The sequence below is a fragment of the Homo sapiens genome, chromosome 3 (assembly GCF_000001405.40).
Source record: "Homo sapiens chromosome 3, GRCh38.p14 Primary Assembly".
Taxonomy (NCBI): domain Eukaryota; kingdom Metazoa; phylum Chordata; class Mammalia; order Primates; family Hominidae; genus Homo; species Homo sapiens.
In genome coordinates, this window is record NC_000003.12 from 13,921,650 (window position 1) to 14,204,795 (window position 283,146).

At 42.5% G+C, this 283,146-nt stretch overlaps 4 protein-coding genes, 2 long non-coding RNA genes and 4 pseudogenes across 24 annotated transcripts, besides 29 other annotated features; 6 read left to right on the forward strand and 4 right to left on the reverse strand.

Moving 5' to 3' along the window:
• VN1R20P (vomeronasal 1 receptor 20 pseudogene) lies at positions 5,212 to 6,111 on the forward strand (annotated as a pseudogene).
• Positions 7,634 to 7,834: a silencer, noted in NCBI's record as "peak4544 fragment used in MPRA reporter construct". NCBI's record gives its function as "represses an SCP1 promoter by STARR-seq MPRAs in K562 erythroleukemia cells {active_cell/tissue: K562}" and the evidence as "EXISTENCE:reporter gene assay evidence [ECO:0000049][PMID:32103011]".
• FGD5P1 (FYVE, RhoGEF and PH domain containing 5 pseudogene 1) lies at positions 11,407 to 15,295 on the forward strand (annotated as a pseudogene). The gene is made up of 2 exons (NR_036481.2): positions 11,407 to 11,974; positions 12,490 to 15,295. The product of NR_036481.2 is annotated as an FYVE, RhoGEF and PH domain containing 5 pseudogene 1 (transcript).
• Positions 12,562 to 13,062: an enhancer, noted in NCBI's record as "H3K4me1 hESC enhancer chr3:13975708-13976208 (GRCh37/hg19 assembly coordinates)". NCBI's record gives its function as "activates a minimal SCP1, AML or CMV promoter by ChIP-STARR-seq in naive H9 embryonic stem cells {active_cell/tissue: H9 hESC(naive)}" and the evidence as "EXISTENCE:reporter gene assay evidence [ECO:0000049][PMID:30033119]".
• Positions 13,063 to 13,563: an enhancer, noted in NCBI's record as "H3K4me1 hESC enhancer chr3:13976209-13976709 (GRCh37/hg19 assembly coordinates)". NCBI's record gives its function as "activates a minimal SCP1, AML or CMV promoter by ChIP-STARR-seq in naive H9 embryonic stem cells {active_cell/tissue: H9 hESC(naive)}" and the evidence as "EXISTENCE:reporter gene assay evidence [ECO:0000049][PMID:30033119]".
• A 362-nt stretch (positions 15,296 to 15,657) lies between the features above and the next one.
• Positions 15,658 to 144,335, forward strand: TPRXL (tetrapeptide repeat homeobox like (pseudogene); annotated as a pseudogene). Its single transcript, NR_002223.3, has 3 exons — positions 15,658 to 15,830; positions 141,730 to 141,859; positions 142,376 to 144,335. The product of NR_002223.3 is annotated as a tetrapeptide repeat homeobox like (pseudogene) (transcript).
• Positions 41,084 to 42,283: an enhancer, noted in NCBI's record as "P300/CBP strongly-dependent group 1 enhancer chr3:14004233-14005432 (GRCh37/hg19 assembly coordinates)". NCBI's record gives its function as "activates an origin of replication core promoter dependent on BRD2, BRD4, P300/CBP, MED14 and CDK7 cofactors, with strong dependence on P300/CBP, by STARR-seq in HCT116 cells {active_cell/tissue: HCT116}" and the evidence as "EXISTENCE:reporter gene assay evidence [ECO:0000049][PMID:35650434]".
• Positions 95,349 to 96,548: an enhancer, noted in NCBI's record as "P300/CBP strongly-dependent group 1 enhancer chr3:14058498-14059697 (GRCh37/hg19 assembly coordinates)". NCBI's record gives its function as "activates an origin of replication core promoter dependent on BRD2, BRD4, P300/CBP, MED14 and CDK7 cofactors, with strong dependence on P300/CBP, by STARR-seq in HCT116 cells {active_cell/tissue: HCT116}" and the evidence as "EXISTENCE:reporter gene assay evidence [ECO:0000049][PMID:35650434]".
• Positions 114,767 to 125,504, reverse strand: LOC112268445 (uncharacterized). Its single transcript, NR_173398.1, has 2 exons — positions 125,164 to 125,504; positions 114,767 to 119,979 (listed from the first exon to the last, which is right to left on the reverse strand). It is a non-coding gene; the product is annotated as an uncharacterized LOC112268445 (long non-coding RNA).
• Positions 125,905 to 126,074: an enhancer, noted in NCBI's record as "experimental_64840 CRE fragment used in MPRA reporter constructs". NCBI's record gives its function as "activates a minimal promoter by MPRAs in K562 erythroleukemia cells, with activity observed for both the introgressed and non-introgressed 3:14089139 variant alleles {active_cell/tissue: K562}" and the evidence as "EXISTENCE:reporter gene assay evidence [ECO:0000049][PMID:34662402]".
• Positions 135,656 to 136,855: an enhancer, noted in NCBI's record as "P300/CBP strongly-dependent group 1 enhancer chr3:14098805-14100004 (GRCh37/hg19 assembly coordinates)". NCBI's record gives its function as "activates an origin of replication core promoter dependent on BRD2, BRD4, P300/CBP, MED14 and CDK7 cofactors, with strong dependence on P300/CBP, by STARR-seq in HCT116 cells {active_cell/tissue: HCT116}" and the evidence as "EXISTENCE:reporter gene assay evidence [ECO:0000049][PMID:35650434]".
• Positions 135,743 to 136,243: an enhancer, noted in NCBI's record as "H3K4me1 hESC enhancer chr3:14098892-14099392 (GRCh37/hg19 assembly coordinates)". NCBI's record gives its function as "activates a minimal SCP1, AML or CMV promoter by ChIP-STARR-seq in naive H9 embryonic stem cells {active_cell/tissue: H9 hESC(naive)}" and the evidence as "EXISTENCE:reporter gene assay evidence [ECO:0000049][PMID:30033119]".
• Positions 136,244 to 136,744: an enhancer, noted in NCBI's record as "H3K4me1 hESC enhancer chr3:14099393-14099893 (GRCh37/hg19 assembly coordinates)". NCBI's record gives its function as "activates a minimal SCP1, AML or CMV promoter by ChIP-STARR-seq in naive and primed H9 embryonic stem cells {active_cell/tissue: H9 hESC(naive and primed)}" and the evidence as "EXISTENCE:reporter gene assay evidence [ECO:0000049][PMID:30033119]".
• Positions 143,118 to 143,690: an enhancer, noted in NCBI's record as "H3K4me1 hESC enhancer chr3:14106267-14106839 (GRCh37/hg19 assembly coordinates)". NCBI's record gives its function as "activates a minimal SCP1, AML or CMV promoter by ChIP-STARR-seq in primed H9 embryonic stem cells {active_cell/tissue: H9 hESC(primed)}" and the evidence as "EXISTENCE:reporter gene assay evidence [ECO:0000049][PMID:30033119]".
• Positions 160,626 to 160,675: an enhancer, noted in NCBI's record as "active region_19495". NCBI's record gives its function as "activates an Ori minimal core promoter by ATAC-STARR-seq in GM12878 lymphoblastoid cells {active_cell/tissue: GM12878}" and the evidence as "EXISTENCE:reporter gene assay evidence [ECO:0000049][PMID:35858748]".
• VN1R21P (vomeronasal 1 receptor 21 pseudogene) lies at positions 167,404 to 168,209 on the reverse strand (annotated as a pseudogene).
• Positions 190,428 to 203,221, reverse strand: CHCHD4 (coiled-coil-helix-coiled-coil-helix domain containing 4). 2 transcript variants are annotated; one of them, NM_144636.3, is made up of 4 exons: positions 203,006 to 203,221; positions 200,268 to 200,437; positions 194,777 to 194,875; positions 190,428 to 191,545 (listed from the first exon to the last, which is right to left on the reverse strand). In NM_144636.3, the coding sequence occupies exons 2-4, from the start codon at positions 200,326 to 200,328 to the stop codon at positions 191,238 to 191,240; spliced, it is 468 nt and encodes a 155-aa protein (NP_653237.1). In that variant the 5' UTR covers positions 200,329 to 200,437; positions 203,006 to 203,221; the 3' UTR covers positions 190,428 to 191,237. The 2 variants fall into 2 exon arrangements, with proteins under 2 accessions (NP_653237.1, NP_001091972.1); NM_001098502.2 differs by lacking the exon at positions 200,268 to 200,437.
• Positions 199,904 to 200,638: an enhancer, noted in NCBI's record as "NANOG-H3K27ac hESC enhancer chr3:14163053-14163787 (GRCh37/hg19 assembly coordinates)". NCBI's record gives its function as "activates a minimal SCP1, AML or CMV promoter by ChIP-STARR-seq in naive H9 embryonic stem cells {active_cell/tissue: H9 hESC(naive)}" and the evidence as "EXISTENCE:reporter gene assay evidence [ECO:0000049][PMID:30033119]".
• Positions 200,639 to 201,374: an enhancer, noted in NCBI's record as "NANOG-H3K27ac hESC enhancer chr3:14163788-14164523 (GRCh37/hg19 assembly coordinates)". NCBI's record gives its function as "activates a minimal SCP1, AML or CMV promoter by ChIP-STARR-seq in naive H9 embryonic stem cells {active_cell/tissue: H9 hESC(naive)}" and the evidence as "EXISTENCE:reporter gene assay evidence [ECO:0000049][PMID:30033119]".
• Positions 201,978 to 202,077: an enhancer, noted in NCBI's record as "active region_19496". NCBI's record gives its function as "activates an Ori minimal core promoter by ATAC-STARR-seq in GM12878 lymphoblastoid cells {active_cell/tissue: GM12878}" and the evidence as "EXISTENCE:reporter gene assay evidence [ECO:0000049][PMID:35858748]".
• Positions 202,638 to 202,687: a silencer, noted in NCBI's record as "silent region_14088". NCBI's record gives its function as "represses an Ori minimal core promoter by ATAC-STARR-seq in GM12878 lymphoblastoid cells {active_cell/tissue: GM12878}" and the evidence as "EXISTENCE:reporter gene assay evidence [ECO:0000049][PMID:35858748]".
• Positions 202,698 to 203,257: a silencer, noted in NCBI's record as "silent region_14089". NCBI's record gives its function as "represses an Ori minimal core promoter by ATAC-STARR-seq in GM12878 lymphoblastoid cells {active_cell/tissue: GM12878}" and the evidence as "EXISTENCE:reporter gene assay evidence [ECO:0000049][PMID:35858748]".
• Positions 202,698 to 203,647: a biological region, named in NCBI's record as "H3K27ac hESC enhancer GRCh37_chr3:14165995-14166729".
• Positions 202,846 to 203,580: an enhancer, noted in NCBI's record as "H3K27ac hESC enhancer chr3:14165995-14166729 (GRCh37/hg19 assembly coordinates)". NCBI's record gives its function as "activates a minimal SCP1, AML or CMV promoter by ChIP-STARR-seq in primed H9 embryonic stem cells {active_cell/tissue: H9 hESC(primed)}" and the evidence as "EXISTENCE:reporter gene assay evidence [ECO:0000049][PMID:30033119]".
• On the forward strand, positions 203,403 to 222,031 carry TMEM43 (transmembrane protein 43). Of its 8 annotated transcripts, none has more exons than NM_001407274.1 (12): positions 203,403 to 203,556; positions 207,763 to 207,912; positions 209,173 to 209,307; positions 209,931 to 210,025; positions 210,897 to 210,946; positions 211,214 to 211,286; positions 212,090 to 212,160; positions 213,121 to 213,242; positions 213,509 to 213,583; positions 214,158 to 214,259; positions 217,531 to 217,648; positions 219,944 to 222,031. In NM_001407274.1, the coding sequence occupies exons 1-12, from the start codon at positions 203,545 to 203,547 to the stop codon at positions 220,144 to 220,146; spliced, it is 1,206 nt and encodes a 401-aa protein (NP_001394203.1). In that variant the 5' UTR covers positions 203,403 to 203,544; the 3' UTR covers positions 220,147 to 222,031. The 8 variants fall into 8 exon arrangements, with proteins under 8 accessions (NP_001394203.1, NP_077310.1, NP_001394205.1 ...); NM_024334.3 differs by having other exon boundaries at positions 211,217 to 211,286; NM_001407276.1 differs by having other exon boundaries at positions 211,217 to 211,286; positions 217,534 to 217,648.
• Positions 203,448 to 203,647: an enhancer, noted in NCBI's record as "active region_19497". NCBI's record gives its function as "activates an Ori minimal core promoter by ATAC-STARR-seq in GM12878 lymphoblastoid cells {active_cell/tissue: GM12878}" and the evidence as "EXISTENCE:reporter gene assay evidence [ECO:0000049][PMID:35858748]".
• Positions 203,581 to 204,315: an enhancer, noted in NCBI's record as "H3K27ac-H3K4me1 hESC enhancer chr3:14166730-14167464 (GRCh37/hg19 assembly coordinates)". NCBI's record gives its function as "activates a minimal SCP1, AML or CMV promoter by ChIP-STARR-seq in primed H9 embryonic stem cells {active_cell/tissue: H9 hESC(primed)}" and the evidence as "EXISTENCE:reporter gene assay evidence [ECO:0000049][PMID:30033119]".
• Positions 203,748 to 204,037: an enhancer, noted in NCBI's record as "active region_19498". NCBI's record gives its function as "activates an Ori minimal core promoter by ATAC-STARR-seq in GM12878 lymphoblastoid cells {active_cell/tissue: GM12878}" and the evidence as "EXISTENCE:reporter gene assay evidence [ECO:0000049][PMID:35858748]".
• Positions 222,098 to 222,785: an enhancer, noted in NCBI's record as "H3K27ac hESC enhancer chr3:14185247-14185934 (GRCh37/hg19 assembly coordinates)". NCBI's record gives its function as "activates a minimal SCP1, AML or CMV promoter by ChIP-STARR-seq in naive H9 embryonic stem cells {active_cell/tissue: H9 hESC(naive)}" and the evidence as "EXISTENCE:reporter gene assay evidence [ECO:0000049][PMID:30033119]".
• Positions 222,180 to 222,474: a silencer, noted in NCBI's record as "tiled region #1736; K562 Repressive non-DNase unmatched - State 14:Gen5'". NCBI's record gives its function as "represses a minimal TATA promoter and a strong SV40 promoter by Sharpr-MPRA in K562 cells {active_cell/tissue: K562}" and the evidence as "EXISTENCE:reporter gene assay evidence [ECO:0000049][PMID:27701403]".
• Positions 223,131 to 223,240: an enhancer, noted in NCBI's record as "active region_19499". NCBI's record gives its function as "activates an Ori minimal core promoter by ATAC-STARR-seq in GM12878 lymphoblastoid cells {active_cell/tissue: GM12878}" and the evidence as "EXISTENCE:reporter gene assay evidence [ECO:0000049][PMID:35858748]".
• XPC (XPC complex subunit, DNA damage recognition and repair factor) lies at positions 223,498 to 256,952 on the reverse strand. 9 transcript variants are annotated; one of them, NM_001354729.2, is made up of 16 exons: positions 256,835 to 256,952; positions 251,218 to 251,413; positions 248,789 to 248,901; positions 246,608 to 246,731; positions 245,520 to 245,604; positions 243,779 to 243,936; positions 243,164 to 243,284; positions 238,092 to 238,181; positions 236,362 to 237,243; positions 234,686 to 234,846; positions 230,686 to 230,767; positions 227,165 to 227,299; positions 226,913 to 227,082; positions 226,259 to 226,352; positions 225,641 to 225,730; positions 223,498 to 224,510 (listed from the first exon to the last, which is right to left on the reverse strand). In NM_001354729.2, exons 1-16 carry the CDS (start codon positions 256,917 to 256,919, stop codon positions 224,292 to 224,294), a joined length of 2,805 nt encoding a protein of 934 aa, NP_001341658.1. In that variant the 5' UTR covers positions 256,920 to 256,952; the 3' UTR covers positions 223,498 to 224,291. The 9 variants fall into 9 exon arrangements, 7 of the variants coding, with proteins under 7 accessions (NP_001341658.1, NP_001341659.1, NP_001341656.1 ...); NM_001354730.2 differs by having other exon boundaries at positions 236,608 to 237,243; positions 256,817 to 256,952; NM_001354727.2 differs by lacking the exon at positions 234,686 to 234,846 and adding an exon at positions 232,230 to 232,384 and having other exon boundaries at positions 256,817 to 256,952.
• Positions 226,904 to 227,588: an enhancer, noted in NCBI's record as "H3K27ac-H3K4me1 hESC enhancer chr3:14190053-14190737 (GRCh37/hg19 assembly coordinates)". NCBI's record gives its function as "activates a minimal SCP1, AML or CMV promoter by ChIP-STARR-seq in primed H9 embryonic stem cells {active_cell/tissue: H9 hESC(primed)}" and the evidence as "EXISTENCE:reporter gene assay evidence [ECO:0000049][PMID:30033119]".
• On the forward strand, positions 227,913 to 231,802 carry XPC-AS1 (XPC antisense RNA 1). Its single transcript, XR_001740603.2, has 2 exons — positions 227,913 to 227,953; positions 228,193 to 231,802. It is a non-coding gene; the product is annotated as an XPC antisense RNA 1 (long non-coding RNA).
• Positions 229,206 to 229,706: an enhancer, noted in NCBI's record as "H3K27ac hESC enhancer chr3:14192355-14192855 (GRCh37/hg19 assembly coordinates)". NCBI's record gives its function as "activates a minimal SCP1, AML or CMV promoter by ChIP-STARR-seq in primed H9 embryonic stem cells {active_cell/tissue: H9 hESC(primed)}" and the evidence as "EXISTENCE:reporter gene assay evidence [ECO:0000049][PMID:30033119]".
• Positions 256,592 to 256,711: a silencer, noted in NCBI's record as "silent region_14090". NCBI's record gives its function as "represses an Ori minimal core promoter by ATAC-STARR-seq in GM12878 lymphoblastoid cells {active_cell/tissue: GM12878}" and the evidence as "EXISTENCE:reporter gene assay evidence [ECO:0000049][PMID:35858748]".
• Positions 256,762 to 257,111: an enhancer, noted in NCBI's record as "active region_19500". NCBI's record gives its function as "activates an Ori minimal core promoter by ATAC-STARR-seq in GM12878 lymphoblastoid cells {active_cell/tissue: GM12878}" and the evidence as "EXISTENCE:reporter gene assay evidence [ECO:0000049][PMID:35858748]".
• On the forward strand, positions 257,168 to 279,473 carry LSM3 (LSM3 homolog, U6 small nuclear RNA and mRNA degradation associated). The gene is made up of 4 exons (NM_014463.3): positions 257,168 to 257,232; positions 259,911 to 260,021; positions 262,288 to 262,383; positions 276,387 to 279,473. The coding sequence occupies exons 1-4, from the start codon at positions 257,212 to 257,214 to the stop codon at positions 276,465 to 276,467; spliced, it is 309 nt and encodes a 102-aa protein (NP_055278.1). The 5' UTR covers positions 257,168 to 257,211; the 3' UTR covers positions 276,468 to 279,473.
• Positions 257,212 to 257,261: an enhancer, noted in NCBI's record as "active region_19501". NCBI's record gives its function as "activates an Ori minimal core promoter by ATAC-STARR-seq in GM12878 lymphoblastoid cells {active_cell/tissue: GM12878}" and the evidence as "EXISTENCE:reporter gene assay evidence [ECO:0000049][PMID:35858748]".
• Positions 279,474 to 283,146: the final 3,673 nt, after the last annotated feature.

Sequence of the window (283,146 nt, forward strand, 5' to 3'; positions counted from 1 at the left end):
TCAGCTGCCAGTGCGGCTAGGATAAAAGCAGGCAGAGGAACATGGAGGGACTAAACTGGTTAAGTCTTCTGGCCTTCATCTTTCTCCTGTGCTGGATGCTTTCTGCCCTCAAACATCAGACTCCAAATTCTTCAGCTTTTGGACTCTTGGACTTACACCAGTGGTTTGCCACAGGCTCTCGGGTCTTCAGCCACAGACCGAAGGCTGCATTATCGGCTTCCCTACTTTTGAGGTTTTGGGACTTGGACTAACTTCCTGGCTCCTCAGCTTGCAGATAGCCTATTGTGGGACTTCATCTTGTGATCATGTCAGTCATTCTAATAAACTCCCCTTCATATATTCACCTATCCTATTAGTTCTGTCCTTTTAGAGAACTCTGACTAATACACATATTCACCATAATGTAGAATCATTGGGAACCCTGAGCTTGTTTTCCTGCAATGGTCCCATCTAGGGGTGATGGGAGACAATGACAGATTATCAGGCATTAGATTCTCATAAGGAGCACACAGCCTACATTCCTTTCCTGTGTAGTTCACAATAGGGTTCGCGTTCCTCTGAGAATCTAATGCCACCGCTGATCTGACAGAAGGCAGAGCTCAGCTTTGCTGGCTCACCTGCCACTCACCTCTGGCTGTGTGGCCTGGTTCCTAACAGGCCACAAACCATGGCCCAGGGGTTGGGAACCCCTGTCTTAAGATACAAAAGCAATAGCCATAACAGAAAAAAAAAAAAAGAGAAATTAGGTTTTATAAAAACCACATTTAATCATCAAAAGTCACAATTAAAAGTATTAATAAGAGGCATATGCTGAGAGAAAATATTCAGAAAGGATTCACCTGCTTTAGACTTGTATCTACATTGTAAAAAGAACCTCTTAAACTCAACTATAAAAAGATATACCTGGGCATGGTGGCTAACGCCTCTAATCCCAGCACTTTGGTAGGCTGAAGCGGGTGGATCATTTGAGGTCAGGAGTTCAAGACCAGCCTGGCCAACATGGTGAAACCCTGTCTCTACTAAAAATACAAAAATTAGCTGGGCATGGTGGCACCCCCTTGTAATCCCACCTACTTGGGAGGCCGAGGCAGGGGAATTGCCTGAACCTGGGAGGCAGAGGTTGCAGTGAGCAGAGATTGCACCACTGCACTCCAGCCTGGGTGACAGGGCAAGACTCTGTCTCAGGAAAAAAAAAAAAAAAAAAGAAAGAAAGAACAACATGCCCTAATTTAGACTGACACTATTGATTTTCTGATGACAAATCTGTGAAAATATGTGACTGAACCAATTATGCAATGTTATGTACCTCACATTTATAAATAAGTAGATAGCTGTATTAATCATGTGAAATATTCCACAACTAGCTCTTAACAAATTTCTTAGTAGAATTTTAACACTTGGACCCCATAACTGGGAAAATATCCTTGCTGACTTAAAGAAGACATGAAAGGTTGAACTCCTATGGAGAACCACCTTTTATGGTAGAAGTGGAGCGACGTCTTCTAATTATATCTGTAGAAAAATTATTCTAATCTATTTAAATTATGAATATATTTACCACTATTTTCATGTGCCTAAGAATGAAGAGAGAAGAAATTTTGGAATGTGGTCCTGCTAATAATTGATGACTCTACTCACTTAGACTAGGTTTTTCTGGCATGAGTTCCAACTATATAAATATCTTCAGGGATTCAGAGAAAAAGTTTTAAATTCCATCAATGTCCTAAGAACAGAGATTGTTGAAAGTCTACTATTTTGGCATTCATTTCTCATTGGTCTTTTAGGCATGAACAAATCTGAAAATTTATTAAAATAACGGCATTCTCTCAATCACATGTATGAGGAATTATATAATAATAAAAATAATGGTTGCAATTTCAGTGGAGATTATTATTTATCAGGAACTATCTATATTTGATACGTTTACTTAATTTTTTTGCACGCATACCATGATATGGTTTGGCTCTGTGTCCCCACCCAAATCTCAGCTTGAATTGTAGTTGCCATAATCCCCACGTGTCATGGGAGTGACCTGGTGGGAGGTAATTTAATCATGGGGGCAGTTACCTAATGCTGTTCTCAAGATAGTGAGTGAGTCATCATGAGATTTGATGGTTTTATAAGGGGCTTTTAGCCCTTTTGCTCAGCACTTCTCTTTGCTGCCACCATGTGAAGAAGGACGTGTTTACTTCCTCTTCTGCCATTATTGTTAAGTTTCCTGAGGTCTCCCCAGCCCTGTGGAACTGTGAGCCAATTAAACCTCTTTCTTTTATAAATTACCCAGTTTTGGGCAGTTCTTTATAGCAGTGTGAGAATGGACTAACACAGTAAATCTGTACCAGGTAGTGGAGTGCTGCTGTAAAGATACCCAAAAATGTAGAAGCAACTTTGGAAATGGATAACAGGCAGAGGCTGGAACAGTTTGGAGGGCTCAGAAGAAGACAGGAAGATGTGGGAAAGTTTGGAACTTCCTAGAGACTTACTGAATGGCCTTTGACCAAAATGTTGATAGTGACATAGACAATGAAGTCCAGGCTGAAGTGGTCTCAGATGGAGATGAGGAACTCGTTGGGAACTGGAGTAAAGGTGACTCTTGCTACATTTTAGCAAAGAGACTGGCAGCATTTTGCCCCTGTTCTAGAGATCTGTGGAAGTTTGAACGTGAAAGAGATGATTTAGGACATCTGGTGGAAGAATTTTCAAAGCAGCAAAGTGTTTGAGAGGTGACTTGGTGCTGTTAAAAGCATTCACTTTTATGTAGTCACAAAGATATGGTTTGGAATTGGAACTTATATTTAAAAGGGAAGCAGAGCATAAAAGTTTGGAAAATTTGTAGCCAGATGATACAATAGAAAAGAAAAACCCATTTTCTGAGGAGAAATTCAAGCCAGCTGCAAAAATTCTCGTAAGTAATGTGGAGTGAAATGTTAATTGCCAAGACAATGGGGAAAATGTCTCCAGTGCATGTCAGAGGTCTTCACAGCAGCCCCTCCCATCACAGACCCAGAAGCCTAGCCAGAAATAATGGCTTCATGGGCCTGGCCCAGGGCTTGCTGCTTTGTGCAGTCTCAGGAGTTGGTGCCCGGCATCCCAGCCATGGCTAAAAGGGGCCAACACACAGCTCAGGCCATTGCTTCAGAGGGTGCAAGCCCCAAGCTTTGGTGGCTTACACATGGTGTTGGGACTGCACATGCACATAAGTCTAGAATTGAGGTTTCAGAACCTCCATGTAGATTTCAGGGGATGTACGGAAATGCCTGGATGTCAAGTCAGAAGTTTGCTGCAGGGGTGGAGCCCACATGGAGAACCTCTGCTAGGGCAATGGGAAAGGAAAATGTGGGGTTGGAGCCCCCAGACAGAGTCCCCACTGGGGCACTGCCTGGTGGAGCTGTGAGAAGAGGGCCACCATCCTCCAGACCCCAGAATGATAGATCCACTAACAGCTTGTGCTATGCACCTGGAAAAGCTGCAGACGCTCAACACCAGCCCATGAAAGCAGCTGGGAGGGGAGCTTTACCCTGCAAAGCTACAGGAGTTGAGCTGCCCAAGGCCATGGGAGCCTATCTCTTACATCAGCATGCCCTGGATATGAGACATGGAGTCAAAAGAGATCATTTCAGAGCTTTAAGATTTGGCTGCCCTGCTGGATTTCAGACTTACTTGGGGCCTTGGCCCTTTGGTTTTGGCCAATTTCTCCCATTTGGAATGGGTGTATTTACCCAATTCCTGTACCTGCATTGTATCTAGAAAGTAACTAACTTGCTTTTGATTTTAAAGGCTCATAGGTGGAAGGGACTTGCCTCATCTCAGATGAGACTTTGGACTTGGACTTTTGGGTTAATGCTGGAATGAGTTAAGACTTGCTGGGACTGTTGGAAGGGCATGATTGTGTTTTGAAATGTGAGGACATGAGATTTTGGAGGGGCCAGGGGCAGAATGATATGAGTTGGCTCTGTGTCCCCACCCAAATCTCACCTTGAATTGTAGTTCCCATAATCCCCATGTGTCATGGGAGGGACCCAGTTGGAGGTAATTTAATCATGGGGGCAGTTACCCACACGCTGTTCTTGAGATAGTGACTGAATTCTTATGAGATCTGATAGTTTTATAAGGGGCTTTTCACCCTTTTGGTCAGCACTTCTCCTTGATGCCGCTGTGTGAAAAAGGAAGTGTTTGCTTCTCTTTCTGACATGACTGTAAGTTTTCTGAGGCATCCCTAGCCCTGCAGAACTGTGAGTCAATTAAACCTCTTTCTTTTATAAATTACCCAGTCTCAGGCAGTTCTTTATAGCAGTATGAGAACAGACTAATACATAACATCTCTAGAAGTAACATGGTCCTTTGTATTTATAGGTGAGATAATCAGGGTTTAGATGTATAGGTGACAATTGTAGATCACACATTTAGTAAATGTCAGTTTGGGGTTTTAGTTCAAGGCATTTGACTTCAGAGTCCACACTTACCAACATCTAATCTCTTATGATTAAGAGTATTTAATCATACTCAGATACTCAGGAGGCTGATGTGGAATGATTACCTGAGCCCAGAAGGAGAAGGTTGCAGGTTGCGATGAGCCTTGATCACATACAACACTGCACTCTAGCCTGGGCAACAGAGTTAGTGAGACCCTGTCTCAAAAAAAAAAAAAAGTATTTGCCTGGCAATAAAGAAACCAAAATAAAGATAGCACTGAGATAATATAACTGTATACATGGCTATACCATTGATACTCATTGTATGAGGGGGTCTCATTTCTATGTCCATGAAATTCTCCTGAATTGAATTCAGCAAAAATAGTAGAGCTCTTCCTGTGTACTGTACCTGGAACTTTACCAGGTTTCTGCAAATACAAATGGAAACAACTCATTGCTCCTGCCTATGAAGAAGTAGAACTATGGTAAAAATAAGAAAATGGCTTCCCAATAATAGGGAGTTATACTATGGAAGTAATGTGGAAGCCCAGCAATGGGAATCATAGTCCAGCCATGATGGCATAGTCATGGGAGAAGAGAGAGGGTGGGGATGGCTTCCAGGAGGGTGTGAAGAGGGGGTCCAGTACTGAAGGGGGAAAAGTTGGATCAGGATTAATTCATGTATTTTGATGATGGCAATAATGTTGGTTGAGATTGAAAGAAGTGGTAATATTTGTAATAAAGAATTTTTCTTGCTTTTCTTCTTAGACATTCACTATGTGCTTATTTTCCCCATAAGATGAATAAAAACAACAAACCTTCCAGTTTCATAGCCATAAGAAATGCTGCTTTCTCTGAAGTCGGCATTGGGATCTCTGCCAATGCCATGCTCCTTCTCTTCCACATCCTCACGTGCCTTCTCAAGCACAGGACCAAGCCCGCTGACCTGATCGTTTGTCATGTGGCTCTAATCCATATCATATTGCTGCTACCCACAGAGTTCATAGCTACAGATATTTTTGGGTCTCAGGATTCAGAGGATGACATCAAACATAAGTCAGTTATCTACAGGTACAGGTTGATGAGAGGCCTCTCCATTTCCACCACCTGCCTGCTGAGTATCCTCCCGGCCATCACCTGCAGCCCCAGAAGCTCCTGTTTGGCAGTGTTCAAAGATTCTCACATCACCAACCACGTTGCTTTCTCTTCCTATGGGTCTTCCACATATCCATTAGTGACAGCTTCTTAGTCTCCACTCTTCCCATCAAAAATCTGGCCTCAAATAGCCTTACATTTGTCACTCAATCCTGCTCTGCTGGGATCCTGAGTTGCTTCCTTGAGCAGACAATTTTCACACTGATGACATTTCAGGATGTCTCCCTTGCAGGGCTCACGGCCCCCCTCCAGTGGATACATGGTGATTCTCTTGTCCAGGCGTAACAGGCAGTCCCAGCATTTTCACAGCACCAACCTTTCTCCAAAAGCACCCCCAGAAAAAATGGCCACGCAGACCATTCTTCTGCTCGTGAGTTGCTTTGTGATTGTGTATGTTTTGGACTGTGTTGTCGCCTCCTGCTCAGGACTGGTGTGGAACAGTGATCCAGTCCGTCATCGAGTCCAGATGCTGGTGGACAATGGCTATGCCACCATCAGTCCTTCAGTGCTAGTCAGTACTGAAAAATGAATGATCAAAGTCTGAACATCCATGTGGGAGAAGGACAATAAATCCCTAATTATTCAGTAATGCATAATGTCTCTTAAGATGAGCATATCCTTTTTAAAATGATTAATCCCATCATAGGGGATATGCTTTCTAGGTTCATTTAATCATATGGGGTTATGCTTTTTCTGTTAAGCCTATTTACTTTGAAACATGTTACTAAGAAGTATACAATAGACAATTTAACCCTATAACTACTGAGATAACACAAGGATCTAATTCAAACCATATACATAAAACTGGAGCTTTGAGTTTCAAACTCCAAATGACAAAACAGAGATGAGCGAGTGTCTGAAGATGGACCTTGGAGCCATGAAGATGCAGGGAGCTGGGATAATAAAAAGGCACAGGGAGGCTTTGGGGTGGCTGTGGTTTCTGCCTCACATGTGGTCCACATGCTGATATTTATCAATGTGTGTGCTTTTAGTATGTATACTTTAATTTTGTCACTTATAAACCAACAAAGCTGTTAATAAAATAGAGAGTCTGAATAGAAATACAACAAATAAAGAGATGCGTTTGGTAATCAAAAAACTCCCCACATAGAAAACCCCAAACCAGAAGGATTCATCACTGATAAACTGTGTCAAATATTTAATGAAGAATTAACACCAATGCTTCACAGAGTCTCCATCCTCCTCCGCCCTCCACAACAACAAATGACTACCTCTCCCCATGACTCAGATCTCTCCAGGGTTCACAGGGCAAAGTCCCCCAGAAAAAAACACCTTTCAGAGTCCCAAGACCCTGTCACTCTGCACTAAATCCCACCAGCGCCCACGGCCAGAAGGAAAACTTTCAAAATATGAGTTAGAATATCATTAAAAAGTCAGAAAACAACAGATGCTGGGGATGATGTGGAGAAATAGGAAAGCTTTTACACTGTTAATGGGAGTGTAAATTAGTTCAACCATTGTGGAAGACAGTGTGGCAATTCCTCGAGGATCTAGAACCAGAAACACCATTTGACCCAGCAATCCCATTACTGGGTATATACCCAAAGGATTATAAATCATTCTACTATAAAGACAACACACACATATGTTTATTTTGGCACTATTCACAATAGCAAAGACTTGGAACCAACCCAGATGCTCATCAATGATAGAATGGATAAAGAAAATGTGGCACATATGGAATACTATGCAGCCATAAAAAAGGATGAGTTCATGTCCTTTGCAGGGACATGGATAAAACTGGAAACCATCATTCTCAGCAAACTAACACAAGAGCAGAAAACCAAACACTGCAGGTTCTCGCTCATAAGTGGGAGTTAAACAATGAGAACACATGTACACAGGAAGAGGAACATCATACACCAGGGCCTGTTGTGGGGTGGGGGGTTAGGGGAGGGAGAGCAGTAGGAGAAATACCTAATGTAGGTGACAGGTTCATGGGTGCAGCAAACCACCATGGCACGTGTGTACCTATGTAACAAACCTGCACATTCTGCACATGTACCACAGAACTTAAAAGTGTAATTTAAAAATAAATTAATTTTTTTTAAAAAAGAATCTGTCCCTCACCTGCTTTACCTCCTCTACGGCTCTGCATTGTTAGGAGAATAAAATCCGAAGTCCTTGTACTGTCCGTCCCTCTGAGTTCACCTCAACGTTGCCCTTCATCCAATGTGTATAACATCTCAGCCTTGCCTTTCTCTTGGAATGGTGGTGAGACTGGGGGATGTCCTTTGGGAGATGTGACTCCCCTTGTCGCCTGTATAGTGCCACACCCAGGAGGGGTTGGTGAAGAGGCTCTCAACCAGGCCTGCCCTCAGAAGGGTTAATGTGGCCTCTTCATCCCTTGGTTGCCATGGGGATAGTTCTTGTCCTTCAGGAAGCAGGGAGAGCAGTTCCCTATTTTGAAGAAGGCTTGAGGGGTTTTCCTCCAATCCACGTGGCCCAGAGAGGGGCAGGAAGCCTAGGGCCAGCTGCCCCTGCTGCTGGGTGTGTGACAGAGCTGTGCCCACACCCCGCCAGCCAGGAGGGGCTGTTTTGAAATGCAGCCTTGGGAAAAAGCCAAACAAGCCAGGGCAAGGAAAAAAAATGGCTGCCTGGAAGAAGAAGGTGGCCACTTCCTCCACAGACCTTGAATCCCACCCAGTGATAAAAATCCCACCCAGTGATAAAAACTCTGAGCTGACCCTGCCCAGCCTCCATATGTCATGAGATGTATGGAAAGGGTGGAGCACAGAACAGGTGCTCCCCAGGCATCCACTGTCAGCATTTATTACTGTCATTGCTATGACTGCCTGTTATTAGTGCCACTACCTGCCTCCTCACCTGGCTGATGCACTGGATGTCCAGGTTCCTTTGATCCCAACTTCTGGGATCAAACCTGGGCATGGGCACAGCTCTGTCACATACCCAGCAGGCTCTGTGGTGGACACCTGGCTGGTCCTTGGATGGTGATGGTCCCCTTGACCCCCAATTCCAACACTCCTGCTGGGTTTTCACCACAAGGTTGCTGGCAGCTGCTGGCCTTCTGATCGTCCAAAGTAGATAGAGGGCAGGATGGAAAGAGCAAAAAGAAAGGGGGAGAGAGGGAAAGCCTGCTCAGATGTTAACACTGCTGGCATCTGCCTTAGAAGTTCCTGTCCTCCACCTTCCAGGCTCCTCCAGAAAAGTGCAGAGAGGCTCTTGCCCCCAAAAGGCAAAGCCATGGACTGCAAGCATTCACAGAGTAGTAAATGGGTGAATGGGATGCGAGTCCTGGCTGGGCTATAAGGGCAAGTCACTTCCCCTCTCTGGGCCTCGGGTTTTTCCATCTGTGAAATGGGTATATAATAACTCCTTTATACAATTCTTGGGATGAATATATATGTTAAAGGCTCAAGAAAGTAGCGATGATGGTCATCACCCCCACACATCATGTCTTTTGTGGGTATTTACAGTTACTCCCCCTGAATTCAGTGAGTGGCTGTGGCTCAGTCCCATAAATACAACCACCAGTATTGGCAGTGGGTGTTTGTAAAGCCAACAGTCTCTCCCATCCATTTTCTCTTATTAGGAACAGCAAACAAAGGAATAAGCATTTCAACTTCACAGCCCATCACTCCACACTATTGTATGGCTTCAGCTACACAAGCTCAGACCTGTCATTTTCCCAGCTGGCCTTGGTGCTATGATCTTTTTAAGCAGACTCTGCTTAGCATCAAAGCCCAAATTCAACAGTAGTGGAAAGGGCTTAGCAAGCCTTGTCCCTGTTGTCCTCCCTTCTCCTTTGCAAGGGCCGACAGCGAAGAGTAACACTGGTGGTGAACTGAATTATCTGAGTCTCCCTCACCTGCTCCCACCCTGGGAGTTCTAGGATATTTTGCTTTTATTGCTAATCTCAGAAACAAGCTCAAGTTTTAAAAACATGCTTTCTTTTTCCATCAAACATTGAAGCAATTTATCTACTCACTCATTTGTACCCACAGTTAAACACAGATATACCTGCTCCATGACCTCCGTCACCTCCCTTGACTCCATTACCTACACTACCTCCATCAACTCAATCCTTTCCACCACCTCCCTTGACTCCATCACCTATACTACCTCCATCAACTTAATCCACTCCATCACTTGTCCCACCTCCATCACTCGACTGCCTCTATCACCTCCACCACCTCGCTCAACTCCACCACCTCCCTCAACTCCACCATCTCTACCACCTCCATCACCTCCCTTGGCTCTGTCATCTATACCACCTCCATCAACTCAATCCACTCCATCACCTGTTCCATGTCCACCATCTCCTTCGCCTCTTTCAGTTCCACCATGTCTACATCATCTATCAATTCTACCACTTCCAGTTCTTCCACCGAATATACTATGTCCTCCAGCTGCACCACAACTTCCACAACTACGTCAATTACCCTTTCGACCTCCACCACCACCACCTCGACCTCTCCACCACCACTAGTTTCTACTACCACCTCTGCCTCCTTCACCTCCAACACCACCTCCACCACCTGTTTCTGCTACTGCCACCTTCGCCACCTCTACCACCTCCACCATCACCTCCATCTCCATCCCTGCCACACCTCCATGCATGGACCCATAAAATATATCAAGAGCCTGTCTAAGTAACACCAAATTCAGCCACAGATTTTCTATTCGAGTCACAAGTATTTCTCCACAAAAGACTGGAGGATTAAGGGATCTGTGGTGGCTTAGAAATGGAAAGGTCTTTGAAAGGATCAAATTCAGTTCCTAATTTTACAGCTGGAGAAATCAGATCTGCCTCCAGCACCACCTCTGCCAAGCCAAAGCCCTGGACACTCCTCCAGCAGGCCAGGCCTTCTCCCACCTCGGTGAAGTCTTTGCCCCAGCAATTCCTCCTACTGGGAAGGCCTCTCCTCTGGTTGAACCCTCCGCACTGGGGTCCTCCTCTGAGCTCCCACAGGCGCCTGTGCGTTCCCATCCCAGCACGAGCCTCAGAGTAGCAGAACTATCTGCCTGTGTCTGTGTGGTCAAGCAGACTGGGAACTCCTGGGAGGTGGAGGCTTGGTCTGAGTCATCTATGTAGCCGAGCACCAGGCAGGTATCTGTGAGGGGCTACGCGGTGTGTACTGAGTGGATCAGGAAAGGCTCCTCATTAACTGGGTCTCCCTTACCAATGTCACCTCCTCAGGGAGGCCTTCCTTGACCACCCATTCTCTATTCCAGTGGTTCTCAAACCTGGAGGGTTTGATAAAACACGGGGTTTCTGATTCAGGGAGGCTAGGGAGGGCCCCAAGAATGCGTGGCGCCCTCTGAGAGCCACCGCTCAGCTCCATTGCCCTGGTTTCCCTCCCTCGCTTTGAAATGGTGTCTCCAGCGACTTCCTCCCGTCTAAGCTCCATGAGGGCAATAATTTGGGGCTGTCTTGTTCTGTGCTCAGCGCAGAGGCTGGCGCGGCACTGAACGAATGTCCAGAGTTAAAAATAAAGGGATAGATGGTCCGCTGGGTGAAGGAGCCAGGAACATCCCAGAAGCCCAACTCGCTTGAGCTCTGGTCCCTCAAACCTCACGAGCCTCCTGCCGTGCCCATGGCCACGGCCCCTTTAAATGTGCGCAGGGACGCCCCGACCCTCGGCTTCCTGGATCCCTGACCCAGCAGGAAAACAAAAACAAAAACAAAATCTTTCCTCTTGTGGCGCGGAGGAAATGTCTAGGAGAGAACGGAGGTGCGGATGCGGCGCAAGCAGAGGCGCAGGCGAAGGCGCGGCGGCCAGAGCGCAGGGTTCCGGCGCGGAGCCCTGAGTCCGGAGCGGAAGCGAAGCCGCGCGCTGCCCCGGCCGCCGCCCACGCGACTTCCGGCGGCGCCGAGGCACGCGCGCCATAAGTTGGAGCTCCCGGGGCGCCCGGGACGAGCTTCCCAGGATTCCCCGACCTTCCCGTGCTGCTCGGCCTTGGCCGAAGCATGCGCGGCTCCGGGGTCCCCTCGCCGAGAATCGGGGTCCCCCCCACCGTCCAAATCGCCCCGCCTCAGGGACCCGCCTCAGCCTTGGCGAGGCCGCGCCCTGGCCGTGTGAGCCCATATCCCACTCTCACGGCGGTCCCCAGAGTGAGGGTCCCTTCCACAACGGAGAAAGACGTCCCTTTCGCAAAAGCGACTTGGTCGGGTCCCCAGACCCTTGCCCTCCACTCCCAGACGTCACAGACAGGCCTCGCTCCCTTCTCAGGGGCCCCACCTGACTGAGGCTTGGCTGGACACAATCCTGAAGCATGCAGATTCCAGACATGACCCCCAGCAGAAACACACATCACTGTTTCAAACCTTTGGCGTGTCATTCGTGAAGGGATGAGATGGCAGCTATTCAGTCATAGTACTCCAAGGGTCCCCGGCTCTACCCTCCAGTTATTCTAACTCAACGGTGAGTTCTCAGCAGAGGCTGTCTTCTCTTGACCCTAGGAGACCCTGCCATCTGCAGTGCTGTGCGTGTAGCTAGTGGGTACCCAATGGAGTAGCTGTAGAAGGGGGGATGTAAGCTCCATGAGGGCAGCAGGGAGGGTGACAGCAAGTTCAGCCTTTTCCCATGGTTGCTGGGTCATAGAAAGTGTTTATCAGTAGCTGCTGGATGAATGAATGCACTGACCTGGACACTTCATTTGAGGAGCACAGGATTTCATTTGGTTGATTTTCATTAGTTGGGCTGCGTGTAGAAGAAAGGTCTGTTCACTTTGTTTACAGAATGAATCTTTAGTGGAAAATCAAGGGGTTTTAAAGATTCTGGTGGAGGGCATAAGCCTAAGACAAAGCACGGGAGGTGGGCTTCACATGGACGGACGGAACTATCTGCAGCGTCCCCTGCAAGTGGTGTGTAGGAGACTCTGAATGGAAATAAAGTTAATCGTACTTTTTCTCCTTTTCTTTATTTTTGTCCTCTAGATTTGCCAAAACCACCTGTCGCTCCCAAGCCAAAGACTACCAGTCCACTGACGCCAGTGACCGCACCCAAATTCCCTTCCTCAGCCAGGCTCGAGAGTCTTCACAGTCCAAACTCCATGTTCACGGGTCTGAAGCCCCCCCATTGCCCCCAAGCCCAGGCTGACTGCCCCAAACGAGTGGAGAGCCAGTGTGTACCTGAATGACAGCTTGAACAAATGCAGCAACGGACGGCTGCTCTGTGTAGACAGGGGGCTTGATGAGGGGCCCCGGTCCGTCCCAAAGTGCTCTGAGTCAGAGACCGACGAGGATTACATCGTCCTCAGGGCTCCGCTGAGGGAGGACGAACCCAAGGACGGGGGCAGTGTGGGGAATGCAGCCCTGGTGTCTCCCGAGGCCTCTGCAGAAGAGGAAGAGGAGCGTGAGGAGGGAGGCGAGGCATGTGGCCTGGAGAGGACAGGAGCTGGTAAGGACTCGGCGGCTATTGCTGCCCCAGCTGCAGTATTGCTGAGCAGGGAGGGTGAAGAAGGCACAGACCTCACTCCTGAGGACCAAGGAGAGGGCTGCGGATGAGCCAGGGACAGAAGAGCAGGTGTCCAGAAGTGAGGAGGAAGAGAAGCTGGTGCAGCCACACAGGGAGTGCAGCCTGGACAATGGCAGGCCTTGGGCTGGAGAGGTGGTCTTCCAGAGCGACCTCCTCCTGCCTCACATCCATGGAGAGGACCACAAGCCCCCCGACAACCCTGGGGAGGCAGAGGAGGATGATGAGGAAGGCTGTGCCAGGACAGACCCAGCGGGGCACATGAGGGTTCGGATCCTGACAGGCCCACTGAGGACATGGGAGAGGATGCTGAGGAAGCCAGCGAGGAGGCCCCTGAGAAGGAGGAACTGGCCGGGGTCCGGAGGCAGAGACGGCCATGAACAGCCCTGAGGTTCTTGAGGAGGGATGTGAAGAGGCCACAGGTGTCATAGGTGGGGAGCAGGTTGACCTTGGTGAACTACCTGACCATGAGGAGAAAAGCAACCAGAAAGTGGCAGCTGCCACCCTGGAGGACCGCACACAGGATGAGCCTGCTGAGGAGAGCTGCCAGATCGTCCTTTTCCAGAACAACTGCATGGACAACTTTGTGACTTCCCTCACAGGAAGCCCCTACGAGTTCTTCCCAACCAAGAGCACCTCTTTTTGCAGGGAGAGCTGTTCTCCTTTTTCTGAGTCAGTGAAAAGCTTAGAATCAGAGCAGGCACCAAAGTTGGGGCTGTGTGCGGAGGAGGACCCCGTGGTTGGGGCTTTGTGTGGCCAGCATGGACCCTTGCAAGATGGAGTGGCGGAGGGTCCCACAGCCCCTGATGTGGTGGTCCTGCCGAAGGAGGAGGAGAAGGAGGAGGTCATTGTGGATGACATGCTGGCCAACCCCTATGTGATGGGAGTGGGCCTGCTGGGAGGATGAGGGGGAGGAGGAGGAGGAGGAGTTCGTGGATGACACACTGGCCAACCCCTATGTGATGGGAGTGGGCCTGCCAGGAAGAGGAGGGGAGGAGGAGGAGGAGGAGGAGGTCGTGGATGACACGCTGGCCAGCCTCTATGTGATGGGAGTGGGCCTGCTGGGAGGAGGAGGGGGAAGAGGAGGAGGAGGCTGTGGATGACACACTGGCCAACCCCTATGTGATGGGAGTGGGACTGCCAGGAGGAGGAGAGGAGGAGGGGAGGAGAAGGAGGAGGAAGCCATGGATGACATGCTGGCCAGCCTCTATGTGATGGGAGTGAGCCTCCCGGGAGGAGGAGGGGGAAGAGGAGGAGGAGGTTGTTGATGACACACTGGCCAACCCCTATGTGATGGGAGTGGGCCTGCCGGTCTGGCAGCCCCTTGAGAAGGAGGGCAGGCTGCATTGGATGCCCTGGGTGGTTATGGCTCAGAAGAAGAAATGAACTGTGAAGGAGAGGGCAGCCTGGTCTCCGTGGACAGGAAGAACATCGACACAAGGGCCTGGCCCCACTCTGGGAAGGTGGCCAGAAACCGTCCCAGAAACTGCCCCCAAAGAAACCAGATCTGAGGCAGGTTCCTCAGCCCCTGGCATCGGAGGTGCCGCAGAGGAGGCAGGAAAGAGCTGTTGTCACTGAAGGGAGGCCCCTGGAAGCCAGCAGGGCCTTGCCAGCAAAGCCCAGGGCCTTCACTTTATACCCTCGGTCGTTCTCCGTGGAAGGCCAAGAGATTCCTGTTTCCATCTCTGTGTACTGGGAGCCAGAAGGGTCGGGGTTAGATGACCACAGGATAAAGAGGAAAGAGGAACATCTCTCTGTCGTGTCTGGGAGTTTCTCCCAGAGAAACCACCTTCCATCCAGCGGCACCTCCACGCCTTCTTCCATGGTCGACATCCCACCTCCTTTCGACCTGGCCTGCATCACCAAGAAGCCCATCACAAAGAGCTCTCCCTCTCTCCTGATCGACAGCGACTCCCCGGACAAGTACAAGAAGAAGAAGTCATCCTTTAAGCGGTTCCTGGCGCTGATGTTTAACAAGATGGAGAGGCCAGGCACGATGGCTCATGCCTGTCATCCCAGCACTTTGGGAAGCTGAGGCGAGCAGATCACCGAAGGTCAGGAGTTCGAGAGCAGCCTGGTCAACATAGTGAAACCCCGTCTCTAATAAAAATACAAAAATTAGCCAGGCATGGTGGTGTGCACCTGTAATCCCAGCTACTTGGGAGGCTGAAACAGGAGAATTGCTTGAACCTGGGAGGCGGAGGTTGCAGTGAGCCGAGATTGTGCCATTGCACTCCAGCCTGGGCAACAAGAGTGAGACTCCATCTCAAAAAAAAAAGAAGACGGAGAGTAAATTGCATGTGAAGCTGTCTTCCTCCAGGTCCCTCTTCAGAATCCAGCTGCCACAGGCCTTCCAGGAAAGTCAACCAGAGAAGCCTCAATAACTCCCCTCAGCTTAAGTCTCAAACTGGGACGCTCCAGGCTTCTGAATACCCCTCATCCCACATCTTTTATAGAGATGGCAAGAGGAAAGGTGTCTCCTTCAGCAGGATGGTGTCCAGAGTGGAGTCTTTCAAAGACCGCCCCTGACCGCCCTTTCTGCCCTTGCCACTGGCCAAGCCACTATCTATCTCCTTCCCCAGCGCTGACCATTCAGACTATGAGAACATTCCAACCATGAACTCAGACTATGAGAATATCCAGATTCTGCCCTGGAGGCCTGCAGGGCTGGTGTGTTCAGGAAGCTGTTTGAAGATCAGAGCAGAGCCCTGTCCACAGCAAACTAAAATGATGGCTATGTGGACATGAGCAGCTTCAACACCTTTAAGAACAATCAGCAGAGCACAGACCAGGACGCAGAAAGGTACCTGACATTCTATTTCCTTTCTCGTTTGGTAGCTGTAACTATTCAAAAGGCAGCGTGGGTGTGGGGGACAGATGGACTTGCTTTCCAGCCTCAGGCTCTGTTTCCCACTAGCTGCACTGACTTGGGGTGAGTGGCTTTACATCTCTGAGCCCTAGTTACTTCATCCATGAAACAGGACTCATGCTACCTCACAGCAGATATTTAAGAATATCAGAGTAGATATTCTATGTGAAAGCAGTGTATAAAATGCAAAATATGGTACACGTAAGAGCATTTTTTTTTTTTTGAGACAGAGTCTCACTCTGTCACCCAGGCTGGAGTGCAGCGGCACCATGTCAGCTCACTGCAAACTCCGTCTCCTGGGTTCAAGCAATTCTTCTGCCTCAGCCTCCCGAGTAGCTTGGATTACAGGCACCCACCATCATGCCCAGCTAATTTTTATATTTTTAGTAGAGACAGGGTTTCACCATGTTGGCCAGGCTGGTCTCGAACTCCTGACCTCAGGTGATCCGCCCACCTCAGCCTCCTAAAGACAGCATTTTTATTTACATTATTTGGGGGACAGTTATATCTCCTAGGTAGATGGCTTTGTGACTCCCCTCTGAGAGTGTCACCAAGAGAGAAAGTTTTGGAATCTTGCCAAACTAAATATCTTTTTTTTTTTTTTTTTTTTTTTGAGACGGAGTCTTGCTCTGTTGCCCAGGCTGGAGTGCAGTGGAGCGATCTTGGCTCCCTGCAACCTCTGCCACCCGGGTTCAAGTGATTCTCCTGCCTCAGCCTCCCAAGTAGTGGGGATTACAGGTGTCTGCCATCGCACCCGGCTAATTTTTGTATTTTTTTTAGTAGAGACAGGGTTTCACCACGTTGGCCAGGCTGGTCTTGAACTCCTGACCTCATGATCTACCTGCCTCGGCCTCCCAAAGTGCTGAGATTACAGGCATAAGCCACCATGCCTGGCCCCAAACTAAATATCTTTCACCATCAGGAAAATAGCCTAAATTGAGATTGATACTTTTTATTGAGTAAATATACACTGTATTCAATAAGGAACTAGAAAAGAAATTTTATTTGAATTGTTTAAGGAGCTAATGGTGTGGCTCACACCTGAAATCCCATCACTTTGGGAGGCTGAGGCAGGTGGATCACTTGAGTTCAGGAGTTCGAGACTAGCCTGGCCAACATGGTGAAACCCTGTCTCTACTAAAAATGTAAAAATTAGCCAGGTGTGGTGGCAGGCACCTGTAATCCCAGCTACTCAGGAGGCTGAGGCACGAGAATCGCTTGAACTCTGGAGGTGGAGTTTGCAGTGAGCCGAGACTGCGCCACTGCCCTCCAGCCTGGGTAACAGAGCAAGACTCAGTTTCAAAAAAAAAAAAAGAGCTAATGGTGCTGTTACAGGAAAGGGGTTCCAATCCAGACCCCAAGAGACGGTTCTTGGATCTTAAGCAAGAAAGAATTTACGGTGAGTCTCTACAGTGCCAAGTAAAAGCAACTTTATTAAGAAACTAAAGTAGTGAAAGCACAGCTACTCCATAGAAAGAGTAGGGCATTCCTGAAAGCGGAGGAATGCGTCCACCGTAGGTACAATGCTTGTGTGTGTGTGTGTGTGTGTGTGTGTGTGTATACACAAGCATTGTATATATTTTATATATACATATAAAATATATATACATACAAAAATATTTTATCCTATATATATGATTAAAAAGATTCTCGGGAGATGTGCTCTGCTACAAGGGTTTGTGATAAAGGATTAATTCTCTTAACTAGTATATTTTGCAAGAATTAATATTATTTTTAAAGCAAAATTAGGAATGCCTTTGTTCTCCAGATAGCAGAATATCTGGACACTCCCAAGTCTGGTCTGTTTAGTAAACGTTATTAATTTGTTCCCTTAGCTGTAAACATCTGGAGGCTAGGAATGTCTAACCTTTTGGGAACGCAGTCCAGCAAGTCTCAGCCTCATTTTCCTAGGCCTCACTCGAAATGGAGTTGCTCTGGTTTGAACGCCTCTGACATATCTCCCCCCTCCCTTTACAAAAGGACCCTTAATCCTGGGGGTTGCAGAGGGATGAAGATCTGTCTTCTGTAACTTTTTCAGGCTGAATAGGGGCAATGATATTCCTGCCTAAATTAGGGTCTCTTGCATTCAGGGTAGGGAGAAGCTCAGTTAAAGAGCGTTGGTATGGTTAAGGTTGTTTTTAACTCCCGAGTTCCGACAAAAGGTGATGTCTGGAAGATTAATAAGTGTTTAAGAAAGCATTGAGTGAGCTTGTCTTGCATTTCTACACAAAGAGTACAACTGCAATATATTCCACAACAGCAAAGCAAAATAGGTAAAATTATTCCAAGTAAACTTTAGGGGCAGGAATATCATCGCCCCTATTCAGCCTGGGTCCTGGCCCAAGAACTGGGCAGTTGTTGGAACCAAGCTGATAAAGGGTTGACTGATAGTGCATTCATGGCAGAGATATGAGTGTCTAAAGCTTTTTTTTTTTTTTTTCTTGAGATGGAGTCTCCCTCTGTCACTGAGGCTGGAGTTCAGTGGCACGATCTCTGCTCACTACAAGCTCCGCCCCCCGGGTTCACGCCATTCTCCTGCCTCAGCCTCCCAAGTAGCTGGGACTACAGGCGCCCGCCACCATACCCAGCTAATTTTTTGTATTTTTAGTAGAGACGGGGTTTCACCGTGTTAGCCAGGATGGTCTCAATCTCCTGACCTCGTGATCCACCCGCCTCGGCCTCCCAAAGTGCTGGGATTATAGGCGTGAGCCACCACATCCGGCCGTCTAAAGCCTTTATAGTCTGGGTAATATTATGCGAATAGTCTGGAACATACACACAACATTCGGTTTTGATTAAAGCACAAGTTCCCTCCTTGGGCTGCTGTTAAAATGTCCAAAGCCATATGGTTTTGTAAGACTACCTGCCTAATCGGAGAAGTTTCCTCAGGAGGGTAAGGGCCTGGGGTGTATTATTGAAAACTGCAGCCGTGTGCTTCAGTAACAAGGCTTCAACTTGTAACTCGATACTGATTGTAGCTACCTGTGGGGAAAATACAGCCATTGAATAGAACCATTTTGTTGCCTATGGTGAGCTTTCACAATTTCCCAGTTAGATGGGAGAGAGTCCAATTTGGTGAGGTTAGATCTCCGGAGGTAAGGATGACCACATGTACGTACACCTTTTATTCCAGTTACAAGGTAAGTATGGCCAGCCATGAGTTCTGCAAGCCCATAACCAACCCAAGGAGAAGGGTAGGCACTTACTTTTGGTAAGTTATCTTGCCATCCCATCCACGTTTGGTCTGTTAAAAGAAGGGTCTGATTACATTGTTGAGGTGACAGCCATCCCACATTATGGTTCCAGTTTGGTGGTGACTGTTGTGCCTTTTAAAACATAGAGGTGCTTTGCCTGATACCTGCACTCAAACAGCTGTCATTTGCCCAAGTTCATTATGTATAGCATAACCTAAAGTTGGGGTGGAGTTTAGCTGTTTTTTAATTAGATTAAAAAGGTGCTGTTTTGTTTCTTCATAGGAGTGGAAGGGGCTAAGTCCCGTGTGGCTATGATACATGGGAAAAGAGGGGCTATGTTTATAATGTTTCGTTTTCCAATCATAATAAAATCCCCATAAACTTAGGTTGGCCAGTTGAATATGCCAGGGCCACCCGGAAGTGGAGGAAAGGAGCAATTTTCCACATACCCGACAGTTTGATTTTGTAGAGAGGCCAAAGTCTGTGCCCACTCAGTAAATAAAATACTCTCTGCGTGATTCCAACTTATACCCAAAAGTAGAATGCCAATCCATATCTTTATGTTACCCATCTCTTGTATTTTTTTTGAACAGGAGTTGGAGGTCACTGATTGGCTTACAGGAATAAACGTGATTAGTCTTTCATGTTCCGTCGGCCTGTGGGACTTTTTATAAGAGACGGGTTTAATTTGAGATAGGTGGACCCCGCTGTTTATTTTCAGAAGTTTAACTGCAGTTGGGGTACTTAGGATAACTTGATAAGGTCCCTTACATTTTGGGAAAACTTGGTCTGCTGGGGATCTTTTCTTTCATGTTTTCAATAGGACCCAATCTCCTGGCTGGTTGTAACAAAATTCTCTTTCTTAGTGAAGGAAGGGAGTCTTTGATTTCCATATTTAAGGAGTGCTTTTTGCACTTATCCTAAGTTGATTACATAATTTTGTAGCTTGAAAGTATTTATGTTTATTAGGAGGTCTGTAGTTAAGAAAGGCCTTTCATTCATTATTTTAAAAGGGCTGAGCTGCAGATTTCCCTTTGGGGTCACTTGAACTCGTAATAAGGCTACAGGTAATAAATACAGCCAGGTTTCTGATGTTTCTTGTCATAGTTTAGCAAGAGTTCTTTATATTTTTACCTTTCCATAAGTTATTGGGGCACAGGTGGTATTTGATTACGTAAGTTCTTTGGTGGTGATTTGTGAGATTTTGGTGCACCCATCACCCGAGCAGTATACACTGCACCATGTTTGTAATCTTTTATCCCCCGCCCCCTCCCACTCTTCCCCTCAAGTCTCCAAAGTCCATTGTATCATTCTTATGCCTTTGCATCCTCATAGCTTAGCTCCCACAAATCAGTGAGAACATATGATGTTTGGTTTTCCATTCCTGAGTTACTTCACTTAGCATAATAGTCTCTAGTCTCATCCAGGTCACTGCAAATGCTGTCAATTCATTTCTTTTTATGGCTGCATAGTATTCCATCATATGTTATAAAAAATAAACTGTGATATATATATAATAAACTGTGATATATATATATCACAGTTTGGTAATATGGTATTATTTGATATATACTATATATATATAAACTGTGATATATATAATAAACTGTGATATGTATATATCACAGTTTGGTAATATGTGTTATTTGGTATATATATTATATATAATAAACTGTGATATATATCACAGTTTGGTAATATGGTATTATTTGGTATATATTTGGTGTGTGTGTATATATATATATATATATATGTATATACCTACATACACACACACACACATATATATACCAAATATATATATATCACAGTTTCTTTATCCACTCATTGATTGATGGGCATTTGGGTTGGTTCCACAATTTTGCAATGGTAAATTATGCTGCTATAAACATGTGTCTGCAAGTATCTTTTTTGAATAATGACTTCTTTTACTCTGGGTAGATACCTAGTAGTGGGATTGTTGGATCAAATGGTAGTTCTACTTAAGGAATCTCCATACTGTTTTCCATAGCAGCTGTACTAATTTACATTCCCACCAGCAGTGTAGAAGTGTTCCCTTTTCACTGCATCCACACCAACTTCTAATTTTTTTTTTGTGGTGGGTTGTGGGGGGGTTGTTATGGCCATTCTTGCAGGAGTAAGGTGGTATCACATTGTGGTTTTGATTTGCATTTCCCTGATCATTAGTGATGTTGAACATTTCTTCATATATTTGTTGGCCATTTGTATATCTTCTTTTGAGAATTGTCTATTCATATCCTTAGCCCACTTTTTGATGGGATTGTTTGGTTTTTCTTACTGATTTGTTTGAGTTCCTTGTAGATTCCAGATATTAGTTCTTTGTTGGATGTATAGATTGTGAAGATTTTCTCCCACACCGTGGGTTGTCTGTTTACTCTGCTGACTGTTCCTTTTGCCATGCAAAAGCTGTTTAGTTTAATTAGGTCCCAGCTATTTATCTTTGTTTTTATTGCATTTGCTTTTGGGTTCTTGGTCATGAAATCCTTACCTAAGCCAATGTCCAGAAAGCTTTTTCCAATGTTATCTTCTAGAATTTTTATAGTTTCAGGTCTTAGGTTTAAGTCCTTAATTTATCTTGAGTTGATTTTTTGTATAAGGTGAGAGATGAGGATCCAGTTTTGGTCTCCTACACGTGGCTAGCCAATTATCCCAGCACCATTTGTGGAAAAGGATGCCCTTTCCCCACTTTATGATTTTGTTTGCTTTGTTGAAGATCAGTTGGCTGTAAGTATTTGGGTTTATTTCTGGGTTCTCTATTCTGTTCCATTGACCTATGTGCCTATTTTTATAACAGTACCATGCTGTTTTGGTGACTATGGCTTTGTAGTATAGTTTGAAATCAGGTAATGTGATGCCCCCAGATTTGTTCTTTTTACTTAGTCTTGCTTTGGCTATGCAGGCTCTTTTTTGGTTCCTTATGAATTTTAGAATTGTTTTTTTCTAACCCTGTGAAGAATGATGATGGTATTTTGATGGGGATTGCGTTGAATTTGTGGATTGCTTTTGGCAGTACGGTCATTTTCTCAATATTGATTCTACCCATCCACCAGCATGGGATATGTTTCCATTTGTTTGTGTCGTCTATGATTTCTTTCAGCAGTGTTTTGCAGTTTTCCTTATAGAGGTCTTTCGACTCCTTTGTTAGGTATATTCTGAAGTATTTTATGTATTTATTTATTTTTGCAGCTACTGTAAAAGGGATTGAGTTCTTGATTTGATTCTCCACTTGGTTGCTGTTGGTGTATAGAAGAGCTACTGATTTGTGTACATTAATCTTGTATCTGGAAACTTTGCTGGATTCTTTTATCAGTTCTAGGAGCTTTCTGGAGGAATCCTTAGGGTTTTTAAGGTAAACAATCATATCATCCACAAACAGTGACAGTTTGACTTCCTTTTTGCCTGTTTGAATGCCCTTTATTTCTTTCTCTGGTCTGATTGGTCTGGCTAGGATTTCCAGTACTGTAAAGAAGAGTGGTGAGAGTGGGCATCCTTGTCTTTTCCCATTCTCAGAGGGAATGCTTTCAACTTTTCTGTGTTCAGTATTATGTTGTCTGTGGGTTTGTCATAGATGGCTTTTATTACATTAAGGTATGTCCCTTGTATGCTGATTTTGCTGAGAGTTTTAATCATAAAGGGATGCTGGATTTTGTTGAATGCTTTTTCTGCATCGATTGAGATGATCATGTGATTTTTGTTTTTAATTCTGTTCATGTGCTGTATTACATTTACTGACTTGCATATGTTAAACCATCACTGCATCCCTGGTATGAAACCCACTTGATCATGGTAAATTATCTTTTTGATATGTTGTTGGATTTAGTTAGCTAGTATTTTAGCATCGATGTTCATCAAGGATATCGGTCTGTAGTTTCCTTTCTTGGTTGTGTCCTTTCCTGGTTTTGGTATTAGGGTGATACTGGCTTCATAGAATGAATTAGGGAGGGTTCCTTCTTTCTCTATGTTGTGGAATAGTGTCAAAAAGATTGGTACCAATTCTTCTTTGAATGTCTGGTAGAATTCTGCTGTGAATCCTTCTGGTCCTGGACCTTTTTTGTTGGTAATTTTTAAATTACGATTTCAATCTCACTGCTTGTTGTTGGTCTGTTCAGGGTATCTAATTCTTCCTGATTTAAGCTAGGAGGGTTGTATTTTTCCAGGAAGTTATCCATCTCTTCTAGGTTTTCTAGTTTATGTGCATAAAGGTGTTCATAGTAGCCTTGAATGATCTTTTGTATTTCAGTGGTGTCAGCTGTAATATCTCCTGTTTCATTTCTTAGGTTATTTGGATTTTATCTCTTCTTTCCTTAGTTAATCTTACTAATGGTCTATCAATTTTATTTATCTTTTCAAAGAACCAGCTTTCTGTTTCATTTATCTTTTGTACTTTTTTTGTTCCAATTTTATTTAGTTCTGCTCTGATCTTGGTTATTTCCTTTCTTCTGTTGGGTTTGGGTTTGGTTTGTTCTAGTTTCTCTATTTACTTGAGGTGTGACTTTAGATTGTCTGTGCTCTTTTAGACTTTTTGATGTAGGCATTTAGGGCTATGAACTTTCCTCTTAGCACCACCTTAGCTGTATCCCAGAGGTTTTGATAGGGTGTGTCATTGTCATTCAGTTTGAAGAATTTTTAAATTTCCATCTTGATTTCGTTTTTGGCCCAGTGCTCATTCAGGAGCAGGTTATTTAATTTCCATATATTTGCATGGTTTTGAAGGTTCCTTTTGGAGTTGATTTCCAGGTTTTTTCCACTGTAGTCTGAGAGAGTGCTTGATACAATTTCAATTTTCTTAAATTTATTAAGGCTCATTTTATGGCCTATCACATGGTCTATCTTGGAGAAAGTTTCGTGTGCTGTTGACTAGAATGTGTATTATGCTGTTGTTGGATGAAATGTTCTGTATATTTGTTAAGTCCATTTGTTCTAAGGTATAGTTTAAATCCATTGTTTCTTTGTTGCCTTTCTCTCTTGATGACCTGTCTAGTGCTGTCAGTGGAGTATTTTAAAGTCCCCTACTATTATTGTGTTGCTGTCTATCTCATTTCTTAGGTCTATTAGTAATTGTTTTATAAATTTGGGAGCTCCAGTGTTAGGTGCATATATGTTTATGATTGTGATATTTTCCTGTTGGACAAGGCCTTTTACCATTATCTAATGCCCCTCTTTGTCTCTTTTAACCATGTTGCTTTACAGTTTGTTTTGTCTGATGTAAGAATAGCTACCCCTGCTCGCTTTTGTTATCCATTTGCATTAAATGCCTTTTTCCACGCTTGTACTTTAAGTTTATGTGAGTCCTTTTGTGTTGGGTGAGTCTCCTGAAGGCAGTAGATAGTTGGTTGGTGAGTTCTTATCCATTCTGTCGTTCTGTATCTTTTAAGTGGAGCATTTTGATATTTACATTCAAATGTATTGAATGAAATATTGAAATGTGAGGTACCATTGCATTCATCTTGCTCTTTGTTGCCTGTGTAATTTGTTTTTGTTGTTGTTGTTTTGTTTTGTTTTTGTTTTTTAACTTGTATTTTTGTTTTATAGGTCCTGTGTGATTTATGCTTTAAAAAGGTTCTCTTTTGATGTGTTTTCAGGATTTGTTTCAAGATTTAGAGTTCCTTTTAGCAGTTCTTGTAGTGGAGGTTTGGTAATGGCAAATTCTCTTAGCATTTGTTTGTCGGAAAGTGACTGTATTTTTCCTTCATATATGATGCTTAGTTTTGCTGGATACAAAATTCTTGGCTGGTAATTGTTTTGTTTGACGAGACTGAAGATAGGGCCCCAATCCCTTCTAGCTTGTAGGCTTTCTGCTGATAAATCTGCTGTTAACCTGATAGGTTTTCCTTTATGGGCTACCTGGTGCTTCTGTCTCACATGTCTTAAGGTTCTCTCCTTCGTCTTAACTTTGGGTAACCTGATGGCAATGTGCCTAGGTGAAGATCTTTTTGCTATGAATTTCCTGGTTTTTTTTTTTGTGCTTCTTGTATTTGCAAGTCTAGGTCCCTAGCAAGGCCAGGGAAGTTTTCCTCGATTATTCCCCCAAATATGTTTTCCAAGCTTTTAGAATTGTCTTCTTCCTCTGGAACACCAATTATTCTTAGGTTTGGTCATTTAACATAATCCCAGACTTCTTGGAGGCTTTGTTCATATTTTCTTATTCTTTTTTTCTTTGTCTTTGTTGGATTGGATTAATTTGAAGACCTTGTCTTCCAGCTCTGAATTTCTTTCTTCTACTTGTTCAATTCTATTGCTGAGACTTTCCAGAGCATTTCACATTCTAAAAGTGTGTCCAAAATTTCCTTACTTTTTGATTGTTTTTTCTTTAAGCTATCTATTTCCTTGAATATTTTTCCCTTCACTTCTTGTATCATTTTTAGGATTTCCTCACATTGGGCTTTGCTTTTCTCTGGTGTCTCCCTGATTAGCTTAATAACTAACCTCCTGAATTCTTTTTCAGGTAAATCAGGGATTTCCTCTCGGTTTGGGTCCATTGCTGGTGAACTAGTGTGATTTCTGGGGGGTGTTGAGCCTTATTTTGTCATATTACCAGGGTTGGTTTTCTGGTTCCTTCTCATTTGAGTAGGCTCTGTCAGAGGGAAGGTCTAGGTCTGAAGACTGTTGTTCAGACTTTTTTGTCCCATGCAGTATTCCCTTGATGTAGTAGTCTCCCCCTTTTTCTGTGGATGTGGCTTCCTGTGAGCTGAACTGCAGTGATTGTTATCTCTCTTCTGGGTCTAGCCACCCAGCAAGTCTACCCAGCTCTGGGCTGGTACTGGGGGTTGTCTACAAAGAGTCCTGTGATGTGAACCATCTATGGGGCTCTCAGCCATGGATACTAGTGCCTGTTCTGGTGGAGGTTGCAGAGGATACAGTGGACTCCATGAGGGTCCTTAGCTTTGGTGGTTTAATGCTCTATTTTTGTGCTGGTTGGCCTCCTACCAGGAGGTGCTGCTTTCCTTAAATGACCTTTATCTTCTGCTACTACGGTGGATAGGGAAGGACCATCAGGTGTGGGTGGGGGTAGGAGTGTCTGAGTTCACACTGTCCTTGGGCAGGTCTTGCTGTGGCTGCTGTGGGGGATGGAAGTGAGATTCCCAGGTCACTGGAGTTGTGTACCTAGGAGGATTATGGCTGCCTCTGCTGAGCCATGCAGGTTGTCAGGGAAGTGGGGGAAAGCCAGCAGTGAAAGGCCTCACACAGCTCCCAAGCAAACAGAAGGGCCAGTCTCACTCCCACTGTGTGTCCCCCAACAGCCCGGAGTCTGTTTCCAAGCAGAGGGCCAAACAGGCTTGAAAACTTACCAGAGGCTTTCCACCTCCCAGCTGAGAGTGAAAGGGGATTTAGTTCTTCCCCGTGCCTGTGAAGTCTGCCAGGTTCGCACCCTCCCCCGAGTTCTTGCCAGGAGGCTTCTTGCCCCGTTCAAATTGTTACAAAGCTCAGCTAGAGAATTCCTTCTCCCTGCGGAGTTTTACCGCCTGCCCCTCTGGCCACCCTTCTGCGGGATCCCTGTGGTGTCAGGCAGGAATGGGCTGTTTGGGGACCCAGTGAGCTCCCAGGACCTTTCTTCTGCTTCCTCTGCCTCTGTATTTTGCTCGGCTCTCTAACTTGACTCAGCTGCAGGTAAAGTCGGAAAGTTCTCCCACAAACAGAACTTCAGCTTCTCCAGTGGGGGCGTGTGTTTGGGAGAGGAGAGTCTCCCTTTCCCACTTCTGTAGTTGGGGCACTCACAGTATTTGGGGGGTCTCCCAGGTCCTGCAGGAGCACTGCTTCCTTCAGAGGGACTGTGGGTCCTCTCAGGATTGCTGGTTTGTTCTTGCAGTGGATCTGGAGCTAAAATTCACAATGCAAGCCTGCATGCTGCTCTGTGCAGAGCTGCTATTTAGTCCTCAAGAGTTCTTTTTAGAGTTTGATTAGCTCTTTCTACTTTCCCTGAAGACTGTGGCCTCCACTCCAAGTGAAGGCAGTATTGAATTTCTAAGGCTGAAAATATGTTTTGGGTAATTGTTGCTGTGAAAGATGGACCATTATCACTCTGTAAGCTCTTAGGCAGCCCAAGTCTAGGAATTATTTCCTTTAGTAGGAGTTTAGAAACCTCAATTGACTTTTCAGACTGCATAGGAAAAGCCTCGATCCCACTGGTAAAAGTGTCAACAAATACTAATAAATATTTAAACCCTTTACATGGGGGCATTTGAGTATAATTTATTTGCCAGTCTTTACCAGCGTATGTTGCCCTATGCTGAACAGGCCTTACTAGAGGAGGAGATAAAGATTAGTTATTTGGGTTATTCTGGGCACAGAGTTCACAGGCCTGAGTTACCTGCTTTACTATTTTAAGTAAGCTTTTTCCTATAAAAAGCTGAGACATGAATTGAAACAGGCTGTCTCTTCCCAAATGAGTAAAGTCATGCAAATGCTTAACTGTTTTCCACTGATTAGCACCTGGTATTAGCAGTTTGTTGTTATTGATAGGCCAACCAAAAGGATCTTAAATTAAACCCTGACCTTTAGCCCACTGTCATTCCTCTTTGGTGTATGAGTTCTGTCATTACCGTGGCTGAGGGCACTAACATGCTGACAAGTTCAGCTGGCTCCTTTAACACTGCTGCCTTAGCAGCTGCATCTGCAAAGGAGTTTCCCTTAGCCGCACTGGCGTCTCCTTTTTGATGTCCTCTGCAATGGATTACAGCTACTTTCTTGGGCAGCAAAACAGCATTCAATAGATTCAGAATTTTTTAATGATATTTTATAGGGGAACCGTTAGCAGTTAGGAGTCCCTGTTCCTTCCAGATAGCAGCATGAACATGAAGTACCAGAAAGGCATACTTAGAATCAGTGTGTTAATTCTTAAGTCCTTTCCCAATTGCAGGGCTCTACTAAGAGCTATTAATTCTGCATTTTGAGCTGAGGTAGAAGCTGGTAAGGCCCGGGATTCAGTTACCTCATGTTGACTGACAACAGCATACCCAGCTTTCCTGTTTCCCTGGTGCACAAAGCTACTTCTATCTGTAAACCATTCTGCCTCAGGATTATCTAGAGGCTCATCTTTTAAATCCAGATGGCTGGAGTATACTTGCTCCATAACTTGTATACAAGAATGATCTAGGGTAGGTGGATTCAAATAGGTAGGTGGATTCAAAGTTTGACATACTTTAAGTGTTATATTAGGAGCACCTAGCAACAAAGCCTGATATTTTAATAAATGTCCCCCTGTCATCCACTGGTGTCCTTTAGCTTTTACACTCCTTGTACTTAGTGTGGGGCTAAAACATCCAGATGTTGTCCTAAAACCAGTTTATTGGCTTTATCTACTAAAAGAGCAGTTGCTACCACTTCCCTGAGGCATCCAGGCCATCCCAAAGGGAGATGGTTTAATTGCCTGGAAAAATATGCCACTGGTCAGGGAATATCTCCTAACTTCTGTACAAGGACACCTAGGGTGGTTCCTTGTTTTTCACCCACATAAAGGAAAAATGGCTTAACAAGATTAGGGATTCCTGGGCTGGAGCTGATCCCAGTTTCTCCTTAAGAGCATTAAAAGCCTGTTTACAGTTATTATCCTGTTCAAAAGGATTTACATCTGCTCCTTTTAGAGCCTCATATAAAGGCTTGGCTATATGCCCAAATCCAGGCACCCATAAACGGCAGAATTCTGTCATCCCTAGGAAAGCCCACAGCTGCTTTTTAGTTTGGGGTTCTGGAATGTCCAAGGTAGCTTCCCTTTGTTCTGGCGCTATTGCCCAGGTGCCAGGGGTTAGGACATATCCTAAGCGTTTAACCTCTTGAGTTGAAATCTGGGCTTTATGCGTCTAAACCTTATATCCATTAGCTCCCAGAAAATTTAGCAACATGGTGATATTTTCATTTGAGTTTCTTTTGGTTGGGCTAGAAATCAGCAGATTATCTACATATTGAATAATACTGCCCTTATTTAATTGTAACATCTTTAATTCTCTAGCCAGTGCATTTCCAAATGGATGAGGACTGTCCCTAAACCCCTAAGGAAGAACTGTTCAAGTTAATTGAAAAACTAAATGACTATCAGAATCAGTCCACTTAATGAATTGTGAATCAGCGTGTACTGGAATGCAAAAAAAAAAAAAAAAAAAAGCATTCTTAAGATCTAAGATCGTAAACCAATTGGCATCCCCAAGGACCTCGGCTAATGGCAAGTAGGGATTGGGCACTATATTATGTATGGGAATGACAGCCTCATTGACAATTTGAAGATCTTGAACAAATTTATAGTCTCTATTTGGCTTTGGCTTTTTAACTGGTAAGACTGGCGTATTACAAGGAGACTCACAGGGCCTTAGCAACCCAAATTGCAAAAACTTAGCTATTAATGGTTGGACCCCTCTTTGTGCCTCTGGCTTTAAGGGGTATTGTCTCTTCCAGGGGTATAGGCTTAAGTTGGATGTAAACTGGGGAAACATTTAACATTTTGCCTGTAATCTTAGTGTCCCATACTATAGGATCTACTTGGGAGATTACTTCAATAGGTAAAGTAGATAAGCCCCCTATTGACTTTCCTCCCTTATCACAGGAAAGGAGGAGGAGTAGTTCCTCACCTGCCTTGTGATTTCCAAAAGATACCACTGTCTGCAGCTGAGTCAACAAATCCCCTCCCAACAAAGGGGTGGGGCACTCAGGCATGATAAGAAAGGCATGTGAGAAAACCAAAGTCTCTGAAGAACAGCTTAAAGGATAGGTCAAATGGCATCTATGGGCTTGTCCATCTACCCTGTGACCATACAGTTTTTGGGTGACAGAGGCCCATTATAATGGGCGAAAACAGAGTAAGCAGTCCAGAAGGAAGTTAATATTCTTACCTGCCACATCAAGGGTTACTGAGGCTTCTCCAGAGATATGGCTAGTTGTCTGATGGAAACTGTGGCAGAAGGCCTTGGGCCCCCATCACTCTTGGGTTTGTCTGGCTAATTGGCCATTATTGGTTCAGGTGCCAATGGCTCCCTCTTCCAATGACCACTTTTCTTACAGGGTGCACACTGATTTATGCACAAGGCACAGTGACTCAGACATCCAGCTTTGGCCTTCCCACCTTTCAGCTTCCCTTGTTCAGGCCAAAGGCCAGGAGGGCAACCCCATCAGCTCCAGCCCAGGAATCCCTAATCTGCAGCTTAAGGCTGCAGCCAAGAGCTGCACCTTGGGGGAGGTCCATCTTGTTCTTTCTGCTTCCTCTGCTTTGTCCCTGTTATTAAAAACTAAAAATTCCAAATCCAGAAGCTGTTCCATAGGAGTTTGGGGACCCGTAGCTGCTTTTTATAGTTTCCTACAGATATCAGGGGCAGACTGAGTTATAAAATGTACTCCCAAAAGGGTTTGTCCTTCCCTTGGGGCAGAATCAGTGTTAGTATATTTCCTGATTGCCTCAACTAAATGCTTTTGAAACAAAGCTGGATTCTCATCTTTACCCTGAGAAACTTCCTTAACCTTTGCATAGTTAACAGGCTTTTTCATATATTTCTTCATCCCTTCCAACAAACAAGTGACCATATGAGCTTTCCTTCCCAAGTCTTCACTGGCCCTTTGATACTTCCACTCTGGATCTTGATCTGGAACTGCTCTACATCCTGCCATATATATTATGGTTTGGGTTGTGAGCCAATACCTTATCTGCATGAGCCCTAGCTGTCCCCAAAACACATTGTTTCTCTTCCACTATACAACACAGAAACAACAAAACATGAAGATCCTGCCAAGTTAAACTATAGGCTGAAGTTAATTTCTCAAACTCATCTATGAATTGTCCTGGATCTTCAGAGAAAAGACCAAACTTCTCTTTGCATAGAGCCAAATCAGATATAGAAAAGGGAACATGTACTCTCACAGTGCCTTCTTCCCCATTTGCCACCTCTTTAAGTGGACAAAGGTTTCCCGTTGGAGGTTGATATGAGGCTCCACTATGAGTGGTACTTGCTGGGCTAAGTTCTTCAGGGAGTGGTGGGTACAGAGTGGGACTAGACGGGAAAGAAGGAGGGGATGAAGGGTTCTCAATAGAGCTTTCAGGTGGACTAGAGGGAGAAATGACTGACGCATCTGAACCTTCATAGCTGACAGAAGGAGGTTCTGGTCCACCCAAAAATGCCCAATGAACCAGGCGAGGTTTGCATCAAAGGATCATCTAGTATGTCTAATTCTTTTTCTTCCTTTCTTCTCATCAAACATGATGCACATTATCCAAATAACAAATAAATTTATAACCGAGCCATGAATCTTAGATAAACCACAACATGGACTCCAACACAAAAAATGTTGAATAAAGCAAGGAAATGAGGAGGATTTAGATGGGAATAACCAGAACAAGCAGATTCTGGGCAATAGCAGAGGAGCAAAGCCAGTTTGCCCAAATCCAATAAAGGAAAGAAGTGTTTTGTTTTGTTTTTTTAGTGTGCAAAATGAAACAAAACAGCAAGGAGAAAAGTCCCCTGATTTTTCTATCCTAGTGCTTCTCGATCACACTTAGTTGGCATAGCAGCAACAAAACATAACCACATTTGCCAGGCATGGTCGCTCACACATGTAATCCCAGCTCTTTGGGAGGCCAAGGTGGGTGGGTCACTTGAGGCCAGGGATTTGAGACCAGCCTGGCCAACATGGCAAAACCCCGTCTCTACTAAAATACAAAACTTAGCCAGGTGTGGCGGTGGGTACCTGTAATCCCAGCTACTTGGGAGGCTGAGGTAGGAGAATTGCTTGAACCCGGGAGTTGGAGGTTGCAGTGAGCCGTGCCACTGCACTCCAGCCTGGGCAACAAAGCAAGGCTTCATCTCAAAAACAAAACAAAACAAAAAGCATCTATCTAATCTTATTGCTCATAGCTATTAAATACCAAATCTCAATCAGCAATTTTAGAGACAGTGTTTAATGCTTTTTGTGCCCTTCTGTGGTCAAGAGAAATATGTTACAGGAAAGAGGTCTCAATCCAGACCCCAAGAGAGGGTTCTTGGATCTCAAGCAAGAAAGAATTCAAGGCAAGTCTGCAGTGTAAAGTAAAAGTAAGTTTATTAAGAAAGTAAAGTAATGAAAGTACAGCTACTTCATGGATAGAGTGTTCCTGAATATAAGAGGAGAAATGCGTCCACCCTAGGTACAATGCTTGTATATATATATAGGATTAAAAAAAGATTTTCAGGAGATGTGCTCTGCTGCAAGGGTTTGTGATAAAGGATTAATTTTCTTAATTACTATATTTTGCAAGAATTATTGTTATTATTATTATTTTCTTTTTTGAGACAGAGTCTTGCACTGTCACCCAGGCTGGAGTGCAGTGGCGCCATCTCGGCTCACTGCAAGCTCTGCCTCCCGGGTTCACGCCCTTCTCCTGCCTCAGCCTCCCAAGTAGCTGGGACTACAGGCGCCCACCACCGCACCCGGCTAATTTTTTGTATTTTTAGTAGAGATGGGGTTTCACCGTGTTAGCCAGGATGGTCTTGATCACCTGACCTTGTGATCTGTCCGCCTCGGCCTCCCAAAGTGCTGGGATTACAGGCGTGAAGAATTAATATTATTTTTAAAGCAAAATAATTTTTAAAGCAAAATTAGGAATGCTTTTGTTCTCCAGATATCAGAATATCTGGAAACTCCCAAGTCTGGGTCTGTTTAGTAAACATTATTAATTTGTTCCCTTAACTATAAACATCTAGAGGCTAGGAATGTCTAACTTTTTGGGAATGCAGCGCAGCAAGTATCAGCCTCATTTTCCTAACCCTCACTCGAAATGGAGTCGCTCCAGTTTGAATGCCTCTGACAGTGCCCTGAGCTAAATTTCTGAATGGAAGTCTTTAAGAGCTACATCCAAGCTGGTTTTTAAAAAATTGATTCACGTTGGAAGTGAGAGCAAAACACTGAAGTGTTTTGAACAACAGTGGGGGTGTTCTGACCCCACCTTCCCAAGACTGACTGAACGCCCCTCATTGATCATCCCAAGTGGATAATTGCCAAATCTTACCATTCCTCATGGAATTGTGGACACAACTTAAAGGTGATGCAGTTCGCCCTGAACCATCTACACTGTTTGGGGGCACCTGATCTGAATTAATGAAAAAACAAATGGTTGTGATTTTAAAAGAACCCTTATGATTCTCTTCCTTCATGTGCAGAAACTTAAACCAGTCCTACACAGCTGTTGCTGCTAGGAATTCCTAGGGGACGCGCAGTCTTGCCTAGATAAGGATGATTTGCAATTAGCATTAGCTGTTGTTGGAGTAGAGCTGCTAGAAGTGTTTGCATGGATAATTCTCTTGAGTATTTTGCATGGTTCCCCATCCTAGCTCCATCTTCTCCTTACCGCGAGTCTGGGTGAGGCGATTAATTTATTAGTTCTTTCTAGGATGAAAAGACCGAGTTTAATTTGGAGAATGTGGACTTGTGTGAGCTGCAAGAGGGGTAGAGAGGCAGAGCCGACAAGTTTATTGCATTAATAACTATCCGCAGGAGTGGACAACACCTGGCCCCAGCTGAGTGCCTCCTAGCACTGAGGAAAGCAGAACCAAGCTTTGCAACAATGAACTCTCCTTGCTGGAAGAGACCGCCCACCTCTAACAGGTGCTTACCCAGTGTACTTGAAATCCTCCAGCTACAGGGAACCCATCACTCCCAGAGCTGCCTCATCGGGTGCTGGGTACTCTGATCATGAGAAAGAGTTTCTTTCTGACTGAGGCATATACTGTTCCCCTCTAATACCCCTCCCCAACTCATGGTTCTTCTCTCTCAAGCCAGGTGAGGGAGCTTATTTCATCTTTTGTATGGCAGCCCTTCACAAATTGAAATCTGCTTCTGTTGAATCACAGAATTTTGTAGCTGGAGGAAACTTCAGACACAAGTCCTGTTACAGAAGAGGAAACTGGCACAGAGAGGAAATGGTGCTTGCATAAGGTCTCTGGGTAAGTTACTGGAGAAATCAGTGTGCAAACCCAGACTTCTTGACTTCTGGATCAGGAATTTGTAGTGAATTATGTGAGGGGATACCAGGTCTGGTTGTGCAGGCTGCGCATTGTACAATCACAAGAGCAAGTCCTTCACTTTTTGGTCTATGTATGGTGCCACCTGGGGTGTGCAGTGCACAGGCTGCTTGGCTATATGTGAAGGACCTGTTGCCTTGATCTGTACTTTTTTTTTTAAATTTTTATTTCAATAGCTTTTGAGGTACAAGTGGTTTTTGTTTTTTGGGGGTTTTTTTGTTACATTGGTGAATTATATAGTGGTGAATTCTGAGATTTCAGTGCACTGGACACTGGGCTAGTGTACATTGTACCTAATGTGTAATTTTTTATTCCCAGCCTCTCCCTCCCTTCCTCCCTCCCTCCCTCCCTTCCTGCCCGCCCTGCCGAGTCTCTGAAGTCCATTATATCACTCTGTGTGCCTTTATGTACTCATAGCTTATAAGTGAGAACACATGGTTTTTGGTTTTCCAATCCTGAGTTACATCACTTTGCATAATTGCCTCCACCTCCATCCAGGTTGCTGCAAAAGACATTACTTCATTCCTTTTTATAGCTAAGTAGTACTCCATGGTGTATAGTTATCACATTTTCTTTATTCACTCATTAGTTGATGGTCACTTAGGTTGGCTTCACATCTTTGCAATTGTGAATTGTGCTGCTGTAAACATGTATGTGTGCAAGTGTCTTTTTCATATAATGATCTTTTTTCCTTTAAGTTAGATACCCAGTAGTGGGATTGCAGGATTGAATGATAGAGTTACTTTTTAGTTATTTAAGGAATCTTCATATTGTTTTCCATAGAGATTGTACTAATTTACATTCCCACCAGCAGCGTATAAGCATTCTCTTTTTACCACACCCATGCCAGCATCTATTGTTTTATAACTTTTTAATAATGGCCATTCTAACAGGAGTAAGGTGGTATCTCATTGTGGTTTTAATTTGCATTTCCCTGATGATTAGTACTGTTGAGCATTTTTTTCATATGTTTGTTGGCTATTGTATATCTTCTTTTTAGAAATGTGTATTCATGTCCTTTGCCCACTTTTTGATGAGATTTTTTTCTTGTTTGAGTTCCTTGTAGATTCTGGATACTAGTTCTTTGTCAGATGCCTAGTTTGCAAATATTTTTTCACATTCTGTGGGTTGTCTTTTTACTCTATTTCTTTTGTTGAGCAGAAGATTTTTAGTTTAATTAGGTCCCTTTTTTGTTTTTGTTGCATTTGCTTTTGGGGTCTTAGTCATGAATTCTTTCTTTGCCTAGGTCGATGCCTAGAAGAGTTTCTGCAATGCTGTCTTGTAGAATTTTTATCGTTTCAGGTCTTATACTTACATCTTTCATCCATCTGGAGTTGATTTTTGTATAAGGTAAGAGATAGGGATCCATTTTCATTCTTCTATATGTGGCTATCCAGTTTTCCCAGCCCCATTTATTAAACAGGGTGTCCATTTCCCAATTTATGTTTTTATATGCTTTGTCAAAGATCAGTTGGCTGTACATGTTTGGGTTTTTTTTTTTAATTTAAGTTCTAGGGTACATGTGCACAATGTGCAGGTTTGTTACATATGTATACATGTGCCATGTTGGTGTGCTACACCCATTAACTCATCATTTACATTAGGTATATCTCCTAATGCTATCCCTCCCCACTCCCCCCGCCCCATGACAGGCCCCGGTGTGTGATGTTCCCCACCCTGTGTCCAAGTGTTCTCATTGTTCAATTCCCACCTATGAGTGAGAACATGCGGTGTTTGGTTTTTTGTCCTTGCGATAGTTTGCTGAGAATGATGGTTTCCAGCTTCATCCATGTCCCTACAAAGGACATGAACTCATCATTTTTTATGGCTGCATAGTATTCCATGGTGTATATATGCCACATTTTCTTAATCCAGTCTATCATTGATGGACATTTGGGTTGGTTCCAAGTCTTTGCTATTGTGAATAGTGCCACAATAAACATACGTGTGCATGTGTCTTTAGAGCAGCATGATTTATAATCCTTTGGGTACATACCCAGTAATGGGATGGCTGGGTCAAATGGTATTTCTAGTTCTAGATCCTTGAGGAATCACCACACTGTCTTCCACAATGGTTGAACCAGTTTATGGTCCCACCAACAGTGTAAAAGTGTTCCTATTTCTCCACATCCTCTCCAGCATCTGTTGTTTCCTGACTTTTTAATGATCGCCATTCTAACTGGTGTGAGATGGTATCTCATTGTGATTTTGATTTGCATTTCTCTGATGGCCAGTGATGATGAGCATTTTTTCATGTGTCTGTTGGCTGCATAAATGTCTTCTTTTGAGAAGTGTCTGTTCATATCCTTCGCCCACTTTTTGATGGGGTTGTTTGTTTTTTTATTATAAATTTGTTTAAGTTCTTTGTAGATTCTGGATATTAGCCCTTTGTCAGATGAGTAGAATGCAAAAATTTTCTCCCATTCTGTAGGTTGCCTGTTCACTCTGATGGTAGTTTCTTTTGCTGTGCAGAAGCTCTTTAGTTTAATTATATCCCATTTGTCAATTTTGGCTTTTGTTGCCATTGCTTTTGGTGTTTTAGACATGAAGTCCTTGCCCATGCCTATGTCCTGAATGGTATTGCCTAGGTTTTCTTGTAGGGTTTTTATGGTTTTAGGTCTAACATGTAAGTCTTTAATACATCTTGAATTAATTTTTGTATAAGGTGTAAGGAAGGGATCCAGTTTCAGCTTTCTACCTATGGGTAGCCAGTTTTCCCAGCACCATTTATTAAATAGGGAATCCTTTCCCCATTGCTTGTTTTTGTCAGGTTTGTCAAAGATCAGGTGGTTGTAGATACGCAGCATTATTTTTGAGGGCTCTGTTCTGTTCCATTGGTCTATATCTCTGTTTTGGTACCAATACCATGCTGTTTTGGTTACTGTAGCCTTGTAGTATAGTTTGAAGTCAGGTAGCGTGATACCTCCAGCTTTGTTCTTTTGCCTTAGGATTGACTTGGCAATGTGGGCTCTTTTTTGGTTCCATATGAACTTTAAAGTAGTTTTTTCCAATTCTGTGAAGAAAGTCATTGGTAGCTTAATGGGGATGGCACTGAATCTATAAATTACCTTGGGCAGTATGGCCATTTTCACGATATTGATTCTTCCTACCCAAGAGCATGGAATGTTCTTCCATTTGTTTGTATCCTCTTTTATTTCATTGAACAGTGGTTTGTATTTCTCCTTGAAGAGGTCCTTCATATCCCTTGTAAGTTGGATTCCTAGGTATTTTATTCCCTTTATAGTAATTGTGAATGGGAGTTCACTCATGATTTGGCTCTCTGTTTGTCTGTTATTGGTGTGTAAGAATGCTTGTGGTTTTTGTACATTGATTTTGTATCCTGAGACTTTGCTGAAGTTGCTTATCAGCTTAAGGAGATTTTGGGCTGAGGCAATGGGGTTTTCTAGATATACAATCATGTGATCTGCAAACAGGGACAATTTGACTTCCTCTTTTCCTAATTGAATACCCTTTATTTCCTTCTCCTGCCTGATTGCCCTGGCCAGAACTTCCAACACTATGTTGAATAGGAGTGGTGAGAGAGGGCATCCCTGTCTTGTGCCAGTTTTCAAAGGGAATGCTTCCAGTTTTTGCCCATTCAGTATGATATTGGCTGTGGGTTTGTCATAAATAGCTCTTATTATTTTGAGATACATCCCATCAATACCTAATTTATTGAGAGTTTTTAGCATGAAGGGTTGTTGAATTTTGTCAAAGGCCTTTTCTGCATCTATTGAGATAATCATGTGGTTTTCATCTTTGGTTCTGTTTATATGCTGGATTACGTTTATTGATTTGCATATGTTGAACCAGCTTTGCATCCCAGGGATGAAGCCCACTTGATCATGGTGGATAGGCTTTTTGATGTGCTGCTGGATTCGGTTTGCCAGTATTTTATTGAGGATTTTTGCATCAATGTTCATCAGGGATATTGGTCTAAAATTCTCTTTTTTGGTTGTGTCTCTGCTAAGCTTTCGTATCAGGATGATGCTGGCCTCATAAAATGAGTTAGGGAGGATTCCCTCTTTTTCTATTGATTGGAATAGTTTCAGAAGGAATGGTACCAGCTCCTCCTTGTAACTCTGACAGAATTTGACTGTGAATCCGTCTGGTCCTGGACTTTTTTTGGTTGGTAGGCTATTAGTTATTGCTTCAATTTCAGAGCCTGTTATTGGTCTATTCAGGGATTCAGCTTCTTCCTGGTTTAGTCTTGGGAGGGTGTATGTGTCCAGGAATTTATCCGTTTCTTCTAGATTTTCTAGTTTATTTGCATAGAGGTGTTTATAGTATTCTCTGATGGTAGTTTGTATTTCTGTGGGATCGGTGGTGATATCCCCTTTATCATTTTTTATTGCGTCTATTTGATTCTTCTCTCTTTTCTTCTTTATTAGTCTTGCTAGCGGTCTATCAATTTTGTTGATCTTGTCAAAAAACCAGCTCCTGGATTCATTGATATTTTTGAAGGGTTTTTTGTGTGTCTATCTCCTTCAGTTCTGCTCTGATCTTAGTTATTTCTTGCCTTCTGCTAGCTTTTGAATGTGTTTACTCTGGCTTCTCTAGTTCTTTTAATTGTGATGTTAGGGTGTCAATTTTAGATCTGTTCTGCTTTCTCTTGTGGGCATTTAGTGCTATAAATTTCCCTCTACACACTACTTTAAATGTGTCCCAGAGATTCTGGTGTGTTGTGTCTTTGTTCTCATTGGTTTCAAAGAACCATCTTTATTTCTGCCTTCATTTCGTTATATACCCAGTAGTCATGCAGGAGCAGGTTGTTCAGTTTCTATGTAGTTGAGCGGTTTTGAGTGAGTTTCTTAATCCTTATTTTTGGGTTCTCTATTCTGTTCCATTGGTCTATGTGCCTACTTTCTTTTGTTTTGTTTTTTGTTTTTTGAGGTGGAGTTCCGCTTTTGTTGCCCAGGCTGGAATGCAATGGCACAATCTTGGCTCACCGCGATCTCCAGCTCCCAGGTTCAAGCGATTCTCCTGCCTCAGCCTCCAGAGTAGCTGGGATTACAGTCATGTGCCACTGGGCCTGGCTAACTTTGTATTTTTAGTACAGACAGGGTTTCTCCATATTGGTCAGGCTGGTTGCGAATGCCTGACCTCAGGTGATCCACCCACCTCAGCCTCCCAAAGTGCTGGAATTACAGGCATGAGCCACTGCACCCAGCCTATGTGCCTACATTCATACGAGTACCATGCTGTTTTGGTGACTACAGCCTTGTTGTATAATTTGAAGTTCAGTAATGTGATGCCTCCAGATTTGTTCTTTTTGCTTAGGATTGCTTTGGGTATTTGGGATTTTTTTTGGTTCCTTAAATTTTAGGATTGTTTTTTCTAATTCTGTGAAAAATAATGTTGGTATTTTGCTGAGAATTGTGTTGAATCTGTAGATTGCTTTGGGGAGGTATCATTTTCACAATATTGATTCTTCCAATCCATGAACCATGGGATGTGTTTCCATTTGTTTGTGTCATCTATGATGTCTTTCAGCAGTGTTTTGTAGTTTGTAGAGATCTTTCACTTCCTTTTTAAGTATATTCCTAAATACTATAATTTTTTTTTGCTGCTGTTGTAAAAGGGATTGAGTTCTTGATTTGATTCTCAGCTTGGTCATTGTTGGTGTATAGCAGTGTTACTAATTTGTGTACATTGATTTTGTAACCCGAGACTTTACTGAATTCCTTCATCAAATCTAATAGTCTTTTGGAGGAGTCTTTAGGATTTTCTAGGTATACAGTTATGTCATCTGCAAACACAGATATTTTGACTTTCTCTTTTCCAATTTGGATGCCCTTTATTTCTTTCTCTTGTCTGATTGTTCTGGCTAGGACTTCCAGAACTATGTTGGATAGGAGTGGTGAAAGTGGGCATTCTTGTCTTGTTCCTGTTCTCAGTGATGCTTTCAACTTTTCCCCATTCAGTATGATGTTGTCTATGATAGGTCTGTCATATATGGCTTTTATTATTTGGAGGTAAGTCTCTTCTATGCTTAGTTTGTTGAGAGTTTTTTTAATCATAAAGGGATGCTGGATTTTGTTGAATGCTTTTTCTGCATCTCTTGAGATGATCATATGGCTTTTGTTTTTAATTATGTTTATGTGATATCACATTTATTGACATGTATATGTTGAACCATCCCTGCATCCCTGGGATGAAACTCACTTGACTATGATGTATTATCTTTTTGATGTGCTGTTGGATTTAGTTAGCTGGTATTTTGTTAAGGATTATTGCATCTATGTTCATCAGGGACATTGGTCTGTAGTTTTCTTTTTTTGTCATGTCCTTTCCTGGTTTTGCTGTCAAAGTGATACTGGCTTCTTAGAATGGTTTAGGGCGGATTCCTTCTTTCTCAATTTTTTGGAATAGTTTCAGTAGGATTGGTACCAGTCCTTCTTTGAGTGTCTGGTAGAATTCAGCTTTGAATCCATCAGGTCCTGGTCTTTATTTGTTGGCAATTTTTAAATTACTATTTCAGTTTCACTTTTTGTTATTGGTCTGTTCAGAGTTTCTGTTTCTTCCTGATTTAATCTAGGAGGGTTTTATGTTTCCAGGAATTTCCTCTAGGTTTTCTAGTTTGTGTGCATAAAGGTGTTCATAGCAGTCTCGAATGATCTTTTGTATTTCTGTGGTATATCAGTTGAGTATCTCAAGTTTCATTTCTAATTGAGCTTATTTGTATTTTCTTGGTTAATTTAGTTAATGGTCTATCAATTTTGTCTATCTTTTCAGAGAACCAGCCTTTTGTTTCATTGATATTTTGTATTTTGTGTTTAAATTTGTTCAAACTAAATTCAACCGAAACCAGCCTTGTGTTTCATTGATATTTTGTTTTTGTTTGAATTTCATTTCATTATTCTCTAATCTTTATTTCTTTGCCATTGCTAGCTTTAGGGTTAGTGTGTTCTTGTTTCTCTAGTTCCTTAAGATGTGACATTAGATTGTCAATTTGTGCTCTTTTGGACTTTTTGATGTAAGAATTTAGCACTATAAACTTTCCTCTTAGCACTGCTTTTACTGTTTCTGAGAGGTTTTGATAACATGTCATTATCATTCAATTCAAAGGATTTTAAAATTTTCGTCTTGATTTCAGTGTTAACCCAGAAATCATTCAGGAGCAGATTATTTAATTTCCATGTATTTGTATAGTTTTGAGGGCTCTTTTTTGGAATTGATTTCTAGATTTATTCCACTGTGGTCTAAGGAGATACTTGACATTACTTTGATCTTAAAAAATTTATTGAGACATGTTTGATAGTCTATTGTTAGAAATTAATTTTCGGTGCCACAAAAGAAATAGCACTTGAACATGAATTTTCTCAGCCAGGCAATTTTACTTCTATAGAAGTGTGTGTCTCTCAGATGGAGCAATGGCGAGAGCACACCTGAACAAGGGAGGGGAAGGGGTTCTTATCCCTGACACAGGTAGCCCCTACTGTATCATTCCCCCATTGGCTAGAGTTGGACCGCATTGTTTAAGCTAATTCCAACTGGCTATTTTAAAGAGAGCAGGGGTATAAACCAGAGTGGTGGGGTGAGCAGTTTCAGCAGGAAGGACAGTTATGGAACAGGTGACTAAAAGTGACTCAGGTCAGAGCAGGTGACCAGGGGTGACTCAGGATGGAGCAGGTGACCAGGGGAACAGATGTGAACTACTGATAGAACTGGTGGAAAAGGTTGTTTACTGAAACTAGGAGCAAGGAGATGAGGAGAACAAGGAAGTTCAACTTTAAAATGGAGAACAAAGAACTGAACATACTGATTCTTTGAAGAGAAAGTTAGAACTCACTGTATTTAACAATTTCCCCCCTCTTGAATTTTACAGTTCTTTCTCTTCAAACTTCCTTAACATGTCTTGGCTTAGTTGTTCTGCTTGATTCTCTAAATGAAGAAGCTTCTCTGAATAAGGTAGAGGAGAGTTAAGGGAGGTTTTAGTAAGTGCTGTCTCTATGAGTCTTTGCACCAGCCCACGGGTGCATGGTATGACACAACACCTGACAAGAATGAGTACACCTACTATGGCTGCGAGAGAAGTTAAGAATTGCGGCTGTGATTCCTTTCCATTTACCAAACCATTTTCCTAGCCATCCTGTGAAGGGGTCATTTACTCCTGAGCTTTTGGCTAACTCATTGGACAGAGCAGTTGGACCTTGCAATGCCTTTGTTATACTTCCATCAGGGGCGGTATTGTTTGGGATGAAGGTACAACATTGAGTTTTAATCATGATGCAAACTCCTCCTCTTTCTGCTAATATCATGTCTAAGGCTGTTCTATTTTCCCAAGCCATCTGGCTAGTAGCCCCTAATTGCTCAGCTATTCCTTTAGCAGTACCTCTAGTGTAGTTAATAAACTGCTGTTGGTTATAATAAATGTAATTTATCCAATCTACTTTTTTATTTTCACCCACCAAAATACTGACTCAAATCCTGTAGCTGTTTGATCTCGAGCTTTAACTTTATCTGGTTAAAGCTCATGGGACTCCAATTGCATCTAAATAAATGTGAGAGTCGAAAGACCCATAAGGGGCTTCCCTTGTTTTACGATGTTGTATTTTCCCTCTCTCTAGTTGATGAAATGCCAGGGTGAAAGGAACAGCCAACTGGACTAGAGCACAAGTGTCACTCCAGTTACCAGGCAGAGTGTCCAGTAAAGGTTGACCACTACCACCATACATCTGCTCGGGGATGAAAAAGGGCTGATTGATCAGTAAGCTCTTGAAAATTCTTAAGCTCACTGCATCCCTTCAGGTCTCCAAAACACTAAGTTTCCTCCTTGTCGTGAGAGACATGAAGCGAACTTAGTGTCGGAAGACAGAGACTGGATGGCCCTCGGGCTGACCTGCAGGGTGTTGAACTTCGGGATATAGCAGAGAGAGAGCTTGGCACGACTTGTTACCCCAGGCTGTGGAATCCTGGAAAAGAGCTACCATACGGCCCATGCCTGGTCGACTGGAGGACCATCCTAGCGGAAATGGGACAACCTGGGCCTCTGGCCTGCTGTGCGCACAAGCATAATGTTTGCTTTTGTTTAAAGTGCGGACGGAATATTTGATCCATTCCAACCAGGCATTCGTATCTTGTTATCCTGTCTCAATTGCCAAAGTTTGTTTTACATCTTTAACTTCTACAATAGCTACCTTGGTCTTGTCATTAGATGGGGGAGGAACAACCGTTGCGTTGTGAGAGGTTTTGGAAGAAGGCTTAGGGGAAGGTGTAGGTGGTGGCGGATCAATGAAACGTGTTTCAAAGGATCCGATAGAGTCTGTTCCTGAAACCTCAGCCCCCATAAAACCGGCTTCAAGAAGGGAACTGGCTTAGAGAAGGGGAAGAACTTTGAGGGTTTGGGATAATAACCTGTATTGGATTGCACTGGTTTAGCTGACAGTTAGGGGAAGCTGTTCCTTTAGTAAAATGACTTTATGATTTTAGGAAATTACAACTACTGGTTGGGGCAGTCCATCCTTGCTCTTTAGTGGTCCACAGAACGTTGGACCAACTATGGCATAAAAGCTCTGGATTGGGGATGGGGGGAAAGACTCCCAGTTGACACTGGGGTCTTCATTGAAATCTTCCTAGACTAAATGATCCCAATTCACCATGTCCAGTCTGAGGGGCACCTGGAAGGACAGAGGTACTTTTCTGAAGTGGAGAGCTATCTTTGACTTGGCCAGTCTCCACAGAGTATAACAAGGCAAGCATCAAATGTAATAGTTTGAGGCAAAATTGACTTGGTTACATTAATAGCTAGGTGGTCAGTAATAGAGTGAGGAAATAAGGAGTAATGGAATAGATGAAAGAGAGTTAAATTTTTCTTAGCTTTAGTTTGGTAGGGGTTTCCCCTGGGACTATGGCCCATGACTCCAGGGTGGGGCAGCATTTTCTTGACTCAGATGTGATGGGTCCATCCCCTCTCTGCTGTCCAGTCTGCAGTTTTTGTAGTTAGGAGCACTAGGCTAGGTCCTTCCCAGGCCAGCTCCAGCTTCTCCTCTTTCCAGCTTTTGATGAGGACGTGATCCCCAGGTTGATGTTTGATGCACTGGGAACTCCAGGGGTGGCGCCTGTGCTAAGAGAACTTTAGTTTTAAGAGAAGAGAAAGAAGAAGACAGGCCAAGTGTATAATTTTTAAGAAATTGATCTTTTGTTTCAGAGGTAGGATTGTCAGCAGTGGAGTGTAAATAAGGCAATCCGTAGAGCATCTCATAAGGAGAAAGACCAATATCTTTCCACAGGGCAGTTCAGATTCTCAGCAGGGCAATAGGAAGGCTCTTGGTCCATGGTAACCAAGTCACCAGTACCAATTTTGTTAAGTGGTTCTTTAAAGTCTGATTTATTCTTTCTACTCTCCCTGATGAAGGTGGGTGCCAGGGAGTATGGTATTCCCATCTAATGTCTAATGTTTGGGACAGCTTTTTAATGATGTATGCAGTGAAATGAGTTCCATTGCCTGAGTCAATATTTTCTATTAGTTCAAACCTGGGCACTATATTTTCAATCAGGGCTTTGGCTACATTGTTGGCTGTTGCATTTGAAAAGGGGATAGCTTTGACCCAGTGAGTGAGGTGATCTACTATCACTAGTAAGTATTTTAGACGACCTATTGGAGGCATTTCTGTGTAATCAACTTGGATACTTTGGAATGGCCTTAAGCCTGGACTCTTTCCCCCAAGGGGTAATCTTTTATAGTTTATTAGGTTCTTTTTTTTCATACTGAGTAACTGTCTGTACCTGTTTGGCCAGGATATAAATTCCTATGTACCCATAAACTCTGAGAACTGCATCACACATGCCCTGGGGCCCCCAATAGGTCCCTCGATGTAGTTGGGACAAGATTTTCCTCATAAGGCGTTTGGATAACATTTCTGTCTGGTCTGGCAATATCTGTTTTCCTTCTGAATTCTTTAGCACCTATTTTTATTAGTTTTTAGACCAAAGAAAGCCAAACATCATTTTATATTTGGCAATGCTTCCTGTATGATTTTATACCAGATAAGCTAAATTTCACCTTTATATCAGTGTGCTATTAATGTTAAACTCAATTTTAATAAAACCTGTAGACATATTTATCCAATTTTAATGTCTAACCATAAGGTAAGATTTTTATACACTCTTTTTAACCCTTTATAATTTTTGTTAAAGAACAGGTTAGTGCTTTAAGAAAAACCCATTGTGCTTTTATTTTAATGTCCAATTTACAGCAAAACTGGATGATACCCCTTTAACTTTAGCCAATATGTTCATACACAGAATTTCCTTTACAATTAATGTTTCAAAACTTGCATAAACCTTCAAAGCATTTTTTAACTTTTTAATGTCGGTAAAAATCCACATTCTTATGCCTCCTAGTAATACTCTTACCAAAAGTATATTTTACTTTCCTTATACATCTTGCACATAAACTGTTTCTTCAATAGTTTTACATTCAGGAGGCCTACTTACTTTTAAATTATACAACATTTCTTGCGTAGATTCCCTTTTATAACATTTTTTATGACTTTTACAGACAATCTTTGACATGCCTCAACTTTCTGACTTGTAAACATCCCTTTCAACAACCAGTTAATTTACTTTAGGACAAGAATTTACCATATAAGACTCTTTTTACATAAATTCTCCTTTTTTTAATGTCAAAGATGATAATCGTTCTTTCCCAAAGCAAACTTCCTTCATGTATGTGGACTAGACTGCCTAAGGCCACAAGATTAGAAGTTGCGATAATACATGCTGTACCATTAACTTTTAGCCAACTTTACTTTTGTTGAAAATCTTTTTTTTTTTTTTATTATTATAATACTTTAAGTTTTAGGGTACATGTGCACAATGTGCAGGTTAGTTACATATGTATACATGTCCCATGCTGGTGTGCTGCACCCATTAACTCGTCATTTAGCATTAGGTACATCTCCTAATGCTATCCCTCCCCCCTCCCCCCACCCCACAACAGTCCCCAGAGTGTGATGTTCCCCTTCCTGTGTCCATGTGTTCTCACTGTTCAGTTCCCACCTATGAGTGAGAACATGTGGTGTTTGGTTTTTTGTCCTTGTGATAGTTTACTGAGAATGATGATTTCCAATTTCATCCATGTCCCTATAAAGGACATGAACTCATCATTTCTTATGGCTGCATAGTATTCCATGGTGTATATGTGCCACATTTTCTTAATCCAGTCTGTCATTGTTGGACATTTGGGTTGGTTCCAAGTCTGTGCTATTGTGAATAGTGCCGCAGTAAACATACGTGTGCATGTGTCTTTATAGCAGCATGATTTATAGTCCTTTGGGTATATACCCAGTAATGGGATGGCTGGGTCAAATGGTATTTCTAGTTCTAGATCCCTGAGGAATCGCCACACTGACTTCCACAATGTTTGAACTAGTTTACAGTCCCACCAACAGTGTAAAAGTGTTCCTATTTCTCCACATCCTCTCCAGCACCTGTTGTTTCCTGACTTTTTAATGATTGCCATTCTAACTGTTGTGAGATGGTATCTCATTGTGGTTTTGATTTGCATTTCTCTGATAGCCAGTGATGATGAGCATTTTTTCATGTGTGTTTTGGCTGCATAAATGTCTTCTTTTGAGAAGTGTCTGTTCATATCCTTTGCCCACTTTCTGATGGGGTTGTATGTTTTTTTCTTGTAAATTTGTTTGAGTTCATTGTAGATTCTGGATATTAGCCCTTTGTCAGATGAGTAGGTTGCGAAAATTTTCTCCCATTTTGTAGGTTGCCTGTTTACTCTGATGGTAGTTTCTTTTGTTGTGCAAAAGCTCTTTAGTTTAATTAGATCCCCTTAAGCTGATAAGCAACTTCAGCAAAGTCTCAGGATACAAAATCAATGTACAAAAATCACAAGCATTCTTATACACCAATAACAGACAAACAGAGAGCCAAATCATGAGTGAACTCCCATTCACAATTGCTTCAAAGAGAATAAAATACTTAGGAATCCAACTTACAAGGGATGTGAAGGACCTCTTCAAGGAGAAATACAAACCACTGTTCAATGAAATAAAAGAGGATACAAACAAATGGAAGAACATTCCATGCTCTTGGGTAGGAAGAATCAATATCGTGAAAATGGCCATACTGCCCAAGGTAATTTATAGATTCAATGCCATCCCCATCAAGCTACCAATGACTTTCTTCACAGAATTGGAAAAAACTACTTTAAAGTTCATATGGAACCAAAAAAGAGCCCACATTGCCAAGTCAATCCTAAGCCAAAAGAACAAAGCTGGAGGCATCACGCTACCTGACTTCAAACTATACTACAAGGCTACAGTAACCAAAACAGCATGGTACTGGTACCAAAACAGAGATGTAGATCAATGGAACAGAACAGAGCCCTCAGAAATAACGTCGCATATCTACAACTATCTGATCTTTGACAAAGCTGACAAAAACAAGCAATGGGGAAAGGATTCCCTATTTAATAAATGGTGCTGGGAAAACTGACTAGCCATTTGTAGAAAGCTGAAACTGGATCCCTTCCTTACACCTTATACAAAAATTAATTCAAGATGGATTAAAGATTTACATGTTAGACCTAAAACCATAAAAACCCTAAAAGAAAACCTAGGCATTACCATTCAGGACATAGGCATGGGCAAGGACTTCATGTCTAAAACACCAAAAGCAATGGCAACAAAAGCCAAAATTGACAAATGGGATCTAATTAAACTAAAGAAAATCTTGTAAGTTTGGGATTTTAATATGTGCTAGGTGTAGAGCCTAGGACCTACAAAGAAGTGCAGATAAAGTCTGGCTTATTCTAGCATTTAACTCCATGTGTCCTAGGTTTTACCTGGCTGCAAAGCAGGCCAGTTGTACAGCTAAGAAATGGTAGACTGTTTGGCTATCTGGTCTGCTAGGTTATTTCCTCAATTTCAAAAGAAAGGCTTTTCTGGTATCCAGGGATATGGACAATAACTATTTCTTCTGGCAACTGAAGGTTGTTTAATACTTGGGTGATTAATTCCTTGTGGACCAGGTCTTGGCCTTTGCTATTAATAAGACCTCGTTCAGTCCAAATTTTTCCAAATGTATGAGCCACTCCACAGGTGTACTTAGAATCAGTATAGATGGTTCCTTCCTGGTTCTGTAAGTACTTTAAGGCTTGGTTGAATACAAACAGCTCACACGTTTGAGCAGACCAATTATTAGGCAATTTTCCTGACTATTTCTACAAGAGTTTCTCTATCAATTACTGAATATCCATTGTGTCATTTTCCCTCAATCACCTGGGAGGAGCCATCTATAAATAAGTGTCCTTCTGTCCTGAAGGGAGTTTCTCCTAGGACTGGTCAGACCTTTGTATGGTAATCAATTAAATGTAAACATGTGTGATCGCTCTCTAGATTTGGATCCCCTGTTAGGAAACCTGCTGGGTTAAGCAAATTATCAGTGGTTAATGTTAAATCATCTTTTTCTAACAGAATAGCCTCATACTTTGAGATTCTTGAGTCAGTAAGCTACCTTTTTGCTTTCTGACTTAGGATAGTTCTGACCTGGTGAGGTGTGCTCACAATGAAGTTTCCTCCAAAAGTTATTTTTCTACTTTCTTCTGTTAGCAAAGCAGTTGCCACTACAGATTGAACGCATTTGGGCTATCCGCGGGTTACTGGCTTAAGGATATTTGATAGGAAGGCTTAGGGTTGCCAGTGGCCACCATGCTCTTGGGTAAGTACTTCTAAGGCTATGCCCTTGTTTACACTGATGGAATGGCTGCTTAAGGAGGGTAAAGCTAGGACAGGGGCAGTTACTAATAGATGTTTTAACCTTTCCAGGTGGAAATTTGGATTTCTGGTAATTGCCAAATGAGGGGGTTTGGCCCGTCTTGCATGAGCTTTTTGTATAAAGGTTTTGTTTTTAGGGCATAAGAGTCTATCCATAGATGACAGTATCTGACTAACCCTAAAATTTTCTAAGTTTTTGTTTAGTCTCCGGCAGAGGCAAGGATATGATGCCTTTAATCCATTCAAGCTCAATTTTCCATTTACCTTTGCTAATTAAATGACTTGTTCTAATATTTGACTAAATAAATTTGGAGACTTCATAAATCCTTGGGATAAGACTGTCCATTGGTATTGCTGTTTTCAACTGGAGTGAGGGTCTTCTCACTCAAAGACAAATAGGTCCTGGCTGTCCTCTACTAACGGACAAGCCCAGAGGCATCTTTTAAATCTATTACTGTAAACCACTGGTGACTGTATGAGATCCTACTGATAATAGCATAAGGATTGGGAACAATAGGGTGTGTAGTTTGGACTATCTGATTAATAGCTCTAAGGTCTTGCACTAACTGATATGACCCATCTGGCTTCTTTACAGGCAGTATTGGAGTGTTATAGGGAGACATACAGGGTTTAAGAAGCCCATCACAAAGAAGATCTTCAATTATAGGTTTTAAATTTACCCTGGCTTCTAAAGGAATAGAGTATTGCGTTCGCTTTACTACTTCCCCAGGGGTTTTTAATTTAACATGAATCAGAGGAATCTGTAACTTTCCTCTATTCCTGTCTCTTGACCATATATCGGGATGAATGTGTTCTTCATCTGCGGTGGTGAGCAAGTTTAGGGAGGGGAGAAATTTCCTATGATTGATTTGGAGGCCTAAGCCTAATTCTAGTGTTGAATCTCTTCCTAATAGATTTGTCCCTGTGTCCGGAATTGACAGAAATTTATACTAGCTGATTGGTTTTTATATTTTACTCCTGTCTCCTCTAAGACTTTTGTTTTAAACCCTTCTCCTTTTACTCCTGAGATAAAAAGGTCTTCTTGTGAACAAGTTGCACTGGATGGAAGAGAACAAACTGAGGAGCGAGCTGCTTCTGTGTTGATTAAAAAGGTGATAAGCTTAAGTTTAGGTCCCACTTCTAAATTTATTAAGGGCTTTTGGTGGGACTTAAGATAAAAAATAAAAGAGCCCCTGACTTCCTTAGTCTTCTTCAAAAGCTTTAAATGGGATACTTTTTCTTTCTTTTCTCATTCAGGACATTGTCTTTTAAAGTGGCCTAATTTTCCACATTTGAAACATTCGTTCTGTCCCTTTTTTTTTTTTCTACCTTTGAGTCTCCTGGCTTTACTCTTTCATACCCATTATATTACCTGGAGAGTGGGGGTTTAGGTTCTTTATAGGTTCTGGCCCCCTGGGTACTTTGTTATATGGTGGAGAGCAGAATTTTTGCTTTCTGCTTTTGTGTTTCCTTCATCTCTTTTTACATATACTTTTTGGGCTTCTCTTAGAAGCTCTTCCATAGGTCTATCTTTCCAGTTCTCTTGTAATTTCTTGTTAATATCTGGCCAACTATTAGTTACAAAATGAAGCTTTAACATCCCTCATTTGAGGGGGGTCTTCTAATTCTAGACCTACATATTTCCTCATTTGCTCTTTGAGTCTTTCTAGGAATTTTGTAGGTCTTTCATCTTTTCCTTGTTGTATATTGAAAGGTTTTATAATGCTTTGGATGCGGGGCGCAGACTCTCAAATTCTTTCAATTATCATTTCTCTAAGGTTTTTTTTTCTTCTAATATTTTAACATTAGGCCTAGAGGACTATTAGGCGGAGTATTATTGTTGTTAACTTTATCCTTTATACCCCTTATCTTACTTGGGGTGTTTCCCATATTGGGTCCTGGTTAGGCTCAATCTCTCGTATTACAGATGGCTTACCTATCCTTCTCTGGGGGCTTGCTAGGGCTATTAGACTCAATCTCTCATATTAGAGATGTCTCACCTATCCTTAAGCCCCAACTGCTGGAGGCTCCATGCATTCACACACACTTTCAACCCCCAGAATATCCTGACGACCAAGGAAATACTTTGTCGCCCCTGCGGTGTTTCTTACCTTGGTCTGTGCAGAGAATTACTGGTCACTGTGGTATGTGAGGATCTTTCCCCCAGGTTGCCAGCCGGTTTCTTTCTTCATTGCTGAGAGCATGAGTTTATTCATCACACCGGGTGGGTCTCAATTCCTTACCCCCGAGGCCACTGCAGTGAGGCAGCAGGGCATGTCTCCTCATGGGAGAGGTCTAGACCCTCCCCAGAGGAGAATGAGAATCCCAGATGGGCCCCCAAATTTGCTAGAAATAAATTTTTGGTGCTGCAAAAGAAATAGCACTCAAACACGAATTTTCTCAGCAAGGCAATTTTACTTCTATAGAAGAGTGCATCTCTCAGATGGAACAATGGCGAGAGCACACCTGAACAAGGGAGGGGGAGGGGTTTTTATCTCTGATACAAGTAACCCCTACTGCTGTGTCATTCCCCTATTGGCTAGGGTTGGACCACACAGTCTAAGCTAATTCTGATTGGCTATTTTAAAGAGAGCAGGGGTATGAAACAGAATGGCGGGGTGAGCAGTTTTGGTGGGAAGGACAGTTATGGAACAGGTGACTAAAGGTGACTCAGGTCAGAGCAGGTGACAGGGGTGACTCAGGTTAGAGTAGGTAACCAGTGGTGACTCAGCATGGAGCAGGTGACCAGGGAAACAGGTGTGAACTGATTAGAACTGGTGAAAAAGTTGTTTACTGAAACTAGGGTCAAGGAGATGAGGAGAATGAGGAAGTTAAACTTTAAAATGGAGAACAAAGAACTGAACATACTGACATACTGATTCTTTGAAGAGAAATTTAGAACTCACTGTATTTAACACTATCTTGGAGAATGTTCCACATGCTGATGAGAAGAATGTATATTCCGCAGTTCTTTGGTAGAATGTTCTGTAAATATCTAAGTCCATTTATTCTAGTGTATCATTTAAGTCCATTGTTTCCTTGTTGACTTTGTCTCTGATTTGTCTAGTGCTATCAGTAGTACATTGAAGTCTCCCACTATTATTGTGTTGCTGTCTATCTCATTTTGTAGGTCTAGTAGTAATTGTCTTATGAATCTGGGAGCTCCAGTGTTAGGTGCATATAAATTTAGGATTGTAATATCTTCTTCTTGGAGTGATCCTTTTATCATATGACTTTCTTTGTCTTTTTTTACTGTTGTTGCTTTGAAGTCTGTTTTATCTGTTATAAGAATAGCTATGCCTGCTTGCTTTTGGTTTTTATTTGTGTGGAATATCTTTTTGCACCCTTTACCTTGAGTTTATATGAATCCTTCTGTGTGAGGTGAGTCTCTGGAAGACAGCAGATATTTGGTTTGTAATTTTTAAAAATCCATTCTGTATCTTTTTAAGTGGAACATTTAGGCCATTTACATTCAACATTAATGTTGAGATGTGAGATACTGTTCTCTTCATCATGTTAATTATTACCTATATTTTTTTTCATTGTGTTATTGTTTTTAGGCCCTGTGAATTTTATGCTTTCAGAAAGTTCTATTCTGGTGCATACTGAGCTTTTGCTTCAAGGTTTGTAACTCTTTTTAGAATTTTTTATAGTGCTAGTTTGGTAGTGTCAAATTCCCTCAGCATTTGTTTGTCTGAAAATGACCTGTTTTATCTTTCATTTATAAAACTTAGTTTTGCTGGATTCAAAATTCTTGGCTGACAGTTATCCTGTTTAAGGAGGCTGAAGATCAGACCCCAATCCCTTCTGGCTTATAAGGTTTCTGCTGACAAGTCTGTTCTTAGTCTGACAGGGTTTCCTTTATAGGTTACCTGATGCTTTTATCTTACTGCTCTTATAATTCTTTCCTTCATTTTGACTTTAAATAGCTTGATTACTATATTCCTTGGTGAAGATCTTTTTGCAGTGAATTTCTCAGGTGTTCTTTGAGCTTCCTGGATGTGGGTGTCTAAATCTCTAGCCAGGCCAGGAAAGTTTTCCTCGATTGTTCCCTCAAGTAACTTTTCCAAACTTTCTGTTTTCTCCTCTCCCTCGGTAACACTGATTATTCTTAGGTTTGGCTTTTTTTTACATAATCCCATATTTCTTGGAGACTTTATTTATTTCTTTTGATTCTTTTTTCTTTATTTTTATCTGATTGGGTTAATTCAAAAGTCTTGTCTTCAAACACTGAAATTCTTTCTTCTGCTTGTTCTAGTCTATCGTTAAAACTTCCCATGACGTTTTGTAATTCCCTAAATGTGTCTTTCATTTCCAGAAGTTGTGACTGGTTTTTCTTTATAATATCTATTTCTCTAGAACATTCTTCATATCTTGAACTGCTTTTAAAATTTCTTTGATAGTTTCCACCTTTCTCTGGTACCTCCTTCAATAGCTTAATAATCAACCTTCTGGCCAGGCACAGTGGCTCACACCTGTAATCCCAGCACTTTGGGAGGCCAAGGCGGGCAGATCACGAGGTCAGGAGATCGAGACCATTGTGGCTAACATGGTGAAACCCCATCTCTACTAAAAATACAAAAAATTAGCTGGGCGTGGTGGCGGGCGCCTGTAGTCCCAGCTACTCAGGAGGCTGAGGCAGGAGAATGGCATGAACCTGGGAGGCGGAGCTTGCAGTGAGCCGAAATTGCACCACTGCACTCCAGCCTGGGTGACAGCGAGACTCTGTCTCAAAAAGAAAAAAAAAAAATCAACCTTCTGAATTCTTTATCTGGTATTTCAAAGATTTCATCCTGGTTTGGATCCATTGCTGGAAAGCTAGTGTGATCTTTTGGGGGTGTTATAGAACCCTGTTTTGTCTTATTACCAGAGTCACTTTTCTGGTTCCTTCTCATTGGGGTAGACTATTTCTTCCAATTATTCTTGAATTTATGTTTGATTTGACTGTTTCTTTTTTTAACTTTTCCCCTTAAGGATGTGACTTTAATGCTTATAGTTAATTATAGCCTAATTCAGTTATTGGTGCTTTCAGGGGTGAAGACTTTGTAAGATTTCCTTGGTTATAGAGATTCTTTGCATGATGACTTTCTCATGCTGGTTGTAGTAGCAGTGTGCTTCATGTGTGAGCAAGTTCATTGTCTTCTATGGAGTTGGAATGGTAGAGGTCTCTTGAAGTTTATCTCATTTCCCTGTGGCATGTACTTTTTAATTTATTTTCCTCTATTATTGTATCTACTTGTTTGATGGTCAGGCTTCAGGCCAGTAGGGGAAGTATTCCTGGGTAAGAACCCACTGTGGCTAAAGCAGGTGGGTAAGTGCAATACCCAATGGTGGGCAGATGTCCCAGTCTTGACAGAGGTGGCTGGAGGAGCTTTCAGCGAGTTGCATTGAGGTCTCATCAGGGGGAAGGGTTGGAGCCACCTCAGTTATTCTGCCAGGTCAGCATGAAAGTGATCCACCTCTCAGATACACTCCTGTCCCAGAGCTCCACATGATCGGGCTACAGAGTTTAGCTAAACTACTCTCTATGCAGGATTCAAAAAATATTTGTTTAAAATTAATGTTTCTGGGTTAGTTCCTTGGAAATTACACTTAGAAAGTTTCAGATTACATTACTCACCCATAGAACAGAGACATTAGAAAAATGCCAAAGTGGGCACATCCACAGTTGACAGGATTTCAAACCTCAGAATAAAATGTGTAGAAGGTGATTATGCTTCCCAGCACAGGGCAGGTTCTGGGAGTGCTCCCAGGTTGCACACTCAAATACAGAATGTTAAGCAGTAGTGTCCAGGCAGATTCTTGTGTACCACAGGACTCACATGTTTTAAAATGTTCATCATTCTTAGTGGTCAAAGGTCATACCAGGAAGAGTTAAGATAACTTTACTCAGAATTCTAGCCTGACTGAATCGGGGTGGTAGTGTTGACTGCTACCTTAAAGGAAATTCAAGGATTTATATAATAGGAAATGTTGCCATCTTCCCTACCTCCCCCAGATCAGATCCACCTGCACAGATAACTTAAGCAGAGACATATTCCAAATATTTAATATACCACACTTACAACTTAGAAGTACAGAAACTTGCACTATGCATAGAAGTGTAAGTAAAACTATATTCTCCACTATGGGGGTCTATTCTTTCTGAGAGTTTGTGGGTAAGTATATGGAGCAATACAAATGTGCTGTGATAACAGAAAAAGAACATTTTCTGTTCCTGTTTTCTTAGACTGAAATGACACATTAAAACCATAATAAATGGCAGAAAGAGTGGCTCAGATTCTACCAGAAAAAACCTAATCAAAGACTTTTCACAAGTTAACAATTCTCATAGATTTCCATCAACATTGTTAGGCATTATTCTGCATTCTGGATTATGTTGTGCATCACTTTTTTGCAAACTTCTAGATTCCTTTCTAAAGAATATGGAATTAAACATATCTGCTTAATGCCATGTGATAAAGCTGCTCATTTACCATTCCAGTATATTTTCTGAGGATGCTCCAGATACCGGAGTATCTGGAAAACAAGGGAGAGGGCAAACTTGTTCTGAAACAAAGAAAAACAAAAAGTTCATTTTAATGCCATTGACATTGGGAAGGACAAACCATTGTTTGTCTATTAACATGAGAGCTACAGGCACACAGGTATTGACACACTTTTAAAATGTGCATCATCATAGACAGGGCTAGACAGAGCCAATCTGGGGTTGCACCTGTTCACTGCTACTTTGGCCCCTGAAAAGTTTTGTAGCAAATCATCTGGCCCTGTGTTTTCAGCACTGTTCTGATCTGAACTCTTAGTCCTCTCAGTCCTTTGGGTCCAGCTGTTGGACCACCTCAGAGGCCTACTCTGCATTCATGTCCTGGCACATCTGACCCTGTTGTTTGATTCAAGGCACACCTACCATGTTCTAATACTTAAATTATTGTATAGCTACTAAGTAATGTACACTAAATGCCATCACAGAGCCTAGTTACAGATTTTTAAGAAATGAAATGGGAAAATGGAAATAAACTATAAAAGCCAAAGTAAAACCCAGGCCCTGCATGGTACATTAGTACTTCCCCAAGGACACTGAATTGAACAAAATTTAGTAACTCTGGGTATACTGGAAAACCCTTTACAAATTAACCCAGACAGAAAAAAACATCAAGGCCTCTGCAGGTGTTTGGATATAGCCAGAGGGATGGTGTCTGCCGGGGGTGGAAGGTCTGTGGCTTGGATAAGCAGCATATCAAAGCCAGGTCTGGTAGGCAGGGAGCTGGCCCCATATCTACAGATCAGAATGGCAGCATCGTTGGACATGGGGTATTGTAAGAGGTGCCCAGACCAACCTTCTAGAAAAGTTATTAAAGTTTTCCAGTTGCCTTCTGACATATATCTGTGTAGCTAAAATATTAAAGAAAATATTTTTAATGGTCTTCTAAAGAACCTCTAAATTTAATTAATTTGGACTGTAGAAGTTAGTAAAATTTTACATTTTAAAATCAATAATATCATTTTTTAAATCCTCCATGGTAGAATTCTTCTGGTTACTTTTTCTCTTTTAGGAACTCACTCTGCCCATTTGGCAGATCTGCCATCTAGCCAATCTGCTGGATAAGCAGCTACAGCTTTAAATCAGATTCCCCACTATCTAAGACTATCAACCTTGGATAGTCTTAGATACCAAACAATGGATACCAGGGATAAGAATCCCTGCCATTACCTACCATTTACTTATATAATATAGTTTTTGAGATGTATATGAACTAAATTTGTCATCTACTACCTCAGAAATGTCTATGAGAAATGTAGCATATCTAGAGAGTTGTAAGCCTGAAAGCTTTGTGAAGAGTGAATGAGGGCTGTCATTCCCGCAACAAATGCTTGCATTAAATGTGTGTCTGTGTATACATACATTCATATGCTACCATTCCAGTTAAAGGCAAAAGTAACAAATATCTTGGAGGTGTCTATTGGAGGCAGAAGATGAGAGACACCAGAGCTTTGTAATTATTCTCAGCTTAGACATTGTCAGAGGATTGCCAGCTAAGAGTCCCACTCATTTTTAGGTACAAAACTTTTTGTGGTTTTATTAGAAATTAATCATTTGATGGCGTTGCTACAGCCAGAAATAAGAACAGATGAGAGCAGCAATCAGAATTTTCAGGCTGAAAGCACAGATCAGTGATTCTCTTTCAGTGGAGTTTTTCTGGGGGTTATTAGCCTAAGCTCTGTGCTTCCTTTTTCTCTTCATACCGAGAGAAAACTTTTTCTTGTTCCAGGGACTGGCAGTGTTATGTCCTGGTTACATTTTTAACCATACAGATGACATTATGACTATCTAGAAAACAACACAATAACTGGTTTTTTAAAATGGAAAGTCTCTTCACAGTTGTTTTATCTATGGGATGCAATGGCTCTGCTTATCAGCTCACCATTATTTTTCCCTGCTGCTACACAGCATTGTAGACAGACCCCAAAGAACCAAATTAATTTATGAATTGTGACTAACAGATGCTGTGCTTGAATCCCCCTCATTCTGAGAGGTCAAGCAAGGTCAGGAGATCACTATCCCCCAAACCATTAAATGTTATTTGGATGGAATAAATGATATGCTCTATGGGAGCTGAGCCTTCCAAATTCTCATAACTGCACAATTGACATAACTGTACAGGTCCCCTTTATCCACCTGCTGGACACTGAGCCTGCTTCCTGCTTCTGCTCCATGGATTGCTAGGTTAAACTCACAACACTGCTCAAGAGACCCTCTGTGAAAAAGAAAAAAGATAATAAAACAAAGGTAGGCAAAATTAAGCTTCATCTGGAATTGGCTGCCAGATGTTTCATGCCTTCTAGGTTTGCTTCAATTTTTATGAGACACACATGAGCTCTTCTGGGTCTCGTGTATGGGCATGTATATTTTTATTAAAATATCCTTATGCTTTGTAGGAGGTTGGGGGGTCATTTTTTTCATGGAAGATATAAAAGAACCATGGGATGGGAACCAGAGGTACAGCACACACTCTTGCTACTACCCAGCTGCATAACCTGGGGCAAATCTTCCAAGTTGAATCTACACAGCTACACAGTTCACCTGATTTTGGCAGCTAGCTCCTCAGTAAGAAAAATAATGCCCAGGACAATTAAAGCCTCTTGGAAATGAAGCTTCAGTTTCTTACCTATATGTCAATTTTAAAGAATTTTTAAAATTTATTTTATTTTTTATTTTTTTGAGACAGAGTTTCACTCTTTGGCCCAGGCTGGAGTGAAGTGGTGTGATATCAGCTCACTGCAATCTCTACCCTCCTGGTTCAAGCGATTCTCCTGCCTCAGCCTCCCAAGTAGCTGGGATTACAGCCACCCACCACCACACCCAGCTAATTTTTTGTGTTTTTCGTAGAGACGGGGTTTCACCATGTTGGCCAGGCTGGTCTTGAACTCCTGACCTCAGTTGATCCACCTGACTTGGCTTCCCAAAGTGCTAGGATTACAAGTGTGAGCCACCATGCCCGGCCTATTGTTATTTTTATAAAGTACAAACATACTAAGATAAAAACATTTATTGTCAGTGGTGATATCATCTGCCCACTAAATTATCATCTCACTTTGTAGGGGCTCTTTGTATATTTTAGATATTTTATTCACTACCTACATTACACATAACTTTCTGCGACTCTAGCATTGGTCTTATGATTTTGTTTATACTACATCTCTGTTTCAGTTTATAGTGTGATTTACAGTATGGTTTGTCAAACCAAATTTATTACCTGGGAAGACATATATTTTATTATCATAATCTATATATGCCTACATATAGATTTTTTGGTATTTACCCTGCATGTTGTTGTTTAAAATTTTGGGGTCTGTGGTTTGGTTTCAGACATCGATTTTGGGAAATTCTCAGTCATTATTGCTTCAAATGTTTCTTTGATCCTTTCTGTTATTCTTCTCTTTCTGGTTTTCTCATTAAGTGTATGTTACACCTTTTGTAGTTGTCTCACCATTCTTGGATATTCTGGGGGTTTTTTCATTTTTCTTTTTCTTTTTTTTTTTTTTTTTTGAGATAGAGTTATGCTCTGTCTCCCAGGCTGGAGTGAGGTGGCGCAAACTTGGCTCACTGCAACCTCCCTGTCCCAGGTTCAAGCAATTCTTCTGCCTCAGCCTCCAAAGTAGCTGGGATTACAGGCATGCACCAGCATGCCTGGCTAATTTTTTGCATTTTCAGTAGAGATGAGGTTTCGCCACGTTGCCCAGTCTGGACTCAAACTCCTGACCTCAAGTAACCCGCCCACCTTGGCTTCCCAAAGTGCTGGGATTACAGGTGTGAGCCACCACGCCCAGCCAAATTTTTTTTTTGGTAGAGATGGGGTCTCACTCTGTTGCCCAGGCTGGTATTGAACTCTTGGCCTCAAGTGATCCTCACACTTTGGCCTCCCAAAGTGCAGGAATTACAAGTGTGAGCCACCATGCCTGGCCCATCATTGGTTTTTACTTTAGAAGTTTCTATTGACATAAACTGAGGCTCACTAATTCTTTCCTTTGTCATGTCCATTCTACTGAGTATCAAAGATATTCTTCAGCTCTTTTAAAAATTTTGTATTTTTAAATATTGTGGGTACATAGTATATATTTATGGGTACATAAGATGTTTTGATGCAGGTATGCATGCATAATAATCACATCATGGAAAATGGGGTACCCGTCCCTCAAGCATTTATCGTTTGTGTTATAAATAATCATACTCATTTAGTTATTTTTATTTTATTTTACATTGATTGATTGATTGATTGATTGAGACGGAGTTTTGCTCTTGTTGCCCAGGCTGGAGTGCAGTGGCACGATCTTGGCTCACCGCAACCTCCACCTCCTAGGTTCAAGTGATTTCTCCTGCCTCAGCCTCTCAAGTAGCTGGGGTTACAGGCATGTGCCCACCACACCCAGATAATTTTGTATTTTTAGTAGAGACGGGGTTTCTCCATGTTGGTCAGGCTGGTCTTGAACTCCCAACCTCAGATGATCTGCCTGCAAAGTGTTGGGATTACAGGCATGAGCCATTGTGCCTAGCTTTATTTTATTTTATTTTTGAGATAGAGTCTCACTTTGTTGCCCAGGCTAGACTGCAGTGGTGCAATCCTGGCTTACTGCAACCTTCACCTCCCAGGTTCAAGCAATTCTCCTGCCTCAGCCTCCCGAGTAGCTGGGATTACAGGTGCCCGCCACCACGCTTGGCTAATTTTTGTATTTTTGTAGAGACAGGGTTTCACTGTGTTGGCCAGGCTGGTCTTGAACTACTGACCTCAAGTGATCTGCCTGCCTCGGCCTCCCAAAGTGCTGAGATTACAAGCATGAGCCACCATGCCTGGCCTCTTTTAGTTATTTTTAAATGTACAATTAAATTATTACTGACAGTAGTCACCCTGTTGTGCTATCAAATATTGGGCCTTATTCACTCTTTCTGTTAATAACTTTTTTGTACCAATTAACCATCCACATCTTCTCATGCACCCATTACCCTTCTCAGTCTCTGGTAACCGTGCTTCTACTCTCTGTCTCCATGAGTTCAATTGTTTTGATTTCTAGATCCCACAAATAAGTGAGAACATGTGATGTTTGTCTTTCTGTGCCTAGCTTATTTCACTTAACATAGTGACCTGACAGGATATCATTCTTATTTATGGCTGAATAGTACTCCATTGTGTATAAGTACTACAGTTTCCTTTATCCATCATCTGTTGATGGACACTTAGGTTGCTTCCACATTTTGGCTACTGTAAACAGTTCTGCAACAAACATGGAAGTGCAGATATCCCTTTAGTATACTGAGTTCCTTTCTTTTGGGTGTATACTCAGCAGTGGGATTGCTGGATCATTGGTAGCTCTATTTTTAGTTTTTTGAGGAACTTCCAAACTGTTCTCCATAGTGGTTCCACTAATTTACATTCTCACCAACAGTGTGCAAGGGTTCCCTTTACTTCACATCCTTGCCAGAATTTGTTATTGCCTGTCTTTTGCATATAAGCCATATAAGATGATATATTAGTGTAGTTTTGATTTGCATTTCTCTGATGATGACTGATGTCAAGCACCTTTTTGTGGGCCAGTTTGCCATCTGTATTTCTTCTTTTGAGAAATGCCTATTCAAATCTCTTCCCCATTTTTAAATCAGATGATTTGATTTTTTTCTATAGAGTTGTTTGAACTTCTTATGTATTCTGGTTATTAACTACTTGTCAAATGGATAGTTTACAAGTATTTTATCCCATTCCATGAGTTGTCTCTTCACTTTGTTGATTGTTTCCTTTGCTGTGCAGAAGCTTTTTTTACCTGATGTGATCTCATTTGTCCATTTTTACTTTGGTTTCCTGTGCTTGTAGGGTATTACTCAAGAAATTTTTGCCCAGACCATTGTCCTGGAGAGTCTCTGCAATATTTTTTGCAGCAGTTTTCTAGTTTGACGTCTTAGATTTAAGTCTTTAATCCATTTTGATTAGATTTTTGTGAGCAATAGTGGTGTAGTTTCATTCATCTGCATATGGATATCCAGTTTTTCCAGCACCATTTATAGAAGGGACTCTCTTTTCCCCAATGTGTGTTCTTGGCACCTTTATTAAAAATGAATTTACTTTAGGCATATGAATTTGTTTATCAGTTCTCTAATCTATTCTAATGGTCTATGTGTCTGTTTCTACGTCAGTACCTTGCTGTTTTGTTTACCGTAGCTCTGTAGTATAACTTGAAGTCAGATAATGTGATTCCTGCAGTTTTGTTCTTTTTGTTCAGGATAGCTTTGGCTATTCTGGGTCTTTTGTGGTTCCAAATAAATTTTAGGATTGTTTATTCTATTACTGTGAAGAATGTAATTGACATCGCAATGGGAATTGCATTGAAACCTGTGGATTGCTTTGGATAGTATGGACATTTTAACCATATTAATTCTTCCATCTGTGAATATGGAATATTATTCCATATTTTGGTGGGTCCTCTTCAATTTCTATCATTAGCATTTTATAGTTTTTCATTATAGAGAACTTTTACTTTCTTTAATTCCTAGGTATTTAGTTGTATCTGTGGCCATTGTAAATGGGATTACTTTTTAATTTCTTTTTCAGATTGTTCACTGTTGGCATATAGAAATGCTACTGACTTTTGTATGTTGATTTTATATCATGCAAGTTTACTGTATTTGTTTATGAGTTCTAATAGGTTTTTTAATGGAGTTGTTTAGGTTTTTCCAAATATAAGATCATATCATCTGCAAACATCGATAATTTGACTTCTTCCTTTCTGGATGCCTTTTATTTCTTTCTCTTGTCTGATTGTTCTAGCTAGGATTTCCAGTACTGTATGCTGAATAACAGTGGTGACAGTGGGCATCCTTCTTGTGTTCCAGACCTTAGAGAAAAGGCTTTTGGTTTTTCCCCATTCATTATGATACATCAGTCTGTCATATATGGCTTTTATTAAGTTGAGGTATGTTCCCTCTATATCCAGTTGTTTTTAGGGTTTTTATCAGGAAGGGATGTTGAATTTTATCAAGTGATTTTTCAGCATCAATTGAAATGATCATATGGTTTTTGTCCTTCATTCTGTTGATATGATAGGTCACACTGATTGATTTGCATATGTTGAACCATCCTTGCATCCCAGGGATAAATCCCACTTGGCTATGATGAATAACATTTTTTTTTTTTTTTTTGAGACAGTCTCACCCTGTTGCCCAGGCTGCTGTGCAGTGTTACAACCTTGGGTCACTGCAACCTCTGCCTCTTGAATTTGAGTGATTCTCATGCCTCAGTCTCCCAAGTAGCTGGGGTTACAGGCCCATGCCACCATGCCCAGTTAGTTTTTGTAGTTTTAGGAGAGAAGGGGTTTCAACATGTTGGCCAGGCTGGTCTCAAACTCCCAGCCTCAAGTGATCCGCCCGCCTCAGCCTCCCAAAGTGCTGGGATTACAGGCATGAGCCACCACGCCCAGCCTATGAAGAATATTTTAAATGTGTTGTTGAATTTGGTTTACAAGTATTTTGTTGAGAATTTTTGCATCAATATCCATCAGAAATAGTGACTTGTAGTTTTCTTTTTTGATGTGTCTTTGTCTGGTTTTGGTATCAGAATAATACTGGCCTCATAGAATGAGTTTGGAAGTATTCCTTCCTCCTCTGTTTTTCTGAATAGTTTGAGTAGAAATGGTGTTAGTAGTCTTCTTTAAATGCTTGGTAGAATTCATCAATGAAGCCATCAGGTCCTGAGCTTCTCATTGCTGGGAGACTTTTTATTATAGCTTTGGTCTTTTTACTTGTTACTGATGTGTTCAGGTTTTGGATTTCCTTATAGTTGAATCTTGGTAGATTATATGTGTCTAGGAATTTGTCCATTTCTTCTAAATTTTCCAGTTTATTGGCATATAGTTGCTCGTGGTGGCCACTAATGATTCTTTGACTTTCTGCAGTATTGGTTGTCATGTCTCCTTTTTCATCTCTGATTTCTGATTTTATTTATCTGGGTCGTCTTTTTTTTTCTTAGTCTAACTAAAGGTTTTTCAATTTTGTTTAACTTTAAAAAAACAACGTTTTGTTTCATTGATCTTTTGTATTTTCTTCATTTCAAAACCATTTATTTCTGCTCTGATCTTTATTTGTTTTATTCTACTAATTTTGGGTTTATTTTGCTCTTGCCTTTCTAGTTCTTTTCTTTATTTATATACTTTAAGTTCTTGGGTACATGTGCAGAACGTGCAGGTTTATCACATAGGTATACACATGCCATGGTGGTTTACTGCACCCATAAACCTGTCATCTACATTAGATATTAATCCTAATGCTATCCCTTCCCCTGCCCCCCACCCCACCAACATGCCCTGGTGTGTGATGTTCCCCTCCCTGTGTCCATGTGTTCTCATTGTTCAACTCCCACTTATGAGTGAAAACGTGCAGTGTTTGGTTTTCTGTTCTTCTGTTAGTTTGCTGGGAATGATGGTTTCCAGCTTCATCCATGTCCCCACAAAGGACATGAACTCATCCTTTTTTATGGCTGCATAGTATTCCATGGTGTATATGTGCCACATTTCTTTATCCAGTCTATCTTTGAGGGCATTTGGGTTGGTTCCAAGTCTTTGCTATTGTAAACAGTGCTGCAATAAACATACGTGTGCATGTGTCTTTATAGTAGAAGGATTTAAAATCCTTTGGGTATACACTCAGTAATGGAATTGCTGGGTCAAATGGTATTTCTGGTTCTAGATCCTTGAGGAATCGCCACACTGTCTTCCACAATGGTTGAACTAATTTACACTTCCACCAACAGTGTAAAAACGTGCCTATTTCTCCACATCCTCTCCAGCATCTGTTGTTTCCTGACTTTTTAATGATTGCCATTCTAACTGGCATGAGATGGTATCTCATTGTGGTTTTGATTTGCATTTCTCTAATGACCAGTGATGATGGGCTTTTTTTCATATGTTTGCTGGCTGTATAAATGTCATCTTTTGCGAAGTGTCTGTTCATATCCATCACCCACTTTTTGATGGGGTTGCTTGTTTTTTTCCTTGTAAATTGGTTTAAGTTTTTTGTAGATTCTGGATATTAGCCCTTTGTCAGATAGATAGATTGCAAAAATTTTCTTCCATTCTGTAGGTTTCCCGTTCACTCTGATGATAATTTCTTTTGCTGTGCAGAAGCTCTTTAGTTTAATTAGATCCTATTTGTCAATTTTTGGCTTTTGTTGCCATTGCCTTTGGTGTTTTAGTCATGAAGTCTTTGCCCATGCCTGTGTCCTGAATGGTACTGCCTAGGGTTTCTTCTAGAATTTTTATGGTTTTAGGTCTTATGTTTAAGTCTTTAATCCATCTTGAGTTAATTTTTATGTAAGATGTAAGGAAGGGGTCCAGTTTGTTTTCTACTTATGCCTAGCCAGTTTTTCCAACACCATTCATTAAATAGGGAATCCTTCCCCAGTTGCTTGTTTTTGTCAGGTTTGTCAAAGATCAGATGGTTGTAGATGTGTGGTGTTATTTCTGAGGCCTCTGTTCTGCTCCATTGATCTATATTTCTATTTTGGTACCAGTACCATTGCTGTTTTGGTTACTGTAGCCTTGTAATATACTTTGAAGTCAGGTAGTGTGATGCCTCCAGCTTTGTTCTTTTTGCTTAGGATTGTCTTTGCTGTGGGGGCTCTTTTTTTGGTTCTGTATGAAATTTAAAGTGATTTTTTTCTAATTCTGTGAAGAAAGTCAGTCGTAGCTTGATGGGGATAGCAATGTATCTATAAATTACTTTGGGAAGTATGGCCATTTTCACAATATTCTTTCTATCCATGTGCATGGAATGTTTTTCCATTTGTTTGTGTCCTGTCTGATTTCCTTGAGCAGTGGTTTGTAGTTCTCCTTGAAGAAGTCCTTCACATCCCTTGTAAGTTATATTCCTAGGTATTTAATTCTCTTTTTAGCAATTGTGAATGGGAGTTCACTCATGATTTGGCTCTCTGTTGGTGTGTTATTGGTGTATAGGAATGCTTATGATTTTTACACATAGATTTTGTATCCTGAGACTTTGCTGAAGTTGCTTATCAGCTTAAGGAGATTTGGGGCTGAGACATGGGGTTTTCTAAACATACAATGAGGTCATCTGCAAACAGACAATTTAACTTCCTCTCTTCCTATTTGAATACCCTTTATTTCCTTCTCTTGGCTGATTGCCCTGGCCAAAACTTCCAATACTATGTTGAGTAGGAGTGGTGAGATAGGGCATCCCTGTCTTGTGCCAGTTTTCAAAGGGAATGTTTTCAGTTTTTGCCCATTCAGTATGATATTGGCTGTGAGTTTGTCATAAATAGCTCTTATTATTTTGAGATACATGCCATCAATATCTAGTTTATTGAGAGTTTTTAGCATGAAGGGATGTATAATTTTATTGAAGGCCTTTCTGCATCTATTGAGATAATCATGTGGTTTTTGTCATTAGTTCTGTTTATGTGATGGATTACGTTTATTGATTTGCGTATGTTGAACCAGCCTTGCATCCCAGGGATGAAGCCAATTTGATCATGGTGGATAAGCTTTTTGATATGCTGCTGGATTCGGTTTGCCAGTATTTTATTGAGAATTTTTTCATCGATGTTCATCAGGGATATTGGCCTGAAATTTTCTTTTTTTGTTGTGTCTCTGCCAGGTTTTGGTATCAGGATGATGCTGGCCTCATAAAATGAGTTAGGGAGGATTCCCTCTTTTTCTATTGCTTGGAATAGTTTCAGAAGGAATGGTACTAGCTCCTCTTTGTACCTCTGGTAGAATTCGTCTGTGAATCTGTCTGGTCCTGGACTTTTTTTGGTTGGTAGGCTATTAATTACTGCCTCAATTTCAGAACTTGTTATTGGTCTATTCAGGGATTTGGCTTCTTCCTGGTTTAGACTTGGTAGGTATGTGTCCAGGAATTTATCCATTTCTTCTACACTTTCTAGTTTATTTGTGTAGAGGTGTTTATAGTATTCTCTGACAGTAGTTTGTATTTCTGTGGGATCAGTGGTGATACCCCTTTATCATTTTTTATTGCGTCTATTTGATTCTTCTGTCTTCTTTATTCATCTGGCTAGCAGTCTATTTTGTTGATCTTTTCAAAAAACCAGCTCCTGGATTCATTGATTTTTTTTAAGGGTTTTTTTTTGTGTCTCTATTTCCTTCAGTTCTGCTCTGATCTTAGTTATTTCATGTCTTCTGCTAGCTTTTGATTTATTTGCTCTTGCTTCTCTAGTTCTTTTAATTGTGATGTTAGGGTGTCGATTTTAGATCTTTCCTGCTTTCTCTTGTGGGCATTTAGTGCTATGAATTTCCCTCTACACAGCTTTAGCTGTGTCCCAGAGATTCTGGTATGTTGTGTCTTTGTTCTCATTGGCTTCAAAGGACTTATTTATTTCTGCCTTAAATTTCGTTATTTACCCAGTAGTCATTCAGGAGCAGGTTGTTCAGTTTCCATGTAGTTGTGCAGTTTTGAGTGAGTTTCTTAATCCTGAGTTCTAATTTGATTGCACTGTGGTCTGAGAGACTGTTTGTTATGATTTCCATTCTTTTGCATTTGCTGGGGAGTGTTTTACTTCTAATTACATGGTCAATTTTAGAATAAGTGCAATGTGGTGCTGAGAAGAATATATATTCTGTTGATTTGTAGGGGAGAATTCTGTAGCTGTCTATTAGGTCTGCTTGGTGCAGAGCTGAGTTCAAGTCCTGAATATCCTTGTTAATTTTCTGTCTCATTGATCTGTCTAATATTGACAGTGGGGTGTTAAAGTCTCCCACTATTATTGTGTGGGAATCTAAGTTTCTTTGTAGATCTCTAAGAACTTTATAAATCTGGATGTTCCTGTATTGGGTGCATATATGTTTAAGATAGTTAGCTCTTCTTGTTGCATTGATCACTTTACCATTATGTAATGCTGTTCTGTGTTTCTTTTGACCTTTGTTGGTTTAAAGTCTGTTTTATCAGAGACTAGGATTGCAACCCCTGCTTTTTTTTTGCTTTCCATTTGCTTGGTAAATATTCTTCCATTCCTTTATTTTGAGCCTGTGTGTGTCTTTGCACGTGAGCTGGGTCTCCTGAATACAGCACACTGATGGGGCTTGACTCTATCCAATTTGCCAGTCTGTGTCTTTTAATTGGGGCATTTAACCCATTTACATTTAAGGTTAATATTGTTTTGGGTGAATTTGATCCTGTCATTATGATGCTAACTGCTTATTTTGCTTGTTGCTTGATGCAATTTCTTCATAGTGTCAATGGTCTTTACAGTTTGTCATGTTTTTGCAGTGGCTGGTATGGGTTTTTCCTTTCCATGTTTAGTGCTTCCTTTAGGAGCTCTTGTAAGGCAGGCCTGGTAGTGACAAAATCTCCTAGCATTTGGTTGTCTGTAATGGATTTTATTTCTCCTTCGCTTATGAAGCTTAGTTTGGCTGGATATGAAATTCCGGGTTGAAAATTCTTTAAGAATATTGAATATAGGCCCTCACTCTCTTCTGGCTTGTAGAGTTTCTGCAAGAGATCCACTGTTAGTCTGATGGGATTCCCTTTATGGGTAACCCGACCCTTCTCTCTGGCTGCCCTTAAAAGTTTTTCCTTCATTTCAATCTTGGTGAATCTGACGATTATGTGTCTTGGGGTTGCTCTTCTGGAGGAGTATCTTTGTGGTGTTCTCTGTATTTACTGAATTTGAATGTTGACCTGTCTTGCTAGGTTGGGGAAGTTCTCCTGGATAATATCCTGAAGATCGTTTTCGTTTTTTTTATATATATACTTTTAAGTTTTAGGGTACATGTGCACAACGTGCAGGTTTGTTACATATGTATACATGTGCCATGTTGGTGTGCTGCACCCATTAACTCGTCATTTATATTAGGTATATCTCTTAATGCTATCCTTCCCCGCTCCCCCCACCCCACAACAGACCCTGTTGTGTGATGTTCCCCTTCCTGTGTCCATGTGTTCTCATTGTTCAATTCCCACCTATGAGAACAGGCAGTGTTTGGTTTTTTGTCCTTGTGATAGTTTGCTGAGAATGATGGTTTCCAGCTTCATCCACATCCCTACAAAGGACATGAACTCATCATTTTTATGGCTGCATAGTATTCCATGGTGTATATGTGCCACATTTTCTTAATCCAGTCTATCATTGATGGACATTTGGGTTGGTTCCAAGTCTTTGCTATTGTGAATAGTGCTGCAATAAACATACGTGTGCATGTGTCTTTAGAGCAGCATGATTTATAGTCCTTTGGGTATATACCCAGTAATGGGATGGCTGGGTCAAATGGTATTTCTAGTTCTAGATCCCTGAGGAATCGCCATACTGACTTCCACAGTGGTTGAACTAGTTTACAGTCCCACCAACAGTGTAAAAGTGTTCCTATTTCTCCACATCCTCTCCAGCACCTGTTGTTTCCTGACTTTTTAATGATCACCATTCTAACTGGTGTGACATAGTATCTCATTGTGGTTTTCATTTGCATTTCTCTGATGGCCAGTGATGATGAGCATTTTTTCATGTGTGTTTTGGCTGCATAAATGTCTTCTTTTGAGAAGTGTCTGTTCATATCCTTCACCCACTTTTTAATGGGGTTGTTTGTTTTTTTCTTGTAAATTTGTTTGAGTTCATTGTAGATTCTGGATATTAGCCCTTTGTCAGATGAGTAGAATGCAAAAATTTTCTCCCATTCTGTAGGTTGCCTGTTCACTCTGATGGTAGTTTCTTTTGTTGTTCAGAAGCTCCTTAGTTTAATTAGATCCCATTTGTCAATTTTGGCTTTTGTTGCCATTGCTTTTGGTGTTTTAGACATGAAGTCCTTGCCCAAGCCTATGTCCTGAATGGTATTGCCTAGGTTTTCTTCTAGGGTTTTTATGGTATTAGGTCTAACATGTAAGTCTTTAATCCACCTTGAATTAATGTTTCTATAAGGTGTAAGGAAGGGATCCAGTTTCAGCTTTCTACATATGGCTAGTCAGTTTTCCCAGCACCATTTATTAAATAGGGAATCCTTTCCCCATTGCTTGTTTTTGTCAGCTTTGTCAAAGATCAGATAGTTGTAGATATGTGGCATTATTTCTGAGGGCTCTGTTCTGTTGCATTGGTCTATATCTCTGTTTTGGTACCAGTACCATGCTGTTTTGGTTACTGTAGCCTTGTAGTATAGTTTGAAGTCAGGTAGCATGATGCCTCCAGCTTTGTTCTTTTGGCCTAGGATGGACTTGGCAATGCAGGCTCTTTTTTGGTTCCATATGAACTTTAAAGTAGTTTTTTCCAACTCTGTGAAGAAAGTCATTGGTAGCTTGATGGGGATGGCATTGAATCTATAAATTACCTTGGGCAGTATGGCCATTTTCACGATACTGATTCTTCCTACCCATGAGCATGGAATGTTCTTCCATTTGTTTGTGTCCTCTTTTATTTCATTGAGCAGTGGTTTGTAGTTGTTGAAGAGGTCCTTCACATCCCTTGTAAGTCGGATTCCTAGGTATTTTATACTCTTTGAAGCAATTATGAATGGGAGTTCACTCATGATTTGGCTCTCTGTTTGTTATTGGTGTTTAAGAATGCTTGTGATTTTTGTACATTGATTTTGTATCCTGAGACTTTGCTGAAGTTGCCTATCAGCTTAAGGAGATTTTGGGCTGAGGCAATGGGGTTTTCTAGATATACAATCATGTGATCTGCAAACAGGGACAATTTGACTTCCTCTTTTCCTAATTGAATACCCTTTATTTCCTTCTCCTGCCTGATTGCCCTGGCCAGAACTTCCAACACTATGTTGAATAGGAGTGGTGAGAGAGGGCATCCCTGTCTTGTGCCAGTTTTCAAAGGGAATGCTTCCAGTTTTTGCCCATTCAGTATGATATTAGCTGTGGATTTGTCATAGATAGCTCTTATTATTTTGAGATACATCCCATCAATACCTAATTTATTGAGAGTTTTTAGCATGAAGGGTTGTTGAATTTTGTCAAAGGCCTTTTCTGCATCTATTGAGATAATCATGTGGTTTTTGTCATTGGTTCTGTTTATATGCTGGATTATGTTTATTGATTTGCATATGTTGAACCAGCCTTGCATCCCAGGGATGAAGCCCACTTGATCATGGTGGATAGGCTTTTTGATGTGCTGCTGGATTCGGTTTGCCAGTATTTTATTGAGGATTTTTGCATCGATGTTCATCAGGGATATTGGTCTAAAATTCTCTTTTTTGGTTGTGTCTCTGCCAGGTTTTGGTATCAGGATGATGCTGGCCTCATAAAATGAGTTAGGGAGGATTCCCTCTTTTTCTATTGATTGGAATAGTTTCAGAAGGAATGGTACCAGCTCCTCCTTGTACCTCTGGTAGAATTCAGCTGTGAATCATCTGGTCCTAGACTTTTTTTGGTTGGTAAGCTATTAATTATTGCCTCAATTTCAGATCCTGTTATTGGTCTATTCAGAGATTCAACTTCTTCCTGGTTTAGTCTTGGGAGGGTGTATGTGTCAAGGAATTTATCCATTTCTTCTAGATTTTCTAGTTTATTTGCATAGAGGTGTTTATAGTATTCTCTGATGGTAGTTTGTATTTCTGTGGGATCGGTGGTGATATCCCCTTTATCATTTTTTATTGCATCTATTTGATTCTTCTCTCTTTTCTTCTTTATTAGTCTTGCTAGCGGTCTATCAATTTTGTTGATCTTTTCAAACAACCAGCTCCTGGATTCATTGATTTTTTGAAGGGTTTTTTTGTGTCTATTTCCTTCAGTTCTGCTCTGATCTTAGTTATTTCTTGCCATCTGCTAGCTTTTGAATGTGTTTGCTCTTGCTTCTCTAGTTCTTTTAATTGTGATGTTGGGTGTCAATTTTAGATCTGTTCTGCTTTCTTTTGTGGGCATTTAGTGCTATGAATTTCCCTCTACACACTGCTTTGAATGTGTCCCAGAGATTTTGGTATGTTGTGTCTTTGTTCTTGTTGGTTTAAAGGAACATCTTTATTTCTACCTTCATTTCCTTATGTACCCAGTAGTCATTCATGAGCAGGTTGTTCAGTTTCCATGTAGTTGAGCGGTTTTGAGTGAGTTTCTTAATCCTGAATTCTAGTTTGATTGCACTGTGGTCTGAGAGACAGTTTGTTATAATTTCTCTTCTTTTACATTTGCTGAGGAGTGCTTTACTTCCAACTATGTGGTCAATTTTGGAATAGGTGTGGTGTGGTGCTGAAAAGAATGTATATTCTGTTGATTTGGGGTGGAGAATTCTGTAGATGTCTATTAGGTCCGCTTGGTGCAGAGCTGAGTTCAATTCCTGGATATCCTTGTTAACTTTCAGTCTGTTTGATCTGTCTAATGTTGACAGTGGGGTGTTAAAGTCTCCCATTATTATTGTGTGGGAGTCTAAGTGTCTTTGTAGGTCTCTAAGGACTTGCTTTATGAATCTGGGTGCTCCTGTATTGGGTGCATATATATTTAGGATAGTTAGCTCTTCTTGTTGAATTGATCCCTTTACCATTATGTAATGGCCTTTTTTGTCTCTTTTGATCTTTGCTGGTTTAAAGTCTGTTTTATCAGAGACTAGGATTGCAACCCCTGCTTTTTTTTGTTTTCCATTTGCTTGGTAGATCTTCCTCCATCCCTTTATTTTGAGCCTATGTGTGTCTCTGCACGTGAGATGGGTTTCCTGAATACAGCAAACAGATGGGTCTTGAGTCTTTATCCAATTTGCCAGTCTGTGTCTTTTAATTGGAGCATTTAGCCCATTTACATTTAAGGTTAATATTGTTATGTGTGAATTTGATCCTGTCATTATGATGTTAGCTGGTTATTTTGCTCGTTAGTTGATGCAGTTTCTTCCTAGCCTCGATGGTCTTTACACTTTGGCATGTTTTTGCAGTGGCTGGTACCGGTTGTTCCTTTCCATGTTTAGTGCTTCCTTCAGGAGCTCTTCTAGGGCAGGCCTGGTGGTGACAAAATCTCTCAGCATTTGCTTGTCTGTAAAGGATTTTATTTCTCCTTCACTTATGAAGCTTAGTTTGGCTGGATATGAAACTCTGGGTTGAAAATTATTTTCTTTAAGAATGTTGAATATTGGCCCCCACTCTCTTCTGGCTTGTAGAGTTTCTGCCGAGAGATCAGCTGTTAGTCTGATGGGCTTCTCTTTATGGGTAACCTGACCTTTCTCTCTGGCTACCCTTAACATTTTTTCCTTCATTTCAACTTTGGTGAATCTGACAATTATGTGTCTTGGAGTTGCTCTTCTCGAGGAGTATCTTTGTGGCGTTCTCTGTATTTCCTGAATTTGAATGTTGGCTTGCCTTGCTAGATTGGGGAAGTTCTCCTGGATAATATCCTGCAGAGTGTTTTCCAACTTGGTTCCTTTCTCCCTGTCACTTTCAGGTACACCAATCAGATGTAGGTTTGGTCTTTTCACATAGTCCCATATTTCTCGGAGGCTTTGTTCATTTCTTTTTATTCTTTTTTCTCGAAACTTCTCTTCTCACTTCATTTCATTCATTTCATCTTCCATCACTGATACCCTTTCTTCCAGTTGATCGAATCAGCTACTGAGGCTTGTGCATTCGTCACATAGTTCTCATGCCGTGGTTTTCAGCTCCATCAGGTCCTTTAAGGACTTCTCTGCATTGGTTATTCTAGTTAGCCATTTGTCTCATTTTTTTTCAAGGTTTTTAACTTCTTTGCCATGGGTTCGAACTTCCTCCTTTAGCTCAGAGTAGTTTGATCGTCTGAAGCCTTCTTCTCTCAACCCGTCAAAGTCATTCTCCATCCAGCTTTGTTCCGTTGCTGGTGAGGAGCTGCATTCCTTTGGAGGAGGAGAGGCGCTCTGATTTTTAGAGTTTCCAGTCTTTCTGCTCCATTTTTTCCCCTCCATTTTTTCCCCATCCTTGTGGTTTTATCTACCTTTGGTCTTTGATGATGGTGATGTACAGATGGGGGTTTGGTGTGGATGTCCTTTCTGTTTGTTAGTTTTCCTTCTAACAGTCAAGGCCCTCAGCTGCAGGTCTGTTGGAGTTTGCTGGAGGTCCACTCCAGACCCTGTTTGCCTGGGTATCAGCAGCGGAGGCTGCAGAACAGCAGATATTGGTGAACAGCAAATGTTGCTGCCTGATCATTCCCCTGGAAGTTTTGTCTCAGAGGAGTACCCGGCCATGTGAGGTGTCAGTCTGCCCTTACTGGGGGGTGCCTCCCAGTTAGGCTACTCGGGGGTCAGAGGCCCACTTGAGGAGGCAGTCTGTCCATTCTCAGATCTGCAGCTGTATGCTGGGAGAACCACTACTCTCTTCAAAGCTGTCAGGGACATTTAAGTCTGCAGAGGTTTCTGCTGCCTTTTGTTTGGCTATGCCCTGCCCCCAGAGGTGGAGTCTACAGAGGCAGGCAGGCCTCCTTGAGCTGCGGTGGGCTCCACACAGTTCGAGCATCCCGGCTGCTTTGTTTACCTACTCAAGCCTCGGCAATGGCAGGCGCCCCTCCCCCAGCCTCGCTGCTGCCTTGCAGTTTGATCTCAGACTGCTGTGCTAGCAATGAATGAGGCTCCGTGGGTGTAGGACCCTCCGAGCCATGCGCGGCATATAATCTCCTGGTGTGCCGTTTGCTAAGACTGTTGGAAAAGCGCAGTATTAGGGTGGGAGTGACCTGATTTTCCAGATGCCATCTGTCACCCCTTTCTTTGACTAGGAAAGGGAATTCCCTGACCCCTTGTGCTTCCTGGGTGAGGCTATGCCTCACCCTGCTTCGGCTAATGCTCGGTGTGCTGCACCCACTGTCCTGCACCCACTGTCCGACAGTCCCCAGTGAGATGAACCTGGTACCTCAGTTGGAAATGCAGAAATCACCCATATTCTGTGTTGCTCATGCTGGGAGCTGTAGACTGGACCTGTTCCTATTCGGCCATCTTGGCTCCTCCCCTCCTGAAGATTGTTTTCTAACTTGGTTCCATTCTCCTCATCACTTTCAGGTACAGCAATCAAATGTAGATTTGGTCTTTTCACATAGTCCCATATTTCTTGGAGGGTTTGTTCATTCATTTTCATTCTTTTTTCTTTAATCTTGTCTTCTCACTTTCTTTCATTAAGTTGATCTTCAGTCTCTGATATCCTTTCTTCTGCTTGATCGATTCAGCTATTGATACTTGTGTATGCTTCACGAAGTTCTCGTGCTGTGTTTTTCAGCTCCATCAGGTCACTTATGTTCTTCTCTAAACTGATTATTCTAGTTAGCAATTTGACTAACCTTTTTTCAAGGTTCTTATCTTCCTTGCATTGGGTTAGAACATGCTCCTTTAGCTTGGAGGAGTTTGTCATTGCCCACCTTTTGAAGCCTAGTTTTGTCAGTCAAACTCATTCTCCACCCAGTTTTGTTCCCTTGCTGGTGAGGAGTTGTGATTCTTTGGATGAGAAGAGGCATTCTGGTTTTTGGAATTTTCAGCCTTTTTCACTGGTTTCTCCCCATTTTCGTGTATTTATCTACCTTTGGTTTTTGATGTTGGTGGACTTTGGATGGGTTTTCTGTGTCTGGACGTCCTTTTTGTTGATGTTGACGCTATTTCTTTCTGTTTGTTAGTTTTCCTTCTAACAATCAGGCCCCTCTGCTCCAGGTCTGGTGGAGTTTTCTGGAGGTCCACTGCAGACCCTGTTTGCCTGGGCATCACCAGCGGAGGCTGCAGAACGGGAAAGATTGCTGCCTGTTCCTTCCTCTGGAAGCTTCATCCCAGAGAAGCACCTGCCAGATGCCAGCTGGAGCTTTCTTTTATGAGGTGTCTGTCAGCCCCTGTTGGGAGGTGTCTCCCATTCAGGTGACACGGGGGTCAGGGAGCCACTTGAGGAGGCAGTCTGACCCTTAGCAGAGCTCCAACACTGTGCTGGGAGAGCTGCCACTCTTCAGAGCCATCAGGCAGAGATGTTTAAGTCTGCTGAAGCTGCACCCACAGCCACCCCTTCCCCCAGGTGCTCTGTCCCAGGGAGATGGGCGTTTTATCTATAAGCCCCTGACTGGGGCTACTGCCTTTCTTTCAGTGATGACCTGCCCAGAGAGGAGGAATCTAGAGAGGCAGTGTGGCTACAGCGGCATTGCTGACCTGCAATGGGCTCCACCCATTTCAAACTTCCCAGCGCTTTGTTTACACTGTGAGGGGAAAACCACCTACTCAAGTATCAGTAATGGTGGACGCCCCTCCCCCAACCAAGCTTGAGCATCCCAGGTCGACTTCAGACTGCTGTGCTGGCAGTGAGACTTTCAAGCCAGTGGATCTTAGCTTGCTGGGCTCCCTGGGGGTGGGATCCGCTGAGCTAGACCACTTGGCTCCCTGGCTTCAGCCCCCTTTCCAGGGGGGTGAATGGTTCTGTCTTGCTGGCATTCCAGGTGCCACTGGGGTATGAAAAAAAACAAAACAAAACTCCTGCACCTAGCTCAGTGTCTACCCAAAGTGCCACCCAGTTTTGTGCTTGAAACCCAGGGCCCTGGTGGCATAGGCAGTGGAGGGAATCTCCTGGTGTGTGGGTTGCGAAGACCATGGGAAAAGCATAGTATCTGGGCTGGAGTGCACCGTTCCTCACGGCACAGTCCCTCCCAGCTTCCCTTGGGTAGGGGGAGGGGTTCCCCAACCCCTTGTGCTTCCCGAGTGCGGCAACGCCCCACCCTGCTTCAGCTCGCCCTTCATGGGCTGCACCTACTGTCTAACCAGTCCCAATTGGATGAACCAGGTACCTCAGTTGGAAATGCAGAAATCACCTGCCTTCTGCGTTGATCTCCCTGGGAGCTGCAGACTGGAGTTGTTCCTATTCCGCCATCTTGCCAGCTCTCTCTTTTTTTTTTTTTTTCTTGAGACGGAGTTTTGGAGTTTCGCTCTTGTTGCCCAGGCTGGAGTGCAATGGTGCAGTCTCGACTCACTGCAACCTCCGCCTCCTGGATTCAGGAGATTCTCCTGCCTCAGCTTCCCAGGTAGCTGAGATTACAGGCATGCACAACCATGCTTGGCTAATATGTATTTCTAGTAGAGATGGGCTTTCTCCAGGCTGGTCTTGAACTCCTGACCTCAGGTGATCCGCCTGCCTCAGCCTCCCAAAGTGCTGAGATTATAGGCATGAGCCACCACACCCAGCCGCCTTTGTAATTCTTTAAGATGCATTCTTTAAGATGTAATTCTTTAAGATGCATTTCATAAGGTGTTTCATTTGAACTTTTTCTTGTTTTTTGATGTAGGCACTTATAGCTATAAACTTCCCTCTTAGTACTGCTTTTGCTATTTCCAGTAGGTTTTGGTATGTTTTGTTTCCATTATCATTTGTTTTAATTTTGCAATTTCCTTCTTAACTTCTTCATTGACCCACTGGTCATTCAGAAGGATATTGTTTAATTTCCATGTATTTGTATAGTTTCCAAAATTCCTCTTGTTAATGATTTTAAGTTTTATTCCATTGTGGTCAGAGAAGATGCTTGATATGATTTCAGTTTTTTGGAATGTTTTAAGACTTGTTTGTGAGCTAACATATTGTCTGTCTCTCAGAATGATCCATGTACTGAGGAAAAGAAACTGTATTCTGTAGTCATTGGATGAAATGTTCTGTAAATATTGTCCATTTGGTCTATATGCAGATTAAGTCCAATGTTTCTTTATTGATTTTCTGTCTAGATGATCTGTCCAATACTGAAAGTGTGGTGTTAATGTCTTCAACTGCTATCATACTGGGGTTTGTCTGTTTCTTTAGCTGCGATAATATTTGCTTTTATATCTGGGTACTTCGTGGTATTCTCCAATTCTGATACAATGTTTCTTATCTTTAGCATTTCCTTCTTAGAATTTCCATTTATCTTCTTATATTACCCATATATTCTTGCATGTTGTCTGCTTTTTCTATTAGAGCCCTTAGAATATTATAATGATTTTAAATAAACTGTCTGGTAATTCCACTATTCCTACTGTATCTGAGCCTGATTCTTGCTTGCTCTGTCCCTTCAAACTGTGTTTTATGCCCTGTGTTGTTGTTGTGTTTTGTTTTTGAAAGCAAGGCATGATGCATATAACAAGCTTCAGTGAATAGGCCTTTGATAACATGGTGGTAAGCCTGAGCCCATGGGCTGTGACCTTCACATGTGCTTCTGAGTCCGCCCCCGCCCCCCACTTTAGATGGGACAGAAAGGCTACAAGGGACTGGAGTTGAGTATTTCCCTTCCCGAGGTTGGTTATGCTCTCACAACTCGGTATGTTAAAATAGTTTCTCTGATAAAATAGTTACTCTGATAAAATAGTTTCTCTTGAGGGCAGCCTTTGTTAAGATAGTAAAATGTGCTAGTCATGTTTTATAATGGCTGCTTTTTCCCTCCCCTGCCAGAATCACAATGGGATTTTTCTGTATATTCACCCTGAGAACCTGGTGAGCTCCTGGAGGTAAAAGTCTCAGAATTGTAGGGGTCCCCCTGAGATTGAGCCCTGCTGGAATTTTTAGCTCTTGGACTTGTTTACACTGAGCTGGTAGCAATTTATCAATTATCATTTAGGTATTCCTACTCCAGTGCTGGTTCTCACATGTGTTTCTTCTCATGGGTTTTTGCACCCCTCAGTTGTGATTCTCTATATTCTCCTTTCTGTCTTTTCAGTTTTTGAGGCAGTGGTTTACCCTTTGACCACAGTTCTCTGATGGGTCTAAGAAGAGTTGTTTATTTTCAGTTCATTCACCTTTTTACTTGTGAGAACAGAGTGACAACTTCCAAGTTCTTTACATGCCAGAAGTCAGAAGTCTTAAATTTAAATATCTCAAAGTATACTAAGAAAAAAAATACTTTAAATAAAATATCAGTAGATCAACTTTATACCTTATGAATAAATATAGCAAGAACATAAATCATTTCATTCATAGAAACTATATATATATATATATATATATATATATATATATATATATATTTTTTTTTTTTTTTTTTTTTTTTTTTTGAGACACAGTCTCGTTCTGTCACCCAAGCTGGAGTGCATTGACATGATCTCAGCTTACTACAACCTCTGCCTCCTGGGTTCAAGAGATTCTCCTGCCTCACCTCCCAAGTAGCTAAGATTATAGGCACACACCACCTCGCCTGGCTAATTTTTGTATTTTTAGTAGAGATGGGGTTTCACCATGTTCGCCAGGCTGGTCTTGAACTCCTGACCTCAGGTGATCCACCCGCCCCAGCCTTCCAAAGTGCTGGGATTACAGGCGTGAGCCACCGAGCCTGGCCAGAAACATCATGTTCTTAAAAGTTATCTGTTATTTCACCGGGCATGGTGGCTCACGCCTGTAATCCAGCACTTTGAGAGGCTGGAGTGGGTGGATCACCTGAGGTCAGGAGTTCGAGACCAGCCTGGCCAACATGGTGAAACCCTGTTTCTACTAAAAATACAAAAAAAATTAGCTGGGTGTGGTGGTGCGCGCCTGTAATTCCAGGTACACAAGAGGCTGAGGCAGGAGAATCACTTGAACTCGGGAGGCGGAGGTTGCAGTCAGCTGAGATCACGCCATTGCACTCCATCCCTGGTGAAAAGAGTGAAAATATGTCTCAAAAAAAAAAGATATTTGTTATTTCATATGATTTTCATTTGATTCACTAAATTTAGTGTAAATATTTTAGGAATATTGTCTTGTGTTAGAGACGTTTGTATGGTTACAGCTTGGATGGCTAATCTGGACCTACCAGCATAATTTCAAGAACACACACACTGTACCTCCTTTCATTGCCTGCCTGAGGGGCTCATTCATTCGCTGGTTCTAAATTGGCAAAATAATGAGCACTTACCCAAATGGACATGAGGGTGTGACTCACTGAACATAAGAAAAAGCTGCTGAGATGTAGTTTAAAGGAAAAGGTTTTATTAGCTTATCTCTCTTAGGGCTGTAATTTTATAGTGTCATCTATAGAAAGATGACAAGTTCAGGCTTGTAAGATCAGAACTAGGAAGCTTAAAAACAAAAACAAAACTTTTTGTGTGTGTGTCTGAATTTTACTTTATTCTTCCCTGTAAAATAGTCTAGGAACTACATTCAACACTTTTTAATGTGCAATCCATATTTTTCTTTGATATATCTGCTTGAGGAGTTCAATGTGCTGTCATAATCATAGTAGAAAACACCATATTTTCTCACATGTCATAATGATACTGCAATCAAATTAACAAATACATTTCATATCAAACTTCCTAATATGTCTTCTCTTGGCATAAGGGGTCCCCAACTGCCTCACATATATTCAAAAAATACCCCTAGGACAAATCTCAATTCCTAGTGCAGCTCCTGTGTTGTATTATATTTCATGAGTCATTGTCTCTGTTTCCTGTGTTAACTTTAGTAGCAAGACTCCTTCATTTGACTTACTAAGGATAATAGTCATGTCTCCCTAGCAACTTTTAAACATTTGAGATATAATTCACATTCCATAAGATTCACCCCCTTAAAGTGTACATTTCAGTGGTATTTAGTATATTCACAAGGTTAACATCACTCACTATGTGTTTCTAGAACATTTCATCATCCCAAAAAGAAATCCTAAAGGAAAGCAATCACTCTGTTTGCTTTCTGCCCCCAGTGATTGGAACCAGTAACCCTCATTCTGCCTCTGAGGATTTGCCTATTTTGTACACTTTATTATTATATAAATGGCTTTATATATTATATACTGTATTATATATAGTATATACTATATATTTAGAATATTTATAATGTAATATATAACATCTATAATATATATGAGTATATATTTATAATGTAATATATAATATCTATAATATATATAAATATATGTGTCTGGTCCTTTCAGTCAACATAATGATTCCATTGTTCAAATACATTTTATCATGTATTAGTATTTAATTTTTATTATATCTGCATTATATTCCGTTGTGTAGATATACCACATATTGTTGATCCATTCATCAGTTCATAGACATTTGGGCTTTTTCCACTTTTTAAACTGTTATATATAATGTTCTATGAACATTCAAACATAAGTTTTTTACACGGACATATGTTTCAGATTCTCTTGAGGGCAATTGCTGGTTTATAATATTACTCTATGATTATATTTTCAGGCTTTTATCCACAGTAACCAAAACACTTTTCTTTCCCAGCAGCAATGTATGAAAGTCTCAATCTCTCTCCATGTCTTTGTGGATTGTTATCTGTCTTTTATATTTCAGCCATACTAGTGGGCATGCAGTTTTTATTGCATTGTGCTTTTGATTTGCACTTTCATAATGGCTAGTAGTGCAGAGCAACTATTTGTATGCTTCTTGGCCATTTGTCTTCATAGAAAAGTGTCTTTAAATGCTTGTACTTTTTTTCAACTTTTATTTTAGATTCAGGGGTACATGCATAGGTTTGTTATGTAGGTAAATTGTGTATCACAGGGGCTTGGTGTACAGATTATTTCATCACCTAGGTAATAAACATAGTACCTGATAGGTAGGTGTTAGGCGTTTTTTGTTTTGTTTTGTTTTGTTTTGAGACAGAGTCTCGCTCTGTCGCCCAGGCTGGCAGCCTCCCTAGTAGCTGGGACTACAGGCACCTGCCACCACGCCTAGCTAATTTTTTGTATTTTTTTAGTAGAGACGGGGTTTCACTGTGTTAGCCAGGTCTCCATCTCCTGACCTCGTGATCTGCCTGCCTCGGCATCCCAAAGTGCTGGGATTACAGGTATGAGCCACGGCGCCTGGCCCTGATAGGTAGTTTTTTATTCTTACCATCCTCCCATCCTCCACCATCAAGTAGAGCTTGATGTCTCTTCCCCTCTTTGTGTCCATGGGTACTCAATGTTTAGCTCCCACTTATAAGTCAAAAAATGCAGTATTTGGTTTTCTGTTCCTGTGTTAGTTCGCTTAGAATAAATAGCCTCCACCTCCATCTATATTGCTGAAAGGACATACTTTTTAAAAATTGGGTTATCTGTCTACTGTTGTTGAGTTGTAAGATAATTTATTTATTTATTTATTTATTTCTGAGACGGAGTCTCGCTCTGTCGCCCAGGCTGGAGTGCAGTGGCGCTATCTCGGCTTACTTCAAGCTCCACCTCCCAGGTTCACGCCATTCTCCTGCCTCAGCCTCCTGAGTAGCTGGGACTACAGGCGCCCGCCACCACACCCGGCTAATTTTTTGTATTTTTAGTAGAGACGGGGCTTCACCGTGTTAGCCAGGATGGTCTAGATCTCCTGACCTCGTGATCCGCCCGCCTCGTTCTCCCAAAGTGCTGGCATTACAGGCATGAGCCATTGTGCCCAGCCAAGAATTCATTATAAATTCTGAATACTAAGCCCTTATCAGATACATGATTTACAAATATTTTCTCCCATTCTGTGGGTTGTCTGTTTATATTCCTGATAGTGTCCTTTGGTAAACAAGTTTTTGATTTTTTTATGTAAAAATATTTTAAATTCATAATGTGACACAAAATGACTTTTACTATTTCCTTATGAGTTTTATATTATATTATGATAAACCTTCAAAGGAATCCTTGAGAATTTACATGCGTGGAGAATTTGTTTTCCCCTACTCATTAAAGTGGAGCCAATCCTCCATATGGTACAGAGAGGCAGCACATCACTCCTAAAATTTACTTGTACCACTTAAACAGTTTTTAATTTTGATGAAGTCCACTTTATCTGTTCTTCCTTTGGTTTCCCTTTCCTCCTGCCCCCGGCTTAAGATGTCATTTTGAAGAAGCCATTGCCTGGTACAGGAAGATTTATACTTACATGTTCTTCTAAAATGTTTAGGGTTTTATTTATTACATTTAAATCACTAAGCCATATTAATATAATTTTGTATATGGTCTGAGGTAGGTATCTAACTTCACTTATTTGCTTAGGAATATTCAGTTCTAACAACACCATTTGCTGAAAAGATGTTTTCTTACCCATGGAATTGTCTTGACACTTTTATCAAAAATCAGTTGAGCATAGAAGTATGGGTATATTTCCATTTCAGTGATCTGTATGTTTTTCCTTAAAACAGTGCCATACTCTCTCAATGACTGTAGCCTTATAGTAAGTTCTGAAATTGTAATTGTGAATCTTCCAACATCTTACTTTTCACGATTGTTTGGACTATGTTGGGTCCTTTGAATTTCCATATGAATTTTAGATTCAGTTTGTCAAATCTATAAAAAAAAACTGGAATTTTTATAAGGATTGCATTTGAATCTATAGATCAAATTGCAGAATATTGACATTTTAATATTAAGTTATTTAACCAATGAAGGAATGTCTTTCCATTTACTTAGATCTACTTTAATTTATTTCATAATAAAAACACAATGTTTTATTACATTGTACATGTGTTACAAAAAAAAAAAGTAATGTTTTGTAGTTTCTGGGTATGGTTGGATTCTTTAAATTTACTCCTATGCATTTTATTCTATTTTATGGTGTTGTAATTGGATTTTTTTTATCAATTTCTTTTTCAGAATAGTTAATGCTAATGTACAGAAATATAAATGATTTTTGTATGTCTTGTATTCTGCCACCTGGCTGAACTCATATCAGCTTTAATAATTTTTTGGGTTTCTTAGGATTTTCTCTTTTTTTCCCGTTTTTTTTTTTTGAGTTGGGTTTCACTGTGCTGCCCAGGCTGGAATGCAATGGCTATTCACAGGCATGATCATAGCACACTACAGCCTTGAACTCCTGGGCTCAAGCGACCCTCCTGTCTCAGCCTCCTGAGTAGCTGGAACTACAAGTATGTGCCACCATCCCCAGCTATGATTTTCTATATACAAAATCATGTCATCTAAAAATACAGATAATTTTATTTCTTTCTGTCCAATCTGATGACTTATATTTCTTTTCCTTCCCTAATTGCTATGGCTAGAGCTTTCAGTATGATGCTGCTATGTTGAGAGCTGACATCCTTGTCTTGTTCTTGATTTTAGGGGGAATGCTTTCCATCTTTCACCATTAAATATGATGTTAGCTCTACATTTTTTGTAGATGACTTTTATCAGTTTAAGGCAGTTTTCTTTGATTCCTAATTTGTTTTGTGTGGGTTTTTTTTTTATAGTCTCACACTGTCGCCAGGCTGGAGTGCAAATGGCACGATATCGGCTCACTGCAACCTTGGCCCTCAGGTTCACGTGATTCTCCTGCCTCAGCCTCCCAAGTAGCTGGGATTACAGGCACACACCACCATGCCTGGCTAATTTTTTGCATTTTTAGTAGAGATGGCTTTTCACTATGTTGACCAGGCTGGTCTCGAACTCCTGACCTTGTGATCTGCCTGCCTTGGCCTCCCAAAGTGCTGGGATTACAGGTGTGAGCCACCACACCCGGACTTTTTTTGAAATTGAGTCTCCCTCTTGTTGCCCGGTCTGGAGTGCAGTGGTGCAATCTCAGCTCACTGCAACCTCCACCTCCAGAGTTCAAGCAATTCTCTTGCCTTAGCCTCCTGAGTAGCTGGAATTACAGATGCCTACCACCACACTTGGCTACTTTTTGTATTTTTAGTAGAGATGGGGTTTCACCATGTTGGCCAGGCTAATCTCGAACTCCTGACCTCAGGTGATCTGCCCACCTCAGGCACCCAAAGTGCTGGAATTACAGGCGTGAGCCACCGCGCCTGGCTGTTTTGTGTTTTTATTATGAAAATATGTTGGATTTTTGTCAAATATTTTTCTGTGTCTATTGAAATGATCATGAGGTTTTTTTTCTTTATGCTTTTAATGTGGTATATTATATTGATTTTTCATATATTTGAACATACCTTACATTCCTGGAATAGATTTCCATTGGTCATGGTGTATAATCCTTGTTATACATTGCTGGTTTCAGTTTGCTATTTTAATTTTTATGATTTTTGCATCTATATAGATTAGAGACATTGATCTGTAGTCTTCTTCTCTTATAATGTCTTTGCCTAGTTTTAGTATCAGGGTAATACTGGCCTCTTAGAATGAGTTTGGAAGTGTTCACCCCTTCTTTCTTCAGAAGAGTTTATGAATATTAGTTTTAAATCTTTTTAAAATGTTGGTTAGAATTCACCTTTGAAACAATCCATTCCTGGGTTGTTTTGTGTGTGTGTGTGTGTGTGTGTGTGTGTGTGTGTGTGTGTGTGTGTGTGTGTGTTATATGTTTTAATTTAAATTCATTTCTTGTTATAGCTCTCTTTAGGCTTTTTATTTTTTCTTGAGTTCACTCTTTCAGTACTTTGTGTTTTTATAGAAATTCCATTCATCTAAGTTATCTAATTTTTGGCATGTGCTTGTCCATAGTATCCCCTTCATAATCCTTTCTATTTCTGTAGACCTTGTAGTGTCAACCCCTCTTTCATCCCTAATCCTAGTAATTTGATTCCTCTCTGTTTTCTCTTGGCCAGTCTAATAAAATTTATCATCTTAAAAATTTCTTCAGAGAAAAATTTTGTGGATTTTTTCTGTTCTCCTCTTTTCTATATTATGTATTTTTGCTCCAATATTATTTCCTTCCTTGTGAATATTTTGTGTTTACTTTGCACTTCTTTTTTCTGCTTTTTTAAGGTGGAAAGGAACACTACTGGTTTGAGATTTATCATTATCTCTTCTTTTTTAATTAGACATTTACAGCTATAAATTTCATCTAAGCTCTGCTTTAACTGCATCTCATATGTTTTGGTATTTTGTGTGTTTTTACATTTCAACCTATATTTTAGATTTTAGATACAGGGGATATATGTGCAAGTTTTAGGTATATTGCACCCAGGTAGTGAGCATAGTACCTAATGTGTAGTTTACCAAGTCATGCCTCTCTCCCTACTTCCCTCCCTCTAGCAGTCCTTAGTGTCTACTCTTCCCATGTTTATGTCCATGTGTGCTCCATGTTTAGCTCCCACTTGTAAGTGAGAATGTGCGGTATTTGGTTTTCTGTTCCTGTGTTAATTTGCTTAGGATTAGGCCCTCCAGCTCCATCTGTGTTGCTGCAAATGACGTAATTTCACTCTCTTTTAAAGCTGTGTAACATTTCATGGTGTATATGCATCACATTTTCTTTATCCAGTCCACCACTGATGGGCACCTAGGTTGATTCCAAGTCTTTGTTGTTGTGAATAGCATGGCAGTTAACGTATGAGTGCATGTGTCTTTTTGGCATAATGATCTGTATTCCTTTGGCTATATACTCAGTAATGGGATTGCTGGGTTGAATGGTAGGTCTGTTTTACGTTCTTTGAGAAATCTCCAAACTGCTTTCCACAGTAACTGAGCTAATTTACATTCCCACCAACAGTTTATAAGCATTCCCTTTTCTCCACATCCACTGGTTTTTGACTTGTTAACAATAGCCATTCTGACTTGTGCGAGATGGTATCTCATTGTGGTTTTGAATTGGATTTCTCTCATGATTAGAGATAATGAGTATTTTTTCATATGTTTGTAGGCCACTTACGTATGGCTTCTTTTGAAACATGTCCGTTCATGTCCTTTGCCCAGTTTTTAATGAGGTTATTTGCATTTTGCTTGATTTGTTAAAATTTCTTATAGATTTTGGATATTAGACCTTTATTGGATACACAGTTTGGAATATTTTCTCCCATTCTGTAGGTTGTCTGTTTACTCTGTTGATAGTTTCTTTTGCTTTGCAGAAGGTCTTTGGTTTAACTAGGTCCCACTTGTCAATTTTTGGTTTTGTTGCAATTGCTTTTGGAGACTTAGACAAAAACTCTTTGCCAAAGCCAATGTCCAGAGTGACATTTCCTAGGTTTTCTTCTAGGATTTTTATAGTTTGAGGTCTTAGATTTAAATCTTTAATCCATCATGAGTTAATTTTTTTATATGGTGAAAGATAAGGATCTTGTTTCATTCTTCTGCATATGGCTAGCCAGATACCCCAGCACCATTTATTGAATGGGGAGTTCTTTCCCTATTGCTTGTTTTTGTCAGCCTTGTAGATCAGATTCTTACAGTTGTGTGGCTTTATTTCTGAGTTTTCTATTCTGTTCCTTTGGTCTGTGTGTCTGATTTTGTACCAGTACCATGCTGTTTGCTTACTGTAGCCTTATAGTGTAGTCTGAAGTTGTATAGTGTAATGCCTCAGGCTTTATTCTTGCTTAGGATTGCATTGGCTATTAAGGCTTTTTTGTTGTTTTTCCATATTGATATGGTTTGGATCTGTGTTCCCACCAAATTTCATGTCCAATTATCATTTCCAGTGATTGTGAGTTCTCACAAGATCTGGTTGTTTAAAAGTGTGTAGCACCTCCCCCATCTCTCTCTTGGTCCTGCTCCTGCCATGTAAGATGGCTAATCCTGCTTTGCCTTCTGACATAAGTAGATACTCCCTATTACTTCCCCAGAAGCAGATGCTGTCATACTCCCTGTACAGCCTGTAGAACTGTGAGCCAATTAAACCTGTTTTTTTAATGAATTACCCAGTCTCAAGTATTTCTTTTAGCAATGTGATAACAGCCTAATATGCATATGAATTTTAGAAAAGTTTTTTGGTAGTTTCATAGGAATAGTGTTGAATATGTAAATTTCTTTGGGCAGTATGGCCATTTTAATGATATTGATTCTTCCAATCCAGGAATATGACAAGGAATATGACGGGTATTTCCATTTATTTGTGTCATCTCCGATTAGTTTCAGCAGTGTTTTGTAGTTCCCCTTGTAGAGATCGTTGACCTCCTTGGTTAGCTGTATTCCTAGGGATTTAAATTTCTTTGTAGCTGTTGTAAATGGGATTGTTTTTGATTTGACTCTCGGCCTGGATATATTGGTGTATGGAAATGCTACTGATTCTTATACATTGATTTTATATCCTGAAACCTTGCTAAAATCATTTATCAGTTCTAGTAGCCTTGTGGCAGTCTTTAGCATTTTCTAAGTACAGAATCATATTATCAGCAAAGAGAGATGGTTTCACTTCTTTTACTACTTGGATGCCTTTTCTTTCTTTCTCTTGCCTGATTGCTCTGGGTAGGACTTCCAGTACTCTGTTGAATAGGAGTGGTGACAGTGGGCTTCCTTGCCTTATTCCAGTTCTCAAAGGGAATGGTTCTAGCTTTTGCCCATTCAGAATGATGTTGGCTGTGGGTTTTTCATAGATGGTTCTTATTATCTTTAGATATATTCTTTGGATGCCTAGTCTGTTGAGGATTTTTCATCACGAAGGCATTTTTCTGCTAAACTTTTGGCTTTCTTAAAACAATTTCATAAGTAAGCAGATGTTGTCATTCTTTGTCCCTCCAGAAAATCAATAAGCAAAATGCCTTGAGCATTCCAAAAACCTGTGGCCATGACCTTTGCTCTTGACTGGTTTGCTTTTGCTTTAACTGGACCCCTTCTGCCTCTTGGTAACTGCTGCTTAGATTGTGTTTTGTCTTCAGGGTTATACTGGTAAAGCCGTGTTCCATCTCCTATTACAGTTCCTCAAAGACGTGCTCAGGATCTTGATCCCACTCGTTTAACATTTCCATTGAAAGCTCTGCTCTTGTCTGCAGTGGATCTGGATGCAGTGGTTTTGGTGCCCGTTGAGTGGAAAGTTGCTCAGCTTTAATTTTCCAGTAAGAATGGTGTAAGCTGGATCAATTGATATGTCCATCATGTTGTTTCTGCTGTTAATCATTCGTCCTCATCAATTAGGGCACAAACAAGATTAATTTTTTCCTTGCATATCTGTGTGGATGGGCTGATGCTGCAGACTTCATCTTCAACATCATCTTGGCCCTTCTTAAAATTAGTTATCCATTTGCAACCTACTGATTTATTTGGGGCATTGCCCCCATAAACTTTTTGTAAAGCATCACTGATTTCACCATTCTTTTGCCCAAGCTACCCCATAAATTCGATGTTTGTTCTTGTTTCCATTTTGGCAGAATTCATGTTGCTCTGATAGGGGCTCTTTTCAAACTGACGTCTTATCCTTCTTAGTACCTCAGACTAGACCCTGTTCAGACATGTTATAACAAGTGTGAGTTTACTTTGGTGTAAAACATTTTTGAAATCCCTGCATAGTTTTATTATAATATACATTTTCTATGGCCATTTTAAAGACCCCACGTATGTCTTAAGTAGAACAAATACATCATTATTGCCTCCACTTGTTCTCTCACATATATACAACTATCCATTGCTCAGGCACTGTATATTATGGGGAAATTTAAATTGATACTATGTTTATAATATTTCTTATTTAGTTATTGAGGACATCTCTTCACTGAGTCATGTCACTTTTTATTTCTCCCATTTAGGCTTTGTAAATTTTTTTGCATAAATCTGTCCTTGTATATAGCAAACAGGGGTCTGTATAAGGTAAGTACTTTGTATAAGTGTACATAGTTAAGGATTAAGGAAGACCTAGAATTCAGACTTGCTTTCTTAATCCAGTGTTTTTTCTAGTACATCACGTGGCTAATATATATAACATATATATGTTATATGTGTGTATATATATATAACATATATATGTTATGTGTGTGTGTGTGTATGTGTGTGTGTGTGTATATATATATGTCTTAGCTTGGGCTATTATAACAAAGTACCATAGATTGGGTGGCTGAAACAACAAACATTTATATCTCACAGTTATGGAGGCTGGCAAGTGTAAGATCAAGGTGCCAAAAGATTGGGTGTCTAGTGAGGATCACTTCCTGGTTCACAGATGATGGCTTCTCACTGTGTCTTCACATGGTGGAAAGAAGACTAGAGAGCTCTCGGAGATCTCTTATAAGAGCACAAACTCCATTCATGAGGGCTCCACTCTCATGCCTTAATTACCTCTCAGAACTCCTACCACCTAATATAAAAATCACAGTGAGGGTTATAATTTCACATATCAATTTTGTGAAACACAAACATTCAATCCGTAACACTGTTGCAATATATAACATATATGTAACTTATTAGCAAATAACAGACATATGTAAATATGTAACTTATTAGCAAATAACAGGTATACATATTTAAATATGAATATAAATATAAATATTTCTGAGGGCTTATTCTTATTAGTTTTAGAAATAAACTTGATTTATTTTTAATGATTTGGTTAAAAGCATATCTGTTTTACATTTTGGAGAAGAAAATCACATAAAGTAATGAAACTGCCATTAAACATTTGAAATAATTCTGCTGTGACTTATTGCTGTTAAATACCCTTTTGAAATAAATTCTTTAGTAACTTCCCTTATTTCTTTTATAATGTTAATATATATTTATATCCATTTTAGTTTTATATTGTAGTTTTCTACTTCTACTTTTTATTGCTCTTCTAAAATTTTTATTTCTATAGATTTTGGGGGAACAGGTGGTATTTGGTTACATGAGTAAGTTCTTTCATGGTGATTTGTGAGATTTTGGTGCACCCATCACCCAAGCAGTATACACTGAATCCAATTTGTAGTCTTTTATCCCTCACCCCTTTCCCCCTCTTTTCCCCCAAATCCCCAAAGTTCATTGTATAATTCTTGTGCCTTTGCATCCTCATAGCTTAGATCACACATACGAGTGTGAGCATACAGTGTTTAGTTTTCCATTCTTGAGTAACTTAGAATAATAGTCTCCAATCCCATCCAGGTTGCTGTGAATGCCATTAATTCATTCCTTTTTATGGTTGAGTAGTATTCCATCATATATACGTGCCACAGTTTCTTTACCCACTCATTGATTGATGGACATTTAGGCTGGTTCCACATTTTTACAATTGCGAATTGTGCTGCTATAAACGTGTGTAACTATCTTTTTCATATAATTTCTTCTTTTCCTCAGGGTAGATACCCAGTAGTGGGATTGCTGGATCAAATGGTAGTTCTACTTTTAGTTCTTTAAGGAATCTCCACACTGTTTTCTATAGCGGTTGTACTAGTTTTCACTTCCACCAGCAGTGTAGAAGTGTTCCCTTTTCACTGCATCTATACCAACATCTATTATTTTTTGATTTTTTTGATTATGGCCATTCTTGTGGAAGTAAGGTGGTATCACATTGTGGTTTTGATTTGCATTTCCCTGATCATTAGTGATGTGAGTATTTTTTTCGTATGTTTTTTGGCCATTCGTATATCCTCTTTTGAGAATTGTCTGTTCGTATCCTTAGCCTACTTTTTGATGGGATTGTTTTATCTTTTTTTCTTGCTAATTTGAGTCCCTTGTAGATTCTGGGTATTAGTCCTTTGTCAGATGTATAGATTGTGAAGATTTTCTCCCACTGTGTGGATTGTCTGTTTACCGACTGTTCTTATGCTGTGCAAAATGTCTTTAGTTTAATTAAGATCCACCTATTTATCTTTGCTTTTATTGCATTTGCTTTTGGGTTCTTGGTTATGAAATCTTTGCCTAAGTTAATGTCTATAGTTTCAGATCCTAGATTTAAGTAGCTAATGCCTTTTTTTTTTTTCTGAGACAGGGTCTCACTCTGTCACCCAGGCTGGAGTGCAGTGGTGCGATCTTGGCTCACTGCAACCTCCGCCTCCCAGGTTCAAGTGACTCTCCTGCCTCAGCCTACCGAGTAGCTGGGATTACAGATGTGTGCCACCCCACCAAGCTAATTTTTGTATTTTTAGTAGAGACAGGATTTCACCATGTTGGCCAGGCTGGTCTCAAACTCCTGACCTCAAATGATCTGCCTGCCTTGGCCTCCCAAAATGCTAGGATTACTGGCATGAGCCACCACACCCAGTCTGTTAATCCATCTTGAGTTGATTTTTGTATAAGGTGAGAGATGAGGATCCAGTTTCATTCTCCTATATGTGGCTAGCCAATTATCCCAGCACCAATAGTCAAATAGAGTCCCCTTTCCCCACTTTATATTTTTGTTTGCTTTGTCAAAGATCAGTTGGCTGTAATTATTTGGGTTTATTTCTGGGTTCTCTACTCTGTTCCATTGGTCTATGTGCCTGTTTTTATACCAGTACCATGCTGTTTTGGTGATTATAGCCTTATAGTATAGTTTGAAATAAGGTAATGTGATGCCTCCAGATTTCTTCTTTTTGTTTAGTCTTGGTTTGGCTATGTGGGCTCTTTTTTGATTCCATATAAATTTTAGGATTGTTTTTTCTAGTTCTGTGAAGAATGATGGTGATATTTTGATGGGTATTGCACTGAATTTGGAGATTAGGCAGTATGGTCGTTTTCACAATATTGATTCTACCCATCTGAGAGTATGGGATGTGATCCCATTTGTTTTTCATTTATAATTTCTTTCAGCGATGTTTTGTAGTTTTCCTTGTAGAGGTCTTTTACCTCTTTGGTTAGGTATATTCCTAAGTTTTTTTGTTTGTTTGTTTGCTCGTTTTGTTTTTTGTTTTTTTGAAGTTCTTGTAAAAGGGGTGGAGTTCTTGATTTGATTCTCGGCTTGGTTGCTGTTGGTGTATAGCAGAGCTACTGATTTGTGTACATTAATTTTGTATCCTGAAACTTTACTGAGTTCATTTATCAGTTCTAGACGTTTTTTGGATGAGTCTTTTGGGTTTTCTAGGTATACAATCATATTATCAGCAAACAGCAACAGTTTAACTTCCTCTTTATCAATTTGGATGCCCTTTATTTCTTTCTCTTGTCTGATTGCTCTGGCTAGGACTTCCAATACTATGTTGAATAGAAGTGGTGAGCGTGAGCATCCTTGTCTTGTTCCAGTTCTCAGAGAGAATGCTTTCAACTTTTCCCTGTTCAGTATTATGTTGGCTGTGGGTTTGTCATAGATGGCTTTTATTACATTGAGGCATGTCCCTTCTATGCTGATTTTGATGAGGGTTTTCATCATAAAGCGATGCTGGATTTTGTCAAGTGCTTTTTCTGTGTCTGTTGACACGATCATGTGATTTTTGTTTTCAATTCTGTTAATGTGGGTTATCACACTTACTGACTTGCATATGTTAAACCCATCTCTGCATCTTGGTATGAAACCTACTTGATCATGGTGGATTATCTTTTTGATATGCTGTTGGCTTCAGTTAACTAGTATTTTTTTTAACGATTTTTGCATCCATGTTCATCAGGGCTATTAGTCTGTAGTTTTCTTTTTTTGTTACATCCTTTTCTTTGGTATTAGGGTGATGCTGGCTTCATAGAATGATTTAGGGAAGATAGCCTCTTTCTCTGTCTTGTGAAATAGCATCAATAGGATTGGTACCAATTATTCTTTGAATGTCTGATATAATTCAGCTGTGAATCCATCTAGTCCTGGACTTTTTTGTGTGTTGGTAATTTTTTTGTTACCATTTCAATCTCACTGCTTGTTAGTGGTCTGTTCAGAGTTTCTAATTCTTCCTGATTTAAGCTAGGAGGGTTGTATCTTTCCAGGAATTTATCCATCTCCTCTACTTTTCTAGTTTAGGTGTTCATAGAACAAAGGTGTTCATAGTAGCCTTGAATGAGCTTTTGTATTTCTGTAATACAAAATTACAAAATTACGGTTGTAATATCTCCTGTTTCATTTCTAATTGAACTTACTTGGATCTTCTCTCTTCTTTACTTGGTTAATCTTGCTAATGGTCTATCAGTTTTATTTATCTTTTCAAAGAACCAGTTTTTCATTTCATTTATCTTTTGTATTTGTTTTGTTTCAATTTCATTTAGTTCTGCTCTGATCTTGGTTATTTCTTTTTTTCTGCTGGGTTTGGTATTGGTTTGTTCTTGTTTCTCTAGTTCCTTGAGGTGTGACCTTAGATTATCTATTTGTGCTCTTTCAGACTTTTTAATGTAGGCATTTAAGGCTATGAGCTTTCCTCTTAGCACTGCCTTTGCTGTGTCCCAGAGGTTTGGCTAGGTTGTGTCACTATTATTCAGTTCAAAGAATTTTTAAATTTCCATCTTGATTTCATTGTTGACTCAGTGATCATTCAAGAGCAGGTTATTGAATTTCCATGTATTTGTATGGTTTTGAAGGTTGCTTTTGGAATTGATTTCCAATTATATTCTGTGGTCTGACAGAGTACTTGATATAATTCCAATTTTCTTAAATCTATTAAGACTTCTTTTGTTTCGTGGACTATCATATGGTCTGTCTTGGAGAAAGTTACGTACACTGATGAATAGAGTGTATATTCTGCAGTTTTGGGGTAGAATGTTCTGTAAATATCTGTTAAGTCCGTTTGTTCTGAAGTATAGTTTAAATCTATCGTTTCTTTGTTGACTTTCTGTCTTGATGACTTGTCTAGTGCTGTCAGTGGAGTATTGAAGTCCCTAGTATTATTGTGTTGCTTTCTATCTCATTTCTTAAGTCTGTTAGTAATTGCTTTATAAATTTGGGAGCTCAGTGTTAGGTGCATATATATTTAGAATCGTGATATTTTCCTGTTGGACAAGGCCTCTTATCATTATATAATGTCCCTCTTTGTCTTCAATTGCTTTTGCTTTAAAGCTTGTTTTCTGATAGCTGCTCCTGCTCACTGTTCATTAGCATGGAATGTCTTTTCCCACCCCTTTACCTTAAGTTTATGTGAGTCCTTATGTGTTATGTGAGTCTCTTGAAGGCAACAGGTAGTTGGTGAATTTTTATCCATTCTGCAATTCTGTGTCTTTTAAGTGGAGCATTTAGGCCATTTACATTCAATGTTAGTATTGAGATGTGAGCTACTATTCCATTCATCATGCTATTCATTGCCTGTATAACTTGGTTTTTTAAATTGTATTTTTGTTTTATAGGTCCTGTGAGATTTATGCTTTAAGGAGGTTCTGTTTTGATGTGTTTCCAGGACTTGTTTCAAGATTGAGAACCTTTTTTTTTATTTTTTATTTTTTATTTTTTTTAGCAGTTCTTATAGTGCTGGCTTTGTAGTGGTGAATTCTCTCAGCATTTGTCTGAAGAAGGCTGTAACTTTCTTTTATGAAGTTTAGTTTCACTGGATACAAAATTCCTGGCTGATAATTGTTTTGTTTGAGGAGGCTGAAGATAGAGCCTGAATTCCATCTATGGATTCTAGGGTTTCTGCTGAGAAATCTGCTGTTAACCTGATAGGTTTTCCTTTAGAGGTTACCTGGTGTTTTTGTCTCACAGCTCTTAAGATTCTTTTCTTCGTCTTGAGTTTAGATAACCTGACAACAACATGCTTAGGTGATGATCTTTTTGTGCTGAATTGCCCAGGTGTTCTTTGAGTTTCTTGTATTTGGATGTCTAGGTCTCTAGCAAGGCCAGGGAAGTTTTCCTTGATTATTCCCCCAAATATGTTTTCCAAACTTTTAGATTTTTCTTCTTAGGAATGCCAATTATTCTTAGGTTTGGTCATTTAACATAATTCCAAACTTCTTGGAGGCTTTGTTCATTTTTTTGTATTATTTTTTCCTTTGTCTTTGTTGGATTGGGTTAATTTGAAAACCTTGTCTTTGAGCTCTGAAGTTCTTTCTTCTGCTTGCTTGATTCTATTGCTGAGACTTTCCAGAACATTTTGCATTTCTCTACGTGCATCCTGTATTTCCTGAAATTGTGATTCTTTTTTATTTATGCTATCTATTTCACTGAAGATTTCTTCTCTCATATCTTGTATCACTTTTTTTTACTTCCTTAAATTGGACTCCACCTTTCTCTGGTGCCTCCTTGATTAGCTTAATAATCCACCTTCTGAATTATTTTTCAGGTAAATCAGGGATTTCTTCTTGGTTTGGATCCATTGCTGGTGAGCTAGTGTGATTTTGGGTGGATGTTAAAGAACCTTGTTTTGTCATATTACCAGAAGTTTTTTTCTCATTCCTTCTCATTTGGGTAGGCTATGTCAGAGGGAAGATCTGGGGCACAGGGCTGCTGTTCAGATTCTTTTGTGCCACAGGGAGTTTCCTTGATGTAGCACTTCCCCCTTTTCCTAGGGATGTGGCTTTCTGAGAGAGTCTGACTGTAGTGAGTGTTATTTCTTTTCTGGACCTAGCTACCCAGCAGGGCTGCCAGGCTCCAGGCTGGTACTGTGGGTTGTCTACAGTGTCCTGTGATGTGAAACATCTTCAGGTCTCTCAGTCGTGGATACCAGCACCTGCTGTGGTGGAGGTTTCAGGGGAGTGGAATGGACTCTGTGAGGGTCCTTGGTTTTGGTTGTTTAATGCACTAGTTTTGTGCTGATTGGCTGCCTGCCAGGAGGTGGCACTTTCAGGAGAACATCAGCTGTGATAGTACCTGGAAGGTTAGGTGGTAGGTGGGGCCCTAGAGTTCCTAACATAATATGCCCTTTGTCTTCAGCTACCAGGCTGGGTAGGGAAGGACCATGAGGTGGTGGCAGGGTAGGCGTGTCTGAGCTCAAACTCTCCTTGGGCGTGGCTTGCTGTGGTTGCTGTAGGGGATGGAGGTGTGGTTCTCAGATCAATGGAGTCATATTCCCAGGAGGAATATGGCTGCCTCTGCTGTGTCATACAAGTTGTCAGGGAAGTTGGGGAAAGCCAGCAGTTAAGGCCTCACCCAGTTCCCGCCCAACCCAAAAGACTAGTCTCAGTCCCACTGTGCCCTCTCCAATAGCACTGAGTTTGTTTCCATGCTATGTGTGAACAGGACTGAGAACTTGCCCCAGGCTACCAGCCTCCCAGCTGAGAAAGCAAGCAGGGCTTTCATGCCTCCCTGCCTGTCGAGTCTGCACACGGGTTTCACGCCCTCCCCTGTGTTCTGGCCAGGAGACTTTGCGTTCGGTTGGAATTGTTACAGAGTTCAGCTGGAGGTTTCCTTCTCCCTGTGGCCTTTTCCCAGTTCCTCTGGCAGCCCTCCTCAAGGACCCCTGTGAGATAAGTCAGAGGTGACTTTCCTGGGGACCCAGAGAACCCACAAGGCTTTTCCCACTGCTTACTGTATTTTGCTCGGCTCTCTAAATTGAATCAATTGCAGGTAAGGTCAAATCCTTCTCCTGTGATCTCTATCTTCGGGTTTCCCAGTTAAGGTGTGTGTTTGGGGTGGATGATCCCCCTTTCCTACTTTCACAGTTTGGGCACTCACGGTATTTGGCTGTCTCCTGGCCCTGCAGGAGCAATCTGCTTCCTTCAGAGGGTCTGTGGATTCTCTCAGCTTTCCCGGTATATTCCTGCAGAAGCTCTGGAGCAAAAGTTCATGATGCGAGTCTCCACATGCTGCTCTGTCCGAGTGGAAGCTGCAATTTAGTCCTGCCTCCTATCTGCCATTTTTACTTCTACTTAATACTTTCTAAACATATAACTGAATACTAGTTTCAGGTATGTTAAAGTGTGTGATTGTGTTTTCTTAATTTTATGATTAAACTTTTGATTATATTTTGTAAGAGAGATTTGATTTTTTAAAATCAACTTGTTTTTTAATTTCTGTTTTATTTTTAGTTTTCTTTATAGTTTGTCTTAATGCTTTATCATAACACTTTTGTTATGATAGCGAATAGTTTGATATTAGTGTTCCAGAATTAGGGGTTTGATTGTATTCCTTGAAATTTGGCTTGGATTTCTTTATTTGTTTCACTTGAGAGTGTTTGGGAGCCTAAAGGTTTTATTAAATGTTCATTATGATGTGTCTTGATGATCTGATTATGATTAATCTTATGTCATTCAATAAACTGTATGTGAGGCCTACTCTGTCTGAGGCCTTGTCCTCTGCCTGGCAGAAGCCCGTGGGTCAGGGCTCACCTCTGGAGGCCACTTCTGAGGTGAGTCCCAGCCCCTCCACTCTGGTCGAATGACCTTGGACAAGACCCTGCACTTCTTTAAAATCTTGCTTCCATCCTCAATGATATGGAGATCCCAGTGGTACTCTGACAGCGTTTGGCTGTTAGGATTCAGGGAGGTAATCCAGGAGGTGCGTACAGTACAAAGCTCAGAGTGGGTGCCCAGTTGTTGGCAGTAATGGTGTTGGCACAGCTGGGACTGCTCTTAGGGCTGTGGATCTAAAAAGTGAAGCAGCAGCTCACTGTGCATTGGGGACAGTCCAGATGCATGGGCAGCAGACACGTAGCAGATGCAGAGGTCACTGGCCCTTGAGAATCATAAAAAGAGGGCTACCAGAACACAGAGAATCACGAAACTTAACCATGATGCAACCCCCTGCATCTGGGAAAGATGACGCAGAAGTGGGGCTGTTTGGGCTGCTTCTTGAAGAGTCAGTAGGAGTTTTCAGTTAGAGGTAATTTTCATACAGTATTCAGCTCTTAAATGTTCAGGGCATGAGGGATGAGCCTGCATACAAACTCAGAATGGAGAAAAGCCACATATACTGAAAAGATCTGATCTCCATGGGGCTTGCAGGTGGAATAGGGTGACGTGGGAAGGAGATTGTTCTATTTTGTTTCTCAATCCAACCAGTGAATTTCTTTCTCATAGAGGAGTTTAGCTTCTTCACTCATCTGTAATTGAGTGCATGACGTATATGTATTTTTTTCCGTTGCCTTTCAAGGTTGTGTTGTTTATTCTTGTTTGTATCTGTCTCTGCTTACATATTTTGGGGAAGGCTTTTTCTTATATCAGGTTAAAATATGATCTTAGTTTTACTTGTTTTACAAGTTTTTCTGGTAAATATTAGTTTCACATATCTATGCAGTGCGTGTTCCAAGTATTTTTTCTTTCTCACTTTTCTAGTGCTAATAGGTATATGGTGAACTCCCGTCGAGGGATGATATAGAGGCTAATTTCAGAAAATAGCGTTTCTAACTTTTACTTACTCCTTGTTGAACTTTTCTATGAAATTTTGTTATCATTTTATCATTCAGGATTCCTATTAGATTTTCTTTACAATGTTCAGGCACACTGGCTCCTTAAATCTGTGCATATCTTTCTTTCTTTAGTTAGTAGTCCTCATTTCCCTGTGGTTTCTTGTAGAGGACGAAGCCATGGGAATTTTTGACATAGTGTGTCAGAGCTTCAGTTTTTGCTGTGTCATGTTTTAGAGCGAACATTGGACTAGAAGTCTGGAGATCTGTTTTCTGGTTTTGGCTGTGCCATAAACGGTAAAAATATACTTCCCAATGGTTGCTTTCATATCAGACAGTTTGAAAGAGCTGTGAGATATCAGTCAAGCCAGTGGGACTTCTCTCGTGCTCTTTTTATTGACCTGGAATGCCAGGGGATTGGAACCCGCCAGGGTTTTCTGAAGCACCTTCTCTGGAGCCCTGATTTCATGGGCTGTTAGTACATGTTCCGTGAAAAGAGATGCTGTGTCGGGTTAATTGGGATATCCTGGAACTTCTTAGGGACTTTAGTTTTTCCCTATAGTTCTTCAAGGGGAATATAGAGTATGCAGGTGTGCTGTGTTTAACCAATTTATTTGACCGGGAAAATTTCTATTTATACAGCAGCCTGTGGGGCTAGAAGGGTTCCTGAGAGCATACTTTGGGAAACAGTAAGATAATTTTTAAGGTTTCTTCCAACTTTCAAGTGTATGGTTCTGTGAATATACTAAAAACCACTTAACATTATACTTTAAAAGAATGAATTTTCTGGTTTGTGAATTATATCTCAGTAAATCTCATTATAAGAATTTTTAATGGTTCTTTAATCTTCAAAACTGCCTGGGATTATTTCTGCTTTTTACAATGTGGGCTTCAATTCCTCATTAAAAACAAACAAAAAACTGTATAGCACCTTGACCATTTCACATTGTTTACAGAGAGTATCATTCAATTCTAGGAAAATTTCAAGGCCACTTTGCTGATTATGGCCTCTGTGTTTGTTTCATACCAGTCTCTCCATATTAGAACTTTTCTATCAGACTTTCTAGGTTTATCTGTTTGTCTTGAACTGCTGTCTTTTGAGTTGTGTGGCTGTGTTTGCAGGCTAGTGTATTCTGTACATCTATAATCTTTGGTTTTCTGGGTTAATTCTTGCATTATCCTTTTTGCTGTTATTTTTAATTCTTTGATAACATCTTTTGTTTAGATTTCTTTAGGTTCAGTGGTACATGTGCAGGTTTGTTATATAGTAAACTCGTATTACAAGGGTTTGTTGTACATATTATTTTGTCACCCAGGTACTAAGCCTAGTACCCAATAGTTATTTTTTTTTTCTGCTTTTCTCCCTCCTCATACCTTCCACCCACAAATAGGCCCAAATGTCTGTTATTCCTTTCTTTCTGTATATGAATTCTCCTTGTTTAGCTCCCGCTTACAAGTGAGAACATGCAGTATTTGGTTTTCTGATTCTGTTAGTTTGCTAAGGATAATGACCTCCAGCGCCAACCATGTTCCCATAAAAGATATGATCTCATTCTTTTTTATTGCTGCATAGTATTCCATGGTGTATATGTACCACATTTTCTTTATCTGTCATTGATGAGCATTTAGGTTGATTCCATGTATTTGCTATTGTGCATAGTGCTGCAATGAACATTCTTGTGCAGGTGTCATTATGGTAGAATGATTTATATTCCTTTGGGCATATACACAGCAATGAGATTGCTGGGTCAAATGATAGTGCTGCTTTTAGCTCTTTGAGGAATTACCACACTGCTTTAAGCAATGGTTGGACTAATTTACACTCCCACCAACAGTGTATAAGTGTTCCCTTTTCTCTGCAACCTTGCCAGCATCTGCTATTTTTTGGACTTTTTAGTAATAGCTATTCTGACTGGTGTGAGGTGGTATCTCATTGTGGTTTTGATTTGCATTTCTCTGATGATCAGTGATATTGAGCTTTTCAGTATCACTGACAAGCTTTATGCTTGTTGGCCACATGTATGTCTTTTGAAAAGTGTCTGTTCATCTCCTTTGCCCACTTCTTTATGGGGTTGTTTTTTCCTTGTAAATTTCAGTTCCTTATATATGCTGGTATTAGACCTTTGCCAGATGCATAGTCTGCAGATATTTTCTCCCATTCTGCAGGTTATCTGTTTACACTTTTGATGGTTTCTTTTGTTGTGCAGAAGTTCTCAAGTTTAATTAGATTCCATTTGTCAATTTTTGCTTTTGTTGCAATTGTTTTTGGCATCTTTGTCATGAAATCTTTGCTCGTTCCTATGTCTAGAATGGTATTGCATAGCTTGTCTTCCAGAGTTTTTATAATTTTGGGTTTTACATTTAAGTCTTTAATCCATCTTGAGTTGTTTTTTGTAGATGGTGTAAAAAGGGGGTCCGGTTTCAGTCTTCTGCATATTGCTAACCAGTTATCCTAGCACCATTTGTTGAACTGGGGCGGTTCTTTCCCTCATTGCTTGTTTTTATCAGCTTTGTCAAAGATCAGATGGTTATAGGTGTGTGGCCTTAAATCTGGCCTCTCTATTCTGTTCCATTGGTCTATGTGTCTGCTTTTGTACCAGTACCATGCTGTTTTGGTTACTGTAGCCATGTAGCATAGTTTGAAGTCAGGTAAGGTGACACCTCCAGCTTTGTTCTTTTTGCTTAGGATTGCCTTGGCTATTTGGGCTCTTTTGTGGTTTCATATGAATTTTAAAATCATTTTTTCTAGCACTGTGAAGAATGTCAATGGTAGTTGGATAGGAAAAGCATTGAATCTGTAAATTGCTTTGGGCAGTATGGCTATTTTAACAATATTGTTTCTTTCTACCCATGAGCATGGAATGTTTTTCCATTTGTTTGTGTCATCTTTGATTTCTTTGAGCACCGTTTTATAATTCTCCTTGCAGAGATCTTTCATCTCCCTGGTTAGCTGTATTCCTACATATTTTTTTTTGTGGCAGTTGTGAATGGGCTTGCATTCCTGAGTTGGCTCTTGGCTTGGCTCTTGTTGGTGTGTAAGAATGCTGATGATTTTTGTACATTGATTTTTGTATCCTGAAACTTTGCCAAAGTTGTTTATCAGCTGAAGGAGCTTATGGGCTGAGACTATGGGGTTTTACAGATATAGAATCATGTTGTCTGCAAACAGGGATAATTTGACTTTCTCTCTTCCTATTTGTGTGCCTTTAATTTTTTTATCTTGCCTTATTGCTCTGGCCAGGACTACCAATACTATGTTGAATAGGAGTAGTGAGAGAGAGACCCTTGTCTTGTGACAGTTTTCAAGGGAAATGCTTCCAGTTTTTCCCCATTCAGTATGATATTGGCTGTGGGTTTGTCATAGATAGCTCTTACTATTTTGAGGTATGTTCTTTAAATACCTCATTTATTGAGTTTTTAACATGAAGGTATATTGAACTATGTCAAAAGCCGTATCTGCATCTATTGAAATAATCATGTGGTTTTTGTCTCTAGTTGTATTTATGTGATGAATCACATTTATTGATTTGCATATGTTGAACCAACCTTGTATTCCAGGATGAAGCCTACTTGATAATGGTGGATTTGCTTTTTGTGCTGCTGGATTCGGTTTGCCAGTATTTTGTTGAGGATTTTTACATTAGTGTTCATCAAGGATGTTGGCCTGAAGCTTTTTCCTTTTTTGTTGTCTTTGACAGGTTTCAGTATTAGGATGATGTGAACCTCATAGAATGAGTTAGGGAGGGGGCCCTCCTCAATTTTTTGGAATAGTTTCAGTAGGAATGGTACTATTTCTTCTTTCTACATCTGATGGAATTGGACTGTGAATCCATCTCGTCCTGTTTTGTGGTTGGTAGGCTATTACTGGTTCAATTTTGGAGCTCATTATTGGTCTGTCCAGGCAATCAGTTTGTTCCTGATTCAGTCTTGGGAGGGTGTATATGTCTAGGAATGTATCCATCTCTTCTAGGTTTTCTGTTTTTTGTGTGTGTGCATAGAGATGTTCATAGTAGTTCCTGATAGTTATTTTTATTTCTATGGAGTCAGTGTTAACATCCTATTTGTCATTTCTAATTGTGTTTATTTGGATCTTATACCTTTATTAGTCTAGCTCTAGTGGCCTGTCTTATTCATTTAAAAAAAAAACTCCTGGATTAATTAATCTCTTGGGTGGTTTTTTATGTCCTGATTTCCTTCAGTTCAACTCTTATTTTGGTTATTTCTTGTCTTCTGCTAACTTTGGGGCTGGTTTTCTCTTGCTTCTCTAATTCTTTCAGTTGTGATATTAGATTGTTAGTTTGAGATCTTCCTAAATTTTTGATGTGGCCACTTAGTGCTATAAATTTCCCTTTTAAAATTTCCTTAGCTGTGTCCCACAGATTCTGGTATGTTGTATCTTTGTTCTCATTAGTTTCAAACATGTTCTTGATTTCTGCCATATTTTCATTATTTACCCAAATATCATTCAGGAGCAAGTTGTTTGATTTCCATGTAACATGGTTTTGAGTGATTTCTTTTAATCTTCTATTTTTATTGTCCTGTGGTCCAAGAGTATATTTGATATGATTTTGGTTCTTTTGCGTATGCTGGGGATTGTTTTATGTTTGATTTCATGGTTGATTTTAGAGTATGTGCCATGTGGCAATGAGAAGAATGTATATTCTGTTTTGGGGTGGAAAGTTGTGTAGAGATCTATCAGATCTATTTGGTTGAATGTTGAGTTCAGGTCCTGAATGTCTTTAGTTTTCTGCCTCACTGATCTAATACTGTCAGTGGAGTGTTGAAGTCTCCCACTATTAATGTGTGGGAGTTTAAGTCTTTTTGTTTGTCTCTAAGAACTTGCTTTAAAACCTGCCTGCTTCTGTGTTGAGTGAGACAGGTCTCAGTTAATTTAGAAAGTTTATTTTGCCAAGGTTGAGGACACATTCCTGTGACACAACCTCAGGAGGTCCTGATGACATGTGCCCAAGCTAGTAGGAGAAGAGCTTGGTTTTGTATATTTTAGGGAGACATGAGACATCAATCAATATGTGTAAGATGAACATTGCTTCAGTCCTGAAAGGTGGGACAACTTGAGGTGAATGTGGGGGTGACTTAAAGTGGGGAGGGGGCTTCCAGGTCATAGGTAGATAAGAGACAAATGATTGCATTATTTTGAGTTTCTGATTAGCCTCTTCAAATAAGGCAATCAGATATGCATTTATCTCAGTGAGCAGAGGGGTGACTTTGAATAGAATGAGAGGCAGTTTTGCCCTAAGCAGTTCCCAGTTTGATTTTTCCCTTTAGCTTAGTAATTTTGGAGCCCCAAGATTTATTTTCCTTTCACATTTCCTCCATTTTCTTTTTTAGAATCTTTTGGAGAAAGCATTTTAGAAGAAAACGAGTCTCTGGTCTCAGGTTTCATCTGATCTCTCATGGCTAGCATGGTTTATTCCCAGATGGGTAGGTCCTGAGTTATTAGGAAAGTTCATTTTTGCAGGTTCTGAAGTCTCATGTCCTATGAAGAGAAAATAGGGGGAGGAAGGGAGAAAAACAGCAACAAACAGAACAACCCTGGAAAATTGATACAGGCCACATTATTCTGAAGTCTGTATATCAGTAGGCAGGTAAGAAAGTGGCTTATGTATGTAAATAGATTGCTGTTATTTTCTTCTGAACTTTAAGTTGTCTAGCTTCAGTTTGTAGGGCTTTACAAAAGCAGAGCTTAGTTTTCAGTGATTCCAAATTAGGAAAAATGGGGGAAAATGAAGGGAAAATAATAAAAACATTATTTTGAAGACTTATAGCTGAGAAAAATTAGAATTTGCTTCAAACCATAGAAAATAATAAAAATTGAGAAACATTAGGCAAGACTAGAATCTAGTCTTGGTATGCTATATTTTTTAAACAATTTTTCTCTCTCTAGTTTCCCATTTTTACTAAAGACAAATCATGATAGGACTTAGTTTTGCTTTATTATACTTGCCCTGATTATTTGTATACAGTGCAGCAAGAAAAATTTTTCTACATAGGCTTTTAAATTGGCCTTGATGGAACTTTGTTCCATAGAAGGAATCCCAGATAAGGCTTTTTTATAGCTCATCCCAGCCATAATTTGTACCATCAAATACTTGTGAGTTGGGTGATCCTCTTCTCTTAAGGTCCCAAGATAAACATAGGGCTACTGGGCCTGTTAGAACATGACATTCTTTACTTACCACAGGTCAGGAACCCTGTACAGGGACTGTATAGACAAGATATGAGGCCAGTTTCCTAAGGGGCTTTTATTGGCTGCATGAGTCAAGTTTGATTCCTTAAAGGAAAGCACGCCATTCCAGTCAAAGCCTTGGTAAAATAACCAGTTTCTCCAATTGTGTCCTGTTAAAAAGGAAAACAGATTCTTATTGCACTTATGCAAATAACTGGATTGCCATAAGCTAAGAATACCCACAAATAGCTTCCAAATTCTGAAGAAATCAGGTAGAGAGAAGAAAATTTGCTCCAAATTTTGTTCATAGGATTATACTAAATTGCTAAAAACTATCAATAGCTTAGAAGAAAAATTTCCTTTACCCTGAAAAAAGGACCACCAACGTTTTAAGCAAAAAGTCAAAAAGGTTACTTCAGATTTCTATTAGTTCAGTCCATGTAGTTAATTCCTATTCTGGTTGATATTTATAAACATTTCAGTTCTCCATGAGTCCTAAAAGTTTTTCTTGTATTCCAGTGTCACAATCTCCAGAGTTATTAGAAACTTGTATTCAAGAGCACCTGTTAGAGTTTTATAGCTAATTATAAAATCACCTTTTAAAGAGGGCCAAAACAAGTCAACAATTGTGTCAAAGACAAAAAGTTTTAGGGCAGCCAGAGTCAAGAACACAATTGACAAGGAAATTTGTTACCTCTTGCACACAATAATTTAACATAATGATTATAATTATTACTGATAATATACATTAAGTCATATCAGAATTATAGGAGTTTTCCATAACTTTGGAACACATACCAATAACATATTTATACAAACACAGCCCAAAGAAGACCAAACACCATTTCATATTTGACAGTGCTTTCTGTATAATTTTTATGCCAAATAAGTCAAATTGTGTCTTTTTTTGGGCTTTAGGGAATCTAGTATCCTAAAGGATTAATTAGATCAGAAAAAGACATAATTTATAATTTGACTTTGGAAAGTTTGTCAAATATCAAAGATTTAAAACACTTGATACCACAGGTTATTGTAAAATAAGTCATTCATTTGACCAATGTGATAATGCAAGGATTTCAAAAAAAGATGAAAACCTTTATTCTTTGAGAGAGGAGACTTAGTTTTTCAAACAATAAGCCCTGATAAAAACAGCATGAAGCCAATTAAATTTGTTTTTAAAAATGTTTAGACAGTCTATAACATTTTAATCTTGGCCTTAAGATAACCTCCATGAGTCTTTTATAAACTTCATAACCTTTACTAAGGAGTCAGTTAATGCTTCAAGAAAACCTTGGTAATCTGACATAGAGACCCATATGCTGGTCTTGCATCAGTGTGCCTTTGGCATTAATGATTAATTTATAGAGAAACTGAACTTATTTTATCTGTCAAAATCAGCCCTTACAATCTCACATGCCCACCTCTTCTGTGATAGTCCCTGGGCCTTGAGGAGTGGAATAGCTTTAATTTCTGACCCTGTGTCTCAGGAATGCAGTTTATTTGATTAGCATCTTTTACCAGAAGATGAGGCTTTAATTGCTGTTAATGTTTGAGATTTAGCAGGACTTGGCGTTCTTTTTAGACCCAGGAGCCAAAGCCCTGTAACTCAATGTCACAGGTACTTTAAAAGCACATACAGAAAGATACACAGATGTAATAATCTTAATTTAAAAATTTTTTTTAGTCTCAGTTTTTTTCCTAAGCAAATCAAAACTCAATAATAATGGCATAGGAATTGTTTCAATAAACTGTAAAATTTGTTAGACCAGTTACCAAAAGGCAAAAGAAAAGACCTTCTGCAGTGAACAGAATATTACATTGGAAGAAAACAGTTCCTTTAGACCTTTAAGAAAGCATTGTTAGCATCAGGCCATAACAAACAGAACTCAAGGAAAAAAAAAACTTATATGAGCTGAAGGAGAGCATTACTATTTTGCACCCTTTAAAAGGGGAGAGAGAACTGAAAATGTTGAGATGCAATAAAAGTTACATTTTGGGTTAAAAAAATTCAAATATCTTATAATTAAGAGCAAATTAATTCCTCAAGAAAATTTTATTGTTCCAACCAATTATTTAGTGTATAAATGTTGTTGTTGTTGTTACATCAAACCCACTTTTTAGAAAGACCATGATAATTTCCCTTTAATTAGTAGACAACTTGATCATATAAAAGTTTTTGTTTTTTAAATCTTCTTATTTGACTTACATGGACTGTTCGTGACATGTTTGGGCTTTCTGGTTTGTCCTGAACATCAGTCTTTCTTAAACAAGCAGTTATTTTATTCTAGGACTAAATCTACCATACAAGATTCTTTCTCATATAAAATATTTCTCTTTAAGCTTTCTTACAAAAAAAAAACCTCTATTTTTATAACTTTCTTTACATCTCTTATTTTCTGGTTCCTTTTACCTTGTTTTATACATAACCTTTAAATAGGCCTTGAATTAGAAAAAAATTATTCATCTTTTAAAAATGACACACTTTTTTTCAGGAAGAATGTGTTCCTAAACATATATTTTTATTGAAAAATACCCAAATAATGAAATATCTATTATTTAATTTAATATAGATTCTAAATTATGATGAGTTTGACTACATGTATTTATCCCATTACATTTGCCTAATTATTTTAATTGTTTACCTAGATTATTTATGAAAACTGCAATAGTCATCATTTAAAGTTATGGAACTGTGTCCGGAATTGGTGGGTTCTTGGTCTCACTGACTTCAAGAATGAAGCCGCGGACCCTTGCGGTGAGTGTTACAGCTCTTAAGGTGGCGTGTCTGGAGTTTGTTCCTTCTGATGTTCGAATGTGTTTGGAGTTTCTTCCTTCTGGTGGGTTCGTGGTCTCGCTGGCTTAGGAGTGAAGCTGCAGACCTTCACGGTGAGTGTTACAGCTCTTAAGGCGGCGCATCTGGAGTTGTTCGTTCCTCCCGGTGGGCTCATGGTCTCGCTGGCTTCAGGAGTGAAGCTGCAGACCTTCGCAGTGAGTGTTACAGCTCATAAAAGCAGTGTGGACCCAGAGTGAGCAGTAGCAAGATTTATTGCAAAGAGCGAAAGAACAAAGCTTCCACAGTGGGGAAGGGGACCTGAGCGGGTTGCCACTGCTGGCTCAGGCAGCCTGATTTTATTCTCTTATCTGGCCCCACCCACATCCTGCTGATTGGTAGAGCTGAGTGGTCTGTTTTGACAGGGTGCTGATTGGTGCGTTTACAATCCCTGAGCTAGACACAAAGGTTCTCCACATCCCCACCAGATTAGCTAGATACAGAGTGTCGACACAAAGGTTCTCCAAGGCCCCACCAGAGTATCTAGATATAGAGTGTCGACTGGTGTATTTACAATCCCTGGGCTAGACATAAAGGTTCTCCAAGGCCCCACCAGAGTAGCTAGATACAGAGTGTCGATTGGTGCATTCACAAACCCTGAGCTAGACATAAAGGTTCTCCAAGGCCCCACCAGAGTAGCTAGATACAGAGTGTCGATTGGTGCATTCACAAACCCTGAGCTAGACATAAATGTTCTCCAAGGCCCCTCCAGAGTAGCTAGATACAGAGTGTCGATTGGTGCATTTACAGTCCCTGAGCTAGACATAAAGGTTCTCCAAGGCCCCACCACAGTAGCTAGATACAGAGTGTCGATTGATGCCCTCACAAACCGTGAGCTAGACACAGGGTGCTGATTGGTGTGTTTACAAACCTTGAGCTAGATACAGAGTGCCAATTGGTGTATTTACAATCCCTGAGCTAGACATAAAGGTTCTCCAAGGCCCCACCAGACTCAGGAGCCCAGCTGGCTTCACCTAGTGGATCCTGCACCGGGGCTGCAGGTGGAGCTGCCTGCCAGTCCCGCACCATGCGCCTGCACTTCTCAGCCCTTGGGTGTTTGATGGGACTGGGCACCGTGGAGCAGGCAATGGCGCTTGTCAAGGAGGCTCGGGCCGCACAGGAGCCCACGGAGGGGTGGGAGACTCAGGCATGGCGGGCTGCAGGTCCTGAGCCCTGCCCCACGGGAAGGCAGCTAAGGCCCAGCAAGAAATCGAGTGCAGCGCCGGTGGGCTGGCACTGCTGGGGGACCCAGTACACCCTCCACAGCCGCTGGCCCGGGTGCTAAGCCCCTCATTGCCCAGGGCTGTCAGGGCCGGCCAGCTGCTCCAAGTGCAGGAGCCGCCAAGCCCATGCCTACCCAGAACTCCAGCTGGCCTGCAAGCGCCACACGCAGCCCTGGTTCCCACTCACACCTCTCCCTCCACACCTCCCTGCAAGCTGAGGGAGCAGGCTCCGGCCTTGGCCAGCCCAGAAAGGGGCTCCCACAGTGCAGCTGTGGGCTGAAGGGCTCAAGTGCCACCAAAGTGGGAGCCTAGGCAGAGGAGGCGCCGAGAGCGAGCGAGGGCTGTGAGGACTGCCAGCACGCTGTCACCTCTCAGAACTACTGTTGCAAAATTATGACTAAGACAGTGAAAAAATCTGACCTAACTGACTCCATCTTCTAACCTCCAATCTGTCTTTGTTCATTCCAGGGCATAGGTCAGACTTGCTTTTGGAGGAACTCAGTTTATAGTTCAGCCTTGAAACAAAGATGGTAACAGTCCTTTCCCAAAACAAACCTTACAGCCAGTAGACTAGACCACCTAAAGCCACAAGATTAGAAGTTATGGTAATCTTACTAAATTTAAGATGTAGCTATTTTTATTAAACCAATATTAATGTCTTATGCATTAAAAATTACATAAGCAAAGATTATTCTGTCTTGGGCTGGGTTTATGGTTTTGTAACACCTATGCCAAATATTGGCACCTTATAGTATTTGACAGGGATAAGTATGAAATTGCTTGATAAATAAATGCAAACAAAAATGTATACTGGCAATTCTTAAGACATTTCTAATTTTACTTTACAAATAACTTTAAAGCTGGCTTATTTATTACAGATTTCACTCAAGTTACATAAACTGGAAAAAGCATTTGACTAGTCTTCTCTTTTCCTGATAAAATATTTGATTCAAGCATTTTTATTTTCTTATGCCAATTAATTAGAGCTCTTTTATGTATTTTCAATAGTGAAACATTGTATACACAACCGTAAGTACATAGACATAGGCATGCCAACAGAACTACATCTTATAAAGACCCTTTTTTTCCCATCTTAGACTTTCAAATTCTTGATGACTTATTTCACAACCCTAGGCAGTTGTCAGCTAAATAGCCTTAAATTTGCATATTAAAGGAAACAACTCAGGTGAAAATCAAATAGCAAAATTTACATTATAAGGTAAGAGAGAAAAAGTCTGGTATGCTAGAGGGAAATTAAAATGGATTTAATTGCCAATTAAACATAAAATGATAGAAATTATAAAGGCTATTTAAATACACACACACACACACCCAAGATCCTATAGCTTTTATTTCAGAACTTTAGCCATGAGATAAATACAAATTCACCACCTTGCAAAAAGAACCTGTTGGATTCAAACAGTGGTTTTTATCTTAATAGAAAAATAACAGCAGATTTAAAGCAGGCAGAGAAGAAAGAAAAAGAGAACTTAAGAACTTTATAGTTTGCAGTTCGACCTTAAGGCTCTTTTTCCTTAATATAAATGTGTGCAAAGACCATTTTACTTCCATTTTACATAAACTCTAGCAAGTAGATGTGCCATAAAACCTGCAGAGTCCTTGAAAGGGTGTCATTCTCCTTATTCTTAGATTATTTGTTTTCCACATTTTTTTCTTAAAAGGAGGTACTGAGCTTTGGCCTAGTGTTTTTGTGTGGTGGATCAATGTGTTCTGCTTGTGGGCAGGACTCCATAGTGTGTCCACAGTGAGTCATTTCCACCATCTTATGTGTCTCATGTTCTCTCTTCAGAGGCCTATGACCTCTGAGACGGCTCAAACACTGGGTGATCAGACCTTATATGCATTTCCTGGACGAGACCTTTTTAAAAAACTAATTTTTGTTGGGGATTTCCCTGTGGGACCACTGCACATTGTGGTTGGTCAACCCCCAGAGACACTCCCACGAGACCCCAGTCACCTAGGGGTGCTTTTTGGGTGGAAGGAGCAAAATGACCTTTCTCTTCAGAGCTAAGAAAACTCAGTCTCTCATTTACCTATGAAAACAACAGTTCAGTTTCTCAAACAAATCTGCACAGATGAGCCAAATCAAGATTAATTTTGGGAGAAAAAGCAATAGAGAAGACACCTTAGAATGCATCTCAGAACTACAATTAGGATCCTTAAATAACTTTGTAGGAGAGAAAAAAAGAACAACAGCCAAGACCACTTGCTGTAAACTGTGTTCAGCCACCCCTACTTTGTAGCTCTCATCTGCCATTACACACGCCATGGTCAAATCCTCTCACAGTACAAGGTAATCTCTGCTACCAACAAAGCCAAAGAGGTCAGGTTATGCAATACAGAAAAACAGAGCTTTAGACCTAAGAAGAATCTGCCCATGACTCTTGAAACTCCACAAAGAAAAAAGAACACCCCAAAAGGGATGAATGGTGCCTTCGTTCTGGATTCTTTAAAGGGGTTCAAGTCATTAGAAGCCTTCTCTAGATTTTGGGGTACTACAGATGGCAAAGGTGGAAGGAGGTATAGGATGGAAGAAAAGTAAACATTTTTTTAAAGACAGAAAACACAAATGAAGCACATTTTTTTTTGTTCTGTTTTCCCCCTCTTTTGCTGCTTTTGAGGAATTTTAGCCAAATTAGAGAGGCTTTGTCACCCATAATTATAGATATATAGTTGGTCAAATCTGATGGGAGAAAGACTGGAACAAACAACAACAACAACAACAAAAATCCCCAACAATATGATTCCTGAGTGCTCTAATGGTAAAGAGAAATTAACACCAGCTGGTTGTATACTTTAGCCAAGACAAAACCCCCATTCAGCTACTTACCTAAGCGTGGGTCTCAGGCTGAAGATGGCTTTCTACTACCCTAGAAGCAGGAAAAGAAAAACCTAGAACACATTTTCCCTGCTTGGAGCGAGCTCAAACTCCATAAAGGAGTTACCTACCTACCATCATCATGAAAACAGGAAATCTTGCTTTCCCTGTTGGAAGCAAGTAAAACGCCAAAAAAAAAAAAAAAAAAGAAAAGAAAAGAAAAAGGAGTCATACAGCAAAATAAACTTTAGGTCTCGACCAAATTTTGGGAGATCAGGGATTCTCTGGAGGGGGTGCTTCCAGTCCTCAGCAAATTCTCCTATAGGTTTGAGCCATAAAGTTGGTTTATGCTAGTACCAAGCACCAATAGGAGATTTGTCAAAGGCAGAGGTACCTCCACTGAGAATTTCTTTGTGATTGCCAAAATGTGAACCTCAAAAATCTGAGACAGGTCTCAGTTAATTTAGACAGTTTATTTTGCCAAGGTTGGGGATGCATGCCCATGACACAGCCTCAGGAGGTTCTGATGACATGTGCCCAAGGTGGTAGGGGCACAGCTTGGTTTTATACATTTTAGGTAGACATGAGACATCAATCAAGATGTGTAAGATATACATTGGTTTAGTCCTGAAAGGTGGGACAACTCGAGGCAAAGTCAGGACAACTTGAGGCAGGAAGGGGCCTTCCAGGTCATAGGTAGATAAGAGGCAAATGGTTGCATTCTTCTGAGTTTCTGAATAGCCTCCCCAAATGCAGCAATCAGATATGCATTTATCTCAGTGAGCAGAGGGGTGACTTTGAATAAAATGGGAGGCAGTTTTGCCCTAAGCAGTTCCCAGTTTGATTTTTCACTTTAGCTTAGTGATTTTGGGGCCCCAAGATTCATTTTCCTTTCACAGGTGCATATATATTTAGGACAGTTAGGTCTTGCTGAATTATTATGTAATGACCTTGTCCTTTTTTTTAATCCTTGTTTAAAGTCTGTTTTGTCTGAAATTAGGGTTGCAAACCCTGCTTTTTTTCTGTTTCCATTTGCTTGGTAGACTTTCCCCTAATTCTTTATTTTGAGCCTATGGGTGTCACTGTGTGTGAGATGGGTCTTGAAGAAAGCATACCATTGGGTCTTGCTTCTTTATCCAGCTTGTCAGTCTGTGCCTGTTAAATGGGGCATTTAGCTCATTTACATTTAAGGTTAGTATTGATATGTGTGGATTTGATCCTGTCATTGTGTTACTAGCTGGTTATTATGCTGGCTTGTTTGTGTGGTTGCTTTATTGTGTCACTGGTTTGTGTGTTTAAGTGTGTTTTTGTATTAGCTGGTAACAGTCCTTCCTTTATATATTTAGTGCTCCTTTCAAGATCTCTTGTAAGGCTGGCTGGGTAGTAATGAACTCCCTCAGCATTTGCTTATATGAAAAGGATCTTTCTTCTTTGCTGAGGAAGCTTAGTTTGTCTGGATATGAAATTCTTGGTTGAAGATTTTTTTTTAAATAATGTTGAATATAGGCCCCCATTCTCCTCTGGCTTTTAGGGTTTCAGCTGAGAGGTCCACTGTTAGCCTGATGGAGTTCCCTTTGCAGATGACCTACCCTTTCTCTCTAGCTGCCTTTAACATTCTTTCTTTTTCACCTTGGAAAATATGATGACTATGTGTCTTGGGGGTGATCTTCTTGTGTAAAAATCTTGCAGGGGTTTTCTTTATTTCCTGAATTTGACTGTTGGCCTCTCTAGCAAGGTTGGGAAGTTTTCATGGACGATATTCTGAAATACGTTTTCCAAGTTGTTGTTTTCTTTTTGTCCCTTTCAGGGATGCCAGTGATTTACAGATCTGTTCTCTTTAAATAATTCCATATTTCTCAGAGGTTTAGTTAATTCCGTTTTTTTATTTTTGTCTGACTATCTTATTTCAGAGAGAGCCAGTCTTTGAGTTTTGAGATTCTTTCCTCAGCTTGGTCTATTCTGCCGTTAATACTTGTGATTGCATTGTGGAATTCTTGTAGTGTGTTTTTCAGCTCTATCAGATCAGTTAGGTTCTTTTTTCTACTGGTTATTTTATCTGTCAGCTCCTGTATCCTTTTGTTGTGATTCTTAGTTTCTTTGGATTTGGTTTGCCATTCTTCTGCATCTCAATCTTCATTCCTATCCATATTCTGAATTCTTTTTCTGTCATTTCCGTGAGCTTAGCCTAATTAAGAACCCTTGTTGAAGAACTTGGGTGGTTCTTTGGAGGACATAAGACACTCTGGCCATTGGAGTTGCTGGGGTTCTTGAATTGGTTCTTTCCCATCCCTGTATGTGGGTGTTCCTTTGAATGAAGTGTTGATTGAGTACACTCAATAAACTTCTATTCTGGATGTTTTCACAGAGCTGAGGCATTGTATAGGATCTTTATTTGTAGCTGACTTTTTGTCTTTCGTTTCATAGTGTGGTATGTCAGTGAGGTATTTTGGTGTTGAAGCTTTGGGGTGTGATCCAGTAGGTTTAGGCTTCTGCTCAATCATATCCCTCCCCTATATTTCCTTATGGTTGCAGCCATGCTCCCTCTCAATGCTCTGAAAGTGTGGGCTCCTCTCCCACTTGAGTGCTGGGTATAGATTGTGGCTTTGCACTCCCAGGCTGCCCACCACAGCTCTGGGGTGATCTCAGGTTTTATGTTTCTTCCCCAACCTGGAGGCGGCAGAGCAAGGGACCTTAGTAGTGGCCAAGGGTCTTTTGCTTGTCTCCTGGGTCCCCACACCAGAGAGATCCAGGTTAGCAATCAGCCTAGGATCAGGGATCTGTGCTGTGGGCCCAGGCTGGGGGTTCCCTGTCTGGTGATGAGCTGTAGGGGGATCCCATGGGAAATGGACTGGCCTCCTCTCCTTGGGTGGACTGCAGCTTGTTGGAGATGTGAATAAGGCACTTTGGGTCTTTGTTCCTTCTTTAGTCCAGGGGTAGCAGGGGTAATACTGCAGAAGCAGTGGCAGAAAGGCTGTTGGTTGCCTCTGGCGGCTCCACCTCCAAGAAATGTGGAGTCACTGTTACTGAGAGTATTCAGCCAGTGGGGTGGTGCAGCTGCACTGCTGGCATGTGCTTAGGATTCTGCTTGTTGGAGAGCATGGGGTCAAAGACTCAATAGGAGGAGAGACTGGTCTCCTCTCTCTATGGTGACTGTGGTGTGCTGTAAGGTCAGGTGTAGCCCTGAGGCTCTTTGTTGCTTCCCCATACCAAGTGGCAGTGGCAGAGAGGCTGTTGGATGCCTCTGGGAACATTTCCCAGGGAAATTCTGGACCATTACCTCGTAATGCAGGCTTTTACAGCTGTAAATTGTTGAATTGATCCTTTTGTCATAATATAATGATTTTTTTCTCTAGAGGCAGTTTTTGGCTTACAGTCTATTTTGTCTGACATAAGACTAGCCACTCCTGCTTTCTTTTTGTTACCATTTGCTTCACTGTCAGTTTACGTGTCTTTGAATCTAAAGTGAGTTTCTTGGCTGGGCATGGTGGCTCATGCCTATAATCCCAGAACTTTGGGAGGCCAAGGCAGGAGGATCACTTGAGCCCAGGAATTCAAGGCTACAGTGAGCCATGATCATGTAACTGCACTTTCGCCTGGGCAACAAAGTGAGACCGTCTCTAAATAAATAAATAAATAAATAAATAAATAAATAGAGTCTCTTGTAGACAAATGTATAGTTGGATCATGCTTTTTAAAAAATCCATTAAGCCATTCTGTATCTTTTTATTAGGGAGCTTAGTCCATTAACATTTAATGTAATTACTGGTGAAGAATGATTTACTGTTACCTTTGGTAACCATGAAGAAAATACTTATAAAAGTTACACAGGAAGAAAAGAGAAGGAATAAAAACTTATCAATATGTTGCAGGAATTAGAGGACCTGAGAGACTAAATAGGTGTTACAGGAGGACTTTTATTAAGGTGTACACCAGCTCAGTGGATCCAGGTTTTTTCACATCCAAAAAACTGAGCCTGGAACAAAGACAGGGCTTGATTTTTATAAGCAAGCTTACAGAAGCAGAACAAAGACAGTTAATTAAACAGTGACAGGTCTCATAATCTCTAGCATAGCTTGTGACTTTGCAGCTGCATCAAAGGAGAAACAGGAACTTAGAAAACTTGCAAAATATTTATGGAGAAGGGGTAAAGGGCTAAAAGAGGAATTTGTTTTTCTTATCCTTATGTTGGGGAGTGCTGGGAGAGTCTCCAGAGCACATTCCTTTTGGGTCTTGACTTCTTAGATTGTGTTATCAGGACCTTGCCTGGGCCTGGGCTGTGTCTGTTACTGCTTTTTGGGATGAGACAGCCTAAAACAGGAAAACTTGCTTTTCTCTTTTAATTTTATTTTCCTTTCTTTAATTTTCTGCATCAAATATAAAAAGACCAAAACACTGGGGAAGACAGCAAGAGAGAAACAGAGAGTCAAAGGAACTACAAGACAAACAAAAAATAGTTAACAAAACGGCAATAGTAAATACTAGATTCAAGGACACACATAGGCTTGAGAGGTGACAACGTGCTAGCAGCCCTCACTCACTCTCAGCACCTCCTCGGCCTCGGCGTCCACTCTAGCCATGCTTGAGGAGCCATTCAGCCCGCAGCTTCACTGTGGGAGCCCCTCTCTGGGCTGGCTGAGGCCAGAGCCGGCTCCCTCTGCTTGTGGGGAGGTGTGGAGGGAGAGGCGCGGGCGGGAAGTGGGGCTGCACACGGCGCTCGTGGGCCAGCGCGAGTTCCAGGTGGGCACGAGCTCGGCAGGCCCTGCACTCAGAGTGGCCGGCTAGCGCCACCAGCCCCAGGCAATGAGGGGCTTAGCACCTGGGCCAGCAGCCGCAGAGGGTGTGCCGGGTCCCCCAGCAGTGCCGGCCCGCCTGCACCACACTTGAATTCTCACCGGGCCCCAGCTGCCTCCCCGCAGAGCGCAGCTTGGGACCTGCAGCCTGCCATATTTGAGCCTCCCCCAGCCCACTGCCCCCATGGGCTCCCACACGGCCCGAGCCTCCCCAACGGGCACCGCCCCCTGCTCTGCAGTGCCCAGTCCCATCAACTGCCCAAGGGCTGAGGAGTGCAGGCGCATGGCATGGGACTGGCAGGCAGCTCCACCCGCGGCCCCGGCACGGGATCCACTAGGCAAAGCCAGCTGGGCTCCTGAGTTGGGTGGGGACTTGGAGAACTTTTAATGCCTAGCTAAAGGATTGTAAATGCACCAATCAGCACTTTGTGTCTAGCTCAAGGTTTGTAAATGCACCAATCAGTGCTCTGTGTCTAGCTAATCTAGTGGGGACTTGGAGAACTTTGTGTCTAGCTAAAGGATTGTAAATGTACCAATCAGCACTCTGTGTCTAGCTCAGGGATTGTAAATGCACCAATCAGCTCTCTGTCAAAACAGACCAATCAGCTCTCTGTAAAATGGCCCGATCAGCTCTCTGTAAAATGGGCCAATCAGCTCTCTGTAAAATGGACCAATCAGCAGGATGTGGGTGGGGTCAGATAAGGGAATAAAAGCAGGCTGCCCCAGCGAGCAGTGGCAACGTGTTCGGGTCCCCTTCAACGCTGTGGAAGCCTTGATCTTTTGCTCTTCACAATAAATCTTGCAGCTGCTCACTCTTTGGGTCCACGCCACCTTTATGAGCTGTAACACCGCAAAGGTCTGCAGCTTCACTCCTGAAGCCAGTGAGACCACGAACCCACTGGGAGGAATGAACAACTCCAGACGTGCCGCCTTAAGAGCTGTAACACTCGTGAAGGTCTGCAGCTTCACTCCTGAAGCCAGTGAGACCACGAACCCACCAGAAGGAAGAAACTCTGAACACGACCGAACATCAGCAGGAACAAACTCCGGACACACCATCTTTAAGAACTGTAACACTCACCGTGAGGGTCCGCAGCTTCATTCTTGAAGTCAGTGAGACCAAGAACCCACCAATTCTGGACGCAGGCTGACAGTGAAGGGTTGAAAACAGATATCCCATGTAAATAGCCCTCAAAAGAAAGCAGTAGTGGCCATTCTTATATAGCACAAATTAGAATTTAAGTCAAAAACTGTCCCAGGAGACAAAGTCATTACATAATGATAAAAGGGTGAATTCAACAGGAAGATAACAGCAATTGTAAATACATATGTACCTACTATTAGACTACCTAAGTATATAGAACAAATATCAAAATATCTGAAAGGAGAAATGGACAGCAATAGTGTAATGGTAGAATAATTCAGTACCCCACTTTCAATAAAAAATAGAAAATCCAGATAGAAAATCAATAACAAAATAGTGGACTTTAAATTGATGTAATAGCCATATACAGAATTTTTCAATTAACAAAAGAAAAATATGTAATCTTCTCAAGTGCACACAGAACATTCTCCAGGATAGATCACATCACATATTTCCAGGATAGGTCACAAAACAGGACTGAATACATTTAAGAAGATTGAAATCATATTTAGGAAGAATGGAATCAAATAATATGTCAAACACTTCCAGTGAATTTTTAATTTTCATTATTGTATCTTTATCTTCATTTCTGTTTGGTTCTTTGTTATATTTTCTATTTGTTGATATTCTCATTGTTGGGAACAGGTGTTGGGTGCCACAAAGAAGAACTAGCACTTAGACTGAAAATTCCTCAGCAAGACAACTTTACTTCTGCAGAAGGGTGCTACTTGCATCTGAAGCAATTGCAAGAGCACACCAAGGGGGCTAGGGCAGGGGTTTTTACCCCTAATGCAGCTCATGTTTCTGTGTCCTTTCCCCAGTAACTAGAGTTGGACCACACAATCTAAACCCGATTGGCTATTGTTTGAAATTGAATAGGGCCTATTAGGCAGGAAGGGAGAGGCTGTTCCTGTTACCAATTAGGTGGGAAGGGTTGTTTACAGAACCAGAAAGAACAACGAAGTTTGAAGAGGAACTTATTGTTTCTGGCAATATCCCCCCTCTTTATAGTTTTTCCTCTTCAAATTTTTCAAACATAATTTGGCTCTGTTGTTCCTCTTGGTGATCTAGAAGTGGGAGTTTATCTGAATAGGGTGGGGAAGAATTGAGGGAGGTTTTAGTAAGAGCTGTTTCTGTAAGCCTTTGCACCAACCCATGAACAGAAGGTGTAATACAGCAACCTACAAGAATGAGTACACCTGTAACAACTGCAAGAGAAGTAAATATTGAGGTCATGAGTCATTTCCATTTTCCAAACCATTTTTCCATAAGACCTGAAAAGGGGCCATTTATTCCGGGATTTTCAGCTAATTCACTTGTAAGGCCCTGTAATGCTTTTGTAATTGTTCCATTAGGGGCTGTGTTAATAGGGATAAAAGTGCAACATTGGACTCCAATCATGACACAGACTCTGCCTTTTTCAGCCAATAACATGTCAAGGGCTATCCTGTTTCCCCAAGCCATTTGGCTGGTGGGGCCTAATTTCTCAGCTATTCCTTTAATGGCATCGCTTGTGTAATTGACAAACCGCTGTCGATTATAGTAAATGTAATTTATCCAGTCTACATGTTTGTTTGTAGTTGACCACCAGAATAATACAGATTCAAATCCTGTGGTAATTTGATTTCAGGCTTTAAATTCACTGGGCACCCCTCGGGGAACTCCGATAGCATCTATATAAACATGAGGGTCAAAAGACCCATGGGGGACACTTCTTTTTCTGTAGTTGTCCTTTTTGTTTGGTTGATGAAATTCCAGGGTGAAAGGGATGGCCAATTTGATTAGAGCACAAGTGCTGCTCCAGTTACTTGGCAGAGTACCCAATAGTGGTCCACCGCAATACCACCATACATCTGCTTAGGGATGAACAAGGGCAGACTGATTGGTTAGCTCTTGAAAAGGCTTAGGTGTGCTGCACCCTGTTAAGCTCCTAAGGAATGCCAAGTTTTCCCCATGCCATGAGAGACACGAGGTGAAATTGACATTTGTAGCCGGAGTCCGAATGGCCCTCAGGGGCAGACCTGCAGGGCTTTTAACTTCTGGGAATAGTAGGGAGAGGGTTAGACATGCCTTATTGCCCCAGGCTGTGGGGTTTTGGAAGAGGGCTACCATACATACAGTCCATGCCCGGTTGGTCAGAGGAAAGGGGACAATTTGGGTTTCTGGCCTGCCTGTCGCACAAGCATAAAAATCGCTTTTGTGTAGTGTGTGGACAGAATATTTAATCCATTCCAGCCAGGCATTTGCATCTTGGTACCCTATTTCAATGGCTAAAGTTTGCTTTAAATTTTTGATTTCTATTACGATACTTTGGTTTTGTCGTTGGGTATGAGGTGGGAAATGGTTTGAATTTGTGGGATCGAGGAGGGGGTGGGAGACGAAGGGGAAGGAACAAAGCATAATTTAAAGAAGCCTATAGGGTCCCTTCCAGCAACATCTGCCCCTTAGCCATAAAATCGCTCTACAGTGGGTGTGGGAATGGTGAAGGTAAGGGTATTAATAGAGATAAGTACTGGGTTGCAATGGTTAGATTGGCAATTAGAGGGGGTAGTCCCTTTGGTGAAGTGTAGGTGTGGCTTTAGGGCAGTGCAACCCTGTCAGGAGGTCCAACCCTGATTTTTAGTAGTCCATAGAACGTCTGCCCACTGTGAACATAACTCCCAATTACCTGACTCTTCCTCTGAAGATTCCCACCACACACAAGACACAGTAGTAGTAGTGTTTTCCTTGGAGGGACAGGGGTATTTTTCTGCAGAGGCTAGCTGCCTTTGACTTTGAAGATCTCCACAAGGTAAGACTAGACAAGCATCAAATGTAACTGTTTGGGGAAAGGGTGATTGAGTTACACTGATAATAAGATATCCTTGAGTAGCTAAGGAGAGAAGAAAAAGATAGATTAAACCCACTTGAATGTTGATTTTGAGGCTGTTGTTCCTGGAGTGACAGTCCATGATTCTGGAGAGGGCAATGCTTTTTTGACTCTGGTATAATGGGTCCACCACTTTTCAGCGGTCTGGACTGCCGTCTCAGTCATTAGGAGCACCAAATAAGGTCCTTCCCAGGTGGGTTCGAGCTTTCCCTATTTCCAGCTTTTGATAAGGACGTGATCTCTGGGTTGGTGTTGGTGAACTGGGAATTCAAGGGGTGGAGTTTGTGCTAGGAGGCCTTGAGTCCTGAGGGAGGAAAGGGTGGAAGACAGACAAAATATATAGTTTTTAAGAAATTGATCTTTTGTTTCAAATGTAGGAAGGTCAGTTGTGGAATTTAGGTAAGGCAGCCCGTAGAGCATTTCATAAGAGGACAGGCCAAGGTCTTTTTGAGGGATAGTTCGGATTCTTAGTAAGGCAGTGGGAAGGCATTTTGTCCATAGTAACCAGGTTTCCAAGATTAATTTGGTGAGGTGGTTTTTTTTTTTTTTTTCAGGGTCTGGTTCATTATTTCTACCCTTCCTGATGAAGGTGGATGCCAAGGGAGTATGATATTCCCACTTTATTTCTAGTGCTTGGGTTAGCCTTTTAATTATGAGTGTAGTAATGTGGGTCCTGTTGTCTGAATCAATATTCTCTATTATTCCAAACCTGGGTATGATATTTTCCAACAGAGCTTTAACTACATTACTGGCTATTGCACTTGGGAAGGGGATGGCTTCTACCCAGTGGGTAAGATAGTCTACTATTACTAATAAATATTTGAGGTGACCTATTAGGAGCATTTCAGTATAGTCCACTTGGATACTTTGGAATGGCCTTAGCCCTGGATTTCTTCCTCCAAAATGTTGCTTCTTTAAGGTTTGCTTATTAGTTTCTCTGCACACTATGCAACTATCTGTAACTTGCTTAGCAGGGGTCTAGATCCCCATATACCCATAAACCCTAAGGACTGTGTCACACAGAGCGTGGGGACCCCAGTGGGTTCCTTGGTGAAGTTGTGACAGCATTTCCCTCATGAGAGGTTTATACAACATTTCCCTTCCATCTGGTAATACCCACTTTCCCTCTGGGCTTTCCTCAGCTCCTAATTTTTTTGGTTTTTCTTGGTCTGCAGGGGAAAAGATGGGGATTGCAGCTGGAGGGGGAAGACGGGAGGTTAGATGGAAAATGGGTGCCTTCTGGGAAGAAGCAGCTTGCTTAGCTATTTAATCTGCAAGGTTATTCCCCCGGCTTTCAAAAGATAGATTCCTTTGATGTCCTGGGACATGAACAACAGCTATCTCTTCTGGCAGCTGTAGATTATCCAATACTTGTATTATTAACTCTTTGTGGACCAGGTTTTGGCCCTTACTGTTAATAACACCCCGTTCAGTCCAGATTTTTCTAAAGGTATTGACTACTCCAAAGGCATATTTGGAGTCAGTGTAGATAGTTCCTTCTTGGTTTTGTAGACATTTTAAAGCCTGATTTAGTACAAATAGCTCACATGTTTGAGCAGACCAGTCATTTGGCAATCTTCCTGATTCTGTTTCTGCCAGAGTTTTCCCATCAACTACTGAGTACCCGTTATGCCTCTTTCCTTCAACTACCCAAGAAGGACCATTTATGAAAAGATGCCTCCCTGTTTGGAAAGGAGTTTCACCTAATTTTTGTTTGATAACTGATTGGTTCTAAACATTTGTGCTCCGGGTTCTCTGGGTTTGGATTCCCTGTTAGGAAGGCAGTGGGGTTAAGTGAATTGTCACTAAAGTTAAATCATCCTTTTCTAATAAGATAGCCTCATACTATAAAATTCTTGAGTCAGTAAGCCATCTTCCTACCTTTTGGTTAAGAATAGTTCTGACTTGGTTAGGAGTACTCACGATGAAGTTTCCTCCGAAGGTTATTTTTTCTGCTTTCCTCTGTTAGCAAGGCAGTTGGTGCTATGGATTGAACACATTCAGGCCATCCATTACTGGGTCAATAACTTTTGACAGAAAGGCTATGGGCTGCTGGTGACCCCTGTGTTTTTGGGTGAGTACCCCTAAGGCTACTCATTTGTTTACATTGACAAAAATATGAAATGGCAGTTCTAGGGCGGCTAAAGCTAGAACCAGGACAGTTACTAATAAATGTGTTAATTTTTCTACTTGTATTTCTGATAAGGTCCATAGAAGGGAGTCTGGCTCTTCTTGGGTGAGTTTTTGGTATAAAGGTTTTGTCTCTAAGGCATATGAGTCAATCCATAGGTGACAGTATCCAACCAATCTCCCACATTTTCTAAGTTCTTGTTTCATTTCTGGTAGAGGTAGGGATATGATACCCTCAATCCATTCAAACCCTATTTTCTGTTTGCCTTTGCTTAAGTGCCCTAGGTACTTTACTTCAGGTTCTACAAATTGGAGTTTACTCTTTGAGACTGGTAACCCTTGTTCTCTTAGATGATTTAGGAAGCTGATTGAAAATGTTACTCAATCTTTGTTCTCTCCTGAAATAAGCAGGTCATCCATGTATTGGAGTAGGCATATGGATGAGGGCAGGGAAAAGTTTTTTATCACTTGCTGTAGAATTTGACCAAATAAGTTTGGTGATCCTGTAAACCCTGGGGGTAAAACTGTCCGTCGGTATTGTTGTTTTTGACTGGAGTAGGGGTCTTCCCATTCAAAGGCAAACATGTCCCAGTTGTCCTCTGCTAACGGACAAGCTCAAAGGCATCTTTTAAATCTATTACTGTGAACCATTGGTGGTTATGTGGACTTCTACCAATAATAGTGTACGGATTAGGAACAATAGGGTGGGTGGTTTGAACTATTTGATTAATAGCCCAGAGGTCTTGCACTAACTGGTATGACCCATCTGGCTGCTATACAGGCAGTATTGGAGTGTTATAAGGGGACATACAGGGTTCAAGGAATTCGTCATGGAGAAGGCTTTCAATTATGGGTTTTAAACCTATCCTGGCTTTTAAGGGAATAGGGTATTGTTTTCTTTTTACTACTTCTTTGGGAGTTTTTAATTTGACATGGATTGGAGGAACCCATAGCTTTCCTTAATTTCCTTCTTTTGACCATATGTCAGGATGAATATGTTTTTCATCTATAGTGGTGAGTAAATTTAGGGAGGTGAGAAATTTTCCTTGATTAATATAGAGGCCTAAGCCTAATTTTAGCATTAAATGTCTCCCTAATAAGTTTGTTCCTGCCTCTGGAATTAACAGAAATTTAGTATTAGCTGAGTGGTTCTTATATTTGACCTCTGTTTCTTTTAAGATTTTTGCTTTAGATTTTTCTCCTTTTACTCCTGAGATAAGTTCTTGTGAACAAATTACACCAGAATGGGGGATGACAAACAGAGGAGTCAGCTGCCCCTGAGTCAATTAAAAAAGTTATAAGCTCAGGTTTGGGCCCCACCTCTATATTTATCAAGGGCTCTGGGTAGGACTCGAAATAAGAGACAGTGCCCCTGATCCCCCAGTCTTCCTCAAAGGCCTTAAGTAGGATGACTTTATTTTCCTTTTCCCATTTGGGCCATTCTCTTTTGAAGTGTCCTATTCTCCCACATTTGGAACATTTATTTGGCCCTCTTTCAGTAATTTTGAGTTCCCTGGCTTTGCTCTTTTGTACCCTTTATGTGGCCTGGTGAGTGGAAGCTTAAGTTCTTTACAGGTTTTGGCCCCTTGGGTGCTTTGTTGTAGGATGGACAGCATGATTTTTGCCTTTTGTTTCTGCTTTTTTTTCATCCCTTCATACATATGCTTTTTGAGCCTCCCTTAAAAGTTCCTCTGTAGGTCAATCTTTCCAGTTCTCTAATTTTGTAGTTTTTTTAAATAATGTCCGTCCAACTATTGGCGACCAAATGGAGCTTTAACATCCCTTATCCAAGGGGTTCTTCTAATTCTAGGCCAGCATATTTCTTCATTTGCTCCTTAAGCCTCTCTAAGAATTCCATAGGTCCTTCATCTTTTCCCTGTTGTATATTAAAGGCTTTGGTAATATTTTTAGTTTGAGGAACTGATTCCCGAATCCCTCTAATTACCATATCTCTGAGATCTCTCATATTTCCTTGATGGGCTATATTGTTGTTATCCCATTGAGGATCTTGGGCAGAGAACTTTTGTTCAGCTGCTGGGATGTTTTGACTGGGGGCGGGGTCAGGGGAGGTGCTCACATTCCCAAACCATCATAGTGGCCCTGCAGATCATGCTTCTTTCCTCTCCCAAAAAGAGGGTGCCTAGAATGGACATTAATTCAGCCTAAGTATACAACTGGGGTCCTAGGAATTGATCAATTTGATCTGCTACTCCATAGGGATCATCTAAGAGTGGTTTGAGCTCTCTTTTTAGGTTTCAGACTTCTGAGCTGGTTAAGGGGGCATTTACAAAGCCAATGCCCCTTCCTTCTAGAGGCACTTCCCTGAAGGGAAAGAGTGTTGGAGCAGATTCTCTCAAGGTAGTGGGGAAAAGGAAGTTTTGGATATCTTTTTTACATTGTTCTATCTCACGTTGAAGTCTTCCTGGGGGCGGGCATTTAGGCTGGGGATGGCCCCAAGAGTCAGGATTATAAGGAGGGGAGGAAACAACATGAGAAGGGGAAGGGCTTGGGGTAGCTGCATTTGCTTGAGGGGGAGGGAAGTTAGAGGTGCTTAGTGGGAAAGGTGGTCTAAAGGGTCCCACTTGTTAGTGGACTTTTTTGGGGTTAGGGATCTTAATTTCCTGAGGGGAAGTAGTTTCTGGCTTGTCTCCTGTAGCTTTTAGGGGATAGAGGAGGACAAGCCCTTGCCGCCAACACAGGGCATAGTCTGTTTCCTCCTGGGAGACAGGACTTTTGTTATTGACATATTCTATTAAAAGTTGACAAATCCAATCCTCATTGGACCCAACTTTGGCCAAAAAACTGAGGGTTTGAGGATAGGTTCTTGGGTCCAAATAAAACAATATTTTATTATTTGTTGCTTTTTCTTGTGTTTGGTCCTTTCATTATTCCTCCAGTAGTTTAACATGAGACCTCAGGGGCTATTAGAGGGAACTTTATTGTCTGTCTTGTCCTTTTTATTTTCTATCTTGCTGGTGGTATTTCCCATCCTGGAAGTTTTAGGTGTTTCTTGAGGTTCCCTGAGTCAGCGGAGCTCAACCTCTCCTAATACAGATTTCTTGTACCCTTTCTCTAGAGCTCAACCCCCGCTACTGGAGGTTTCTTGCACTCCTTTGCTTTCACTTCATCCTTCTCCAGCTGCTTCCCTCATGGAATTTAGATCCCTCTTAGTATTGATGGGTCAGTATAAACCCCATGACAGGAAGGCCACCTTAAGCCGTATGAGGTGACCACGGAACCATGGATCTGGACTCTACACTCACTTCACACTTAATTGTTCATCTCATTTACACACTTTCACCTCCAGGATGTCCCGACCACCAAGGAAATATTTCACCGCCCCCACAGATTCTCTTACCTTGGTCTGTGCTCAGAGTTACCTGGTTGCCACTGTATTTATTTGTAGACTTTTTCTTTCTCTGCATTGCTGAGAGTCCGGGTTTATTCGTCATGCCAGATGGGTCTCGATCCCTTACTCCTGAGGCAACTGTGACAAGGCAGCAGGATGTGTCTCCTCATGAGAGATGATCGGAGACCCTTCCCTGGAGGATAATGGAATCCCAGACAAGCCCCCAGATTGTTGGAGACAGGTGTTTGGTCCACAAAGAAGAGCCAGCACTTAGACCAAAAATTCTTCAGCAAGGCAACTTTACTTCTGCGGAAGGGTGCTGCTTGCATCTGATGCAATCGCAAGAGCACACCGAGTAGGCTAGGACAGGGGTTTTTATCCCTAATGCAGCTCCTGTTTCTGTGTCCTTTCCCAGTAACTGGAGTCAGACCGTACAATCTAAACTAACCTGATTGGCTATTGTTTGAAATTGAATAGAGCCAAGTAGGTGGGAAGGGAGAGGCTGTTCCTGTTACCAATTAGGTGGGAAGGGTTATTTACAGAACCAGAAAGAACAACGAAGTTTGATGAGAAACTTATTGTTTCTGGCATCATTTTGTTCATATATCCTTCTTCTGATTTCTCTTAGTTTTGTTTATCTTCTCCCTTAGCTATTAGTACACCGTTAAGACAGTTGTTTTAAAGTCCTTTTCTAGTAAGCCTGATTCTGAGCTTTCTCAAGGATGGGTTCTTTAGCTTTTTTTGTTTCTTCTTTGAAGGGGCTGTGTTATGCTATGGTTTTTGTGTGGCTTTTTTAATTAAAAATTAAGCTTTTGATTATTATATGTGGTATCTCTGGGAAGTCTGATTCTTCTACTTCCCAGGGTTTTTTTTCTCCCTTTGTAATTGTTAAATGCTGTAGTAGTCCTTTACTTTTGAGACTTTTCCTGACTACGTTTACAAAGATGATTCCTTACCACATATTATCTATAATGTCTGTTCCTATAGTTTATATGCATCTAGTGGTTTGACAGAGATTTTCCTGAATGCTTGGAACTCTTCCAGTCTTTGCAGATTGTCTCTGTGCTGGGGCAATCCTTCAGCATTTAGCTAGCCTTGCCCTGAGCCTGGGGTGAAAGCTTACAGTCTTCACAAGTCTTTTTTGAGCATGCATCTTGCCTGGGCATGACTATGGCTTTCTAAATTCCCTTATATACTTGACTGCTTTTGAACATCCTAATTTCCCAGTGAATCACATAATAGCTTCTGCTACATGCTTTTGTATGGTATATTGTGTGTCTCCATTTGTAACCTTTTGCCTCAGGCTTCTGTAAGTCTGTAGTTAACTAGCCACTTTTAATGAGCATTCACTGTATTTCCTGCCTAAGTTTCAAGTTGGGCAAACCAGATAGGAACATCTTGCATAAATGTTTCAAGTATCTAACAGACAGCTTACAGTAGATGTACACAATGGTTTGCAATAAGATCTACTCTCCTTCCTCTGGTTCAAGGAAAAAAATTATCTGGATTTTTGCCACTTCAAGACCAAGACTGCTGCCATGCTAGAAAAGGGCTGGGGTAAGGTGAGAAAAAATGCCACAAAACTTTCTTACAATTTTGAAAATGGTTTTGTTTTTTATTGGGTATTTACCTGGTTGCTGTAAATCTTTGACTGTTTTCTAGAGCTCAGACAGAGTTGTTTCAGGTAGTTTCTGCTTAATTTTTTCACTGTTTCCCTGTGGAATAATAGCTTTGAAATACCTAATCCTACATTTTGCTGACATCCATTTTGGTGGCATTTAATTACGTGGTACCAAATCATTGGCTGATGAAAAGCTGAACTTAGCTGGCTGCTGTGTCTGCTAGATGGGGCCTCTCTACCCCTGTGGGAAGGCAAAACTTGGCTGCTTGGCAACCACAGATCAAGTGCACTCTATTCCTGATCAGGGACAGTGAGAGCAGACCTGGGCAGTGGATCCCACATGCCATGGCCTGGGTCAGCTCACGCTACTAACAGACAAGTGATGGCAGATGGCACTTTTTATTGAGCCAAGAGTCTCCATGGTCTGTATGTAGCCAAGCTAGCTCCTTAATAATGCATTTTTCGGGGCATTTTCCTTTTCTCTACTTAAACTTGTTTGAATAGACAGAAATTTTCATCTCTTTTCTGATTCCCTTCCTAATGAATTTGGCAAAATTGGGCTGTGTGCAGTGGCTCATGCCTGTAATCCCAGCACTTTGGGAGGCTGAGCCAGGAGGATGGCTTGAGCTCAGTGAGACCAGCCTGGGTAATATAGTGAGACCCCATCTCTACAAAAACTCAGAAAAAATTAGGTTGGCATAGTGGTGTGTTCCTGTGGTCTCAGCTACTCAGGAGGCTGAGGCAAGAGGATCACTTGAGCCTGGGAGGCAGAGTTTGGAGTAAGCCAAGATCGTGCCACTGCACTCCAGCCTGCACAACAGAGTGAGACCCTGTCTCAAAAAAAAAAAAATGAATTTAGTAAAATATAGAAGGTTGAGAGTTGTTCAAGATCAAATTGTCTAACATTTTTGCTTTCATGGAATGATCACATTTGAAGCCTGGGGGTCCCTGTACTACCAGGGAACCCTTTGGTTACACTGCAGTGATCCATTGTGATGTATTTCTCCTTTAGTTGCCCTGGAGGGCTCAAGGATTGGATGTCTCAGTACCTCAGTCATAGAATCCGAAAAGTTTTCAGCTCCTTGAGATGTGTGCTCCATCTTCTGCAGGGTCTAGGCCGTTGACCTGCAGGTCTGCACATTTATATCACATTTAGGGACACTGTAGGAATTCTTAGAAAATGGAAAGAAATCAGCTCCAACTGGATTTGCTCTCTTCACTCATGGCCATAAGAAATATTTTAATATCTTGTTTAAACTGAGAGAGAGCTGGAAACGTGAAAATGGGAGAATGGAAATCACAACATGCACGACCTGGAAAGCAAATGCTCCAAGTGAGGACAGACCTAAGGATGCAGGTGCCTGTCACACATTGCAGGGAGAGGACATGCAGAGCCACTGTGAACTCAGGGGAGGCGCTAGGAAACTTCTCACCCCAGAGTAGAGACATTATAAAGTATGCAGTGGGCTTGGACTAATTTGATCTTGGTATCAGAAGGAAAGAACTTGGTCTTGTGTACATGATGTGACCCTTCTGATTCCTCACACAGATGTGACAAGGGAAGTTGGAGAAAATTTTGAGCACAGCTCTCTCCAGATTGCTATTATCCAGGAGGGAATACAGTAAAATTAAGAGGCAGGTAAAATATTCCACTGGTGACTCCATGGTTCCATGCTCCCCAGTTGAATTTTGCCACCTTTCTACAGACACTACAATTGCAGGCCTACAGAGGGATGAGCTAAGGATATCTTTCCTTAAAACCATGCAGGTTCTTCACAGGTGAACTGAATCCCCTACTCATCCATCTGCGTAAATGCCTCTTTATTCTGCAGGTGTAGAATCAGTGGGTGAGCTGGGCCCTAGGCAGGCTGTGGACTGAGACCAGTTGGTTCTAATAGCGAGGTTTTGGTGACCTCAGATTAGCCACCCAGCTCTAACCATCACCCACAGCTCAGAGGATTGTTTCCTCGGTAGTGCAAGGGGGTCTTTTCTGTTTTGTTTGGTATGTTTAATCCTTTAGTGACTCATAAAATTGGTGGATTTTTTTCCTTGAGAGATACTCAATTTTAGGTTTCCATTCACTTCTCAAACTAAATGACTTTTATTTACTTTCTTTTTCAGTTCTCAAGGTCCATACTCTTATGTTATCTAGTTATTTTAGATCCAGATATTACTAATTTCATATTCCTATTTATCAAGGAAGGGATAGGTTTTAACTCCAGAATTTTACTAAACGTACTTGCTTCTACTTCTCTCATCTTTATAAATCAATTCAAAGTATTATCTAAGAAGTGTCTTCTGTAGTTTGAGTAATTTAAAAATATATATATATAGGAATAAATAATTTTAAATCATTTAGAAGGAAATTAGATTATTTATTCAAAACACTGGCTTATCAAGAGAGTATAACCTTACATTCCCACAAACTATCTAACAATAATTTCTCATGAAGACACATCTTACCCCAGTTTTAATTTCACAAATTAATTAATTAATTTATTTATTTGAGACAGGGTCTCATTTGTTGCCCAGGCTGGAGTGCAGTGGTCCATCACAGTTTACTGCAGCCTCAACCTCCTGGGCTCAAGCGATCCTCCCACCTCAGCCTCCTGAGTAGCTGGTACCACAGGCATGCTCCACCACACCTGGCTAGTTTTTTGTATTGTTAGTAGACATGGGATTTTGCCATGTTGCTTGGGCTGGTCTGGAACTTCTGAGCTCAAGCAATCCCAGAGTGCTGGGATTACAGGCATAAGCCACTGTGCTGGGCCTAACTTCTCAAATTTAAATTAATGGTGTCAGCACATAAGCATGTACTCTAGTGGCTAGAATATTTCAAATTAGAGACAGTGACTATGAGGTTGCAGTTGCTTTAAAAAATAAAACAAAGTGATGATAATGGTGATAATCCCTTTGTGGCTCCCAAAGGTGTAATCTCTCAAATTTATTGAGAAGATGATAGTGATGACAGTGATGAAGTTGACAATTATGATAATGCAAAGCCAAAGTATGCTCTTTCATGTATCTAAGGTACCTCGCTAAGTGCTGGATGTAAATCATAGTATTTGCACATCATCTCTACCCTGAGAGATATGCACAATTACACTGGTGCTGCAGATGTGAAGATAGACATGCCCCCCCTCCCTTCCATCACCCTGTAACCTGTCCACCCCCGTGGGCATAAGTGCCAAACTTGTGAGTTTGCTCCTTTCCTTATTTTCTCCACTGCTCTGCTGACCACTGGATCAGGTGCATTGACCTGAGCATTCTTCACTAGTTGGTGGCCCATTTGATTATTCCATATATCACAGATTGTCCATGATTTGGTAACTACAGGTTGCAAAATATCTATAGTGATTGCTTCCTTAATCAAGGTAGTAAAGGGAATCTTACCTATGTTACCTTTCTTCTGAAGGAAATTCAGCTTCACTGTCTGCTTTGAGAGATTTTGATGGTGACTTTTCAAAGAAATGCTCAGATTGTTCTTTGACATTTCTTGCTCTGTGTATATTTTGTTTCTTAACCTGCGCACTTAGCTTTTCTCTTGTCTTCTTCAGTGTGGCCTCTCCAAATGTGACCTATCTCAGAATTTTCTTCCATGTTATTTTTCCTGTGATTTATGTCATTATCTTCTGAATCTCAAGTCTCTCAGAATAGCTTGCCTTCTCCCATGTGTCAAATGCAATTTTGGGGGTTTGGCTCATCGGGCAAGCCAGGTTTCAGCATCTGACACTCCTAAGAGCCATATTTGAAGAAAGTCTCTTAGCTCATCCTGCTGATGGAAGGAGTTCCTTTTCTGTCCCCGTATCTCCTAAACCATGCTGTGCAAGTCAGGTGGTGAGCATGATGTGGCACAGTGGGAGGATTCACACTGGGAGGATTTCTTTTAGCTCGTGTTTATGCAATATTCACATGCTTAAGGATGTTTTCTAATAAAAATGATCTATTAGCACAGAAGTAGCTATGTACCTTTTCTTATAATACATACAAGTATAAAGCATATAGAGGTGGGATGTGTGCTTCACAGATTCAGTTGTGTATGATCCGCACAACGTGGAGACAGCTGGACGATTAGAGCTGAGTTTTCTGTTTTCCTGGTATTCCATGGGCACCACTCCATAAGTGGATGATCATGAATGTATCCCATGTGTCACTTTCCAATACTCTAGAAAAAGTTTTCCGGCTCTAACTGGGGAAATTCTCTTATAGAGAAATATAATTTCCCATTGGTTTTAAAGCAATGATCCACATAAAACATGATTTCTTAAATGTTACTGCAATTCAAGGCACCTGAACACTTCTGCCTTTTCTGTATACATTTATATTGACAGGATTGTACACATTTGTATTGGCAGGACACAAACTGAGTTCTGTGTCCTCAGTTTACAAATGATTAAAACCTACTACTTAGCCAGTTTTACAATGGTATGTATTTTATTTTTAAAACTGAAATAAACTGGATTGAAATAAAGCTTGTGTTTTCCAGAAATGATATGATAGAAGGGAAATTCATAATTATTTTGTTTTATATTTTTGAAACATCTTTTAGATGTCATATATTTAATATTGTTCCTTTTAAAGCATTTCCAGTATCAAGATATCTGTATATATCTTATAACTTACATGAAATAGAGCTACAGAAATGGGTATATGCCATTTATAAGCACACAGAAGACAAGAAACCATTTAGTGCTGTGTGCTTAATTGGTGGGACCCATGAAGCTTGGGGACTACTGGGACATTAGATTAATATTTTCTGTTGTTTCTCCTGGGCACATCAAGGGAGCAAATCCAAATTTTCTAAATGTGTGAATGGAGAGAACTTTTTTACTAAATTGATTAAAAATTCAGAAAAGATTAACCTTTGCTAATGCTACTCTATGGAATTTATATTTTAGATAATGAAACTTTTCCATAGGTTTCAGACCAAATATCTAGGCTCAGAATACATAAATTTTCATGGCTTCTTAGCATTTCTGCCCTTCCTTAATAAGTTATAAAACCCACTGCTCTAAGTAGTTATGAAAATAATTTAGCCTTACACACTAGGTTTTCAGATGATAAAATTGTAGCAATATGTTACTGGTCCCATTTTGCATGTTATGTACTCCGTATCTATACACCTTGAATTAAAACTCATTGAAAGTAAGTACCAGCATACCATAGGGAAATACTCCATGAATAGGTCTCTACTAAATTCTCTAGTGTAATTTTTACAGTTAGGACCCCTACTTTGGAAAAATATCATTGCTTACTCAAAGAAGACATGAAAGCCTGGATTTCTGTGGAGAATCTCTCTCAGGTTAAGGGTGGATACCTGTTTTCTAATTAAAATACTAAAAAAGAGTGACCCCAAATCTATTTGAATTGTGCTTATATTTTCCACCTTGATTTTTACATGCCTAACATTGGAAAGAAAAGAAATTTTGGAATGTGGTCCAGCTAATACTTGATAACTCTACTCACTTAGGCTAGATTTTTGTGGCATGATAATAAAACATATGTAAAATGAATTTTAGAGGATTCAGAGAACTAAAATTTCATCAGAGACCTACAACCAGAGTTTGTTAAACAGAGTCTGCTATTTCAATGGTAGTTTTTCCTCTCTCATTTAGACAGGGATACTTGAGGAAATCTTTCAGAGACTTGCGTTAGCTTCCCAAGCCATGTATATGAGGAACCATACAATAAAAACAATAGCTAACATTTCTATTAAGATCATTATGTATCAGAAAAGTTTCCATGTTGGAGAAAGTTCCATGCGCTGATGAATAGAATGTATATTCTGTGGTTGTTGGATAAAATGTCCTGTATATATCTGTTAAGTCTACGTGTTCTAAGGTATGGTTTAAATCCATTGTTTCTTTGTTGACTTTCTGTGTTGATGACCTGTCTAGTGCTATCAGTGGAGTATTGAAGTCCCCCATTATTACTGTGTTGCTGTTTATCTCGTTTCTTAGGTCTATTAGTAATTATTTTATAAATTTGGGAGCTCCAGTGTTAGGTGCATATATGTTTAGGATTGTGATATTTTCCTGTTGAACAAGGCCTCTTATTATATAATGTTCCTCTTTGTCTCTTTTAACTGTTGTTGCTTTAAAGTTTGTTTTGTCTGATATAAGAATAGCTATTCCTGCTCACTTTTGGTGTCCGTTTGCATGAAATGCCTTTTTCCATCCCTTTACTTTATGTGAATCCTAATGTGTTAGGTGATTCTCCTGAAGGCAGCAGATAGTTGATTGGTGAGTTCTTATCCATTCTGCAGTTCTATATCTTTTAAGTGGAGCATTTTGGCAATTTACATTCAATGTTAGTATTGAGATGTGAGGTGCCATTTCATTCATTGTGCTATTTGTTGCCTGTGTACCTTAATTTTTTTGTTTGATGTTTTTGCTTTTTAAATTGTATTTTCCTTTTATAGGTGCTATGTTATTTATGGTTTAAAGAGATTCTATTTCGATGTGTTTCCAGGATTTGTTTCGAGATTTAGAGCTCCTTTCAGCAGTTCTTGTAGTGGTGGCTTGGTAGTGGCAAATTCAGCATTTGTCTGAAAAAGACTGTATCTTTCCTTCATATATGATGCTTAGTTTTGCTGGATACAAAATTCTTGGCTGGTAATTGTTTTGTTTGAGGAAGCTGAAGATAGGGCCCCAATCCCTTCTAGCTTGTAGAAGGGTTTCTGCTGATAAATCTGCTGTTAATCTGATAGGTTTTCCTTTATAGGTTACCTGGTGCTTTTGTCTCACAATTCTTAAGATTCTTTCCTTCATCTTTTTTTTTCTTTTTTTTGATTTTTTTTTTTTAATTTTATTATTATACTCTAAGTTTTAGGGTACCTGTGCACAATGTGCAGGTTTGTTACATATGTATGCATGTGCCATGTTGGTATGCTGCACCCATTAACTCGTCATTTAGCATAAGGTATATCTCCTAATGCTATCCCTCCCCGCTCCCGCCACCCCACAACAGTCCCCGGAGTGTGATGTTTCCCTTCCTGTGTCCATGTGTTCTCATTGTTCAATTCCTACCAATGAGTGAGAACATGCAGTGTTTTGTTTTTTGTCCTTGCGATAGTTTGCTGAGAATGATGGTTTCCAGTTTCATCCATGTCCCTACAAAGGACATGAACTCATCATTTTTTATGGATGCATAGTATTCCATGGTGTATATGTGCCACATTTTCTTAATCCAGTCTATCGTTGTTGGACATTTGGGTTGGTTCCAAGTCTTTGCTATTGTGAATAGTGCCACAATAAACATACATGTGCATGTGTCTTTATAGCAGCATGATTTATAATCCTTTGGGTATATACCCAGTAATGGGATGGCTGGGTCAAATGGTATTTCTAGTTCTAGATCCCTGAGGAATCGCCACACTGACTTCCACAATGGTTGAATTAGTTTACAGTCCCACCAACAGTGTAAAAGTGTTCCTATTTCTCCACATCCTCTCCAGCACCTGTTGTTTCCTGACTTTTTAATGATCACCATTCTAACTGTTGTGAGATAGTATCTCATTGTGGTTTTGATTTGCATTTCTCTGATGGCCAGTGATGATGAGCATTTTTTCATGTGTTTTTTGGCTGCATAAATGTCTTCTTTGGAGAAGTGTCTGTGATGACATGATTGTATATCTAGAAAACCCCATTGTCTCAGCCCAAAATCTCCTTAAGCTGATAAGCAACTTCAGCAGTCTCAGGATACAAAATCAATGTACGAAAATCACAAGCATTCTTATACACCAATAACAGACAAAGAGCCAAATCATGAGTGAACTCCCATTCACAATCACTTCAAAGAGAATAAAATACCTAGGAATCCAACTTACAAGGCATGTGAAGGACCTCTTCAAGGAGAACTACAAACCACTGCTCAATGAAATAAAAGAGGATACAAACAAATGGAAGAATATTCCATGCTCATGGGTAGGAAGAATCAATATCGTGAAAATGGCCATACTGTCCAAGGTAATTTATAGGTTCAGTGCCATCCCCATCAAGCTACCAATGACTTTCTTCACAGAATTGGAAAAAACTACTTTAAAGTTCATATGGAACCAAAAAAGAGCCCGCATCGCCAAGTCAATCCTAAGCCAAAAGAACAAAGCCGGAGGCATCATGCTACCTGACTCCTTCATCTTAACTTTAGATAACCTGATGACAGTATGCCTAGGCAATCATCTTTTTGCGATGAATTTCCCAGGTGTTCTTTGTGCTTCTTGTATTTGGATGTCTAGGTCTCTAGCAAGGCCAGGGAAGTTTTCCTCCATTATTGCCCCAACTATTTTAACAAACTTTCAGATTCCTCCTCTTCCTCCGGAACACTGATTATTCTTAGGTTTGGTCACTTAACATAATCCCAAACTTCTTGGAGACTTTGTTCGTATTTTCTTATTCTTTTTTATTTGTCTTTGTTGGATTGGGTTAATTCAAAGACCTTGTCTTTAAGCTCTGAATTTCTTTCTTCTACTTGTTCAATTGTATTGCTGAAACTTTCCAGAGAATTTTGTATTTCTGTAAGTGTTTCAATGTTTCCTGGTCCAATGTTTCCTGAAGTTTTGATTGTTTTTTCTTTATGCTATCTATTTCCTTGAATATTTGTCCCCCCCCCCACTTCTTGTATCTTTTTTTTTTTAATTTCCTTGCATTGGGCTTCACCTTTCTCTGGTGCCTCCCTAATTAGCTTAATAACTAACCTCCCAATTCTTTTTCAGGTAAGTCAGGGATTTCTTCTTGGTTTGGATCCACTGCTGGTGAGCAGGTATGATTTTTTGGGAGGTGTTAAAGAGCTTTGTTTTGTCATATTGCCAGAGTTAGTTTTCTTGTTCCTTCTCATTTGGGTAGGCTCTGTCAGAGGAAAGGTCTAGGGCTGAAGGCTGTTGTTCAGATTCTTTTGTCCCATGGGGTGTTCTCTTGATGTAGTACTCTTCCCCCTTTTCCTAGGGATGTGGCTTCCTGAGAGCCAAGCTCTTCTGGGTCTAGCCACCCAGCAAGTCTACTAGGCTCTGGTCTCATACTAGGGGTTGTCTGCACAGAGTCCTGTGATGTGAACCGTCTGTGGGTCTGTCAGCCATGGATACCAGCACCTGTTCTGGTGGAGGTGGCAGGGGATGAAATGGACTCTGTGAGAGTTCTTAGCTTTGGTGGTTAATGTCCTATTTTTGTGCTGGTTGGCCTCCTGCCGGGAGGTGGTGCTTTCCAGAGACCATCAGCTGTGGTAGTATGGAGAAAACCAGCAGTGGGTGCGGCCCTAGACCTCCCATGAGAATATGCCCTTTGTCTTCAGCTACCAGGGTGGGTAGGGAAGGCCTGTCAGGTGGGGGCAGGGCTAGGTGTGTCTGAGCTCAGACTCTCTTTGGGTGGGTCTTGCTGTGGCTGCTGTGCGGGATGGGAGTGAGGTTCTCAGGTCACTGGAGTTGTGTACCTAGGAGAATTATGGCAGCCTCTGCTGAGTCATGTAGGTTGTCAGGGAAGTTGGGGGAAAGCCAGCAGTCACAGGCCTCACACAGCTCCCACGTAATCTGAAGGGCTGGTCTCATTCCCACCGTGTCCCCTCCTAACAGCACCAAGTCTGTTTCCAGGCAGTGGCTGAGTAGGGCTTGAGCACGTGCCTCAGGCTACCCACCTCCCAGCTGGGAAAGAAAAGAGCTTTGGTTTTTCTCCCCACCTATGGAGTCTGCATGCTGAGTTCACACTCTCCCCCAAGTTCTGGCCAGGAGGCTTCTCGCCCAGTTCAAATTGTTACAAAGTTCAGTTGGAGATTTTTCTTCTCCCTGTGGCATTTTCCCCACACCTCTGGCCGCCCTCCTGAAGGATCCCTGTGGTGCCAGGCAGGAATGCCCTGCTTGGGGACCCTACAAGCTCCCAGAGCCTTTCCCGCTGCTTCCTCTACCCCTGTATTTCACTCACCTCTCTAAATTGACTCAGCTCTAGGTAATGTCGGAAACTTCTCCCACAAACTAGACCTTCAGTTTCCCCAGTGGGGGTGTGTGTTTGGGAGCAGAGGATCTCCCTTTCCCACTTCTTCAGTTTGGGCACTCATAGTGTTTGGAGTGTCTCCTGGGTCCTGCAAGAGCAATCCACTTCCTCCAGAGGGTCTGTGGGTCCTCTCAGGATTCCTGGTTTGTTTTTGCAGTTGTTCGGGATCTAAAATTCACAGTGCGAGCCTCCGCACACTGCTTTGTCTGAGTCAGAGCTGCAATCTAGTCCTGCCTGCCGTCCACCATGATGATCCACTCAGATTTTATGATTCTGTTAAAAAAAAAAAAAAAAATGTCACTGGGGCTGGGCTCATTCACTCACGCCTGTAATCCCAGCACTTTGGGAGGCTGAGGTGGTCGGATCACGAGGTCAGGAGTTCCAGACCAGCCTGGCCAACATGGTGAAACCCCCTCTCTACTAAAGATACAAAAAATTAGCTGGGCGTGGTGGTGCATGCCTGTAATCCTAGCTACTTGGGAGGCTGGGGCAGGAGAATCACTTGAACCCGGGAGCCGGAGGTTGCAGTGAGCCAAGATCATGCCATTGCACTCCAGCCTGGGTGACAGAGTGAGACACCATCTCAAAAAAATGAATGAATGAATGAATGAAATGAATCCATCACCTATTTTTTTAAAAAAAGAAAAAAATAGAAATACATTAAAAAAGTCATTGGGATTTGATAGGGATTGCATCAAATCTGTAAATTGCTTTAAGTAGTGTTCTGTTCATAACAATATTAAGTCTATTTACGATCACAGGATGTTTTCTCATTTATTTATGTTTTCTGTCAGCAGTGTTTTGTGTAGAAAGTCTTTTGTGCACAAGTCTTTTGCCTTTGTGGTTAAGTTTATTCCTAAGCATTTCATTCTTTTTGATGCAGTTGTAAAGATAATTGTTTTTGTTTCCTTTTGGGATTGTTTATTGTTGTCTTTGCTCATTTTTAATTTTTTAAATTTAATTTAATTTTTTGAGACAGAGTCTCACTCTGTCACCCAGGCGGGAGTGCAGTGGCACTATATCAGCTCAGTGCAACCTCTGCCTCCTGGGTTCAAATGATCCTCATGCCTCAGCCTCCCAAGTAGCTGGGATTACAGGCATATACCACTACACCCAGCTAATTTTGTACTTTTAGTAGAGATGGAGTTTCACCATGTTGGTCAGTCTGATCTTGAACTCCCAACCTCAAGTGATCTACCCTCCTCGGCCTCCCAAAGTGCTGGGATTACAGGCATGAGCCATCGTGCCCAGCCATCTTTGCATATTTCTGATTGGGTTGTCTTTTTATTGTTGAGTTGTAAAAGTTCTTTATATATTCTGGATACAAGTCAAGAGATGTGATATAAAGATTCTTACATGGTATTTTTTCCTGTTGTGGAGATGGTAGTAATAATTTGAGGGATAGCATTAGGAGGTATACCTAATGCTAAATGATGAGTTAATGGGTGCAGCACACCAACATGGCACATGTATACATATGTAACAAACCTGCACGTTGTGCATGTGTACCCTAAAACTTAAAGTATAATAATAAAATAAAATAAAAAATTAATAATTTGCAAAAAGGCTTAAATGCAATAAGTCTTAGCTTAACAATAGCTAAAAATAGTTTCTCTGTGTTTTAGAAGTTGGGAATGCTTCTCTTAGAATATAATGCTCATACTACTGTTAATGGGAGTAGACAGCAAAATAAATTACTCACACTGAAGAAATCAAAGCATGCTTTAAGATAAATATGGATCTTAATATAAATAGCATTTACTTTCATTATAACCAACATTCAAAATATGACTAAAAATGCCATCTGAGATACCAAAATAGAGGACAGCCAGCCAATGCACTAATGATAATGTCATTTGGGATCACTGATTAGTGAGACAGCTCTCTATATGACAGTTTTTTTACTTAAAGCTTTTGAGCTCTTAATTTATACAAGATTATGGCAAGTTTTAAAAATCTGTTTTTCAGGCCGGGCACAGTGGCTCACACCTGTAATCACAGCACTTTGGGAGGCCGAGGTGGGAGATCACTTGAGGTCAGGAGTTCAAGACCAACCTGGTCAACGTGGTGAAACCCTGTCTCTACCAAAAATACAAAAATTAGCCGGGCATGGTGGCAGGTGTCTGTAATTCCAGCTACTCAGGAGGCTGAGGCAGGAGAATTGCTTAAACCCGGGAGGTGGAGGTTGCAGTGAGCTGAGATCGCGCCACTGCACTCCAGCCTAGGTGACAGAGTGAGACTCTGTCTCAGAAAAATAAAAAAATATTTTTCAGGCTAGGCATGGTGGCTCCCACCTGTAACCCCAGCATTTTAGGAGGCCAAGGAGTGAAGCTTGCTTGAGGCCAGGAGTTTGAGACTAGCCTAGGCAACATGGCAAAACACTTACTTCTACAAAAAAATTTTTAAATATTTTTAAATTAGCTGGGTGTGGTGATGTGTCTGTAGTCCCAGCTACTCAGGAGACTGAGGCAGGAGGATCATTTGAGCCTAGAAGTTTGAGGCTGCAGTGAGCCATGGTCATGCTACTGTACTCCAGCCCAGGCAACAGAGCAAGACCCTGTCTCCAAAAAAAAAAAGTTTTCCAAATACTCAACAAAATTAAAAGTAGAAAATTAGAGACATGAAGGAAAATGGCTGATAGGCTGATGAAGCATGATAAGGAATATGGAAGGGCAGGACAGAGAAACTATAAGAGGGGCAGTTATGGGAGTTATTTGGTGTTGGGTAGGACAGCCCTGGCTGGCTCCATTTTCTCGAGGACTTCATTGTAGTATAACAGGAAGCAGTAATTTCTTGATGGATCAGCTTCATTGTTACAGATGTCAAAGACTAAATTGGATTTAAGAAGCCATGAGTCTGCAATAACTCAGGAATTTCTCTAAAGTTGTTTAAAAGAAAAATGTTTGGATGCTTACATTTAGAAACTCTCATGCAATAGAATCTTTTACGGCCAGGGCTTTGCTATAATTATTTTTCAGTAGTATTCCTAATGTTGAAAAAAGATTTTTAATTTCTATACTATGAGTAAAGATATTGAATTAGAGTTGCAATTTCATACATACCCTTTGTTTCTTTCCTTTGAAATTCAGAGAAAGGCAATATAATTTTGTATTTAAAGGATTTTGATTTCTTAATTTTAATTTATCTAAATGAAAACCAAGATGCTGCTCTTTATTACTTTCCAATTGGCCTTGAGAACTAAAATATTCTCACTTATTCTGTAGTTACAAAACAATGTCTACTTGTCAGGCATCTTTTAGGTCAGTGTCTCAACTTGCTTCTGCATTTAAAGTGAACCCTCCTTATCAGTGAACAAGCAAATCAACATATAACGTCTTCCATTAGGCACTGTTTTATGGAATGTGGGGACATGTAGAACATATTAGCTGTGGTTTCTGCCCTTTAATAATTTGTGATTTAATTGGGAGGATGAGGTACTGTCTTTGACCATGTCCCATCATTTTAATTGTAACACGATGAGAACTCAGAACTGAAGTTTTCTTGACAGACTGGAATGAAAGGTTAACCTGACAAGTTGACATTTAATAAGGACAATCATCAAGACATGCTCTAAGGCACTTCCAAAATCCAAACTGCACAAGGACGAAGGTCTAATTGACTTTAGAAGTAATATGATTTGTCAGTTGATGTGGTCCTAGCCTGGGAAATAGAAGTAGAGACTTAATTGTGTGATTCTGCTCTAATGAGATCACCTTATCCACATATAATATCATTTGTGGATAGTGTTAAATGGGTTATTGGCAGACTACAGGAAGTGCATTGAGCAACTCACCAAGACCATAGGTAGACCAGAAACCATGTCACAGGGTAATGTACAAAGAGACAGGAAATGTTTGACCCCAAAAACAAAGAAATAGCCAGGCACAATGAAATCATACTCAAGTACCTAAGGAGCTGTTATTTGGGAGGAGGGATGATTTTATTTGTGGCAGAACCAGGGCCACTTGATGGCCCAGGTGACGGAGTAGCAGGGCGTTTGTCTTTGGGTCCAGTGTATTGTAATAATGGCTTGGGTTGCCTTGAAAGATACAGTAAGTTTCTTAAGACTGGAGGTATTTGGGGAAAGTATAGACTGTTACTTGTAAGATATTGTCTTCTTCTATATCTCATTTATCTTTTTATTTTGAAAAATTTCTAACCTATAGGGAAGTTTCAAGAATAATACATACTTGTATGTCCTTCACTTACATTTGCCAAGTATTGACATTTTGCCACATCTGGTTTAGACTTCTACATATTATTTGATGTTATTTATTTACTTTTAATTTTTTGTTGAGCTATTTGAGAATAATTTGCAGATACAGTGATGCTTTACCCCTAAATACTTCAGATCTGGCTGGGTGCGGTGGCTCACGCATGTAATCTCAGCACTTTGGGAGGCCGAAGCAGGTGGATCACTTGAGGTCAGGAGTTCGAGACCAGCCTGGCCAACATGGAAAACCCCATCTCTACTAAAAATACAAATTTAGCCAGGCCAGGCATGGTGGCATGCACCTGTAGTCCCAACTACTCAGGAGGCTAAGGCATGAGAATCGCTTGAACCCAGGAGGTGGAGGTTGCAGTGAGCTGAGATCATACCACTGCACTCCAGCCTGGGTGATGGAGTGAAACTGACTCAAGAAAAAGAAAAAAAAGCTTTCGATCCTTTAAGAACAAAACAAGGATTATTTTCTTACATAATCGCAATATAATTATCAATTTCAGGATATTAACATTAATATTACATGATATACATTTTATATACAGATTTAGCCAGTTGTCCAAATAATGTTGCTTGTAAATTTTTTCCTTCAATCTGGGATCTAATTCAGAACCCCACATTGTATTTAATCATCTCTTTAGTCTCTTTTTATCTGAAACAATTCCTCAGCCTTTGTTTTTGTTTTTCTTGATACTGCCATTTATTTTAATTTTTATTTATTTATTTATTTATTTATTTATTTATTTATTTTGCAGACAGAGTCTTGCCCTGTTGCCCAGGCTGGAGTATAGTAGTGCAGTGGTGTGATCATAGCTCACTGTAACTTCGACCACCTGGGCTCAAACAATCCTTCTTCCTCTGCCTCCCAAGTAGCTGGGACTACAGGTATGTGGCACCACACCTCGCTAATGTTATTTTATTTTTCTGGAGAGACAGAGTTTCACTATGTTCCCCAGACTAGTCTCAAACTCCTGGCCTCAACTGATTTGCACACCTTGGCCTCCCAAAGTGTGGAGATTACAGGCATGAACCACCACACCCAGCCAATACTGACATTTTTTAAGAGGAAAGCAGTTGTGGAATTGTTTGTAGAATGTCCCTTGATTTTGGTTTTTCTCTTTTCATATGATTAGGTTCAGGATATGTATGTCTGGCGGGAATATTATGTAGATGAAGTCGTATCCCATACTAGTGTATCACATTAGGGAGCACATAATGTCTGTTTTATTGGTGATGTTAACTCTGATCACTTTGTGGTATACTGTAAGGCATCTTTTCCCTTTGTAATGAATAAATGTGTGGGAAGAAAAGTTGAGACAATGTCAATATCCTGTTTACCAATAAACTTCTAGTCAGTAGTTTCAGCTTGGTAATATTTGCCCTAATTATGTTCAAGAACAGAGCAGGACCCAGGATGCAAGACCCTAGGCATCCCCAAGGCCTTCCACTGTCCCCAGGCCTTCCAAAGAGACAGCGGCAGGACCGCACAATCTACAACTGGAAACAGCAGGAAGTGCTAGAAAATCACTTTAAGGAGGAACAGTACCCAGACTATGACACACGACAAGAGCTGGCGGAGATGCTCAATCTCAGGGAGTACCAAGTGCAGGTGTGGTTCAAGAATCGCCGGGCCAAACGCTCTCGGGAGCGGTGGTTCCAGAAGCAGCTCCAGCAGCTCCAGAAGCATCCTCAGCAGCAGCATCCTCAGCAGCAGCATCCCCAGCAGCAGCTCCAGCAGCAGCAGCCCCAGCAGCAGCCCCAGCAGCAGCAGCCCCAGCAGCAGCCACAGCAGCAGCAGCCCCAGCAGCAGCAGCTCCACCAGCAGCCCCAGTAGCAGCTCTAGCAGCAGCAGCAGCAGCCCCAGCAGCAGCAACTCCAGTAGCAGCTCCAGCAGCAGCAGCCCCAGCAGTAGCTCCAGCAGCAGCAGCAGCAGCCCCAGTAGCAGCTCCAGCAGCCCCAGTAGCAGCTCCAGCAGCAGCAGCAGCAGCCCCAGTAGCAGCTCCAGCAGCCCCAGTAGCAGCTCTAGCAGCAGCAGCTCCAGCAGCAGCAGTCCCAGCAGCAGCAGCCCCAGTAGCAGCGGCAGCAGCCCCAGTAGCAGCAACAGCAGCCCCAGTAGTAGCAGCAGCAGCCCCAGTAGCAGCAGCAGCAGCCCCAGCCCCCGTAGCAGCAGCCCCAGCAGCAGCAGCTCCAGCACCAGCAGTCCCAGCAGCAGCAGTCCCAGCAGCAGCAGCCCCAGCAGCAGCTGCCCCAGTGCAGCCCTGGGCAGGAGGCCACAGAGCCCACAGAGCTCGCACTGTGCCCCCTTTCCCTGAAGCTGCGGCCTCTGCCCCCCATCAGCCTGGCCTCTTGGGAATTCTCCCACAGGGAGAGGCCCCGTGGGTATTCTCCCACAATCTGCAGCCTCCACCAGGCCTTGAGTAGCTTTGGGTGCAGAGCCAGGAGGGCGTTTGGCTGTCCTAGGTCTAGCCCCTGGCCCAATCCCAGCCCCATTCCAGGCCCACTCAAAAGCCAAGGCCCAATCCCAGGTCCAGGCTCAATCCTAGGCCCTGGCCTGATTCCAAGCCAGGCTTACTCCCAGGCCCAGGCTTAGTCCTAGCCCCAATCCCAGGTCCTGGCCCAATCCCAAACTTAGGATCCCTCCCAGCCCCAGCCCTAGTCCCCTTGTGACCTCAGAGCACTTATGCCTCCAATTTCTTGCCAGACAGTCATTCCCTGACTTCACAGAGCTCCTCCCACCCCTAGACCAGTTCGAGGAATCCTTGGTCTCCACCACGACATCTCAGTACCAAGAGGGGGATGGCTCTATGGACAAAAAGACTCGGGCCCCAAGTGATTAATGGATTTATAGGGGGCCTGTGTCTGCAAAGTCCTGCGGATACCAGTGGACCTGGAGTGGCTGGTTGGTCTACACTGCTGGTGAATGCACCACCACCATTTAACCACCCTGCCGCTGGTGGGCATTTGCTGTCTTCACTGTGTGGCCATCACGACTAGCTCTGCTATGAATGCACCTGCCCTCATTTGAGTTGAGCCTGAGCATTTCGCAGCTGGGATTGGAGTCGCTGCTCATGGGGATGTTTGGCATTAGTGGATGCTACTTGAGAGCTTTGTAAAGAGCTTTACTCAGCACTTCTGATAGTCAGCATTCTCCCTGACACTTAGGATTGTGAGACTTTTTAATGTTTGTGGATCCAATGGCTTATGGCTTCCCTGATGACTGAGAGGTTGAGAAGTTCTCACATGTTAATTGAACCTTAGAAATCCTCATATGTGTCCATTTGTTTGCCCATTTTTCTTCATTTATTTGAATGTATTTTTATATTCTCTTGATAATTAAAGTGCTGCAAACACCCCCCAAAAATACTTGCCCTAATCATTTATTACTATGGTGATTGCAAAGTATGATTTTCTATCACTAATGAACTGTGCCTTCCAGCTTCTCTCTTGCATTGCAAGGGTACTACTATTCAACCTACCCTGTGCATGTATGTAAGCGTCTGTCAGGACAGAGGTAGACCTTATGACTTCTGAGATCCTTACTAACTTGATTCTCATTGAAGAGAAAGACAGTTTAAAGTAATATCAAATTTAAATTTTATAGGAAAAATAAATTTTGGATTTGTAATATTTGCTTTAAGAACATTGAGATATATATGCAGAAAAGTCTACCTCATTCATGTATAGTTCACTGTTTTTACAGTCTCTGTAAACACAGGACACATCTCTGTAAACAGCATTCACATCAACAAGCAGAACATCACCAGCTCTCCAGCAGCCTCACCACCCCAAATGGACTATTTGCTTTTCATTTGGCATAATCAACAGTCTTCTTTCAGTGTTCTGAATAAACACAGGACAGGAAATGTCCAGGAACATAATCTAAGAACAATTTAGTATTTTCAACTTCAAATTCCTGTCTATTTTCCTTCATCAATGAGCCTAGAAAACTTAGAAACATTTGGATATCTTTTAGTTTGCTTCCCTAAAATCTGAACAAACCTTATTAAGTATTTGATTATTCAATATTTTGACCAACTACACATTGTGCCAGACACTGTCATAAATGCCTAGATTACACAGACAGGAACAGGTACCTGACTTCAAGAATGACTGAGGGGATAAATCACAGCTCAGGGGGATACATGCAGTAGTGGAGGGATGTACGAGCAGGATAGGCAGTGTCACCATTCTCAAAGAGCTCACAGTTCAGTGGCTATAGAACCAGTGAGAGGAAAGATTGAAGATAGTGAATCCTAGCAACAGAAGATGCCACTGACAGCCTCCATAGAGGCTTGGCTGCCTTCTGAGGTAGAGTGGCTGGGTGTGGAAAAAGAATGGGAGAAAAGATGATGATGGTCTATAGTAATAGTAATGTTAGTCATTTCTTAAGACAAAGCTGAACTAGTTTCAGCAATTTCTGTATTCAATAAATGTGTTCCCTCTAGGTTAAATGCAATGGTGTACATAGTCTCAACATTAAATGCATAGTAATTACTATTAATAAATGCTCCTCTGTTTCCCCAGTCACCTGGCTCCTCAATCTGCTTCTCTGTCCACAACTTTACTTTGGCCAGGACCACCTGAAAAACCTTCATAGTTCCTCCTTTGCAACCTTGCACAGCACATTGTACATGCATGTTAAGTGGGATCACTAAGCCTTTCGATAAGCCAAAGCAGAATTCAAATCTAGCAGAAATGAGACCTTACTTACATATTCCAGTCTCTTACACAAATCCGATTACCAGTTGCTCTTTTCTTGCTAGTCTGATTTCAGAGGCAGCATAGTGATAAGAGCATGGGCTCTGGAACTAGCCTGCTCAAGTTCAAATCCTAGCTGCTCCACTTCTGGCTGTGTGACATTGGTTAAGTTCCATAACCTGGTGGTGTCTCACTTCCTTAGTTTCTTGAAGAAAATCTTCAGCCGAATTAAATTTAAAGGGGTTTAATTGAGCAATGAACAATTCACCAGTTGAGCAGCCCTCAGAATCACAGCAGATTCAGAGAGACTCCAGGGATGCCTCATGGTCAGAACAAATTTATAGACAAAAAAGGACAGGAATTGGAAGTGAGATACAGACACAGTGGGATTGGTTACATACAGCTCAGCATTTACCTTATTTGAACACAGTTTGAACATTCAGTAGTCTATGAGTGGTTGAAGTATGGCCCCTGGGATTGGCCAACACTCTGCTATTGTTACAGGTGCATACTATTAGGTTTTCAATTTTGTCTGACTATTAAGCTAGGTTACAGTTCATCCACAAGGACTCAAATATACAAGTACAGAGTCCTTCTGGGGCTGTATTTAATTTGCTTTAACAATTCCCCCCTTTTGGTCATTTTCTCAATTTTGAGAGGTTGACTAAAACCTTAGTTATTGATGTTACTGTTACTGTTGTAAATGTACTTATATGATTTTGAAACCTACTGGGAAACAGAATAGTGTGTTTTGCAAGGAGAGAATAAGGACTGAGTAGAGAGTACCTTATGCTGGACCATCCTGTTTACAGGAGAAAAACAAAACCTGGTCTGTTCTAGGATCTGTGTTTTCTTAAAGCCTTAGCTTGATTATGTCATATTTAGCATGAGTCACTCCATATTAGTTTGGTTTGGTTTGTTGGGGCCTAGCACATGAACTCAGTCGAAAATAATGGTTTCCCATAATTTTGTTTTAAAAAATTCCCCCTTTTTGGCCAGGTTCTCACTTAGGTGAGAGTGTGAACAAAACTTAGGGTCCCTCAGTTACCATTATTTTGGGTTTCCGGTCTCAGCACGTCATTCATAAGTTGCAGCGTCCTCATGGTCACCCATTTCTTTCAGCTTTTGTCATTCCAGTTGAAGAGAGACCATTTGATGTCCCAGAGATGTCTGGCAAGCATTTACAACCTTTGAGAGAATACAGCACACCGGGGAGACTATTATGACTATTAGGATGATAATACCAAGAGTTTGGAGTATGGTCCTTACCCAGAGTCCCCATAAACCAAAAACCTAAAATTAAATAGATTAAAGAATGTGCTAGATAGTCTAGTCGCTTGACTAAGTGGTCTTTTCATTAATCTCCTACAACTGAATTTTTATAATTTACCTTGACGTATTTCTCCATAGGCCACAAGTGTCAGCAGCTGCACAGGTACTTCTCTGTTTAGCCAATTCTATTATTTAACATAACTTTCACAAGAGAATTTAGAGTCTGTTGTGTAACGATAGCCTTTAAAGTAGAATTTGCTGTAGAGCCTATTATGAGGGAGACATTTCTAATTATTGCCTCTTTTATTCTAAACCATGGAAAAAGGACCTAACAAATGATGTCCTTCCTATAGAGTGAAGGCCTCCTAGCAATGTTCTTTTTAATCCATGTTGTGGGTTAAGGGGAGTTTTGACTGATTATAAGGCAACATATATACCACTAAAGTTTCTCACCTACATTGGGCCTTCATTTTTTATCTATTAAAGTATAAGGTTATTCATGTATAAGGCTGGGTGGAAAATCCTTCACAGATAAAAGTATACCCTATAAGTGCACATAATAGACCCCATTTTCATTCATATTGTTAATAGAGGCATAAACAAGGAAAAAATATTTAAAGATAGAGTCTCATGATAGAAGAAGTTTTGATCTGTAATCTTGGGAAAAGCCGTTCACATCAAGGATGCCATCTTCTGGGGAGACACTTTCCTGGTTAGCTCAACCCTAAAGGTTCCAATGGGTGTACAGTTCCAGGAGTGTGGAGGGACCCTTCTCAGTCGTAAGATTATTAACCCAAGATTCAAGGCTCCAAAGTTTTGCTGTGGTGTGGATGGCAAGGACAGTCCCTCTCTGATGTTGCCAGAAGATCCAACCCTTGGGTTCTAGATTGTGAAGGGATTGTCCTCAGCGAACCATAAGAAGCTTTCTCCACCAGGTGAAAACACACTGTAGCATAACAATCCACTGTTACATCAGCCCTCTTGCATGGGAAAGCCCCTACACAACCAGATAGCATGCATTGAAAAATGGCAATTGAATGAAATACCTTTATAAACATTTAAATGGCCCATCAGGTAACCAGATGTACCTGAACCTTTGATTGTCTTTTCAGGAATATGGAACCAAACATTGCTTTTAAACTGTTTCCATCGTTTATAAGTCACTACATCAATATATTCAACTTGGACCATTTTATCTTTTCCATGACGAGTCATGGAATGAAGAACCCCCAACAACAAAATATTAAGGTTCTTAAGTCCTGCTTCTTTATGAATCCATGCTTAATATTGGACTTAAGTCCTCTTGAATACCAGTTGTTTCTCCAATTTCAGTGCATAGCATTGATAACTAATGGATTATCATAGGTAATTTGACTTAGACCATGGAGTTCATTCAAATTTTATATTTAAACAACCTTAGTATTGGCTGATTTAGCATGATAATCTAGAGCTTGATTTTGAAAGGCTTGTTAAATACCAAAGGTTTAAAACATTCGATATTACAGAGAGTGGAGCCAAGATGGCTGAATAGGAACAGCTCCAGTCTACAGCTCCCAGCGTGAGCGACACAGAAGACGGGTGATTTCTGCATTTCCAACTGAGGTACTGGGTTCATCTCACTGGGGAGTGTTGGACAGTGGGTGCAGGACAGTGGGTGCAGTGCACCGAGCATGAGCCAAAGCACGGCGAGGCATCGCCTCACCCAGGAAGCACAAGGGGTCAGGGAATTCCCTTTCCTAGTCAAAGAAAGGTGTGACAGATGGCACCTGGAAAATCGGGTCACTCTCACCCTAATACTGTGCTTTTCCAACAGTCTTAGCAAATACCACACCAGGAGATTATATCCCATGCCTGGCTCGGAGGGTCCTACGCCCACGGAGCCTCACTCATTGCTAGCACAGCAGTCTGAGATCAAACTGCAAGGCGGCAGCAAGGCTGGGGGAGGGGTGCCCGCCATTGCTGAGGCTTGAGTAGGTAAACAAAGCAGCCGGAAAGCTCAAACTGGGTGGAGCCCACCACAGCTCAAGGAGGCCTGCCTGCCTCTGTAGACTCCACCTCTGGGATCAGGGCATAGCCAAACAAAATGCAGCAGAATCCTCTGCAGACTTAAATGTCCCTGTCTGACAGCTTTGAAGAGAGTAGTGGTTCTCCCAGCATGCAGCTGCAGATCTGAGAACAGACAGACTGCCTCCTCAAGTGGGTCCCTGACCCCCAAGTAGCCTAACTGGGAGGCACCCCCCAGTAGGGGCAGATGGACATCTCACATGGCTGGATACTCCTCTGAGACAAAACTTCCAGAGGAACGATCAGGCAGCAACATTTGCTGTTCACCAATATTCGCTATTCTGCAGCCTCTGCTGCTGATACCCAGGCAAACAGGGTCTGGAGTGGACCTCCAGCAAACTCCAACAGACCTGCAGCTGAGGGTCCTGACTGTTAGAAGGAAAACTAACAAACAGAAAGGACATCCACACCAAAACCCCATCTGTACGTCACCATTGTCAAAGACCAAAGGTAGATAAAACCACAAGGATGGGGAAAAAACGGAGCAGAAAAACTGGAAACTCTAAAAATCAGAGCGCCTCTCCTCCTCCAAAGGAATGCAGCTCCTCACCACCAATGGGACAAAGCTGGATGGAGAATGACTTTGACGAGTTGAGAGAAGAAGGCTTCAGACAAACTACTCCGAGCTAAAGGAGGAAGTTCAAACCCATGGCAAAGAAGTTAAAAACCTTGAAAAAAATTAGACGAATGGCTAATTAGAATAACCAATGCAGAGAAGTTCTTAAAGGACCTGATGGAGCTGAAAACCAAGGCACGAGAACTACGTGACGAATGCACAAGCCTCAGTAGCCAATTTGATCAACTGGAAGAAAGGATATCAGTGATTGAAGATCAAATGAATGAAATGAAGTGAGAAGAGAAGTTTAGAGAAAAAAGAATAAAAAGAAATGAACAAAGCCTCCAAGAAATATGGGACTATGTGAAAAGACCAAATCTACGTCTGATTGGTGTACCTGAAAGTGACGGGGAAAATGGAACCAAGTTGGAAAACACTCTGCAGGATGTTATCTAGGAGAACTTCCCCAATCTAGTAAGGCAGGCCAACATTCAAATTCAGGAAATACAGAGAATGCCACAAAGATACTCCTCGAGAAGAGCAACTCTAAGATACATAATTGTCAGATTCACCAAAGTTGAAATGAAGGAAAAAATGTTAAGGGCAGCCAGAGAGAAAGGTCGGGTTACCCACAAAGGGAAGCCCATCAGACTAACAGCTGATCTCTCAGCAGAAACTCTACAAGCCAGAAGAGAGTGGGGGCCAATATTCAACATTCTTAAAGAAAATAATTTTCAACCCAGAGTTTCATATCCAGCCAAACTAAGCTTCATAAGTGAAGGAGAAATAAAATCCTTTACAGACAAGCAAATGCTGAGAGATTTTGTCACCACCAGGCCTGCCCTAAAAGAACTCCTGAAGGAAGCACTAAACATGGAAAGGAACAACCAGTACCAGCCACTGCAAAAACATGCCAAATTGTAAAGACCATCGAGGCTAGGAAGAAACTGCATCAACTAACGAGCAAAATAACCAGCTGTCATCATAATGACAGGATCAAATTCACACATAACAATATTAACCTTAAATGTAAATGGGCTAAATGCTCCAATTAAAAGACACAGACTGGCAAATTGGAGAAAAAGTCAAGACCCAGCAGTGTGCTGTATTCAGGAAACCCATCTCATGAGCAGAGACACACATAGGCTCAAAATAAAGGGAAGGAGGAAGATCTACCAAGCAAATGGAAAACAAAAAAAGGCAGGGGTTGCAATCCTAGTCTCTGATAAAACAGACTTTAAACCAACAAAGATCAAAAGAGACAAAGAAGGCCATTACATAATGGTAAAGGGATCAATTCAACAAGAAGAGCTAACTATCCTAAATATATATGCACCCAATACAGGAGCACCCAGATTCATAAAGCAAGTCCTTAGAGACCTACAAAGACACTTAGACTCCCACACAATAATAATGGGAGACTTTAACACCCCACTATCAACATTAGACAGATCAAACAGACTGAAAGTTAACAAGGATATCCAGGAATTGAACTCAGCTCTGCACCAAGCGGACCTAATAGACATCTACAGAACTCTCCACCCCAAATCAACAGAATATACATTCTTTTCAGCACCACACCACACCTATTCCAAAACTGACCACATAGTTGGAAGTAAAGCACTCCTCAGCAAATGTAAAAGAAAGAAATTATAACAAACTGTCTCTCAGACCACAGTGCAATCAAACTAGAACTCAGGATTAAGAAACTCACTCAAAACCACTCAACTACATGGAAACTGAACAACCTGCTCCTGAATGACTACTGGGTACATAAGGAAATGAAGGCAAAAATAAAGATGTTCTTTGAAACCAATGAGAACAAAGACACAACATACCAGAATCTCTGGGACACATTCAAAGCAGTGTGTAGAGGGAAATTTATAGCACTAAATGCCCACAAGAGAAAGCAGGAAAGATCTAAAATTGACACACTGACTTCACAATTAAAAGAACTAGAGAAGCAAGAGCAAACACATTCAAAAGCTAGCAGATGGCAAGAAATAACTAAGATCAGAGCAGAATTGAAGGAAATAGAGACAAAGAAACCCTTCAAAAAATCAATGAATCCAGGAGCTGGTTTTTTGAAAGGATCAACAAAATTGGTAGACCACTAGCAAGACTAATAAAGAAGAAAAGAGAGAAGAATCAAATAGATGCAATAAAAAATGATAAAGGGGATATCACCGCCGATCCCACAGAAATACAAACTACCATCAGAGAATACTATAAACACCTCTACGCAAATAAACTAGAAAATCTAGAAGAAATGGATAAATTCCTCAACACATACACCCTCCCAAGACTAAACCAGGAAGAAGTTGAATCTCTGAATAGACCAATAACAGGCTCTGAAATTGAGGCAATAATTAATAGCTTACCAACCAAAAAAAGTCCAGGACCAGATGGATTCACAGCCAAATTCTACCAGATGTACAAGGAGGAGCTGGTACCATTCCTTCTGAAACTATTCCAATCAATAGAAAAAGAGGGAATCCTCCCTAACTCATTTTATGAGGCTAGCATCATCCTGATACCAAAGCCTGGCAGAGACAACAAAAAAAGAGAATTTCAGACCAATATCCCTGATGAACATCGATGCAAAAATCCTCAATATCATACTGGCAAACCGAATCCAGCAGCACATCAAAAAGCCTATCCACCATGATCAAGTGGGCTTCATCCCTGGGATGCAAGGCTGGTTCAACATATGCAAATCAATACACGTAATCCATCATATAAACAGAACCAACGACAAAAACCACATGATTATCTCAACAGATGCAGAAAAGGCCTTTGACAAAATTCAACAACGCTTCATGCTAAAAACTCAATAAATTAGGTATTGATGGGACGTATCTCAAAATAATAAGAGCTATCTATGACAAACCCACAGCCAATATCATACTGAATGGGCAAAAACTGGAAGCATTCCCTTTGAAAACTGGCACAAGACAGGGATGCCCTCTCTCACCACTCCTATTCAACATAGTGTTGGAAGTTCTGGCCAGGGCAATCAGGCAGGAGAAGGAAATAAAGGGTATTCAATTAGGAAAAGAGGAAGTCAAATTGTTCCTGTTTGCAGATGACATGACTGTATATCTAGAAAACCCCATGGCCTCAGCCCAAAATCTCCTTAAGCTGATAGGCAACTTCAGCAAAGTCTCAGGATACAAAATCAATGTGCAAAAATCACAAGCATTCTTATACACCAATAACAGACAAACGGAGAGCCAAATCATGAGTGAACTCCCATTCACAATTGCTTCAAAGAGAATAAAATACCTAGGAATCCAACTTACAAGGGACATGAAGGACCTCTTCAAGGAGAACTACAAACCACTGCTCAATGAAATAAAAGAGGACACAAACAAATGGAAGAACATTCCATGCTCATGGGTAGGAAGAATCAATATCGTGAAAATGGCCATACTGCCCAAGGTAATTTATAGATTCAATGCCATCCCCATCAAGCTACCAATGACTTTCTTCACAGAATTGGAAAAAACTACTTTAAAGTTCATATGGAACGAAAAAAGAGCCCACATTGCCAAGTCAATCCTAAGGCAAAAGAACAAAGTGGGAGGCGTCACGCTACCTGACTTCAAACTATACTACAAGCCTACAGTAACCAAAACAGCATGGTACTGGTACCAAAACAGAGATATAGACCAATGGAACAGAACAGAGCCCTCAGAAATAATGCCGCATATCTACGACCATCTGATCTTTGACAAACCTGACAAAAACAAGAAATTGGGAAACGATTCCCTATTTAGTAAATGGTGCTGGGAAAACTGGCTAGCCATATGTAGAAAGCTGAAACTGGATCCCTTCCTTACACCTTATACAAAAATTAATTCAAGATGGATTAAAGACTTAAATGTTAGACCTAAAACCATAAAAACCCTAGAGGAAAACCTAGGCAATACCATTCAGGACATAGGCATGGGCAAGGACTTCATGTCTAAAACACCAAAAGCAATGGCAACAAAAGCCAAAGTTGACAAATGGGATCTAATTAAACTAAACAGCTTCTGCACAGCAAAAGAAACTACCATGAGAGTGAATAGGCAACCTACAGAATGGGAGAAAATTTTTGCATTCTACTCATCTAACAAAGGGCTAATATCCAGAATCTACAATGAACTCAAACAAATTTACAAGAAAAAAACAAACAACCCTATCAAAAAGTGGGCGAAGGATATGAACAGACACTTCTCGAAAGAAGACATTTATGCAGCCAACAGACACACGAAAAAATGCTCATCATCACTGACCATCAGAGAAATGCAAATCAAAACCACAATGAGATGCCATTTCACACCAGTTAGAATGGTGATCATTAAAAAGTCAGGAAACAACAGGTGCTGGAGAGGATGTGGAGAAATAGGAACATTTTACACTGTTGGTGGGACTGTAAACTAGTTCAGCCATGGTGGAAGTTAGTGTGGCGATTCCTCAGGGATCTAGAACTAGAAATACCATTTGACCCAGCCATCCCATTACTGGGTATATACCCAAAGGATTATAAATCACGATGCTATAAAGACACATGCACACATATGTTTATTGCAGCACTATTCACAATAGCAAAGACTTGGAACCAAGCCAAATGTCCAACAATGATAGACTGGATTAAGAAAATGTGGCACATATACACCATGGAATACTATGCAGCCATAAAAAATGATGAGTTCATGTCCTTTGTAGGGACATGGATGAAACTGGAAACCATCATTCTCAGCAAACTATCGCAAGGACAAAAAACCAAACACCACATGTTCTCACTCATAGGTGGGAATTGAACAATGAGAACACATGGACACAGGAAGGGGAACATCACACACCGGGTCCTGTTGTGAGATGGGGGGAGCGGGGAAGGATGGCATTAGGAGATATACCTAATGTTAAATGACGAGTTAATGGGTGCAGCACACCAACATGGCACATATATACATATGTAACAAACCTGCATGTTGTGCACATGTACCCTAAAACTTAAAGTATAATAAAAAATGGTAAAAAAAAAAATGGATATTACAAAATAGAATCTTAGGTTATCATAGTTCATTCATTTAGCCAAAATAACTCAAAAATTTTTTAAAGGAAAAAACATTAGTCTGATAGAGAGGAGACTCAGCTTTCCAAACAAGACCCAATGAAGATAGCATGAGGCCAGCTGACTCTGTCTCCTTCCTTTCCTTTCCCCCGCTATTTCTTTTGTAGTTTATTTAAAAGGTAAACAAAAACCTTTCATTATCTTTTAATATTACATAAAAATCCTTTTTAAAAGAGAAAACCAAATTTTATGTTTCCATTTGCATATTTTTAATGTTAAAGCTAGCTTTTAATATTTTATAAATCTATTGTTTTAATTAGTTTGACCATAAGGTAAGATTTTTATAAACATTTTGTAACCCTTTACAGAGTTTTTCTCAGAGCAGAACAATGTTCTAAGAAAACTCTGTTGTGATTTTATTCCAATGTCCAATTTATGGAAAAAACTCAGTAATGCCATTTTAACTTTAGCCAATATGTTTACGCATAGAATCTCTTACAATTAATTTTTTCTTTTCTTTTTTTTTTTTTTTTTTTGAGATGGAGTCTTGCTCTGTCACCAGGCTGGAGTGCAGTGGCGTGATCTCGGCTCACTGCAACCTCTGCCTCCCGGGTTCAAGCAATTCTCCTGCCTCAGCCTCCCGAGTAGCTGGGACTACAGGCACACGCCACCACATCCGGCTAATTTTTTTGTATTTTTAGTAGAGACAGGATTTTACCATGTTGGCCAGGATGGTCTCAATCTCCTGACCTCCTGATCCACCTGCCTTGGCCTCCCAAAGTGCTGGGATTACAGGTGTGAGCCACCGTGCCTGGCCTCTTACAATTAATTTTTATAAACCTTCCACAACTTATTCAAACCTTCCATAACTTATTCAAACTTATTTAATTTAAAACAATCCTTTAACCCTCTAACCTAGGCAAAAATTTACATTACCATACTTTCTTATAATCTCTTACAAAAAAACATTTCATTCTCCTTACACACCTTGCATGTAAACCTATTTTTTCAGTAGTCTCAATTACATATTACAATGTTAACTCTTACGACTTTTACTTTTGGTGAGAAAACCTTGGTAAGTAAGGGATTTTAATTATGTACTAGGTGTGGAGCCTAGGACCCAGACAGAAATGCAGATAAGGTCTGACTCTTTCCAGCCTCTAACTCCCCTTGTCCCTGGCCTTACCTAGCTATAAAGCAGGCAGGCTGTACATTTGAGTCATAGTGGCCTTTTATGAATCATTTAGGAGGCTTAATCACCTTTGAATTGTACAGCATTTCTGGCATAAATTCCTGTTCACAAATTCTTTCATGACTTACACAGACCATGTATGTCATGTTTAGACTTTCTGACTTGACCTAAACATCCCTCTTTTTAAATAACCTGTCATTTTACCTTAGGACAAGAATTTACCATACAACATCCTTTCTTAGGTAAAATCTCTTTTCTTTATAACCTTCTTTGCATAGTTAGGGGGCATGGCTAATTCCATATATCCCCAGGCCTTATTTAAAATGTAATGTCTCAAAAATAAATTGAACAATTTTTAAAAGTCAAAGCAGTTTATGACCTTAAAGCATTTAGCAAACCTAATATCTGACCTGCATAATTTAGGTAAAATGTCTTTATTTTATCAATAATCTTTAGAGCTGTTTTTATTTCCCAAAGATTACTAAAGTTACATGAACTAAAAGGCATTATAGTTTTTATTTTGCTTTCAAAATATTTGATTTAAGCACTTATTTTTGTTTAAGCCAATTAATTAGAACTCTTTTATATAAACATTACACACAACACATATAATTAGACAGACAGAAGAAGAGTACTACAGAAGTTGTAAGATTTTTCATTTACCAGTTTTTAAGTTTCTTAACTGGTTAATGGCTTTATGGTGGAGTCCTTGGAAGAACAGGGCCAGGAAATGGGTCTCTGGTGCCTCCTGTTTTTCCCAAGGAGTCCAGGCTGTTAGAGCTTGAATGTCTACTTTTAGTTAAGCTTTCTTTTAACTGTAGCATTCTTTAATAAAGTCCTTTTAAAATTTCTTATTACCCAATTTCAGCCAGGCCAAATGGCTGATATTTCTGGCTTTTGAACTTTACCAAAGGTAACCTCCCAGGTGGTGCTCAGAGAAAGAAAAATGTAAGTTAGTCCATGGAGAAGAGGCTTACAAGGTCATGCGGATATTAAACCAGAAAGGACCTGCTTCTAAGTAGGAAATTGAACGTGGACTGCCAGCATGAAAGGGCAAAGCCTAAGTTACTGAGCTACAGCACAGGGCGGTCTTCACTGTACTTCTTAGAAGGAGTCTAGAGTAGTTAATTTTGAGCTTGCAAAGGCTTTTAACTACTCAAGATAATTTTTAGAGCTAACTATGACATAAACCCTAAAATCCCCATTCCCTGGAAGGCGGAGACCAAGAGAAAGTTCCTCAACCTGGTTACAAGGTCAAGCTCCCAAGGACATAAAACAAGATGAGACCCCATCCAGTTTTTTTGTTTGTTTCAGGGACCTGCAGGAAAGTTTGTTATTGACCAGCTTGTTGAGCTGTCTTGAGCAGCAAGCTTATGGAGTCCTAAGCCCATATTTTATCCTAAGGTACCCCTTGACACAGAAAAACAAATTCATAGCACAAATACATCAGTTTAAGACTAGCCTCAGAATTATTTTTCGCATTAATCAAAACTATACAGAAGAGAAATATAGTGATTTTTACCATTTCTGTAAGATTTTGCCATTTCTGTAAGACTTCACAACCGTTTGCCAGAGAGAGAGAGAGAAGCCAGAAGTCTGACTGGTAAGAAATTCTTACCCTTTTGCCAGCATGCCAGGCTTCTGGGTTCCTTTTCCCTGAGCAGCCCCAGTGATCCAGCTTGCACCATCATGCTGGGGGCCAAGTAGCATCATAAAGGAAATTTACCTTTTTTCATCTGGCTAGAACAAAATATGTGTGACAAAACATAGACATTAGCCCCTCTGCTGAGCACCCAATATCAAACTGGCAAGGCTCAAACTTGCCCTTGGTTGGGCCCCATCATGGTTAATGCAACCTCTGACCAGGAATTTCAACACGTGGTCTCTGGGCAAGATGGTCACCCTGAATAATAGAAAAGATAAGAAAGGCAAAGGAGAGAGAGAACAGCATTGCCTGTGGCAGGGTGGGGAAGGCAAAATGATCAGAGAGACCAGAGAAAGACCCACCTATTGCAGCAACACTGAAAAGTTCAGGTGGCTGCTTCTTGGTAGCAAAGGGATCTTTTCCAGCAGTCCCATCAGCTCTCGTTTCCCCTTTTGAAGGAGGAAAAAACTCCCCATGTCGAACCCCTCTGTATGTGCCTAATTTTGTCACCCATAGTCATCAGCAAAGAGTGCAAGGCAGATTATTCCAAAGAGAAGAGCAGTTGGCATCCCGTAGTGCCAAATCCATACTTAGCCAAAAGGTACTTTACCAAGAGCCCTCATTTTTAAATGTACTTCAATGTATTGTTCATTCCGAACGTTCCACTGTAAGTTATCTTAAGATTTTGCCATTTCTGTAAAACTTCATTGCTTCCCAGGCCTAATGTATAAGCCAGAAGGAACACAGTTTACCAGAAATTAAGGATACAATTTTTACCAAAAATATTGGCTTTACTGTCAGGTTCTCCTGATTAACTTAGCCAATGATTTTTTTCCTACCTAAGCCCACCAGAAAAATGAAACAAACGGGTAGAACACAAAAATCCCAGTGAATTTTCAAAAGCCAAATTTTATAACCCCTGCAATGTATCTGGTTACTACCAGTTCCTTTTTGACTCAGTAAGAGGCCTCTAACTGGATCCAAGCCAGTTAATTCCCAGGTCAAATCTGTTTCTGAACCCAGTCCAGTTTCTGTCACAACTCCAAACCCAGTTTGGATCAGAAATTTGCTCAAAGAAACTCGGCTCAAAACACAAATCCAGGGAGCTCTGAAATCTGAGAGGGAGCTTACCCACGATCCCCAGCTGCTCTGAGAGATCAATGGACACAAGTGGGTCTTGCAGCTACCTTGTGTGTTCATTCAGTGCTCCTGGGAGTTGCTGGAACCTCCGCTTCAGATCCCACTTCTGACACCACCTGATAAAAGAAAATCTTCAGCCGAATTAAATTTAAAGGAGTTTAGTTGAGCAATGAACAGTTCATGAATCGGGCAGCCCCCAGAATCACAGCAGATTCAGAGAGACTCCAGGGATGCCTCGTGGTCAGAACAAATTTATAGACAAAAAAGGACAGGAATGCGAAGTGAGGTACAGAAACAGCTAGATTGGTTACAGCTCAGAGTTTGCCTTATTTGAACACAGTTTGAACATTTAGCAGTTTATGTTGAAGTACGGCCGTTGGGATTGGCCAGCACTCTGCTATTGTTACAAGTGCATACTATTAAGTTAGGTTTTCAATTTTGTCTGACTATTAAGCTAGGTTACTGTTCATCCATAAGGACTCAAATGTAGAAGTACGGAGTCCTTCTCAGGCCATATTTAGTTTGCTTTAACAATCTGTAAAAGTCACTATAATAACAAACCCTACTTCAGGTAGTTACAATGATTTAAGGAGTTAATATTTTTAAAGAGCTTTGAATAGCACTTGGCACATAGTACATGCTAAAGTATTTGTTAAAGAAATAAACATAGGCTGGGCAAGGTGGCTCACGCCTGTAATCCCAACAATTTGGAAGGTCAAGGTGGGAGGATCACATGAGCCTAGGAATTCGAGAGCAGCCTGGGCAACATAGACCTCAGCAATACAAGAAATAAAAATATTAACCAGGCATGGTGGTGCATGCCTGAAGTCTCAGCTACTTGGGAGGCTGAGGTGGGAGGATTGCTTGAACCCAGGTGATCCAGGCTGCAGTGAGGTATGATCACACCATGGCACTCCAGCCTGGGCAACAGAGCAAAACCGTATCAATCAATTGATTCTTATGTGGCAATTTATAAGTAAATTGACATAAATCTGCATGTATTTATATGGCATGTACATCTTCTTATCAATGCTATTTTTTATTGTTACTTTTACATTCTAAGGTTCTGGAAGGTATGAACCCCACTTACTTTTCCAAGGCAGATATGTAATAGTATTTCAGTATATAAAAGTAATCCATAATTGGTTGTGATGAGTGTTGTGGTGAATAAAATACTTAAAGACCCCTGAATTAAAAACTTAAATTCATCCAAATCTGAAATAAATTGAACTCTATAATCTGAAATGTAAGGAAATGAAAATAATAATAAAATATAACTGTATTTGAATTATAATCCAAAACATTTTTATTTTTCTCATCATGATCACTGTATTTTTTATACATGTTTTTAATGAATTTGTAATCAGAACCTAACTAGCAGTGGAGTAACATGTCCTTTTCTTTTGCAGCTATAGAAAGAACTCAACAAAGAAATCTTGAAGAATGACTTTTAGCAGCAACAATAGAAGACAAAACAACAGAACTCACAGCTCTGGTAAAACAAACAAAAAAAACCCCAAAAACAAAAAGCATTATTTCTTTATATTTCAGGGAAATTTTACTTCATGTTAAATTTATAGTTTAGTTGAATTGTGGGACCAAAAAACTCCGGAAATCATATAATAGAACAAAAGTTCTTAAATATCTTAACACACATACACATACCCACACACACACACACACAGACTTAGTATGGTAATAGTTGAAGCAGGACATGTTTTAAATGGTGATTTTTTTCTGAATTTCTGATTTACACCTGCCCCAGTCCCCTAAAAACCTGATGGATAAGAATCCGAATTTTCATGTTAAATAGTTAACATAAGGATAACTTAATTTTTTTTTAGATTAAGCCAATTGAAAATTGAGACATAATATATAGGACCCTATAAAGGAATTAAGTTTTTCTAGCTTTGATCAGCGGGAATTTCTGAGAGGAATGCTATACTTTCAGAAGATAACATGCAAAGAAGGGACAGAATTTTGGAACATTTATACCACATTAGACTCAAAGCTTTACCCACTGTTTTTCCCTTTAGAAGACCTACCTTTCAGTTTCTATTCCTGCACGGTCTCATTAAACATGAAACTCTAAATTTGTTCTGAATTCATGACTAAAGCACTACCATTTGCTTTGAAGTTATTTCAGCTCATTCGAAAAGGCCTCTTTGGGTAAATTGTTGTGAAATCGTAATGTCTGGGGTGAGTAGGATGGCAGTGGCACAGTGCATGGTGCATGCTGTCAAGGGAGTGTGGCACCTGGACACAGGCCTGAGATGTATCTCAGATCATCTGAGAACAAGCAATGAGAGTGGCAGGATTGGCTGGTTTAGTGAGCAAGAAAGCACTAACAGCCACGATGCCTAGGAGCCTGGCTGTTCTTCAGGCTCTACTGATAGATGCACCTTCCCATGGATTACGGGAGAAAGTCTATCTTTGATATATAATTCTGCATTGCATTTCTTTCTTTCTTTTTTTTTTTTTCTTTTTTGAGACAAAGTCTCTCTCTGCTACCTAGGCTGGAATGCAGTGGTGTGATCTCTGCCACTGCAACATTCGCCTCCCGGGTTCAAGTGATTCTCATGCCTTAGCCTCTCAAGTAACTGGGACTACAGGTACGTGCCACCACGCCCAGCTAATTTTTGTATTTTTAGTATAGATGGGGTTTCTCCATGTTGGCCAGGCTGGTCTCAAACTCCTCAAGCAACACTTCCACCTCCGCCTTCCAAAGTGCTGGGATTACAGGCATGGGCCACCACGCCTGTCCACATTTCTTTAACTGTTAGCTCAACAGGCTCAATCCTCCTGATGTTAACGGTTTGGATCAGTTGGGAAACACATCCTTGCTTTGTGCAGCTTACCAGCCCATAAACAATGTGCCTTAGAATTTCTAAAAAGTGGAGCAGACCCTAATCTGAAGAACATGCTGGTGAAAGCCATTGTTGGTCATTTTGAAGCTATAAAGTGAAGTTAATGCCGTATAAAATTATTTTGTTTTAGGATCCAGCCTTTGTTAAACTGTATGGTTATTTAATTTTGTAGCAAAGGCATTCACACAAAAGATAAACTGATGAGCAAATTAGATCCTACCCTCAGAGGAACTGTAAGTGCAGTTAATTCTTATTTGAAGTAGCTATGTTCTATAAAGTTGCCACCAACCCTGAGTTAGGGAACACAGAGCCACTGCTCCTAGGGTAAAGACAGGGTTAGGTTCCTGTGAGCCTCGGGTCACAACATTTTCATTAATCGATCATTATGCAACCTTGTTTTGTTGATGTTTCTATTTAGAAATACCTTATTTAATATATATTGTTGATTCATTAACATTGAATTCATAGCCAACAGCATCATAGCTCATGCCTGAGTGAAGTTTCTCTCACATGTATTTTCTCCATAAGGTACATCACAGCCTTCTTGCACTTAGGTACACTAGACAGCACTTCTGTACTACGATTGGGGCCATTTTAAACAGCAGAATCACCAACAAAAAGCACAAAATATGGAAAATGTGACTCTAGCTAGACTGTGACACTTGTTGACAGTATGATTGCTTCTAGAGTGGAACAAGAAGGCCAGGCATCACCTCATTCTACCTCAGCTGGGAAAGTGAGCACTGGGAAACTCACATTTTTCACCACTTGGCACGTTCATGAATGACTGAGAAATGGCAATGAATATTAATTTTGGGGTTACAAATAAATTTTAGCAATAGGCATATTTGCAAATATGGAATAAGTAAATAATGAAGATCATTATTTACATGCATTTCATGATAATATGAAAGACAACCAGAAACCAGAAAAGCTGTAAATGGTGTCTTGGGCATTATAAGAGGAGGATTAGGGCCTTCTACATCACTTTTTAGGATGCTTCCTGCTGCCTACCACAAGCCTGGATTAGGACTTGTCAGGGGTCCCACCTTCGTCAGAGCCTGAATCACACTTCGTGGTATTTGTTGGTTTAAGGTGCTGTCTCTAGTGAGACTAAATTCCTAACAGCAGGGTTCAGACTTAACTGTGTAGTTTACCCAGCACCTACGGTAATGCATAGCACATAGCACCAGGGATTTTGTCGAAGGTTTGGAGTCATTAGTATTCATTTCATAAAGGAATAGGTATTTGATATAGAGCCTAAAGTCCTAGTACAATTTTTAAAATGTTTTTATCTCTAAATTTTTCACTTTATATCTCTAAATTTTTAGTTTATACCTCCATATGCTTTTTTTCTTTTTTATATAAACACAATACCATTATTATGTAGTAAGATTTTGGTGAGTAGGAGTTTGGGAAAGGGCATTCTAAGCAGAGGGAAGATGATCAAAGAAGGGATTCAGGTGAGAGATGCGGGTCCCATGGAGGTGAAACCCCCAGTTTGGCACATCCAAGGGTACATAAAGGGGGGCAATCCTAAGTCGTACCCAAATGCAGGTTAGACTCATGCAGCGGAAAGCCACGGAATGCCAGGCAGCTTTACTCCTCAATTTGAAAGTTTGCAGGAACCCTTAAGGAAACCTAAGTGAACAGCAGAGGGATGAGGTGCTTTAGAAAGGTTAATATGGTTAATAGGGTAGGTTATGAAAAGCCCACCATGTAGGGAGGGACCAGTAGAACCACTGAAATGGTCTTAGGTGAGGCCAGGCGTGGTAGCTCTGGGATTATGCCTGTGATCCCAGAACTTTGGGAGGCCAAGGCAGGTAGATCACTTGAGCCCAGGAGTTTGAGGCCAGCCTGGGTAATGCGGCGAAAGCCCATTTCCATAGAAAATACAAAAATTAGCCAGGCATGGTGGTGCGCCTCTGTGGTCCTACCTTCTTGGGAGGCTGGGGCAAGAGGATCACTTGAGCCCAGCAGGTGGAGGTTGTAGTGAGCTGAGATGGTGCCACTGCACTGCAGCCTGGGTGACAGAGTGAGGCCTTGTCTCCCCAAAAAGAAGAAAGAAAGAAAGAAAAAAGGAAGTGACCTTAGGTGAGAAGCGATTAGGACCTGAACTGTTTTTTTCAAGGAGCAAGATGCAGTTATTTCTTAATAATATAATAAAGCAAAAATTCTTCTTGCAGAGATCATGTTCAATACCAAAAAGGCTCAAAATAAAAAGATTACTCTTTGTCAGAAAGCTTGGCATAGCAAGGTTATATTTAAGCACTATTATAGACCTGCATAACCAATCATCTTTGAGGAAAATGGTTTTGCCATCACCAGAGTTTAAGGTAAAAACCACATCCAATTTAAAATGTATAATGTGTTGTTATAGGAACTGTCAAATCAGGTGTCTTATACGTAGTAACAGTTTAGGAAAATGAGCTGACTGCAGTAAGATTTAGAAGATTGTTTCCTTGGTGAGTTTGAGTTTTGAAGTATAAACACATTGGGAACAGAGGTGAATATCAACTATATGCCATAGTCATAAATCATTAGCTTTCATCACAAGGCAGGCCAATATACATATGTTTAATTTATATATTTAATTAATACATATTTTGTCTAAAATTAAAGTTAACTGGAATGTTTTATCCATGGACAACTTAGTGACTTCATTTGTATTACGTAAGGCTAGCAGGACATAGTGGTTTTTTTTTTTTTTTTTTTTTTTTTGAGATGATGTCTCACTTTGTCACCCAGGCTGGAGTGCAGTGGTGCAATCTTGGCTCACTGCAACTTCCACCTCCTAGGTTCAAACAATTCTACTGCCTCAGCCTCCTGAGTAGCTGGGATTACAGGCACCTGCCACCATGTCTGGCTAATTTTTGTATTTTTAGTAGAGACGGGGTTTCATCATGTTTGCCATGCTGGTCTTAAACTCCTGACCTAAGGTGATCCTCCCACCTAGGCCTCCTAAAGTGCTGGGATTACAGGCGTGAATCGCCATGCCTGGCTCTTTTTCCTTCTTTTAATTTTTTCAGACAGGGTCTCTCCCTGCTGCCCAGGCTGGAGTGCAGTGACACAATCATAGCTCACTGCAGCCTTGAACTCCTGAGCTCAAGCCTTCCTCCCACTTCAGCCTCCTGAGCAGCTGGGACCACAGGTGCACACCACCGTGCCCGGCTAGGACCTGAGCTTTATTGTCATCAGGAGGAGTAGAAAGAAGAAAGTCAATCGATAAAGAATCCCCTGCTTCTCCTTTTTGACTGGCTCTTATACTCTAGACACTCACCATCTAACAGAAATATAATGGGAGTCATGTACATAATTTTAAGTTTCTAACAGCCACATTAAAAAAGGAAAAGGCAATAGGTGAAATTAATTTTTAAAATGTATTTTATTTAAAGCCATATATCCAAAATACCATTTAAACATATAATCAGGAAAAAAAATCAATGAGATCTTACATTCCTTTTTTGGTACCAAGTCTTTGAAATCTGGTGTGTATTGTGCACTTACAGCACATCTCGACGTGACCTAGCCACATTTCAAGTACTGAATGGCCATGTGTGATTAGTGTCCACCACATTGGACAGTGAAGCTCTACACATAACAAGCTGTCCAGGAGGCTCCTGGTTAACTGTGCTGTCCTCACCTTGCATATGCTATTCTCTCTGCCAGAAGTGCCATTCTCCTGCTTGTGCATCTGGTAAACCTTAGTCTTGCCACAAGAGCTAGCTCAAACTCTGCCTCCCTGGAGAGGCTTTGCCTCTATCCCTGAGACAGGTATAGGTTCTTCCTGAAATGAAAGTTAGAAGAGAAACTGAGGGGTGGAGAAGGGGAAGCACTTGGGAGATGTGAGAGAAATACCAGTCTATGGAAGCCAGAAGAAGAGAGAACATGAGGAGTAAAGGGGTAGGATGTCATTCATGTCATGTGTAACTCAGATAGGAGAAACACTGAAAAAAGGCTGTGGAATTCCATAACCGAATGCCCATGGTCATCTCTGACAGAGCACTTTCCGCCTGAGTAGCTAAGCGAAAGCAAGGTGAGGGTAGGGATTAAGTAGGAAACGAAGAAGCTGAGGTTACACTATTTAAGAACAGAAGACACAGCTCCATGGCCAACTGGAGGGTTTTTTTAGGCAAAGGGAAATCTAAGCATGTTTAAACATGACCAGGAAGAAGGTAATAAAAAAAGAGCTGTATGGTTTAATTGTGACAGTTAGAAAATATAATTTTTTAAAAAAGGTAATATTTATGGTAATAGCAAAACCAATAAGTAGGAACATACTTGAAAAAAGATGCTTAATTTTTTATGGGGGAATTACAAACACAACTGAAAGACATAAAAGGGGACCTAAAGAAATGGAGATCTACCATGCCTTTTGTATTAGTCCATTTTCATACTGTTATGAAGAAATACCCAAGACTGGGTAATTTATACAGAAAAAGAGGTTTAATGGACTCACAGTTCCACATGGCTGGGGAGGCCTCACAATCATGGCAGAAGGTGAAGGAGGAGCAAAGGCATGTCTTACATGGCAGCAGGCAACAGAGCATGTGCAGGGAAGTGCCCCTTACAAAACCATCAGATCTCGTGAGACTTACTCACTATCACGAGAACAGCACGGGAAAAAACCCACCGCCATGATTCAATTACCTCCATGACACCTGGGGATAATGGAAGCTACGATTCAAGATGAGATTTGGGTGGGGACACAGCCAAACCACATCACCTTTGTTGGGGAAAACTCAACATTGAAAAGCTAACCATTCTCTCCGGATTAATTTATAAATTCACAGCAGTCCCAACCAGAATCCTCAAGGTTTCCAGGAAACTTGGCTAGTTGATTCTAAATTTATGTAGAACCACTGGGCACAGTGGCTCTGGCATGTAATCTTAGCACTTTGGGAAGCTGAGGCAGCAAGATCGCTTGAGGTCAGGAATTCAAGACCAGCCTGGGCAACATAGCAAGACTCCATCTCTACAAAAAAATTAAGTTAGCTAGGCATGGTGGCATGCACCTGTAGTCCTAGCTACTCAGGCGCTATTAGCTATTCAGAATTGAGTAAATACTGCTGGGGCAATTAGCTATTCATATAGAAATAGGTCATTTTGGATGCCTATTTCATATTGGTTACTGAATTTCCAGGTAGTTTAAAGACCTAAATGTGCAGTACAAACTTAAAAACATGAAGAGAGGCTTCTGCTGTGGGCCATGATGGAGTTACACGGATGAGATTTACCTCCCCTACCCCTACTCCTATTAAAACTGTATTGGAAGTTCTAGCCAGTGCAATAAAGCAAGAAAAAGAAATAAAAGATATTCAGACTGAAAAAGAAAAAGTAAACTGTCTTTACTCACAAATGACATGATCATTCCATGTAAAAGAAATTCTAAGAAATCCACAACAAGCTATTAGAACTAATAAGTGTGCTAGTTCAGTATACAAAAATCAGTTGTATTTCTGTATACTTGTCAGAAGTTGAAATTGAAAAAGCAAACCATTTAGAATAACATTAAAATGTTATGAAATACTTAGGAATAAACTAGGTAAAATATGTGCAAGACTTACACACAGAAAACCACAGAACACTGATGAGAGAAATATAAGAATATCAAAATAGAGGGAGAGGTGTACAATTTTCAGGAATCAGAAGACTTGACATTGCTAAGGTGTCAGTTTTTCCTAACTTGATCTAGTGGTTCACGGTAATCTCGATCAAAATCCCAGCAGGCTTTTTTGGTAGAAATGGACAAATTGACTATAAATTTTATATGGAAATGGAAAGGACTTAGTAAACCCAAAACAACTTTGAAAAAGAACAAAGCTGGAGAATTTGCACTACCTTAGTATAGGACAGTGTTTTATTGGTGAAATAATAGATATATAGTTTGATGGAGCAGGAGGGAGTCTAGAAGTCAGCCCACATATTTATGGTCAACTAATTTTTGACAGAAGTGTTAAGGCAGCAAATGGGAAAAGGCACATGAACACAAAGAAACTCACGAGCAAAAGAATGCTCTGGATGGCCCTTTTATCTGGGGGTGCTTTTGGAGAAAGGTTGATACTATGAAGATGCTGAGACTGCCTGTTATGCCTGCACAAGAGAATCACCATGTATCCACTGAAGGGGGCCATGAGCCCTGCAAGGGAGACATCCTGAAATGTCATCAGTGTGAAAATTGTCTGCCCAAGGAAGCAACTCAGGGGCCCAGCAGAGCAGGATTGAGTGACAAATGTAACACTATTTGAGGCAACATTTTTGGAGGGAAGAGTGGAGACTAAGAAGCTTCCACTAATGGATATGTGGAAGACCCACAGCAAGAGAAAGCAACGCGGTTTGTGATGTGAGGATCTCTGAACATTGCCAAACGGGAGCTCCTTGGGGTGAGGTTGATGGCCTGGAGGACACTCAACAGGCAGGTGGTGGAAATGGAGAGGCCTCTCATCAACCTGTACCTGTAGATAACTGACTTATGTTTGATATCATCCCCCGAATCCTGAGACGCAGAAATATCTGTAGCTATGAACCCCTTGGGCAACAACATATCACGCAGCAACACGATATGGATTAGGGCCACGTGACCAATGATCAGGTCAGTGGGTTTGGTCCTGTACTTGAGAAGGCACGTGAGGACGTGGAAGAGAAGGAGGATGGCATTGGCCGAGATCCCAATGCCGACTTCAGAGAAAGCAGCATTTCTTATGGCTATGAAACTGGAAAGTTTGTTGTTTTTATTCATCTTATGGGGAAAATAAGCACATAGTTAATGTCTAGGGAGAAAAGCAACAAAAATATCACAAATATTACTACCTTCACCAATCTCAACCAACACTATTGCCATCATCAAAATACATTAATTAATTCTGATGCATCTTTTCCCCCTTCAGTACTGGACCCCCTCTTCACACCCTCCTGGAAGCCATCCCCACCCTCTCTCTTCTCCCATGACTATGCCATCATGGCTGGACTATGATTCCCATTGCTGGGCCTCCATATTACTTCCATAGTACAACTCCCTATTATTGGGAAGGCATTTTCTTATTTTTACCATAGTTCTACTTCTTCATAGGCAGGAGCAATGAGTTGTTTCCATTTGTATTTGCAGAAACCTGGTAAAGTTCCAGGTACAGAACATAGGATGAGCTCTACTATTTGATTAAGGAGAATTTCACAGATGTGGAAATGAGACCCCCCTCATACAATGAGTATCAATGGTATAGCCATGTATACATTTATATTATCTCAGCACTATCTTTATTTTGGTTGTTTATTGCCAGGCAAATACTCTTTTTTTTTTTTTTTTTTGAGACAGCGTCTCACTCTGTCACCCAGGCTAGAGTGCAGTGGTGTGATCACAGCTTACTGCAACCTCCTCCTTCTGGGCTTAAGCAATCTTCCCACCTCAGCCTCCTGAGCATCTGGGACCACAGGGAAATACTCTTAATCATAAGAGACCAAATGTTGGTAAGTGTGGACTCTGAAGCCAAATGACTTGAATTTAAACCTCGATCTGGCATTTACTAAATGTGTGGTCTACAGTGGTCATCTATACACCTGAACCCTGATTATCTCAGCTGTAAATACAGAGAATCATATTACTTACTTCTAGAGATGTTATTTGTGCGAAAAAAAATAACTAAATGTATCAAATGTGGATAGTATTTGGCAAATAATGATCTCCACTGAAATTTCAACTATTATGCTTATATAATTCCTTGTACATGTGATTGAGAGAATGCAGTTATTTTAATAAATTTCCAGCTTCATTCATGCTTAAAAGGGCATGGAGAAATGTGCACCAAAATAGCAGACTTTCAACAATCTCTGTTCTTAGGACATTGATGGGATTTAAAGTCTTTTCTCTGAATCCCTGAAGATAGTTATGTAGTTAAAACTCATGCCAGAAAACCCTAGTCTAAATGAGTAGAGTCAACTTATCAATTATTAGCAGGACCACATTCCAAAATTTCTTTTCTCTCCATTCTTAAGCACATGGAAACAGTGGTAACTAGCGTCATAATTTAATTAGATTGGAATAATTTTTTCCACAGACATAATTAGAAGATGTAGGGGTGGGTTGCCCCTACACACCTGTGGGTGTTTCTCGTAAGGTGGGACGAGAGATTTGGAAAAGAAAAAGACACAGAGACAAAGTATAGAGAAAGAAATAAGGGGAACCGGGGAACCAGCGTTCAGCATATGGAGGATCCCGCCAGCCTCTGAGTTCCCTTAGTATTTATTGATCATCCGTGGGTGTTTCTCAAAGAGGGGGATGTGTCAGGGTCACAAGACAATTGTGGGGAGAGGGTCAGCAGACAAACACGTGAACAAAGGTCTTGGCATCATAGACAATGTAAAGGATTAAGTGCTGTGCTTTTAGATATGCATACACATAAACATCTCAGTGCTTTACAAAGCAGTATTGCTGCCCGCAGGTCCCACCTCCAGCTCTAAGGCGGTTTTTCCCTATCTCAGTAGATGGAGCATACAATCGGGTTTTATACCGAGACATTCCATTGCCCAGGGACAGGCAGGAGACAGATGCCTTCCTCTTGTCTCAACTGCAAGAGGCATTCCTTCCTCTTTTACTAATCCTCCTCAGCACAGACCCTTTACGGGTGTCGGGCTGGGGGACGGTCAGGTCTTTCCCTTCCCACGAGGCCATATTTCAGACTATCACATGGGGAGAAACCTTGGACAATACCTGGCTTTCCTAGGCAGAGGTCCCTGCGGCCTTCCGCAGTGTTTGTGTCCCTGGGTACTTGAGATTAGGGAGGGGTGATGACTCTTAAGGAGCATGCTGCCTTCAAGCATCTGTTTAACAAAGCACATCCTGCACCGCCCTTAATCCATTCAACTCTGAGTTGACACAGCACACGTTTCAGAGAGCACGGGGTTGGGGGTAAGGTTATAGATTAACAGAATCTCAAGGCAGAAGAATTTTTCTTAGTACATAACAAAATGGAGTCTCCTATGTCTACTTCTTTCTACACAGACACAGTAACAATCTGATCTCTCTTGCTTTTCCCCACAAGAAGACATCGCTCCACTTCTACCATAAGAGATGGTTCTCCCTAGGAGTTCAAGCTTTCATGTCTTCCTGAAGTCAGAAAGGATATTTTCTCAGTCATGGCGCCCAAGTGTTAAAATTCTACTAGGAAATTTGGTAAGAGCTAGTTGTGGAATATTTCACTTGAGTAATACAGGTATCTACTTTATCTCAAACCTTATACATACATGACATTGCATAATTGGTCAAGTCACATATTTTCAGATTTGTCATCTGAAAATCAATAGTTTTCTCACCTACTTTAGGGCGTATAGTTCTTTAGTGTATGTTACTGAGGAGAGGCTGAACTATTTAGGAGCTATGAACATAGGATAGCATTTATGAAGTCAGAGCCTAGGTGGGTACTTGATCTAAAACACTTGGACATTTTCTGTTTTCTAAAATAGAAAATTTATAGTAGGATTTTAAAAAATCTTGTATTAATCAATTAAAGTATTAATTAAAGTATTAAGTAATTAGTAATTATTAGTATTAAAGTATTAAGTATTAATCAATTAAAATGACACCACTTTCTTTATTCAAACATTTAGCAAAGTAAGGTTACTCCTGTGATATGCTCAGGAGAAACAACAAAAAACATTAATTATCCAGCTGTCTCTGAGATTTACGTGTCCCACGCTCTTTAAGCACACAGTGCTTAATGGTCTTCTGTGTCTTTCATGCACTTATAACATATATTAAATTGAAAGAAGTCCTATTTTCTACAATTCTATCTCATGTAAGTTACAAAATCTATCCTGAGGATGTTTTAAAAATATAGGATTGAGGCCTGGCACTGTAGCTCACGCCTGTAATCCCAGTACTTCGGGGGGTCAAGGCAGGTGGATCACGAGATCAGGAGATCGAGACCATCCTGGCTAACACGGTGAAACCCCGTCTCTACTAAAAATACAAAAAATTAGCCTGGCGTGGTGGCAGGTGCCTGTAGTCCCAGCTACTCGGCAGGCTGAGGCAGGAGAATGGCGTGAACCTGGGAGGCGGAGCTTGTAGCACACACAGTGAGACTCTGTCTCAAAAAAAAAAAACATATATATATATGATTGAAAAGACACATAATAGCATTTACAGATAACACTTTAAAATAATGAGATAAGAAAATTAAAAATTCTAAACTTGTCTCTTTTTATTTTGGTGAAATACAAGTTTTTTGCTAATTCTTATTTTTTTTTTAATTGAGCCTTACAAATAACGTTGTAAACCAATAAGTAGCATGTTTTCATATTTGTAAGTTTTGAGTATAGGACTAATATTTTCAGTATTTCTTAAGGGACTGCAGTCCTGCCAACATAAATGTTTAAGGAAAGGCAGGAAAATGCAGATGCCATGAATTTTCAATAATATTCAGGAAACCATGTTTTAGGTAGATTATTGCTTCAAAAATACTGGAAAGTCTTATTTTTTTTCTGTAGCAGAAATTCCCCAGGTAGAGCTAGAAAACTTGATCTCCCTTTCCCAGAATATCAACTAAAGAAAGTGACATAATTTGATGCATTTCCAAGCATTTACTTTTATTTGCTCCCATGGAGTGCCAGGAAAGACAACAGAAAATAAAACTCTAATCACTCAACTGTCTCCAGCTTGTGAGATCACATGCAACTGTATCAGTGAAACATACACATCGAATATAAAGAGCCTAAATTTATATCAATATTATACAATATGTGAATAATATAAAGGTATGTAGCTATTTCTGTGCTACTAGATTGTTTTTATGAGAAAGCATTCTGGTGACTATGATGAACCCTTCATTAAACAAGCTGAAAGAAATCCTCTTAGTGTGTCCTCTCTCAGCTGGGCCTCATGACACTCACACCTGACTCACACCTGACAGCATGGTTTAGGATAACAGGAAACAGAATGAAGCCCTGTCCATCAGGAAGCTGAGCTAGAAGGCCCACCTCAAATTCAGCCCTTAGGAGTCATAGATGCTGAGACAGCACCTGGCTTGGGTGATGTGCCAAGCACAGAAATCACATTTTACACACTGAAGGAAACAAGCCACTCCTGAAGCTCTGGATGTAATGACATAGATCTCAGGAAATATAACATGGAAGAAATTCTGAAAGAGGTCATATTTGAGAAGGCTTACTAGAAGAAGGAAAAGCTAAGTGGACAGAATAGGAAAAAAAAAACAAACATAAATGGAGTAAGAAGTGTCAGTAGAAATCTGAGCATTGCTTTGAAAAGTCACCACCAGAATCTCCCAAAGTGGATAGTGAAGTGTGAGGTTCCTTCAGGAGAAAGGTAACACAGGTAGGACCCCCTTTACTACCCCAATCAAAGAAGCACCACTCTAGACACTGTATCATCCTGTCATTTATTGAACTCATGGGCAGTCCTGTGATACATGATGTCATCAAACACGCCACACACTCATGAAGAAGCCTCAGATCACTGCTCTTGAGCCAGTGGTCAGGAGAGCAGCGGAGACAGTAAGGGAAGGAGGAAACCCCCCAGTAGACCTCAGTCCAAGCTCGGTACTAATGCCCTTGTGGTATACAGGTCACAGGGGAAAGCAAGGAAGGGAGGGCACATCTGTGTTCTCTATCTGCAGCATCAGTGTAATCATGCACATCTCTCAGGGTTGAGATGATGTGCAAATACTACGATTCACATCCAGCACTTAGGAAGGTACCTTAGATACATGAAAGAGCATACTTTGGTTTGTCATTATCATACATGCCAAATTCGCCTTTACTGTCAACACAAAAGGGCTCTGAGAGGTGGTATTTACAATGCACCATGCAAGTACATTTGGAACCATGTGTATACAGAGCAAAATGCTCTACCTTGTGGCACAATTTGAGCTGAGAATTGTAGAGAACTGTAGAGAAATGGCTGACACAGTCAGGGAAGGCAAAATCACCAACTAGATGCCAGTACAGAGATGCTGTGAAAACATGAATTCCAGGATAGAAGAAGAAAAACTTGAAAAATATTTGGTTGTATGAATGGGAGCTGTTTCCCCGAATAACTGTGGGTGAGAATTACATATTGCTTTTGCAAATTGAAAAGATTGTATACTTCACTTACACTTGGCTATTTGTAGGATCAATATTTTATGTGTATTTTGAGAAAAAAGAAGGGCAGGGAAATTATTATTCCGAGGTAAGGAAACAGGGAAATGCAGAGGTGCTTCATCACAAATACTGAACCAAAGACACAACAAATACTAACCCAAACAGTCCTGTGTGAGAATCAGTTTCCCTGATCAACCCAATTATGAAATAAAAGTGTGATTTTCTTGTTAAACAGCTTCCACTTCGATTTATCATCACATCACATTCTTTGTATTTTAGTAACAATAAAATGTCCCTGCCTCTTAATTTTACTGGATTCTCTCCAGGTTAATAACAATCTGGGTGGCCAGATGCAGTGGCTTAATCCTGTAATCCCAGCACTTTGGGAGGCCAAGGTGGGCAGATCACCTGAGGTCAGGAATTTGAGACCAGCCTGGCCAGCATGGTGAAACCCCGTCTCTACTAAAAATAGAAAAATTAGCTGGGTGTGGTGGTGTGTGCCTATAGTCCCAGCTGCTTGGGAGGCCAAGGCAGAAGAATCGCTTGAACCCAGGAGGCGGAGCTTGCAGTGAGCTGAGATTGGGACACTGCACTCCAGGCTGGGCGACAGAGCGAGACTCTGTCTCAAAAAAAATAAAATCTGGGAAGAGCTGTGCTCAAAACGTGCTCTAAGCTCCCTTGTCACATCGCATGGAGGGACTGGAAGTGTTGAAGTCATGTAGACAATACAAATTCTCTAATTTCAATCCCCAAATCAAATTAGTCCAACGCCACCTCGCACTTTGTAATGCCTCTACTCTGGAATGAGAGGTTCCTGCCACCTCCCGCGAGTTCAGAAGGGGCTCTGCGTGTCCTCTCCCCGAAGTGTGTGAGGCACACTCATCCCTGGGGCTGCTCTCACAGGGAGCACGTGGCTTCCAGGTGGTACTGGTCATGTATCCCATGACTTCCATTCTCTCAGTTCAGGTTCCCAGATTTCTCTCAGATTAAATAAAATGTAGAATACCTCTTATGGCCATGGGGGAAGGGAGGAAATCCCTTTGGAGTCTATTTTTTCCCACTTTCCAGGAATCCCTAAAGTGGCCCTAAAAGTGACATAAATGTGCAGCCCGGCCCTGCTTATTGGTGGCCCAGACCCTTCAGGAGATGGAGAACACACACCGAGGGGTGGGAAGCTTTGCACTGAGAGGTTGAGGTACTGAGAAACCCAATCCCTGCGACTTCCAGGGCAGCAAAGGAGAAGTACATTATGACGGACCAGTGTGGTGTGAACAAAAGGTTCTCTGGCAGTAGAGGAACCCCCAGGCTTCCAATGTGATCATTCTGTGGAAGGGAAAATGTTATACAACTTGATCTTGAATAACTCTCAATTTTTAAAAAATTAGTTAGGAAGAAAGCAAGAAAGGGGCCCAAAATTCTCCCCATTCAAGGAGGTTTAAAGAGGAGAAAGTAAAATGCTGAGGCAAATACTTTAATATGTACCTTGCTAGGCAAAATACAGACCACCGAGGTTATTGGCTTAATAAAAAGTGCCATAAGCCATCACTTGTCTGTAAGTAATATGAGCTGACCCAGTCCATGGCATGTGGGGTCTACTGCCCAGGTCAGCCCTTGCTGCCCCTCATCAGAAATCTGGAGCACTTGATCTGTGGCTGCCAACCAGACAGCCTGAGCAGCAGGTGGATGGGCATAAAGGGTGGTAACCACACATGCCAAGCAACAAAGTTTGTCTCCTACAGCGGGCAGCAGAGAGGCCCCATCTAGCAGACACAGCAGCCAGCTAAGTTCAGCTCTTCTTCAAGCAGCAATCTGTAAGCAAGTAAGAAAGTCATCAGAGCTGCTAGTTACGCCTACGTTCCCAGGTTTGAAAAGAAATTTTCTTTATCACTTTCTACAATTAAGCAACACCATTCTAAAGGTGTGCATTGGACATGAAAAAAAATCATTATTGGTTTTTCTTTTTTCTTCTTGCAATGTAGAATTTTTTTTAAACATAGAAAATATACACAATAACTTAGTGAATATGTATTCATTTGCAAGCTTCAGCAATTATAAACTTTCTGCCACTTTTTTAGCTTTATTGAGGTATAATTGACAAAAATTATATATATTTAAGGTATACAACATGATTTGATATACATATACTTTGTGAAATGATGACCACAATCGAGCCACTTAAAACATCCCTCACCTCAGGTAGTTATCTTTTCCTTGTTGTAGACAGAACCCTTAAGATCTACTCTTATAGCAAATTTCAAGCACGCAATACACTATTAACTATTGTCACCATGCTGTACACAAGGGCCCCAGAACCTGCTCATCTTATAGCTGAACATTTGTACCCTTTGACTAACATCTCCCCAATTTCTCCATCCCTCAGTTCCTGGGAACCACCATTCTACTCTCTGCTTCTACGAGTCTAACTTTTGTAGATTCCACATGTAAGTGAGATCATACAATATTTGTCTTTCTGTGTCTGGCTTATTTCACTTAGCATAATGCCCTCCAGGTTCATCCATGTTGCTGCAAATGGCAGAATTTCCTTCATTTTTTATGGCTAAATAGCATTCTGTTGTATATATACAGTATACCACAGTTTTTTTATCCATTCATCTGCTGATGGACACCTAGGATGATTCCATATATTGGCTATTGTGAATAATGCTGCAGTAAATATGGGGGTGCAGATATATCCTGAAGATACTATTTTCTTTAGATATGTATCCAAAACTGGGATCGCTGGATCATATGGTAGTTCTAGGTTTAACTTTTTGAGGAAGCTCCATACTGTTTTCCAGAACGGCTGTACTAATTTACATTCTCACCAACAGGGTACAAGGTTTTCCTTTTCTCCATGTCTTCGCCAGCACTTGTTAGCTTTTGTCTTTTTGATGTCTCATGTGGTTTTGATTCGCATTTCCCCAATATTAGTGATGTTGAGCACCTTTTCATATTCCTGTTGGCCATTTATGTGCCTTCTCTGGAAAAATGTCTGTTCAGGTCCTTTGCCCATTTTTAAGTCAGGTTATTTGTTTTTTTTTTTTTTCAATTGGGCTATATGAGTTCCTTATGTATTAATTCTCCATTCTTTTATCATCTATATCTCCACCCACTGGCTATAATCCCTTTGTTAATCATCTTCATTCTCCTCCTCATCATTATCATTTTATAATTCAGTGTAGAATCAAAATCTACTTTATTTAAATATACAAACCTTAGCCATACAATTTTGATAATTGAAGCACTTGTGCAATTCACATGCCTATTACAATATAAAACATTTCCATTGACTCAGAAAGTTCACTCATATCCCTTGCCAGTCAAGTCCTCCCACTCTAGAGGTACCACCATTCTGATCATTTTCTCCTTAGATTATTTTTTAGTTTTCTAGGACATAGAACTGAAATATGGCACTATTTACTCTTTTGTGTCTAATAATGTCTGAGAAATTAATCCATGTTACCATGTGTTTGAGTGTTATTTTTGCTTTTATTTTAGAGTAGTGTTCGATTGAATTAAAATACCACAATTTGCTCATTCACTTGCTTCTTAACATGAAGAACATTTGGGTTCTTTCCAATTTTTGGCTATCATGAATGCTACTTTGAAAATTCATGTACAAGTCTTTTTTATGGTGATGTTTTCAGTTCACTTGGGTAAATATATTAGTGTGCAATTGTTGAATGAAAAGGTAAGTGTAAGTCTGGGTGTGGTGGCTCACACCTGTAATCCTAGCACTTTGGGAGACCAAAGAGGGTGGATCACTTGAGGCCAGGAGTTCGAGACCAGCCTGTCCAACATGGCGAAACCCTGTCTCTACTAAAAATACAAAAATTAGCTGGGCATGGTGGTGGGCGGCCGTAATCCCAGCTACTCACGAGGCGGAGGTTGCAGTGAGCCAAGATCGTGCCATTGCACTCCAGCCTGGACAAGAGCAAAACTCTGTTTCAAAAATAAATAAATAAAATAAAAATAAAATTAGAAAATGTTTTTTAAAAATACAAAAAGTAGCTGGGTGTGGTGGCACGCACCTGGAGTCTCAGCTACTTGGGAGGCTGGGGCATGAGAATTGCTTGAACCCAAGAGGCAGAGGTTGCAATGAGCCGAGATTGGGCCACTGCACTCCAGCCTGGGTGACAGAGGGAGACCCTGTCTAAATTAAAACAAAAACAAAAACAAAAACAAAAACAAGAAGGCAAGTGTATATTTGACTCAATTAAACTGCTAAAACTTTTCCCAGAGTCATTGTATCATTTTACATTCCCACCAGCAATATGTGAGATGATGGTTGACTCACATTCTTGCCAATATTTTTGTTGTTTCAGCCTTTTTCATCTTAGATATTCTAGTGAATGTCTAATGAAATCTCATTGGCATATTTATTGCATTTCTCTAAGGACTTTTGGTAGTGAGCAATTTTTCATTTATTGGCTACCTATTTGTCTTGTTTTGTAAAGTCTCTGTTTATGTCTTTTTATACTAGAGTTTAAGGGGTTCTTTGTATAATGTAGATACAAATCTAAATAAAGCAGGTAAGTGCTTTCTGAATATTTTCTCAGCATATGGCTCTTATTAATATTTTAAAGTGTGACGTGATGAATGTGATTTTTATGAAACCTAATTTATTGTTTTTTGTTATGGCTATTGCTTTTTGTGTCTTTAGAAATCTCTGCCTATTTTTTAAAATTTTTTTATAGTAGCAAACTGAATTTAATATCAAATTAAAAGAATCATACACCATGACCACATGGGGTTTATTCCTGAGACGCAAGAGTAGTTCAACATATGAAAATCAATTAATTTGATACATCACAATAAAAATAAAGAATTTAAATTGTAAAGATAGTATCGTATTTTTTTCTGCTAAAATCTTTATATTCTTAGCTTCTGTAGGTAAATGTATTATCTGTCTTGAGTTAAACTTTGTGTATACTGTGAGGTGCTAATCAAGGTTCATTTTTCTCATGTGGATATCCAGTTATTTCAACATCATTTGTTGAAAAACTTTCCTTTTCGTGGGATTGGTTTGTACCTTTGTCAGAAATCAGTTGGCCATATACACAGAAGGTATATCTCTTTGGTATCTATTTGATTCCATTAATATATGTATCTGTCCTTCTGACAATACCACACTGTTCTAATTAGAGTCTCTGTGTAATAAGACTGGAAGTGAAATGGTATAAGTCCTCCAGCTTCATTCTTTTTCAGGATTGTTTTGGATAATGAAATATTTGCCTTTCCAATACAGTTTACATTAAGTTTATCAAGTTCTATAGAAAATGCGGCTGAGATTATGATTGAGTTTGCAATGAATGTTTAAACTGATATGTTTCTGAGAATTGAAATCTCAGAAACTTTGTGACTTCCTGTACTGAACAGAGGACATCTATTTACTTAGGGCTTTTAAAGTATCTCCCAGAAGAACTGGCACAGATCCTACTGAAACTATTCCAAAAAATCAAGGAGAAGGGACTCCTTCACTCATTCTACAAAGCCAGCATCATCCTGATATCAAAATCTGGCAGAGACAGAAAGAAAAAAGAAAACTTCAGGCCAATTTCCCTGATGAACATAGAAGCAGAAATCTTCAAGAAAATATGAGCAAACCACATCTAACAGCACATTAAGAAGTTGATTCGCTATGATGAAGTAGGCTTTATTCCTGGGATGCAAGGTTGGTTCAACACATACAAATCAATAAATGTGATTCACCACAGAAATGAAATTAAAACCAAAAACCATATGATCATCTCAATAGGCACAGAAAAAGGTTTGGATAAAATCCAACATCCCTTCATAGTAAAAAACCATCCACAAACTAAGCATCAAAGGAACATACCTCAAAATAAGAGCTGTCTGTGACAAACCCACAGCCAACATGATACCAAATGGCATTCCTCTTAAGACTTGGAACAAGGCCAGGCGCGGTGGCTCACGCCTGTAATCTCAGCACTTTGGGAGGCCAAGGTGGGCGGATCATGAGGTCAGGAGATCAAGACCATCCTGGCTAACACGGTAAAACCCCGTCTCTACTAAAAATACAAAAAATTAGCCGGGCGTGGTGGCAGGCGCCTGTAGTCCCAGCTACTTGGGAGGCTGAGGCAGGAGAATGGCGTGAACCCGGGAGGTGGAGCTTGCAGTGAGCCGAGATTGCGCCACTGCACTCCAGCCTGGGCGACAGAGTGAGACTCCGTCTCAAAAAAAAAAAAAAAAAAAAGACTTGGAACAAGACAATGATGCCCACTCTAACCATTCCTATTCAACATAGTACTAGAAGTCCTAGCCATAGCAACCAGGCAAGAGAAAGAAATAAAATGCATCGAAATAGGAAAGGAAAAAAATCAGTAGCATTTCTATACATTAGTAATATTCAAGCTGTTACAAATATGTAATAAGTCATTCAGTTAATAGGGTTCCTCCTAAAAAAAAAAGAATGTGTTATAAGCCATGTATAAAGTAACCTTTTAAATGTGTAACTGAGTTTATAAAATAGTATGGGAAATTCTCAGGGGATTAAAATGAAGAAGAATCTGGAACTGGGAAACCAGTTGGGTTTCCAAATTGGGAAGGCAATCCCATTTACAGTAGCCACAAAACAAATAAAATACCTAAGAATTCATCTAACCAAGGATGTGAAAGATCTCTGTAAGGAGAACTACAAAACCCTGCTGAAAGAATTCACAGATGACACAAATTTAAAAACATTCCATGCTCCTGGATTGGAAGAATTAATATCATTTAAATTGCCCAAAGCAATCTACAGATTTAACATTATTCCTATGAAACTACTAACTTCATTTTGCACAGAAGTAGAAAAAACTATTCTAAAATTCATATGAAAACAAAAAAGAGCCCAAATAGCCAAAGCAATCCTAAGCAAGAAGAACAAAGCCAGAGGCATCCCATTATCCAACTTCAAACCATACTATAAGGCTATAGTAACCAAAACAGGATGGTACTGGTGCAAAAACAGACACATAGATCATTGGAACAGAATAGAGAACCCAGAAATAAAGCTGCACACCTACAACCATCTGATCTTTGACAGAGTCAACAAAAATAAGCAATGGGGAAAGGACATCATATTCAATAAATGGTACTGGGATAACTGGCTAGCCAGATGCAGAAGAATGAAACTGGACCCCTACCTATCACCATATACAAAAATTAAGATGAATTAAGATTTAAAGGTAAGACCTCTAACTGTAAAATTCCTAGAAGAAAACCTAGGAAATACCATTCTGGATATCAGCCTTGGCAAATAATTTATGGCTAAGTTCCCAAAAGCAACTACAACAAAAACAAAAATTGACAAGTAGGACCTAATTAAACTAAAGCACTCTTGCACAGCAAAAGAAACTATCAACAGAGTAAATGGACACCCAGAGAATGGAAGAAAAATTTGCAAACTATGCAATTGACAAAGTCTAATGTCCAGCATCTCTAAGGAATTTCAACAAATTTATAAGAAAAAAAAGCAACCCCATTAAAAAGTGGGCAAAGGACATAGACAGTTCTCAAAGGATGGCATACAAGTGGCCAAATATGAAAAAATGGTCAATATCACTAATCATTAGAGAAATGCAAGTCAGAACCACAATTAGGTATCATCTCCCACCAGTCAGAATGGCTGTTATTAAAAAGACAAAAAATAACAATGCCAGTGAGGCTGCAGAGAAAATGGAAAACTTATATACTATTGGTGGCAATGTAAATTAGTTCAGCCACTGTGGAAAGCTGTTTGGAGATTCCTCAGAGAACTAAAAACAAAACTACCATGTGACTCAGCAATCCCATTACTGGGGGTATGCCCAAAGGAAAAGAAATTATTCTACAAAAAGGACACAACCACTTCTATGTTCATTGCAGCACTGTTCACAATAGCAAAGACATGGAATCAACCTAGGTGTCCATCAATGGTGGATGGGATAAAGAAAATTTGGTACGTATAGCCTGTGGAATACTATTCAGTCACAAAAGAGAATGAAATCGTGTCCTTTGCAGCAATATGGTTGCAGCTGGAGGACATTCTCCCAAGTGAATTAACACAGGAACAGAAAACCAAATACTGCATGTTCTCATAATAAGTGGAAACTTAAACATTGGGCACTTAGGGACATAAAGATGGGAACAATAGGCACTGGGGACTACTAGAGGAGGGAGGGAGATGGGGGCAAGGATTTAATGGAAAACCACCTATTGGGTACTATGCTCACTACCTGGGTGACAGGATCGTTCATATCCCCGAACCTCAGCATCACACAATATACTTATGTAACAAAGACCTGCATATCTATCCCCTGAATCTAAAAGTTAAAATTACTTAAAAAAAAAAACAAAACAAAAACAAAAGAAAAAAAAAAAAAAAAAAAAAAAACCTAAGGGGAACCTGGTTTCCCAGTTCCAGATTCTTCTTCATTTTAATCCCCTGAGAATTTCCCATAGTATTTTATAAAGTCAGTTACACATTTAAAAAGTTACTTTATACATGGCTTATAACATATTCTTTTTTTTTTAGGAGCAACCCTATTAACTGAATGACTTATTACATATTTGTTACAGAAGGTCCTTCTGTGTCTCTAGTCTGTTATGTCAGCAGAAAAACCACTACTGTACATTTAAGAGAAGAGTGTCTAAGACGTTTATGTTAGGCCACAGAGTCTCATGAGAAATACTGATTTTGTGATGTCCAATGCTCCTTCTGTTATTATAATAAGCATTTTATGCTTTTTTTAATGTTTCTTATGTTTTATGCTGTGTTTCTAATTCAAAAATTGAATACTTTACTTTCTGTGCTTCATAATATTAGGACTTGCTGTCCCCATTTTAACAAAAAAGATATTTGTATAAATTGAATTATTTATATCCAGGGTGTATAAAGCTAGTAGTTCCTACAGTTCAGGAACTGAACTCAAGATATGTATCCTTAATACTTCCTTCACAGAAAATTTGTTCCTGTCCCAAACTTCAGTTTTGATATCTTTCACAGTCCCAGAGTCGTTTAGGTTGGAGTTTAACATGCTCAAAGTAGATAGGCAATTTTTATCAACTATCCTTTTGTTGTTAATACCTTATATTTTATATCTTATATTATAATTTGCTTAATTATAATGAGGATAGAGATCATGGCCTATTATATATCGATTTGACATAATTTACTAATTGGTTAGTCTAATTTATGGTCATTATTGAAATATTCTTTGGGTGCCAGAAAAAATGTGCAATCTCTTTTTATGAGATACAGTGTTATATATGTTCATTCGTTCAAACTTTTAAATTATATAATTCATTTCTGAAGTAACTAAAGAAAAATGTCTGAATAAATCAAGTCATTAAAGCAACTGAATCATTAGTAAAAATCCCTCTGAACCAAAAAATAGGATTGTAGGAATTTTTTTAATGTTGTAAATATATAATCCTTAAATAATAAAATATAAAAATATAAATAAAATTAAAATAATTTTAAAATATGGAAAGATACTCAACTCATTTTATCAGACTGGAATAACCTTAAGAGCAAAACAGAGTAAACAGAGCTAAATAAGAGAAAATTATATACCAATTGTATTGTGCACACTGATGGACTTTTCATAAATAAATGTCAGAAAATAAAATTCAGCAATGATTTAACCATAAGACTACATAATAAAATATTATCTCAATAATGCAAGGTGAGTTCAGTATCACAAAATCTGTCCAAGTAAGTGACCACATTATTATATTAAAGGAAAAATATGATCATATCTATATATGCAGAAGAATATAATCTAGAAAGTTTGGTATTCATTCACAATAAAATATTTTAGCAATCCAAATGAGAAGACAACTTCTTTAAATGGTCTACGAGCATATCTTTGGAAAACTTTTTTTTTTTTTTGAGATGGATTCTTGCTGTGTTGCCCAGGCTGGAGTGCAGTGGTGTGATCTTGGCTCACTGCAAGCTCCACCTCCCGGGTTCACACCATTCTCCTGCCTCAGCCTCCCGAATAGCTGGGACTATAGGCGCACACTGCCACGCCCAGCTAATTTTTTGTATTTTTAGTAGAGACGGGGTTTCACCGTGTTAGCCAGGATGGTCTCGATCTCCTGACCTTGTGATTCGCTGGCCTCGGCCTCCCAAAGTGCTGGGATTACAGGGGTGAGCCACCGTGCCCGGCTGGAAAACATTTTTAAAGATAAGGAAGTAGAAACATTCCTTTTAGAGTCATTAGTATGTCCATGGTGCTGATGTGAAATTCTGCTATTCAGTATTGTAAGGGATGCTCTAAAGGAAAAAAATTAAGTCTATTGGAAAGGAAAATCACCTTTTTCACATCATACGATTTTCAAAATGTAATATTCAACAGTAAGAATGAGAAACCTGTAGAAATAAGGAGTTACTTCAGCAAGATGGCTATATATAGAATCCATATTCAATCAACAGTATTCTCATTCCCTAGCAAATACATAATAGTAAATGCAATTTTTAAAAAGAATACCATTCATAGTTCATGGTACCTAGGACAAATATATAAAAACTTAAATGGAAAACTTAATAAAAACACAAATGAAGGCCCAAATAAGAGTTATGCTATAGTCATGCATAGGAAGACACAGAATCCCCTGTATAACAATTAGCCCCCAAATTAATAAACAATCAAAATTCAAAAGGATTACATTAGAAATTTACAATCCGATCTTAAAATTAATATCAGAGAACAAGCAGCCAGAATAACAATAAACATTGGAGACAGAAGAAGAAAAGAGAAGAGAAAGGAAGTAGGGAAGGGAGAGGATAAAAATAAGAGGAGAAATAAAGGACAGAAAGCTTGGCTTGTTAGATATCAAGTATAATTTCAAGTTACAGTAAATAAAACCATGTGGTGTTCATGTAGGTTTATACAATTAGACCAATGAATCAGAATGTCGAGAAACTAATCCACCCATATGTGTAAACTTAGTGTTGACAGAGGTGGCACTTTAAGTCAATTATCAAATATGGTGGGACAATTGGCTATCCACATGGAAAAACAAAAAAGACTCCTACTTTGCAAATGCCCCCAAAATATTCCAAGGGATCTCTGAAGTTATATTTCTCCTTATTATCTTTTGAGAAATTGATGTTAAAGAATAATAATTATTATATTAAAAAGAATTAACCTTACGAAAGCCACCACTTAGCTTATACAAAATGGGAGTTTATTGATGTATTTGAAGCCACTATGTATCTTTTTCTGAATGCATGGAACCAAAAAATCTCCTAAATAAATCACGTGTTGTTATTTATCTTTTCATTTTAAAGTTTTTGCTATATATTATACAAATATATCTTAAGATTTTTGTTAATTTCACAGCTTATATATATATATGGAATCATTCTGGATTCATTCCTGGAAAGTTGTTTTCTATACTAAGCCTTCTGTTTTGAGAATAATCCTTGTTGACATGTGAAGCTGTAGTTCATCAGCACTTCTTATAGAATGACATTGCATGAATCAAACAAAATATCTTTACCCAATCTTTTAGGAACATGTAAACAAGGCTCCTTTGAATATTGTTTTAGATGTTTCTTGGTCATCAATAGATGCCAAAGAGCTTATGGTCACACTAAAGGTGGGGTCACTTAGTCTGTGGAGCTGCAGGGTTCTTTTTGGGAGGTGGGAGGAAGGGAGATGAGTTTTGTTATTTTGGGGTTTTCAAGTATTGAAACCAAAGGCCAAATAATAAACAGCCTTTACATTTTAAAGTAAAATTCATTTTATTTGCAGCATACACTTGTATGGTAGACTGTGAACGACAATTTTATGACATTTATACACAGTATAATGGCTACATCTGCTATTTGTCTTTAAAATAAAAAAAGAAAGAAAAGCCCAACTTTGAATACATGGCCAAGATAAAGACCATGAATTGGTCATTCCTAAAAATGCAACAGATAGGCTGCTAGATTACGTTGTTTGCACTTTTTTTATGGGCATTTTAAAATCAGTATTTAAACTGAAGACGTTGTCATGTTTTATCAATTTAATGAATTTGAAAGTGACTGCTCTGTACATCATGACCTTAACAATGTTGATGCTATAAGTGAAAGTTCACTGTCGTCTATATACTAAATTTATGGGTGCTTCTAACTTAAAATTATGACTGCAGATTATCCCCCACAGCCTTAGTCCAGGGATGTGGCTCTATGCAGGTGCAGTACGCAGTTATGTGGAACCTTGCTTTCTAGTGCTGGGGAAAAAAAGATGTCTCTAATTACTGGTTTCAATAAACACGAATCCAGACTGCTTACAATTTTTGGTGGCTTTCTTTATGGTAAATCATCTGACTGGAGATAGATTAAATTGTCTGCGAATCGTATGGGGTATCTGATCATATAACTAAAAATGTTTACCTCTCTCACTTGAAATTATCAGAAATTCTGGAAAGAATAACATTGTAAAGCCATATTTATTTTTTATTTTACTTTTTGGAGACAGGAGTTGCCGAGGCTGGTCTTAAACTCCTGGCCTCAAATAGTTCTCCCGCCTTGGCCTCCCGAAGTGCTGGACTTATAGGTGTGAGGACCACACACAGCCTGGCTTTTTGTTTTTTTGAGTTTCTTCACATTACAGCTGACATCGTGAGTGTGAAGGTGGTAGGTATCCCAGTGACTAATGATGTTAAGGAGCATCTTATGATGTGCTTACTGGCCATTTATGTATCTTTGGAGAAATGTCTATTCAAATTCTGTGCTCATTTTTAAATTAGGTTATTTGCCTTTTGTGTTTTTTGTGTTTGTTTTTGAAACAGGGTCTCACTTTGTTGTCCAGGCTGGAGTGCAGTGGCATGGTCATGGCTTATTGCAGCCCCGGCCTCTCAGGCTCCCAAGTGTCTTCCTGCCTCAGCCTCCCAAAGTGTTGGGATTACAGATGTGAGCCACCACGCCCAGCCTATTTGACTTTTTATAATTGGGTTGTAAGAGTTCTTTATGTATTCTGGGTAATATACTATTAACAGTTATAGCTGTGTCCTTCTTACATGCCCCCATTCATCTTTGAGCATTTTCTTACTTTCTGGCACAAAAAGATGTTCCAGGCTCATCTTGCATTTCCCCTGCCTTTGACCTGGAATCAGCCATTTTTCCAAGGAGCCCTTTTAATGAGAGATTGGTTTTTGGAAACCAAGATCTGGACTATAGGCATACTTAATTTTACTGAGTGCTGTAACTTGTAGGCCTGTTGAGTGGACATACCATATCTACTTTTTCACTTAACATTGCCTGCAAGTTGGTTTATATTAGTTCATGGAGATGTTTATTCTTGTTTATGGCTACATAGTACTCAATTGTGTAATGTACCGTGGTTATTCAACCAGTCTCCTGTAGATAGGCATTTAGGATGTTTGCAGTCTTGTATTATTACATCTAATGCTGCAATGAATAACCTTGTGCATATCTTGTTTTTTATTTGTGGAGATGTGGATTCAGGGTAAATTCCGAGCAGTGGGCTTACCTACTCAAAAGGTAAATGCGCATCTGTAGTTGTTGTTAGATAGTCTCAAAATCCCTTCCATAGAGGTCACACCAGTCTGCATGCCTGTCAGCACTTGCACAGATTATTAATTCATTGTTACATTTTGCTTAAAATTGAGTTAGGAAGTTTGGTGAATAAATGTTTTGGGGACTTTTTTTTTTTAAAAAAAAGATATTTCCTGGTCATATGTGCCATATTTTCTCTATGGTCCATACCACAGAATTTGCTTGTTTCTAAATTATGCCTGTGTTTATTTACATTCATTTATGCTAAATTGTTTTCCAAATAGTTTTATAAATTTACCTCCCATACCAGCAATGTGTAAGAGTTTTCCTCTTAGCCAACACTGTGATCAACGTTTTTCATTTTCCTCAATTTGGTAAGTTTGAAATTGTAACTTGTTTTATTTTCTATTTTGTATTTCCTTGATGAATAATGAGGATAAATATATTTCCAAATGAACGTTAGACATTCTTGTTTCATTTTCTGTGAATAGTCTGTTCATGTCTTTTGCCCATTTTCCTATTGGCTTATGTGTAGTTTTATTATTAGGAGTCCATTAGATATTCTATATATTAATCTTTTGCCAATCATATGTGCTACAAATACCTTCTCTGGGTTTGCAACTGTTTTTTACCCTGTTTATGGTATCTTTTTCCAAGGTTTAAACTTTTTATTATAGAAAAACTTGAAATACACACAAAAACAGAAAGGATAGTATAATATTAGCTTTGCATTCATTACCCTGCTTCAAAAGTCATGAACTTATGGCCAATCTTCTTTTTTCTACACCTACGACTTCTCCATCTTATGTTGAAACAAATCCCATTAGTAATATAACTTCATCAACAAAAGTCAATATATTTCTATCAAATGTAGGGATTTTCCTTTTTAAACATAATCACAGTGGCATTACCATAACTGAAAATTTAATAGTATTCGATATATTAAGTGTTCAATGCTCGCATTTTCCTGAGATATATCCATTAACAATATAACCTTGGGCTAGTTATTTCATGAAAAAGGCAAGGAATGAAATTTCTGCTTTTCTGGCTCCACTATGAAAATCTAAGAGCTGCTTTTAGCTGTAGCCAGCCTGTTCATGTGCAATTACTATGCCATTTTATATCAGACTTCAGATTTTAACTTCATAATATTTTAGTAACCCATAATGTCTCAAAACTACAAGAAAGCAGCCGTTATGTGAAAATGAGTCTCTGCTGGGCATGATGGCTTACACCTGTAATCCCAGTGTTTTGGGAGGCTGAGGCAGGAGAATTGCTTGAGGCCGGAAGTTTGAGACTAGCCTGGGCAACATAGTGAGACCCCATCTCTACAAAAATAAAAACTTAGCCAGTCATGGTGGAGCACGCCTATAGTCTCAGCTACTTGGGAGGCTGAGGTGGGAGAATCGTTTGAGCCCAGGAGTCCAGGGCTGCAGTGAGCTATGATTGTGCCACTGCACTCCAGCCTAGGCAACAGAGCGAGACCCTGTTTCTAAAATAAATACATGTTAAAATCTGTACAGTCCTAGAACTAAGGACTAGAATGTAGTGTTCTATTAAGAAGCTTGGCTGATATGCTGCACTTGCCTATAACACAAAAATACAAAACAGGCTGAGCATTCCAGCGCTTTGGTAGGCTAAGGCAGGAGGATCGCTTGAGCCCAGGAGGTTGAGCCTGCAGTGAGCCATGATTATGCCACTGCACTCCAGCCTGGACAACACAGCGAAACTCTCTTAAAACACAACACAACAAAACAAAACAGACATAAAACATTGTGTTGGTAATTGCATTTCCAAATCAGTGTTATTTTGAGCAGCCCTTTGTTTCAATTATTGCTGTTCTTTAAAAATCATCAACTTGCATTTATCTGAATCATTAACTCTTTGATCTATTGGTGTTCTTACATTTAAAGATACACAGCAACTTAAATATGAATTATCCAAACCCCTTGTAGTAAAGCATAATCTCCACCCACTTCCAATTGCTTATACGGTGCCAATTCCTTATCACCAATTTGTTTTTCCAGTGATAAGTGGAAAAGGATGGAACCTTTTGCCTAACCCAAGTCGAGTTGGGCAGACAGTTCGAGAATCTCTGCTGTAAGTTACCATGGCTGGAAGAACCCAGCCCTGAAAATCCAGCACCATTATGTAACACTCATCCATTCCTTTCTGCTTTCTAGTAAATGTTGACTTCCTGGCTAGATTGTAGCTTCATGGGCAGTACCATGAATGAATCACTCTATGTCCCTAGGGCTTGGAACTGTAGATTCCATGAATGCATCAAATAAATGGGGTACATGACATGGTCACAAAACAGTAACACCTTGATTGTGACCAAAATTTTAACAAAAGAAATATCGTTTTTAAATGTGCAAAACTCTGTTAAAAGAAGTCGTTAGGGTCTGTCATGCCTTCCATGCTTGGCCAGCTCCAGGTTCTTAGCTCCTAATCAAGCAAGGTTTAAAAAAGCTCTGGATATAGAAAGCAGTTCTCTACCTCCATACACCTCCCAACCACAAATCCTTGCATTTTAACCATGCCTTCAAGCTTTAACATGGTGGCGCCTCATTCTCCAGTGTGGCAGGCAGCTTCCTGTTACTCGTATTCTTGTGTCCCTCTCCTTGAGTGTGGGCTGTGTCTCACTTCTAACAAACAAATAGACTATGGTAAAGTTATGGAATGTCCGTTTTGAGATTAGGTGATGAAAAGGCTCTGGCATCCATCTTGCTCTCTCGCTTGCTCTGATGGAAGCCACCTCCCATGTTGTGAGCTGACCCTTTAAGGCAAAGGCCATGTGGCAAGGAACTGAAGGAGGTGTCTGGCCAACAGCCAGTAAGGCACTGAGGCCCTCAATCCACAGCCCACAAGATTCAACCCACTGAACCCTCCCAGAAACCACTTCGAGCGATCTTGAAAGGCCTGTCCCACCTTGAGATGACTACAAGTATCATAGCCTCATGAGACACTGAGCCAGAGAACCCAGGTAAGCCATGCCCAGATTCCTCGTTTCAAGCTATTAAGTTTTAAGGCAATTTTTTACATAAATAACTTAACACATTTGAGACAAATGAGGCATTACTATGCCACAGCCTGAAAACTGTCTAGCAGTTACCTTAGGCAAGTTAATCTATTTTCAAACAGGAAGAGCCTTCCCCACCTCATAGACTAACTGTAATGTCTGTGTGAAGGCATCTGCTCACATATAAAATAAGTAAGCTTCCTTTGAACTCAACACAGAAAATTTTAACGGACTCAAATTGGTTTACCAATATCTTTCAAGAGGAATTTCAATTGAATTGTTCATAATTTATACTTTTTTATATAGAAAACATTTTTAACTAGTGAAAACAAAGGACACATTCAAAATCAGGTAGAAATCATGTTTCCTTTTAATTGAATACTTAATTCACAACGTTTCCTCTCTTGCTGCTACTCTGGTAATAATTAGGTCCCCACCTCTCAAGAACATTGCACCTGACTAGACTGAGAGCCAGTGTGAACATGGGCCCCAAACCAGGGCTTTCGGAATAACAAGGAACAGCCAAGCCAGCCTCTCCCTTCACTTAGAAAGGGATTATGAATGGAAGGGTCCAAATCTTCATCATCCAAACACAGAAAACCAGGAGCTCAACACCTACATGGAAACCAAAATGTATCAGGAATAAAGTACAGTACCCCTTCACATACTCAAGGTCAAGATGGGTTTGCAGAAATCATATCTGACCATCTGGCCTCTGCTAGTAGATATGGCCCCATCCCAGCATTTTTAAGAGATGTTTTTGTTGTATTATTTCCCCAAGGGGTATAAAATCTACCAAAAGGAATATAATGAATCAGAATAAATCAGCTCACTCACAAGAAACGTTCTTGGGTAATGGTTTTTAGTTGCTGAGCTTATTCAGCACATTATTTAAAAGTGGCAAAATTCAGGGCAATCTGAGAATTCAAAAGTGGCGGCCACAGGTTTGGGTAGGACACACATACATACAACCCCCATTTTTTTCAGTGTATATGTCAAGATGTCAAGACCTCAAGACCTCTGATCATCAAAATAAGTTATTTTGTATATTATAATGCACAGGACAACAGAAGGAAACTTTCTTGGAAGGTGATGACAAGGCCTTTTGCAAAAGGTCCACTCCAAAAGGACTGGTGCCCAGTGCCTTGTGGCCTTCATTAACTTGATCCCTCCTCTTCTTTGGTTGCAGTGGCCTCAATGGGAGCTGTTTCTTCTGCTTGTTCTGCTGGCTTCTTCTCTCTTTCCTCTTCCTCATCCTCATCCTCTTGGGGATAGAGGTCTGGGTATTTCTGCATGCATTCCTGCATGGCCCGGAACTGGTCTACACAGTCTGACCCCTTGATCTCCTCCGTGCTATAGTGGAAGCAGGAAAAGGCTGACTTAAACTGTTCTCCACAGGGACCGCTGGCCATTCCCCCAAGGCATGGGCAGTTCCAGTTAATGTTTCCATTTGGCAGTATCAATCCTAGAACAGGAAGATAGAGAGATGTTCTCTAAAGTTTCAGAAAATACAAAACTAGTCCAGTCCTCACAGGCTACTGAGGGGGTGCAGAACAGGAACTATTGTTGCCTATGGACCCACACCTCGATTTGGATTAGGTTTAAAGCCTAGCACATATCCAGCATTCCTTGGCCCACCTGGGAGAGAAGCCACCAATGACATATTTCTCCACGTGTGACACTAATTTATTCTAAGCCACCTCTCAGTGCTCTGAGGCTGTGCTCCAAGAATTAAATACCGGGACCCATTTAGCCCAAAGAAGAGGAGATCACTTGGATGGTTAGTGAGGAGCTTTTTGAAAGCCCAAACACTTTAAGGAACTGAGGTATTGATCTCCTCTTTCCAATCCCCCTCCCCATATGGATGATCAGGACCACCCCACCCCCATGCTCCCTGCCCCCCTGAGCCCCTCTTGCCCTGCAGCTGCTCTCAGAAGCTCAGCATAGCCTGGGGACTGGTGAAAAGGAGGAGGTTGCTCCTTATGTACTGACGAAGAAAGATGTCCAAGACATGCTGCACAATGAGAAGCTGGTGGCATACCATTAGTGCGAGTGCATTCTTGTAAAAATCAACCAAACCTGTTAAACTGCACATATGTGTTGGGCAGGAAGCAAGGTTATAGATGGGTTTTCATTTTCACTATATTAATAGGCTTCTTACTTTTGACTTTTATACCTTTTCTTATCATTGAACTTTATTCACATCTAAATAGTATTTCTTGGTTTTCCAAAATGCTCTCAAAACGATGGCTTCATTTTCAGCTTTGTGAAGACATGATTCATACAGAAGTTTCTTACATGATTCTTATTAAGAGACTGAAAGTACTTTCTAAGAGAGCCTCTAAAAGGTCCTGTGAAATTACACATGATTCTTCACTCCAGGGCAGTACCCAAGCCTGGCACTCTGCACTAACGTCCAAAGTCCTAGGCGAAACCCCGCCTGCCTTCAATTCCAGCTTGGGAAGCTCCACTGATCAATGGATCTGCTGTAGCTATTCCTGTTCCTTACTTGTAAAATGGGGACAGCAAGGACGATGCCAACTAGTGCTGCCCCCTTAGCAGGCGCAGACCCCCAGGACCATCAGCAGTTGCAGATCAAGTTCTCCTGCATTAAGCTACGTTTGGTAACTCACATAAGCCTTCTGACAACCTTCTGCAGTGGGTGCTACTAACCCCAGTTTACTCATGCAGTCTCTGGGGTTCATGGTCCAAGTGAGGACTGCAGACTGGGCTGACAGGATTCCCAGAGTCCATGCCCCTTCCCCTACATCTCACCACTTCTTGAAATGGACCTCAGTGCTGGAGAAACATTTGCAAATGCTGCCCCCTGGAGCTTCAAATCTGCTCACAAACCTGCACAACCAGTTTCCAAAAGAGGTAATACTGACATTTAAAAATTACAACCCAGTACAAATTGACCAGGTGGTTGATTAAAAAAAATCATAACAAAAAATGTATAACCTAGGTCTCCAGGAGTCCTTGTTTCATTGTTTCTTAGGGGCAGGTAAGCTGGAATGAGATACCTCCTCACAAAGCACATGGTGCCAATTTGCATTTCAGGGACACAATATAAATCCACACAGAGGGTACCTTTGGCATGTTACATAAAGCTCAGATGCAGTGTGTTGTCAAACATGCAGTCTAAGGCCTGAAGTTCCAGTCTCTGGCTGAGTCAGTCTCCGCCCCCGCCCAGGCCCCCAGTTTTCTCATTGGATCAGATGATCTTTAAGGCCCTCTTGATGTTTTGATTCTAGGAAAATTAATTCTGCCACCTTTTTTCTTGGTACTCTTAGCTATTCCAAGCACCATCTCAGCTGCAGAGCTGGATGCTGGAAGGCAGGTAGATGGCATAAAATGGTGGCTTACTTGGTCCACTTACTAATTTTGCAGTTTAAGAGCTTGAAACTTGGGTCCCAGAGTTCTTTGCGTTTTATAGGCTTCTTTTTACAAAGTATTCACTATAAGGGGCTGTAAAGCCAAATGCATCATATGGTATACCTACTATCCAAGCAGATACATTGCAAGTGACAGAAGCAGGTAAAAAAAAACAACAGGGACAGGAAAGAATGGTGGGATCTGGAGGGGGCAGACCAGTCTAAAGGCAGATACGTACTGCTTTTAATAACACTGTGAGGCAAACAAAACAAGGCCCGATTTGTCCTGCAGGCCTCCACAGTCTTGATCAATTAATGAAATGTGCTTAATATGGATCTAAAGATAAGCAAGGTACTAGAATTGACATGTAAGCCCTGATCAAGATTACCCTTGCAGCTGTCTTTCTCAGAATGCTAACACTTTGTATAACGTCTGCATTTCCCACTGCTCCCACTGGGTGCTGGATATGTATTTTATGCTTTAACCCCTAGGAGCAGTCAGGGCAACAAGTGAAGGGTCCTACAAGGAATATACACACATCAGTTAGCATTTGAGAAATTCCAATCAGGAGCCCATATTCTCGAGGCGGCTGCTTCAAGCTCTTCAATTACCAGTTAGCACTAGAAGATTAGTTGTCATCATGGACATCAGAAGTGGTTTTTGATTGGTGAAGTGACTACTGTACAATACGTAGATTGTTCATGGACACTGCACACACACATCCACCTCACACGGTCTGCAGTAGTAAGTATCTAGTGAGTTTAGCAGCCCAAATCCTTTGGAACAATGTCCTAGGCCTAAGCGACCACTGTTATATTCAGCCATTAACCAAGGAGTGAGCAACAGCTCTGACTAGGTTAGCTGACTCCTGCTGCTAGAAAGCTGTCTGTGGCAAGTGACCTTTTCATGTAAGGTGCTTGCTGGAGCAGTTAGAGACAGCAGGGACTTCACCAACCTTACAGAACAAGGTGAATGACTGTCTACTTGCTAATAAAGTTGGTAGATGTGGCAGAATTCAGTCTGGCAACTTGTCTGAGCAAAAGCCCTGTCACCTTAACCTACCTATAACTGCTGGAATCTACTAATACCCTCTCCCAAAACTTAGCTGTTGTGCCAGGGAAGTACATCAGAACAAGGCTGGAAAGCACAGTCCCTCAAACCTCTGAGGAAGATAAACCACTGCCCTCAGAGATGGTCTATGGCTGAGAATAGATACCTGAAAACTTGGCCTTGGCTAGGAAAACATGGGAAAGGAATTAAGAACACTGAGCTTCTCCCCAGTGCCCTGGTGTGGGTCCCTGGGAGGCCACATGTCACTCACCATGCTCCTCGTATGGATCGTTGGGGTCATCAGCCACCAATTCTGCACTGCTTGGAGTTTCATGATCTTCTTTGGTTACAAATATGATTCGATCCTTCCCTAGTGTTTGGAGAACAGAGGAAGAAATATTTCATTCAAGAGCAGTGAATCAGCTTTAAACCCAAAGCAGCCGCCACACAAACCAAGTTTGAAGACTCTCCCATATGCCATCCCTATGTGAGGTGACTATCAAACTGCTCTCATATGCTAGGGGTAGCAAACAAAAGCGGATGGATAAGGGGCAGGGCAGGAAAAGAAGCACTGAAGAAAAAGAGTGTCCTGGGGTTGACCCACAGGGTTCAGAATGCATAAAAGTTGAAGGAAGACTGAGCACATTGGCAAAGTGAGTGTGCAGTGATGTGGGTCCTCAGCCTACAGATCACTGCAGCCCACATAGCTGATGCGGCCACAGGCCCCTGCCTCTGAAAGGCTGAGGACACAGGTGGTCTGAGAGGGACCACAGCCAGCACCCCCACTAGGCCTCTGGGCTCCTAATCGTGGCCGGAAGAAGGAAGGGTCATAAGGTGAGGAACACTGCAGCCGTTCCACTCCCCACAGTCCAAGAGGCCGGGGGACCATTTCCCAACAAGTATAATAACTGGAGGGGGGCAGTGGGAGGAGCACTTCTCAGATCTTTTTAACTGTGACCATCTGCAGTTTATTTTTTTAGGACAAACCCAACAGTGGTTAGGGTCAGGACTGTGGTCCTGTGAGGACCAGCATGGGAAAGCCAGCAGGCCTAAAGTGCAGAGCACCTTGTTCACAACCAGAGCCCTCACCCTGGGGCCTGGCTGCCGGAAGGTCTGAGGGCTCCAGGAAAACAGACCAGTGAGAGTCAAATGCATTTTATATTAGGAGCTTCTCCTCACTGGAGGCTGGGTGAGCACAGAAAAGCACATCAGTCCTGGCCAAACCAGGGTGGGTGCATTCACTGCCTTAGAGTGACCCCCTATGAAGTATTATCACCCTCAGCCCCCATGGAGTACAACAGAAAACCAAGGCTGAGTTAAGCAGAAGGGAGGTCCTTACAGCCCTCTCTGCTACACCTTGTAGCTGTCAACACTTTACCTCACCTCCCTAAAAACTTTGGCCATCAGCTAACCACACCACAGGTATGTGTCAGATATTCCCATTGTGGGCAAGGAGCACCTTGTCCTCAGTACCCCACACTGCACGGTGGGTCATCAGTTTCTCCAGCTGTCCCCAGAGAACAGACAGAGCCAGTCCATCTTTTGGTCCTCCGTGTGAGCTCATTCCTCCATCCTATCGCCACCCTGAGAGGGAGGTAGCAGCATCCCCTTTTAATGGTGGTGAGCCTGAGGCTGTGAGTAGTAACTTGCTGGGCCACACAGGACAGGATGCTCTGAAGTCTACACTGTTGGAGATCCTTTCTACACACCCATACTGCCCCGCACCAACATTTGCACAAGAATAATCGACAGCTGACACTGAGCACTTAGCATGACTGGGCACTGCCTGAGAGCTTGTGCACCTTGGGCAATGAATAAATACAATAAATTCTGACCCAACCTCGGCCCCAAAAAGCTTAGAACCAAGTGAAATGTTTGCCAAGTAAACAAACAAGATCTTTCTTGTACTTTCCTGGTGAAGGTGAATGACAAATTCTACAGACCAACTGACCATGCATTCTGATCCTAGAAGATCTGGGGTACTGGGACCCTCATCTGGAAGGGGATAGGAGGTGCCAAGCATTTAAGAAGACTTCTTCAGGTATGGCCAAAAGTGCCTGGCAGAGAGCCACAGTGCATGGCTCTGAGTGAGTGGCCACTGTGGGCGCAGAGGCCGGACCTGCAGAAACGTGGCCCTGTGAAAGCTGCGGGCATCTCTGATCACTTTATACTTTTTGTTTATATTTAGAAAAGTTCAGTCACAGCTATGCTGAGGGGAAAGCAAGGAAAAAGGTTTGGGCCCATGCTTGGGCTGAAGTAATTAAGGAAGAGGCTTCTGGAAGGAAGGGGGCAGTGACAACAAAAACCGAGCGACATCTCCAGTGAGAAGGACAGTTCAGGGGACAGAGGGAGGGCACTTTGGTGCCTTACGCCATGCCCACACTGCACAGGGTCTCTTACACTAGAACAGAGTAACAACAAAAAACCCTCAGCACACGGGGCCAGGACCCCCAACCCACTGGAGGCTTTTGCTCCCAGAGCTGGCCTCTGCCTCAATACCTTGCATGTCATCCAACAGAAGGCTGCTTTTCCCCTGTGGCTGACTGGGGAAAGCTTTTGGACCAGGCAGCCAGGACTTGTTAAAGTACCTAGTAACCTTGATTCTACTATTCTGGCCAGTTTCCAAAATACTCAAAAGCAATCTGTAAAAATGTTGAACGCTAAGCAGAATGAGCTGATGCAAATTTCGCAACTCAGCTCTGGCAGTTTTGTTTACCGAGATGGCAGCTCAGCGCAGCCCAACGGGGAGGCCCAGTCACAGGCACAGAAAGCAAAGGGTCCAAACGTGGTAAAGTATGAGGCCCTCCTGGGGTTTGCCATACATAGAGAGACCAGGCCTCACCCAAGAAAAGCTGAATCGAGCTCTCTGCCATGTCCATGTAGCTCACGGGCTTCACAGGTGACTGTGATACACAGCCAGGTTAGGAAACACCAGCCTAGCACAATCCCACTGAGAATTCCAGGTCCCTCCCACTGGGCCAGGTCCTCACATGTGCCTTCCTGGACATTTTCCCTTGCAGCACAGTTCACACTGGATCGAAAGTAGAACAGTAACAGCTGTATCTTTTACACATTTTTGTCCCATGCAATGTGTTTTATTACATCTGTGAGTTCACTGGTGGGTATTACTTTATCTCCATTTTACAGAGACCACAGGATCTGAGAAACAGACCAAAAGACATGCAGTAAATGAAGGCAGAACAGGAACAGGAACTCTGGTCTGAAAGATCTGGAGTATGTCCCCTACAAACTGTCCATTGTATGCCTGTCCTAGAGGGCCTTTGCTTTCTGGAACTTTTAAAAGTCGATTCAAGGACTGATGCAAGGACAAGGCTTACCTATTCCTAACAGACCTAACTGTGAAAGAAAGGACTGGTCAGACTAGTCGTAAGATGCCAACTAGTGGGACAATCAGCTAGACTAGTAGTTCTCATGACATTTGTCAGCAATTTCTCTAGAGAAATAAAATTTAAAAGTGCTTGTGTTTTTATTTCTAAGATAAGCTTTAAAAGCAGTTGAATATGCATGTTCTGAAGGAGGTGGAAAACTACCTTAAACCCTCTGGTGCACAGTGGCTTCAATATTTCAATATCACAGAGAGTCTGAGAACTGGAGTTCAAATCTGGGCTTAAGCACTTCCCACTGTATGAGCTCAGGTACCATCTGGGCCTCAGAAACCAGGCCTTACCACCAGCTCCACCTACCTACCTCACGTGGTTGGGGAGGTGAAATGAGTTTCTGCTGTCAGCTGGAATCCCACTTGACAGCAATTTTTAAAGGGCATCAAGGATAGCATGGCCAGGAAAAGAGACAATCACAGGCTCAGAGATGTCAATAATGTTTTGGAAATGGGAGAGCTGATGGTCGAGTGCTCTCTGACTTAACCAGTGAAGAAAGCTGAACTCAAAGTGCACAAGGAGGAGGTCATCCAGAATCAACTCAGTCCCCACCCCAGAACCTTGGTCAGAGTGGGGAACTGGAGGCCCGAGGGGTTACTCTGAGTGCAGGACTTCAGGGTGGGGCTGAGAACAGAACTGAGTGAGCAGTCAGATACAAAGACACCTTCCACCCCCAGCTGTTTAGTTTTACTCTCGGTAGAGCCACCCCAACCCGTCTTTCTCTCACATCTCCAACAGCAAATTGGAATGGCTCGATCTTCAAATACATCCAGAAAGAGCTGCATCCCTCACCTCTTCGACCCCATCTCCCACCATCACTCCCTGCACTCCAGCCACGCTGGCCTCTGCTTTTACTTGAATGTGCTGAGCACATGCCTACCTCTGGCCTTTGCACAGGGTGTTCTGTCCTCCAGGAGCACCTTCCCTTCCCTCAGGTACCCTCACAGCGATTTCTCCCTGCTTTCACCTCCTGCTCAGATGCCACCGTCCCTGACCACTGCCCATCTCCCTTATCCCGCTTTATCTTTCTCCAAAGTGCTTTTCGTCACCCAACATACTATGTATGTTTACCACTTGATGCCCCCACTGGAATGTCAGCTCCTCAGAGGCAGTGATTTTTGTCTATTCTGTTCATTGCAGTATCCTGAGAGCCCAGAATAGTACCAAGGACAAAGTGGGTGTTCAATATTTGTTGAAAAAAATGAATGGAGAAACAACTCTGGATTAGGGCTTGAAGACCCAAGTGTAAGAATTAAAGAGGAGAGAAACACGAAGGGTGGCTTTTCAGTCAACAGGGACAGGTTTATTTTAAACAAACCTGAGAGGGGCTGCTGGCTGAGTTAGGTCAGAGCCACACTCTCTTACAGACTAAGAGTTTTTAAGGATTCAGGGTGGGAGAGCTTATCAGTGGCTTGGACTGCTTCTGTGTCTCTTTGTTGTGCTTATCTGGGAGGCAGACTGGTGTGTCTGTTTCCATACATCTTTCTGCAGCTGCAGGCATATCCCCCCAAGACTGCTTTTAGCTTCCCTATCTTAGTACACCTGAAGGGAAAGGAATGTGCTTATTAAGGCCCACAGTTTTACTGGGGCCCATTGTATGAGGGTGAAGTTTGGCAGTCACCCAAGAGACTTTCCCCCCACCTCCCTCTGTGTCCCAGCTGTCTTGTCTGTGTTTTACTGTCTGCTCTTTCTGGCTGCTTGTAGTTAGAAGAGAAGTGACTTCCTTGAAATGCATGAGGCTAGAAAGGGAGCTGGAACTTAATGTGCCAGTGTTTGTCCGAGATGACGCTACTCCTGCTCTGTCACCCAGTCCCAGCAGAAAGCAGGAAGACAGAATGGTTATCACCATTAAGTGAGTGAGACCAAAAAATCCCTTGGATGAGTAGTTTGATTTCCCCCATGAAAGGGGAGGATCTTTATACACCAGAATCTCTCAGCTCATCCACCCCAGAAGGAATGCCCCTGTGTCCTGCAGAGGAAGCAGTTTATTGTCTCCCATGGATGCTGACTCCCCAGGGTCATGTTTGAGAATGGCAACCTGCACTAAGGACTTATTTTCTTTCGTTTTTGGCTAAGTTGATTCAATACACCTGTGATACAATTCCAACCACTACTTTCTGAAGCTCAACCCAAGAAAGAGATCTAAAGCCAGAGGGAGTGGTGCCTGTGGTGTATTTTGAGTGAGGTAAGGGGTTTCTAAGAGTTTGATAAATCTGACTGCTAAGGACTTTCATGTTTAGAATCTAACCCCTTTGAAAGATACAACTCCCCCATACAGAATCAAGTGTCTGTGAAGAATACACAAATGGCTTTCAGACAGAGTGTTAAGAAGAATGCAAGTGTTAGAAGTTTAGCTCAACAAACCTTCCTCAGCTCCAGCTCTGTGGTAGTACCTGGTGGTCACAGATGAATACGACACAGGCATCCAGTGGAGAAGACGGAAGGGGAGGGATCCTACCTTTGTCCCTGACAAAGAGCTTCAGGGAGGGAAGGAGGGGAATAGACATTCCAGAAGGAACCATCCTGGGCAAAGCCTGGAGGGCAAAAGGAGGGTTTTAAGTAGTGTTCGCTCACACGTGTTTAGGATTGCAAAAGGTTTTCTTAAGAAAGTGGCATTTAAAAGGATGTCTGAAGCCTCAGGAAGCCTTCTCAGACCCCATAGAGCCTTTCACTAAACGATCATAGCATGCTGGGCTTTTCCTTCATGTCACCTATGACAGTCTGTAATCATGCATTTGTCTGGTGATGTTTTAATGGCAATCTGTTCCACCATGCCAGGAGGGCAGAGAATGTGTCACCTTGCTCACCACTATATGCCCAATGGCTGGCACATCACGTGTGCTCTATAATTGTTGACTGAACAGGAGTTGGCAGGCTCTGCATTAGAAAGAGGAAACTAAGAAAGAAACACTATGGTGCTGACACAGGAGAAGTGTGGCTAGCCCAAGGCCCAGGTGCGAGGCTGAGAGCCCTTGAATGCCAAACCAACGAGTTTAACCTGAAGGCTGGGTAGCAGGTGGACCCCTGAAATAAACTTGTACAGGCAAGTGATTCACTCAGAACAGAGGGCAGGTAAATGCATGATTCAATAAAGATGTGGGCACCCATTGTACACCAAGCCCTGTGCTAGATGCTGGGGATTCCACAGCCCATCTGATGCTCTCAGCTTAGTGCGAGAAGACAGGCAGGAAGTAAGATGGCAAAAAATAAAAAAGGTCATTTCAGACAGTTCAGGATGTGAAAGACACAAAGGGTCAGGAGGTGATATTGGAGCTAAATGTTAAAGGATGAGGAGTCAGCCACGGAAGAGCTGAAGGCAGGATATACCAAACCAAGGGAATAGCCAAGAGGCTAGAGGCTGGGCAGCAAAAGGGTGGGAAGAGACCAGGCTGGAAAGGCAGACAGGGCCAGATCACATAAGCTCTGATACAGTAAGCAGTTTGGGATCATTTTTTAAAAATCCTATGGGAAGCATAAAGGATCAGTGGGGGGCGGAGGGGGGGAAGTTAGGGACTTCTTACGGGGACAGTGGTATGCACAAGATAAATACTAAGGAAGGCCTATAAGTGAGTGCTTTCAATTCTCACTCCTCTCCGAACTAAGAGAGATCTTTGAAGCAGGAAAAGATAGGGCTCCATGTTTTGGAGGCAGATGGACCTAGCCTCCCCTTTCCAGAGAAAACTGCCTCCTGTAAATCCTCAAAGAGGAGGGTCTTGTTTATCAGCACAGCCTCATTATACCCAAAGGCTCAAAAATTATTTGCTAAATGAAGTAAATTAGAGAAAGACTCGAAATTAAAAACAAGAGTGGTGAGGGCAGAGGACTTTTGCTTATGGCACACATTAAGTAGTAATCAGCGGAAATATAATAGTACTCATTAAAGAGTGAGTCTTATGGCTTTACGACCCAGAGGAGGAGAGGTTCTAGAAGCAGACAGCGCCACCAGGGAAAAGGCTCAGAATTTTAGGCTGAGCTAGTCTCCTAACTGGATGTGTAACTACAGGTAGGCCACCTCCTTCTCTGGGCTTCAGATTGCTTGAATTAACTGACGGAGCTGGAGTATTCACCAAAGAATTTCTGGGGGACTTCCAACTCTCTCTGTAGTTTTATAACCATCCATCCCCCTTCTCTGGCGCAGAGAAGGTGCTTCATGAGTATTTGCCGTATCAATGAAGCCCAACATCTCATTTTACAACACTGGATACCAGGGCCTGGAGGGGTTAGGTGGGAGCTCAGGGCCAAGGAGCCAGTTTGTGGCAGTGTGTGGGGAGGCCCTCCGACCTGTGGCTCGGGTACTTCTGAGCTCTTGGGTAGAGTAACATCAAGGAAGCAGTAGGTGGTCGGAGCTCAACTTTGGGGTGGGAGGTAGGCAGGGTTCTCCCTGCAATCCACTGGGCACTAGATTGGATAAGGCTCTTCTGGGGTCACAATGCCCAGGCTCAAACCCCAGCTCCACGATTTGCTGGCTGAGTGGCTTTAGCCATGTCTCCTGTGTCTAACTTTACTCTTCAGTAAAATGTGACCAACAACAGAGCCTGACTTACAAAGGTCGCAGCGAGATCTGTGAGACAAGCCAGGCAAGTTTCCTTGAACAGTGCCTGACAGGTAGCAGGGGGCTCAAAAACATTCCCGTTAGTGGAACTCCTAGCACTCCAGCACAGCACACGCTACCCCGAGTGGCAACTTTTCGGGACGCGCCTTTTAAAGGCGCGTGCAAAATGTAAACACGTGGGGTATGGCAGGAGCGGTAGTGATAATTAACCACCATACATTCCCAGTTTCGAGCCACACGCAACGTGCTCGGCACTTCCCGTGCCCCAACCGGACCTAGTTTACGACTTCCTACGCACAGGCCCCTCTGAGGTCAGGGTTCGGGCTTCACTGTGACCTTGGACCAGCCCCGTTCCCCCCAGAGCTTCGGTTTTCTCATCCGCAAAACAGGAGTAGCGACCCCCCAGCCGGCCCGCCTCCGAGTGTCCCAGGGTGGGCACCTGGGCCGCGCCTCAGGTGGCCCGCGCCCGGCGTGGTCGCGGGGCGCCGGGGCCCGCGTGTCTCCCGCAGGCCCTCGTAGGCCGGTCTCCGTGGCAGCCCGCCCTCCCTACCTTCCTGCCGGCAATAGGACATGGCTGCAGCCCGTCCCTGAGACCTTGCAGAAGCGGCGGTGGCGGCAGCTGCACCTTTACGCCGTGACCTCCCTCTCCTCTGGCAGGGCGGGCTCCTCCGAAGCCCGCGCGGACCCGCCCCCTCCCAGGCCTGCCCGCCGCGCGCCTGCCTCGGCGCCCTCGCAACCGCGGCCAGGCCAACCTCAGCCGGAAACTACATTTCCCAGCAGGTCGCGCGCTCCTCGACAGCTCTCCAGGCAGTAGAAACTACATTTCCCCGAAAGCTTTGCAGTGCGCAGGCGCATCAATGAGGTACTGCAATGTCCCGGACCGTATAGTTTCCAGGACGTCTCGCCGCGCGCATGCGCAGAAACACTGGGCACAGGGGGAGGTAACTGCAGTAAGTCCCGCTTGGCCCTGGAGTCCACGCGGATTTTCGAAGCTGGGGCTGGCAAGAGGCCGCTGGACACCACGCTCCAGTCGTCAGCCCACTTCCTAGCTGAACAGCGCGAGGCGGCGGCAGCGAGCCGGGTCCCACCATGGCCGCGAATGTGAGTATCCCCGGGCCAGCCGGGCCACACCCAGGCTTCCCCGTCGCCCTGGGGCTTTTCCCCGGGGTCCTCTAGGTCCATTTCGCCGCCTGGAGCTCCTCCGTGCGGCTAGGCCCGCATCTCCCTCTGCTCGCCGTGTCTGTGCCTTCGCCAGCTCATCCCTCTGCTCATCTCGCGGCCTGTCCAGGCTTCTTTTGTCCGTGTTCCTTGGCTCGCCTCGTCCTCGGCGTTCGTGCGGAGGCGGACTCGGAGGTGTTGCTCCCGTACTGGGATCTGCTTGTACGCCTCTCCGCGGCCCCTCCTTGCATTCCCAGTTCCCTCCTGTACCTTGGGGCCCTGAAACTTGCGCATTATGAGAGCTGGACGCGACCTCAGAGAGGGCGCCAGTCCCTTGGGAGGGAGGAAGGCGATCCAGCCCAAGTGGAGCTGTCCAGCAATGGACAGACAGGGCTGTCCAGGCGGGCAGAGAGCTCTCCGCCCTAGGGAGTCTCTGTAAACCGAGTCTGTGATGCTCCAAAAAGCTTAGGCTGGGCTGGGAGCGAAGGAGTTGGGGGAGAGGGAGCATTTCTCTACTGTCGGGGCCCCTCCTCCCCCTAGCAAGGATTTGGTTGGAGGAGGCCTGGCTGAGGGCTGTTCCCTCAAGGCCTCTTCTCCCTGCAACTAGCCTTTCTCGGGAAACTATTTAAGCCCAACATTCATTCAACAAGCAGCGCCTCCTACCAGGGCGCTGGGTGTGGGAGAAGCTGGTGACTCACCTCTCCCCTCCTCTGTGAAAGTGCTTCTAGGGCCCGCTTAGGAGCCCAGCCAGCCCCAGACACACCCTCCCTCCTGCTTTGGTAGAGTGTCCTAGCAGCTCTCCCCTTGCCTGTCACACCCTATTTCCAGACACCGCCTCTGTCCCCAAGCGTCCTCTCTGCCTCCCACACCCCTTGAGAGGCCAGGGTGTGCATCACCCACAGCCCTAGTACACTTTGTCTCGGGTTAGTATCATCCACACTCCCAGGACATTTCGGGCCCACAGGAGGGTTAGAAGCCTTGAATGTTGTACCTAGAAAAGCCTCAGAGGTATTCGGAGAGACTCAGGCTCGGCCAGGCGAGAGGGCAGTCAGGAGACCAGCCTGTCTGTAGTATGTGGACTCTTTGTCTGCTCCCATCACTACCACCACCATATTTTACAGATGGGGAACTTCCCTAGCAGGGGAAGGCACTTGCCCAAGCTCTCGTGGCCGGCTTGGCATGCTGTGACACGGAAATATGCTGAAAAGGGCAGGCTTTGGAGTTAGGGAGACCTGGGGGCAATCCAGATTCTTCCACCCAGTAGCTGTGTGGCTTTCATCTCTCCAGGTTTATGTAGCCTCATGGATCAGTTACTGTGATATTTAAGGGAGACTGCTTAGCACAGTGCCTGATGTGTGGTAGGTACTTAATACTTGAAAACAAGCCTGTCCTTGCAGGGTAGCACAAATGGTCCCAGTGGATAGAGATCATCTTGGGTACATTGAGACCTGACCCCTCACCAAGGAATATACATGCATTTGAGTATTCTCTGCTGCCAAGCATTTTTTGATTCATCCAGTAGCTGAGTACACATTTACAGCAGCCACTAGGCTGGGTGAGGAAGAAGATAGCGGGATGGAGCAGGGAGGCAACAAAATTCTCAATCAGTACAGCAGCAGCAGTACCTGTGGTGAAGGTACTATTCCCCTCTCCACTTTATAAGTGAGTAAACAGAATCAGAGAGGTAGAGCAATTTACCCAGGCTTACACAGCAAGCGATTGGTGAACCTAGGCATCAAATCCAGTTCTGTCCATTTCCAGGGCCTATGTGTCAGCCTCTGTTCCCACCACTCATTGCTCATTTCTTCTAAGTCCTGAGTGCTAGGACTGGGAGGGGATGTGTCACTGGGGATGTCCGTCTGTGTGTGCGTGTGTGTGTGTGTTTATATAATGTGTGTATACATGTAATACATACTATATGTATATATAAATATGTGTGGATATATAGATCCTTTATGATCCTCCATGTTTACTGGGAATTTTGGTTCAGAATGTGGGCTGGGTTTGTCATGTCACTGCCCACCTCACCCCTCCCCTAGCCTGAGGGGCACCCTCCTGTACCTCTCTTCCTTCCCTCCAAGGCCGTCTTTGAGCCCCTTATCTTGATGCTGGCTGAGGGGAGGCCCAAGAGGAAGACACGCCTTATTTTCCTATTGCTGCCTGCAGCTGGCTCCCAACATTCAGCTCACATTGTAGCCCAAGAGATGGGGAGCACAGACTGGAATGAGTAATGGGAGAGTAGCCTCCAGTCTGCCCGGATTTGAATCCTAACTCTTCCTCTTAGAAGCTGTGTGATCTGGGAAGATGACGTAACCCTGAGCCCGATTTTCTTATCGGTGAAATGGGGTCGTTATGACATCCCGCTCTTTGGGCTTGCCTGTGGGCTGGCCTGTGATAGACCCGGTGTGTTTGCCATTGTCATCATTGTGATGGTCACCTGCCCCTATGTGGTGATTCACTCACCTAATGTTTCCAAATGGCATGGAAAGTCAAGACGACTTCTGGATTCATGGACATCTGGTCACTGGAGGCCTTGGCTGGTGGTACTCAAAGACAATCAGAATGCGACATCAGCTTTGTTCAAGCAGAGATTCTGAGTCAAATCACTCCTCTGGCCCCCAATACCAGGATGGGGCCTGTCTTAGCTGGGCCCCACTTTACATCTTTGTGACTTTTGTCAGCTCACCCCCAGCCTGGTGCCAGCCCAGTATCAGTTGTAGGGAAATCTGGTAACATTTCTACTAGCTAACACGTGTCCAGTGCTTACCACGCCCTAGGCCCTGAGCTACCCAATAACTGTGTTCTTTGGTTCTCACCACAACCCTATGCACAGAGGAAATGGAAGGCACAAAGTGGTGAAGTTGCTTGCCCAAGACCCCGTAGCTGGTATGTGGCAGAGCATAAATGCAAACCCAGTTCTTCTGGCTCCAGAATCCTGCCCTAGACGATGACACTTTTGATCAGCAGTGGATGCACCCCAAATCATGCCTCTGTTATTGACCAAAGCCTGATCCACTCACCCTTGAGTTTGAGGCCCACTGTGAACCTGCCCAGAAATGCCTACCTCCAAGCCCTTTCTTCCTCCACTGCTCCCACCCAGCCAAAGCAGACAGGCAGCTGCTCCCCCAGAACCACTTCCTACTTCCTCATCACTGCTGATACGGTTCTCCCTTTAGGGATGCTCTTCCCCTAAGATCTGCCTCTAAGATTCCACTCAAGGGAGCCTCCTTGATACCCCAGGTGGAAGGGGTCACTCCTTGAGCACCAAGTCCACCCCCATCACAGGACCCTCTGTGTGACCTTCTAGTATTGTTTATGGTTGTGACCTCACTGCCCTAAGACTGTCTACTTCTGACCCCACAAGGGCTAGCACTGCCCTCAGAAAGCTCAGCCACTGTTTGCTGAATTTAATTAAAAATACATCTCTAATAACCTCTTTGTAAAATAGCTTGGCAGTTTCATAAAAAGTTAAACGTACATCTTCTTCACGAGCCAGCAGTTGTACTCCTAGGTATATTCCTACGGGAAATGAAAGCACATGTCTGCATAAAGGTTCATGTATGAATATTCACAGCAGCATTATTCATAACAGCCAAAACCTGGAAGCTGTCAAGATACCCATCCACTGACGAATGATTCAGCACACTGTGGTATAGTCATAAATGGAATACTACTCAGCCATGAAAAGGAACAAATTCCTGATAAACACCACAACATGAATGAATTGCAAAAGCAGTGCTCTGAGTCCAAGAAGCTGGGCAGAAAGGAGTTGGTGCCCTGATTCCATTTTTCTCAAGTTGTAGAAGAAACAAACTAATCTACGGTAGGAGAAATTCAAATTCAGATTCTCCCCATCCCCACCAGTTACCTCTGGTTGGTGGAGAGGGGGAGAATTGGCAGGAAAGGGGCACAAAGAAACTTTTTGGGGTGATGGAAATATTTTGTACCTTGCTTTAGATGTTGGTCAGATGGAATATACGTTTGTGGAAACCTGCCAAACTGTACATTGAATATCTGTGTGTTTTTACCACATACAGTTAAAACTAAAAAAAAAAAAAAAAAAAAAAAAAAATTGAGTATAAATAAATAGCAAATTTAATTTATTTTTAAAAACTAGTTTTCATTCTGTTACTGTTTCTTTTTCTTCAGTATTCCAGTACCAGTACCCGGAGAGAACATGTCAAAGTTAAAACCAGCTCCCAGCCAGGCTTCCTGGAACGGCTGAGCGAGACCTCGGGTGGGATGTTTGTGGGGCTCATGGCCTTCCTGCTCTCCTTCTACCTAATTTTCACCAATGAGGTAAAATGTCTGGGGTCTTCCTGTGCAGAGTGAGAGTCCCCACCATGTCAGAGAGCAAAGGCGATGAACCCGGAGGCTGGATTTGGTAATCAAGGGCCTAGATTTTAAAAAGAGAAAGGAGGATACTGAGTTAATCACAGTTCTTTCCATTGTGATCCATCCCACAGCTGATGTGAGCAGGAAGGGGAGTAGATCAGTTCACACACCTGAATATCCAGGGGTTAGCACCTGCCTCAGGCGTAGTTGGATCCAGGTGTTCATGCTGGGTCACCAGGAATCTCCATTTCTTCATCTTTTGCCTGTTTTTCTCTATTATGGTGTTTTTCTTGGGCAGGCACTTCATCTGTGATGGCAAATGTGGCCCCAGCAACTGGCCTACATCCAACCACTTAGCCCAGGGAAGAGAAAAACCATCTGTTTCTCTTCCTTTCTTTCTTTTCCTTTCTTTCCCCTCCCTCCCTCCCTCCCTTCCTTTGTTCCTTTCTTCCTTCCTTCCTTTGTCTCTCTCTTTCTCTCTTTCTTGTTTGTTTGTTTCTTTCTTTCTCTCCCTCTCTCTTTCTTTTTCTCCTTTTTTTTAATAGGGCCTCATGATGCAACAGTATATTTCTAAATCAATTTAGCAGCAGTTACAGGGCCATCTCTCAGTGTCCTGGCTTGGCTCTCCGTCCTCTGAATCAGTCTCCGTGTCCAGGGCGCACTCACATGTTCTGACTGGCAAGGTCTGGGTCCCATAATCTGACCAGGGTTCAGATAGACTCAGGTAAACCACATGGGCTGAGTAGGAGAGAGGAGAGCCAGGCATGGAGGCTCAAGCCTGTAACCCCAGCACTTTGGGAGGCCAAGGAGGCAGGATCGCTTGAGGTCAGAAGTTCGAAAGCAGCCTGGGCAACATAGCAAGACCCCATTTCTACAAAAAACTTAAACATAAAAATAAAATTAAAAAAAAGAAGGCAGAGAAAAATGGGGAGAAAGGGACAGGCAGGCAGAAACATCAGCTGTTCCCACCACTGGGGCAGTGCTAAGATTGGTGGGGGCTAGTGGGAACCAATGGGGCAGTAGGAAGAAGTCTCCCTGGGAAAGCAGGAATCTGGGTTCCAGTCCTTACTCTCCACTTGCTAGACCTCAGTTTTCCAACTGTACGGTGGGGAGATGGGTCTCAGCGCTCCCGGAGGCCCCATCCTACCCTAATACTTTGCAACAAGCACAGTCATGCTGAGCCACCCCTGAGCTGTTGAAATCCCCACTCCCCTTTGCTCCCAGGGCCGCGCATTGAAGACGGCAACCTCATTGGCTGAGGGGCTCTCGCTTGTGGTGTCTCCCGACAGCATCCACAGTGTGGCTCCGGAGAATGAAGGAAGGCTGGTGCACATCATTGGCGCCTTACGGACATCCAAGGTAGGTTTGGCAGGGGATGCTGACCTGCCAGTGGCTCGGGGCTCATCCTGGATGTTGTCTGGCTGAGGATTTGAAAGCATGGGCCTTGGAGATGGTCACACATGGGAGTGATTCCCGACTTTACCACTCAGCAGCTGTGTGGACTTGTCTATCCTGAGTCTCAGTGTCTTCGTGTATAAAATGGGGACGGTAATGGTTACAAGCTTGTGGCCAGCCTTGAGGATTTGGTGAGATTAGGTAACTAACGCCTTGGTACAGTGGCTGGCACTCAGGGAGGTGCTCTCATGACTCTGATGACCATGTGTGTCCAGTGCAAGGCCACAAAACTACCCTGGGCACCAGAGCTTTCCTGTTATTTGAACACCCTGTACGCTGTTGGCACCATGCCATTGGGCCATGCAGCCCAGGCCTGTACTGTGAGGGTCACAGTCACAGGCACTGTGTGTAAAGAACCTGGGACAGGGAGTGTCCTCGATTCTCCCCTGCAAAGCAGTGTAGGGCTCTCCACCCTTGTCCCCTTCTCTATTTCTTCCTCTTCCAGTCCAGCTTCCCCTGAGCCAGGCTTTCTGGGCTGACGTGAATGTTATCCTTTATTTTTTTGGTTTCTTTGATTCTGTTTGAAGCTTTTGTCTGATCCAAACTATGGGGTCCATCTTCCGGCTGTGAAACTGCGGAGGCACGTGGAGATGTACCAATGGGTAGAAACTGAGGAGTCCAGGTGAGCTGTTGGGGTGAAAACTCTGTTGGGGTAAAGGAGGAGTGAAGTGTAGGTGTCAGGATAACATGCAGATGTCTTTCATTTTGATACCTTTGAAACTCAAGTATAACATCTTCCTATCAGAAAAGTGTGAAATGATCCCCAAATTAATAGCCAGTGATTTGGAAGTGGCAAAAATCCAGTGAAGAGTGGCTCCAGGAGGAAAGGGGGATTGAGTTGCTCCCACATCTGGGAAGTTCCAGAGATGCACAAGCTTGAAGCATGACTTGGAGCAGGCCTGAAACACTGTCATTAGGATCAGCATGTCAACCCCGAGACCCCACTGCATCTCTCTGTGTTCAGCCTTCCCATCAGCTGTGTTGGTCCCATCTTTGCTCTACTTACAGCTTATCGTTTCTGACAGGAGTCCCAGGGCAGGTTCTCATTGATCAGGGCTGGGGTCACCTGGAGCTGGGGGTGGGTTCAGCCCCACCTGAATCATATGGACTGTGACCGACAGGTGGGGAGGTGGTGGGAGGAGCAGGAGAAGGGCAGCTTCAAGAGGCCCCCCGCAGGGCTGTCCTGGAGCAGAGGATGCAGCCAGATCTCTGAGCCCAAAGGGCAGGGCTGGGCCCCTTGGTGTAAGGCCAGTGCGGGCAGATTTCAGCTCAGGATGGGAGAGCGCTTTCCTCCAGGTAGCGCCTTGGAGGGCAGGAGCTGGCTGTCTGTCAGGAGTGAGTGCCCTGTCTTGGGGCTGGTGTAGAGAAGGCATCTGCCGTATCTGGGGAGTCTGATCTGGTAGCCCTGAGGTTGCTTCCTGCTCAGATGCTTAGAGATTAGACTGCCTGGGGCGACGAGGCTAACCCCCGTGGCTGCTTTGCTTTCCCTGCAGGGAGTACACCGAGGATGGGCAGGTGAAGAAGGAGACGAGGTATTCCTACAGTGAGTGCTGGGCCCCTTACGTGGTCTCTGCCCATGGTGGGGGCCCACAGTGGTGGCTGGACAGCAGGGCTGTTGGTGGGGCCATGGGAAGGATTCAGCACCAGGCATCAGGATCCCTGGGTGCAAGTCTTCAGAGCCCTGCTTTCCCACCCATCCATTGAGGCTCCCTGACCCACCCCTTTGGCTGTGAGATAGGAGGAGCTGGGCTGGTGGGTCTCAGCCGCGTGCCACTCCTACCCGGGCTCTGAGTTGATTCCTCTCCCTGAGCAGACACTGAATGGAGGTCAGAAATCATCAACAGCAAAAACTTCGACCGAGAGATTGGCCACAAAAACCCCAGGTGAGAGCCAGGCCCAAGGCCTGAGTGCAGCTTTGTCTACACTGGCAGGTCTCCAGCCTCAGTTTCTTCATCTGAATAACAGGATTGAGTTAATCCTGCCTCGTGGGTTGAAAATGTGGGACATGGGTTTGAGACCAAGCCCTGTGCTGGGCACCAGGAACACAGAGACTTGTCTCCCCTGACCCCAGACAAGCTCCCCGCAAACAAGTCACAAATATAAGGCCTGCACTAAGCGTCTAAGGGGATTTGCACACACGGGGCCGGGGAAGCATTTTGTTAATGGTTTGCCATGGGTGGGAGGACAATCAGGACAGGCTTTCCAGAGGCAGCGGCATTTGTTCAGGCTTCTCAGGATTTCAGCAGAGGGAGGTTAGCTCCACGGCATGCCAGTGGTGAGGCGGGCATAACACTTGGGTGTGGCTAGAGAGCAGGCCTTGTTCAGCAATGGTCTGGGCTGTGCCAGTAAGATGGTTGGGATGGAATGCTCTGGGAGGGGCTAGTGAGGGGTGTAAAGTCCATGCAAGATACATCTGACAGCAGTGGGTGGGGCAGGACAGGCTGGCAGGGGTCTAGGCAAGAGGGTAGGAAGCTCCGGGGAACAGGAGACAGAGTGAGGGTGCTCAGCCCAGGGGAGGGGGCACAGGGCCCCTGGGGGTGGACAGGACAAGATGTCTGCTGCGCCTGGGCTAATCTGGACTTGCAGGAACCCCCGGGTGGGGACCCTGCCCAGCACAAACAACCCAAAGGGACCCGGGCAGCTCCCACACCGGTGCCCATCTCTGACAGCTTCCTCTCTCCCACAGTGCCATGGCAGTGGAGTCATTCATGGCAACAGCCCCCTTTGTCCAAATTGGCAGGTTTTTCCTCTCGTCAGGTAAGTCTCAGGCCTCTCCAGAGGAGCTCGTGCCAGAAGCACAAGGCCCCCCTAGGGCCGGAGCTCCCAGTACTCAGCCTTCAGAGGGCTAAAGGCACAGGATCAGTCTGCACCTTTCCCAGCACCATGCTTTGGGGGCCAGGGGAAGGCGAATCCCCAGGAAGCAAGGGCTGACGTAGAAACCCCCACCCCACTCCATCCTACCAGGTTCCTCTGAAATCTGGGTTGTTCCAGAGAATGACTCAGGCATGCATCCTCACCCTGCTGCGTGCCGGTGTCTGCTGAGTAGACTCTGCTGAGACAGTCCTTCCTCAAGCAGACTCCGGCTAGTAGTAGACATGTGGTGGCTCAGTGCTCTCAGCCTAGGGCTCCCCCTCTCTGAGTTCCACCTGTCCCAGGAAGGCACTAGCTTATCACAGGCATCCCCCATTGACTCCAAAGAGAAGCTTGCAAGGGATAAGGTGGCACCATGGGCCAGAGTAACCCTGGGGCTCTGTTCCTGGGCCTGACCCATGAAGGTGGGAGAGGATACCAAGGGCCCAGATAGTCCTGGGGAGGCTGGATGATCCTGGGCCTGGCCTGGCCGCTTTCTGTGTGCTTTGTTGCTGGATGGTGCCTGTGTGCCAGCTGGGCCTGCCCTCAAGTAGCTCTCAACCCAGGAGGTGAGTCAGGCTTGGACGTGGATGGCCGTAACCTTGATGGAAGGGAAAAGGGCTAAGGCCACTCCCAGTGCTGTGGTCACTCTGACTTGGTGGGAGAGGGCACAGGGAAAGCTTCCTGGAGGAGATGGTCTAACCCAGGGGAAGCCGTGGACGAGACAGAGTCAGAAAGAGGCACTGCAGGTGGGAGTGCCACGTGTGCAGGCTCCAGGGGTGCAGTGGAAGGGGGTCAGGCCAGGGACTTTGCAGATTGAGGTTTTCACCTGGTCCCCTGGGTTTCTAACCACTCTGGTCCCCTCAGGCCTCATCGACAAAGTCGACAACTTCAAGTCCCTGAGCCTATCCAAGCTGGAGGACCCTCATGTGGACATCATTCGCCGTGGAGACTTTTTCTACCACAGCGAAAATCCCAAGTATCCAGAGGTGTGCGGAGAGGCCTGGGCTCTCCAAATAGGAGGGTCAGGGCGCTAGGATCAGGTTCCTGCGCCAGGCAGATTCAGTTCAGTCGCATGCACAGCTGCACTTGGCCAAGTGCAGCTGAGTGGGAGAGGCCCTCTGGGTGACGGCACAGCCTGGGCACGGGTGTGGAGGTGGGAGAAGAGCCTGAGGGGCGTAGCCGAGGCATCCTGGACCTGGGCCTGGGCCAGCTACTCCGTTCCTCACTCTCCCTGCTTCTCTTCCACCCCCAGGTGGGAGACTTGCGTGTCTCCTTTTCCTATGCTGGACTGAGCGGCGATGACCCTGACCTGGGCCCAGCTCACGTGGTAACCTGGCTTCCCAGGGGCAGACACTAAGTCAGAGCCTCACGACTTTCCTGGACACAGACACCTTGGTCAATGTCAGGAGCGCTTGGACCCCCTTTTCCCTGGGGAAAGGCACACTCTCGCACACACTCTCAGCCAGGCACGCTTCTGAGCAGTTTCAGAGCTCCCATGTCCCCACAGCCATCCATGGACCCCACGTTAAGAAGGGCAGCTCAAAAGGGGTCTCATAGTCGCACCTTATGACAGGTGTTCCAGTCACACACAGACCCTCTCCCCAAGCCCGTTTTGATCTGTCAATAATTGGTCTTGCGTTCCTGGCCTATGTGCAGTCCTGCCCCATCCCCTGCTCTGCGCACTGCCCAAGAGCTTTGAATGCCTGGAGCTTTGAATGGAGCAGCTCAGCCAGAGCTGCAGAGGTGGATGCATCCCAGATGGATGTATAGAGAGAGAAGCCCCAGGGTTTCTGTGCTCACTTCCCCAGCCGGCACCCAGTCCCGGGAGGGTGGGCCATGGCTCTCGTGGGCGTGTCTCCCGCTGGTCACCCCTCAGCTCTAACACCAGGTCCTCTGACCAGGTCACTGTGATTGCCCGGCAGCGGGGTGACCAGCTAGTCCCATTCTCCACCAAGTCTGGGGATACCTTACTGCTCCTGCACCACGGGGACTTCTCAGCAGAGGTGAGTGCTGTGCCCTACTCGTACGGTGGAGGAACAAGCATGTCCTTCCTTCCTTCCAGTGGTTATTTAATAAGATCACACTACCAGGGGTCATAGCCAGTGAATGAGGCAAGAAGAAGAAATAGCGGAATGTTGAGTATGCCTCATCAAAGTGTTTGACCAGGAGTGTTTCAGATTCCAGATTTTTTTGGATTTGCAGGTATTTGTATATACATAATGAGATCTCTTGGGGATGAGAACCAAGTCTAAACACAGAATCTATTTATGTTTCATGTATACTTTGTACACATCGCCTGAAGGTGATTTTATACAATGCAACCCGTCACATGGGGTCAAGTGTGGGATTTCCACTAGTGGCGTCATGTTGGCATTCAGAAAGTTTTGGATTTTGGAGCACTTCAGCATTTGGGTTTTTGGATTGTGGATGCTGAGTCTGTCATGAACCCTCAGTGTGCAGGACTGTGCTAGGCACTAAACTCACTGTGCCTCACAGACTGTCCGGTAGAGGAGTGAGAGTGACAGAAACTCGTAAGTACTGATGCATCGTGCCGAGTGTTGGAAAGAGGAGAACAGGTGCTCTGATACCAGTGGACGTCAGAGTAGAACATCCGTTTCTGCAGTGATCAAGCAGGGCCTCTGACAAGTGAGTTTTGCTGACGAGAAGGGGTTAACCCTAGAAGAATCAGTGATCAGTCAGTTCCAGCAAGAACAGCCCAGTCTGGGCACGAAAGGGTTCACCTTCTAAGGGGGCACCCGGAGTGCTGTGGCCACAGCCCAGAGCGGGGAGAGGGAGTGGGTGGGGGGGCTCCACCAAAGTCTGTGTCCTTCCAGAACATTAGGAGGGCGGGGAAGGGTTTTGGGCCTCAGCTACCTGAGTATCCCTCTCCCATTGTAAATAGGGAGGGCTATGCCTACCCCGGGTCCCAAGGAGAAGGGGTGCCAAGATGTGCTGATTAGTTCAGTTCTGTGCCTTAAAAGTTAGCCTGTCTTCTCTAGGCAGGCAATCCTTCTCTGCAGCAGAAGAATTGAGTCTTTAGTTTTTCTGTTGTTGATGAACACAGGTATCCCTGGTGGGGCACTCTATACCTGCCCTAACCAGGACTGCTGGGGTTTTCATTCCAGAGTGGCCAGAAAGGGTCAAGGCAGCAGACAGGCATCAGGGGTTAGCTGTGACCTTTTGTTCCTATTATTAGATCCTCAGCAGCCATCTGTCCCATTAGCCTCCAGCTTGTGGTGGTGCTTGGGCCTCACCAACTCCTGGTACCTGGCCAGGGCTAGGGTGTGGTCAGGCTGTTGCCCAGGAGCCCAGTTACCAACCTCAGGGTAGGGCTGCCACCTCCCAGCCTAGAAGGCCATGAGTCACCCTTCCACCAGCAGCTGAGGGTCCCCAGCGAGTTTCTAAAATTAGGAGGCCCAGTCCAGGCCTTGCTCTCTCTCCCAGGGCTGAGGCCCAGCTCACGCAGCCGCCCCTCCAGAGAGGAGTGGATGGGGCCCATGGCTTAGGTAATGCCCCAGAAAGGAAGGCCCTGCAGTGCAGATGCTCAGGCGGCCTCCTTACCCCCTGGGTCTCCTGCTGCTTAGCAGCCCCAAAGCCCTGTCTTCCCCCAGCCCAGCCCCCACCCCCACACAAGGTCTGGGGTCTCTGCCAAGTAGAAAAAAGGCCCAGAGCCAGGCAGGCAGCTCAGGGCAAAAGTCAGGATGCCCCGATTCCAGTCCCAGGGGCAGGAGAGTACAGCTGCCCAAGCAGGCACACTGCAGACGGCCCTGGCACTGCCTCCCACCTGCTACAGGACCTTGAGCTGGTGCTGATCTCTCAGCCTGTTTCCTCATTTGTGAAGGGGAAGATGTTTAAGTACTATTAGTAATAGTCACATCATCCCTAACTGGTTTGGTCATTGAGGATTATTCATTCATTCAGCAAGTTTTCATTGAACACCAGGTACTTCACAGACATGCTCCCTGCTCTTGGAAATGTAGCGTTTAGTTAACTGCTTGAGGTGAGACCTTGGGCACATGACTTATTCTCTCAGAGCCTCAGTTTCATCATCTGTAAAGTGGAGGTAAGTATTCCTACCTCACTGAGTGAATTTGAGAATTAAATAATACTTGTAAAACACTTAGGACAGTATCAAATAAATGGTGAGTGATAAATGTGACCTGTTTTTGTTGTTACGGACTCTGAGAGAGGGCCCGATTCAGATCAGAGGGTCAGGGAAAGCCCTCTGAAGAAATGGGGTTCAAGCAAAGCTCAAAAGAATATGTAGGAAGCTGGCCAGGCATGACTGCAGGCAATCGTTGTAGGCAGAGCAAACCCACGCGCAGATACACAGGCGAGAGGACACTTGACCTGGACTGGGGACAGCAGCCAGCAGGGTCAGGGCACTGGCAGCAGGGTCGGTGTCCGGGGGGTGTGGCAGGGCTCTGGCAGGTGACTGTGTGGAGAACACAGAGTGGGTGATAGAAGCAGGGCCAGTGAGGCTCCTGCGGGCAGACAGTGGTAAGAGACTCGGGAATATGTGGCCTGGACTGGATGGGGTGGTAGGGGAGGAGCGAGCCATGTCTTTCCCATAGATGTGAGTGGGTGGGTGGGTGTGCCATGTGCTGAGATGGAGAAGGCGCCAGTGTCAGCACTAGACAGGCTGAGATGTCAAGTGGAAATGTCAAGGAGGTGGTGGAGGTGGTGGGAGCTGCAGGGCTGTGAGGCCCGGGAGAGGGCCAGAGCTGCAGCTTTAAATTGGAGGGTCACGGCATGTGGAGGCCAAGGAAGCAGATGGGATGTCCGGGGAGAGAGTATGGACTGAAGCAGCTAAAGAATTGCAGCATCTAATGGACAGGAAGAGGGGCAGCGACAGCGATGGAGCCTGAGAAGGAGGGTGCAGTGTCCCCAAGCCATGTGGAGAGGTTCTGAGATTAAACAGATCACACACATAGCGCAGAGCATGCTGCCCAGCAGACATCCTCCAACCTGCTCAGGGGTGGTGGGCAGGGTCCTGCTCATTCCAGGTGAGACCGTGGGCTGAGGGCTCCAGGTGCTGGCAGGCTCTGAGCTGAGGAAGGCCCGTACGTTCCACAGAGATCTCATGCCTTGCCCTGTGCTCTGCCAGATGGGCAGAAGGACTTAGCCCTATAGGAGGCTTGCCCCCACTCCGTCTGGCCTGTTCAGAAATGGCCAACAGCTCCCGAGTTGGTACAGCCCCCTCAGGACCTGCCCTGCCGACTGGGTACGCCACTGGCCCTCAGCATCCTGACCTGCCCCCACCTTGTCCTGCAGGAGGTGTTTCATAGAGAACTAAGGAGCAACTCCATGAAGACCTGGGGCCTGCGGGCAGCTGGCTGGATGGCCATGTTCATGGGCCTCAACCTTATGACACGGATCCTCTACACCTTGGGTAGGTGTTGGGGTGGGTCACTGCCCTCCCTCCTGCACCCTGAAAGGGCCTCCTCTGCCTGTCGCATCATCTCAGCCCTTCCAGCCTGATGGGATGGCCCTTGTGCAGATACCAGGCATTTGGCTCATCTCTGTGTCCCCGCTCCATAGCCTTGGGATGAGGGAGCAGAGGAAGGCAGGCTTGAGGGCAGGAGCTGCCAGGGGCCAGGCTGGGTGGGGCCAACTCTGGGGCACTGGTCTCACTCCACAGCCTGAAGGTTCGTCCATCTGCTGGCTCGATCATTTGCTCATTCCTTTGATCCACAATTGAATACCACATGGGAGCCTGCCAGACCTGCATTTGAAATCTGTCACGTCCAAGCTCTGGATGCTTGGCCGTTCCCTTCCCATCTCAGCTTCAGTCACCTCACCCCTTACATGCAGAGTTTTATGAAATGTGGCAAATAGGAAACACCCAAAACTCTCATGCTTCCTTCCTCACTCCAAAACCTGGGCTAGATTTGGGCAGCCAGCAAGTCTGGAGCATGAAGGAGAGTTCTGGGCCACTCCTTGACCTGAGGTTGGCACCAGTGAGCCCAGTAGGAGACCTGTGGCCCAGCGTGGTTCGGGATCTGAGTGCCCAGGGTGACTAAGTGCGTTCTGGGCCCAGGAGGATGGGGTTCCTCGGAGGACTCTCCATCCAAGCCTTTCCCTGGTGTGTGTCCCTTCCAGTCACATGATTGCATCAGTCTTCTCTGGGTGCCAACAGAAACCTCTTCCCCACTCAGCATGCACAAGTCAGAAGAGGTCTGGCTGCACATCTTGGGCTGTCTGAGCTGGGGGGACCACCTCCTTTGTTTACAGTTGGGAAAACAGGCCCGGGAAGGGAAGGACTCTCCCTGAGCCTTTCTTTGGACAGCTGAATTGTGCTCAGAAAGACCAGTGACGTGGTGGGCACATTAGCGAGAGATGAGCATTTAAACGGAATCCTCTTTCTTGCCTGTGTGACCCTGGGGAGACCAGTTCCCTTCTGGAGCCTTGGTTTCCTCGTGTCTGTCTCAGTGGGCCCTTCTTTGGATCTCTGATGTCTGTGATCCCAATTCACTCTACGTCTGGAATGCGCCAGACTCAGGACAGACTTAGAGTGTGGAGGGACCCCCAGGGTGGGTGGGGAGAGTTGGGAGCGCAGCAGGGAAGCACACAGTTCCCCATGCGTTTGATAAATACCAACGTGTGTAAGACTCCACAGCTAGAGACAGACAAGACTTAGAGCAACAGCTCAGAGCCCAGGCTCTGGGCCCATACGGTCTTGAGTTCAAATCCTGGTTCTGGCACTTTCTAACAGGAGGACTGGTGGTGAGTTTCTTAATTCCCTGAGTCTCAGTGACCCTGTGGGTAAAATGGAGTTAAGAAGAGTACCTACCTTACAGGGTGGGCATGAGTGCTTCATGAGATGGTGCACATGGTGCCTAACACAGGCAACGTTCAGAAACATGAACTTTGCTTATTATAAGGGCTGAGTAGCAGTGCTGTATGGGAACAGATCAGGATGAGGCCAGGTAGTGGCTTGCAGGGTGTGCTGCAGGCATGGTGGGGCACCAGGGCTTGCTCTGCAAACCCAGTGATTCCAGACCATTGGTGGCCTCCTGGGAACTGAGCGAAGATTCCCTGAGTGGACATCAGCTATGGAATGCCAACCTGGAGAGGTCACACAAGGCAAGAATAGGGTAATTCCTCATGAATTTAGCTGGATTCTGGGCTTTATCCTATTGGACCAATAGTCTGTGAGATTCTTGAGGAGAGGCCAATGCTTAGGCTAATTTATTTCCTCTAGCACCTGCTGGTTCAGTGCTGGGCACATAAATCATTAGTAACAGCCTGCTGCATGAATGAACCAACACCTCTAGGAATGGCTGAGAGGCCCAAATAGGCACCTTCAGGAGGCTCCACCCACAGCCTCTTGTATGAGTGTGCAGGACCCAGGTTATTTCTAGCATTACAGGCAAATGTCTTTATACTGGCCTCAGACTACTCTCCACATAAAGTATTAAAGTTTACAAAGCACTGCTACATCCTCTCCCCTGGATCAGGGTAGAGTGGGTGGCTTAGGCAATGTGCCCAACCACGCAGCTCATAGCAGAGGCTCCTGTGCTCCCTTAGCTTTCAGAACGAAGCTCCTTGCCTTCCACCCACTGATCCTCTCCCCTCCTCATGCATGTAGCAACATGGGCCCATCCTCATCTAGGGACAGGAGAGATCTGCTGAGCTGGTGAGGTGTAGAGCAGGTGGCACCTCATCACCTTTCTCCTTTCCACAGTGGACTGGTTTCCTGTTTTCCGAGACCTGGTCAACATTGGCCTGAAAGCCTTTGCCTTCTGTGTGGCCACCTCGCTGACCCTGCTGACCGTGGCGGCTGGCTGGCTCTTCTACCGACCCCTGTGGGCCCTCCTCATTGCCGGCCTGGCCCTTGTGCCCATCCTTGTTGCTCGGACACGGGTGCCAGCCAAAAAGTTGGAGTGAAAAGACCCTGGCACCCGCCCGACACCTGCGTGAGCCCTAGGATCCAGGTCCTCTCTCACCTCTGACCCAGCTCCATGCCAGAGCAGGAGCCCCGGTCAATTTTGGACTCTGCACTCCCTCTCCTCTTCAGGGGCCAGACTTGGCAGCATGTGCACCAGGTTGGTGTTCACCAGCTCATGTCTTCCCCACATCTCTTCTTGCCAGTAAGCAGCTTTGGTGGGCAGCAGCAGCTCATGAATGGCAAGCTGACAGCTTCTCCTGCTGTTTCCTTCCTCTCTTGGACTGAGTGGGTACGGCCAGCCACTCAGCCCATTGGCAGCTGACAACGCAGACACGCTCTACGGAGGCCTGCTGATAAAGGGCTCAGCCTTGCCGTGTGCTGCTTCTCATCACTGCACACAAGTGCCATGCTTTGCCACCACCACCAAGCACATCTGTGATCCTGAAGGGCGGCCGTTAGTCATTACTGCTGAGTCCTGGGTCACCAGCAGACACACTGGGCATGGACCCCTCAAAGCAGGCACACCCAAAACACAAGTCTGTGGCTAGAACCTGATGTGGTGTTTAAAAGAGAAGAAACACTGAAGATGTCCTGAGGAGAAAAGCTGGACATATACTGGGCTTCACACTTATCTTATGGCTTGGCAGAATCTTTGTAGTGTGTGGGATCTCTGAAGGCCCTATTTAAGTTTTTCTTCGTTACTTTGCTGCTTCATGTGTACTTTCCTACCCCAAGAGGAAGTTTTCTGAAATAAGATTTAAAAACAAAACAAAAAAAACACTTAATATTTCAGACTGTTACAGGAAACACCCTTTAGTCTGTCAGTTGAATTCAGAGCACTGAAAGGTGTTAAATTGGGGTATGTGGTTTGATTGATAAAAAGTTACCTCTCAGTATTTTGTGTCACTGAGAAGCTTTACAATGGATGCTTTTGAAACAAGTATCAGCAAAAGGATTTGTTTTCACTCTGGGAGGAGAGGGTGGAGAAAGCACTTGCTTTCATCCTCTGGCATCGGAAACTCCCCTATGCACTTGAAGATGGTTTAAAAGATTAAAGAAACGATTAAGAGAAAAGGTTGGAAGCTTTATACTAAATGGGCTCCTTCATGGTGACGCCCCGTCAACCACAATCAAGAACTGAGGCCTGAGGCTGGTTGTACAATGCCCACGCCTGCCTGGCTGCTTTCACCTGGGAGTGCTTTCGATGTGGGCACCTGGGCTTCCTAGGGCTGCTTCTGAGTGGTTCTTTCACGTGTTGTGTCCATAGCTTTAGTCTTCCTAAATAAGATCCACCCACACCTAAGTCACAGAATTTCTAAGTTCCCCAACTACTCTCACACCCTTTTAAAGATAAAGTATGTTGTAACCAGGATGTCTTAAATGATTCTTTGTGTACCTTTTCTGTCATATTCAGAAACCGTTTTGTGCCTGCTGGGAGTAATTCCTTTAGCAATTAAGTATTTGGTAGCTGAATAAGGGGTCAGAACTTCTGAAACCAGAGATCTGTAATCATCTCTATTGGCCTGGGGTGCCTGTGCTATAAATGAGTTTCTTCACATGAAAAACACAGCCAGCCCAAGATGACTTATCTGGGTTTAGGATTCAATAGTATTCACTAACTGCTTATTACATGAGCAATTTCATCAAATCTCCAAACTCTTAAAGGATGCTTTCGGAAAACACGCTGTATACCTAGATGATGACTAAATGCAAAATCCTTGGGCTTTGGTTTTTTTCTAGTAAGGATTTTAAATAACTGCCGACTTCAAAAGTGTTCTTAAAACGAAAGATAATGTTAAGAAAAATTTGAAAGCTTTGGAAAACCAAATTTGTAATATCATTGTATTTTTTATTAAAAGTTTTGTAATAAATTTCTAAATTATCTTCTGGTGTGGGACTTTAACAAACATCCTATTTTTAGTTTCAGATTTTTTTTTTTTGGCATTCTTTCCAAAATGTCTGTAAAGAATTCAGCCATAGGATTTATTGAGAACTGAATTTTGTGGAAATCTGAGCTTTCAGTGCTTAAAATAAGTTAATTTTTTTTTAAGGGCAACTCAGTATCTAGCACTCAGAAGTCCACACTGAAGCCCACTTTGTTTTGGCTTGATTTAAAGTGAATGACTCAGGCTTCATGCATCTTCAGAATGTGCTAGAAAAAGTGGAAGGGGCAGCAGTGTGCTCCACTGCCAGAGGCATCCTGAGTTGACACGGGAGACCTGAGTTCTGAGCCAAAGATTGCTACATACTGGCTGTGATGTTGGGTAAATCAACGATTTGAGTCTGTTCCCTCATCAGTACAATGGGAATAACACTTGTCCACCTCACAAAGTTGTTGTGAGGGCCAAATGAGACAAAGCCCATAGAATGCCTGACACATGAGGCATTAATTTTTCATTCATTTTGCTTCCTGTTCTGAAAGGCGGCTGCTAACTGCCCACTCTGATGCTAGCAGTTTGCTTTATTTTTTACAAGCACGTGAGTGAGAACTTTCCCAAACCTACTCTTCTGTTTCTCAGAACCTACTGTTTCATTTAAATAATGCCTCCTTGTAGCTGACATATGCCTGAAGAAGTTATTTCTGCAGAGACATGGCAATGCCATCATCTCAAAACCCCAGAAAGACAAGCGTGGTGGTGCATACCCATGGTCCCAGCTACTCAGGAGGCTGAGAGGATTGCTTGAGGCTGCAGTCAGCTGGGATCACACCACTAGCTGGGATCACACCACTGCACCCCAGCCTGGGCAAGAGTGGAACCCTCCCTGTCTCAAAAAATAATTTAAAAAAAAAAATAACAGAAAACAAGTTGCCTCTATAGGAGGGCCGAGCTCTGGTGAGGAAGTGTGAGACCAGTTTCCATAGCAACCCCAGTCTGTTTCTCAACAAGAGGTTCCAGCCAGCCTCTTGCCACATATGAGTCATAACTCAAGTGTTTTGTTTGTTTCCCTTGGATAAAAGTGACTCCGATTTTTAATGGCTCCTCTCAAAGATTAACATCTCTTCACTAAATACAGAAGAATTCCATATGTAATGAATTTCCAGCCTCCATGAAAACAAAATGGACTCTTTCATGCTGTCTCAACATATGAATACATTGCTCTGTCACCTGGGTGTTATTACCGACTTAAATCTGAAAGAAGCTGGGCACGGCAGTGGTGTGTGGGTGCCTGCAGTCCTGAGGAGCTGGGACTGTTTCCCGAACAATGCCTTTCCACCACACACGGTGGTTGTGAGGGCCAGCTGAGGCAAAGCCCTCAGGAAGACCACTCAAGCCCAGGAGTCCAGCCTGCGCAAGACAGTAAGACCCCTTAAAAAAAAAAAAATCTGAAAGAAAATATAGAGCCAAATCTTTAGATAAATGCTTTATTATTTTCTCAAAATGTTATAAAAGTCATTTCTCCTTAGTACAGAGAGCTTTATACATTTTATCTAGTAATGAATACAATCTAGTTTAACACTCATCTATTTTACTAACATTTCCTTAATTTTCAATTCGTATTTTTCCTTTTCTTTCCTGATTTTAGCTTTTTTTAGGCTTCTGTCACCACAAAATGTTACTTGGAAAACTAGATCCCAGCAGATGACCTGTACTTCTCTGCTCTCTCCCCTACTGCAAAGAGGCAGTGAGGGCAGCATTAGTAAGCCTGACTCAGGGGAAGGTAAGTGGCCTGCAGAGAAATGGTCCTAGGTCCGCAACCGAGGCGAGTGAACTTGTCGGACAGATGAAGACTCTAACTGGAAGAAACGATCAGCGCATTCACGGATGCACCACCATCCAGAAATCTCCCGGTGGCTTCCATACAAAAACTGATGTTTCTAAAGATGGAAAGAACAGGTCTAGGAGGCAGAAGAGTATCTCCTAGCAAAGTGTTCTGTAGCTCAAAGGGTGAGTGGGCTTTGGTAGCAAAAAGCTTTGAAGGCTTCACCCTGGGTGAATCTGACAAGGGCTGGAGCCAGACGGGACCTGCAGCACCTCCTCAGCTTGGCCTCGTCTCCCCTGACCCCGCCTCCGTGCATGCTGCCTCAGTTTGCCTTCTCAGCAGAGAAGCCCCCACCACCAGGGGCTGGGCATGCCCAGGGCAGGTGTGGGGCCTGTAGTGGGGCAGCAGCAACTGGTGGGTGCCCCTCTAGTGGGCGCTCAGCTCACAGCTGCTCAAATGGGAACAGGTGGGAAGCTGCTGCTTTCTTTTCCCTTTTGGTCTTCTTGGGCCCACCCTTCAGCTTCTGCTTTTCTTCATCTTCTCGGTTTTGAGGCCAGGAGGCAGCCAGTATCCTGGCCGCTTCTGCTTGAGAGCTGGTCCCCTCCTCTTCATCAGAAGAGAGTCCACCTCCTGCATCTGTGTGGGGAGCTGCTGCCTCACTCTGGACAGGTGGCAGTGGTGGGAGGACACAGGCGAGGGTTAGTAATCAGATACCAGGAAGCCCCATGAAGAGGCAGCAAGTTCCCAGCCTGCCCTAAGCTGTGTAACTCTGGGAGGACAAGGGCATGGGACAGGGCAGGGAGAGAGCCCAGACCCTTCTTACTGAGCCGTCCCAGCCTGGGGTGCATCCAAGCAGACACTGGAGCACCTGCTACGAGCTGAGTGCAGGGGAACACAAGGATGATGGCTGGGCAGGAAGCTGCCCTCTAGGAGCACACTGCCTCATCTGGGGATGCCTGTGATTCGTGCCTTGCATTTGCTACCTCATTTCTGGACCAAAGCACATGATGTCTTGAACGGGCAAGATGCACAGTTCAGCCCTCGGAGCCCTAAGATCTGAGGCGGCACTCCCTGCCAGCTGGGATGGCTAGGGAGGGTTTGGATGGAGAAGGCGGCAAGGAGCTGGTCAGAACATAAAGTCAGATGAAGGGCTTTTCTCCACCAGAGGGACTGGAATGAGGAGCGTGACAAAAAAATGTTGAAAGGCAAACAGGCAGCACAGAGGGTTGGAGAGAGGGAACAAAACATGCCAGAGCAGTTTCTGCTGTGTCTGACACAGCACTGACTATACCATGTAACTGGGCCTAGGGTCCATCTGCCCCAGGGAGGGGCCCCCTTGAGGGCTGCATGTCAAATTCACACCTGTGTCCAAGCCTGGCCTGGCACATGGCAGGTGCTGTGAGAGAGGTACTGAGCGGGCCACTGCAGGCCTGCAGCATGGTCACAGGCACTGGGAACACTGGAAGGCGGAAGGGTGCACCAAATGCAGGACACTTGGCCCTCCCTATGTGTTCAGCGCCAAATCAGACCCATGGCATTGCTCATGTGGACAGTAGAAACGGGGACACTGGGACAGGGCTTGGGGCAGAAGAGCCAGCTGAGGCCTCACTCCAGGGACACCTTTCCCAACAAGGTAAAAACAAGCGGCCTTAGAGACAGAAGACTGAGGTGTCCTAACACAAAGCTATCCCTGACTTGAGGCTGGGGCAGAATCTGGGCCAGGCCTTTCTGAGCTGCATCTCCAAGAAACTGACCCTGAGCTTGTCTTCTCTGCAAAGAACCTGCACTGACCTTGGGCCCGTAGCGACGCTTCAGCCTCTCCCTGATGAGCAGACCTTTGGCCAGCAACTTCCAGTTCCCTAGAGCCCGCTTCTCCTTTTTCTGCAGGCAAAAATGAAGTGGGAGAAAAGTGTTAAGCACTGACATTTTCAGGAAAAATATTAAGATGGAAACTGTGAATGTAAAGACAGATATATACACCACTTTAGAATATAGCCTCTCCTTCACACCAAGTCTCACTTCCAAAAAATTGATCTGATTTACAAAGTGATATACTATACCTGAAAGCCACAAAAACAGATAACTTTTTAATCGTTACTGACTCCAAAATCTTTAGTGGGTGAGGTCTTCCAGAACCTGGACACAGGCAATTCAAGACAGAGGCAGGTGTGGGCAGCAGGGGCAGTAGACCCCAGAGCCCGGACCCAGGCTCCTCAGGGACAGTGATAGTCTGCGGGGTGGGCAGGAGCCTGCTGTATTCAGTGCTCGCTCCCTCGGGTGCCTGCCATGATGTCAGAGAGGGCTGGGAAGAGCCTGGGAGCACACGGAGGCGGCCTGGGGAAGGAAGAGGCCACCCGCTGAGTGTTGCTTCCCGCTTCTGCTGTCCCTCAGTCCTGCATATGCGCTTACCTCCTTCTCCTTCCTTTCAATGACTGCCTGCTCATTTTCCCAGGCAGTCAGGAGCACGTCTTTGAATTCCTCGCAGACGATGTATCCATCAGTCCTGTGGGGACACAACGCGATGTCAACCCTCGAACCTGCTGCCTGCTCTGCCTCTCCTCCCTCCCCAGTTTGTGGAAGACAGTGGGCCACATCTGAGCACTAGGGGTCCTGAAGGATGTCGCGGGTCAGCCAGTGTCCCACATCCTCCGTGCAGAAGGCAGGCCTGTGGAAGCTGGCACTGCCTCTTCCTCCCCAGATTCTGCCGAAGAAAGCTGGGGTGAAAGCCCCTATCCAGCCTCACCCATCATGGAACAGAGCTCACTAACCAGGCAGCTGCCGGGGAAAGATGCTGACTGTTTTTTGCTCACTAGCCTGTGAGTCCCTAAACCTGGGAAGAACGTTTTAATCCAGCATTACGATGCCAGTTTCATTGGCTCCGTTCCCTCTGGAGGGAAGCCAGAATTGGTAAAGCACTGACTTTGCAAATCCAGTGTAACATCCTGAAAATTGGAGCCACCAGGCCTCAACTCCCAGCAGCCCCATGCCAGCTTTCCATCCCCATCTCTGGAGCCACCCCTCCCCATCCCTGTGTTTAGCCTCCATCGAAGGCCCCTCACGCACACGGGATGGGAGTAGCCGCCATGGAAATCAAAGCCAGTGATGGCCTGGACACAGTCGATGTCCAGCTTGCGGGCCACGCGGTGTAGATTGGGCAGGTTCAGCTGGACACAGCCAATAGGCATCATGCTGGGCAGGAAGAGGTACACATTCCCAAACTCGTTCCGGGGCACCTGTGTCGGGTGAGCAAGTCAGCATTTGGCCAGCAGGGGAACAAGGCGGCCTGGTCCTGAGCCCTTCTGATGCTGCCCTTACCTTCCCGTCCACGGCCACTGGGGGCTGATACTCCTCTGTCTGCCAGTAGCCAAACAGGCCCAGGTCATTTTCTTCCCGCAGCTGGGGCTCAGCAAGTCGGGCTTTCCGAGCACGGTTAGAAAAGCCTTTCACCATCTGCACCAGAGGACACGGCCACCGTTTACAACAAAGGCATCCAGTTCCTCAGCACCGGGCCAGGCACCATGCTCAGTGCCGCATGCCTGGTACCTGGTGAACCCTCAGAACACACCTACCAGCTGGGGTGCTTTTTCTCCCTTTTTTTTTTTTGAGACAGAGTCTCGCTCTGTCGCCCAGGCTGGAGTACAGTGGTGCAATCTTGGCTCGCTGCAACCTCTGCCTCCTGGGTTTAAGCAATTCTCCTGCCTCAGCCTCCTGAGTAGCTGGGATTACAGGTGCCTGCCACCACGCCCGGCTAATTTTTGTATTTTTAGTAGAGACGGGGGTTTCACCATGTTGGCCAGGCTGGTCTCGAACTCCTGACCTCAGGTGATGCACTCGCCTCAACCTCCCAAAGGGCTGGGATTACAGGCGTGAGCCACCGTGCCCGGCTGCTCCCCTTTTCTTACTACAAGCACTAGCTAACATTTATGGAACATTCTCTGTCCCAGACACTATTCTCGGTGTTTTTTGTTTTTTTATCCCCCTGAGACGGAGTCTCACTCTGTTGCCCAGGCTGGAGTGCCCTGGTGTGATCTCAGCTCACTACAACCTCCACCTCCCGGATTCAAGTGATTCTCGTGCCTGTCTCCTGAGTAGCTGGGACTACAGGTACCCGCCACCATGCCCAGCTAATTTTTATATTTTTGGTAGAGATGGGGTGTCACCATATTGGCCTGGCTGGTCTCAAACTTCTGACCTCAAATGATCCACCTGCCTTGGCCTCCGAAAGTGCTGGAATTACAGGCATGAGCCACTGCGCCCAGCCTATCTTCAGTGCTTTATATGTTATTATTTAATTTTTTCAACAAACCCACAAGGTAGGTCTTATTATTGTTTCCATTTTACAGATGAACACCACAGACGGGGTAAATGATTTGCCTAAAGTCACACAGCTCGTAAGGGCCAGAGCCCACACTTTCATCCACTAGCCTATATTCTGTGCTGTCATCACTGATAGCAGTGACTGAGACTGAGAGACAAAGTCACTTAAGAGCTGATGGCTGGTAAGTGACAAGAACCAGGATTTACAATTCAGGTAACTGTCCATCAGTAGAGCCTGTGTCTCAACATATAACCTATGTCTGCTCACACGCCCTAGAAAGCACTGACAGTTCAGGACTCCCAGTGTGCTCCCCAACAGCGTGCAGTGGCCAAGGCCAAGATCTTCCCTGGGGAGTGAAGTGGTGAGAGGGGCGCAGGACAGGCAAGGACAGAGTCACGTAACTCTTAGAGGAGTCAGGCATGGGCGTGCGGCTGAGGGCTGGCCCCTGGGCCTCAGCATACAGACTTCCTCTAGTGCAGGGGCCCACAAGCTTGTTCTGTAAAGGGTCATGCGTGGCCTCCATCACATATTCTTTATTCTTCTCATTCTTATAACCCTTTAAAAATGTGAAAAGCCATTCCCCAGGTTGGGGGTGGCCTGCGAGCTCTCATGTCCATTCCTGCCATGATCTCTGGGCGCACCCTCTCTGTCACCACTTCAGGGACAGAGGGACTCTGAGTTCTGACAACCGTCCCTTTCTGAGAAGCCATTCACCCAGCACACTGTTCAGTAAACTTCCACTGGGATCTCCTGGAGACCAGGCCATGACCCAGTCATGAAGGAGGGATGGAGCGAGGACAGTCTTTGCTCTTAGGAGCTCAGGCTCCTGCAGGGGAAGAGACAGAGCTACGACTCAGCGTGATGAGTACAGGGTGGAACAGGAGCTCAGAGGCAAGCCATTGCCCAGCCCTGAGGACAGTGGAGGCAAGAAAGGCTGCTCAAAACAGGTCCCGCCTGAGCAGAGGCTTAAAGGGGCAAGGGGTTGCCCAAGAGAACAGGGCTGGACCCCACAGGGCACAGAGGTGGGAGAACACTGGGACCTGGGGCCTAAGTCCTCTGGAATGCAGAGGCAGTGAGCACCAGAACATCACTGTGCACCATGGGGAGGGTGCGGGACTCAGACTAAAGGCGCTGGCCAAGGTGGGACAAGGATGGCCAAGATGCACAGAAAGAGCCTAGTGACTGACAGGGGAATGGATTCAGGCTGGGAAGGAGGCTGTGGCTGTTGCCCAAGCAAAAGATACTGAGGCAGGAGCTGGGGTGGTGGGGATCAGAACAAGGGGTGAATTTGAGAGATTTGGGATTCCAGAACTGTGCTACCATGACAGCCACCAGTCACGTGTGGCCACTGCACACCTGAAACGTGGCTGGTCTGAACTAAGGTACAGAAAGTCAAATACACAGAAGATTAGAGAGACTTAGGAACAAAATGGATTTAAATATCTCATCAACACTTTAAAATATTTCTTACTGCTGAAATAGTATTTTAGATATATCTGGATATATTTTAATGTTAAAATTCCACCTGTTTTTGGTTTTTAATGTAGCTACTAAAAAATTTAAATGTGTGGCTCACGTTACATTTCAACTGAACACTGCTATGCTGGTTCCAGCACAAAAGACAGGTGAGATGGTGCAGAGAAAATCCTCAGCAACCCTGCAGGCCCAGGCAGGGGGCATCGCCCACTCCAGCCTGCTGCTGGCAGTGACTGTGACCAGCGCCTGCAGCCTTTCCCACTAAGCGGAGGCCCCTCCACTCCCCACTCAGCTTCCCGGAGTCTTGCAACCCCCAAGGACTCCTGGGGTCTGATGAGAAGTAAATGGTCTCTGTGATCAGCCACTGTACACTTCCGGTCGTACGGAGCTGTGTGTCCTGTGAATAGTCTCTGTGGGACCTCGCTCGGTTCGTGTTCCTCAAGAGCAACCAGCCTAACAGTGCCGCAGCACAGTGTGAAAGGAGCACTGGCTTTAAGGCAGAGCCTGGGATTCTCACCTGGGCTCTGCTCTGCCATTTTACTAACTGTGGGGACTTGGACAAGTCACTTGCCCTGAGCTTCAGTTTTCTCATCTGTAAAATGGGCATCATAATGCCAATTCCTATGGCTTTTGAGGCAACAGAGATCACATACATGCAAAATGCTCAGTGAACTGCCAAACAGAAGGGCAATCTGACTGGAGAACGTGCTGCTATAAAGCAGGGCTCTGACCTCCCAGGACCCAGTAACTCAATTCCAACCTGTAGAACCTTTGAATTCACAACAGGAGTCTGAGGCCTACTTTTTGGCCTAGATTTCTTTTGTGTTTTGGAAGATCCATTTCTTACAAATGTCTTATTAATAAGACAATTTAAATGTTTCTCTCCTCCTTGAATCCTGCTCAAGCCGGGAAAGTGAGACATTTCTGATCAGGATCCTGGGCAGGACTGGGAGGCTCATCATCACTTCTCTGCCCCCAGCTCTCCCGCTCAGCTACAGGCCTGTGTCACCACTCCCCACAGGGACCCCCCAGCTCCAGTTACCTTGTAGGGTACTTCTCCAAGCCTCACCACTCTTGCTTTCTTCAGCCACGTGTCCCTGGAATGCAGAGTGTGCACACAATCCCTGTGGAACCAACACAGGACACAAAGGTAACTCAGTCCACAGCCCCACTGCGGGAATGCGGGACAGTGGAGAGCGCAGCCCTGCAGGCTCCCTCCTCAGGTTCAGCCACCCTGGAGCAGGCCGAGCTCCTAGGGGGCCCAGAGAAGCTGTGCTAGGCAAACAGCCTTGAACGTGGACTGCCTGTCTTTTGGGGGATGTGTCCACTTACAAACCCTAATCTGCAGCCTTTGTGCCTTGCCTCCACCACTCCTCCCCTTCATAGGTTTTCTTCTCCTCTGCTGTCCAGAGCCTGTGAGAGCTCCAGCTGCAGACTATCAGGATGGGGTAAAGGCCGCTGTGCGCAGGCACACTCACGTTTACTACCACCACCAAGCGAACACCTGCTGAGGCTCTGATCTGCTGTTAACACCATGTGGGGGAGGGAAGTGTCCAGGAGGGGGCAGTGAACCCAAAGGAAGGCTGCAGAGAAGCCAACTATAATAAGCTAATAAGCTATCACAGAATCAAGACACCTGCACATGGAACAGTCAAATGATTCCTGCAGGCAAAGTTCCTCTGGCTTCACTCTTCCTCCCGAGCTAAGAGCTCACCAAAGCCGTGCAAATCTACTTTCCAATGAGGCTCAACCCCTCCCTTGCCAAGCCATTTTTAATAAGGCACGCCCATCTCATTAGTTTGCACCCCCTTCACTCTGTCCAGGGAGCGGCTCCAATGAGCAAGGGCACCCCATTTCCTCCTAGTGCAGGTTCAGACCCTTACCCACAGAGGAATCTGAGGCTGAATTTCAGCACAGCACAATGGATGGAGGTTGAACCTTGCCTGTGCCACTTCCTGGCTGGGCCACCTGGACAAGTCACTTTACCTTCCTGAGCCTCAGTACAGACAGTCCCCAAAGTCCAGTGGTTTGATTCAAGATTTTTCAACTTTATGATGATGCAAAAGCAATATGCACTTGGGAGAAACTGTGCCTCAAGTACCCATACAACCATTCTCTTTTTCATTTTCGGTATTCAATAAACTACATGAGATATTCAATACTTCATTATAGGCTTTGTGTTAGACAGCTTTACCCAACTGTAGGCTAATGTGTTCTCAGCACGTTTAAGGGAGGCTCAGCTAAGCTATGACCCATGCTACATACAACAGGAGTGAACCTTGAGGACTTTATGCTAAGTGAAATAAGCCAGTCACAAAATGACCATAAATACCGTATGATTCCACCTACATGAGGTCCGGTTAGGTTCGGCAGGTTAGGTATATTAAATGCATTCTCAACTTAGGATATCCTATTTTCAGCTTCCAATGGGTTTATGGGGATCCAACCTCATCCTAAGTCAAGGAGCATCTGTGTCCTCACCTACCAACTAGGGACAGTGAGCTTGCCCTTTCTACCGCACATGGTTGCTGGGAGGACCAGACGTTTCCTGTGTGCCAGAGCAGCGCTTCTGCCAGTAGCACCAACCTGCCAGAGCTCAAAGCTCCACTCATGCTCCCACTGGGGGCGGAACATCTTTGACTGCCCAGAGGAGTGATTATGTCATGGTCGTGGTCTTCAGACAGGAGCGGGTAAAAAAGGGGTCTTAGGGGTTGACAGGTAGGCAGCATCTGGACATCTTCCTAAGGAAAACAGCAGGGAAATGGACACAGTCCTCTCAGAATAAATGTGAACTTCTAACCATTTCACACCCGTTAAAATGGCTATTAACAAAACACAGAAAGTAACAAGTGTCAGTGAGGATGTGGAGAAAGTGGAGACCTTGTGGACTGTCGGTGAAAATGTAAAATGGGTGCAGCTGCGGTGGAAATGGTAAGGTGGTTCCTAAAAAAATGATGGGAATTACCATCTGGCCTAGTAATTGTACTGGGTATATGCAAACAAACAAACAAACAAACAAAAACTGAAAGCAGAATCTTGAAGAGCTATCTGCACACCCATGTTCACAGCAGCATAATTCACAACAGCCAAAAGGTGGAGACGAGCCAAGTGCCCATTGATGGATGAAGGCACAAACAAAATGTGGTCCACCCACACAATGGAGTATCAGCCTAAAAAGGAAGGAAATTCTGACCCATGCTACAATATGGATGAACCCTGAGGCATTATGCTAAGTGAAATAAGCCAGTCACGATGTGACTATAAATACCGCATGATTCCACCTACATGGGTCCCTATAGTAGGCACACTCAGAGACAGAAAGGAGAATGGTGGGTGCAGGGCTGGAGAAGGGGAATTCGGAGTTTTTGATGGGGACGGAGTTTTGGTTTGGGAAGAGGAAAAGAAATCTGGAGATGGATGGTGGTGATGGCTGGATGACAGTGTGAATGTGCTTAATGCTGTAGGCTGTACACTTAAAAAATGGTTGAGATGGTAAATTTTATAATATTTATAAATATTATAAATTTATTTATATATATAAATATATATAATTTATAAATATTATAAATTATTATAAAAAATTTATAAATATTTTACCACAATAAAAAATAAATCAATAAATATGCACCTCTAATGCTTCCTTCTGTCACTGACATGGTGCCTCTGGACGACGCCTGCATTCTCTTCCCAACAGGCTTTCTCCCGACTACCCGTACATACCCATAAGAGGAAGCCTCTATCAGGGCAGCCCAGGCCCCCTGCTGCCTTTGACTGCTGGGTGCTAAAGTCCCAGAACAGCAAAGCCCTGCCCCTGCCCAGGGCATCATGCCCCCCACCGACATCAAACAGAAAGCTCCAAGACAGGGCAGAGCCCTGAAGAGAGGGTCCAGCATGACTCCCATGGGGGGCTGACAAGCAGGAAGTCATCCCCAGTGGGAGGACTCAAATCGCCCACTCTCATGTGGGTTTCCCTACGCTTCCTTTTTCTCTTTTCTGTACCTTCCTGTTTTCTCATTTATTAAGAACATCTCCTATTTCTTGGTCTTGTACATCCCATGTCTTTTAAAATCACTTATTTTACTTGCTTTTTATTCCCATTTCTCAAAATTCCTGTTTCTATTTTTTTCTTACCTCAAAATTGTATTAACATTTTTCAATTTTAATTTTATATATATTTTATTCATTTTTTGCTCTTATTCCACTCTTTTTTTAGCTATTTCTTTTTACTGTGGTATAAAACACAGTCACATAAAATACACCATTTTAACCATTTTTTTGTTTTTGATACGGAGTCTCGTTCTGTCACCCAGGCTGGAGTGCAGTGGCGCGATCTTGGCTCACTGCAAGCTCCGCCTCCCGGGTTCACGCCATTCTCCTGCCTCAGCCTCTCCGAGTCGCTGGGACTACAGGCACCCGCCACCACACCCGGCTAATTTTTTGTATTTTTAGTAGAGACAGGGTTTCATCGTGTTAGCCAGGATGGTCTCGATCTCCTGACCTCGGGATCCGCCCGCCTCGGCCTCCCAAAGTGCTGGGATTACAAGCGTGAGCCACCGCGCCCGGCCCATTTTAACCATTTTTAAGTGTGCAGTTCAGTGGCATTAGGTCCATTCACAACATTGTACAACCATTACCACCATCCATTCCCAGAACTTTTTCATCCCAAACAGGGCTCTGTACCCATGAAAAATCCACTCACTTTTAACTTTCATAATCAAATCCTTTATTCCTTCCTTTTGTATGTTTTTGACTTATATTTGTGGGGTGTGTTTTATACTGCCCTATCTTAAATTTTATTTTTCCTACTTTGTATTTTATTTTCCCTGTAACTGTTTTTCCCCTGCCATTCTTTTAATCCCTGTTTTAATTTTCAAATTTTCTTCTCTCCTACACATCACACACACACAGCACACGCACACTGGCTCAGCCCGAGAATGCTGTCCAGTCAGATGAGCTCCCATCAGCAACCCTTGCCTAGGAAGAAGGCTGCTAATCCCATGCCATCAGGAAGCCCCTGAGGCCAACCAGGCTGCCTCACGCACCTGGAGTAGACCGCTTCTCCACGACAATACCCAAGGATGGCAGCTGTCTCGGGATAGATGGCCTCATATTTCAGGAGATGCCGCTTCAGGGCATACAGAGGGTGGTTCTTATATAAGCCAATGGCAGTGGGCAAAGGCTGGTCCATGTGTTTAGCCTGAAACTGCAAAGGCCAGACAGACAAGGTTGAGCATGTTATTTAGAAGAGGAAATGAAGTTTGAGGGAGATGATCCTTAGACTAACTTGTTCTGACAACAGATGGTGGAGCCAAGGTTTCATGAACACTAATGGTTTTGTAACATCGCATCTGTACCTCCGGCCAGTAAGTCAGTTACAGATCAATCAAAAGCTTTAAAGAATCAAATAAATCTGTGGCTTGTGGCAACTTCAAAAAGTTGTCTAACCTATTTGAATGCTTAGACACCTAACCCAGCCCCAGCAGATGTGTTAAAGGTCTGCAAGGAAGAAAAACACACAGTGCTCTTCAGTAAGAAGGTCTTATTTCAAAGGGACAATCCTCTTCTAGAGCGTGAGCTTACCTGTCTGCTCTCACAGGAAACTGAGAGCAGCGGTTCTCACCCTGCGACTTTTCTCTTCGTCCACTATGACAGTGTTCTCTCTGCCCTTCTCTGAGATTGCTCATTTCTCAGTAGGCAATTCACTGCTGTAAGTCACCCTGTTCACTAGGCTCTCTAAGGCTTGCCCTTGGCATCTCTTCAAAAACCCCAACAGACTAGAAAGGACTGGCAATGTGGAGTTGCTGAGAGTGGGAGAGGACGCTGCACGTTCAGCTTCCACTGCGCTTTAGGTAGGTTAGTTACGATACCATCTGCATACTTTCCACTTAACCTGTCATTACTAAGTAAAATGAACTTAGTAATGCACCCATTTTACTTAGCATTACTAAGTAAAATGCACCCCTGGAGCAAACACTCAATATGGGATGCATTGCACTCCTATAGGAAATGATTAATAAATCTGCAATTTACCTATCCTGAGGGATTGGAAATAAACCTGCGACAAATCTGGGCATGTTCCTGTGTAGAAATGGCAAGCTCCACCCACCACCACCACTGCCATACACACAGGCGGCTCGGGCACTATTCCTGGTGTCAGTGCTGGTTCTAGGATCAAGTGACATAGCTGTCATGTTCTAGAAGTCTCTGCCTCCCGGTCTGCCTTCTCAATAGACTGAAGATACTGTCTCATTCCGAGACAGTATCATGTCTGTCTCATTCCGAGACCCCTCTTTCCCAGGAGGTGAGTGTTCTATGTATGAGGGGTGTTTGCACGTACATCTTTACATTCACGCATGATGGGGGAGGGGGGAGAATATATCCATGGGTTATTCCTTCTTTCACTCAGTCTGAGTTATATTACTTGCATAAATTATTTTAAAGCTCCAAATTTATAACTGGGCAATAACTAAAAGTATACAGGCTCCAAAGCCACACAGACCTGGGCTCAAGCACCGCGGCAGTTCATCTTTCAACTCCACAACTTTTTACACTAAAATTAAGGCAGCAACTGCCCCAGCTTTATATGGCTGTGACAATTAAATGAGACAACCCATTAAAAACACCCAACATAGTGCTGGGCATATATAAGGTGCTCAAAAACAGGAATAATTTTAATAACCTGACTGTGTCTTGGAGCCCCTGGCAGCCAAGGCCTTACCTCCAAGTCTTCTTTCTTCTCCCTGTCCATAAATGGGCTCTGGTATGGTCTCAAGGTCTCGGCCCACCACTCAGCATCAACCCGGCACTTGCGGGTCACTGTCATCCAGACTGGGTCGTACCTCTGTGTGACATCTCGGACCCAGCCGTCACTGTCAATGCCCACCACATAGGTCATGGGCTTGGTGGCGTACTTGTAACAGGTCAGAGGCTGGCCCACCACACCGTGCACACAGTCTACACATACCCACTTTTCCTCCTGCTCACAGAACACCTCTAGCCACTGGTCTATACCAGCTATGCTTCTTTTTTCTGCCTTCTCACCATCGCTGCACATTTTCTTGCCTCTTTTACTGCTTGAAGAGCTTGAGGATGCCGCTGGCAAGCTTGGGTCCTTACGATGGCTCCCACGATGGGTCCTGGAGGCACTCTTGGACCCAGCCTTTGTCCTCTGAGGAGCGGGGGCTTTCCTCTGCTTTGGAGGGCCAGGTTCGGAATCCTCATCAGAGGGATCAGAGGCTTCTCCACTGGAGAGCTCAAAATCAGAGCCGCTGCCAGCCTCATCACTCCCACTCTCCTCTTTATAAGACACCCTGGAGGCCACCCGCCGCTCCCGGCCATGCGGACGTCGCTGGGTTGCCTTCTCCTGCTTGTCTCCTGGGCCCTCATCTTCCTCGCTGGAGGAGGGCTTGCTCCGTTTCTTTCTGCCTCCCTTGTTCCTCTTCCCTTTGGCACTTGGCCTGCAGGTGCCCTTAGCAAAGGTTTCCTCTTGTTTGGTTCCTTTGCTGGTCTTTGGTTTGGTGTGGTTTTCTAGAACTTGGCTGGAAGTTTCTGAGGAGCCTCCTGGATCCGCAGTCAATCTTTCCTTGGAAGGTTTCTTTCCCTTAAACAGAATAAGAAATTTTGCTTTTTTTTCTCCCCCCTCTTTTGCTAATGATATGATAGAAATCCTGTAATCTAATAGGGTTAAGTCACCAGCTAGAGAACCAATACATCAAGATGTCCCCAGCTCAGACAGTGATCAACCAGCTATCCTTCAGGGTTGTATGTATGTATTGGCTAAAATCTGTAGCATCTTAGATAAGGCCACAGTATAATTCTTTTCACCCTAACTGTAAAGAGAAAAGAACATGGGATTTGGACAGCCAAACATGGGTCTGAATTCCAGTTCTAACTCTTATTGGTTACGTAAATTAGGTAAATTACTTAACCTCCGAGTTTCAGTTTCCTCAGCAGTACTACTACCCACCTTGGACATACGCATTTTGCAAACAAATACTTATGGACTTAATACAGCTGTAGTTTTAAGAATACAGATATTATGAAAATCAGCTTCTAGACCATCAGGCTTCAGACAATGCCAATACCCCAATGAGTACAGCATTTAGCTTCTTGAAGCTAACCCAGACCACCTCAAAATCCACAGTGCTTCACTCATCAGCACTCCACGGAGCAAGCAAGGACAGGCACCATTCCACACAATTTACAGAACAGAACAAAAGCAGCACTGGGCCGAGGCCTCTCACAGGCCACTCTGCACACGTGAAGTTCAGGCTGCTAGATACCCACTCACATGCCCAAGTCTTCCCTAACACAGGGTATGTGCAAGGCTCGAAAGAACCCACACTCCGTGAATACCAGCTCTTAAAAAATATAATAATGATCAATTTTTTTAAGTGTGACAATTTCCTGTCAATTGCTCCTCTTCTCTGGCAGCCCTGCGCACCTCACCTTTGCTGTTGCTGACTTCAGAGGAATTGGCTGTAGAGACAATACCAGCCGGGTCAAGAGCTGCAGAGCCCGGAGAATCAGTAAGAATATCTATGATGAAAAGGAAGAACATAGTTATCCTAAGAAAGTAATTAAAGATGTAATGAGTTCAATGTTGTTTGTTATGGTGCTTGTTCAAGACAGGGAAAAGCTGGAAACAGCCAGACTGTCTAACAGTAGGCGACGGAAACTCCAGACACTGTTAAAAACGATGATGCAGAAGTTTATCTTCGTAGAAGAACAGGAACATGCTCATCATATATTAAAGGAAAATAGAAGTTTTCCTTTAAAAAGTATGATGTGATTACATTTTTATAAGAAAAATATGTATATATAAATTTAGACATACACGTATATTTGAAAAAGCATCCATATACTGGGTTATGGGTGTTTACATGCTTTTTTTCTCTGCTTACCTACCTTCTGATTGTTCTGTAGTCAATATGTGTTGCGTTTGTGACTAAAATAATAAAATGAAATACCACTTTGGGAAGAAGAAGTAGAAAGTATCATTATCGTCAGATCACCAGGTCTGTTCCCTGTTTTCCAATTTTCCCCACATTGAATCTTTAACTGAGTCTGCAGCTCTGAAAGCTGTTAACTTGGAAGTCTGGGAGCCCCTCAGGGGACTTAACTCCAATGGCAACAGTGATAATGTACTCGGCCAAGGCCTTCCTACACGGGTCTCCAGGTCCCAGCATCTCTCCTTGATTACTGCCACAGCCTCGGGAGAAAGTCCGGTGTGAGAAGCCATTGTTATGGTGAGAAAAATGATTGCTTTTGCCTTGTTTCTTCTGCGGCTAAAAATTTCCAAAGTGTCAAGGTCATGAAAGACAGGGAAAGCCCAAAACACTGTCACACACTGGAGGAGACTAAGGAGACATGATGACTAAATACAAACTGGTATCATGGAACAGAAAAAGGATATCAGTGAGAAAACGTGGAAAATCCAAATAATGTCTGTAGTTTAGCTGATGGCATTGTACCAGTATTAATTTCTCAGTTTCTTCTTGTACAGCATGGCACAGGAGCACAGGTCCAGAAGTCTGGATAACTAAGTGTTCACCACTAGCTGAGTGACTTCCCTAAGCCTGGATTTCTGCATCTAGAATAATCCCTGCCTCGGCTTCCTCACAGGACTCTAAAGAGGATTAGACAAGATAATGCAGGTGACAGGACTCTGGAAACAGTCTAGTGCTACCCAAGCATACACAGTCACCACCTTTAGTAAGAAATCTATCAATGTACATTGCTGAGGAAAAAAATCAGGTTACAGAACTGTACGATCCCTACAAATTAGATAACATAGAGAAAATGGACAAAATCCCAGAAACATACATATATGACCAAACCTGACTCAAGAAGTAATGGAAAATCTGAACAGATCTGTAATAACAGATCGAGTCAGAACTCAAAAACCTCCCAACAAAGAAAATGTCTAGGACTAGATGACCTCACTGGTGAATTCTAGCAAATATTTAAAGTGGAATTTACCTCAATCTTTCTCCAACTCTTTCAAACGTTAGAAGAGGAAATATTTTTTAACTTGTTCTATGAGGCAAGCATTACCCTGACACCAAAGCCAGACAAATACATCACAAGAAAATAAACCAATTTATGAATATAGATGCAAAAATCCTGAATAAAATACTAAAAAACAAATTGAACATATGAAAAGGCTTATACAACATGACCAAGTGGTACTTATCCTAGGAATGCAAGGATGGTTCAACATAAGAAAATCAATCAATTAAATATACATTAATAGAATGAAGGAAAGAAAATCCAGAGGATCATTTCAACTGACAAAGAAAAACGCACCTGAGACAATCCAACAGGCTTTCATGATTAAAAAAAAAAAAAAAAAATTCAGAACACTAGGAATAGAAGGGAACTGAGTCAACGTGATAACCCAGATCTAGTATGATACTTAATGGTGAAAGATTGAGAGCTTTCCCTCTAATTATCAGGAACAAAACAAGGATGCCTGCTGTCACCACCATTATTCAACATTGTACTTGAAGTCCTAGCCAGAGCAATTAGGCAAGAAAAAGGCATGCAAACTGGACAGGAAGAAGTAAAATGATCTACTCATAGATGGCATGATCCTATACATAGAAAATTTCAAAGAATGCACAAGAAAGCTAGTAGAGCTAATAAATGAATTCAGCAAAGCTGCAGGGTACAAGACAACACAAAAAAATCAGTTGTGTTTCTATACATTTGCAATGAACAACCTAAAAGAGAAATTAAGAAAACAATGCTATTTCCAAGAGCATCAAGAAGAATAAAGTACCTAGGAAAAAATTTAACCAAGGTAAAAGGCTGTACACTGAAAATTACAAAATACAGCTGAGAAATTAAAGACAAAAATAAAAGGAGAGACATCCATGCTTATGGACTGGAAGACCTAATAACCAGATGGCAATGGCACCCAAATTAATCTACAGATCAGTGCAGTCCCTATCAAAATTCCACAGCTTTTTCACAGAAATGGAAAAACAGATCATCAAATTCATATGGAATTGCAAGAGGCCCCAGATAACCAAAGCACACTGTAAATGAACAGAGTTACACTGAGGCTTCCTGATTTCGCAACTTACTACAAAGCTATAGTAATCAAAACAGTGTTGTACTGGCGTAAGAACAGACATGTAGACCAACAGCATAGAATTGAGAGGCTGGAAATTAACCCATACATTTATGGCCAGTTGATTTTTGAAAAGGATGCCATGACCATCCAAGCCCCATTGAAAAAATTGTCTCTTCAACAAATAATGCTGGGACAAATGGATATCCACATGCATAAGAATGATATTGAACACCTACCTGATATATGCAAATATTAACTCACAACGTATGTAAGAGCAGTAACTATAAATCTCTTACAAGAAAACACAGGGGTCGATCTTTATGACCTTGGATTTGACAATGGAATCTTAGATACGACACCAAAAGCAAAAAGAACAAAAGAAAAATAGGTAACTTGGACTTTGTCAAAATTCAAAACTTTTGGGTATCAAAGGACTTCATCAAGAAAGTAAAAAGGCAACCTACAAAATGGGAGAAACCATGTGGAAAGCATGTATCTGATAGGTAACTAATATCCAGAATATACAAGGAGCTCTTACAAATCATCAACAAAAAGGCAACATAATTAAAAAATAGGCAAATACTTGAACAGACATGTCCTCAAAAAAGATACACAAATGACCAAGAAGCCCATGAAAAGACACTCATCATCATGTCATTGGAGAAATGCTATCAAAACCACAATGAGGTATCACTTGACACCCATCATAATGACTATAATCAAAACATCAGAAAATAACCAAGTGTTGGTAAAGATTTGGAATCCTCGTTCATTGCTGGTGGCAATGTAAAATGGTACAGTAACTGCAGAAAACAGTTTGGTGGTTTCTCCAAAAATTACATATAGAATATACATATGACCTAGCAATTTCAATCCTAGGTATATACCCAAAAGAACAGAAAACAGGGTATGTAAATAAATATATGTATAGACATTATTAACAACACTCTTCACAACAGCCACAAGGTGGAAACTAACTAAATGTCTGCCAATGGATAAATGGATAGAGAAAATGTATAAACATGTAATGGAATATTATTCAGCTATAAATATTAATGAAATACTGATACATGCTAAAATGCAGATGAATCTTGAAAACATTATACTAAGCAAAAGACAGGCAGAAAAGGCCACATAGTGTATAATTTCTTTTATACTAAATATCCTAAATAGGTAAATCCACAGAGACACAAGACAGATTGGTGGTTGCCACGAGCAGGGACAGGGGGGTAACAATGAGGAGTTTAATGCGTATATACAGGGTTTCCCTTGGGGGTGACAAAAACATTTTGGAAATAGAGGTGGTAGTTGCACAACATTGTAAATGTACTAAATGGTCACTGAATTGTACCCCCTCTTTAAAAGCTGTGTGATCCTATTTTGCTTAAACAAATAAACAAAACAAATACATACGTACACACATACACAGGAACAAAGTCTGGGAGGACAATACTAAAATATTAATGAGTTACCAGCCTGGCCAACAGGGTGAAGGGTGAAACCCCATCTCTACTAAAAATACAAAAATCAGCCAGGCATGGTGGTGGGCACCTGTAATCCCAGCTACTCGCGAGGCTGAGGCATGAGAATCACTTGAACCCAGGAGGTGGAGGTTGCAGTGAGCTGAGATTGCACCACTGCACTCCAGCCTAGGCGGCAGAGAGAGACTCTGTCTCAAAAAACAAAAACAAACAAACAAAAAAATTGGCAGCACATTATAACATAATTATCAGCCTTGCCAAATATCTTAGACTTGTTAAAGCCAACACGGAAGAAGAGAACTAAAGATGTCAACCATCTTTTTCTCCAGAGAATCTGGGACTCCCAGATTGAACTGTATGGATTAATAGGAATCTTCTAGGGATAAAACCACATTTCCATCTCTGTTTTTGTTTTATTCAGACAGAGCCTTACCTACAGGTGCCTGTAGGCATTTGATAAAGCCTGCCTGTCCCTGGAGCACTCTGCCATCACGATTCCTTTTTATGGACAGAACCCTCCTCACTGCACTGCTGCCTGCCAGTGTCAACACCCAAATGTGAGATACAAAAACACATTCTCAAGGACTTCAGCATCCAATTTGAAAAAACATTTCCTTGGGACTTCTGAAGACAAAATTGGAAAAATTAATGAAAATATTTCTAGCACATCTGACCAAAAACTACGGGCTTTTTGGTACACCACAACTAGAGGCGATAGGGAGGAAAGCATACAGGCCCTCCACTCAGACTCTGATCCCAATCTCGATTCTCAGGCTCACCAAGGAAAAGACCTTAGAGGCATCATGTAGCTATTCTGGGCTTCAGCAGCTATCAACGTCATTATGAGGACTGAATAAGGTAGTGTCGGTAACACACCTGGAATGGCATCTGGCACATGGCTGCCATTATCATTAGTTAACAGTACTGATAAAAAACAGTGATCCGGGAGGATCACTTACATGGACCAATTCCTCATCATCTCGAGCAGAGTAAATAGCAAATCTCCTTTCCAATGTAGTCTGCAGGTTATCTTGTTCACTGGCTGAAAGTTCTGCATTAACTGTAAATGTTCCAATGAACCTGGGGAGAAAGCAGGCATTCCTTGTGTCAGAGGTCAGGGCAAAGGGGAATTTTCATTTCCAGCCAAGAAAATAAAAAGAGGGAGTGAATCGTGAGACCCGCCTGCCTCTGTCCTACTTTCCCCAGCCCGTCTAGCTAACTCCTATCATCACTGCAGACCCAGCTCAGACTTTACCTCCTTGGGGAGCCTTCCCAGACCTCCCAGCTGAGAAAAGCGCCCCTGCTATGTGAGCCTGCAGTCCCCAGAACACCCCTTCCAGGGCACTCCTCATGCCATCCTGTAATTACCTGGTATGTATTTGTCTCCCCACCAGTCTGGCAGCTCTACCAGGGCAAGATCATACCTGGCATTTCTCTATCTTCAATGCCATGCCCACCACCTGATACATAGTTACCGCCTCAGGGAAGGTCTGTGGAAGTGACCTGAACCCAGCCTCTGAGAGAAACACAAATCCTACACTCCCCAGCTCTGCAGGACAAGCGGAGGGCCTTACCACTTCACCAGGTTTGAGAGGTAGTAGGTGTCCACATCTCGAGGCAGCACTCTGGTAAAGCGGGCTGGGATGATGGACAGGCCAATAGCATGCAGATCTGGCTGGCTGCAGATGTTATTTCGATAGAAGCCATTTGCTAGCAGGCAGAGAAGGTGAACCTGTGAAGAGGAAAGGAGGAAGGGGCAGCATGGAAGGAAGGCCGGACACCAGGAGGAATTTTTGCTGCCAAAGTCAAGACATGCTGTGGACAAGAAATATGTGTTGCCATTTCTACATATAAGAAAGTAAAAACACTAGCATTGGCCACTTCCCAAGCTTGTCTTTGACCCTCTCTTTTTCTCTCTGTATACTCATTCCTTCAAAGGAATCATCAAACCTCAAAGCTTCAAAATACAAATTGCTTTGTTTTCAAAATACAAACTGTTTTTGTTTTGGTCTTGTCTTTCAGAGATACATACTGAAAGATTTCTGGATGAAATGCTGCCATGTCTGGGGTTTGCTCCACGAGATCAGAAGAAAAGGCAAGTGGAGTGGAGCTGGAGAGACTGCTGGAAGCCTGTGGAAGCCGGCGGGATGCACCCCACTGGGCTCACTGGGCTGCTCTCGCCACCTCTCTGGGTGTTTGAGCCCAACCTTCTCTGTCACAGGCTCCACATCTTTGCCCTTCCTCTGACCCCAAAACCCACCCTTCATCCACCTACTGAAATGATTATATGACCTCTTCACCTCTTTTCACATACTGCTTTGTGTCATTTTCCCTTCAACATTGGCTTCCTCCCCCCCGACTAACAGCCTCCCTATTTTAATCAATAGTGCTGCCTCTCTCTCCTCACTCAGGCCTCAAACCTGAGAGTCATCTTCCCTTTCTTTCACCTCCAGCACCCAACAAGAGGTGAAAGGCACACAGCTGTCTCGTTTCGTGCCCCAGGCCTGGGTGAGGGAGGCGACCCCTCTCTAACCTCGTCACCATCCTTGCACCTCTAGATTTCTGCAGTAGCTGCACACAAAGCAACTCACCCATCCCATCACTATCCTCTCAGGCAGCCCACCATCCATCAAAGGGAAACCAAAGCCCACCCTCCCTTCACCCCCACCCCCCAACACCTACATACTCCACACACGCAGGTGAGCTGGGCACCTCGCCGTCCCCTCCACAACTTGGCTAGAGTCTTCAACTTTTTCTCCTAGACCTGGCTCTAATCCTTTCCCCTACATAAAGCCTTCCCCAGCTCCACAGAGCCACGCTGATCTCTTTCACTGTTCCAGGCATAGCCTTGAGTTTCTCTGTTTGGAAGTCCTTGTTCCATCTAGAGATCAGATACTCCTCAATTGTAGGAAATAAGCTTTATCCAAGTCTCTATCCCCACCATGCCAAGCACCTTGCTAGGTGTGTGCAAGTGTTCAATAACTGTCAGCTAAAGTCAAAAGCCAGTGCCTGCAGCTGGGATTAGAATTAATGACATTAAATGGCTGAAAGGAGAGATGGAAGGCAAGTGCTCTTTATTTAGCCTCTGCTGCATGCCAGGCATTGTGCTGCAAGTTACCTTACCTATAATACACAACCACCCTCCAAGACAGACACTATTACTACCCCCACCTCCCAGATGAGGATGCAAAGGCTCAGAGAGAGTAAGAAACTTGCCATGGCCACAGAGCAGCAAAGCCAGAAATAAAGCCTCGGTGAGCACAAGCTCTTTGCACCGACAAGGAAAAGTCCTTCCCCATCATTCCTTGCCCTTACCTTGTGTGTGTCCTCATGGACCCCTTTATTGAAACGTTTCATCGCCCTCCGAAGATATGTCTCAAACTCCAGTTTTATCTTTTCACTGCAACAAATAGTGAAAAATCTGGGAATGAAGGGGGGAACTGAAACCAGACTCCACTCCCCCAGGCAATTCCTTCTCCTCGGATGACAGTGAATCACTCTCCCTGTTTCCCTACACAAGGCTGTGCTACTCAAGTCCGTCTGCAAGCCAGCTATTTCCTGCAGGCTCTTTGGCTCCTTCTCACCAGCAAACCTCGGCCTGGGACATTCTGTACCCAGACAACCCTCCTCTCAACCAGCAGCAGATCACACCTCACCTACATGCCTCAAAGCTCACTTCTTCCAGGAAGTCTTCTCTGGCTGTCCAACTCTTCCGACTACTGACTCTCTCCTTAGCAACCATTACCTTTATTAATGTTAAATTAACACACCATCATTTATGTGACACTGTTCTAGTGTAAAATCTCTTTTTCAGTCTGTATCCCATTAATCTTCAAGACAACTTGACACTTCTTGAATGATTTGTATTATCTCCCTCTTCTGTGCCTAGTAATGTGCCCATCGCACATTGGAATTCCCAAGCCATCAGAGGCTGCAGAGGTACTCCGGGATGCTGGGAAGGATAGGGGCTCCCTACCACGGCGGGCACTGCCTCAAGTCCTGCAGCATGACATGGTGAGGAAAATGTGAATGCCAAGTCAATGAGAAGGATTAGGTCTCAGCTCTTCCATTACTGGCTGAGTGACTCTTGAAACGTTACTTAGCGTCTGAACGTTACTTAGCTCCTCATTCACAACACTGTTCTAAGGATTAGGTAAGATAACGGATGACCTGCTCAATCCTTGGCACACAGGAGTTCCCTCTCCTCATCCCTCACCAGCCCCAGCCAGGACACGAAGGTGTCTCATTCAAGTCTCTAAAGGTAAATCAGGTTCCTGACCCAAGGTTCTCGACCACTTTGATACTCAGTCCTGGTCCCCTACAAGTTTCTCCAAAGTCCTCCTAAGCAGCAGCTGTTGCCTACTGCATGTGACAGGAGCCTAGAAGCAAGGGCCTAAGCTTACCTTCTTTCTCTTGTCTTCGCCTGCTCTGGCGTTTCAATCTCTATCTCCACTGGCTTCACAGGCAGAAGAGATCGAGAGAAGGCTGTACTTTCTCTCACGTCACCCAGCACAGGCTCACTAAGTTCTATCAACAAGCATTTTTAAAAATCAGTAATAGTAATAACAATAATAATAGCTACTGTACTGAACAGAATCAAGGTTCTGCTGGGAAGGAGGAAGTGAGGCATGAATGTGAGGGAGACAGCCCACAGAGACCCCTAGACATGCCTTGCCCTGAGTCCTACCATGTGCCGGGCAGTGTGCTGAGTGTTATATATTCGTGTGTCTCATTTAACCCACACAACCCAGACAGTCTTTAGATAAAGAACCTAAAGCATAGAGATACTGGGTTGAATCAGATACAGACCCCTCTATCAAAAAGCTGACACTCATGCATGTATGTATATACTTAAAACTCTTTAAAAAAAAAAAACCCAAGTGAGAATAATCTCCTTTTCTCTGTATTCTGTATTACCACAATAACAATTAGCACAATTTGCTTTGTATAGAGTCATGACTCAGGTGTCCATCTTTCATTCTCAATTATAAACTTGTAAGTGACAAAAAATATATCCTTTTCATCTCTTCACCCCCTACGTTGCTTGTATACAGTAGCTGAGAAGGACTGAACTTGCTGAACTGGATCTAATTGAAAACTTCATTAGCAAAAGTTCCTTAAAAGAGGCTCTGGGCCTAGAAGCCATGACATCTTACTGGCAAAGAATGCATCTAATGCCAGATCTTGGTCTCTATACATGAATCTCTATTAAAATGAACCACAGCTTCTTGAAGAAAAAAAGGCTGGTTTCAAGTCTACAGCAAGAAAAGTATAAGCTGAACAAAAATGTTCTCAAAGACTAATGAGGCCATGTCAAAAGGACATGGTAGTACAGCTAGCTTAAAGGTAGCATGACTAGAAGAGGAACAACCTGACATTAGAGGTGGCTTAATCAATGCAAGATGAGGTTTAAAGCATCATCTAGGAAGGATTCTTGGAAAAAAAATAAAAGTTTAATCAAAATTACATGTCTTTGGACTTAGTTTACAAGAAATACAGGGGATATTGAAACAAGTTTAACACCACCATGAGATGTGTGACTGTTTATCAGACAAAACTAGAACATGAGACAGTCTACAAAACAAAAGACTAGGATCCTTCAAAAAAGGCAGTGCTATGAAAAGCAAAACAAGGCGGTAGGTGGGAAATACTGCTCTATATTAAGAGAGTAAAGTGACATAAAGACCAAATACAAGGCTTGGTTGGATCTTGGTATGGAAAAAGAAACAGGCATAAAGGATGCTTTCATAACAATTGGGGACTTATTTTTCATTTTCGTAGGTGTGATGAGGTCATTTTGTCATGCAGGAGAATGTCTAATTATTAGGAAATGCAGGCTGAAGTATTCAGCAGTGGAGTATCAGAATATCTACAACTTATTTTCAAATGGTTCCACAATGAATATTTACAGAGAGAAACATACATTCAATGTGGCAAAATGTTAATGAACCTAGGTGAAGGACATATATTACATTTTTCACTCTTTTTATAAATTTGAACACTTTCAAAATAAAAAGGTGAGGAAAAGTCAGGCCAGACAGAAGGAATCAGGGATGATAACATTAGCTGGTATTTACTGTGAGTGTATGATACATTAGGCCCATTACATTTGCAAACTTTCTTTTCCCCACAATAATCCTACAGCCTATACTGTGAATGGCTCACACTAAACATTCAGTGTTTACAGAGTGTTACCAATGAGAAAACTCAGTTCAGAGAGGTGAAGTTACTTGCTCAAGATTAAATTACTCACTCACACTGCCACCTAAGTGGCAAAGTTGAGCACTGAACCCAATTCTAACTACTTTCAAAGCCTGTGCTCCTTCTCCTAAATAGTGCTGCCTCTCTATTTATATCTACCCCATTGACAGTCACCAGAGGAAGAGAGTAAACAGCCTTCTTTGGTAACTTGGCCATGAGTTTTTCCATATATATCAAAGCAAGTCCCTAGTACAACCTTATCTGTGGTCTAATTAGCTCAAAAGAAAACAAAAGGATTGCAATTAGTGATCTGACTCCAAACAGAATCAAACAAAAAAACAAACAGAACCAAACAGTTCTGAAAACAAAGAAAGATGTTTCACCTTCAACCTCTTCCCAATCATTTTCACTTTCTTCCTCTTCTTCATTGCTGTCTTCATTCATGGTAGCCCCTCTCTTCAGATGGTGTGCCTTCTTGAGGTCACTTGGAAAGTCCCTGTGTAAAGACCACAGGAAGGAAGATGAAGAAGACTCAGACATCCTAGTGTTCCATTCAAGCTAAATGGAATTTTTAAAACCCCTCCTATTTATTGAGAATCTGTTGCAACTATTTAAAGATGATTAGTAAGCTCTGAGCCTCACTTCCTCCATCAACATGTGTTCCAAATCTCATCAAGATGTGCTCTGATCATCTGTCTAATTACTACCAGATGTGCTGTTAAAAAACCTACAATCTAGATCGTGTGAAAGAAAACATAGCTGTGCCTGGACATGACAAGGAAAAATTAGAAGACACCAAAATAATAATGAGTTCCAGAACTGTGATATCTGTGTGATATATGTGCAGTTGGAGGCCAGAAAGAACAGAATAAAATCTCCATTTATATATCCTACTATAAGCCTACTCAGACTTCTTTTCCATCTTTAAGAAATATGATGTAAGGAGACTGAAATTCATAGCATTCTAACTTCAAGCAGGGATGTAACTACACATAGGTGAGTCATAAATAACAAGAGACATAGACAGCTAGCTAGCTAAGTAGATAATAACATAGATAAGTAGCTGGCTAAACAATGGCTCAAGGCTAAGTACTTGCTGATACGTAATATATTTCTGCAAATTCATATATAAAATGTGTCTAGAGTATCCAGTTACTTTTAACTTGTGTAAACTTTGGCACTTGGTACCAAGTGAGAATATTATCTAGGATTTTGGTATAAACATTTAAAATAACCAATCATCAATCTTGAGCTCTAATAATACACTCTTTTTTTAGAGTACCACTTTCTCTCAAAACACCAGCAATAAAAATTTCCCCTTAGAATGAACATAGCAGAAATGACCACAGTCAATGCTCAGGGGAGAGGGAAAGGGGGACCCAGAGCTTTCCTTGGCAGTATCGTGGCCTATCTCTATGTATATGTCTCTGGAGATAGAATTCAACTAGTGAGGGGAGGCAACTGGAAAGCAGTAAGTTCAGAGGTATTCTTCAGAAAAGTCTAGGGAAGGCCAGGCGCAATGGCTCACGCCTGTAAGCCCAGCACTTTGGGAGGCTGAGCAGGGCAGATCACCTGAGGTCAGGAGTTCGACACCAACATGGTGGAACCCTGTTTCTACTAAAAATACAAAAATTAGCTGGGCGTGGTGGTGGGCACCTACAGTCCCAGCTACTCAGGAGGCTCACTTGAACCTGGGAGGCGGAGGTTGCAGTGAGCCAAGATTGCATCACTAGACTCCAGCCTGGGCAACAGAGCGAGACTCCATTAAGGACGGGACCGGGATGGGGACGGGACGGGGCGGGACGGGAAGGGAAGTCTAGAGAAAAGGAGAAGAGATGGATCATGGCGGAAAATCATCATGCTGTCCCGTGTCCCTTCCTGTGCCCTCTACTGGACTACTCTCCCATCCCAGGACTAGAGGCTGCTGGAAAAGCTGATACTGGCAGTGAGGATTTGTTTATGAAGCAAATGAAAAACTATCCCTCTGTTCTTCCTCTTCTCCCCACCCCTCAACTTTCTTAGGAGGCAGAAAATCAAGTGTTCCCTGGGCTCATAATCACTGTTCACAACATATTAATATAAATGCTCATTCATTGCAAAAATACTTGTTCAGTTTCTGCCAAATAAAAGGGCCTGCAATGGATGCTACAGGGCATATGAAAAGGAACCCCACATGGTTCCAGCCCTCTGAGAGGTCACAGGGTAGTAAGCCTGGGTATGTGGCATGGTAACAATAACTGGCAGACATATCACACTCCCTAGAAGCGCTACAGGAAGTCAGAGGAGAGAAGGGGGAAGAATCAGTGAAGCCTCTGGAGTAGGTGGTTTCAGATCTGCATCTTCAAGATGGAAGCCAGCAAGCACTCCAGGTAGAGGGAATACCATGAGCACAATGCAGGTGTAGAAAGTAGGAGAATGTGTTCAGTGAATGATGAGAAGCTCAGGTGGGCCGGAGAAGAGCGTGCTTGAGGACAGTAGTATGAGATAAAGCTGGAATGGCAGGTAAATATTTTGTATACATCTAATATTTTTGTGTAGTAGAAAGAGCACTGGACCAGGAGTCAGAAGACCTGGGTTCTCCTGCTTTTGCCACTGTCCAGCTGTGGAAGCATGAATAAATCACTTACTGCATGCTGTCACTGTTCTTATCTGAAAAGTTTCCAGCTCTTACCGGTCTGAGTTGTACCTAGAAGAATTTAAAGATCCAATCTTCCATGGACCCCAGTGACAAGTAAGAATAGAGGTTTTCATTATTCACAATTCTCTGATGAGAAAAATCAAGACCCGAGACAAAGCTTTGCAGACATCTCACCTGAGGTCATCCCCATCGCTGAGGGCTTCATCCTTTATAACCTTGAGGTTTTCAGATTTAACAGTCACCTTGGCCACTTTCTTTTTTGCTGGACCATCTGCTGAACCCCCAGGATGACTGCAGCCTCTTTTCCTCTTTCCTTGTGAAACTTTGGAGAGAAGGCTCTTCTTTGGGGGTTTCTCATCTTCAAAGGCATCTAGGTGACAACACAGAACATAAGGTGAGGGGTGGAAGGAAAGGTGGAGGCAGTGCAGCTTATGGGCAGGGGCATAAAACGGCTCTATGACCTGTCTCCAAACCCCATCTCCATCACTGGTTCACCATCCCCTGTCTGGTCAGCAACCAGCTCTCAGCTTCTTCCCACCTGCGGCTAGTCTATATTCACAGTAAAAACCATCTTCCTTTATCAGCACTTTACTTCTCCTATGACTACAGAAAATACCATAGGACTCAAATAAAACCTAACTTCCAGATCTTAAATGTCAGCTAACCTCCTGCCAGGAAAATACAACATCCATTAATTAGCACCTTATTTATTATCTGCCAAAATTAATTGTCTTAGGGATAATGTACTCCTAAGTAAAATGTTAAGTACATAAACATGTCCAAGTTTTACCACAACATCATTACTATTAATCTACATTTCTGCCAACCTTCAAGACCAAACTGCTCAAAACACATACTGCTCTGAAACCTTTCCAATGTAACCCAAATGGCACTCATATACCAACCACCTCAGCAAACTTACAGTTGGAAAAAGACAGCAATAATTCAAAAGTATTTTCTTAAAGTAATTATTTTTTTGTTAAAGGGAAATAAAAAATGCATAAGCTGCTGGTTTTAGTCAAATTGGGGTATCTAAAATTATGGTTTATTTACATATAATAATTATATTAATAGATTAGTTTTAACAAATAATATGGCAGGGAAGGATAGTTTTCTATTTTGCAAATATATTCACACAAATTATCTTGAATCTGAAATAAATCTTTTGTCTTTGCATGACTCTGCTTCAATTAATTTTAGAAAATAAAAATACTCTACCTTTTATTGAGGTTCCAAAAGGGATTGCAATATTAACCTAAAATATAAAATTATTTAATAATTCAGTCTTTTCATTGTTTGTCTTGCTGACTCTCTGGATGGGTATTTATATTCCACAAGAATATACTTTTGCATGAGGGAAAAAAGACTCTCCCTTCTGATCTAAATGAAATCATGATTAAATGTTAATAAAATTCATAACAAAGGAGCATTTATTTTAATGTTAGATCATTGATTCCGTTGTTTCTTTAAATGTTTTATAAAAAAGGAATTTATGCATTCCCATTTTTAAACATTGTATGGAAACCAAAAAATAAGGAAAAATTTTGAAGTACAAATTATTTCAAAATTAATTTTTTCAAATCTGAGAACAGATTGCCTACTCCAAGGCCAGAGGTTGCATAAAGCTTAAGATTTGACAGTTTGAGGAGGGTGCCCCTAAAATCAAGATTTCTGGATCTTACAATGGTAGTTAGCCCTCTAATAATAGGCAAAGATGCTAAACACTTCAATTTCTACTAATCTAAAAAAATGCACGTAGGAGGATACTTCAGAGGCATCACAAACTTTTCTAGTTGGTTAAAAAGCACAGCTTTTATTTCCGTTTGAAGAGAAAGGTAGAGGAGTTAAAAGGGAAAGGGGGATAAAGGAAACACAAAAACTCTGAATCAAAAGGATGTTCATAGTATTCAAAAGCATCTAACAATAATCTGAATGTCCAACCATGAGATAATTGTTAAGTAACTTATGGCAGAGCCACACAACAAAATATAATTGAGTCATCCTTTAAGATAAAGAAAAACGATATATGATGTAATGTTACTCATGCAAAGTTGATTTTACAGTATGCTTTCTGCTATATAAAAAACAGACTAGAAGGAAACAGACCACTATTTCATGGTGGCTATTTCTGGATGGCAGAAATATGGGTGACTTTCTGTTCTCTGCTATTTTTTGGTCCCTAAGCATCTAGAGACTCTTTTCCAGGACTCTCCAAAATCTTGAGTTATCTAATATGCCTAACCAGACTCCTTGAGTTCAGTGTTCTTTCAGTAGGGCAGGAATTACCACTGTGGTCTGCTTGCCCATCTACTGGGATTTAATAAGAACACCGGAGTAAACCTTCCAGCAGCAACTCATAGCACTCAGAATAAAATTCCAACTCCTTAGCTTGGTATCCAAGCTCAGGCCCTTGCTCACTTCTCCTACCCAGCCCCTCGCTCGCTGTGTCCAGCCAACTGGCCAAGTTCATTCCCTCCTAAGAGTGTTTAAACACACTGTTCTCTCTGCCTAGAACTCTTTTCCCCAGAACTTCCTATGAATGGCTCAAAATTACACTAAATGCCTCAAAATGCCACCTCCTTACAAAGGCCTTCCCTGACACTGATTCCCATTTAGCTGCCTCTCCCCCAGCCCCATATAAGTTTGAGGGTTTTTCTTTTCATCTATAGAAGCATTTTCTGCTATGTACCCAAATAAGTTTTATCACAGCAGTCTTAGCACAGGGTGATAGCTCTTATCATCATGTGAATCCGTTTTTTTTTAACTTGTTATCTGCTCTAAGTACCCCTCCCCCCAGATTATAATCATGAGAGCAGGTGCCTCATCTGTCTTGTTCAATATTATCCTAGTACCTGGAACAGTGTGTGAAAATAGTAGGCGCTCAATAAACAGCTGTTGAAGGAATTAATGGATATCACTGAAGGTGTTAACACAGAGAAGAAATGAAAAGAAACCAGAGGTGCTTTAGTAACACAAAGGAAATCATGTGGAAGCCTGTTTTCTTTTCTCCTATTTGTCAAAAGCAGCCAAGTATCACCTTCATTTGCATGTACAGGGGTGCTATTAAAACCTACACTATTACAGTGTTAGCAACTACACTGACAGTCACCAAATTATTGTCATCTGCAGCCCAAACCATACTTGCTAAGTCTATGCTTCCCCACAAAACCACCAAACCACAACAAAGGTTGTAACTCTGCAGATCCTGGAAGCTGCCTTGGGAACTGACTGCTAGCTCCTCTGGCTAGCAGAATAAACTTGGGTGCATCTTTACCTCCGTTTAGGCTGAATGACACCAGCTAGCCCAACTAATTTACCTAACATGGGTAAAGCTAAAGCTCTTGGCTTTATATGCTATCCCACTGAAAACTCACAGCCACCCCGCAAGGCAGTTATTACATTTCACAGAGGAAATTCAGAAGGGCTAAAACATTTGTCCAAAATAATTCACCCAAGTGCATAAAACTAAGAATTGAAGCTCTACCAAGCTGGAACCGAGGTGAAGTGTTGAGCTGGGAAGAATACAGGTAGCATTTCCATCAGATTAAAACCGTAAATTTTTAATTGCCATATATCCAAATTACATTCTGACTAGAATACCGGCCCCTTTTTGTGACCCCTTGCTAAAATACCAACCATCCTTTAAATCACAGATCAAACTACTTCAGAGAGCGTTCCCCGATCACGCCAGTCAAACTTGATTAATCCTTTGGAAGCTACAAAGCCTTGTACCTTCTTCCACAATATTTAGCACACTTTGCCTTGAATGTTTTACATGTAAATGTCATGTCAACACTACTCTATGATCCTCCAAGATATGTTTATCTCTCATGTCACCTCATTCATGTACAGCACATAGTAGATACTCAAAAGATGTTATTTGAATGAGTAAATGAGTGAATAAAATGGAACTCGTAATATTACATATGAGGTAAATCACCTCCTAAGTTTACGAATTATTACCATTTCACTATTTCCTAATGGATGATGAATTTATAACCGGTATAGAAACAGAATCTAGTGTGATAGCCTTTGCCGGTTACCTAGTCTAATCTACCCAGTTTTTTCAGGAGACCCAGAAATTCCTTCTACAGCCTGCATTTTGCAATTATTTAAAATATTTACTAGCCGGGCGCAGTGGCTCATGCCTGTAATCCCAACACTTCGGGAGGCCGAGGCAAACGGATCACCTGAGGTCAGGAGTTTGAGACCAGCCTGGCCAACATGGCGAAACCCCATCTATACAAAAATACAAAAATTAGCCGGACATGGTGTCAGGCACCTGTAACACCAGCTACTCGGGAGGCTGAGGCAGGAGAATCACTTGAACCTAGGAGGCGGAGGTCACGCCACTGCACTCCAGCCTCAGCGACAGAGTGAGACACTGTCTCGAAAAAAATAAAAAATAAATAAAATATTTATTTAGCATTTAGCCCTACCAATCCACGGGCCCTGCATCCACAGATTCAACCAACCACAGATGAATATATTTCGGGAAAAAAAATACAAATTTAAAAAATACAGCATGACAACTATTTCCATAGTATCCACATTGTATTAGGTATTATTAGTGATCTAGAGATGATTTAAAGTATGTCGGAGGATGTGCATAGGTTACATGGAAACACTAGGCCATTTGATATAAGGTACTTGAGCATCACAGGTTTTAGTATCCGCGGGGTATCTGGGAAGGACCACCTTAGTTTGCTCAAGGAATGTCTAACTTGAGTTTTGAAGAAATAGAAAAAATCAGCCCTGGTAAAAGCCATGGGGGGTTCACTCTAGGCAGAAGGAACATCAAAGGAAAAGACTCAAGGAATAACTTGGCATATTTGAGGAAGAGAAAGGAGGCCAATAAGGAGGGTATCTGGCAAGGAAACAAGTGGTAAGAGAAACAGGAGAGGTAGCAAGAGCCAAAACATGTAGTATCTTGTAGGCCAGGATAAAACAACTGGATTTTAAGCTAAGAGCAATGGAAAACCAAGGGGAGTTTAAAGCAGGAGCAGGGCATGATTTTTTTTTTTTTTAAGATTATTTGGGTTGCTGGATGCAGAGCTGGGAGGCCAGTAAAGAGGAAACTGCAGTCACTCAACTGAAAGGTGATGATGACTTGGACAGGGGCTGTGGTCATGGAAATGAAGAGAAGTGGACAAATTTGAAATACACTCTTGAGGCTGAACTGACTGGACTTGCTGACGGACTGGATGTGTGGACATAAGAAAAAGGTGGGCTTTGCTTTATAACAAGTATTGAGACTGGAAAAACGGAGGAAAGCATAGATTTAAAGAGGAAAACCATGAGTTCTGCATTGCCCATGACAAATGTAAGAAGCCTATCAAATATCCATGAGGGGAAGTCAGGTGGGATCCCACTGTGGAACTCTGGGTGAGACTCAGCTGAAGTTATCATTCGGGAGTCAGCACACTGCATCACTCTACGTCCTGGTCCGTCCGTCTGTCTTCCTGGGACACAAATAACTGCCTTCTCCGAGTTCAACCCTGAACATCTGTATCCTCTGGACAACGGGGAGCGGGAAAAAAGCTACGCAGGAGCTTGGATCGGGCGAAGCTCGCGGGAAACCGCTCTGGGTGCGCAGGACAAAGACGCGGGGACAGCGGGGAGGGCCGGCCGCAGCCTGCCGGGCTGCCCCCACGGCGCGGAACGCGCGCAGCAACCTCCACCAGGCCTCCGCGTCTGGACTCCCGCCCTGCCTCTGGGCCTCCTCCGCCCACCGGCGGCGTCTCCCGCGAAGCCCGCTGGGCCTCGCTCTCACCCTCCTCCTCCTCCTCACGCCGGGCCTTGCTCTTGGCCTTGGATTTCTGGCTGCGCAGTTCGCGTCCCCGCGGCTCCCCGCCGGCCGCGCGTTTCCGAGCCATGTTGCTTGTCTGGGCAAATTCCACTTCGCGAGTGACGCACCCGGCCGCGATGCGCTAGAACGCCGGCCCCGCCCCGAGGCGGTGCGCTTGGCCACGCCCCTTCGTTGGAGGCCTAGTCACGCCCCTAAAGGAAGCTCCACCCCATACCCGTGGCCACTAAAAAACTGCGGGAAGCAGGAAAGAGCACAACAGGTTTCTCTCTATTTCCGGTGTATTGTATCCTCACGTTTCCGGAGATTGACGTTGCTCTTGTGTTCTCGCGAGAGGCGGGAAAGGGCGCAGGGTTTGAAACATGGCGGACGACGTAGACCAGGTAAGTGTATTTTAAGGAGGTCGCTCGAAGGAGCTTCTTGTACTAGGCTGCTTTTTCCAGACTCAGGAAAAATGGCCAGTCGTGCCTCCTCTCTCCAAGTCACCATGGCCTAATCCACCCTGTCCTTTCCGTAACCCCCCCTCCGAATTTTGCCGTAGGCCCTGAGACCTTTTCCTGTTAGAAGCCCACCTGATGACTATTCTCACACTCTTCGCTTCATTTTTTTAAATCTGTAGATTATTATCCTTAGCTACCTCATGGAGCTGTCAGGATTCCAATAGAAAGCCAGGTAATAAAGTTAGGAGTTGTTATCATTAGTGAGCGCAACAATTATTTATTCATTCAGCAGATAGAGTGAACATCAGCTTTGTATGGTTAGGCACTGTTCTAAGGGCCAGGGACACTGACATCGACATATAAGAGATCCTTGCCATTACTTGGAGCTTATATTTGCGAGGAGAACAGATAAAAGTAAATATAAATATGTAAGACTTCCAGGAACTGTGATGTGCTGTGAAGGAAACAAGGAACTGGTATGCAGAATAACAGATGGTCCTAGAAGCTTTTTCACCTGGTCTTTTTCTTCCTCAAATATCTTTGGAGATCATGCCACAACTTAAACTTTCTACTGAAATCTGACCTCCTCAGAGAGGACTTCTGCCCAAATAGCACTCCCGCTACTCTGGTTACCCTGCCTCATTTTTCTTCATAGAGAGTTATTTTTTCATATTAAATGTATGCATCTTTGTTTAATGTGAATCTCTCCCCACTAGAATGTAAATGCCATAAGAGCAGGGATTTTGTTTTGTTCATTCTTTTGTCTTTGGGGTTTAGAACAGTGCTGGAAACACTCAAAAAATATTTGAGTGAATGAGTTAGATGATCAGAGGAAGCCTCTTTGAGAAGCCAATATTTAAAGCTACAGGATGAAAAGAGCAGACAGTGGGCATCCCAGACAGAGGCTTAGGTAGCAGTAGGGCTTTTTCATGTGCATATTCTTACAGTATTATAATTATTTGTATGCCTCTCCACAGTAGAATGAGCTCCTTGAGGGTGGGGATTGTGACTTCTCTATCATTGTAATCTAACAGTTGGTTATCTGATCCTTTAACAAACACTTGTTGAACTGAGGGACATAGGGACCAGTTGAGTTAGGTTATTTTTTTCTCTCATCAGGCCTTTTGAATCTTCAGAGCCTGTTACCAATTCAGTTACCTTCCTCCACTGGCCTTGTGTACTTACTGAAGAAGCTCTCCTTGAATAATCTTTCTAACTCTTAGCGGCTGCAACCATCCCTTCCATGTGGGTGACCCCAAGTCATCCTAGCCCTGACCTCTAAAACCAATGTTTCCAGCAGTTCTGTAATAATATAATATTAATAGGAATCTTTTCTTTTCCTTTTTTTTTCTATTCTTTTCTTTTTTTTGGATGGAGTCTCACTCTATCGCCCAGGCTGGAGTGCAGTGGCGTGATCTCAGCTCACTGCAACCTCTGCCTCCTGGGTTCAAGTGATTCTCCTGTCTCAGCCTCCCAAGTAGCTGGGACTACAGGTGCGTGCCGCCACACCTGGCTAATTTTTGTATTTTTCGTAGAGATGGGGTTTCACCATGTTGGCCAGGCTGGTCTCAAACTCCTAACCTCAGGTGATCTGCCTTTCTCAGCCGCCCAAAGTGCTGGGATTCAAGCGTGAGCCACCACGCCCGGCCAATAGGAACCATTTCTAAATATTAATATTTTCTGTTTTCCTGGCACTGTTTTTAAATGCATTAACTAGTTTAATCCTCATAAGAACCCAGAAAGAAGGTTGTGGCTTTCTCAATTACAAATGAAGAATCTGAGAATTACAGATGGCATGATTTTTAATCTCAGTTCATAAATGTCAGGTCACAGCCAGGAGTTGAACCCGGACTGCCTGACTCCAAAGCCAGTGCTTGCTTGCCTTTTTTTTTTTTTTTTTTTTTTTTTTTTTTTTTTTTAAAAAAAAAAAAGACAAGAGTCTCACTCTGTTGCCCAAGCTGGAGTGCAGTGGCACGATCTTGGCTCACTGCAACCTCCACCTCGCCAGGCTCAAGCAATCCTCCCACCTCAGCCCTTGGAGTAGCTGGGACTACAGGCATGTGCCACCATGCCCGGCTAAGCCAGTGCTTTCAACCAGTGTTCTATACTGGCTACTAAATATATTTATCTTATTCACCAGTTGGCAGCCTAAACTCAACCTGTGCTGAATTCATAATCTTCCCATAAACCTACACCTCTATTTGGCATTCTGACTAGTGTATGGTAGGCATTAAGTGAGTGTTTTTCCAATGATTACATAATATTTGAGATAAAGCTAAAGTCCCTGAGACCCTATGCCCTGAAATTGGGTCAGGCAGTTTGGATTTTGAGGGAACAAAGTATAGTCATGATTATTTTGCTGTGTAACTTCTCATGTATGTGTGTTTTAACCTACATTTATATAGCACGTATTATGTGAAAAGCTCTGTTCTAAGCCTTCATGTATATCACTTAAGCCTCACAAAAACAGTATTAGGTAGACACTATTATCTCCATTTTACAGATTAGGAGACTGAGGCAGAAAAAGGTTAAATAACTTGCCCATGGTCACACAGCATAGCAGTGATTTAAGCACTACTCTGACTCTAGTACTACATTACTAATCCTGTTTCTTTTATCAGCAACAAACTACCAACACTGTAGAGGAGCCCCTGGATCTTATCAGGCTCAGCCTAGATGAGCGAATTTATGTGAAAATGAGAAATGACCGAGAGCTTCGAGGCAGATTACATGTAAGTAAATTTATCAAGTTACCTTGAAATCAGATTCCTTCCTACCCCCACTCCCTTGAAATGTAAAACCTGTCCAGAGTGAAAGGGTATTTTGAAGGAAGAGAGGGTGGTGGAAAGTCACCCATATCACATAAGCCAAATAAAGCGGCATGTATTCACATTTTTAACATTTTTTCTTTTAATAGAAATACGTTTATTATAGAACATTTTTATTCCCTTCATTTTTCCCTTCTGTTTATTTGTAAATAATATTTACTTGTCCTCCATTCGTAAATGTTTTTTAAATTTAAAACACAAATATGTGTTTTATTAGGAAAAGTTAAACAGCACAAAAATATATAGAGTAAAAAGTGAAATCCCATTTCTTCTACTGGTAATCACTACTAAAAATGGGATTATCTTGGCCAGGTGCAGTGGCTCATTCCTGTAATCTCAGCACTTTGGGAGACTGGGGCAGGAGGATCACTTGAGGCCAGGAGTTCTCTGTGTTGCCAGCCTGGGCAACATAGAGAGACCCTGTCTCTACAAAAAATAAAATTTAAAAATTGGGTTACCTTTTCTGTATGTTTACACATATACACTCATATATGTACATGTGCACATACTTGCATTATGTACACCCTACCTCTACAAAACATGGATCTTGCCATACATGTTTTTCAGTACCTTTTTTTTTTTTCACTTAATCTTTCTTGGAAATTGATCATGAGTGCATTTAATTTTCGTTTATTCTTTTTAATGACTACCTAGGATTCTGTATATGATAGTGATCGATTTTTTTTCATTTCTTGCTACAAATACGTAAATACTTGCAGTAAGCATTTTTTTACATATTTCTTTGTGCATATCTGCAAAATATCTGTAGAATTGGTCCCTTGAAATAATCCCATTTGTTCATAGAGAACCCTGAAGGTTTTGCCTCTCCTTAATGACTTGTTACTTTCCTAAGTGTGTTGTTTTTAGTATTGCTACTCTACCCTAAAGTGATTAAAAATAGCTAACATTTATTGAGCATTAATTATAGACCAGGTACTATTATTCTAAGCATTTTGTGTGTGATATCTCATTTAATCTTTATAACAACCCTATGATGATACATACTAATTATTCCTGCTTTGCAGTGTAGGAAGCTCAGGCTCAGAAAGGTACAGTCACTTGACGGTAAAGGGAGAGCCAGAATTTGAATCTAGGTTGTCTGACCTGAGCCCCACTCTTAAGTACTGTGGTTCCGCCTTCCACAAAACCTAAAGATAAAGAACCTCTGGGCTTGGAAAGGAAATAGGGACCCAGGGAGACAATCTACAGCTGGCCTTAAAGGAAGAGAGACTCCAGGAAAGGAATGGTGGTAACTTTGGGAATACAAATGGAATTGAGTTTAATTACTTAAGTTTGTGGCTCTTGGAGGCTTCTTCAGTTCCCTGTGTAAACTTGATGGTCTCTATCCTAAATGGCCCCAACTTTCTGTTTGTTTTGTGCCTCTCAGCTATACATGTTTGATCTTGTTAGTGTGCCCTGCTTAGCAGTTCCCCACATGGCTGACAAGTGACTTTTATTTTGATGTGAGCAGGTGAACCATGTAACACGTTGTTAGAAGTAAACTTGAGTTCTGAACAAGGTCCCAGAAAGTGCACCTTTTAGTAAAATGAATGAACTTTGGAGCTTGGATTGAATATCTTAGCTGTAACATTTATTGATTGAGCCCACAGGTACTAAACACATTTAAGTTCTGGATAGGTTAGAAATGGGCAGGGTGTTGCTCTACTTACTTTCTCTCTGCGACATGTGGTCTACTGTGTGCCTTTAGAAGACTGCAATGGCATTATCTTACCAGTAAACAAAGGATTTTATCTTCTTTACTGTATTTTTCTTGTCAGATTGTTATAGGTGAAATTGAAGGATGTCTACTGATAAATGATGAAGATGAATCTGCTGTTTTTCATAATTAAATATTATAAATGATGTGACTGCCTTAGATAACAAGTGGGGTGGAGACTTTAAAAATAATTTCAAGTGATTTGAAGTAAATTTATTTTTGGCAATATAAGCAGTTTTATATTTTTATCAGGTCAATTAAGTAATCATTGGAAGTGACTTGTGAAGAAACAGTATATTAGTACTGTAGGATTACTTTTTATTTGCATGTAAAAGTTTGTGATGTAAGTATCAAATGCCCTAGTTGTAATTGAGCAATTTGCATATTGTTAAGCCTTTATCATTTTTGTAATTTGATTATTAAATTTCTTGGTTCTGTACCCTCCCACTTTAGGCTTATGATCAACATTTAAATATGATCTTGGGAGATGTGGAAGAAACTGTGACTACTATAGAAATTGATGAAGAAACATATGAAGAGATATATAAAGTAAGTCATGCAATTCTATTCATTGCTTTGCAAATATCAGCTGTTCTCTCTCGAACAGCTTAACCCATATTTATGGGAAGCCTGTCATGTTTTGACACCTACTTATGGACTCAGTAGAGCATAGCAATTAAAAGCAAGGGTTCTGGCATCTGACAGACCCTGTTGCCAGTACTGGCTTGACCACTTCCTACTTGGGCTACCTTGGGCAAGGGAATTAAGTTAGCTGAGTTCTCATTGGTGAGCAGGAATACTACCACTTACCTCATAGGGTTCCCAGATTCAGTGAGATACAACAATGCAAGGTGGCTATGTATAATAGTGTGTAACAGTAATAGTGGACAGTGTTCTTTCGTTTTCTGTGGATTTGATCTATTAATACTTAATTTATTAGAAACTGAAACTGAAAAATTTTTTAAATATTTATTCATTAAAAAAACCTGGGCCGGGCGCGGTGGCTCACGCCTGTAATCCCAGCACTTTGGGAGGCCGAGGCGGGCGGATCACGAGGTCAGGAGATCGAGACCATCCCGGCTAAAAAAACGGTGAAACCCCGTCTCTACTAAAAATACAAAAAATTAGCCGGGCGTAGTGGCGGGCGCCTGTAGTCCCAGCTACTTGGGAGGCTGAGGCAGGAGAATGGCGTGAACCCGGGAGGCGGAGCTTGCAGTGAGCCGAGATCCCGCCACTGCACTCCAGCCTGGGCGACAGAGCGAGACTCCGTCTCAAAAAAAAAAAAAACCTGGCCAGGCATGGTGGCTCACACCTGTAATCCTAGCACTTTGGGAGGCTGAGGCAGGTGGATCACCTGAGGTCAGGAGTTCGAGACCAGCCTGACCAATATGGTGAAGCCCTGTCTCTGCTAAAAATACAAAAAATTAGCTGGGTGTGGTGGCATATATCTATAATCCCAGCTACTTGGGAGGCTGAGGCAGGAGAACTGCTTGAATCTTGGAGGCGGAGGTTGCAGTGAGCTGAGATTGTGCCATTGCCCTCCAGCCTTGTCAACAAGAGTGAAACGCTGTCTCAAAAAAAAAAAGGCTGGGTGCAGTGGCTCATGCCTGCAATCCCACCACTTTGGGAGGCCAAAGCGGGTGGATCACCTGAGGTCAGGAGTTCGAGACCACCCTGGCCAACATGGCAAAACCCTGTCTCTACTAAAAATACAAAATATTAGCCGGCCGTGGCGGCAGGCACTGGCAATCCCAGCTACTCGGGAGGCTGAGGCAGGAGAATCACTTGAACCTGGGAGGTAGAGGTTGCGGTAAGCTGAGATCGTGCTACTGTACTCCAGCCTGGGGGACAGAGTAAGACTCTGTCTCAAAACAAAACAAAACAAAACAAAAAAAAACCTATCACGTGTTACTGTAAGTAACATTTTTATGAACAATAACTATTTTCTAAAACAAAATTTTAATGAGGAATGTCTTTGTTTTACATTTTTGCAAATCTCTTTAATGCCCCGCTTAATCGATAACAGCTAGAAGATTCTCATATCTTTTTTCTGCGTTAAATCTATCATGAGTTGTTGTTGTAATTGAAGCAAATCTGACCACACAGATAGGTAGTTGGAAAGGAAGGAGTTTGTTTTGTGAATGTTCTACCTTTGATACTACACCCAAACTGAACAAGTGGTAGTCAGTCAAAGATTATTTGCCATCTGGAATCTGAAACGGTAACAGTAAACTTTTCGTACTCTTGTTAGGTGAAAATTCATTAATCTGCCTTGCACCTCAAATGGATCTCTTACTCATGCATGATTTGGTTACATCAGGCACTGGTTCTTTAGAAAATAGTAGTTCACTGGGCTATGCAGATTCATTTTATTTCTTCAGTGTTTAAAAAAAATCACATTTATTAGTTATCACCAGTGATCTTGTCAGAAAGGTCTTTTTTTTTTTTTAAAGACAGTCTGACTGTGTCACCCAGGCTGGAGTGCAATGTCAGTCTCAGCTCACTGCAGCCTCCGCCTCCCAGGTTCAAGCAATTCTCGTGCCTCAGCCTCCAAAGTAGCTGGGATTACAGGCATGTGCCACCACGCCCAGCTAATTTTTGTGTTTTTAGTAAAGACAGGTTTCACCATGTTGGCCAGGCTGGTCTCGAACTCCTGGCCTCCCAAAGTGCTGGAATTACAGGTGGGAGCCACTATGCCAGGCCGTAGCAGAAAGAAAGGTCTTTAAGATTTGGAAAGACAGTTTCTGACCCTGCCAGGGCATAGTGGTTAAAATGTGGGCTCAGAGTACAAGACTACATGGATTCAAATTTTGACTCCCTTGCTTACCACCTTTTTAATTGAGCCAGCTCACCTAACCTGTCTGTGGATATGTTTCCTTGTCTGTAAAATGGGAGTAATGATAGGACCCACTTCATACAACTGTGGAGGATTCATTGAGGGCTACATGAAAAGCCTTCAGATAGTGACAGGCACGTTGTCACTGTTAAACTGTTAGCCTTCACTGGATTTTGTAGTTCTGCTTTATCCTGGCTTTCCTCCTCTCTCTGACCACACCTGACTCCTTTGCTAGTGTTCTTTCTCCTTCTGAGTGTAAACATTTAGCATTTTTTTCTTTTTTTAAAATTTTTACTTATTTATTTATGTATTTTTGCTGGCTTATTTCTCCAAGAAAGAATAGCATTTTTTAAAATCTGCATTTTTTCCCCTTTAGGAATTTCATTTATTAACTATTGTTTAGTGGTTATTGTTTTCTTAACATGGACACAATCATAAGTACTAAGATGCACTTTTTCTTAAATTTTAGCATCTTAAAAATCTGATTGCATCTTACAGGTGATGTGATAAAAAAAGAATTGTGTCATAGTTTAATTGGCAAAATTTATCCTTTTTCAGCTCAACTAAGCTTACAAATGATACCTTAAATGTGATAAAATATGGAATATGTGGCTTTAATATTCTGCTTTATTCATGTAACATCATTAACATAAGAATTTTACCATGAGAGTAGACTCTTCATAAGCATTTTAATGCTCTTGTCTTGAATTCTGCTTGTGACAGAAATGACTCTTCAACTGTGGTGTCTATTACAGAGAAGGGAACACTGCCACTTACTCCATGTTTGCAGTGAACTAACAGCAGGGTCCACCTGTGTCATCCCTAGTAGTCTGCTCCAAGTGCGGTTCCTCCTGACACTGTTTGAAGGTGCTATGTGTCTGTGCACATGTGCATTTCTCTGGGTGGGGTGTCTGTAACAGAGTCTCAGTAGTTACTGACCTCCATTAAGATTAATTGCTGCCTTGAAAGGCTACTGGGGCTGGTTAGCTCCTGAACGCTGCGTGCTGCGTGCATGTGGCCTCTCTTGCGCCTAGAGTTGCAGCTGAGAACAGTAAGCAAAGTCTATTTAGTTAATGAGTTCTTTTTCACATTGCCATGATGTATTGGGTAAAACATTTAAAATTGAATCTTTGGATGACTGAGAATACTTTAGTGTGTAAATGTGTATTAACTATAGACATAGAAAGCAAAGACAGTGATATTATAGAGAGTGTCTGCATCTGGTTCAGTGCCATGGAGAACAACTACTTCACTCTCCTGTGCGCTCTTGTTACTCCTCTCCAAGATGGGAAACCAGACTAAATGGTTTCTTACCTTGGCCCATTTTACATTTCGCTCTCTCTCTCGTCTATTGAAATAACTAATGAACATCAACGTTTTACCACCAAAACAGTATGGGGGACCCATAAACCATCAGGTTGTTGGGTTTTTTTCCCCCTATAACTTACATAATTGACTTCTAAATAATTAATTTGGCTGCTGACTTATAAATGGGAAGGTGGAAAGCAGTCAGTCTTACTCTTCTGATTCTTGGTCCTCCATAATTGGAGTTTCCATTTTACAGATTGTGAACAGTCTGTGTTATTTGACCCAGACTACTTTTTCGGCTGTCCATCATGTGTACTACCTTCCTTCACCAAACACCTCGTAGTTTGGCTCACCAGACAGTTTCTCTTGGGGACGTTGTGCCCTTTTGTAACTAAGCCCTCTGCTCCCTCTGCTTGCCCGAAGGCCTTCTACAGCATCAGATGGCTCTTCTAGACCTTTCTGTAGATTAGCACTGTAATAATAGAACTGTCTGCAGCAGTGAAAATTTCTATCTATGCTGTCATTACAGGAGCTATGAGCCACATGTGGCTATTTGGCACTTCAAATGGATGCTGGTGTGATTAAGGAACTGCACATTTAATTTTATTTAATTTTAATTTAATGAGCCACCTGTGACTAGTGGCACTCATATTAGAGCAGCTCTAGACCTGCTCCCTCATACATAACTAACTCTTTATGGTCCATGCTGAGACCATATGGTCCATATCACCGTATAGTACTTAACACATATTTCTTTTCTTACTCATTTTAAATTGCTTCCATTTTAATTTAACTTTTTGAATAGATACTAGACTCACACAGTCTTAAAATTACAAAATGCAGAAAGGAACACAGTGCAGTAAAATGTCTTCCACTCCAGCCTCTGTTCATCATCTTTACACCCCACCCCCAGACATAAGCACTATTACTGGTTTCTTGAGAATCTTCTCGTGTCTTTATGCATATGCTAATGAGTGTTAGTTATTCTCCCTTCCCCTGTTTTTTTATCACAGTGCTCTTTCCCTTTCATACATAGCTTCCTTGTGCTTTCGTTTTTAGCTTTATGGTACTTCACTGTGTAGATGTACCATAATTTAACTGTTTTCCTGTTGATGGACAGATAGCCATTTCCAATATTTTGCTAGTAAAACCTATTCTGCTGTAAATAATTTTATCTTTATCTTTTTTTTTAATTATACTTTAAGTTCTGGATTACATGTGCATAACGTGCAGTTTTGTTACAAAGGTATACACGTGCCCTGGTGGTTTGCTGCACCCATCAACCCGTCACCTACATTATTTCTCCTAATGTTATCCCTCCCCTAGCCTCCCAGCCCCCGACAGGCCCTGGTGTGTGATGTTCCCCTCCCTGTGCCCATGTGTTCTCATTGTTCAACTCTCACTTATGAGTGAGAACATGGGGTGTTTGGTTTTCTGATCTTGTGATATTTTGCTGAGAATGATGGTTTCCAGCTTCATCCATGTCCCTGCAAAGGACATGAACTCCTCCTTTTTTATAGCTGCACAGTATTCCATGGTGTATATGTGCCACATTGTCTTAATCCAGTCTATCATTGATGCACATTTGGGTTGGTTCCAAGTCTTTGCTATTGTGAATAGTGCCGCAATAAACATACATATGTATGTGTCTTTATAGTAGCATGATTTATAATCCTTTGGGTATATGCCCAGTAATGGGATTCCTGGGTCAAATAGTATTTCCAGTTCTAGATCCTTGAGGAATCACCACACTGTCTTCCACAATGGTTGAAATAATTTTCACTCCCACCAACAGTGTAAAAGCATTTCAGTTTTTCCACAACCTCTCCAGCATCTGTTGTTTCCTGGCTTTTTAATGATCGCCATTCTAACTGGCATGAGATGGTATCTCATTGTGGCTTTGATTTGCATTTCTCTAATGACAGTGATGATGAGCTTTTTTTCATATGTCTTTTGGCTGCATAAATGTCTTCTTTTGAGAAGTGTCTCTTCATATCCTTTGCCCATTTTTTGATGGGGTTGTTTTTTTTCTTGTAGATGTGTTTAAGTCCTTTGTAGATTCTGGATATTAGCCTTTTGTCAGATGGATGGATTGTAAAAATTTTCTCCCATTCTGTAGGTTGCCTGTTCACTCATGATAGTTTCTTTTGCTGTGCAGAAGATCTTTAGTTTAATTAGATCCCATTTGTCAATTTTGGCTTTTGTTGCCATTGCTTTTGGTGTTTTAGACATGAAGTCTTTGCCCATGCCTATGTCCTGAATGGTATTGCCCGGGTTTTCTTCTAGGATGTTTATGGTCCTAGGTCTTACATTTAAGTCTTTGATCCATCTTGAGTTGATTTTTGTAAAAGGTGTAAGGAAGGGATCCAGTTTCAGTTTTCTGCATATAGCTAGCCAGTTTTCCCAACACCATTTATTAAATAGGGAATCTTTTCCCCATTGCTTGTGTGCATCAGGTTTGTCAAAGATCAGGTGGTTGTGGCTGTGTGGTGTTATTTCTGAGGCCTCCATTTTGTTCCATTGGTCTATATATCTGTTTTGGTACCAGTACCATGCTGTTTTGGTTACTGTAGCCTTGTAGTATAGTTTGAAGTCAAGTAGTATGATGCCTCCAGCTTTGTTCTTGCCCAGGATTGCCTTGGCTATGCAGGCTCTTTTTGGTTTCATATGAAGTTTAAAGTAGTTTTTTTCAATTCTGTGAAGAAAGTCAGTGGTAGGTTGATGGGGATAGCATTAAATCTATAAATTACTTTGGGCAGTATGGCCATTTTCATGATATTGATTCTTCCTATCCATGAGCATGGAATCTTTTTCCATTTGTTTGTGTCCTGTCTTAGTTCCTTGAGCAGTGGTTTGTAGTTCTCCTTGAAGAGGTTCTTCACATCCCTTATAAGTTGTATTCCTAGGTATTTTATTCTCTTAGTAGCAATTGTGAATGGGAGTTCACTCATAATTTGGCTATTTGTCTGTTATTTATGTATAGGAATGCTTGTGATTTTTGCACATTGATTTTGTATCCTGAGACTTCGCTGAAGTTGCCTATCAGCTTAAGGAGGTTTTGGGCTGAGACGATGGGGTTTTCTAAATATACAATCATGTCATCTGCAAACAGAAAATTTGACTTCCTCTCTTCCTATTTGAATACCCTTTATTGCTTTCTCTTGCCTGATTGCCCTGGCCAGAATTTCCAATACTATGTTGAATAGGAGTGGTGAGAGGGCATCCCTGTCTTGTGCCGGTTTTCAGAGGGAATGTTTCCAGGTTTTGCCCATTCAGTATGATATTGGCTGCGGGTTTGTCATAAATAGTTCTTATTATTTTGAGATATGTTTCATTGATACCTAGTTTATTGAGAGTTTTTAGCATGAAGGGGTGTTGAATTTTATCGAAGGCCTTTTCTGCATCTACTGGCATAATCATGTGGTTTTTGTGATTGGTCCTGTTTATGTGATGGGTTACATTGATTTGCATATGTTGAACCAGCCTTGCATCCCAGGGATGAAGCTGACTTGATCGTGGTGGATCAGCTTTTTGAGGTGCTGCTGGGTTCAGCTTGCCAGTATTTTATTGAGGATTTTTGCATCGGTGTTCATCAGGGATATTGGCCTGAAATTTTCTTTTTTTGTTGTGTCTCTGCCAGATTTTGGTATCAGGATGATGCTGGCCTCATAAAATGAGTTAGGGAGGATTCCCTCTTTTTCTATTGTTTGGAATAGTTTTAGAAGGAATGGTGCCAGCTTCTCTTTGTACCTCTGGTAGAATTCAGCTGTGAATCTGTCTGGTCCTGGACTTTTTTTGGTTGGTAGGCTATTAATTACTGCCTCAATTTCAGAATTTGTATTGGTCTGTTCAGGGATTCGACTTCTTCCTGGCTTAGACTTGGGAGGGTGTATGTGTCCAGGAATTTATCCATTTCTTCTAGAGGTCCTAGTTTATTTGCGTAGAGATGTTTATATTATTCTCTGATGGTAGTTTGTATTTCTGTGGGATCAGTGGTGACATCCCCTATATCATTTTTTATTGCGTCTATTTGATTCTTCTCTCCTTTCTTCTTTATTAGTCTGGCTAGCAGTCTATTTTGTTGATTTTTTTCAAAGAACCACCTCCTGGATTCATTGATTATTTTTTTAGGGTTTTTCGTGTCTCTATCTCCTTCAGTTCTGGTCTGATCTTGGTTATTTCATGTCTTCTTCTAGCTTTTGATTTGTTTGCTGTTGCTTCTCTAGTTATTTTAATTTTGATGTTAGGGTGTCAATTTTAGATCTTTCCTGCTTTCTCTTGTGGGCATTTAGTGCTATAAATTTTCCTCTAAACACTGCTTTAAATGTGTCCCAGAGATTCTGGTACGTTGTGTCTTCATTCTCATTGGTTTCAAAGAACATCTTTATTTCTGCCTTCATTTCATTATTTACCCAGTAGTCATTCAGGAGCAGGTTGTTCAGTTTCCATGTATTTGTGCGGTTTTGAGTGAGTTTCTTAATCCTGAGTTCTAATTTGATTGCAATGTGGTCTGAGAGACAGTTTGTTATGATTTCTGTTCTTTTACATTTGCTGAGGAGTGTTTTACTTCCAATTATGTGGTCAATTTTAGAATAAGTGTGATGTGGTGCTGAGAAGAATGTGTATTCTGTTGATTTGGGGTGGAGAGTTCTGTAGAGGTCTGTTAGGTCTGCTTGGTCCAGAGCTGAGCTCAAATCCTGAATATCCTTGTTAATTTTCTGTCTCGTTGATCTGTCTGATATTGACAGTGGGGTGTTAAAGTCTCCCGCAATTATTGTGTGGGAGTCTAAGTCTCTTTATAGGTCTCTAAGAACTTGTTTTATGAATCTGGATGCTCCTGTATTGGGTGCATATATATTTAGGATAGTTAGCTCTTCTTGCTGCATTGTTCCCTTTACCATGTAATGCCCTTGTTTGTCTCTTTTGACCTTTGTTGGTTTAAAGTCTGTTTTATTACAGATTAGAATTGCAACTCCTGCTTTTTTTGCTTTCCATTCACTTGGTAAATATTCCTCCATCCCTTTATTTTGTGCCTATGTGTGTGTTTGCATGTGAGATGGGTCTCCTGAATACAGCACACTGATGGGTCTTGACTCTATCCAGTTTGCCAGTCTGTTTCTTTTAATTGGGGGCATTTAGCCCGTTTACATTTAAGGTTAATAGTGTTATGTGTGAATTTGATCCTGCCATTATGATGCTAGCTGGTTGTTTTGCCCATTAGTTAATGCAGTTTCTTCATAGTGTCAATGTTATTTACAATGTGGTATGTTTTTGCAGTGGCTGGTATTGGTTGTTCCTTTCCATGTTTAGTGCTTCTTTCAGGAGCTCTTGTGAGGCAGGCCTGGTGGTGACAAAATCCCTCAGCATTTGCTTGTCTGTAAAGGATTTTATTTATCCTTCGCTTATGAAGCTTAGTTTGGCTGGTTATGAAACTCTGGGTTGATAATTCTTTTTTTCAAGAACGTTGAATATTGGTTCCCACTCTCTTCTGGCTTGTAGGGTTTCTGCAGAGAGATCTGCTGTTACTCTGATGGGCTTCCCTTTGTGGGTAACCCGACCTTTCTGTCTGGCTGCCCTTAACGTTTTTTCCTTCATTTCAACCTCGGTGAATCTGATGATTATGTGTCTTGGGGTTGTTCTTCTTGAGGAGTATCTTTGTGGTGTTCTCTGTATTTCCTGAATTTGAATGTTGGCCTGTCTTACTAGGTTGGGGAAGTTCTCCTGGATAATATCCTGAAGAGTGTTTTCCAACTTGGTTCCATTCTCTCCGTCACTTTGAGGTACACCAATCAAATGTAGATTTGTTCTTTTCACATAGTCCCATATTTCTTGGAGGCTTTGTTTGTTCCTTTTATTCTTTTTTCTCTAATCTTGTCTTCTGTCTTTATTTCATTAAGTTGATCTTCAATCACTGATGTCCTTTCTTCCACTTGATTGATTCAGCTATTGATACTTGTTTATTCTTTGCGAAGTTCTTGTGCTATGTTTTTCAGCTCCATCAGGCCATTTATGTTTTTCTCTACATTGGTTATTCTAGTTAACAATTTGACTAACCTTTTTTCAAGGTTCTTAGCTTCCTTGCATTGAGTTAGAACATGCTCATTTAGCTCGGAGTTGTTTGTTATTACCCACCTTCTGAAGCCTACTTTTTTCAGTTCATCAGACTCATTCTCCGTCTAGCTTTGTTCCCTTGCTGGCGAGGAGTTGTGATCCTTTGGAGGAGGAGAGGCGTTCGTGTTTTTGGAATTTTCAGCCTTTTTGTGCTGGTTTTTCCCCCATCTTTGTGGATTTATCTACCTCTAGTCTTTGATGTTGGTGACTTTCAGATGGAGTCTTTGAGTAGATGTGCTAATCCTTTTTAGCACATCTGTGTTTGTTTCTTTCCTTCCAACAGTCAGGCCCCTCTGCTGCCAGTCTGCTGGAGTTTCCTGACCCAGTTTGTGTGGATATCACCAGCGGAGGCTGCAGAGCAGCAAAGATTGCTGCCTGTTTTTTCCTCTGGAATCTTCAACCCAGAGGGGCACCTGCCAGATGCCAGCCAGAGCTCTTCTGTATGAGGTGTCTGTCGGCCCCAACTGGGAGCTGACAGTCATTATACACGGGGGTCAGGGACCCACTTGAGGAGGCAGACTGACCCTTAGCAGAGCTCGAACGCTGTGCTGGGAGGTCCGCTGCTGTCTTCAGAGCCGTCAGGCAGAGACGTTTAAGTCTGCTATAAGCCCCTGACTGGGGCTGCTGCCTTTTTTACAGAGATGCCCTGTCCAGAGAGGAGAAATCTCAGTTTTATCTTTTTCTTATGTGGGAGTATACCTGCAGAATAAATTCATACTTTCTCTCTTTTTATTTCTAGAATGGGGATTCTAGGAGGACAGTCCATGTTTTATTCATCTCTCTGCGTCTACTGCCCATCATAATACCTGACACATAATGGGCACTCTAAATGTTTGTATGAGTGAACTTCAGATTTCATTGCAGGTTGACTCAATAATTTTTAAACAGAAGATTCTATTTCATTACAAGGACTGCAGATCCAAGCCTTGTCACCTATCAGACACACATGCACACTTAAAAAAAAAAATTCTGGGTGAAATTCATCACCATTACTAGAAAATTTAATACTTTTCTCTGATATTGAGTTTATAGCATCCTTTTTTTTTTTTTTTTTTTTTTTTTTTAAACCTAGAGCACTTAAGTTTACACACTGAACTCCTTGTACTAGAGTCGCCTTCTTTCTCAGGAATTATTTATCTGTAGCCAGATCTCCTGCCTGGGTGTTATGACCAGACAGCCCAGGGGAGATTCCTCACACATGGGTTGTTGAAAGTATACTCTGGTGGGCATATTAGTTCGTGTTGGCTAGACTGTGGTAACAGGTACCCCCTAAACATGTACTGGCTCAGCAGTCACAGATGTGCAGTGGTTCTGCACTGCTGGAGTTTGTTTCTCAATGACGTAATTATTCTACGTAGGTTTCCTCCATGCAGTCATTCAGGAACCCAGACTCCTTGTGTCTTCTGGCTCCACCAACCCCTAAGTCTTTTGTCGTCATTTCACATCCAGCCAGTGGGAACAAAAAGGAGTAGAGGAGTGTACATGAGAAGTTTATGAATCAGCCTGGAGGTACTACACCTCTTCTTAAATTTTTTAGGCTAGAACTCAGTGATATGACCCTAGCCAACTGTAAGGGAGCCTGGGAAATATAGTAGAATTGTGTGCCCAGGAAGGAAGAAGGAATTTTTATGAACAGCTAGCAGTTTCTGCCATAGTCTGCTCCCCCCCACCCACACTGGCAACCAGTGTCTGTATATACCTGTGAGCAAAGGGCTTTAAAAAAAAAATTATTTATGGAAAAATGACCATGGGTTAACTTACCAGTTCATTTTCCCTAGAAACAGATAAAATTGGAATGTCAGCTGTGTTAATAAAAAATATTGCTGTATTTTAAAAAGAGGCCCCTGGTTTGTAAACTGCATCTGAACTGAGAGAACTGTGAATGAGCTCTGAATACTGTTAGGAGCCCATAGCAATGGTCTTCCCTGAGAGCATGCAACCCTTGTAGTGGAGTGTGCCCCCTCCTTGGTGACTGTAAAGCCACATTCATGGAACTGTTGTAAACGATACTGGTTCTGGTGTGGAGCTTGGCGCAGTTAAGCCAGGGTGGCTCCTGCACCCACCTGCTAACTAAGCAGTCATTTGGGTAGCTAGGGAAGAATCCTTGGAATGCTGTAAAGACTTCTGAGACACTTGCCACTGCCCAGCTGGCATGTGCTGTGTTTCCTTTGTATAAAGCTGTGTGCCCTTGGCTATCTTGAGCTTTGTGAGTTTTTTTTTTTTTTTTTCTTTGAGACGGAGTCTCACTCTGTCACCCAGGCTGGAGTGCAGTGGCGCAATCTTGGCTCACTGCAAGCTCCGCCTCCCAGGTTCACGCCATTCTCCTGCCTCAGCCTCCCAAGTAGCTGGGACTACAGGTGCCCGCCACCACACCTGGCTAATTTTTTTTTTTATATTTTTAGTAGAGACGGGGTTTCACCGTGTTAGCCAGGATGGTCTTGATCTCCTGACCTCATGATCCACCTGCCTCATCCTCCTAAAGTGCCGGATTACAGGTGTGAACCACCGTGCCTGGCCGAGTTTTGTGAGTTTGATGGCCAAGTTGCTGCAGAGATCAACGATAGTGGGTGTTGCAGAATCCTACTTCCCAGACAGAACCATCTGTACCCCCAAAGGATGCAAGCAGGATATCCAGCTCAGGGTGCAGGACTGCCACGTGACTTTCGGTTTTCTCCGTCAGACCACATGTGGTCACTTGTACAGAAACCTATCCCCAAAGAAGATGAATAATTTACCCCTCCCACATTTATGATAAACACAGCAGGGACAGGATATCCACCACAAAAACTCTCTTCCCAGAGAAGGAAGGAATGAGAAACATAAGACAGTTACTGGTCCCTAACAGTGGTGAATCCCACTGGGAAGGCATGAATGCTCCCTGTCCTGGTAGCAGCAGAAATCCCTCAATTAGATCAAATATGTCCCATCCAATGTTTGGAACTTATACTAAATTTAATTGTGCGTCCTACATCTTTATTTGCAAAATCTGGCAACCCTAAATGGGGTCCGCAGAGCTTTCAGGGCCAACTTCTATTATGCTGGAAGACGCAAATAGTCAAAGGTTTTTTTTGGCCAGGCTTATGGTTTCTTTGGCAATGCAATTTCTTTAAAAACTTAGAACATAGGTTTCTGAGCTGTTTACATCCAAACAATTCAAAGGGCCAGTAACCTGTCTAAGCTCTTCCCTAGGCATAGTTTCTAGGACTGCTTTATTTCTTCAGTTTCTCACCCCTGTTCTGCTTTCTGAAATTAATGTTGACTACTTTGAGGCCATTTGCTACAAAAGTTTGGGTGGAAAGACAACACCCTTAATCTGATCTTTGCCTCAGGGCTGAGTTTGTTTACCTGGGAAATTTTGCTGGGCCTTGTTTCTCAAAGCCTTTTTTCATACTTATTTCTGTAACTTGGGGTCTAAAAGCCAGTGGCTTTTCTAACCCTGTGAATCCTGTTTCTTTTCATCTCTGCTTGAAAACCAACTAGTTCTTGCCTGAGCTTTTCTGTTTCTTCTACTGCCCTGCTAAATACATTAGGCTAACAGCAACATCTACTAACATTTGGCTTTTCCAGCCTCTTCTCCCAGAGCTCGTGAGTTTAGGAGCCCCTTGGGCTACATTCCAAGTTTTATCTAATATTTTGCCAAGGCATAATATTAGGATTTCGAACATTCATGTGTTTCTTTACTGCCCAAGGCCTGACCACTAAGCTCATGCTTCAAGGTATCCATTCCATATGTGTGACCACAGTAGCACCCAGAAGTAACACATAATGGCTCAGCAAAGTAGAAGTTGATCTCTTGCCCATATGACAGCCCTGGTGGGGTTTAGATCTGCACAATAGCTTTCTTCCAGGTGGCAAGTCAAGGACCCAGGCTTCACCTATCAGTGGCTCTGCCATCCCCTGAGCTCTCGCCATTATCTTAGTTCATTTAGTGTTAGAGGAACGACTGCAGAGGGGCATTCTGGGTCAGTCTGGATATAGTCCTGTCATTTCTGTTTACTTGCCATTGGTTAAAGCAATCCGATGGCTACATCTGGTTGCAAGGAAGAATAAGAAACATAGTCCAGCTGTGTGCCCAGGAGGAGAAGAGTGAGTTTTAATGGGTAGCTCCAGTCTCTGCCACAATTGTCGAAAGGAAGCAGTTGATGGATTGGTTCTTGGTGCTACCAAGGGAAGTGATCAGGTTTTTTAATCCAATTTTTTTGTGTCATGATGAATCCATTTTTTAACATTTCTGTCACAAACAATAAGCAGTAATACACAGTTGTACAAATATGTTCTGTTTTTTTTTCTCTTCTAGTCAACGAAACGGAATATTCCAATGCTCTTTGTCCGGGGAGATGGCGTTGTCCTGGTTGCCCCTCCACTGAGAGTTGGCTGAAACAAAGAATTTGTCCTGTATGGAAAACGGGAGACTTTGTACAGTGGCCTCTCTAAAAGTACAAAACATTCATAAGAGAAACCTGCATACATTTTGATATTAAGAAATAATTCCGGGGATTCTTCCACTCCTGAAATGAGTTGATTTGCAGATAACTCACAACTTCTTAAGCTAAATGGTATTTTCATTTTTCTCAAGCTCTCCAATAAATATGACCACCAAGATGCAGAACTCTTTCAGGACTTCTTTTGCTCCATTATTCTCACAGATACTTACTGATTTTTCTTTTCTTTAAATTGGTGTTTCCTTGTAGATTTTTTTAAGTGCGGTCTTCTGTCTTGTGAATTATTTAAAGTAAGCATGTCTTACCTTCACTTAGCACACATTTGCAGTGCACCTACTGTGTTTGAGGCACCAGGTTTGAGTGCTGGGAACCAGAGTTTTATCAAAATGCTTTCTGGGCCAGACATGGTGGCTCATGCCTGTAATCCCAGCACTTTGGGAGGCCAAGGTGGGTGGATCACCTGAGGTCAGGCGTTTGAGACCAGCCTGGCCAACATGGTGAAACCCTTTCTCTACTGAAAATATAAAAATTAGCCAGGCGTGGTGGCGCATACTTGTAATCCCAGCTACTCAGGAGGCTGAGGCAGTAGACGCTTGAACCCAGGAGGCAGAGGTTGCAGTGAGCCAAGATCACACCATTGCACTTCAACCTGGTCAACAGAGCGAGACTCCGTGTCAAAAAAAAAAAAAAAAAAGTTTTCTGCCCTCAAGTCTTCTGGGGAGGCAGATGTTTAAACCAACAATTGCAGGCAGTAAGATTAGTGCTGATAGAATCATGCACATGCAGGATGCCATAGGAGCATGGGGAAGAGCACCCAAATATGGGAGAAAGGGGCAGAGGGACATTGTAAACATCAACCCTGCAGTAGAAGACAGAGCAAAGCATGATTTCTCTTTTCTCTGGCCTGATTTAATTCTAAGGTCAGACGTTCAGCTTGATCATAACCTGTTTATAATTATGACTCAGACCATTTTTCCACTCTTGGATCATTGGCCATTAATGATGAGGGGTCTCAAACAACATGTCTCAGTGACACAGTAAAGCAGAAATTGGCTGAAAGCAAAGCTGTTTTTATTTCTAGCTTCAGTCAGCACATAATGCTTAAAACCTAAAGAGGAAAGTAAAAGCGTGTTACAATCTCTCAAACTTTATCAAGACAGGGCTTAGAACCTGACATCCTCCGCTATGGTCATTCCATTTTGAAATGTAGAAAATCCAACTTGTGGATGGTTTGTCTGTAAATGAGCTGAATGTGTGTGCGTGTTCATTATCAAGCACGATATGCTCACAAATGCACAGTACTTTAAGCCTTGTGCAAGAAAGATGCTTTCAGTAAACATATTTAAAAGGTTTTATTTTCCTTACTAATGGTACATGCCCCTGCAAGTTCATGGAGAAGAGAAAAACAAGTGTGGGTGAGCTGATGGAGGCTTCATCTTAGGTGAGGAGGCAGGAGAGACACCCTCCCTTCACTTGTGCCATCCCCACGCTTTGTCCTTAAGCTGTAGTGGTCCCAGGAGATAACCTGTTTACAGCAGCCCATTCAGTATTGAAAAATGAACTCCCTCCTGCAGAATGTTAGAAGAAACAACCTCAAAGACCTCAGGCCGCCTGTGGTCATTAGTATGTGGCAGCAAGATTGAACCTGCCTGCCTCCTACCTGTGTGAGCCTGTGGTGTGGGTGTGGTACCAAGGCCCTGGCTCTGGGCAGTCTGTTGGCTCCTGGTGTTCACTAAGGCGTGGGGTGACAGGCCATCTGGCCTCGCTCTGCCAGTCTGCAGTTCTCCCCAGCACTGCATTCATTTTTAGTGGTTTCTGATAGTCACACTGAATTCCTGGACACTTTCTTCTCTTCATTCTTAGTTATCTTTCTCCTTTTTCTCCTGGAACTGATAGTTTACACTAAAACTTTTGGCTGTGAGGACTTGATTATACACATTTCTAAAACCCATGAACCTTAATATCTGACACTGTTACTCTCATATGCACACACAACTAAAACATACCAACCTACTTCATTTCCTAGCTGCTAAGATACAAGGGGAGGGACAATAAAAGGTTAACTGCAGAATAGCCACCTATGTGTCAGGAAATGGAGGGAGGGGAGGCAATGTGTGAGTCCTTTTGGAGCTGGGACTCAATCCACAACAGAGACAGCTCAAGCAGGGCCCTGCCATGGTCCACACTGAGGTTTCCTCTGCAGTGGTGCTGTCCACTGAGGGGTTATGGTGTGAGGGCCCCTGGGAGCCACGCCTTGGACTTCTGAGTCTGCAGAGCACTCGGCTCCAGCCAGCTGGATGGCAGGTGGTCAGTGGAGCTGGTGACTGGTGGTTTCTGCAATGAGGTGTCAGATTAGCCTAAGGGAAGCCTCTTCAGCAAGTATCATGCCTGGATCCCGGTCTTGGTTGTTTTATGAGAGGCCGATATGAATTGCCATTGCCTCCCACAAAGAAAAATGGACAAAATATGGGACCACATCTTTGAGATGAAATGTGCCCAAAATGAAAAGTAACTTGAGTATCCCAAGTTAAACTTAATCATTAGCTGCAAATGGACGATTTTCAAATTTCAAATAGTGATTTTTGAAGATTTGCCCAAACTAGAGTACTATCCCTCTTCACACTAAGAGGCAGAAAGTGGTTTCACACACCCTTTTATTTAATCAGCTAAAGTGGGTGCGGTGACACACACCTGTAAACTCAACCACTAAGGAGACTGAGGCGGGAGGATTACTTGAGCCCAGGAGTTCGAGATCAGCCTGAGCAACATAACAAGACCCTGTCTCAAATAATACTTAGCTATTACCCATATTGCTTTTAGCCTGCTGCCAGGAGGGGAGAAATGTTATTGTTTGAACAGATGTCAGATGTGAGTAATGCTCAGCTGTGTTCAATGTAGAAAATTAATAAAAGTTCCAGGAGTCATCCTGGCTAGATCAAGAAGCACAGTTGATGTTTCTCTGTCACTCAGCTCTGCTGAACTACATGGATTTCATTCGTGGGCAAGCTCTTCCCTGTAGCAGATGCAGACTTCCAGCCTACCTGCCCTCCAGCTAAAGTGGTCTCATCCTCCTTGCTTGGTCCCTGTGCCCATCTGTGGGCTGGTTTTTACGGCCATGAGAATGTGGGGCTCTGATTGGCCAGGCCTCAGTCACACGCCCATTTCTGGAACTAAGAGCAAGGTTATCCCCACCTGAGCTGTATGGTCTAAGTGCAGAAGGAGGGGTCGTTCTCTGAAGGAAACCAGAGGAAAGGGGAAATGGAGCTGGACACAATGCCTATTACACAGGAAAACTTTTAGTCTGCCCCAACTTATAGAAAAATCCCTTTGGTACTTTCCTATTAGTAACAAATTTCTTGGAACACACCTCAGACTGACACTATGACTTTAAGCTATTGCTCTGGAATCCAGGAGGTTCTGGAGCAACCTGTGTGGGGATCAGTATGGGTGGAGCTCAGATTTGTTGGCTGACTGGGCCTGATGGTAGCCCGAGTCCTCTTGAGGGGTCTAGGTAGGAGATCTGCAACACAAGAGGGCTGTTAAGCTGGGGGTAGGTATCAGGGGGTCCTCAGAGCTTCTGGGGAGGGCAGGGTAGTTGAACAGAGTGGACTGAAGAACACTAAGCCCCATGAGACAAATTGCTGCTTACAGGCAGAGACCATATTCACAACCCCTGGCAGAGGGCCTGGCCAAGAATTTGTCTTCAATAAATGTTAAATGAATATTTAAATGACAAGAAGACTAGTGCAACAGGACTTTGTGATCAGCACTGTGGATGGAAGGTTCAAATGGGAGTTTGAAAGAAGGTGAACTTTGCACATTGTTTTCCAGACACTTGTGGTTTCCTTCCCACAATTGGACAGTGTTCCCCGGTTTTTTACCCTCGTGGCCATCCTCCCCATTACCATTTACCTGAAAGTGTCAGTATTTGCCAACTCTAGATACCTAACTAGTTATTAATTTACATAGAAAACTAATACCAAGAAATGAGGAAGATAAGGCCAAATGCTTTAAATTCCTTTTAGATTCATTGCCCAATTTTAATAAACCAGAGCATGTAGGTTCTTATTTTCTTGGCTGCTTCTAGAAATGTCCTGGATGTGGAGGCAGCATGCCCCATTGCAGTTTCTGATATTGATTACTCCAGAGGAATGTTTTCTTGGTGCTCATCCCATCCACTTGCAATGCTGCAGGGATCTGGGCTCTGAGTGTTGACACGAGCCCCAGAGTGACCCTTAGTGAGGTGGAAAACTGAACATACAGGGTCTAGCAGTGCAGCGGGGTCAGAGAAACCTGGCTGCGAGTCCCTGCTGTGTCACGTACCGGCTAGACAAACAGCTTCTGTCCTAAGGTCAGTTGTAAGGGCTGGGAAGTGGCCCTAGAAGCAGGCTAGGGTGGTGCTGGGATGTTACTGCCAAATCACTGACACCAGGGTCAGAGGCACAGAGGTGGAAGGGGCACTGGGAGGCCACTCCTTCAGCTTATTCCAACTGTCCCTGCTCTTTTCCTCCCCAGATAGTTTTCAGGAGAATGGTGAATTTGAAATAACTTGATTTGTTCCATTGAAAGTTATTTTCAGATGTCCGCTATGTGCCAGGATCTGTCCACAGAGGCCTGAGCAAGACCAACTATGTGCACGATGCTAAGAGCTGGGAAGGACCTGAAATGGGTGAGGAGATGGGAGGTGACATGGTGTTGTGGGGGGTGAGGGGGAACAGTGCTCAGACGAGGTCTGTCTCAGCAGAGAACATTTGAGCGGACATCTGAATAGCAGGAGGGAACAGGCCCCAAGGGGATTTGGCAAAACAGCATTCTTCCAGAAACTGGAGGCCGCGCAGAGGCTCTGAGATGAGGCTTTTCCTGGTGGAGGGTCGGCAGGGAGGCCAGTCGGCATGGGAAGAGTGAGCCAAAAGTCTGAGACCTCGGAAGTCCAGGCGTCATTCAGCACCTTCGTTTCACAGAAGGGGATGAAGAGCCCAAGACAGTGAAATAGACTTGCCTGAGGCCACCGCGAGTCCAGGCTAATCTAGTTCTAAAGCCTAAATAAGGGCCACTGTGTGCCCCAGCTCCAGTGGTGCCGCTCATGCTGTAGCCTCTGGACCCGTGCAATGTGCTGCTCCTGCAGCTACACGGTCTCCTCCTTCCGATCACAGGCCAGCATTTCACCGTCCTTTCCCTTTTCGAAGGAAAGGGTCTTCTGAGTTCGCGGGTGCTATGGGGACCCTGCTCAAGCTGGTATTCAGGAAGGGGAAGACTGTGCTTTCCTTCCCTTGGCCAGGCCTCGTGGGAGGAGCACAGAGTTGGAAATCACACCCGTCAGACTCAGCTCGATCACCGTGTGCTCTGTGACTTTTGGCGAGCTCCTCGCCCATTCTGGGCTTCCATTCCTCACACGAAGGGAAATGCAGGGAGTTGTTTTTACTCCTGAACCTGCATGTCTTAGTTGCCAACACCAGGTGGTGCTGTGCTCTTTTGCTTTTCCACTTCAGTCCTTGCTTTGCAATCAACATGAGCTAATACTGGCCAGCGAGCTCTGAAATCCAGTTTGTGGAACTCCAACCCTACAATAGCTACATAATATGTAGGCCCCAGGGAGAAAGTTGTAAGGGAAAATACCATTCCCGTGGTGCCCATATCCTGCTGAACCGAGATCACCAACAAAGCCGCACTCTAGGTGAGATGGGTTTTGCTGCGCTGGCTCTGTGCACGTGGCTGAATAATGGGTGGACAGAGCTTTCTTTGCGGCCTGAGGCCAGATTCTGCCATCCTGTTGAGCAGATCCCTTTTCCTGCTCTTAGCCTTGGAGTCCTCATCTATACAGTGTCCTTTGAGCTTGAACAATGTGAGTTTCAGGAAAAGGACTCAATCACTCTGCTATTGATTAAAAGAGCCTAGGTTTGGAGTTCTTGGTAGCAGTATCTGAAAGCCGACATTGGTGTGTGCTAGGAAAAGCCTACAGATTTGGAGTGAAAAAGCCATGCATGTGAACCCTAGCACTGCTGCTTCCCAGCTGAATAACAGACTCCAACTCTCTGACCCTTAGTTTCCTCCTCTGTAAATGGGGATAGTGACAGTGCCCACCTCAGGAAGAAGGGCTGAGGATGAAAAGATGTCCATCAAGGATGGAGCTCAGGTCCTGCCATGGAGTCGGAGCTCAGGACATCTTTGATTCCCTTAATTGGGCCAGCAGCTCTAAATAAGATGCTTCTTGTCTCCTCCTGAATGCCTTTCTGAAAAGACCACCTGTAAATATTTATCTGTCTTTATAACAAGGATCCAAGCTGTTCTTCATGAATCCATAGTTTCTGCCTTGCTGAGTCTACTACAACATTTTTTAAAAATTTTTTCATCGATCTCTCCTTGCATTGTTTTTCCTGTATGACTTTTCCAGGCTGAGTTCTGCTAGAAACTGGGATGGCTAACAGCTGGTCATGATAAGGGTTTGGGAATCAGATGAGGGAACAGGGGAGCCTCCCCTTTGCAGCGTCCTCTGCCCTCCCTCTCTGTGGTTCTCAGCAATGTTTTTCTCAGTTCAGCTTCAAGGTAGAAGAGAAATGGATGAAACCAGCTCCATGAACAAGGTCACCCCGCCAATATCACGAGAAAATGACATCA

What these genes read in the sequence shown, in the direction of transcription:
- CHCHD4 (NM_144636.3), bottom strand. Translation starts at nt 200,328, where the DNA reads ATGCCTGTGTCGTATTCATCTGTGACCACCAGGTACTACCACAGAGCT. An exon ending in CAGAGCTGGAGCTGAGGAAG is followed by an intron (nt 194,876 to 200,267) that starts GTTTGTTGAGCT and finishes TCCAAACACTAG; the next exon opens with GGAAGGATCGAATCATATTT. An exon ending in CGATCCATACGAGGAGCATG is followed by an intron (nt 191,546 to 194,776) that starts GTGAGTGACATG and finishes TTCCTGTTCTAG; the next exon opens with GATTGATACTGCCAAATGGA.
- TMEM43 (NM_001407274.1), top strand. An exon ending in GCGCCTTACGGACATCCAAG is followed by an intron (nt 209,308 to 209,930) that starts GTAGGTTTGGCA and finishes TTCTGTTTGAAG; the next exon opens with CTTTTGTCTGATCCAAACTA. An exon ending in ACCTGGGCCCAGCTCACGTG is followed by an intron (nt 213,584 to 214,157) that starts GTAACCTGGCTT and finishes TCCTCTGACCAG; the next exon opens with GTCACTGTGATTGCCCGGCA.
- XPC (NM_004628.5), bottom strand. Translation starts at nt 256,919, where the DNA reads ATGGCTCGGAAACGCGCGGCCGGCGGGGAGCCGCGGGGACGCGAACTG. An exon ending in TCCATGAGGACACACACAAG is followed by an intron (nt 243,937 to 245,519) that starts GTAAGGGCAAGG and finishes TCCTCTTCACAG; the next exon opens with GTTCACCTTCTCTGCCTGCT. An exon ending in TTGAAAGGAAGGAGAAGGAG is followed by an intron (nt 225,731 to 226,258) that starts GTAAGCGCATAT and finishes TTTTGCCTGCAG; the next exon opens with AAAAAGGAGAAGCGGGCTCT.
- LSM3 (NM_014463.3), top strand. Translation starts at nt 257,212, where the DNA reads ATGGCGGACGACGTAGACCAG. An exon ending in TGGCGGACGACGTAGACCAG is followed by an intron (nt 257,233 to 259,910) that starts GTAAGTGTATTT and finishes TTCTTTTATCAG; the next exon opens with CAACAAACTACCAACACTGT. An exon ending in AGCTTCGAGGCAGATTACAT is followed by an intron (nt 260,022 to 262,287) that starts GTAAGTAAATTT and finishes CTCCCACTTTAG; the next exon opens with GCTTATGATCAACATTTAAA.